Raw genomic sequence first — 249,092 nt, forward strand, 5'->3', positions numbered from 1 at the left:
GTCAGCCAAGCCCCCATAAGGACAGTAAGGTGGCTTCCACCTGGGGACCTATGGCCAGAGGGTACACATTTGCTGGGGCTACTGGGACCCAATGACACAAATGGGGCTTAAAATAACAGGCATTCTCTTAAAGCTCTGGAGGCCAAAGTCAGAAATCAGCATCCCTGAGCCAAAATCAAGATGTCAGTGTGGCTGTGGCCCTGGGAGGCTCCACGGAGGGTCCTTCTCTGCCCCTTTCATCTTCTGGCAGCTATAGCATCCTTGGCTTGTGGCCACATTCCTCCAGTCTTGGAGGCTGGGCTTCTCAAATCTCCCTCTGCTCCTCTGCCCATGGCCTGCTCTATATTAGGGTGTGTGTGATGGCATCAGGGTCTGCCAGGATAATCTCGGACGCTCCGTCCACTCAAACTCCCAACCGAATCCTGTGTACCTGTAAGGGAACGTCACCAGGCTCCAGGCACCAGGCCCTGCTTTCCTCAAGGGCCAGCCTTCAGCCTCCCACAGGTAGCTGTGTAGAGACTCTGAGAAGACCCCAGCAGTAGCTCCTCCCCAGCAGCAGCTCCTCTGGGACACAGGACAGAAGAGGGCTATCAAAGCCCTGGCCATCTGCTGCATTCAGAATTGGGATTTGGGAAGAAGAGCAACATTCCCAGCTGCAGCACCTCCCAGCAGGCATGATTGCTAGGTGGACGGATGAGGGGCACGAGGCATGTCAGACCACACGGGGGTAATGTCCGGCTCACCCTCTGGGCAGTGGGCCAGCAAAGCACCTGGCTCCAAGCCTGGTGGGGCCATCATGGCCTATGCTCTGCGGGCTCTCACTTCCGCCCCATCCCCTGCTCTGCCTACATGCCATCACTGTCCCCTCAACTCTGTGCCCTCTTCCTACCCTCTGTCCCGACTGCCACTCTGGTGGCCTCAGGGACACAGACCAGACCTATTCAAAAACATCAGGGATGGACGGTGCCTTTAGCTCAGTGGTTAGGGTGCCACATACACCGAGGCTGGGGGTTTGAACCCAGCCCGGGCCAGCTAAACAACAATGACAACTGCAACCACACAAATAGCCCAGCGCTGTGGTGGGTGCCTGTAGTCCTAGCTACTTGAGGTTGAGACAAGAGAATCAATTAAGTCCAAGAGTTTGAGGTTGCTGTGAGCTGTGACGGCACGGTACTCTACCGAGGGCAACATAGTGAGACTCTGTCTCCAAAAGAACATCAGGTATGCCCTGAGTCCTTCCCTCAGGCCTGGTCCTGTACCGCCCGATGCTCTTAGCATCGCTGCAGACCTGTGTGGGGCTGTCTGCATCTCAGCCGTCATTTGAAGGTCACCCCCTCAGAGAGGTCCTGGTCCCTAACCTGAAGATGTCTTCCTTGTCACCACTACTTCCCAGCTGTGGCTGTGGGAAGCTGGCATGCATGCCCCAGGTTGGGGACAGTGCTAGCTTGTCACCCAAAGGACCTAGTGACAGAGGCTAGGCCATGCAGGAGACAGCAATGTCTTGTTGAACCAGTGGATGGATATTTTCCAGACACTGCTTCAGTAATGAGATGATGTCCTAAATGCCAGAAAGCAAGACTAAGGACAAAATCACCAAGCAGTGTGGGCGCCAGAGCCACCAGCCCCACAACAGGCCCAGGAGACGGCCTGTGAGGTGCTGGAGGAACAGGGGCTTGGGGCCTGGATCGCTATCATGGATGGCCCAAGGGTCACTGAATCAGATGTCATTTCTGGGTGCAGGGCTGGGGAGGACTTTGGGGTGCATCTGACACAGCCCTAGAGCTCAGGTGCAGGGCTGGGGAGGACTTTGGGTGCATCTGATGCAGGTGTTTGATGCCACCTTGGGCAGGGTGCTGGGCCTCACACCTGCCACCCCCACAGTGCACGCCACTTCAATGGCTCTACAGCCTGGGTTCTGCAGAAGGGTTTGCTCTGCTGCTTAAAGTGTTTGAAAACTGCAAAGTAAGTCCAGCTCTGAAGTTTCACTTAAGGCACTAAAGGGTCCTAGAGGGACATGGGCCTGGGGTCTCCTGGACGCACCTGCCCATACCCAGGGCCATAATGTGCAAACCCATGGGGACGGCCAGGGACTGAGCAGTCCCCTAAGTTACCCCATCTTGTGGATGATTATAAATCATGAGGACGTGGGTCAGGACGTGGGTCAAGGCCAGGGAGCCTTGTCATCTGGTACAGCTTAGCTTACCTGGGGTTATGATGGATTTGTCTGCCTGCCACTTCTCAGGAGGCCTGGCCACTGCACACTCCACGGCTGGGTGTCATCATCTGATGTGTCAGCAGTGAGACTGCAGTCGGCCTCTGCCCGGGCGAGCAGGAGCTCAGAGGTGACCAGTCTGGGAGACCTACCCAGCACCACCTGGCCCCAGGCCTCCTGTAGGGTGACAAAGGTGAACCCTCCAGAGGGAACTTCCCAGGGAGGAGACCACTGGGGTCCTGGGAGAGAAGGGCACTGCAAAGGCACATAGGAGGCCAGCGCCCCAGCTTCCTGAGGCAGAATTGACTTTCAATCTAACTGGTGGGGATAGAGCAGGGACTCCAGGGGGTCAGGGCCAGCAGGTCTGTGTCCCAGGTGCGGCAGGGTGTGAGGAGGGTTCTGGGAAGCCCATGGCCCCCTAGGCCAGCAGGGGTGGGGCCAAGCTGTGCAAGGCCTTGATCACTGCGCCTGGGTCACTGACTCTGCTTCCTCCCCTAGGGCCGTGGGAACCACCTGGCCACATCCTGGAGGCTTCTGGGCTGTCACATCCAGGCAGTGCTGTGAGACCCTCCCCTAGGGCTCTGAGCTGCCATCTGCCCCTGCTGATCACCTGCTTGTGGGAGGGTCTCTCCTGTGGGGCCCACAGCAGCACCTGCCCCCAGGCCCTTGACGAGTGAAGGAATAAATGATGGAGCAGAGGAGCAGAGGAGCAGGAGGGCAAGAGAAGGAAGGAGGGGAGAGGGGACGGTGAGCACCCGAGTGAACTAGCGGCTGGTGAACAAGTGAACGCGTGGACGATGAGTGAGATGCGGACAAAGCAGAGGACAGTGAAGGGGTACACCCCGTGAATGAATGAATGAGCCAGCAGGAGTGCTCTCTGAGGGCAGACCACCCCACCAGCCCCCTTGCCTGCACCCTACAGGACCATACTGGGGCACACACAGGGTCAGCCCAGGCCCCACCTCCCAGCACTCCATGCCGCTGGGACTGCAAACACCCGGTGGCTTCCCCGCCAAGTCGCCCCTCTCTTGGCTCTCCCCACTACTGGGCCCACTGTCCTGGTACTGCCCAGTCTTCTCTGCCAGCTAAACTCCCATACATCCTGAAAGACCCATTCACGCGTCACCTCCTCCAGGAAGCCCCCAGTCTGTGCAGACAAGTTTGGGGACAGGAGTTTCAGACTCACTGCCTACCCATTCCAGGGGCCGTGAGGGGCTATGCACCAGTCCCAGAGAGCCCACCCCCCAGCTGGTCCAGAGTGGTCTGAACTCCTGAGGGTCTCGTGGGCCCCCAAACAGAATGGGGCAGACCGGGGTCTGGGCCTGGCCTGGTGGGAGGGTGTGGTCTCAATGTCAGAGCCAGGCTCCCTTGTTCCCGCAGATCTGCGTGAACTCACCTCTATGAACCTCAGTTTCCTCCCTCCTCTGTAAAATGGGAGTCACTCTCCACAGCTCCCTAGGACTATTCACGGAAAGCATTCCAGGCATAAAGGCAGTGTGCTCAAGAATAGCAGCTGTGAGAGACGGATGGAACTCGGGGGCGTGACGGAGCCTCCTGCCACAGGCGAAGCTCCCCTTCAGAAACAGCCGCTCAGGTGTGCACAGCCTCCAGCCCCTCCACTGGACATGTGGCTATAGCTGGGATCTGCCCCACTGCAGGGTGACTCCCTCTGCCTGCTCCAGAGTCCAGTGCTCCTGGCGGGCAGAACAGCGTCTTGGTCAGCCTGGTCCTCACTCTCACCCAAGGGGGGAGCTGCTGGTGACATGGTGCCAACAGGCCTCACCCTTGGCAAGCTCCTTCACACCCCCAGCATCCTCCATCTCTTTATCTATCAAACAGGGCTTGTGCCCACCCTGGGGGGTGACGACAGGGCTGAGAGAGGTCCTGAAAGCCCGGCTGCCAGCACAACCCTGCGTACAGGGAACGGTGCTGTGTCAAGAACGTGTTAGGGGAGGCAATTGGCTTCCATGATCTCGTTTTCCCCTTGAAGCAGTGAACATTCTCTGGCCCTGCTGGGGACAGGTGTGGGCTCACCATGGGCTGGCCTCCAGGTCTTTAAACATTGTAGATCTGAAATAGCACCTACCAGGTGGGGTCGACCCCACAAGTGTCCACTGGGGTTCAGGAAGCTGCCCTGTCATCAGGGGTGCAGGGATTCTCCTTGAGACCCCCAAGCCCTGCACCAGTGGCTCTGACCCTGCAGCTGTCTCTCCTTCCACTGCCTGCCCCATAACCCCCACCTTCTGGCCCCTGTGGGGGTCAGATAAGGGAGACCCCAGACCATCATCTTGGGGCCCCGAAGGTGCCCCCTGGGTTTTCACCAGTTGCTCTGCCCTTGGGGTAAATGAGAAAGCGGCTTCCTTTTAATTAAACTTCTGCAGAGGGCCTGAGCTCCCCAGGAAAGGGAAAGTGGCCATGCAGAATAATTAGCCAGACAAAAGGCAAATCCTCTTAGCCGCTCCCTGGGCGATTACAGGTTAATTGGCTGATGCTCCTGCCCTCCAGGGCCAGACAGCTTCCCCCACCTCCCGCCGCTTGCTGACCCCAAGGCCACACCTGCCCGCTGTCCAGCGTGGGAACCCAGCAGGCCTCCTGTCGCCCTCTGATCCGCCTCAGCCCCTCCCACATCACCCCCAAAGTGGTGGTAAGTGTCTCAGCACTGTCCAAAAGGCATGCTTTCCTGGGTCCCCTGTCCCAGCCAAGTGTCCCTTGGCACTGCACCTGCCCACCTGGCTTGGGTCCCTGCCCCTCTCCATCCCCTTTACATGGTCAGGCAGAATTTGAACCATCTCCAACGATACCTTGGCCCACAGTCGGCTCTGGACTTGGAACTGCTGGGCCCCCAGCAGAGCCTTCCCATAGGGCTGGGCATAAGGAGCCAGGAAGTGGGTCTCAGAAAAAAGGCCTCCCTGTCCCCTCTGCTACCCTTATGGCGACGCTGGGGGAGAGACAGCGGGCGAGTGGGAAGGCTGAGGAGACCGATGGTCAGTACTCTGGCCCCTTCAGGACTATCATATTCCTGAGTGGCCACGGCTCACAACAAGTCCTGTTTTCATTTCTGCCCTTGCTAAAAATCATTCAGACACATTCCTACTACGTGAGGTCTGGGTTTGGCCCCTGGTTGGACCCCTGAACTGCAGCCCAGGCTCCTCCCTATCCACAACCATGGACAGAGCAAGAGGTGCCTGGGCCTGTATCTGCTTTGAGGCCACTGGGGCCAGGAGAGGTTAGGGCCCAGCCTGGGGTCACACAGTAGCCAGGGCGAGAGCAGGGTGCACATGGGTTAGCCCAGGAGTCCTGGGATGGATGCATCCTCCTGCCCCTCCTGGGGGGGAGGAGCTCCTGGGGGGGAGGACCTGGCCCAAGGTCACTGTGGGGCTCCTGGGGCAGCCCAGGGCCCCTTCTTTGCCCCTGCCCCAGGCAGGCCATGAGTCAGCCCCACAGCTGGGTCTGAGGCCACAGCTGCAGTGGAGTTTCCAGCCTCAGGGAGCTGGGATGGCTGTTTATTTTTCTTGCAGTAAAGGAGGGAGTCAGGACAGGGGTGGGAGAGCTGATCCTGGTGGTCCTCACACTCGGCCTGGCTCCCTGGGAGCCCCATGAGGGAAAGAAGGCCTCAGGGACTGGCTGTAAGGGGTGTGGGGCTCTGAGGACTCCCTGCCACACTACTGGGGCACCCAGCCAAAGCCAATGCCGCAGGCCAGTTCCTGGAGCGGGATGTTGGGGTTTCCAAGGTCGGGAAAGAACTGGCAAAGCTTATTCATGATGTCACCAGCCCATGCCCAGCACTGTCACCCCCCTCAGAGGACTCAGGGGGCCCTGCGGTTGCTCAGGCTGCCCAGAGAGGGTGCAGGTGCCTGTGCCAGTGAGGGCCCTGGCATTTGTGCCCCTCAATGCCTCTCGAGGGCTGAACCACAACCTGGGAAACCTTTAGAGGGAGGAACTGAGGGTCCCTGCCTTTGGGCCTGGTTGTGTGGCATTAAGGAGGTGTTTCCTGAACCAAAAGGACATTCTTCCAAGATGCTGTGATTCACACATTCTGGGAGGCTTCCCGAGGACTGCTGACCCTCTCTCTGACTAGCCCTGAGCTTAATCTTCCCCCATGAGGACAGAGACCCCCCAGCCCTTCCCAGGATTCATAATGTGTTAGGAGGCCAGGTCATCTGCAACAGGACACCCCTTTGTGCAGTGAGGGGCTCAGGTCCCCTCTCAGCAGTGACAGCACAGATGAAGGGAGACAGCCTCCCTCCCTTCTGAGATTTCCAGTTTTTTACCGAGAACATTATTTTTTCTGGAACTTTTTAATGAAATGTAACCCACAGGAAAGTGGACACAGCAGAGTGTACAGCCTGACAAATTTTCAGAAACCAACTCCACCGTGTAACTGGCACCCAGATCGGAAACAGCACGTGATGAGAGGCCCAGATGCCCCCCGTGCCCACCCTGGGGGCCTCCCTCCCAGATGAGGGCACCATGGGTACCAGTCACCTATTTTTACACCTCGAATGAGTGGATTGAATAGCCCGAGCTCTCTGCCACCTGGCTTGTCTTTCCAACATTGTGTGTGTAAGATTCACCCACACTGTCGTGTGTTTGTAATTCATGTATTACTTTCTTTTTAAAATTGATTTTATTTTTTAGATCAGTTTTAGGTATACAGAGAAATGGAGGGTTCCCACACCTAACCCCCACCATGTCCCCTGTTCTTAACATCCTGCATGAACGTGATACGTTGGTTACAATGGAGGAGCTAACCCTGGTGTGCTATTGTTAACTCAAGCCAATGGTTTGTGTCAGGGCCCCCCCTCTTGATGTTGTAGGTTTGGGCAAATGTGTAATGACGTGGCTCTGGCACTATAGTACCAGAGTGGTTCCCTGCCCTAAAAATCTGTGCTGCATTCACTCATCCCTCCACCATCCCTGGCAATCACAGGTCCTTTTTCCTTTTCCAGATGTCGTATGTGGCATGGGCCTGTAGCCTTTTCAGATTTCTCCCTTGGCAATACGCACTGGAGTTCTCTCTGTGTGTTCTCTCTGGACAGCGCATTTCTGTTTAGGGCTGAATGAACCATTGTCTGCAGTGGGGCAGTTCATTTACACGCCTGCCTGCTGAAGGGCGTCTTGGTTGTTCCCAAGTCCGGGCAATTATAATTGCTATAAATATCTGTGTGCAGGCTTCTGCGTGGACCCAGTTCTCAATTCATTTAAGCAAATGTCAAGGAGGTGGACTTTTGCATTCCCGTTGGTGATGGGTGAGGGCTCCCATTGCTCCCCATCCTCCCAGCTTGACTGGTAGTGTCCTCAGGGTTCTGGGTTTTGGCCATTCTAGTGGGCGTGCAGTGGTCTCTCTTTGGTGCTTGCTTTTGCAATTTCCTGATTCCACGCGATGAGCATCTTTTCATATGCTTGTTTCCCACCAGTGGCTTATCCCATAAGATATTGAATATGCCTAGTCATCATCTTCGGTGAGAAATCTTTTCAGCTCTTTTCCCCATTTAAAAAATTGGGTTGCTCTTTTTTGTAACTGTTGAGTTTTAAGAGTTCTTTGCATGATTTCGGCTACCAGCAGTTCATCAGGAATGTTTTGCAAAACTTTCTCCCCGCCTGTGGCTTGTCTTTTCCTTCTTCTCACGGTGTCTTTCACAGAAGTTTTCATTCCAATCAAGTTCAACTTATCACGGATCATGCTTTGATATTCTATCTAAAAGGTCGTTTGCAAATCCAAGGTCACCTAGACTTTTCCCTATTTTATCTGCTGGGAGTTTTTAGAGTTTTGTGTTCTGCATTTGGCCTCTGGTCCATTCTGAGTTAATTTTGTGATGAGTTGTAGGTTCTGCATCCAGATTCGCCTTTTGCACGTGAGCGTCCGGTAGGCCGGTACGGTTCGTTAGGACGCCCCTGTGCCGCCTTTTCTCCTTTGTCAAAGATCGGCTGACTTCACAGACATGGGTCTGCTTATTTTTAGGCTGTCTCTTCTATACTATTGATCCGTCTATTCTCTCCCTGCCTTGATTACTGTGGCTTTCTAGAAAGTCTATGTATTATTCTTTTCTTTTTTGGTTTTTGGCCGGGGCTGGGTTTGAACCCGCCACCTCTGGCATATGGGACCAGCGCCCTACTCCCTGAGCCACAGGTGTCGCCCTGTATTATTCTTTTCTGTATTACTCCTTTTAATTAAGAGAAATGGCCAGTGCTATTTTTAAGCGATATCATGGTTAGAAGGCTCTGTCTGGTAGCCTGTTGGCCCCTCTGCTGACCCTGTGGTCCCAAGGGTGGGTGCCTTCTAGACCCCAGCAAACCTCTGCGTCTCAGTGGCAGGAAGGACCCATCCTCACCTCCTTATTGTGGGTGAGTTTGTTTTTCAGGAGCTTGGTGAGTGCGTGCATATGTGGAGAGCAGCTGGAAAGTGGGAATTCCTTTTTGTGGTTTAAACATTAACGGTTTCATCAGCCAGATCAGCCCCTGGTAGCAGCCAGGATGGGGGTTCCCCTTGTCCTGAGGTGGGGACCTCCCATTGCCGGCCCCCCAGAACCACCATAGCCAGAGAAAGTCCACTTTGGTGTTCTGGTCAGAGGGGAGGGGAGTATTCTGGTGGTTCTCGGTCAAGTCCCTCCCCTTCTCTGAGCAGGTTCCCTCACTGCCCATCAGAGACAAGGAACCCCATTCCTGCCCAGAGAGGGCGAAAGCCCTGTGCAAACTGGAACGGCCAGTGGAACCTGGGAATGCTGAGGTCAGCTGGAGCTGGAGGCCGTGGGGGCTGCTGGGCCTGGGGCAGGTGGTTTCTAGGCCCCTCTGCCCTTCGTTTATAGGCAAGGAGAACAGAATCCTGAGGGACGGGGATGTAATTTATCAGGTACACAGGGCACTCTGTGTGTGTTTATTATGCTGTTGATATCTTTTCTTTTGAGACAGAATCTTATTTTGTCGCCCTCGGTAGAGTGCCCTGGCATCATAGCTCACAGCAACCTCTAACTCTTGGGCTAAAGCCTATTCTCTTGCCTCAGTCTCTTGAGTAGCTGGGACTAGAGGTGCCCTCCACAACACCCGGCTATTTCTAGAGATAGGATCTCGCTTTAGCTTAGGCTTATCTCAAACTTGTGAGCTCAGGCAATCTGCCCACCTCGGCCTCCCAAATGATGTTGACATCTTAAACCTTGCTGTCCACAGAGAGACTGCCTCACCTGGGCTCCAATTCTTACAGATAGCCAAGGCCAGGAACAGGCCTTTGTTATGTAAACTAGCCCTCCAAGCCTGCCCTGCCTACTGGACCCTTCACCTCCTGGGGCAGTATCTGAACCCCAGTGGTACCAGGCAGCTGGGCCAGGCCTGTGCTTTAGAGCCCACGGAAATATTTCAAACTGTCTCATCCTAAACCGTCCATCCTGCCCCTGCTGCCATGTGCTGTAGCTGACCCAACACACCCCTCCGAGGCCCCGCATGGAGGGTTCCAGTGCTCCCCCAGTGCAGATGGGGATAAGGAGAATGAGGCTTCACTGGAGCACGGTGCATTGGCCGCTGCCTGGACTCCCAAGGCCAGTGGAAAGGGCTCCCTGGCAGCGTCATCTCCAGATAGACTGGAAAATCTCTCCTTGCCGTCCTCCCACCAATTTTGGGGGTTCATTTCTTCATTTGTTTTTTCATGTCAGAAGGGCCATCCTCACCACAGCCCTGTGAGTGAGAGGGGACTACCCCCCCATGTCTGGATGGAGAAACTGAGGCTCAGAATGTTACCACATCGGAAAGGGCTAGGTGGGGGCAAGTGCAGAGTCCCTGAGCTCTGTCTGACACCCTGCTGGGGGCTGACCCAGCTCTGCCTGCCTCCCATCAGCCTCTGAGGCCCCCTACCCCCCTCAATCTCTAGCAGTCATCCACACCTGGGCCTTTCACCCCCTTGAGTGCTCCTATCCCCCAAGACAGGGATGGGGGGGCCTCAGCAGCCTGGAGCCTGGGGCTCCATTAAGCAAGTTTTCAGGGAACAAGATGGGAGGAGGAGGAAGCACTGTGTTCTGAGACCCCTAAAACTCCGGGCCTGCAAGTCTGTACTCTGGGCCGTGGGAAGCCGTAGAAGGCTCCTGAGGTGTGGGTGGTGGGAGGGAATCACTCTGGTGGGCTGCTCTGGCTCTCTGTAATTCACGGGCCTCTCTCAAGATATCTGTTCCCTTGACTGGGAAAAAGTTACCCCTGTTAGGGTCTCAGTGAGGCTCAACCAACGCCAAAGGACACAAGACCCAGATGGGTGCTGGACACACTGCAGGTGACGAATCCACATTGGCTCCTTCTCTGGGGCTTGGACATTAGGACCACAGGGCCCCACAGTGGACAACTCCTCATTTTGAAGGCCTGGAAATGAAGCCCATGGTGGGCCCCTCCCTGCACGGCAGGCCTGGAGAATCTCTGCAGGTCGAGTGAGCCTGAACCCAGGTTCCCAGAGAGGACATTAAAAACTGGCCAGACCGGTTCCCATGAGTTTACCAATCCCCAGCAGCTTCTCTTCAGTTTTTACAAGAAGCTGCTCTCTCCTGCCTCCTGGCCTCTGAGGACCCAGCTCTGCTGGTCAGACAGGGCCTTCCTTCCTCCCTGCACAGGTGCCCAGCCTCACCTCTCCCTCCGTCTGCTCCCCTCCACGTCTGCCTCCATGGCCAGGACTCCTCCTACAAGGGCTCTTTCTAGAGGGCTCCTCTCTGGCCTTGGAACCTCAGGCCATCTGGTGCCCTCTTTGTGGCCTTCTACAAGCCAGTGGCTTCTCTCTGGGGCTCAGTTTTCATCTCTGTAAAAAGGAGAGGAAACAACTCTTCCCTGAATCTAGTTCAATGGGTGTCCACCCTGGCCAGTCCTGGTCTCCTGAGGAGCAGCAGAAACCTCTTGGCCCTCAATGTGCTGTGGTTGCAGCCACCAGAAGGAAGGCCAGAGCCTATAGGTGGTGAGGGCAGTTGGGGTGCCCACTCAGTGCTCACTGCCCAGCCACTGTCTGTGGCCCCAGTGGTCCTATCTGCAGGATGTGGGCACCAGGGCAAGTTCTGTTCCACCTGACTGTGCCCTGCACCTGTGTGGCCCTGCTGCCTTCCCTGGGCTGTGGAGTGTTGTCCCTAACCTGCCACAGGGCTGTCCTCCAGCCCCTCCCGTGGCCAGATCTGCAGTTTGCTACCCTCCTCTGGGCCTTGGTTACAGAGTTCTGTAGAAAGACAGAGGGAGGCAGGACCAAGGCCTGAGGGACGGCTGTCTCAGGGGCCTGGTAGTGATGGTAGTGGGGTGGGGAGCAAGATGGCAAAGAAATCTCTAGCAACTGTTCAAATTCAACAACTATGCACAAAGGAGTCCTTCAGAAGGCAGATGGACCACCAGCCTCATTGGCATACAGACACCTGCTCACCTTCCACAAAAGAGCTCTAGGGCTCTCCTCCAGGAAGCCTTTTCTGCCTCCTCTTTGGCCAAGACCCTAATAAAGAAGCCGGGGTCCCAGGAACCCTACCTGAGAGGGCTTCCCGGAGGCAGTGCCTGCCGAAGAAACAGAAGTTTAAGTCAAAAGGAGACAGGAAGGAGTTATTGGGGAAGGAGGGTTAGGAGCCCTGGCCAACCCCAGGGGGTTTATAGCTTTATGTTGTGGCTGACAGGTCCTGAGCTAAATCCTGGCCACGGGCCCAGCAGACATCCAAGTGGGTGCCTGGACTCTCTACCTAGCAGGTTCCTCCCTGGGGGCCCCTGTACGATAGGCCTGATCACTGCCCACATCTCTAAGGTGGGCGGGGTAGCGTAGTGGTCGGAAAGTGAGTTTGGAGATTGGTGCTGGTTCTGGCTTTGTCCCTTCCTCCTGCTGTGCCCTTAGACACATTGCTCAGCTCCTGTGCCCTGCAAAAGGCGATAGTCAGCCAGGGGCTGGGACTCAATAGGACAATGTGAGTGAAGCCCCAGAATTGTGATGCTCAGTGCGACAGAGCTGGGGGAACCGTCTGATGAGGGCGCAGGGAACTTGTATGGAGTGAGGTCATTTGGGACTCAACAGTTCTGTCCAGGGAATAATGAGACCCCAGGTGCTAAGACACAACCTCCAAACCCCTCTGTCCCTGGGTGGAGGCCTCAGGGGAGGGGTGGAGTTCACAGGCAACCCATGGAAAGAGCAGAACCAGGGACTGCACAGGCCAGGACAGGGTAGAGGGGCCTGGGAGCCAACTGCTGGCCAAGGGAAAAGTGGGGACTTGGCCCTAGGCAAGGGAACAAAATAATTTATCATCCAATCAAGGACGTGTTTTGAAGACAAAAGGACATGGACCACTAAAACTATCTAAATTATCTAGCTGTTTGAATGGTAGTTTATTGGCCAACAAATTAGTTTGACAGTCTTGGTGGACCTATAAAATAGTTCTATTCAAAGTCTTTTTAAAAGAACATAATATTTCTGAAATAATTTAAATAAACTATGGCACATAAGGACCAGCCAGATATTGACTGACTGAACATTAACAAATAACAGGGGAGGGAGCATAGATTCTTGGGCATACTCATCTTGAGCCCATCTGTCTCTGTGTCCCTGCGATTTCTCTGCACAGCATGTCTTTAAAATGTGGTCTTCTTATTTTTAAGGTTTATTTCCATCAATCTTCCTATAATCTTGGGCAGTGCCTGTGGCTCAATGGGTAGGGTGCCAGCCCCAAATACCGAGGGTGGCGGGTTCAAATCTGGCCCCGGCCAAACTGCAACAACAACAAAAAAATAGCCGGGCGTTGTGGCGGGCACCTCAAGAGGCTGAGGCAAAAGAATCCCCTAAGCCCAGGAGTTGCTGTAAGCTATGCGATACCACGGCACTCTACTGAGGGCAATAAAGTAAGACTCTGTCTCTTAAAAAAAAAAAAATCTTCCTATAATCTTCTTCAAAGTTGCATTTAATAATCCCAAAATGTGAATGGCTGTGTACCTTCAGCTGATGCTTCTCGGTAGATTGTAGCCTTTGAATTAAGGGAATCTTCACTCTGCCGGGCAGGTGCCTGGTCAGCACACACTGGTCAGCACACAGTGGAGCGTAAACGAAGAAGACATTTTGCACTGCATTAACATGTGTGAATACTCAGCCTGTATGTGCCCACAGGTGCTGCCTTCTGGCCTCCATTCGGAATGCAAATATTCAACAAATATTTGTACAAGAACAAGCTTGTCAAATAAATTGTCTCTTGGATTCTTTTTAATGATTCTTCAAATTAAGATGCTGTAAAATTGTGAGCCTATTCAACCCTGTTCCATTTCAATCTTGAATATAAATTTACCGAATTATTAATAGGAGCTCCATCTACAGATGTTTTCCACAGGTCAAGCTGATCCTGAACACAGTGGTACAATTTCCAAATGAAATCTTTTCATCTTCTGAGCTCCCACCAGTTAATTTGAGGGGTCCCTCCCTTGCTTCTGAAGGGATGACTGAATTTTAATGTGTCTGGGTGTGTAAGCTGTGTGTTCAATCACTGCACGTCTATCAAGGCTTTCAAAGATGAATTTTTTGGGTGCTGCATTTATTGAAATATTTGATTAAAGATTTATAACTGATTTTTTAGTTAATTACAAGCACTATCTGAGAACTTTTCCCACAAAACATCTGTGAACATGGCAGGTTGATTCTAGAAGCCGTGCTTTGGGGGCCCAGCAGGGAGTGGGAGCTTTGTCCTGGAGCACCTCTGTGGATGTGATACTATGTCATCTCAGCCACACCACAGTCAGCTCCTCTGCCAGGCGGGGCACAGAGGGAAAGCAGTGGTGCAAGCTAATAACCACGGTACGAATCCTCTGTGCATCTCCGGGAAGCTCATCTCCATTTGGTTTCTGGATGTAAGAAGAACATTGTTTTTTACCAGATAATTTGTATCTACCATCACCGAAAAAACAAACAATTTTGTCTTCGTGCTGAACTTTTTAAAAAATTTGTTTATTTATTTATTTTATTTTATTATTTGTTTGAGACATAGCCTCATTATGTCGCCCTTGGTAGAGTGCTGTCGCATCACAGCTCAGAGTAACCTCAAACTCTTGGGCTTAAGTGATTCTCTTACCTCCGCCTCCCAAGTAGCTGGACTACAGGCGCCCACCACAACGCCTGGCTATTTTTTTGTTGTAGTTGATATTGTCGTTTGGCAGGCCCGGGCCAGGTTCAAACCCACCAGCCCCAGTGTATGTGGCTGGGGCCCTAGCCTCTGAGCTACAGGCTCTGAGACTGCTCTGAACTTTTTAACTGAATTTGCAAGGGTATTCACAATCACATCAGATGAGTTCCCTTGAACAGATGCAACTTCTAAAAGCTTCACCTTGATTGCATAAGCTGGGTGCTGCTGGAATTTACAATTTGCTGGCCAGGCCCCAGGACTGGGGATGGTCAGCCTCTGGCCTGTCCCAGGTCAGGGTGGCTAGGGGTCCCTGTCCTGTGATTCTCCTGGGGTCACCCTGCCTCACCCAGATGTTCTGCCCAGATGCAGTTGGTCTTGGGAGATCAGAGGCTGAGAAGTAGACTCCATAAAGACATCTGGATTTTGTCACTGGCTTAATCGCCACCTGCAGTCTGGACACAAAGACTTAGTCCCCTGAGAGACAAGGGGGGAAACTGAAGCTCTGAGTCGGCAAGTGCTCCACCCACATTGGGTGGAACAGGCTCTGAGCTCAGGACATAGCTATGCCTGCCTGGCTGGGGGAGACCAAGCCTGTCTGGAAACTATACATGGGGAAGGGATCAGCAGGGCCCCACAGAAGCTGGGGTCTCCCTAGGCATGTCCCAGCTCCAGAGCCACTTCTCTTACCAGTCTGACATGCCACTGTCTGGCCCATGCCACCTAGTGCTGTCTCCTATCCTCAGCCTCTAGGCCCCTGTGGTCAGGAGTCTCGTAGGGGTCCATGGCACACAGTCTGGGATCACTGGGCAGCACTTGCCTTAAACACCAATACGGTGAGATAGCAACCAGGCATTGATGTGGCCCGGCCAGCACAGAGAGCCGGCCCTCCGGGTGACTCCCAGCTCCTCAGCCTTGGAGCGCCACTGCTTTCCTTTTCAGTCTCTAGCTGGCCCTGTGCTACCTCAGTTTCTCTACTTATGAAATGAAGTGACGGACTTGTAGGAGAGCCCTTCTCATGTAGTCACGATCTGATTCCCCAGGCCCTGGGCACACAGGGCAGGAAGGGGCAGCTGAGGTTCCTGATGGCCTCAGGCTCACATCTCCTAGCCAGGACTCTCCCTCGGGGGGGGCCATGCCTGCTCCCTGCAGCCCCAGACCACAGCTGCCAAAGCCTCCTGCACTGGCCCTAGCAGCCCATGGTCCTGCTCAGATGATGCTTAGAGAAAGCATCCCCAGGACAGGCAGCCCTGGGCAGCCACTGCCAAGAAGGCAGAGGGTCAGCTGCAGGGGACGCCCCAGGCAAGGCAGAAGCTCTCAAGAGGGTGCTTTGTATGGCTGAGGGGTCTCTGTGAAGCTCAGGTCTTGGGACTCTGGGCCAGCCTTTCTCCCTCCAGAAATGTTCCCTGCAAAGAGCTACTTGAATGGCCCTGAGGGCAGGGTGGCCACACCCAGAGGTCCCCAGGGTCCAGGTTCTGGCTGAGGAGGTGGAGGAGTCATTGTCCACAGTACACTTAAGAGAACCAGGGAGGGGCCAGTGGCCAGAGCTCAAGGGGAGCCCCTGTGGTCATCCTGCTCACTGTTCATTTGACACCCACCAACTACATTCCCCTGTGGCCCTTGGGGCACCTGGCGGGGTGGGTGTGGGAGCCACAGGGAACGAGGCTGAGGGAGACAGACAGTCAGGGGACCTCCAGGTTGTGGGTGAGTGCTCTGCACACACAAGGCCCTGATATCAGGGGCAAGGGGGTGGCCAGGTTCTCAGCCTCACAGACACCCCCAGCCCTCACGAGTGGCTGACTTCTCTCCATTTCTGATCACGTGTTGGGTGCTGGGTCTGGTGATCCCCTGAGGTACAGATATGGTGTAGCCCCAGTTTTTGAAAATCTAGAAACTAAGCTGAGCGCAGAGGGAGGGAATGACCTGCCTGGAGCCCCAGCCTGGTTAGGAGGGAAGGGGTGTGGGGAGAGCCCCATCACGCCCCGAGGGACCCCCGTCTAGGATGGCGGCATCTCATCCTGCTTCCCACAGGGGGCCTTGGTGACTTGCCCCGGGCCAGGGGATGTCTGAGGCCAAAGCTGCTATTTTTCCAAGGCTCTTGCTGCCTCCAGGCCTGTGGGAATTTTCCCTCCAGAGAATCCTGAAAGGCCGTAGGGGGCGGGAGCCGTGTCCGGCTGACAGAGGCGAAAGGGCCACTGGCTTTCTGTGGTCGAATTATCCAAACAGTGAATTGCCCCGTCCGTTGGGCGGCTGTGAACCGGCCGGCTTTGTCCCGGCCTGAGAACGGCGGCAGTGTCAGGGCCAGACAAAGCGCACGCTGACGCCGCCTTTTCCATGGTCCGGCAGAGAAAGAAAGATCTGGTGCACAAAGCCACCAGGCGGGCCGGGCTCGGCTTCAGTCACTGCGGCCAGCGGGAGGCCGAGGGGCCCCCAGAGCATCCATGAGGATGGGACGGAGTATGCGTGTGGGGGAGTCTGCCTGCCGAGGCTCCTCTCCATCCTCATGCCACCCTCCCCAGAAGAGGCCTAGGGGGCAGTGAGAGGCCACCCTGGTTCCCACCGTCACCCACACCACCTGCTCTGGCCCCAAAGCCGGGCCTCGCATCCGCCTCGCATCCCAGACAGTACATGTCTCCTTGGACAGACCCCAGGGCCTGAACGGTCTCACCACGCCTAGGTGGGCAGGGCCTCCCCAGCCCCACGGACAGCAGGCAAGGTGCTAAAACCGACGTCTTAAAAAAGCGAGTGTGCTGGGGCTGGGGGAAGTGGGAGGTGTAGGGGGGCAGCCACTCTGTCCCCAGGGGAGGTCAGGGGCGGACTGGGTGGGGCCTCAGCCCTGCCCCAGGCATGGGTGGCCCAGGAGGAATGCAGGTGGAATTGTCCAGCAGGCCTCTACCAGGCCACCTTCTGCTCCAGGGTCTAAGTGAGGTCTGTAGTGCAGGAAGGATGGGCTGAGGGCTGAGAAAAAGAGGCCCAAGCCAGGAGCAGGGCCAGAGCCCGGCCTCCAGGGCCACCTGGTGTTGGACCCCAGCAGGAGATTGTGCCTGTCCCCACGGCTTCCTAAGGGCTCTTTGAGGATCAGAGTTTTGAGATGTAGCATTTATCCAGCGGAAAGGGTAGCACTGGTAGTGGTTGCCAGGGACTCCCTGGGTGAGGTCGGGTCCGGGGCTGAGGACAGCCCGGTACTGTGCTGCAGGAGGGGCATGTGCCAGAGACCAGCAGAGCAAACCCTGAAATGGGGCCTTCACATGCCAACCCACCACCACGGTGCAATGTCACTTACCTCCAGGGAAACCGAGGCACAAAGGGACTCAGAGTAGCAGAGTCAGACCTAGGACTGGGATGGGCTGTAGGAGGAGGCCACCCAACTTACCCCAGTCCACAACTGACCCCAGCCTACAGCTGACCCCAAGACCCCCATTCTGAAGGACCCTAAAACTCTTCCCTCAACTAGGAGCCTGTGTGGGGACCAGGGGCACACACTGGGCACCAGAGTTCTGCCTGCCAGGAAGCACCTGGGTCTCGGCCAGCGTTACTGTCATTTTCCCTCAGGCAAAGCAGGGCCCCAAAACCAGAAGGTGGAGCCCCTAGGCCCACTGCCCCACCACCCTCCCAGGCCTGCCCCAGCTCCTCATCTGGGTCCCATCAGCTTTGCCCACAGCCAAGAGTGTGTGGCAGCCATGGGGGTGGGGAAAACTGCCGCAGGGGCCGCTGCTGGGCCTGGCTTCACCCCAGCAGGGAGGGCGGACTCTGACGAGGGAACAGCTTGGCTGATCCAGCCTCTGTCAGGTGGTGCCTGCGGAGGCTGTCCAGGCCCCCACCCAGCCCCAGCCATAAGGGCCCACCAGGATGTGACTAAAAGCCTGGCCAGGGTCTGTGGGTTGCCTAGAGGGTCAGGAGTGCTCACATGCCCTTGTGTGTGTGTGCATGTGTGTCCCCACGCTTGGGTCCTGGCCTAGGCAGCCAAGGGCCAGTCCTGCTGCTTCCAGCCCTAAGCACAGGCCTCTCTGCCCCACAGATTCTGCCGCACTTGGCAACTGTCTCCCTCTCTGAGCTGCATCTCCCAAGTGCCCAAGTGGGAATAATGAGGTTCCACTTGCCCCCACAAACAGCACAGCTCAGCAGCACAGCTCACGAGGAGCTGCTTAGCAAATGGTAACTCGGCCTCTGAATGATCTAGAACCTCCAGGAACCTGGGTGTGGGTATCACAGAGAAAAAGCCTCAGTGTGCTTTGCTGCAGGTTCCAGACACACCATGGGAACTCAGCAAACATCTCGGAGATCCTATTGACAGGCTGAGGATCCCCAGGCGACCAGATCATGGTGCTTACTGTTAGGGAGCTCAGGCCAGTGGGAGGGATGAAAACTTTCCCTGTATGGTGCCTGTGGAACCCCAACCTGGAAGCAGGACCAGCCCGCGGGCTTGCTGGACTGGGGTGCAGTCAGGGCGGGCTTCGTGGAGAAGGGAGAGTTTGAGTGAGGTATGTAGGATGAGCACACGTTGGCCTGGCTGGCAGAGAGAGGGAAGAGCTGCCAGGACCAGGACCAGCAGGCACAGACCACCTGAGGCAGGTGGGCTCCGGAGTCCCCTATGTCCTCCTTTCTCTGAGTACCTGACCAGGAGAGTCTGGGCAGCACGTGGCCACCAGTGGCCCCACTGAGGGTGGCATGGACAGATGTGTTGGTCCCTGCATGGTGGGGGTTTGGTGGGGAGAAGAATGTCCTGGATGAGGGGTCAGCCGGGTCCCATACCAAGGAAGGTTGCTGGGCCCTGCCTGCTTCATTCAAGAAGCAGATGGCAGCGCTGGGCTCCTGGGGGTGGGGACTGCCGAAGTCTTGGGCCAGGACCCACTGCAGTAGGTATTTGAGCCCATTATGTCTGCCCCAAGCCACCTGGGAGTGGCATTTGTGTCACATATAATGAGCGCAGAGGGGAACATAAATCTCCTAAAAGCCCTCTAATGTGTTTGGAGAGAGCAAGTGAGTGGCCCTGGAATGCTCGGTCACTACTGGTCACACTGGTCAGCGGCCTTTGTTCTTCCTGGGCCTCTGGGAGCTGGGGTCTGGGTGTCACGTGATGTCATGCCAGTCAGCGGAATCTGATTCTGCTGCCACCGCAGGTCCTGATCGGACACTGTGGCCCCTCCCCCACCCCCCACCCTCAAAGGCGCCAGCACAGGAATGGTGAGCATCCGGGCACGGGCAGGGCTGTCTGTAGGGACAGTTTGGACAGAGGAGATGCCTTGAAGATTAGTATAGGGAGCACAGGGGGTGCTCCTGAATGAAAGAAAGGGCACATCCTTGGCTGTGCTCCCTGGTCCAGAAGTCCCTATCGCTGGGGAGCCCGCTAAATCCCTGTAGGAGGGGGAGGCGGGCTGGGTAGGCCCCACAGGGGTTGCTGGGGTGCTCATCCCAAGCAGATCCCACTTGCTTCTGCCGCCAGGTGACTCTCCTGCCTGGATCTATCGGCTCCCATGGGTAGGGCTCCAAGGCTGCAGGGCAGTGCTCGGACCAAACTTGAAGCACAGGATCAGGGTGAATGAGGAAATTGAGGCAAAATCACTCAGGGGAGAGGGCAGCCACATGCAGGGCAGTGGGAGTAAGGCCAAAAGGGAGGCAGGACTCTGGAGGGACCCCACCCCAACATAGCCCAGGCTAGGTTCCCAGTTGGGTTCTTGGCACTGAATCACCTTTTCAGAAATTGCTGAAATCTCTATTATCCAAATATATTGCCCTTAATTAAAGAAAACATGCACCTGGTCAGGCCAGCCAGCGAGGGCTCAAGGAGGGAGGAGCTAGGCCCTGTGCCGGTCACCTTCACCCGGCCCCCAGACCTTTCTGCCCCCCACTGCCCTACTCATAGCCTGTCGATGAGCACGATGGGAGGGTACAGCCACTTCCTAGTGGCCGGTCGAGGACATCCCTGCATTGGGGGAGGCTCAGCCTCAGGCTCCCTCTCCACTGGGCTCAGGATCCCTAGCCCCCACCTGCCTCATTGCCGTGTCCTTCTCAGCCTGAGGGCCGGAGGCTGGCACCACTGTTCCCTATCACACAGCAAACACAAATGAGACCTTTGAGGGCCCAGAGCTGACCCCATGCCCCTTGCCCAGGTCCTCCAGCCAGATAAGGGACAGCCTGGCTTAGGAACGGGGCCCAGATGAGACAAGGGTGGGGAGCTCCCTGTGAGCTACCACGGGAGGTATGGGTAAAATACGTCTCATTTCCTCAAACACCCTCAAAGTCGCCACTGCCAGGGAGCATGGCTGATCTGAGTTCAGGTCCCTTCTCCTGCTGTCTCTGAATAGAGCATGGCCAACCCTTTCCATGCTATTCCTGTGGCATGGGGACCCTGAACTCTCTCTAAGGCCTGACTCATTGCCAAGGGGTCCTTAACGCCTCCTAGCTGCTGGCTGTGGCCAGTACTGGTTTGCACCTCCCATAGTGTGGGCATTCAGACATCTCACTCACTCACAGAGGTCCTGCTTCACCCGAGTCCAGCATCTGGCCCCATTACCCAGTGTTGGGGCAGAGACCAGGCACTAGGCTTTGGGGGTCCTGCTGTGCCCTGCTGTCCAGAGGTGTGGGCCAGACCTGGGGCTGGACGGGGTTTGCATTGGGAGTTCGCCTCCCAACTGGACGCAGATGCATCTAAACCCAAGGCTGCGGAGGGACCTGGTTAGCGGTCACGATGCCACACTCTGCATAGCCTCGACTGAGGCCTCCAAGCTTGGAATTATGGTTCTCAAATATGTACTTACTTGGGTTTGCTTTAGAAAAGGTTGGGATTTAAGTATCAGCCGATAACACACACATGCCCAGCTACATCTGAAATTACAGAGCTGCCGCCCAGGGTCTGGCCTGTGCCCACGGCTTGGTGAGGAAGGGCCCACCATGGCTGGACGGCTCTGCCTGGGAGGGGCAGATCCAAGGGTGCCACATACCTGGATGGTGGCAAGGGGGTGCTCTCATATGCCACTTACCAGGGTAAAGGAGGGCTTTCAGGGAACTCTGAGGCAGGAGGGAGTTTATTCTCCCCGTCCCTCAGTTTATCATCTGTAAAATGGGGGTAGGGCTGTTGCAAGGGGCAGAGAATAGTACACAAAGGACCCACTCTCTTCCCCACCTGCAGCAAATGACAGCAGGAGCTCTGGGAGTGAAAACGGCGCCTGGACAGGCGGTGCAGGGCAGGGCAGACGGACGTGCGGCCAGGCTGTGTCGTCTTGGCTCAGGCTTGGTGTGTGAAACGCGCACACGGCGTTAACACTCTCTTCCAATAATGTCCTCGCATTATTTGCAAATGCGGAGCACGGTTACACCAGAACCTTACTGCTCAAACTGTATGGCCCATGGACCAACAGAATTGAAAGCAGCTGGGAGCTTGTCGGAAAGGCAGAATTTCAGGCCCCAGCCCAGACTTACTGAATGAGAATCTGCGCTGTAATAATACCCTCAAGGGATTTGTGTGCATGTTAAAGCTAGAGACACACGTGCTGGAAGATAGAATGGAAATCATTCTCGGCTGTGTGAAGGCTGGTGGCTGGAGGGAGGTGGGGTGACAGGGATAATGTGAGGGACCACTCCCCAGATCATAGATGGAAATCCCCAGGGCAGGCCTTTCTGAGGAACCGCGTGTGACAAGCAGCAATCGGGAGCATCAGGACCCCCTAAGCCTGGGTTTGAGCCCCTCACCTGCTCTCCACTGAACGCCTGCCCCAGCTGATCCCCTCCCTGGCTTCCTGGCTTCTGAATGGTGCCAAGCAATACACAAGCCTGACAGGGTCATTGCTGCCACCAGTCATTAGCCTCAATGTTCTCCCAACCCATGGCCATCAGCTCAGCCAGAGGAAAGCAGCCCTCTGAGCTGGAAGCAGAGCCCAGTGGAAACAGGTGACCTGGCTCTAGGCAACACCCTCCCTCCACCTGCAGACAGGGCCTGAACTCTGGAGCCAGAGCCCTAGTGCCGACCCTGAGGGCCCAGTGTCAGCTTCTGCAACCACCAAGTGCCGGCTGCCTCCTCCTGGTTCCCTCCTCCTGGTTCTCAGCCTTAGTTCCTGGGCCTCCCGGGCTGGGGGCAATCTCTCAACCCTTCACCTACCCACCACAGGGAGCCTGGCAGGGATGGGGTTGAGTCTGCTCTTTCCTTCAGCTGTGTGACTTTGGGAAAGTTGGTGACACCCTCTGTATCCAGCTTCCTCTCTATCAATGACAGCAGTGTTGTCTTCCCCACAGGTGGTGGGGATCCACTGACATCATAGGTGCTTATCCCAGTCAGTCAGGCTGGCACTGGGCATAATCTTGAATCCCAGGTTGACATCAGTCTGGCTGATTAAACTTCCAGGCTCCCCGGGCCACCACAGATACCCCACTTAGCACAAGGCACATACCTAGGCTCACTGGTCATGGGACTTCAAGCTGCCTGAGAGCAAGTCCCCATTCTCCTTGGGCCCCCAGGGATATGGACAAAGGGTTGCCTGAAGGGCTGCCCTTGGGGGCTTCCCGGTATCCTCAGCATCCAAGAGCCCCTCCCAGGTCCAGGACCAAGGACCCTGTTGGGAGAGCACATCACCAGATTCCAGAGTGCAGGGTTTTCTCCTGTTACTTAAACCGGTGGTTGCAGCCTGAGTCAAGAGGGCTGGACTCAGGCATCTGCTAACTCTTACCCTGGGGAGTAAGAGCCAGTGTGGACATTCCTGGACACTTGGGTTCCGTCACCCATCTTGAACAACTTTGGTCACAGATAAAATCTTCAGTAGGTGTGTCCCCGCAAAGGTGTGACAGATACCAGGGAGGTCTGGCCGGGAAGTTAGAGGTGTCCAGTGGCCACAGGCCCCATGGAGAAGGGGATGGTCCCTGAGCCTCAGCAGCTGGGTGGTCCTGCCTTCGTCACCCCAAGACAGGGCTGGGCACAGGGACATCCAAGAGACAGAGCCCGAGTGGGGAGCTCTGTGAGGCTGTGGGAACTTTCGAGTAGGTGACTCCACCTCCACTATCCTCAGTTCCCTCAGCTATAAAATGGAGATGAGAAGAGACCCTGTGAACTGCTGTGAGCAGGCCACTGCATTGTTACCAGCACAATGATTTGACTTGTCACCGCCGTGCCAAGGAAGCACAGCCACCACAGAGCATTCACTTGCTTACTGTGGGCTGCTAAGAGCCACCAGGCGGTCAAGTTTAAGCAGAGGCCTTGCTCGCTTCACTGGCTTCAGTGCAAAAAACCCAAACCCAAACAAAACACAGTACTCCCCCCCCCCCAGTGCTTTTGTGTCTGCAGAATCTTCCAACTCCCACTATGGGACATCTGTGGCTGCCCAAGCAGGGGACACAGTGAGAACAAGGCCTTGCTCTGAATAGGTATTCATGTCCCTGTCTGCATTCATCAGGGCTCTCCTCCCCGGGGGGCGTCCCTCAAGCCCTGCCCAGGACCCTGGGCTGACAGCATTCTCGCCCCAGGGTGGTCCCCGCCCCTCCCTTCCCCAGTGCCTGCCACTGGCCCTGGAAGCTGCCCAGGCGGCTTTGGGGTATTGTCCTGGGGACACCTGCCCTGTGCCCCTGGCCGTGGGCACACGGGTCACAATGCACAGGCTGTTCACACGGGCCTGAAAGAGCCCTCGGTCTGCGCAGTTCCTGAGCGGCAGGGGGAGGGGCCAGGCCCAGTCAAACAGTATTTTTTCTGTTCTCTTGGCACAAATGGAATTCAATTAGCAAGGAAGAGACCCGAGCCTGGCCAAATAGCATTTTAAAAAATCCAGCAGGGGAGAAACATCTTCCCACATCCTGATCCCATCATGCGATCAGGGGTTCCTATGAAATCTTCTTCCTCCCTCCCCAAGCACATGGGATGCGCCTGAATGTCCTCTCCTGTGCCAAAGGGGGGCCAGGGCAAGAGGAGACTCTGAGATGGCAAAATGACCCAGAGAGGCAAGGAGGTAAGTAGCCAGCAAACCAGGCCACCTCGGTTGCCCCTGCTGCCAGGCAGACCCTGGGCAGGGTGAGGCTGTGTCAAGGGCTCTGCTCCTCCCCCATAGCCTGGGCACCCTTGGCTGGATGCCTCCTCTGTTCTTTCTCGGGTACTGACCACTGCCCAGAGCTGCCAGGAGCAGGCCTTGGGTGGCCTGGGGCCTAGACACAGGGAGGTCAATGTAGGTGGCTGGGTCTAGGGGTGAATGGGGGTGGGGGCTGCCTCCCTGGCAGCCTCTATCCCCAGGCCTTTCCTGGCTGTTCCCGGGTCCCTGAGGAGCTGTCACTGCAGAGGCAGCAGGTAGCCATGGCAGAGGTGGCCGACCCAGCCTCCTGCACCGGTGCCCTGATTCACAGAGACTGTCTCCTCTGCACAGAAACTACTGAGAGGCTTCCCAGAGCCTGTCCTGGCCACTGAAGCCCTTCTCTCCTTATGCAGAGGAGGATTGAGGACTTGTCAAAATGTCCCATCTCTAAATGCTGCCTTGTCTGTAGAGACTGGCTGCACCCACAGAGACAGCTGCTCTCAGATCCCCACTGTGAAACTGGAGGAGAAACATATCAGGTTTAAAAAATAAAAGAGCACCCAGCTGACCCAGCGCCAAGGCAGAAGCATGGCAGCTGCGTGTCTTGGGAAGACCCCAGGGCCGGGGTCCAGGGCTCTGGTCGCAGCCCCACGGGGCTCAGTGTGATTCATGCATATCCTCACTGCTCAGTTTCCCCATCTGGGAAATGGGCCAGTTTGCAGGACCCAGAGCATTTGAGGTCCAGGGGTCTTTGATTCTAAAGTAAGAGTCTGCTTGTCACCCACTAGATGACAGGGAGGGAGAAAGAGAGCGCAGCCCAGCTGCCTTCTGCCCTGGGCCTTTCTTTGCATATTTTCTCCGCCCATGCAGAATCCTGGCCCCAGCTCCCCCCAGCCCCTCTGCTCTCTTCCTCTACAAGTGTTGGGGCCTGTGCCCACCGCAAGACCCCTCTCCCTGTCTGCAGGCTGTGAGCTCTCCTGCCTCGTGTTCTTGTCTGGGTGGAGTGTCCCCATGCAGGGACCCCTGGCGTCCCTGTTTGCCTCTGTCGTGGCTCTTATGGGTGCCTGTGTGCTGCGTCCTGCTCATGGAGACACAGGTGAGCACGTGGGCAGGAAGGAGCAGCAACCCCTCCATCAGCCGGGGGACACACCAGGCTGTGAGTGCCCTGAGCCCACCTGTCCATTCCGCAGAGGAGAACTTTCTAGGGTAGAAGAGCTGGAAGAGTCCGGGAACCCACACCAAGGGCCACCCCCGGATGCTGGCAGAGCTTTGGCTTTGCTCTGAACTAATGGGAACCATTTCAACTCTTCAGAAGATGACTTGGCCACAGGTGACTTGTCTCACAGATTGCTAGGCGCTAATGAGCGCTAATTATAATCTGATCGTCTTGCCAAGGCAATCTGTCCCGCTGGGGTGGGTGTCGTTGTGCTGGCTTGGAGGACATGGTTGTTAGAAGCATCTCTGTTCAGACGTGTTCGACACATTCTGAGGGGAGAGGAGACAGATTCTCGCCTTGGAGAGCCTTGAAGAAGGACAGCGTGGCCGGCCCAGCAAATGCTGCCTCCTGCCTCGTTTGGCTGTGAAGGCGGGGATGGGGCCCAGCAGGGTTGCCATGGAGATGTTTTCTGATTGGGAGGGGACTCTGGCGGGGTGTAAAGGACAGAAGGAGGCACCTGGTCCTTCCTACCTTGCCCCTTCCCTGCTTCTGCACAGCCCCCCATCCCTGGGAACTGGAGCCGCAGAGAGTGCTGAGCATTGGATCTCTGGCAGGTACTGTAGCTTGGGAAGGGCTCTGGACACCTGTTCTGAGCTCATGGCCTGTGCCAGCCTCGGCAATGGGCAACTGACCTGTACCATCCCACCCAGGCTTCAGTGCACCCTGGATGTGTCAGCTCTGTCATCTCTCCTGGACAGATGATACGGAAACAGGGGCTCAAAGAGGTTACAGTTGCACAGGCAGGCCAGGAAGAGGCACAACTGGTGACCAGGGGAGGCGGTTCACACACACACGCCAAAGCCCAGGGCGGTGCAAGGCACAGGGGTGAGCAGAGGCAAACACCCACATCACACTGTTCTCAGCCTTCATGGCAACGGGATTTCTTGGTGCTGATGGAGATCAGGGACAGGCCGTGTTCCGGGTTATGACAGCTCAGCCTTTCTTATTTACCCCCAAGAAAGCCTGAAGGATTTTTCTGTTAAAAATGTATAATCTCTGGGCGGCGCCTGTGGCTCAGTGAGTAGCGCGCCGGCCCCATATGCCGAGGGTGGCGGGTTCAAGCCCAGCCCCAGCCAAACTGCAACAGAAAAATAGCCGGGCGTTGTGGCGGGCGCCTGTAGTCCCGACTGCTCGGGAGGCTGAGGCAAGAGAATCGCGTAAGCCCAAGAGTTAGAGGTTGCTGTGAGCCGTGTGACCTCATGGCACTCTACCCGAGGGCGGTACAGTGAGACTCTGTCTCTACAAAAAAAAAAAACAATGTATAATCTGGGATTTCTGCTGGCAAAGACCCAGAGCTGTGAGGTGCCCGAGGAGAAAAGGAAACGTCCTGAGTGGCGGCAGCATCTTGTCCTGTCTGCCCAGAACAGCCTCAGCCTGGGAAGGGGAGATCCAGGCGCCAGTGTCCTCCTGCACCTCGCACCAGAGTCGTGGGGGCCGCACATGTCTCACCCATCCTGTGTTGGAGTAAAGTCCCTGAGAGGACTGTCTGGCCCAACGCCAGCTTTGCAAACCCTACATGGGGACAGGGCCTGGAGAAGGTGCTCAAAGGACACGAGGCATGTCCCAGCCACATCCTGGGGTCATTTGTCCTTCTGGTGCTTCTATCCCACACCATGTTCCAAAATCATCTTGCTTCTTGGTTTGTGATGTGCCCGGATCCACCGGGAATTCCAGGGCCTTTCCCCACCTGTTTCACAGTAAACTTCTGAGTGTGGAGACGTGACGTGGGGGGCACTTGTATGCCCAGGGAAGTGAAGCACAACCACCACTTCTCGGAGAGAACCAGAAGTCGTCTGTCCACATCTAGGCTTCCGAGCAGCTTCCTCGTGAGGTGTTCCTACCTCTGGGCCTGGTCGCCATCCACTCTGAGAGCCAGGCCTGGCTGGTGGGGCTGCCCAGGGCCGCTGCTTGGGAGTCTTCATCCAAACACAGCAGAGAGCCCTGGGCCTCCCTCCCTGCACACTGCAGCAACAGGCAGGTGCACCCTCCCCTGCCTGGCACAGGGTCCATCCCAGCACAGACTGGGCACAGCTTGTAAGAGCCTTCTCTGAGAGACACGTGGCCAAGTGCATGTGGGGCAGAGACAGCCTCTGCAGCTACAGGATCCTCCTGGGTCAGAAAGGAGGATTCCACTGTACAAATCCCTAGCTGAGAACAATTTGGAAAAGGAAGAGAAAGGCCAGAACCTCCAGATTTTGATTCAGATTCTGGGTCAGTCACCATGTGTCAGGTACCTCCCAGGCACTGGGAGCTGCTGCAGCCCTGGGCAAGGGGGGACATCACCCTGGCTCTTTTCAGAAAGCAGCTTTACAGAAGTATAATTGCCGCACTGTTAACAGCACGTGTTTAAACTGTCTGATTTGACAAGTTTTGACATATGTATGCATCTGTGAAACCACCACCATGATATCAAGATAACGAACAAATCCATTATCCCCCAAAGTGCGTCTTGGTAAATAAACCTCCTTTCCCTCCCTGCCCCTCAACCTGCCCAAGGCAACTGCTGATCTGTGTTTGGCCATGACCAATTCCTTCATATTTCCTAGAATTTTATGTGAATGGGACTGTTCTCTCTGGGTTCTCATACCCAGTGTGGCTATTTGGAGATTCATCTGTGGGGCAGGCTGGACTGCCTTTCATCTGCTGAGCGTGTGGCTGTCCTGCAGGGCGCCTTTCTGTTCAAGGTCGACATTTAAAATGTGTCTGTCTTTGGTTACAAGTATTCGTGTGTCAGCCTCTGTCTGCTGCTTTCATTTCTCTTGGGGAAATTCAAGGGTGTGACGACTGTGGATCAGATGGTTGTGAATGTTAACTTTTTAAGAAAGTGCTGAGCCTTATGGGGGCAAGACATGATTGCAAGAGGGTCTTTACCTAACAATTGCAATCAGTGTAACCCGGCTTATTGTACCCTCAATGAATCCCCAACAATAAAAAAAAAAAGTGCTGAGCCGTTTTTTGAAGTGGTTGTACCATTTTACACTCGCTCCCACCAGCAGTGGTTGAGAGTCTCATTTCCTCCGCATCCTTGACAATACTGACTGCTTGTCAGTCTTTACAGTTTTAGCCATTCAGATGCATGCAGAGGGAATCTCCCTGTGGCTTTAATTTGCAATTTCCTTAAGGACTATGGTACTGAGGATCCTTCCATGGGCTTACTTACACTTCATACCTCTTCTTGGGTGAAATGCTTTTCAAATCTTTTGTCCATTTAAAAATTGAGTTGTGTGGCTCAGCCCCCAAAGCACAGTGGTTAGGGCACCAGACACATACACTGAGGCTGGCGGATTCAAATCTGGCCCGGGCCTGCCAAACAACAATGACGGCTGCAACAAAAATAACAACAACAAATATCGGGTATGTGGCGGGCACCTGGGAGGTTGAGGCAAGAGAATCACTTAAGCCCAGGAGTTGGAGGTTGTTGTGAGCTGTGACTCCATAGCACTCCCTCTGTCTCAAAAAAAAAAAAAAAAAATTGAGCTGTATGTTTTCTTATTGTTGGATTTTTTTTTTTTGAGACAGAGTCTCACTATGTTGCCCTCGGTAGAGTGCCATGGTGTCTCACACCAACCTCAATCTCTTGGGCTTAAGCGATTCTCTTGCCTCAGCCTCCCAAGTAGCTGGGACTACAGGCGTCCACCACAACGCCCAGCTATTTTTTGCTGTGGTTGTCATTGTTGTTTTAGTAGGCCTGGGCTGGGTTCAAACCTGCAAGCCTCAGTGTATGTGGCCGGGGTGTAACCACTGTGCTGTGGGAGCCAAGCCTTTATTGTTGGATTTTGAGAATTCTTTACATATTTTGGATCTAAGTCCTTTAGCAGATGCATGCTTTAAAATTATTTCCACCTAGACTATGGCTTGTCTTTTCATTTTCTTAACAACGACTTTTAGAGAGCAGAAATTTTTAATTTTGATGAAGTCCAGTTTATCTAATATTTTTTCCTTTATGAATCATACTTTTGGTGTCATACCTAAAAATACCTGTCCGAAGAGCACAAAGGTCTTCTAGAGTTTTAGGACTTATATTACTACATCTCTATTTAGGTCTAGGCCCATTTTGAGTTAATTTTTTCATAGGGGGCCAGGTATATATTGAAGTTTGCTCTTCAGTTTTTTGTTTTTATTTTTACATGCAAATATTCCAATGTTCCAATACCATTTAGTATAAATATTATGCTACTATCATTTGAATTACCTTCATACTTCATCGAAAATATTATATGTTGCCCACATATGTGTGGGTTTGTTTCTGGACTCTCCTTCCTGTTCCATTTGATAATTTATCTGTCCATCCATACCACAATCTCTTGATCACTATCGCTTTATCACAGTTCTTAAAGTTACATAGTGCTAATCTTCCAACTTTGTTCTCTTACAAGTTATTTTGGTTCTTCTAGATCGCACCCATTTCCATATGAATTTTAGAGTCAGTTTGTCAGTTTCTCCAAAAAGCCTACTGGAGTTCTGATTGGGATTGCAACAATTTGAGCAGAAAATATCGTCTTGACAATATCAAGTCTTCCATCCCAAGAACATGGTATAGATTTTCCTTAATTTTATCTCAACAGTTTATTGCAGTTTCTAGTGTACAGGTTTTTTACATATGTATTTTCTCAGATTTATCCTGAAGTATTTTGTATGTTTAGTGCTACTGCAAACAGAATTTTGTAGTCTTCATTTTCAATTGCTCATTACAAAAGCATATAGAAATACAACTGATTTATGTATATAAATTGTGTTCCTGCAACTTTGTTAAACTAAATGATTAGTACCAGAAGCTTTTGTGTAGCTTTATTGGATGTTCTACATTAGATGATCTAGTCACCTGGAAATAAAAACATTGTTTTTTTTGGTTGCTTCCTTTCTAGCCCGATTTCCTTTTATTTATTTTTCTTGCCTGATTTCCCTGGCTAGAACCCCCCAGTGAAACATGGAATAGAAGTGGTGGAAGTGGACGTCCTTGTCTTGTTCCTGAACTCAGGGAGAAACATTCCGTCTTTCACCATTAAGGATGACGTTAGCTATAGGTATTTTTGTAGATATCTTTTCTCGGATTGAAGGAGTTCCTTTCCATTTCTGGTTTGGTGACAGTTTTTATAAGGAATGGACATGTTTTGGTGTTACATCCAAGAATCCACTGCCAAATTCCAAGGCCATGAAGATTTATTTCTATGTTTTCTTCTAAGAGGTTTTAGGTTTTTTTAACTATTATTTTAGCTTTCGTATTTTGTCAACAATCATTTTAAGTTGATTTGTATATGGTGTGAGGTAGGGATCTAACTTTACTCTTTTGCATGTGACTATTTAGTTGTCTTTGCATTTGTTGAAGATGATTCTTTCTCCCCTAGTGATTGGTCTTGGCACTCTTGATGAAAATCAGTTGATCATAAATGTCTGGGTTTATATCTCGACTGCTAAGTCTATCTTGTTGATCTGTCTTCATGCCAGTACTATCTGTTTTGATTTCTGTAGCTCTGTAGTAGGTTATGAAATCAGGAAGTGTGAGTCTTCCAGCTTTGTTAGATTTCTTGGCTATTTGAGGGCTCTTGCAATTCCATATGAATTTGAGGGTTGGCTTTCCCATTTCTGCCTGGAAAAAGCTGTTGGAATTTTGATGTGGACTGCGTTGAATCTGTAGATTACTTGGGGTAGTACTGCCATTTTAACAATATGGACTCTTTCCATTTATTTAGGTCTTCTTTTCAATTATATTTTAAGGAGATCTAAATAATTAAAAAATCCCACGCACTTACCCAGAAGGGTACCATTTTCAGTTTTTTCAATTCCTTAGTGTAGATCTATATTTGTATCTGGTATTATGTTTCCTTTGCATAAAGGATTTTCTTTAACATTTCTTAGAGAATAGATATGTTGCTGATAAACTCTCCCCCTGCATGTGTGTGTTCAATAATATCATTATTTAACATTTGGTTTTAAAAGCTTTTTCATTGTGCATATTTTTGTTAAAAATATCTTTTGACATATATTTTTAAGTGTGGGTATTGTTTGATGGTTCCCCCCCCCATTCTAAATATGTTGCTGTGCTGATGTCTTCCCACTTACATTGTTTCTGATAAGAAATCTGTTCCCACTCTCATTTTTTTCCTTCATAAAGTTATCTTTTTTTCCCTCTGGCTGCTCTGAAGATTTTCCCTTTGTCACTATTTTTTAGCAATTTTATTAGGATGTGCCTTGGTATTTTCCTCATGCTTCTTGTGTTTGGAGTTTTTTGAGTTTTCAGATCTGTGGGTTTATTGTTTTGGTAAAATTTTGTTCATTATGTCTTCAAATATTTTTTTCAGTCCCCTAACTCCTCTCCTTCAGGGACTCCAGTTACACATATATAAGGCTGCTTGCAGTTGACCTACAGCTCATTGGGTTCTCTATTTTGTGGGATTCTTTTTCTCTGTGACCCACTGTGGGATTCTTTTTCTCTTTAGTTTATATTGCTATGTCTTCAAGTTCACTAATCTTTCTTTTTCCTGCAATGTCTAATTTTATGTTATTCCATCTGATGTATTTTTCATCTCATGCATTATAGTTTTCAATGAAGTTTGATTTGGGTGTTTTTTTAAACCTCCATGTCTCTATTTGAACTTGTGCCATGTAATTATAATAACTATTTTAATATCTTTCTTTGCTAGTTCTAGCTTCTGTTTTAATTCTGGGCCTGTTTCGATTATTTACTCATTGTGGAAATGTTAATAAAGTTTCCTGCTATTCTGTATGCATCATAATCTCTGATAAGATACCTGACATTTGTAAAATTTTACCTGTATACATATTCCAATAAGTACTCTTGAGCTCTGTTCTTCTTGGATGCATTTAAGTTATGTGGAATCAGTTTAATTTGTGGGGGTTTGAGTCCTGCTTTCACGCTGTCTGAGGCAGGTCTGGATAAGTATTCAGTTTAGGGCTAATTATTTTCTACTATTAAGACAAGATCTTTCTGGCTCAATACCGCCCACCTCACCCCCAACTCACACACCAAATGTCCCACCAGAATTATGGATTTTTCCAGTCTGGCTATTGGGAACAGATATAATTCCTGGGCCTGTACAAACATTGTTCCCTTTGATCCTTTCTGTAGGTCTCAAGTCGTTTCCTCACACATGTGGAGTGATTTGTACTCTGAGGAACCCTTGAAGAGGACCCACTGCATGACTCTAGGTTTCCTCTCTGTGCAGCTCTCTTTCCTGTGACACTCTGTCCAATGAACTTTACTTGCCTAGGTCTTCCTGGACTCTCAGCTCCACATGTGCAGCTTACGGAGTCTTCTGGGATCCTCTGGGCTCTGCTCCTTGCACCATGGCCTGGGGACTCTCTTAAGGCAGAGAACAGGGGCACTTGGAGGGCTCCCCTTGCTTGTTTACTGACTCCCCAAAATCATTGCATTTTGTTACCTGATGTCCAGTGTCTTGAAAACTACTCTTTCATATATTCTGATTCTTTTGATTGCTTCAGGTGGGAGTAAAAACACAGCCTGTTACTCCATCTTGCCACCTGCTACTTGCAAGGTGTGTGATCTCATGCAAAGTCAGACAAAACATCAACCCTTTTCTGACTTTGGCTCTGTGCCACAAACTCCTAAGGGCTATGGGATAATGGACTAGTGGTGGTGGTGATGGGGAAGACAGCAGACAGCAGTTTTGATAGAGAGATTGAAACGTGATTTGACACAGGGCACTAGGTGTCTGGAAAGGGCACATGGACAGAGGCAAGCAACCCAGAAACCAGACCCATCCTGGTAGGATGTTCAGTGGCTTTGATCATGCAAAAAGTGCCTGGTGTTCACCACATTAGTGATGCCAAGGCTGAGAGAGCATGGAAGCCCTAGGTTATGGTTTAGATTGCTGTTCAACAGCAGTTTCTCCTGAATTGGAGAAACAGACTGGTGTCCTAGTAAGAAAAGGCCAAGGGGGGTGGTGCCTGTGGCTCAGTGGGTAGGGCGCTGGCCCCATATACTGAGGGTGATAGGTTCAAACCCAGCCCTGGCCAAACTGCAACAAAAAATAGCCAGGCATTGTGTTGGGTGCCTATAGTCCCAGCTACTCGGGAGGCTAAGGCAAGAGAATCACCTAAGCCCAAGAGCTGGAGGTTGCTGTGAGCTGTGATGCCACAGCACTCTACCGAGGGTGACAAAGTGAGACAGAGTCTCACTAAAAAAAAAACTAAAAAACTAGAACTAAAAAAAAAAGAAAGAAAGAAAAGAAAAGACCAAGAGACAACAGGTCAGGAAGGGGCAAAATTTACCTAGGTAGGGGAAAAATAAAAACAACAGCCTGTTGGGGGATTATTGTAATTCAGTCTTTGTCAAGCCAAGCCTGCAATTATTTAACTACAGCCACGGGTCATTCCCACCTGGTCTTTGAAAGCATTTCCCATTGGTCATCTTGTTTGTCCACCCACATAGTGACCATTCGGGTCACTTTCATCCTTTCCACTTGGGGGAGGCTGTTACTGAGACTAGTATTTATCAGCGAGGTGGAACCCTCCCTCACCATGCCCAAGCATGGCACTATGAAGTCACACTGTTCCTAGAACCAGGAGCAATAGGTGGTACAAAACACATCACCCCTCTGGGCCTGTCCTCTTGCCTGTGCAATTAGATGCTGCACATGACGTTCTTGATAGGAAAGGCCCCCCTGGGGTTCAGCCTGCAGCCAGGATGTAATGAGTCTTGAGCAAAGTTGAGGACCCTGGGCTCCCTAACCATGGCAAGGCCTGCAAGCGAGTATGTATGTGAATGTGTATGTGTGTAAGCATGTGTGTGTGTGTGCGCGCGCGAGGTGTGTGGATGTGTGTGTGTGACAGCAGGGACTCCTAGAGGTCTGAGTCCAAGGCTGAGCTTGGGCCTGCTGGGTCTCTCCAGCTCTACAGCTGTCACGAGAATGTGGCAGCCAGGGCTAAGCTGGGGAGCTGATCCGGCTTTGATGCTGACCTCTGACCGTCCAGGGTACTGGGGTCAGGACCACCCGCTCTGGCCCTGGATGAATCACTGAGTGGGAGTCAAAGGCTGAAGAGTGTTCTGGATTGGAGAGAACTTGCTTCTAGAACCTCCTTGTTGGGACTACTGGGGAAAGGGCAATGGGCCCTCCATGTGCCAGCACCTGCCATGTGCCAAAGCTGTCCTAGACCCAGGATGCAGAGGTCAACATCCCTGCCCTCGTGAGCTAGACAGTACACAAAACGGACTGTAGTCCGGCTGGATGGCTGCAAGTACAACACAGAATGAAGCAGGGAAGAAGAGACAGGGCACAGTGGAAGGAGGCGCAGGGGCAACGTCACTGAGAAAGTGACATTTTAGATTGGAAGAGGCAAGAGAGTGAGGCAGCAGGCACCTGACGGAACAGTGTCCAGGTCTGCAGCAAGAAAGAGTGACAGGGGATGACATGGTTTGACTTGGGTTAGTCAGGAAAAGGGGTGATGGCTGGTGACTGATGGTGGCCACACCATAGGCCAGGGCCCAGAAAAGGTGCAATGTGACAACTGTGAGGCCAAAACAGTTCATGGTGGCCTAGCTGGGGAGGTGGCAGGAGTTGGCCAGATTGGAGACATATTGGAAGGTGAAGCCACAGGACTGGTTGACAGAATAAATGTGGGGTTTGAGACAAATAGGGGAGTCAGGAACCACCCTGAAGATTTTGGGTGAGCAAGTCAAAGGGTGGAGCTGTTTTTTGCATTTGGGAAGATTCCACAGGTGAGCCTGAGGGGTTGCGTGGTGCTGAGAACGAGAGTCTGGAGCGGGGCAGTGCCAGGCTGGAGTGGAACCGGGTGGGTCCCCAGGAGTGCAGGTATATGTGGGAGAGACCCGCCTTGAAGGAGAGGAGCAGCAGGCGGGAGCACTGCAGGGGTGCGGTGGCGTGGGGACAGGGATCTGGAGGACTTGAAGACCGTGGCAGCAGGGCAGGAGAATGGGGATGGCAACGGGAACACAAGCGGCCGACCTTCAACCCTCGAGGGGCTTCGTTTTCCAAAGCAGCAGAGAAATGAGCCAGCAGCTGTCAGAAGTCTGAGGAGGGACATTGCAGCCCACGAGTGTCCTGGGGAGGACTGAATGGGGTGCTGGCCAGGGGTTGGTGGGGGCGCGTAGGTGTCAGGCATGGCTGTGAGTCAGAGAAGGTTGGGTCCCCAGGGTGGGATCATGGGGAGGGGAAGGGGCAGTGGTGGGAGCGGGGCAGTGGCCTGTCCAGGCCTGTGGGGGGTAGGGGTGGGTGGGTTGGGAGATCTTTGTGCCAGTGCTGTGGGCCTCTCTGGGCCTCAGCGTCCCCCTCCCTCTCCTCCCCCTCCTCGCCCAACCTCTTAGGTGCCCAGGAGTGGACGTGCTGCTCAGTGACACTCTGGTCAGCTGTCACGGTTGTCCTGGCTCTCCTCATCATTGGGAAGGGGGTGTGGAGGAGTGGAGAGCCAGGGGATGTACAGGCGAGGAGGTCCCGTTGAACTGGGAGCAGCCTGAGTCTGTGGGAGGGGACAGCAGGCAGGCAGAGGGCACATCCTCCTCTCTCCAGCCAGGCCTCCCCCAGAAGGCAGTGCAGGTTCACCTGTGGCCACATACAGCTCCCCAGTGCCCTGGGGACTACATTCTGCCCCTCTCAGCTGCTGTGGATGGCCCCTCACAGGCATCAGCTGCCTTTATAGAGAAGGAAGCCCAGAGAGGGCAGGCAGCTTGCCTGGAGCCACACAGCTAGAATGTGAAGGGTGGGGCTCTGACCTTGCAAACAGGGTCCTACTTCCTTCAGGGCCCACACTTGCTTGTCACTGTGCGTGTCATCACTCTCACCAGCAGAGCAGGGCACTGGCCTGGGACACACTGGGCACTCAGCAGCCACTGTGCCGGGTCTGGGGTCAGCAGGGAGGGCTGAGCACCCTCCCTAGAGGGGATTCCCTCTGTGGGTCACACTTGAGGTTCTCTGGCCTTCTTGTGTCTGGCCTTGCCCCTTCTGGCACATGGGCTGCAGCCACACAGGTACCCGGAAGGCTCCCTGGTGACTCCGTCAGAGTGCAGAGTCCTCCTCACATTCCAGCCAAAGCACATGCTCCCTGGAGCTCAGCCCCTGACAGATGAATGGGGAGGGGCTGGGGGTCCCTCAGGACTGCTTGTGTCCCTACACCTCTCAGGAACCCCTCTTAAGCAAATGCTAAGTTGGGCTGGCCCTTGAGGGTGGGAATGGGGTGTTCTCAGAGAGAGCCAGGGGACCCCTCACAATGACACTATGACAATGGCAGTGACAGACAACCCACAAAGCAGAGACCCAGAAAAGGAGGAGGAGAGGGAGGGTAGGGTCGGGAAGGGGAGAGGTGGGAGGAGCGGGGCCTGAGGAGGGAGGCGCAGTCAGCTGGGAGCAGATTTATTATTTACAGGTTATTAATTGCTGGGAACAAACTGGAGTGAAAATCCCCTAGGTGCCAGCTAAATACCTCCGAGAAAACCCTCCAAGAAAACCCTATGCGTGCAGGACACTGGGAACAAAGGCTGCACGTAAACATCTCCCAGGTGTGGAATCCCCAGGTAACTCTAGGACTTCACATTCAGACGGCGACGTTGTGAAACCCACAGGCCTGATCAGGCCATTTAGCCGGCTCCCGCGACTGATGGCAGTGGAATGTCGACTCACCAAGCATGAGTCATCCGTGGCAGCACCTCGGAAAATACCCTAGTCACCCCAATTACAGCATTATCAATTGCTGCCATCGCTCTGCAACCCAACCCAGTGAAACTGGAGAAAATGCCAGCCGGGCCAGGCCGGGAGGAAGCCAGCTCCTGGCAAAGGCTGCCCGCCTGGCAGCGGCCTCTGTGACCATGCCAAGCCACAAGCCCTGTGTGGTCGATGCGTGCTGAGGTGTCGGCCCCATTTCACAGTGGTGGAAACTGAGGCCCACCAGGGCTGAGGCCTGTCCTGCAGCCCAAATCCATAGCTCAGGGCCCAGCAAGAGAACGGCTGCCGGAAGGAGCTCTGCCGCTGAGGGCCCAGGGATTGGGGATGCAGGGGGGTCCCAGCCACGGGTGCCATCCGACCCCTGGAATAGTGACGGCTCTCAGGCACCTGTCTTGTGTCAGCACATGGCATGAGTGGTGCTTATATTGTCTCCCTGGCCTCAGCAAAGCAGGTGCCATATCCCTGCTCCACAGATGATGAAACTAAAGCTCAGGAATTTGCCACTCAGTAAGTGGCATCTCTGGGTTAGAACCCAGCCCCATCATCTGACTGAAGTGCAGGCTCCTTCCCTGCAGACAAACACGCTGAGTGAAGGTGCCCATGGAGCCTGCGTGCACACACCCGTGCCCATCCACAGGGAGCATCACCAGCCACTGCCTCTGATGGCCTGTGGGCGGCCAGCCTGGCCCAGCGGAGCGGGAGGGCTGACACAGGGGCCACCCACGAGCCAGCAGCTCTCCACACTCTTAATCAGTAAGATATGTTTCTGGAATAAAAACCGCATCAGCATTTTTATTTTCAAGTTCAGACAAGGTTTTTTTTTTTTTTTTTCCCTTTTCCACTTTTCCCTTCACATGGGTGAGGCTAATCCTCTCGCCTTGACTGACAGATCTTTAGACTCAACCATACATTTAAAGAAGCAAAGAGTCAATGACAACAGCACAGGGACACTTCTCCTCTTCCCCAAGTTTTTCAGATTTCAATAATACCACAACCCGTAATTACCAATGCAGAATTAAAAAGAAATGATACCCAAACTGAGGCTAAGTGCCTCTGTGCCGCGTGTCCTGGCAAACACGGTGGAAAAAGCTGCAGGGTGATTCCTACTCTCCCTTTGTTTAAAACACAGATTCTTCCCTTTATTCCCAAAGACTTCTTTTGAGGGTGGGGCCAGGAGTGTTCACAGGTAGATGGGCTCCCGGCCTGGGACAGGAGACAAGGAAACTTGACAAGTGCTGAAACATGGGATAGGAAGAGGAGTTAAAATGATAAAAAGTAGCTAAAACAATCAAAAACAAAGATGAATGGGGAAGGGGAAGGGCAGGTGAGAACAGTGGGTATCCTGCAGGTCCAGAGGCTTCAGGAAAACCACTTGGAGATGGGGGAAAGAGCCTCTCTGGAGAGCCTCTGTGCAGATTCACCGAGGTACAGAGTAAACAAACACCAGACTCCCTTAACCCCCTTCTCCATGTGTTCCGGAGTATAGTCAGAGTCAGAGTCCCTGCTCCTGGAATTTAACTTGCTTCTCTTTAATGAAAGCTAGGGCGGGTAGAGGTGGTGGAGGCGCAATGCCTTTGTTGAGCATTGGCTCAGAAAGGTTTCCAGGGGGTGCCATTTAAGCAGGGCCCCAAAGCCAGGTGAAGAAAGACACTACGGCGGAACTAACGGGAGGTCTGATGTCCTGGGGCCAAAGTAGAAGATTCAGATAGGTGGGGTCCTACTGGCATTCTGAACAGGGGCTTCTCCACTGTGGGGCCCGTTGCCCACATCAGTCACTGGGTGTTTGTCACCGAGGCCCCTGCTCACTGAGCATCAGTGATGTCCCCACAGGTTCCCACACGCCCCCTGGTGGGGTTGGGGGGCAGAGCTGCCAGAGAACCTAGGGTAGGTAGCAGGGACCTATGGGCCCTGTGTGCGCACTTGCTCGTGTGTGAGTGGCACCGAGAGGAAAGGGTGGCGTTAAAGAAGACACAGCAGCCTGACCATAAATCGCCAGAGTGCCATACTAGGGTGTGAGCCACTGAAAAGCTCTGGGCAGGAGATGACGTGACAGATCAGAGCTCTAGAAAGATCAGCCTGGCGGCTGGGTGAGTCACTCTTCAGAAGGAGATGAGACCCAAGGCACAGGCCTAGAATTTTCTTGGTGGGGAGATTAATCACAATTCAACTTCTTCATTAGGTAAAGGGCTATTTGGATTTTCTATTTCTTCTTGGATCCATTTTTTAAATAATTTATGTCTTTTGCAGAAATAATTCATCTAAGTTACCGATTTCTGTGGCATAAAGTTGTCCCCTTTTACTGTTCCATGGACTCCGTGCTGATTGCCTTTCATGCCGAGGTTGAGTTTTTCATAAGCAGTCTAGCAGACATCTTTCAACCTTATTGAACTTTCCAAAGAACCAGGTTTTGGTTTCATTTACTTTCTCTGCTGTTTGCTTTCTTTTACTTTGCTCTTCTTTTTCTAGCTTCTTATGGTGGAAACTTAGACCATTGGTTTCAAATCTCTATTCTTTCCTAATGCAGTGTTTCCAAGCTTTAAATTTTCCTTAAACACTGCTTTAGCTGTGTCTCAAGATTTCCACACATTGGTTTTCCTTATCATTCAGATCAACATTATTTCCAATTTGCTATGTAATGGCACATAGGTTATTTGACCCACAGGTTATTTCCAAGAGTGCTTTTTGTTTTTTTGAGACAGTCTTGCCTCTCCTCGTCCCTGGCCCCAGGTAGAGTGCAGTGGCATCATCATAGCTCACAGCAACCTTAAACTCCTGGGCTCAAACAATCCTCCTGCCTCAGCTTCTCAAGTAGCTGGGACTACAGATGCTAGCCAAGTTTTTCTATTTTTAGTAAAGACTGGGGGGTCTCAGGCTGATCTTGAACTCCTGAGCTCAAGTGATCCTCCGGCCTTGGCCTCCCAGAGTGCTGGGATTACAGATGTAAGCCACCGCGGCCCCCCTTAACATATTTAAAAACTGATCTATAGTTACAAAGGAGATTGGTTCTGTAGGTCTGCTCTTAAGTTGATTTTTTTTAAGTTAAACAGTACATTTACCTATTACCTGTAAAAGCCCCTGTTTGTAAGTGAAGTCCTATGTCAGCTGTATGTAACTTGAGGACCTATTCTAATAGCCCCCATTCGTGTGAGTTGCACGTGGATCAGATGTGTGTAACTTGGGACCGTCTTCTTTTGCTGCCCAGTTCCCTTTACCTTGCTCCCTATTGCTTCCTGAAACTGCATCTTCCCCGATATTTTATTTTTCTGTCTGAAGAACACACATTAGTATTTCTTTCTAATGAAAGTCTGCTGGTGATGAATTCCCTACAATTTATCCAAAATGTATTTATTTCCTTTTCATTCTTAAAGGATTTGGGGGGGGGGGAGGCAAGAGAGGGATACAGAATTCTAGGTTGGTAACGACTAACTTTCAGCCCTTCAAAGATACTCTGCTGTCTCCTGGCTTCCTGTTGATAAGTCAGTTGTCAGTCTAATAGTATTTGCTCCTTTGAGGGCAAATTGCGCTACTTCTTGTGTTGGTTATCCACGACTGTATAACAACTTACCCCAAACTCAAGGGCTTTAATTGGGGATGTTTACCGTCTCTGTGGATCAAGAATGTAACCCTCCTGCTGGCTGGAGGCCCCTTCGCTCCTCTTCACAGGAGCACCTCCCAACACCACAGCTCACTTCACTGGAGCAAGTGAGACCACAAGACGCTGGCAGCAAGGTCACTGGCAGCCATCTAATAGATGGCTCAGTCTATTTCAACTAATCACGCAAATGGCACGTTCTGTTAGTTAGAAACAAGTCCACCCTCAGAGGAGAGATCACACAGGCCTGAGTTCCAGGAGGGAAGACCATGGGAGCCGTGTCAGAAGCTGGTCCCTGTCTTTCAGCTGCTTTACAGATCGCCAGGGATTTTCAGTGGTATTATAATGTTTTGTTTTCTTCCATTTATCCTGCTTGGGATTCATGGAGATTCTCAACTCTGTGGCTTAATGTCTGTCTCTTCAAAGTTACTCCTGCCCCATGGTGATGTGTGAGACCCACCAGTGTGAAGCGGGCCTCACCCTCCATCGCACAAGGACAGTGAGTGTATCTACTGTGCTTGAACCTGGTAAACACGTTTCCCACTGTGTGATCAGTCTGCGAGGTCTGCCACACAAAGCGCCACAGACTGACAGGGTCAACACAAAAATTCATTTTCTCCTAGACCTAGAGGCCAGATGTCTTAAGATTGAGGTGTCAGGAAGCCTGGTTTTTTTGAGGCATGTCTCCACAGCACACAGATGGCCACTTTCTTCTGTCTTCACATGGTCTTCCCTCTGTATGTGGCCGTTGTTTTGTTTGTTTGTTTTAATAAAACATCGGGGCAGAGTCTTCTTTTGCTGCCCAGGCTGGATGATCACAGCTCACTGCAGTCTCCAGCTCTTGGGCTCGAGTGATTCTCTGGCCTCAGCCCCTCAAGTAGCTGGGCCTACAGGTGCATGCTGCCACACCGGCTGATATTTTTATACTTTTGAAGAGACAGGGTCTTGCTATGTTTTCCAGGCTGGTCTTGAACTCCTGGCCTCAGGAAATCCTCCTGCCTCAACTTCACACCACATCCAGCTAAATTTCCTCCTTTTAAATCAGTCATACTGGATTAGGGCCCATGCTGTTTTAACTTCATTACCTCTTTAAATGCCATCTCCAAATACAGTCTCATTCTGAGGTTCTGGGGGTTAGGACTTCAACATATAAATTTTGGGGGGGAGGGGGACACAATTCAGCCCACAACACTCGCCAAAATGCTCTTTTGCTTGTAAACATGCTTTTCTTGAATTGCTCTGAAGAATGTCACCAGAAGAGGTGAAAATCATATTTTTACCCCAAAGCCCGCCAAAATTGCAAACATGTTTACCCTGTTGTGATAAGCATATGTTGTTTGTGAGAGGTTGTATGTGCTGAGATAAACATATAGTTACTTCACCCAAAAGAGACAAACACTTGCTACACCCCTACACTGTAAATAACTTTTCTAATCCATGATGTAAATGGAGGTGAGTGTGGGTGGGACTGACCAGAACAATGCAATTGTGAGCTGACAGGGCGGGAAACACGTGAAGTGGACACACAGCCTGCCAGAGCACAGGGGGACCGGCCTAGCACCGGCCACTCATGGGTCTGCAGAGTGCGCTGGGCTGGGAGGAAGAGCACTGTATGTTGGCCATACGTCCACCTCAACCTCTTGTGCAGCCTGGGGCAAGACATTTTTAAATAGTGGTCACTAGAACATTGGCTGGGGCAAAAAATCTGTGAGAGAGAGAGAGAGTGAGAGCGGGAGCACAGGAGCCCAGTCCCGGGAATTGCAGCCCCCCTTTGCTCTTCACAGTGAATGCCTGGCTCATTGAAGGAAAGAAAAGAATCATCTCTCTGGGCTAAGTGGTGCTCATGGGAGTTTTCTTTCGATATTGCTTGCTTGGTAACATTTGAAACCCAAGGTTCAGTTGTGAAAAGGAGATACCCATTTTCCCTCTTCTCAGACTCCACCTGGGGACGTTAGCCCTTCCCTGACTTCCCAGGTCTCATCATTTGTTCTCTTAGTGGTTCATGTTGGGTATTTTTGATCGGCCTTTCATTTACTATTTATCTCTTTTCTAAACTAATCTACTGATTTAATTTTATTCACATTTTTTTAGTTCAAGAATTTTCATTTGATCCCTTATTTTGCTGACCTTTTGGCCACTGTCTCTTGTCTCTTTAAACACACGGAACCAAGTTATTTTCTGCCCGATACCTGGGCTAGCGCGAGCCCCTCCACACTTCTATTTGTTCTGGTTTCTTGTAACTTTCATGTCATCTTGCTACCTCACAGTTGATTTTGAATCGAGTGACAAATTACACAAACAATTTAAGACCAAGGACTGTGTTCTCTGTTCTAGAGAGTATTTGTGTTGCCAGAGTCAGCAATACTCTGGATGCGGGTGTGTCATCAGCATGAGAGGTCACAGCACACCACACCAGGGTCACCTCACTTCAATTTCTGGGACTGAAATGATCAGAACCGAGTATAGTCTCTGGGAGAGGCTATTTCTGGTTCACTATTATTCTTCAGATTCAGCTCTTCAGGTCCCAACCTAAAGAAGTGGAGGTTTGCCAGAGCAACACCCCCATCGCCTTAGCTCTTCAGGGCTCCGTGAGCCCCACTTGGCCTCTTAGCGTCCCTGCCTCCTCTGAACTGTCTCCCAGAGGAGACAGCAGCTCCAGTACTAACCACATCCTCCTGCACCTCCACCATGATCAGCCCTGGCCCTAGAACACCTGTGTCTTGCTAGCTCCTGTTATCTTTAAGCAGTAGTTTGCACCAATTTTTGGCTTGCTTTTTAGTTTTTCAGAAAGGTTTGGTCAGAACTACCCAGGCAACCATCACTGGATTAGGAAGTGCCTTTTCTTTTCTAGTATATTCTGGGAAAAATACCCCTCATCATCCTTCTTTGGCCTCCCATGCCATGAACGTGCAGATAAAACTTCACACCAACTTGGAAGTTTCATGACCCTTTGAGCGAAAAAAAAAAAAAAAACTTCACACACCAAGATGTGCACTGTAGCCTTTGTAATGACGGGACATGAGCCCAGGAGTTTGAGGCTGCAATGAGCTATAATCGGGCCATTACACTCCAGCCTGGGTGACAGAGTGAGACTACAGCAAGACTGTTTCTTAAAAAAAAAAAAATAATAAAGATGAGAAGCAGAAAACAAAGCGTCTAATAAGAAGGGAATGGTCCATTATGGAACTTTTTTTTTGCAGTTTTTGGCCAGGGCTGGGTTTGAACTCGCCACCTCTGGCATATGTGGCCAGCGTCCTACTCCTTTGAGCCACAGGCCCCGCCCCCATTATGGAACATTTTAATGATAAAGGAATTACTATGTTTTAAGCAGGGTGTTTAACATATGGAAAGATCTTATGCTGTAATGTGTGAAGTGTGGCTCAGACTGGGGGCCGTATGTTTGTATCAGGCTCCCCTCCCTACTCCATCACACTCTCTCCTGGATAATTCGTTTATTTCCATGGTTTCCAGTGACTTCAAATACTATTTCCAGTACTGAACTGTCTTCTGGCTCCAGTCCTATGTGGACAATTACTTTTTTTTTTTGCAGTTTTTGGCCAGGGCTGGGTTTGAACCCGCCAACTCTGGCATATGGGGCCGGCGCTCTACCCCTTTGAGCCACAGGCGCCGCCCTGGACAATAACTTTTTAAAATCATCTCCACGTGGACGTCCCCAAAGTATCTATAATTAATTTGCCCAAAGCAGCATTCTGGATTCTGCCTGCCTCAGCGAGCACACAACCATCATCTCCTTAGGGAGTCACTCCTGTTACTCCGTCTCGCCCACCCCGGTGCCCAGCAGCACACCCATGGCTTCTCCCCACAACGCACGCACCAGATTAAGATGTTCCCACCATCTCCACGGCCCCCACGCTTGTCTAAACCTGATCACCCGTCAATAGCCCATCCATTCTTTCTCCACGTTCATTCTTTCTCCTCCCTGACTTATTTTCCACTTTCCAGCAGGAAGAGTGGTCTTTTAACACTGTAAGTAGACTCTTCACTCCTCTGTTCACGGTTCAATAAACTTTCCAATGCACTTCAAGTTCCTTCCATGGCTCTGAAGACCCTGCACAATCTGACTCCTACTCATCCCTCTGACCCAGCATCACACCTTTTCCTCTGGCCACTAGGTTCTGGGCCCACTGGCCCAGCCCTCCTGGTAGGTGACGCTTGTCCAGTTTGGGGGTCTCTGCGCATGTTGCTTCCTCATCTTGAATACTCTTCCCCACTGCTCTGCACAGCTGTCACCTGCTCAGCCTTCGGGCCTCCGTACAGATGTGGCTATCTCAGAAAAGACACCTCGTGACCATCAACTTTTATGTTCTTCGTGGTATTTGCTACAATATGCAATGCTCTTGTGTTTTAGGCATTTGCGTACTTGTTAACCTTCTGTAACCCCCATCAAAAGGTAAGCTTGTCTCGTTCACTGCTGTATTGTCAGCGTGTGGAACAGTTTGAGAGGGAAACTTAGGCTCAGAGTGGTTAAGTAACTTGCCTAAGGTCACACAGCTGGCAAGAAGTGGAGTTGAGATTTGAACTTGGCTTTTCTTTTTAGTAAATGTTGACCTTGTTTTATTATCTGTCTAGAAATCTAGACCATCCTCAACTCAGAGGTGATGGGTGGGCTTAATCCTCCTCCTGGTCTCTGACTCCAGCACACCATGGCCCCTCTTGGCGTTCCTCCTCTTTACACGGGCAGGAGCAGAGGGAGAAGCCCCTGGGCTTCTGGGCGTCCAGGTGGGCGATGAGGGACAGGAGTTCACCACCTGCTTGTAGATCCTGACGTGGGGCTGGTGGATCAGCACTCAGGTGTGGAGGATGGATTTGGCCAGGCTCAGCTTAAACACCTGGGTCTGCAGACACCTCTCCAAGTCCTCACTCTTCATGCCCAGAATGTAATCCAGCTTCCTCCTGCCCTGACCCAGCACCCCGATGTGGACAAGTCACCACAAGCAGCTCCCAGATGGCTCTGCGGATCTTGGCCAGGGTAAATTTGACCCTCCCAATCCGTTCCGGAGCCCATACTTGCCAATCGGCTTCAGCTCTTGGTCAAGGAAGGACTTTTCGAAGGTGTCACATAGGCTTTGTGATAAACCCAGCTCTGGGCCACTGGCTATTGGCACTGCTTGTGCTGTGTGCCTAAATGCCAGCCCTGGTAACTGAGAAAGAGCTGAACTTCTTCTAACTGCAAGCCTATGTTCTTCCCCTGAAGCTCCCCTTGCTCTGTCTAGAGCCACACTCCAGGCACTTCTGCTGCATTTATTTTCTACACTTCTGGGAAAAGCAGCCATATTTTTCCTGTCATTCCTTCCCTTCTGGTTAACTATGCCAATTAATCATTAAGCATTTACTGCTGTGTGACCTTGGGCATTAACCTTGCTGTGACTCAACTTCTTTATCCACGTGGTAAGACTGGTGTTAGAACTATGCACTATACACACAATCATCTGCCCTCACTCTCACTTGCTCCTATGAGGCAGGTGGTATTGTGAGCCCCATTTTCAGTGGGGCTGAAAATGAGAACAAGGAGGCACTGGGGACTGCAGGACCTGCCCCCAGGTCACACAGGTGCAAGAGCAGCGGTGGAGCCCAGAAGCCCAGCTGCAGGGTTTGTGCTCTTGGCCAACACTCTTTACAAAGCAGAGGTAAAAATTACATCCATTTATAAAATGTTACCTAGGCTCTTAAGTGATGTAAAACAAACACAGAGATTAGTAGTAAATGAAGAATGTTGTTAAATATTATGTTGTTTATTCTGTCTAAAGAATGGGCTATTAAAATAATTGTGCTGTTTAAGTAAAAAGAAACATTTAATATAATGTTTCTAATTTAAGGTTTTAATTAAGAACAAATAGTTATGGAAAACTTTCAGAATGTCATTTCCATTGACAGAAATGTCTCTAGTTGTCCTAAGGAGAATATGATGGATATTAATACTGCAACCACTGTGTTTACGAAAAACGCTTAGCTCAAAAATTCATGTCAACAGTAAACCAAATTCATATTCTGAAGCATGTAATATTTGACCTTAAAATCCGATTAAATATATAAAAATGTGTAGGGAATAGGAAAGCAAACATTGTGTCGTACAAACACAAGGAGAATTTTGAAAACAAAGATTTTACCTGATTTTATACAGGCCAATGTTGTGGAACGATCAGAACCTTGGACAGCACCAACAGGGCTTCCCCAAAGGCCTGGTGCAGTGGTTCTCCACCTTCCTAATGCCGTGACCCTTTAATACAGTTCCTGTGGGTCGCGACCCACAGGTTGAGAACTGCTGGCCTGGTGTGCTAGATCCTAATACAAGGTACTTCCTCAACGTCTCTTCATTTTAAAATTCTGCTAAATTCTATTGCTTCACACATAAAAACTGATTCCTTCATATGAGTGGTTCTCAAACTGTGGGTGGTGACCCCTCTGGGGGTCAAATGACTCTTTCACAGAGGTCACCTAAATACATCCTGCTGATCAGATATTTACATTATGATTCATAACAGTAGCAAAATTGTAGTTATGAAGTAGAACAAAAATAATTTTATGGTTAAGGGTCACCACAACGTGAGAAACTGTATTAAAGGGTCGTGGCATTAGGAAGGTCGAAAACCACTACTTTATACACACAACTTACTAACAATAGTTATGTATTTTTTTAAAGTTTTCCTCTCGCCAAGACTAGCATTTTTGTTCTAGTATCTTTTTTATTCATTCAAAGAAAGAAATTAAAGGATAAAAAACCATTTAAATAACACTTAAATGCCAGGTATTATTATTAAATATATGAATGACTTCAAAAAAGAATGGACGTAAGATACATACATATAAAACATTAATTTTTTATTTTAAACTTACTAACTGGCCGGGCATGGCAGCTCATGCCTGTAATCCTAGCTCTGTAACTCCTCCTCTGGGAGGCTAAGGTGGGTGGATTGCTTAAGCTCAGGAGTTCAAGACCAGCCTGAGCGAGACCCTGTCTCTACTAAAAATAGAAAAAAATAGCTGGGCATTGCGGCAGGTGCCTGTAGTGTCAGTTACCTGGGAGCCTAAGGCAAGAGGATTGCTTGAGCCCAAGAGTTTGAGGTTGCTGTGAGCTCTGATGTCATGGTACTCTACCGGGGGTGACAGAGTGAGACTCTGTGTCAATAAATAAATAAATAATTGGCTCGCCTGTAGCTCAAGCAGCTAAGGCACCAGCCACATACACCAGAGCTTGTGGGTTCGAATCCAGCCCTGGCCTGTCAAACAATGACAACTACAACCAAAAAATAGCCGGGTGTTGTGGCGGGCACCTGTAATCCCAGCTACTTGGGAGGCTGAGGCAAGAGAATCACTTAAGCCCAAGAGTTGGAGGTTGCTGTGAGCTGTGACACCACGGCACTCTACCCAGGGCCACAGCTTGAGACTCTGTCTCAAAAATAAATAAACTAATTGGCAACCCAATCACCTCAGTCACTGGCTATATCTCATTTTGCAAAAAGGACATATATTAGTGGTCTGAAAGCCCTATGGTTAGGTTCTGAAGTTACAGAACAAAAAGGTGCATCTTATTATTAGCTTCTAAAATCAAAAGCAACACCGTGAGCTGTCCTACCGCGGACAGATTATGACAGTGTGCCACAGCTGTCCCTTGGTATCTGCAGGGGATTGTTCTGAGGACCCCTCGAAGATACCAAAATCCACAGACGTTCAAGCTCTTTATGTGCCTAAGATAGTGTAGTGTTGGTATGTAACCTTGTGTGTCCTCTGGTCCAGTTTAAATCATACCTAATACAATATAAATGCTATGCAAATTGTTGTTCAACTGTATTTTTAAATTTGTATTTTGTTGTTGTATTGTTATTTTTTATTGTTTTTTATTTTCCCAAATATTTTTGATCCTGGGTTGGCTCAATCCGTGGATGTGAAACCTGTGGAAAGGGAGCCGAGTGTATTACCATCGTGGAAATAAATGTTTTTGAGATCTTCACATCCATTGTTAAGGTATTAAAAACAATCATTCTGTAAATACCTGGACTTAACAGCAAGCAGACCTTTCCCTCCATCTGCTGAAATGAAGTGGGCTGAAGCGTCGTCAGCTGGCTCTGGAAAGCAGCTATATGGACATAGAACTTGCTGTGACCATTCTGTCCCTTTACAAGTTTTGTAAGCTGGCCTGCTTTTTTCTTCCTTCTAAATGACTGACTGAGGTGGTGATTAATCTGCTATAGCATGTAAAACAAGGTTCTCAGGAGCTGTGAGCCCACTGGTAGAGGACAGGAAAGCTGTTGTGCTCAAGAATTAATCTATCCGAGGGAATCAAAAGCAGCCACAATGCAGTCCTCAGCATGTTTTCACTGTGCAGGCCCCACACTTCCTATTTAGAAAACACACAACCATCACCCCATTCTGTATTCTCACAGGCTCCCTTTTATTTATCTGTGTTTGTTATTATATGGCTCATACTGGCATGTTTGTGTGATTCCACTGATGTGCATACTTCTATTGAGAAAGGAAAAAAAGAAGTGTCTATTGCAAACTTTTTAAAAGGGAAAAGGGACTCCCACTGTTTTTTCCTTTGGCTAGGCTTCTATTTACAGAACAGAGCTTTAACTCTTTATTCACCAGAAGAGAATGACTCCTTTGTGTATTTAAAATTTTGCAATGGCTTCTTTACTGATAGAATGTAATAAATGAGAGAAAAATGTTATTCATAGACTGCCACAACCTTAGACGCTGGCGAGTCTTCAGAGTTATGCAGAGCATATTAGATAGCACACGGGGAAACCTGTAAGTCCTTTTCAACACGTTAAAGTTATTTTTACAAAGCAACTTAAGTATGGTACAAAAACTTACAAATACTTTACTTTGCAGCAATCAGTACTGTTGTTAAACTCTTGGTTGGGTCTTTATATTGTTTTTAGTTTCAAAGGCTCAATGGGAATTGTGCAAAGTCTGTAGATATAGTAATTTAGCAACACGGTTGTTTAAGAAGATAATGTTTTAAACATCTGCGACATGACCTCCCACTCGAGTTTTCGTTGGTTGTGTTAATAATTTGGGTGGTTACAAAGAGCTTGCTTAATCCAGTCCTACTCTGATACACGCAGACAGACAGTAAATAGATAGATGTCAAATAAACTCCTGTTCCTCAAAACTGCTTATGACACCCCAGTGAAGCCACAGAGCCATGTACTTCTGAGACTGAAGAAGACATGAACATATCTTGATGCAGAGCAGGACGTGAGTGTTCCTCCCCCGGTGCAGAGGCGTGAGGGTGGGGGTGGTGCGGCACTTGCCCCCACACAGACTGGATCTAGGAGTCTGCTTCTGGGAGGGTTTGGAACTAGAAGAGTTAAACACCCACTGCACATGTTCGCTCACCAGTCTCGCTCTCTGCCACATTCCAAAGGGACAGAGCCCAGTGACAACACAGCCCAGTACCTAAAGTGAAGAGGGAGGGTTCTCGGATTAATTAACTGGAAATGAGTCTTGTCAATGTTTTGGAAAGGCAGAAGGGATGAATAGAGATTGCTAGAATTAATCACAGTGAGAAACTACTCCAACTGCCTGCCAGAGTTCAGAAAACCCAGTGAGAAAATGAAAATAAATGCAATGATGCTGACTTGCTATCTGAGGGGACAAACAGAATCCAAGCAAACATCCAAGTCTTTGCCAAATGAGGGATGTGCCCTCAACGAGAAGGTTTTTATTATTTGCTGTCACAGTGCGTACAATCTACTACTTAAATGCACATTCTATACAGAGGAGCAAGGGCAAACTGGACAGTTACATTTAAAGCAAAGAAACAAAAGCAAACGCAGCACTGTCACTTTTAGCTTCTATCCACTTAACTCCAATGCCTAAGAGATTCATACTTTCCTGATTTGTACCTATAAGACCTCAAACACTTGTAATTTCACATATTGCAGAAGACGAAAATCCATGGAACAGATTCTAAAAATTCAGATAGGTGGTTGCAGTTCACTAAGAAGAAAAAAGAAACAAAATCACAGATGTAACAAGGGAATTAACAAGGATTATCAGACAAGGTGCGGGGCAGACCTCTGGCCAATGATCAAATCACCTGGAGAAAGCAGAGAGAACTCATTCGGTGTCATTCAAGGAGTTTCAGTTCTTCTCACTGTAGTTAACATTAGCTGTCTCTTAAAGAAAATCTAATTCTTGTAACTTACTTTTAGACCATGAATAAATTTTGATATGTTTTTTGTATTTCTCCCCCAGAATGAGCTTGAAATTTTCTTTTAAAAAAGTACGGCAGCATAAAGGCTGAACAAAAAAATTGTTTGCAACTATATTTAGAACTTTCTTTGACAAAGCATTTGAGGGTGAAATTCTCCCGTTCATGTTCTTACAAACCTCATCACGCCCCAGGTAAGGAGCAAGTAGCAAAACTTCCCACAGGTGGGATGGGCAGTACTGGGGATACTCACTGGTGGGGGCACGTCCCTCGTAGATTTTAGAATCAGCTTTTCACCCCGCTTTTCAACTTCAAAACCAATTTTTTTAAGCAGGGACGTGTCTGCCAGCCCCTGGTCTTCCATCTTTGCAATCAAATCTTGGTTTTGGCTATTGTCTTCCGTGAGGTTTCGGATGGCGTACACCACCCACTGGGTCAGAACTGGAGCCAAAGTGAAGGAACCTGCTTCTCGCTTTCCTGTTAGGGTTTCACGGGAGTACCCCCCAGCCCCCAGGCAGAGGGGCACAGAAACACTGAAAGACCAGAATTAATCAAGGTTCTCTTAAGGGCATGTCTGTGCTTAAACAACCAAAGTGCAAAGAAACTAAAAAGCTCTAATGCAGGACGGAGGGAGGGGGGTGGGGCCTTGGTGTGTGTCACACTTTATGGGGGCAAGACATGATTGCAAGAGGGACTTTACCTAACAATTGCAATCAGTGTAACCTGGCTTATTGTACCCTCAATGAATCCCCAACAACAACAACAAAAAAACTCTAATGCAAGCACATGCTCCAGTGTTGTGTATGTGACGCCCAGCAGCTGGCACCCAAAGGGGCTTACTTAATGTCTCAGATTAGCTACAACGAAGTTTGTGAACACAAACGTGCACACACACATGCAGGCAGTGCACGCACTCACTCACACTCCTTTGCTGGATGACTGTTACTGAGTCGCCAGGGAAGACCACAAAGAACACTACAGAATCATGCAGGGGATGAGGCCAGGGTGGGGCAGGACAGTCATCCTGGTCGAGGAGAGCCCAGGTATAACCAGCAATTGTTTCCTAGGAGTCACTATGGAATTTCCCCCTTTCATGAGTCTAAAGATGAAGCCAGAAGGTCTTTGAAGAACTTGCCAAGCTCATTCTGGCATTGGCCCTCCCTGCCTCAGTGCGAGGATCCCACTCAGCACACTCTGCGCTGCGTCCGCAGTCAGACGGGACACACTTGTGAGCACTGGACGGCAGGGCGGCAGCAATGACCGGGGCGTGTGATTTGATCACCAAGAGCTGTGTCAACCTCATGAAGCACCAACGTGCTGCTGCATCTAGTTCTATGAAGAAGTTTACAAAAACTGCAGTAGGGGCACGTAAGAGCCTGCTGGGAACAGGCCTTGGCCCTGTGGGCCTGGCACCCTGGTCCAGAAAGAAGAACAAAGAACCTAGGGTGGAGCAAATACTTTTTCCAAATAAAGAGGCCTCCTTGCCTATGAGGAGACAGAGACGTCAAGAAAAACAAGCCTTTGCCCAGGATGATCAGCAGGTGCGTCCCATTTGGGCGTGTCTCAAAAAGAAAAAAAAAAAAAGAGAGAGAAAAAGAAGAAAAAAGTAAAAAAATAAACTTGTCTACCAAAGTCAGATAATTAAACGTAGCAGCACATGCACTGGTCCATTCAGAGGTGTTTTTTCAGGTTTTAGAAGGATGCTCCAGCGTAATCCCTCCAATGTACCGACAAGCCCTCCCTGACCCTTGGGCGGGTGCACCATGTCTCTGAGCACAGCGTTAAGCACCTGGTCTGCTCCTCCATGTCAGGGGCTGTGGGTCACATATCTCTGGGGCTCTGGAGCTCAGACAGACACAAGAGCCTGGCACGAAGAAGGGCACCAGGCAACATCTGCTGAGTGGGCGACCTGCTGGCCCCAGGAGGCACTGTTGAAACTGCTTGTGGGTGTAAGCGACAGGCCTTTTCCAGATGGCACAGGAGGCTGCCAGTGCCCAGCTGAGGTCGATTCTGTAATTAGTCATCCATTTCTGGTGGGGAAAATGCTCTCATTTTGCCACTGATCTGTCATCCTTTCATGACACAGTCACGGTCCTTCATAAGGGCTATAATTTCTTTTCTGGAGCCAGAATCTGTACAAATACTCAAGATGCGTAAAACCTAAATTTGAGTTTCCACTCCTTTCTACAATCACCAAGCCCTCACTCTGTGCCAGTGTAAGAAGTAAAAATAACCATCCCAGGTATCAAACACTTCACTTCCAACATGTCAATGAATTTTCCAGCAATAAACTATCTACTCAACAACTTTCACACCCAGGATAACACCATTGCTGTGCGTACAAACTCATTTCTCACTTTCTGGAGACAAATAGGAGACAGGGATTAGGAGAACTGACTGAGGCACAAGGAAATGTCTAAGACAGGAGAATTTCAGTCCACATGGACAGTAATTCTCCAATGGCAAAGCGCTGTTCTTTTTCCTGAAACTTGTTGGTTAATCGCTTGACTAATTCAAAGCAGGGAAACTGGAATTCCCACAGAAGTGCTGAGAGCTCCTGAAACTGGGGGAATAGTTGGCTTGGTAATCAAGGAGTCAGCTGCCAGCTCTACCGCTGCCAGCTACAGCCGAGACCATCTCTGAAGGAAAGCACCACCACCCAGCGCCTGGGCAAACAGCCCCTGTATCTTCTCTGGCCAGGTGTCCTCCATTCTCAGGCTCCCACTGGGTCTCACTCTTATCGCTGTCATGAGTCCCTGACCTGAACATGCATCCCCATATGGCTCCTGCCTTTCTCAGAGTACACACTCACTCTAAGTGTCACCTCCTCCGGGAAGAATTCCCTCACTATGCTAGTTACGTCTCGACACTAGCTCATGTTAGATGCACCTGCCGCATGTTTCCAAAGCATTCTCTCTCTCTAACAGTTCTCATCACAATGCACTGAATTCATCGGTCTGTGAGCTCCTTGAAGGCAAGAGCCACACCTAATTTGCTTTTATAACCCAGCAACTAGTCTAGTTCTGGGCACAGAGTGATGTCTAACGCACACTTATTAAACACGTGTAAGTTGTGACTATTTGTATTTCTGTGTGCCCTGAGGGACCGTGAGCCCGATCGTGTGAACACAGCCACGCTGTCTGACGCTGGCCACAGGTGGAGCCAAGGTGCACTACAGTGACACCCCCAGGCTGAGCTCCCTCCTGCTCTCCATGTGGTGTCCTGACTTAGGCTATGCATGGTTTGAGAGATTAGATGAAAGTAACCCAATCTAAATGCAAGCCAGGCAAGGAGGCCTGGGGAAATGAAAGGTCCCTAACAACAGAACACGGATGATTCCCGTGCAGATGGAATGAAAGAGTGGGTTGTAGCCATGTTCGTGTTGGCATGAAGGGAAACCTTTCTATAACACTTTGTGAAAATATTGTTATCATGGTGTTTTAGAAGCATTTCACCCTTAAAATGTTTGGTAGCTCATGTCTATACAAAGAAAACTCACAAGATGCTGACTCCACATCTAAGGAGAAAGGGGCACAGAAAGCCCAGAAGGAGCGAGGCTGATGGAGAGCCCTCCTGGAGGTGAGGGCGCTGCGCCCGCGGAGGCTGGTCCTGCCGCATGTGCCCCCCCACAGGACGAGATGTGACAGTCAAGACGGCTCAGGGAGCAGACTCTCGGCACAGCCACCGACCTACAGCCTGACAGAAGCAGCACCAAAGCTCAGAACAGGAAAAGGCATCTTTGTCTTCTTCCAGAACTGGTATTCTGGAAGGGTGGAAAGACCTGTAAGCTAGGGTGGGGTGGGCGTGGGGAGGGGTGGCCACAGGCCACTTAGGAATCAGCTCTTTCTCAGTACCTTGAGAATCAGAAATAAATGAACAATAGAAAACCCCAACACTTGCCACTCGAGTTTATTATTTACCACTCTTACGTGTTTTTAAGTGAAATTCACCCTCCTTCTCTGGTGAAGGAGAGCTTCATGGAGTCAGAGACCTTGCTGACGCCACACACTCTTTAGGATGGAGGTGAGGCGTCTGTTCCACTCCCTGAGCACCAGCATCTACGACAGTGGTTCTCAACCTCCCTAATGCTGCAACCCTTTAACACAGTTTCTGTGGGTCACGACCCACAGGTTGAGAACCGCTGATCTAGGGGCTCATGTTGTCTGCAAATCAAATACCACACAGCCTCCTTTAATCTGTGCCTATTTCCACTGAGAACATTTCAGCACCACTATCCAGGGTTTCAGACTTCAGAAAAATCAAGGAATCCATTTTTATAGTCGATCCTTTCACAAAATTTGAGTAGCAAAGAGAAACACTGTAAAGTCTAGCCCTAAGAACGGTGCTTAACGTGCAGCCCGGGCCATGAATATGCATGGCACTCCTTGTCAGCACACAGCCCGCACAGACCTAGACAGTCTGAAGTGTCGGAGTGAGATTAAAGCAAGGCTCAGCTAATATTCACATTGCCCTCTTGTTCCCTCTCTAAAGAGACAGAGAGAAAGAAAGAGTGGGGGAGAAAATTAAACATCTTCTAAAGTCTCTAATCCCACCAACATCTGAAGTGCTTCATTGTCTGCTTACTTTGGAAAGAGCTTCTAGCGTTGCCATGGCTACCACACAGAGGCCAGAGCCTGTTTGTTGCAAAACTGCTTTGAAGGAACCCGCCACAAATGCAAGTGTGCAAGCTCTACAGGCTGGCCAGCTCCCAGCAGGGCATCCTGGGGTCCTGACCAGGCCACCAGGACCATAGTGGCAATGAAGCACCTTCAACTGAGGGGTTGAAGGTGCTTCGACACACAAGGCTCAATGTGGCCTGGTACCACTGTGGTGACCAGATGTTAGCAAGGGAGGAAAATGCAGGCTGGAGAATGAAGTGATACAGGGAAAGCAAACCTTTAACAAGGACATTACTGACCCTCAGATTTACACGCCAAACTCAGACGAGCTGAAACACTGAAACTGGAACTGTTTGGTGAGAAAGTGTCCATCTCACCAAAGGCAGTGTTCTCTCAGCCACTTGAATCCATGGTGCATAAAGCCCTAGAGGACGCCGAGACACAGGCCTGCGACCACAGGACTTTGTTCTGCTCACTACTTTGTGTCTGAAGACTGTGGAGAAATGGCCTGTGTTTGTGAAGGACATCAAATTAAAAATAGTTTTAATATATTTAAACGGTTGGGAAAAAATCAAAAGAACAACACTTACTTATAACACAGGATGATTATTTAAATTCAAATTTCAGTATCTATAAATAAAGTTCTAGTGGGGTACGGCCCCGCCCACTTCTCACCAGAGTCTGGGCGGCTGTCTTGAGACACAGCAGGGCTGCGCAGGTGTCCAGAGACAATGTGGCCCACGGAGCAAAAATATTCACCGTGAGGCCCTTTACAGAAAGGCTCGCCAGCCTCTGGCCTAGAACATGGAAGGCGCCAATAAATATTTGTTGGGTGAATATAGGAATAAACCTTTAAGAAAGTATTAGCATTTAAAAAAGTGGACTATTTAAATTAAAACAATTGACTATAAGGTTTAAACTGACTTTTCGGAGGATGTATGTACTTTATATATAATAGCTACATGCAATTTTTGCTTTAAGGACATATGTTTAAAAATTATTTTTAGACAACAAAGCTGTGAAAGCAACACATCTGTGCTGCTGAGGGCAGGGAGCAAAAACCTCAAGGAGCTGCCTCTGGGGCTGGGATGCTCTACGCGGGGCCACCCTGCTCCATGAGGTTTTTATAACACCATGACATCATGTGATACGTTATAGAAAGATCTCCCCAAAGATGAGGACGCTTAATAAATACCTGGCCATATCTCAACAAATTATCTTCTTGGACTTGGTAAAACTGCAGAATGTATTTAGAGTACAATAGTTCAGTTTTAAAATGGTTCTGAAATGCTTTACATTGCTAACACGCTAAAGATCTGAGGATGCCAATTTAATTTGTCAGCCTAGGAAGAAAAACAGCAGAGTGTGGCCCTGAAAAGGTGGCCCAGCCGGGCAAGGGCCACGGTAGGCCCCGCTGACCGGGCTGCAGGGGTTTCATGCCACACTTCGTGTCCAGGAAGGGGCTCGAGGGCAAAGAAGAGGGTGTAGAGAGGAGATATGGGCAGAAAAGGTAGGGGTCCTGGGGGGAAAGTACATCTGAAAAACTCACTCTTCCACAGGCCTCCACGTTTCTGCATTGAAGTTCATTTTCATTCTTTTTTTTTGGAGACAGTCTCGCTTTGTCACCCTGGGTACAGTGCAGTGGCATCACAGCTCACAGCAACCTTAAACTCTTGGACTGAAGCGATCCTCTTACCTCAGCCTTCCAAGAAGCCGGGACAGGCACCTGCCACAATGCTCAGCTATTTTTAGAGACGGGGGTCTCGCTCTTGCTCAGGTTGGTCTTGAACTCCTGAGCTCAAGCAATCCATTTGCCTTGGCCTCCCAGAGTGCTGGAATTACAGGCGTGAGCCACTGCGCCTGGCCTTTTTATCATTCTCTTTTGTTCGCAACTCTCATCTAGAGTGCTCAGTTCTACTACATTCTCTTCTCACTGAGAAAAGCAAAGTGGAAGCCCTTGCCGTGCAGATCCCGGGCAGCATCTCCTTGCATGGAACGTACGGAAGCCAGTAGGGGCGCAGTGACAGCCGCGAGCCTCCCGCCCGCTCCCTCTCCCTCCTCCAAGTGGCTGGTCTATCCTTGTCTAATTTCCCTCCAAGTCTTTGTATTGTAATGTGGGGACATCTGTGCTCCAAGCGTTTCTGAGCAGCACAGTGTGCACAGCTCTGTCTGTATCTGTTCTGGCTTAACAGCACTTAAAAATAGAAACTAAAATCATGAGAACTTGTACTCGCTAATTTACCAATTCATGGCTGACTGCCAGTTACCAAAAGTGGTAAAACATACTAATAAAAAAAGATGGGGAAACGAATAATTGCCGGATTCCCAAATGACAGGTCACAATCTGAAGAATACAAAATATACCTGTATCTAATACATAGTACAAGGAGGGGCAAGGAGTCTCAGCTTTCTCTCCCTTATAAGGGAAACGGCGTCGCAGAAACACACTGCACTCTCTGGCCTCTAAGCTGCTAGGGTCACAGGACATTACAGGAAGTGGTACAAAGGCCCCCAAGACACTGCTCAATTTCGACAGAACCATTTTATACACCTGTCATCTAGAGAAATTTACCTCTGTGCATAACCTGAATCAGCACTTTCTTAAAAGATTTTTGAAACAAAGGCCATATACACTTCCCTTGGTAAGTACAGTGTATTTTCAATAAGCTGACCTTTCAAAGGGACAGGTGGGATACTCCAAGCTTCACCAGGCTCTTCCCCGAGCCTGAACCCCTCTCCTCCTCACTCAGGGCTCTCCCTGCCTCCCAGTACCACGTGGGCCTGGGCACCCTCGCCCCTTCCTGGCACGTTCTCTCTGGCCATCACCAGCCCCAGACGTGTAAGGCCTGCAAATCCACGATGGACAATGTGGATCTGTGGGTCCGTTTGGCAGTGCAGTCATGGGGCGATGATGTCCCTGCTCCTGTTGACAAGTCACCACGTACTGCCCACTCCAAAGCATCTGTGGCTGCACTTGCAGGTCCCACACATTCAGGGCTTGGTGGTGAAGGATCCTGTGGCCCTGAGACTAATTTTGTGCATGACATGCTCTGGCTTCTCTGCTCACCACTTCAGAGCAGAGCATGGCTCAAAGCCTTCACAGTCTGGCATCCTTGTCACACACAGGTTTCAGGGTCAGAAACCAATACCACTTCTAAATAAAACCACACGGAAGGGTCTGAGCCACAAAGTAGTTCCATTTGTACTTGGGGCAGTGCCCCAATGTCACTTCTGAGTCTCCAGAGCATGCTTAGTGGAGTGGGGGGGGGTAAGGGGATCCTCCTTGCTCAGGTGCTCCTCCCTCTCTACTGGGAGTCAGGACTTTCTCTGCAGACACAGTGACTCCTGTCTGACTTCAGGAGCAGCTTCTGGCATGGACAGCAGGCAGAGTGTTTCAGAGATGCCCCCTGTGGTCCTGGGCTTTGGTCTACTTCTCAGGGGGGAGTCCCCATGCCTGTCAGGTCTGGGTTGTGAGGGGGGTGTTACTTCATCAACACCTGTGGACATGCAGTTTCCCGCTGCCACCCACTGCCAGGGATGGTGTGAGGGGAAAGCACTCTGGGATGAAAAGCTTCTGAAGAAAGTAGTGCCAGGGCCTCTGTGCACATCAGAGTCACTGCCAGCAGCATCCTGGCTGGGTTTCACTGTCTGGATGAGGAGAGGCCTGACCACGGGGGAATTTATGAACAGAAGCCAGTGGAAGCACAACAGAAATATAAGCACACGTCTGGCCTCATCTGCCAGTGCCTTGCACTCTCTGGGATCAAGGAATCATCAAATAACAAGCTGGTTGGACTGAATGTCTGTTCAAGGAGCACACTGCTACTTCCAATGTGAGCAAAACTGTAAATTCAAATGTCTCTCACATAAGCCAAAATTGAAAATGGGACTGTCAGTTTACCTTCATAAAACAGTAACACTGGTAAAATTAATACTAAAAACAAAAGCAGAAGTGATCACATTCTGGGACACAGTATCAGGGGCTGTTTGAAGCACCTACAGAAAGTACTCAGTCCTTGCCTAAATTCTGTGCATTAGATGTTACTGTCCTCAATTTTACCCATGAGCAAAACTAAGACACCCTGAGGCTAAGGAAATGGTCCAAGGTCACACGTTTTGAAGTGGCCAGCAAGGTATGAGCACAGGCAGCCTGGCTTCAGCATCCACTTTCCCCACTATGCCGCACAGCCGCTAAGTACCTGCACAGACAGCAGTCAGATGTCCATGTGAATTTGACAAAACCTTCGTTCTATGAGCTTCTATGAGAATGCAAAATCAGGCCATTTCCCAAAGATGGAGGATCTCTTGTAAAAGCAAGAACCTCAGGTGTACAGTTGGCTCCTTGTCACGTTAAGTGCAGCCCACCTTCCGTTTTTGCTTTCCGTGGCTTCTGTCAATCAATGAGGCTCTTCCTGGCAAGGGGCCTGTGCTCAGTTTCCCGAAGGAAAGCTCTGTCTACTCCCCAAACAACCTTTCCCAGCAGCTCACAAAACCCAGCTGCCATTGTTGGGATGGAGGCAGGCAAATTTCTCAGCATGGATGAGGCTCAAAAGCCACACTGGCAATGCCTGCAGCCAGGGTGTCAGACGAAAGATTTTCAGACCAAAGAATGATAGGGACTGTAAAGGCAAGCACCTCTGAAAGTTAGCTTTATTTTTAGATTTTCTAGATTTTTAACCATCAACCAATGAAGAGATGATGTGTACCCGTAAAACCAGGAGGATAAGAAAGCCAAAGAGCCTTCCTGAGTCTCTGTCAGTTACATTCAATGTAGGTGTCTTTTTAAAGTCTTTCTCCTGTAGTTAGTGGTTTTTGCTTAGGCTTTTTGTATCTTATTTAAGAAATCTCTGCCCACTCAAGTTAATAACCATATTCGCCTATGACTCTTTTAGAAGTTCTTTTGTTTTATTGTTCACATTAAGGTCTGTAATTCACCTTAAATTAACTTTTCTGAATAGAGTAAAGGAGGAGCAACAGGTCATTTTTTTCCCCCATTATGTATATTAAATTGGTCCAATACTATTTATAGGAACGATCACCCTTTTCTCACTGAACTGCAGTGGGGTCTTTGCGGAGTCTGTGTGTGAATCTGTTTCTGGACTCTCTATTCTGTGGGTTTTTGTTTGTTTTTGAGACAAGGGCTCACTCTGTCACCCAGTCTGGAGTGCAGTGACACAATTACGGCTCAATGTAACCTCGAACTCTTGGGCTCAAGTAACCCTCCTACCTTGGCCTCCCAAAGTGCAGGGATAATAGACGTGAGTCTCCACACCTGGCTATTCTACCATGTTATCATTTGAATTTAACACTGACCCACAGTACAATCATGTAAGAAAATTTACCTTTCTCATAGGAATCAACAGCTGTAAGAACACCTGTTTGCTGAGATACTATATGCTGGGCACTATAAACATGATGACATTTCACACTTTGGGTAGGTGCCATTTTACAGACAGAGAAAGTAAAACTCACAAAGGTTAAGTGAGATGCTCAGAAATCAGGAAGTGAAGAACCGGCTCGGCACCTGTAGCACAGTGGTTTACGGCACCAGCCACATACACCACGGGTGGCGGGTTCGATCCCAGCTCGGGCCAGCTAAACAACGATGGCAACTGCAACAAAAAATAGCCAGGCATCGTCTCAGGTACCTATGGTACCAGCTACTGGGAGGCTGAGGCAAGAGAATCGCTTAAGCCCAAGAGCTGGAGGTTGCTGTGAGCTGTGATGCCATAGCACTCTACCAAGGGTGCCACAGTGAGACTCTGTCTCTTAAAAAAAAAAAAAAGAAGTGAAGAACCTGGAGTTAAGGTCCGGCTGGCGCCCTTCATCGTGCCAGACTTCCTCAGCACAGGACACCTGGGAGAAGTGCTATTTGGTTATCATTCTCTTGTATTTCTGCATGCAGGTCATTTATTTTTTTATAAATGAGGTCTATCAATACAAAAAAAAAAGAAAAAGGACAAAAACAGAAAGACATGAAGGGAGAAAATAAGAAAGAACCCCCCCAAATCAAAACAATCAAATTTGAGCTCTTATCCTATCCTGTCCCCACTCCCTCCCCTCAAAAAAACAATATGAAAATAAAACCCACATCAAGAACAGATCAAAACATAGATCAAAAAAGACTGAAAGAAAAACACTTCAAATAAAGTTCAGCTGTTTCTATTTGGAAACAACAACAACAACAAAAAATTCCACTTGTCACAACAAACTGACAAATAAGAAATGGACTGTGTGGTAGTGAAGCTGGAATTTTCCGATGGCATCAGATGTCATTACTGTGGGTGACCCAAAAGTGAGTGAACAGCTGGGCGCTAGCTGGGCTCATGCCTCTGAGGCAGCAGCAGCCGGGGAGTCCTTCAGAGTTAATTAAGCTCCTCTCTGAGCTGGTGCCTTCGCCCTGGAATTGGAACAGGACAACTTCCAGCCTCCTCTCTACTTTGGGAGAGCACCAGAGTTTCCGCCTCTGGTCAACTCTAATAGACCTTCCTGAAGTTCCTAATCCCCAGGGTGGCCAAGAAAGTGGAAGTCTTTTATGCAGTCCTGTCTGTAGATTCCAAATAGTTATCCAAAGGTTATCAGAGGGCCCACCACCGTTCCGTGGAGAATGTTCATATTTAGGGCAAGTTTATCCAGAAAGAACAGAGAAGGTGGTACTGTTATTAACTGATATTCTACATGAGCACTGATTCCTGGTCTTAGCACACTCAAAATGCCTACTGCACTGATGAACCAAGAATATTTAGTTTGCCAAAGAATCCACAGGAGAAATTTCTCTTAGAGCCACGCTCCTCCTCCAAGATAAACACACATGCACCAAGCTGCTGTTTGTTCACTTCTTTATTCTTCCCTTTATTCAGCTATCCATCTGAGAAATATTTACTATGTGTGAGACAGAGGTATATTATATTGAGGTAAAAAACAGAAAAAATGGTTCTTGCACTCAAGGAACATGATCTAGAAGGTAAACAAGACATAAATGAACAAACATTTAACTATAAACTGTGCTGAACTGGAGGGTTCTTGCAGGGGACTGGAAGGGACAACCTAATCTAGGCAGGAACTTGAGGGGAGGCTCCACTGAGGGGAGTCACGTGATGACAGGTATGAGTGGTGAGGACAACTCAGCCAGGGCAGACGAGTTCAGACAGAGAGTAGCAGAGATGTGAGAACTTAGGTCCATCTTGGAAACAAAAAAAGTAGGTGTGTCTAGGAAATGCTCAAGAACAGGGAGAATGGCATAGGATACAAATGAAAGGAACTTTTAGGATGTGATAGGCTTTGTATTTATTCTAAGAACAATGGACAGTTGTGGAGGTGTTACGAACAGGGGTATGAGAGCTGGTGTCAGGACTGTGTAGAGTCATGGATGCAGAGGAAAGATCCTATTTAAGTTTAAAAGATCAGCAAAGTCAATGGAAGGGGAATCAAAACCCACCGTAACAATAAGAGCAGAAGCTAAAAGGCGAGCCAGGAAGATATTGCTTAAGTTTAGGACAGAAATAACAAGAGTGTGGACTGGATGGTGGCACTGAGGATGGAAGGAAGAGGGGGGACTTGGGGTACGGTTTGTGTAGAAATCAACATGACACCAGAGAGTAGAAAAGAAAGAGCATCCGAGGGACTCCAGGGTTCTAAGCAATGGCATGGGTGAAGATGTCCCCTCACTGACTGGGGGAGAGAACAGTTTTGAGCAAAGATACTAACAGTTTAACTTTGAATGTGCTAAACCAAGAATGTCAGTAAAACAGCCAAACAAATTGTTCTTTTGTTTGAGACTCAAAGACTGGTTCATTCTCAAGTTTGGAACATATAGGTAAACAGATAATATGAGAAAACTCACAACCTAACTGCATTGCACGTCCAGTGCTATCAGCCTAGGTCAAGTCACCATCACTCTCACCTGGGTGACTGCAACACCTCCAGAGGCCACCTGGTCATTCCATGGGTCCCGAAGTGTGTGTGGACGTAAAGGGCTCAATACATGCTAGAGTAGTACAGATTCCTGTGGGTGGGTGGGGTGTGGTAGGGAGGAAATGTAGCGTGAGAAGAGAGCACCAGCAGCACCTCAACACTGAAGTCATACAAAGAGAAAGCTGCAAAGGAGAATGAGAAGGGGCCAGAGATATGAAAAAAAAAAAAAGAACAAGATAAGATAGTATCATGAAAGCCAAGAAAAAAGCAGTATGTTAAGAAGGAAGTGATTAACCTTAAAAAGATTAAATCTTATAAAGTTTTACATCTTATACAGTCTTATAAAGTTTTAATAGGATGAGAACAATCAGCTTCATTGATTTTGGCAACATGATGATAACAGGTGACTATGAGCAAATGACGAAGCTTATGAACACATTCTTCTATCTCCACTCTGTTTTGAAACCCCACTTGATTTTTTAAAAAGGCACAAACCTGAAAGAGCAAAGAGAACTTCAGAATCTAAAAGGCAGACAGGAAAGAAGTTACAGACGGGGCTATGGCCTACGGCTCTGAAAGGGCCTCTAGCAACCAGCAGACCCAACAAAGCTGATCTTAAGCCGGCACTGAGAAAAACAGAGAAGCGATTCAATGTGTGGAGCCCTCCCGAAGCTCAGGCATTGGTGATCACTTGGGCCTCTTTAATGGGAGATGAAGGTGAAAATTAAAAGAGAAGAGTTGTTTGCAAATTTAAGCAGAAGCTGGACCCCAGTGCCTTTCCTTTATCTCAACAGAAGATTGGAGAATTCATTAATTCAATGAAAAGGCTAAAACCGAGAACTTTGGCAAAGGAGGATGCACCAGGTAGAGCTGGAGGGTAAAAATACTGTGTTGGAGATAGTGGAATTAAGTGAAAGTATACACATTAAAATGTAGATAGCTTGTAGCTACCCCAACAAAACGCTGACAATCATATACTCTTCAGTAGGAGGTGATAAAAATGAAAGCCAAAGAAAAACATTTTTAAACAAACTCCGTTCCTCACCAACGGACCCACATCAAAGGAAATTCTAAAGGAAGGACTTCAGGCAGAAGAAAAATGATCCCATTTAGAACAACCGAGATTATCAACACTAATAAAGTGTTGTGAAAGTGATAAATATGTGCACCCATCTATATGAACACTGACTACACTGAACAACAATATCATTTTATAGAGTTTTAAAAACAGAATAAATAACAACAAGACTATATAAGTTTGGGGATGCTTAATGGTCCTGCATTATCTGGAAAGAAGAGTAAAGGTTTATAAAACATGAGACTTGGCCTAGTTGAGGATACATGTTTCAATTTCTCAGGGAACCATTAACCAAAAAAATAAAATTTTCAACTAAAAAAGGACAAAAACAGGACTATTAAAAATAATCCAAAAGAAATGAAGATAGGAAGAAAAAATAAAAAGACTTAAGCATAATAGTATCAGTAATTACATTAAATATAAACGGGCTAAATGCAATAGCTAAAAATAAAGGACTGTTAAACTAGATTAAGAAAAAATAACTATAAGGAAGTATTATGTTCTGAGAAATGCATCATTAGGCAATTTCATCATTGTGCAAACACCACAGAGTGTATTTATACCAACCTACATGATCTAGAGCCCAGTGCACACTTAGGCTCTAAAGCATAGCCTGTTGCTCCTAGGCTACAAACCTGTAGCAGGTTATGTCAAACCTGTGGCCTGGTTTTGTGAGGACTTTTGCTTATCTGTAGTGTCAGATATCACAAAAAGTATACAGAGACCTTGTTTTTGCTAATCAACTTTAGTTAGTGTTTGTATATTTAATGTGTGGCCCAAGACAACTCTTCTTCCAATGTGTAGCAGAGGAAAAAAGAAGGCTGGACACACCTGGTTATAGCCTATTACCTAAATAGAATAGACAACTGTGACGCAATGATATATACGCTTGTATCAAAATATATCTGAACATACAAAAAGTATAGTAAAATTACAATACTATGTATTAAATACATAATCTTACATGACCACCTACTAAAATGTCATCATGTGGCACATGACTGTACATTCTTGTGGGTTGTGACCCACAAGTACTGTATAAAAGAGCCACATCATTAGGAAGGTTGAGAACCACTGTCATACAGAATGTAATGAAAAGGTTATACCCAAAGCAAGGTAAGAAAGCTACATTAATATTAGGCAAAAAAAGCTTTTTTTCTTTTTTTTTGGAGACAGTCTCACTATGTCACCCTCGGTAGAGTGCCATGGCATCACAGCTCACAGCAACCTCCAACTCTTGGGCTTAAGTGATTCTCTTGCCTCAGCCTCCTGAGTAGCTGGGACTACAGGCGTCTGCCACAACCCCCGGCTTTTTTTGTTGTTGTTGCAGTTGTCATTGCTGTTTTAGCTGGCCAGGGCCAGGTTCGAACCCGCCACCCTCGGTATATGGGGCCAGCACTCTACCCACTGAGCCATAGGCACCACCCCAAAAAAGCATTTTTTAGAGATAAAGATGGTCACTTCATATTGATAACAGGGCTATTACTCAGGACCCATTATATATCTTTACCTAAACACATTGCCTCAAAACATATATAGGGGAAATTTAAATAACTAAAAGGAGAATTGGACAAATCCACAATCATAGGTTGGTATTTTTTAAAACCTCTCTCTGTAATGGGTAAATCAGAGTAGACAAAACTATCAGTAAAAATTTGAGTTTTAAATACCACCATTTACAAATTTGATCTATATACATATGTAAACTACTATACCCCATTACTAAAGAATAGACTTACTATTCACGCACACACAGATCATTTGCAAATATTGACCATATATACACTTTGGCAAGGTGACATTGGTGACACGCAGCACTGGGGCCTTGGATGAGCCACCTCCACCTCGGAGCTTCAAAGCACTCTAGTACGTGGCATGCTGGTTTGCAATGCTCTACTCACCTTCAGAGTTCTAGCTTACTATACTGCAAAGGTTACAGTATAAGGGATGTTCCAGCACTGTGACTTTAGGAAAAGTGGTTTGGCTTTTAGTAATAAGCAAAGTAGCCAACTACATGCTGAAAGAACACCAGAGAAGGGACTTGCTGTGCTAAGATCCCCAGCTGGGAATGAACACGTGGGGGCCCACATACAAGGATACAGGGGTTACTGTCATCGATGTTGCAGTTGTCCAGGATCAAAGGAATGCCATCCAGCTCACTGACCTGCAGAGAAAGAAGATGGATTTACACAATGACAACAGCCTGGGTAGGGTCAGAGATCACAGATGACTTGTTTCTCCTTTTATTTTTCTTATTCAATGTTATAATATTGTTTGTACAATCACTTCAAATACCTATATCAACCCCAAAATATGTAAACAAAGTGACATTTTTTCTTCATCAAAAGTGCTAGGGCAACTGGGTAGCCATATAAAATAAGGATAAAAGCAGATCACTTCCTAACATCATTCACCAGGATAAACTCCAAGTGGATCTGAGATTTAAACTTAAGGAATGAAAAGGTACCAGTAATAGAGGAAAACATAAGTTATTTTTCTCACTGAGAACAGGAAAAGCTTTCTTGCCAGGTGTGGTGCCTCAATGCTATAATCTCAGCACTTTGGGAGGTCCAGACAGGAGGACTGCTTGAGCCTATGAGTTTAAGATCAACCTGGGCAACATATGAGACCCTATCTCTACAAAACACTAAAAAAAAATTAGCCAGGTAGCATGGCACATGCCTCCTCTCCTAGCTACTTGGAAGGCTGAGGCAGGAGGATCACTTGAGCCCAGGAGGTCAAGGTTACAGTGAACTGTCATTGTACCATTACACCTTAGTCTGGGGGACAGAGAGAGACCCTGTCTCTTTAAAAAACCCAGAAATATGGATGGGATGGGGTACAGAGCACAATTTTACCTGAGGGTTCAGAAGGGACTCCAAGAAGTGATGATGGGCAAAAAATACAATACTTACTGAGTCCCTACTATGTATTTTATATATTTTAATACGAAAGGAACTTGTAAAAACTAAAAGCACCAAAAATAGTCCATAGAAAAAAGGAAAATTCATACACAGAAAATGGCACAGGTAAAAAAATACAGATGAACTGTAAACACCCGAGAATGTGCTTGGCCATGCTCAGAACAGCAGAAGGGCAAATTTTTTTTTTTTTGTAGAGACAGAGTCTCACTGTACCGCCCTCGGGTAGAGTGCCGTGGCCTCACACAGCTCACAGCAACCTCCAACTCCTGGGCTTAAGCGATTCTCCTGCCTCAGCCTCCCGAGCAGCTGGGACTACAGGCGCCCGCCACAACGCCCGGCTATTTTTTTGGTTGCAGTTTGGCCGGGGCCGGGTTTGAACCCGCCACCCTCGGTATATGGGGCCGGCGCCCCACCGACTGAGCCACAGGCGCCGCCCAGAAGGGCAAATTTTAATCACATACAGCTTTAAAAGTAACCAAGTAAAAGTATGACAACGAAAGCTGCTGGTGAGGCTACAGGGCAACTGGTGCTTTCATGTACTGGTGGAACGGATGACAAAGGACACAACCCCTGTAGAGTGTGACAGGGGCAACATGCAGCAAAACCACTTGTGTACCCAGTAATCCCATGTCTAGAACTATAGATCAAAAACAAGTTCCTGCATGAAATTATGTTTGGCACAAGATTATTCATTGCAGCACAGTTTATTTTTTAATAACTGCTTTATTCAGATATAATTCATATACCATAAAATTCATACCCTTAAAGAATAGGAGGAAGTGGTTTTTAGCATATTCACAGAGTTGTCTATCACCACTATCTAATTTTTGAGCGTTTTCATCATCCCCGATAGAACCTTAACAGCTGCTCCTCAGTCTCCACTACCCCCAGTCCTTGCCAACTGCTAATCTGCTTCTGTCTTTCCAGATCTGCTTATTGTGGACATTTTCCATGAATGGAATCACATGGTACATTACCTCTGTATCTGGCTCCTTCCACTCACCATAATGTGCTCTCAGGTCATCCATGCTGCAGCATGTATCAATACTTTATTCCTTTTTATGGCTAAAGAACTGTGTGGACAGACCTCATTTTATTTTCCATTCATCACTGATGGACATTTGAGTTGTTTCCACCTTCTGGCTATTATAATATGCTGCTGAGTACATGTTTTTACATACTCGGTCATATAACTAAGAAGTGAATGCTGGATCACATGGTGACTCTATGTTTAACATCTGAGGAATTTCCAGACTGTTTCCAAAGTGGCTGCAGCATTTTACGTTTTCATCATTACACTATGAGGGTTCCAGTTTCTCCATAGCCTCACCAACACTTGTTACGACCTTTTCTTTTTAATTCAGCCATCCTTTTGTAAGGGAAGTGGCATGTCATGGTGGTTCTGATGTGCATTTCTCTGATGACTAATGATGATGAATGTGGTACAATGTGTAACAGCAAAGATCCTGGGAACAAATGAAATGTCCAACAGGGGTTGGTTGAATGAAACATGGCACAAATATACAGACTGCTGTGAAAACGGACAGAGCAGATCCCTGAGGGCTGCCATGAAGACCACCAGGAAGCAGCGTTGACAGGAGCAAGCCGTGAGTCAGCCAGTGAATGAGACCTGTGTGTGTGTGTGTGGAGGAGAAATGCTCCTTCTGTAATATTCTGAAACAGGCAATGAAGAGTGAAATCAGACATGAATAATGATTGTCCACAACTGAGGAGGAGGATGGGGTGAAGGGAAAGGAGGGGAGACTCCATGAATGCACCTGTTCCTGTTGTATAACTGTAACTTTGGAATTCTATGTTTTGTAAATTTAAAAATTAAAGTTATAAAAACTGAAACCAACAAAAACAAATTAATTTAATGCACATAAAACAAAGAAAATGATTTTACAGAATTAAAACAGCATTTTGCCTTTACAGCCTTAGTGAGATACATAACCCAAAATCATGGAAAATTTCATGGCAACGTTACACTGTACTCAGGTATCTAGACACGAGAAGAACACCAGCACTGTTATTCTGAACCATTATCACTACCTTTGTTCACTGAAAAGCCTAGAAGCAAAGACAACCCAGGGGCGGTCAGCACTCTCGCACCAGGTTGACTATTCCAGTCCCCCTGAAAGAGCCCAGACCCCCAGCTGATGCTGATGCACAGACTCACTAAGAGCCACTGGTACTGGTGATCTTTAGTTTCACAAAGGCCAGAACGAAGAGAATAAATGTGGTGATAATCATCTAATTTCTGTAATTTTTTCCAAGCATGAAAACGGAATTCCCATTTAGTAGACACCTAGAATATACTAGGGAATTGTGGCCACTTTAGTGATTTCATTTAATTCTGAAATGCCAGGCTAAGTATTACTGGTTTCCTTTTACAGATAAAGAAGGCCAGACTCAGAAATTAAGCACTTTGCTAGGGTCACTTAATAAATAAGTGCTACTAAAAGTGAGGTTGAGAGACCACTGTCAGTTTGCAGGAACGCCTGTGGCTCAGTCGGTAAGGTGCTGGCCTCATATACCGAGGGTGGCGGATTCAAACCCAGCCCCGGCCAAACTGCAACCAAAAAATAGCCGGGCGTTGTGGCGGGCGCCTGTAGTCCCAGCTGCTCGGGAGGCTGAGGCAAGAGAATCGCTTAAGCCCAGGAGTTGGAGGTTGCTGTGAGCTGTGTGAGGCCACGGAACTCTACCGAGGGCCATAAAGTGAGACTCTGTCTCTACAAAAAAAAAAAAAACCTTTGCTGGCAACTTGACAGTTACTCTGTATCTTTTAAATCTTACAATAAAGTTTGGGCTTGAAAATTTTCTTAAAAAAGAAAAAAATTGGGCGGCGCCTGTGGCTCAAGGCGTTGGGCGCCGGTCCCATATGCCGGAGGTGGCGGGTTCAAACCCAGCCCCAGCCAAAAACCACAAAAAAAAAATAAAAAAATAAAAAAATTTTTTGAGACAGAGCCTCAAGCTATCGCCCTGGGTAGAGTGCCGTGGCATCATCACAGCTCACAGCTGGGACTACAGGCTTCTGCCACAACGCCCGGTTATTATTTGGTTGTAGCTGTCATCGTTGTCTGGCGGACCTGGGCTGGATTCGAACCAGCTCAAGTGTATATGACTGGCGCCTTAGCCACTTGAGCCAGAGGCGCCGAGCCGTAACATTCATTTTTCTAGTAATTCACTTTACACTGTATATAATAAAAATACTGGTCCAGGACAGACTGAGGGAAAGACAACTGATTCTTCACCACAGACAGCATGAGAAGCACCAGCACAGGGGGCTGGACCACAATAGCAGGCTGGTGCCGGCGGGACCCTGTACTCAAGAAGGATGCATGCTCGCACTGGCCGTGTCCTGAGACTGTGGCCAAAGCTTCCCACCGCAGCTGGACAAACCCACTTCTGCTCCAGGTTCTGTCATACCTGCCAGCAGGATGGGGGCTAACAAGGAAGTTCCCAAGTAGGGAAGGAGAGCTGAGCCACTGGGATGAGACAAAGCAAGATCCAGAAAAGGGCCACACGCCTGTGGTGGTGGGCACAGAGAGGAAAGAACACAGGCCAGTCCTCACCAGCTCTCTGTGAACATGAGATCGAAACCCTTCTGGAACATGGGCATAATAGCTGCAACATATAGCATGGGGCTCCCAGGACGGGCCTCCTCAAAGAAGTGACATTTAGCTTACCACGAGAAGAACGAATGGGAATTACCTAAGACAAAGGGTTGTAGAGAATGTTCTGGGCAGGGGAAGTACGTGGCAGAGCAGGGAGAGAAGAGGGAATACAAAGTGCTCGAGAAACTGGAAGCTGCACGGTGGGAACTAAGTGTGAGCACTGTGGGGACAAAGTGTGAGCACCTCAGGGACTAAGTATGGGCACTGTGGAGACTAAGTATGGGCACTGTGGAGACTAAGTATGGGCACTGCAGAGCCAGACTGCTGGGTGAAAGCCTGGTTATGTCCCTGGGGCCTTTGGTAAGCCACAGAACCGCTAAGACTTAGTTTCCTCATCTGTAAACTGGGACTGAGAGGATTCACTTCAAAAAGTGACTGAGTACGGGCTATATCACTACATGTGGTTGTGGTTAGCACACAGGGAACATGTAATAAAGAGTAGTATAGTTGGTAACATCTGTGCTGTCAGCTGAAAGAAGTTCAGATGGTTGGAGCAAGGGGTCAGGGATAAGGAAACCGGAGGGTAACTTCCACAGCTCTAAATTTGCACTTCCACTTTGAATTAGGAAAAACTATACAGTTATGGCCAAAACCAGTTTTTTTTAATAAGTGAGAAATAAAAGTATTCCGGATTTATTGTTCACTGCAAGGAAAACATAGCTCACTTTCTTAAAAAACGAAGTAGAGGGGTGCCCGTAGTTCAGTGGTTAGGGCACTGGCCACATGCGCCGGGACTGGTGGGTTCGAACCTGGCCCAGGCCTGCTAAACCCCCCTCCACTTCCCCCAGAAAAGCCAGGCATTGTGGCGGGCACCTGTAGTCCCAGCTACTAGGAAGGTAAGGCAAGAGAATCGCTTGAGCCCAAGAGTTTGAGGTTGCTGTGAGCTGTGACGCTACTGTGCTCTACAGAGTGCAACTCTGTCTCAAAAAAAAAAAATGAAGTAGAATTCTGAGTTATAATAAATGGGTAAGATTTTCTTTGAAGGAAATAAAATCACACGCTGAAAACGGAAACTTAAGCAAGCAGTAGGATGAACTGAAGTGTTCCTAAAAATCACAGCATGGTGGAGCTGGGGGTGGGGAGGGACAGAGGGCGAACATTCCCAGATGAGTATTTCTCATTCACCTAACTGCACTGTGGAAGAAAACCTTTTATAGAAATTCATCAGAAGTTTATGATATAAACGACCTGTTCCAGACGAGGACAACGATGGCATCATAACAAATACACACCGGTATACTTAAGAATGAACACAGGTTAAGGTCACAGGGAAGTAGACACCAAGGCAACACTTTCCCAAGGGGTGACTGACAATACAATCTTGTTATTACAAAGTTCGAGTTTATTGCTGCAGCTACATGTGTGGAGCTAATGTCTGGGGCAGAGGAGAACAATTAGGAAATTAACAAGTTTCTTCTGTTAGCACTTCATAAAACAAGGAAGTTGTTTCTCCCAACATGCTGGGAATTGATTCTAGACCCATAATAAATGAGTCACACGCTGTGGTTCACATGAGGAGCCAAGCTCAGTCAACACTTTCGCTGGTAGTGCAGACAACAAGCCTGGCCTAAACAAACTGACACTGAGCCACCGGAAATAAAGTGGAAACAGAGGATGGCTAACCAATGTGCTAACTGTTCTTCCCACACCGGCCACTGAAGTCAGAGAACGTACTCTGCAAAGTGGACAGGCCCAACTCTAATAACATCTGAGCTCCTCTGGAAAAATACATTAGTCTGACAGGAAACAGAGCTTCTTCCATTTTTCTGGCTGCTCTCATATCGAATGCTAAATACAAAAATACAAAAACCTGAAGAAAAGCAAGAGCACAATACCACAGTGGACCCAAATCTCCACTTAACTACTATACATTGACCTAAGTCCAAATGATATTTGGTAAAAACGTGTTTAAACATAGCTCCTTAAACAGGCAATGGGCAGGCACAGTGGCTCCCACCTTCAATCCCAGCACTTTGGGAGACTGACAGAGAAGGATCACTTGAGGCCATGAGTTGGCGAGGAGCCTGGGCAACATCACAAAACAACAACAGACACAAAGATCAGGGACCTTATGCGGAAGTGAAAAAAGGACCACACCATTTGTCACAGAGAATCCTGAATTCAGAACAGCAGGGCAGTGAGGGGCAGTGAGGGGTTTATGAAGAGAATGGCAGAAAACACTGAAGAAAACCACAGAACAATTAATTACTGCCTGGCTTCCTGAAGAACAATGTGAATTACCCCGCTGCGTACTGATGCTGTCCCTGAAGGAAGACAAGCTGAGGCAGATTCACACGGACGCTGCTGAACACAAGCGCTCAGTGTGAACTCGAGGTTTTTAGATTCCGAGGGGACTTATTTGACTATTTTAATTGTTAAGAAGATTTTAAAAGAAAGATTTGTTGGGCAAGCTGAGAGTACAAGAAAATTATCTTTGAATTTTAAGGTATTTTAGATTTGATTGGAGAACTGTAGAAAAACCTGGTGACCAGGATCCTGAGACTTTATAAGCAATTGCAGAAAACGCAAAAGGCGTGGCTGTAATCTCAAGAGAAAGGATTTGGGTGGAACTGAAAACAATTCTTGTTAGAAACCACGTAAATCACTTGATTCACCTCATCCACGATCTTAATTTGGTTCCTTATACAGATTTACTTGCTAATGCAAGTTTAGGAGAACTTAAAGTCAGTCAAAGTGTTGAGGGGGTTTTACCAAATGTTGAAGGTTTTACACTTTTGGCCTCCGTATTCAAAGTTTAGGATGATGTCACAAAATGAGATTTAAGGTCGACCATTTCAAAAGAAGAGAAAAACCTACACTTATTTGTAGTTAAAAATAGGAAAGATTTAATTAAAGAACCATCAAGCCTAACACGACTTTGTTGCCGACTCCAGAGGACCTGATCCTGCTCACGCATGTGACCTACCAGGGAACCAAGGAGAACACATCCCCTAAAGGAAAGGCAGCAGTGGCCCATCCCTGCATTTCCTCTGAGTGAGCATATCTTCAGGAAAAGAAAACAACTGCAACAATTGCGAGAACGGTGGGGGAAAAGTGGTCACCAAATGGAAAAAGATGAACTTTAAATTTCATAAGACCTAAAACTAATGAGAACTTCCTTCCCTATTACTGATACGCAAGAAACTTCAGCAGAATAAAAGTCAACTTAGAGGACCCCCTTAGAAGAAAAAAGGTATTATTTTGTGAAATATAATTATATTGCAGGCACTAAACTGAGGTCTACTTCCTCTTAATCTGATTACTGAACCTTATATTTCTTTTGGGAATAGTTCCTACGAAGAAAAGTATAGTTGGCTTCTCTTTTTTCCTCTGTTTAGACAGTTTTTAAATTTTGGTTTTGCATAGGCTAGTATAGTATGAAGATTGAGCGCTTTTTTAATTTTTTTGAGACAGTCTCACTATGTCGCCCTGTGTAGAGTGCTGTGGCATCACAGCTCAAGCAACCTCCAACTCTTGAGCTTAAGCGATTCTCTTGCCTTAGCCTCCCAAGTAGCTGGGACTACAGGCGCCCACCACAATGCCTGGCTATGAAGATTGATCTTAAAAAGCAGCAACTATCTTGAAGAAAAAAATGTTTATTAACATTTGCAACTGAAACGACCAGGTTATTTTGTACAATGATTATTTATGATATGTGAGTTCTTATCTGAATACCAAAATAAATTTATGCCTGAAAACACATGAACGTTTATTAAAATAATAATTTTTGAAGATACAAAATGACTAAGACTCATTGACAAAAACAGTCAAGGACCCAAATAGCTTTCCAAGTGCGCTCTACCCAGTTTTCAAGGAACAGTACCTGTCTTTCGTTTTTTATTTTGAGACAGAGTCTCAAGCTATCACCTGGGTAGAGTGCTGTGGTGTTGCAGCTCATAGCAACCTTAAACTCCTGGGCCCAAGCGATTCTCTTGCCTCAGCTTCCCAAGTAGTTGGGACTACAGGCGCCCGCCACAATGCCTGGCTATTTTTTGGCCTGGGCTGGATTTGAACCTGCCAGCTCTGGTGTATGTGGCTGGCACCCCAGCTGCCTGAGCTACAAGCGCTGAGCTAGAACCTGTCTTTTGAATACAAGCTATTCCAAAACAATAGGAAAGAAAGGAAAGCTTCCCAAGTCTTTTAATAAAGCTAATGTAATTTTGTTCCCAAACCAGGAAAAGACAGACTAGTGGAAGAAAATTGTAGGCTTTTTAAACTTATGAACATATTGGCCCTGAATCAAGGCCAGCAGTTTGCTGAAGCTGTTGGTTTCAAGCAGGAGCCTAAAGAATTATCTTTCTATGGTCTGTTGGCCATTTCAGAACTTTGGAAATGTAATGGTCAATTCATTAGAAAGAAACAGTATCAGTCATTGGTGATAGATGTAGGCTAGTGTGATTTGTAGTCTTAATACTGTTGGGTTCCAAAATACCCATAAAATATTATTATATTTATCTCACAAGGATATTTAAGTTATTTGTTAGAATTATAATGCTGTTAAATCTTAATTACAGTTCCCCAAAATGACTGTGGGTTTTTACCCAAAATAAAAAGATACAGTATTCTATAGTAAAAAAAAAAAAAAAGAATAAACTTATGAACATAGAACTCTCTCCCCTCCAAATCCTAGAAGTAACATTAGAGAAACCAAACACGCTACAAAATACATCAGAGCGGGTGGTGTTTTCAAAATGTAAGCACAGATGAATGTGGGTCAGAGAAGCTAAAGGCAGCTATCTTCACTAATGCACTCGTGATTATCTCGACCATCACAGAAAAGGCACCTGTTCATGCTTAGCTCCTATTTATGTTTTTTTTTTAGTTCTTAGAAAACCAGACTTTTTATTTTATTTACTTATTTATTTTTATAGAGACAGAGTTTCACTTTACTGCCTTCAGTAGAGTGCCATGATGTCACAGGACTCACAGCAACCTCTAGCTCTTGGGCTTCAGCGATTCTCCTGCCTCAGCCTCCCCCGAGCAGCTGGGACTACAGGCACCCGCCACAACGCTCAGCTATTTTTTGGTTGCATTTCAGCCGGGGCTGGGTTTGAACCCGCCACCCTCGGTATATGGGGCCAGCGCCCTACTCACTGAGCCACAGGCGCCACCCAGAAAACCAGACTTTTTTAACTTGAAAAAGGCCATATGTTAGAAACCTGTAGTAAAAATCGTAAGTCACACAAAGTTCAGATGAACACTAACATCAGGAAAAACACAGGGATATTGTCTACTGGCTCTGGTAGAGAAAAAGCAAGTCAATAAAACACCATAATTTAAAAAGATCTGTTTGGAACATTCTGTCTCTAGACGTCAAAGATGCTCAGGATGTCCAAGAGGAACTAGACTGATGTGGCAAGTCCTCCAGTCTCACTGTCTGATTAGAAACAATGGAAGAATGAAAACCACCAACAGTGAAAAGACTGAAGTAACTAAAAAAGACATTAGGAGCAAAAGGTGAAATCTTGGGGGACAGACTGCACAGATACAAGATGTGAAATAAGATCTAGGGCAGTGGTTCTCAACCTGTAGGTCACAACCCACTGGAACTGTATTAAAGGGCCGCAGCATTAGGAAGGTTGAGAACCATTGATCTAGAGGGTCAGGATGGACTGTATAAAGGGAAATAAAAATGCACCTAGTTCTAACTGCCCTCATGGTGAATTTTAGAAAAGCACTAGATGTTTTTAGTGTTGTTAAAACAGAAAACTGTGATTGGGCCCTACAAAACCCAGGAAAGGGAGCGACGTGGTCCTGACTGACCGGAATCCCTCATAGCAGGATCCAGCCATCAGAGACCGACAGAAACCCCAGTGGAGCAGACCTGAAGGTTTTCCCTGGGCCTCCCTCTTCCTCAGCACGACTTTCTACCAGGGTCCACTATGTGCAATGAATACTAAGTGATAGTTTCTAGGGACAAGCTTTTGCTTGGGATAACTATTAGAAGACTAGGAACTGGCTTGTTTCCTAACTTTGGTGTGTGGGTGACAGTGTTTGACAATCCTGTGCCATGCTGACTCCAAGGAGCAGAGGTGGGGTGAGGCACATCAGAGATTTGAGAGTCCCTGAAAGAATCACACACTTTGCAGCAGGAGATACTCCATATTGCAGCTGTTAAGAAAATCCTGACCTTAACAGGCAGGGACCCCTCTAGCTGGGACTATGCAGAAGAAATCAAGGAGAAGGCATTTCCAATTTTAATTTCTTTGAATATACACGGGCAATAGAATTTGACTTTAATGTCTTTGGACTTTAATTTAAAATGATATATAATCTTTGGATTTTAGTATCTCCTGGGACTTTGATAATGAGATAGAATTAATATTCAAATATGGTGTGTCTCTTATGGGCATTTTATTATTACAATGAATTTATGCCTTTCACTGGAGTATCTTAATATGGAATGAATTTTCCGCCTTGAGGTCAAAGTGTCTTTGGAGTTAATTAGATTCATGTGTTAGTCTGACCCACTTAAGAGTCTTCTGGGGGTAAAATCTCTACTTCTCACAAGTGGCCCAGGACAATGAAAAAGTATGTAAGTGGTACAGACAGAACAGCCACACAAAGGTGAGAGCAGGATGGTCCTGACCAACTGAGTCTCTCTCCAAAGGAGGGATATTCTTCATACCCCTGGATGACCAAAGGTTACGCCCACCACCACTAGCAGACACTCTAGATGAGTTAGAAGATTCTCCCTCTCTTCTTTATGCTGTGGGTGACAAAGCTGCATTAACAGAACATCCTTTGGCTTTTCTAGGCCTTTCACTGGCCTTCTCGGGGTTGGTGACAATCAGATCTCTCAGTGAGTCTGGCTATGTGACGTCCTTGGTATAGCAGAGAGGATATTTATCTGTTTGTCTAACTCCGTCATCAGACTCTGGGGTTCCATTCATCCTTGCGTTACTCACCTTGACCTCAGATGCTCAATGATGATTGGCTGAAGAAAATACATGCATGTAACGGAGGCTAACACCTCCCGACTGATTCCACACACACATCCTCCTCAACTCCAACCAAGGACTGACAGACATGTGCTGAATGAAATTTAGGGGGGAGTGGGGCTGAGTAAAATGCAGTTACAGATTATAATAATTTCTGTGAAAGAAGTAAACATGATAACCTACCAGACAGTGGCCATAGAGGCTCTATTTTAGACAGGTGGTCAGGTTAGACTTTTCTATAAATGGTGACATGTAAACTGAGGCCTGAACAGGAGAATGATCCAGACCTCAGGGCAAGATCATTTTGGACAGAGGGAATAGAAGCACAAAGACTCTAGGAAAGAGTCGAGCAGAATGCCCTGTGCCCTGTGTGTAGGGCACCGTGGGGGATGGAAGTGATGTTCATGGAGAGGGCAGAGGATCTGCTTCTTTGCAGGAGTATTTTCCGGACCAGCAGCAAAAGCATCACCAGGAACCTTGTTCTTCTGATAGGAACATTCTTAGACATCTCCTACCCCAAGTCCTCTAGAATCAGAAGCTCTTAGGGTGGGTTCTGAAATCTGAGTAAGGAAGACCTGCCACTCCTCCCAACAAGGAACAGACGCTCAGGCAGAAACAGTCAGTGGTGGGATATACCTGTGCCCAGCTTCTGCAGCCCAGCATAGAGCCTCAGAGACCACGCGGAAAACATGAGGGCCAAGGGCAGACTGTCCTGAGGCTGCACACTGTAACCCAACCTTGTTCCCCAAGACACCACTGAAAAGCATTCAGAGAGGAGCATGACACTGCAATTTCACAGGGGGCTTACGTGGCGTTAAAGCAGTTTAGTGTTCTGAAAGCTTTGGTGGCAAAACAAAGATGCTTTTTTTTTTTTTTGCAGTTTTTGGTCGGGGCTGGGTGTGAACCTGCCACCTCTAGCATATGGGGCTGGCGCCCTACTCCTTTGAGCCACAGGTGCCGCCCGGGAACAAAGATGCTTTTTAAGTATAGGACCCAGAAGTACAAAGAAAACAATTCGATTAATGAAAACATTTTCTAAGCCCAGCTACCAAATTCTAGGAAGATTAACAACTTTCTTTAGCAAACATCTGCATCTGAACCTAGTGCCATTTTTTTCATGAATTCTTCACCTAGTAGATAAAATATTTCTTTAAATCATGAATGAACTTAGCTGGTTTTTAAGAAGCTAACTATTTCTGATTAAAATATTCATTCTATATTTCTGGTGAATGAGTATCAAATCATTGTGTAGCTACAACATTTGTCTGCTTTGTCCAATTACAAAACAACCAGAAACTTTCTAGATGTCAGAAAGGTATTTTCGCCTGATATGGAATGCTAAACATCTTCCTGTGTTTGGTCGGAGAGAATGTAGTTCAGAGGCTGCCAAGCACGCCTCTCCCGCAGGGTGGGGCATTCCCTGCGCACAGCACCGCCTTGGATTCTTAGCTGCCTCAGATTTCTAAGGGACAAGGGGCAATGGCAAGAAAGCAGGAGCAAGACCCAGGAGCACTGAGCTAAGCCTGGCCTTGCACAAAAAACAGCCCAGAAACCTCTACCTCAAACAGAGGGTGTCACTTTAGTAAAAGAAAACAGAAAAGCCTTGCATAATACCTGACTTCTTGAAAGTGCTCAATAAAATGGGAGATATTAATGTGATCTTTATTATTTATCCTTCCACTTCATCTTTGTTGCATTTTTTCTAAAGAACTTTAAATGAGCAGAGAAAGAAAAAAGTCTGAGCGCAGAGTGAGTTCTCCATTACTGTCATTCCTTTCAGACAGTTTAATTAAGCAAGATGTCAAAAGCTGACCAGTGAAGCATTCGAAGAGCTAGATGAAAAAGATCTCCACTTCTACAGAGAAGCAGGAGAATATACGAATCAAGCAGCGACTTCATCTCTAATGGATTTGAGTGTGCATCACCGGAAACCCTCTGCATTCAGTGGCCTCCTCAAAGTCCCCGAGGTCTGACAAGGCAGCCGCAACGCCATATGGAGACAGGTCAACCACGGCAGAGGCGGAGGGAAAGAAGTCGCCCCAAAAGGCTGTTTGGGCACATCTGTGCTAACACGCACAGCTACGTCTAGGACAAAAATAACCCACACAGCAAGTCTATAAAAATATGCATTCCATCTCTGCTCCTTCGAGTGCCATTCCCACCCAGAATACATCATCTACAATGTCACACCTCAGTGCCTGAACAAACAGGATTCTGTCCTAAACACATTCGGTCTTTAATTTTTAACCATGAACAGAATCTCATCTGCTCACTGTATGATGATGAGTTCATGACCATTAACAAATAAAGCCTTCAAAACTGTTGATCGACATGCCAATGTGTTTTAAAAAATGTAACAAAATACTTGCTGGGAGCTTGAGTCTCTAGCCTGCGCTGGGAATCAGCTACACATCAGCCCTCAGAGTGAATTATCTCAAATGTGTAAGAACAGCCATGACACCTGTCCATCTGGGCCCTGTTCTAAGCCAAGTGTCCTCTGGGCACAGGGAGAGATAAAGTCAACAGGTGAGCCCAGGGAAGACCAACCTCCTGCCCCTTCTCCCCTGCCTGCCACCTGAACATCCTGAAAGCCTCACTCAGAGCTCTGAGGGGGAACATACAGAAGCCCCACTGTCACCAGAGGCAAGGAGGCAGGCTGTGAAAAGGGACTTGGTCTATGAACTAAGAAGATGAATTCCAGACGCTGTCAGCTCTGCTTGAAAGGGAAATAAGACAGGGAAAGGAAACATGTCTTAAGTATTTTCTCATAGGACAAATATCTTACATGCAAACATTTGGTACTCGTAATGGGTTTTATGAGGTAGGAATTGCAGCACCAGGGACAACTGGCTGTGTCGCCAGCCTCAGCAGACCCAGAATGAGACTGCCAGTGCCAAACTCTACTGCCCGGCCAGCAGGAGAGAGTCTGATTGCTTCTTTGGTGTTCTCAGGAATCTCCCCATCAGCAGGACACAAAGCGACAGCGGCATTTTCACCGTTTTCGAGACCCATCTCTTCATGTGCTAACACCTGGAAACCAGAAACTCTTTTCATCTACTACCGTTTGTTAACGTGACAAACACTTGAAAGAAAGCTTCTTTGTGACAGACCCTGTGTATGGGACTCCAGGGCAAATCAGAAACATGTATTGCTCTCTACCAATGCAGGGAGTGGGGATGAGGTAGAAAGCCCCACAGCTGAGCAAAATCACCGCCAATGTCCAGGCTGGAGGAAAACTTGAAGCACATGGGAACCCAGATGAGCAGCACTCAACCCAGCAAGGGCAGGTCCCATCAGGGCCTCTAAAGGCCACGCCTAGAGGCTGGTGTCTCAGAAGAGGACATGAACAGTAAGCAGACCCCTCTTATCCAAGGTTTCACTCTCTGTAGTTTCTGTTTCCCACAGTCAACTGTGATCTAGGCACTGTTCTGAGCAGCATGATGAAATCTTACACGTCCTGCCGAGGACTGAGGTCAGCCCTCTGCTCAGCACATCCACCCTGTGCATGCTTCCCACCTGTCTGTCACTTAGGAACAATTTGGTCATTAGATCAGCTGCGTATTGCAGTATTTGCATTCAGGTCACCCTTATTTCATGTAAAAATGGCCTCAAAGCAAAGGAATAGTCATGCTGGCAATTTGAAAATTCTAGAGAGAAACCTTAAATGTGCTTCCTGTAAGTGAAAAAGTCAAAGTTCAGAGCTGGGCACGGTGGCTCACATCTGTAATCCCAGTAGTCTCGGAGGCCAAGGTAGGTGAATTGCCCGAGCTCGGGAGTTCGACACCAGCCTGAGCAAGAACAAAAGACCCGTCTCCAAAAATAGCCAGGCTTTGTGGCAGGCGTCTGTAGTCCCAGCTACTCAGGAGGCTGAAGCAAGAGGATCGCTTGAGCCCAAGACTTTGAAGTTGCTGTGAGCTGTGATGCCATAGCACTCTACTGAGGTCAACGAAATGAGACTGCCTCAAAAAGAAAAGGTCAAAGCTCTCAACTTATTTAGGAAGGAAAAACATCCTATGCTGAGGTTGCAGTAAGAACAAATCTATCCGTGAACCGTAAGCAATGTATTACTATAATTATTCTATTTTATTATTAGTTACTGTTGTTAATCTCTTACTGTGCCGAATTTATAAGTAACCTTTATCCCAGGAGGTACGCACAGAGAGAACATAGTGTATGTAGGATCTGGTACCATTCTTGCTTTCAAGCAGCCACTGGGGGTCTTGTAACACATCCCCCATGGATGGGAGGGCACTGTATACATTTTACTTTAAAGTCTAACTTACCATAATAAAGTACACAGATCCTAATTGTGTAGCTTGCACAAGTTTTATGTACCTGTGAGTGTAACCAACTTCCGGTCTCAAGACAAAGAACATTCCAGCACCCAGTCCCCGTGTGTCCCCTTCCAGTTGATAACCTCTCCCAGGAACTAGTATTCTAACATGTCACCTTAAATTTTTACTCTACCTTCAAGTTCACCGATTTTTTCCTTCTGTCCTCTCCATTCTACTACTGAGTTTTATATTTTTATTTCAGGCTCTTGTATTTGTATTGTCCTGAAATTTCCGTTTGGCTTTTCTTTATGTCTTCTATTTCTATTTCTTTGCTGATAATTCTTCATTTGTTTCGAGTGTGATTATTATTGCTGAAGCATTTTCATGTGGGCTGCTTTGAAATCGCTGTCAGATTACCCAGCATCAGGATCATCTCGGTACTGGCATGTGCTCATAGCCTTTTCTCATTTGAGTTGAGATTCTCTGGGTTCTCGGTGTAACGTGTGATTTTTCACTATACTCTATAAACATTTTGGGTGTAATGGTACGGAACTCTGCACCCTAAGTAAGTCTCCTGCTTCTTCCTCTGGCCCTAGGGCAGCCCAGGGGCACACTACTCCTTCACTGGGGTGAAGACCCAGCCAGGACAAGGGGTGCTCAGGTTTCCCACACAGCCTCCAGCTTCTGCTGACGGTGTTGCTGGCGGCTGCTAGAGGTGAGGAGATGCCTTATTACTGCCCAGTGGAGAGGAGATAAAAACCTAACTCCCCACTGGTCTTCTGTGACACCACCTGGCAGGGGCAAGGGGAGCCTCACTACAACCAGGCAAAGGTATAAATCTAAGCTCCTCACCCAGCCTTTGTTGATGGGCCAAGGCCCTGTTTTTCCTGTGGTGTTTGGCCCAAACAGGGCAGTTACTGTCGGAAAGATTTTTGTCACGGCGAGCTGCCCTTTCTTCGTTCTTTGAGGGAAAGAGCAAGCTTTCCCAGGGGCTTATTGGTCTGTGCCTACTGGCATTTCTGGGTTGACAGTTTCTCCAACACCCAATGTGAGGAAACACTGGGAACTCATCACCATGTCATTGCTGAGTCCCAGGGCCCCTGGCCAGCCCACCACCTTTCCTCCACCTTGCAGTCTTTATGGATTGTCTCACAGACTGCAACCAGGGTTTCCGGCTGGACTCCACAGGAGGGATGTGGAAAAAGGCAGATACACCACCTGAACCAGATTCCCAACACACTGCTTTCAAGGCACTGAAGAACTCTCATTAGGAAACAGAGAAGGCAGTCAATGATCCAGGTTTACATTTTAAAAGAGAGATCAGGATGTATTTGTGCAAACAAATAAAAATAACAGCAGGTGATACTCAGCATTGGCTGGGCACCCTTCCTGTCAAACATAGTACCTAACCTAATCCTCCCCAAGAGTCCTGGGGCAGGACTTCCTGTTGTCCTCTTTACCAAGACAGAAAGAGGCTCACGCAGGGCCACACCTGACTCTATAGCTAGAGCTCCTGACCTCCACCTTGTATGATGCCTTTTGCCAGGAGCCTCAAATGGGCAATGAAGAGGCCTTCACTCCTGCTCTGCTGTCTTCAAACATACCAAACAATCACTGCTTCAAATGGTGCAGCCTGGGTTTTTATCTACATAAGCCTTTTTATTTGGAATTTCACGAATTTGGAATACCGCAGATATTAGAAGTCATAGATAGGGCAGCGCCTGTGGCTCAGTGGGTAGGGCGCTGGCCCCATATACTGAGGGTGGCGGGTTCAAACCCGAACCCCGGCCAAACTGCAACAAAAAATAGCCGGGCATTGTGGCGGGCACCTGTAGTCCCAGCTACTCAGGAGGCTGAGGCAAGAGAATCGCCTAAACCCAGGAGTTGGAGGTTGCTGTGAGCTATGACAGCACAACACTCTACTGAGGGCAATAAAGTGAGACTGCCTCAAAAAAGTAAAAATAATAAAAAAGTCATAGATAATATTAACCTTATGTGTGGTATATTTAAGGGCAGTAATTCCTGATGGTTAAATTATCAGTGTATATTATACATCTCCACTTCTTTATCCACCAGTGATTTTTCAAAAACATATTCATAATTCCTAAATAGCCTAAAAGTGGAAGTTCCAGAAGAATGGATCATTTTCAGATAAAGTAAAAATTACTTTTTTCTTTGTATTTTCAAAAAGTGAGTATGAATCTATCTTTGCTACATTTCCCAACTGTAAACTATCTAGTTTTCTGGTTCGGGACCACGCAAGACAGTCTAGAGTCGGGCATTTCACAGCATCTGTGCTTTCATTTCAGATCTGGACATCTCCGACAGGGTTACATGCCAAAGGAAGAGCTTTAGAGGAAAACGGATACTGTACAAACACAGACGAATGACAGTGATGCCTGCCGAGGGCTGTGCCGGGTCTGCGCGCTGCAGGATGGCCACTCACTCTGACGGTGAGGCTAGGCGCGCTCCCAGCTGTGCAGCTTTCCCACCTTAAAGAACAACAACAAGAACTCAGCACAACCCTCTTCCTCCCAGTACATCATTAGCCTTCTGAATTATATTCTGGAGTCTTAGAATGTTAGAATTGGAAAGCGCCTGAGGTGATTATGTGGGCCGACAGAACTGTGCTCCTGCTTAGAGATGAGACCCGTGAAAGGAAACGATCCAGACTAACAAGCTGGAGAAACTGACACAGGACCTCTGTGAGCCAACCAGCCAAGGGGCTGGACAAACTGGTCAGCAGACAGAGGTGTCAACATAAGGAACTGGGCCTAATGTGCTGACACAAACACGTGGTACATGTCCAGTCCGTGAAAATTAGGTGGTCAACTTAAGGAGGTATAGTCAGTGCAGGGAAGTGGTCAGCTATGGTGGCTCTGCTATAATTTCTCAAGATGAGTAGGGCCCTGTTACCCTAATCTTATGCATTTTGTAATTAGAAACTTGAAGAAACGAAGGTGTCACTTAATTATGTTAAGGAAGATGTGGCAATTTCTTGCCAGAGAGAAAACCAACGTAGGCTTTCTACTTTAGGGAATCTCATCACAAAAAAAATTCTTAAATCACATAATTAGAGCTGGAAAGAACCTGGAAAAACTTGGTCTAATCTCCTTACTTTACACGTGAGGAAATGAGCAAAGTTATTTTCCTCAAATGATACAATTAGGGGCTCCTAGGTCCTCTGACACTGGGTCTTCATTCCACTCACCAGTGTACTCCCATTCTCAAAGATGCCTGAGTACCAGGAGGTTCTAGGACCCTTTTATATAAATGGTAAATTAATTAGATTCTCAGTATGGAATGAATACACAGAAACTAGTCATTAACTTCATAATTACAAATATTAATATTCAGCCTTACGACACAGTCACTACTAGAATGCTGTAATCGTTGACCCTTATATCCCCAAGTAGTGTGTGTCCCTCCTCATCTATGGGTTTAAAGAAACTCAGAAGTTCAAAGGATCTTGGATCTATCTTAATAGGATCTATCTTAATATCTAATGAGAACTTTAAAATATGCAATGAGCATAAAATTCCAGAAGGTAACTCCATATTCCATAAATAAATGTTAAGAAACTGGAGACAGACTTTCTACTTTTCCCGCTCTTCCTTTCTCCATCTGAATCATCCTCTGTACCAAATCAATTTGTCAACCTTGCATCGCTGTCACCTGGGACCTCCGTGACACTGTTCACTTTGTGGAGAATCATAATTTCACACAAGCTCTCCCTCTATTAGGCTAACTGTACCAGGTTGTACTCCCTATTACTCCTAGTTATTTATTCTTTCAATAAAAACCTTAAGAGTAATGAACACGGAATTACAAGGGCTCCAACCCCAAACTGAGGTTCTACTTTTATACATCAGTAACCCCACATTTTGTACAATAATCATAGCGAACACCACTGAACACATATTCTACTCATGGCTGCCTACACCAAATAAATAAGCTTTTCCAAGTATTTATTGGAAATAAAATCCTCCCTCTGAGGTGTGTGCAGTTATCATCCCCACGGAATTCGAGTTTCACTGGAACGTAAGCTCCATGAGGACCAGTGTTTGTGTCTATTTTGTTCACTGCTCTATCCTGAGCCTAGAACACTGCCTGGCACGTAGTAAGCACATTCTATTGACTGAATAAATGGATGAATGACATCGACAGAGGAAGAATTAAGGTGCAAAGGGGTTACAGAACATAACCAATGTCATACAGCTACCGCCTAACAGAGCTGGGACTCGAACTGCTGTGTGTGTGTGTTTTTTTTGAGACAAAAGAGTTTCACTATGTCACCCTTGGTAGAGTGCCGTGACATCACAGCTCACAGCAATGTCCAACACTTGGGCTTAAGCAATTCTCTTGCCTCAGCCTCCCAAGAAGCTGGGACTACAGGCGCCCGCCACAACGCCCGGCTATTTTTTGTTGCAGTTACCACTGCTGTTTTAGTTGACTGGGGCTGGGTTTGAACCCACTACCCTGGGTCTATGGGGCCAGTGTCCTACCCACTGAGCCACAAGCACTGCCTGCAAACTTTTAAAAAAACCATCTTTTCAACGTCAAGGCCAGCAAATTTTTCTGTTAAGGGCTAGAAAATAAACAGTTCATACATTGTCCACCATAAGGTCTCTGTCACAACTACTCAACTATGCTGTTGTTATGAAAACAGCCATAGGTGACACACAAAAGGAAAGGACACGGCTGTGTCCCAATAAAACTTCACAGAACTGGCCCACAGGCCATGCTCCGCCAGCCCCTGAATGAAATCCTCATACTAATCAGGCTCTTTTCACTATACCTCATGGTAACTATGAAAGGGAGACTTGCAGATCCACTCTGCAAACATAATTTGCCTTCACATTTTATGCTGTAAAGCAGAATCTGGATTCCCTTTTGCATCTTAATGTTACAACCTTGACTTCAGCAGGCTGTAAGACATAAGTGCACAGGCAGGTGTGGAGAGGTGTGTGCAAATGCACAGACATGGTTAATCCAAAATCTGTTTTCACAAGAAAATCTGACCTTACTTTAAGCACCGTGATCTGGAAACAATGCAAAGACTCCATCTAAAAGACAGGCAAGGCACAGGATTGGCCATTTCTGTTCTCATAAGGAAAACAGCCTAACCAAAACTAAACACTAACCTGGTTAAACGTGAGGCTGAACATAGCTGAATGCATTAATCACCAGACAGGACAATAAAGGGAAATATGCAAGCTTTCTCCCAACTGTTTACCACTTGTATTTTTCTTGGAACAGAAATACATTTTATATATTATATGAACCTGTAAAAAACACATACCTGGTGAAATATTTGAGCACATACTCAGTATCAAGAGTACTAAAACATGAAATATTCAATCATCATAAAAGAATTTTGGGTTCACAAAGGTTTAAACACCCACCCGATTCCAGCTATGGTAACAACTACACAACAAAAACTAAACAGTGCTTCATGCTAACTGGATAATCTTGATAATTATAGGCTATTCAGTAAGGAACAGAGTATGACAAACTTCTGTTTAGGCCTGATCTATCTCAGTATCATTTGGGAGTAACATGGCAAAGTTTGAAGAGGAAAACTCAAATCAACTATCTTTCAAAATACAAAAGTAGCTTTCTGGTTTATTTAAAATTTCTGCTGATATAGGGAGCAGAAAAAGGGAGGGGGATTGGTAAGCTCTGACCTAATGGGCACAATGTAAGGGTATACAGCACACTACCTGGGTGAAGGGCTCAACTATACCTTTAACTTTATCTAACAAATGCAAACAATGGAACCTAATCATTTGTACTTTCATATCAATCTGAAATAAATTTTTTAAAAATTAAAATAAAATTTCTGCTTATATTCAATTTCAAGGTTATTAATTATTTAAATGACATAAATATTATTTGGCTCAGAAAGTTTAACTCAATACATTTACTAAGAAATTATGTACAATGGTATCATATACCAAGGGTGGTGGGTTTGAACCTGGACTCAGTCAGCTAAAACAGCAGTGACAAGTGCAACAAAAAATAGCTGGGCATTGTGGCAGGTGTCTGTAGTCCCAGCTACTCAGGAGGCAGAGGCAAGAGAATCGCCTAAGCCCGAGAGTTGAAGGCTGCTGTGAGCTGTGATACCACAGCACTCTACTGAGGACGACAAAGTGAGACTCTGTCTCAAAACAAAAAAAAGAAAGAAAGAAATTATGTGCAAAAACAATGTATAGAAATAAAAAGCTTAGAAAGGTATAGTTCTTCTTATCAAGGAACTTTTAAAAAGCCAGGTGCAGAGGTTCACACCTGTAACCCTAGCACACTGGGAGGCCAAGGCAGGTGTGTTGCTTGAGCGCATGAGTTCAAGACCAGCCTGAGCAAGAGCAAGACCCCATGTTTAAAAAATAGTCACGTGCTATGGCAGGTGCCTATAGTCCCAGCTACTAGGGAGGCTGAGGCAAGAGAATCGCTTGAACCCAGGAGTTTGAGGTTGCTGTGAGCTATGATGCCATGGCACTCTACCCAGGGCCATAAAGTGAGACTCTGTCTCTACAAAAGAAAAAAAAAAACTTTTAAAAACTGTCTCAGAAGCATTGGCAAAAACTAATTTAATTAGAATATAAATGCTTAAAAAAGCAGTAGCAGCAGCAGTATTTGGGGTGACTGTCACATACTAAGCATCATCTGATTAATTCCCATGTACTCAATGCTCACAGCAACCCCACGAGGACACAGCACACGCGTTACCTTTCCCTCTTTTCTCTGCTGAGAACACTAGGGCTCAATTACTCCTGCCCCACTCACCCAGGCAGTGAGCATCTGTGCCACATGGGATTCAGAATCACGTCTGCCTGGCATTTGAGTCCAAGTTTTCCCTCCATATCTTAGTTTAATTCCCTTAAAGCAAGGTTCTAACTTGAAGTAAAAAAAATAGGTCTGAGGGAGTTCACGGACCTCAACAAATTGTAAGAAAAACTCTGTACTGTTGGGAGTATATGAACTTTTCTGAGAGGGAAAATTTTAAGGGAGAAAAAATGAAGGAAGGTCAGACAAAATATACATATCATGCATCATACCTGAAAAATGTAATAGGTTTGCTTAAAATATCTTCTTCAGTAATGTACATAAGAAAGTACAATAAAGAACGGAACGTGCTATAAAAAGATTATCATTAACAAACGAATCAACAGGTGGTGCCTGTGGCTCAAAGGAGTAGGGCACTGGCCCCATATGCCGGAGGTGGTAGGTTCAAACCCAGCCCTGGCAAAAAATTGCAAAAAAAACCCCCCAAAAACCAAAAAACCAAAAACAAACAAATCAACAACGAGTGATCTAAGATGAAGGTAAGACACGGTACACATTAAGTTTTAAACAGAAAAAACTGAAACAATCACTGCAACAAGTTTTTGTTTCTGCAAAGTATGGCCTCTGTTTACCTGTAGGCTTACAGAGTATATTGCCATCCTGATTCTCAGGACATGAAAACTGATGTTCAGGAAGATCATGGGACATGTTAAAGATGACAGTCCACAACCCCGGGCTCCCTGCATCAGGCTACTCTCCAGCAGACAGGTTGGAGCACACAGCTGCTCAAGGGCCTGGGTATTGGGGCCCACAGTGCTCACCATCAGCTCCTGGGGCTGCAGGTTTCTGGCCACCACACAGAAATAACAGTATTAATCTCACCTCACAGGCCTGCTGGGAGGGCTAAATCATACCACACATTAAAGGCTCGTCGTCGGTGGTACTATGCTAACTACATCAAAGATCTAAGAAACTAATGAGGAGACAAGGCCTGGTGCAGTGGCTCACACCTGTAATTCCAGTACTTTGGGAGGCTGAGGTAGAATGATTGCTTGAGACCCTGAGTTCCAGATTCCAGTGAGCTGTGTGGCAGCCACCGTGCTCCAGGATGGCTGACAGATCAAGGCCCTGATGCTGTGTTTCGCTAAACCTCCCTCAATAACAATACCGCAAGTCATATTTTCATTATAAATAGACACACTAAAAAGAAAAACAGTGTTATTACATAGACTAAAATTGCCTTTAGCAGTCAACCTAATTCTAACCATCTTTTCCAACATTAACTATATTTTAATAAAATTGAAACACTATAGAACAATTATTTCTGAATACGATTCAACAAGCAAACAAGTAAATGTTTGAATAAAGACAGCTAAATGTGGACCAAATATAAACTTCCAGGAAGCACACGCCCCTTCTACAAACCCTCAGAGTGTTTGTGTTTTCCAACTTTAAATTTCTTAAAAAATCTCCACTGAGCCACCAAATAGAAGGAAGGCCTTAACTAACAGGCCCTATGTTGAGGTCATGTCCCCACGCTGAGGTGCAGAACATGAGCACAGGACAGGCCCCGGCTCAGGACCTGTGGCCTCCTGCTGTGTCACAGTCCTGCACCCCTTTCAGTGCACACCTTTGCCCTGCACTCCACCCCCTCCTTTCCCATTACGGGCTGAGGGCCAGTGTTTCTCAAAGAGCCCCAAACGAGGACTCCCACCTCTGGAAATGGCAGGGTCTTGAGACCTGCAAGGTCAGAAAGTGCTTCTGGTGGTGCAACGCTGAAGTTTTACCAACTACAAAAGGAGGAGCGGAGGGAAAGAGGGAAAAGCAGGAAGCATACTTTAATACAGTGTCTCCCCCTTCCCTGTGCAAAAATCAAATGGTCATTTTTCCTTTTCCCCATTTTTTCATTTATCACTTAACTTGTTTATCTGCTTTTCACCTTTGAGTTTACTCTCAGGTTCTAAAGGAATTCATTCAAGTTTTCTGCCAATGCTTACATGGTTCCAGGTGCTTTTGCATTTATACTCCTGCCATTTGGAATTTATCTAAATCAGTGCATGTTATAACGAATGAATCTAATTCTATCAAAAGATAATGGATATCCAGTTGTCCTGATACCTGTTATTAAATAATCCTTCTTTTCCCCCAATCATCTGAGATGCCACCTTTCTCAGACGCTACATTTCCAAATACACTTGAATCTATTTCTGGATTTTTCTATCATGTCCCATTAGACTTCTGTCTCCTCATGTGACAGTACCAGGCTGTCTTTACGGTAGAAGCTACAAAACATGTTTTGATATCTAGTAGAGTGAGCTATCATTTTTGCTATTATTCTGGCTATTATATTATTATTATTTTGGCTATTATTATTCATGTATTCATCTAAATAACCTTAGAATCAATTTATCTAGCTACAAAAAAACAAAACTAAACACAAAAACCTGAGATTATCACTGAGACCAGACTGCCTTTATAACCTGATGCTAATGAGGAGCGCCATCTGCATGCAGCTGAGTCTCTGCATCCAAGCTCACCCGTGAAAGGGACAATTTTCACGCAGCCTGGTCCGCCCCCCTTCAGTAGTGTCTTTATGAGAACAGCAAGAGTGAGAGCTGCGATTTGTTAGGAAATAATTTATGCTTGAGGAGTGATTTATGACATGGAAGGGCTTTTAAAACATTTACATTGAAGCTTGAGCAGCCAATAAGGGAGAAGCCAGGTAATGCCAAGGTGCGCGCAGAGTTGCAAAGCAAATCCACCACGTTCAAACAATCCATCCCAGCGTGATCCTCTAGAGAAACTTCTTGAAACAAGGAATTAGTTCAGAGGCGTTAAAACGCTCCCCAAATCTTGGAAGATAAACTTGTGTACTGGTGAATTATTCCTCTCTCCCTAACTCCTGGCAGAGCCTGGATTTACTACAGAGCCTGCCAAGTCTGCACAGCCCTCGGCTCCCTCCTGTCGGCTTTCAGACTCGTCTTCCTCCTGGCTGCGTTTCTGCATCTTCCTGTGATGGTCCCCGACAGCCTCCTGCTCTTTATCATCCCTGCACTAAGGCAAATATCTCCTCCTGCCCCTGCTCTCGGAAGAAGAGCGCTCCGGAACTGCCCTGGCTATGTTAGGGTGATCTCTGCTGAGCTGGAGCTGGGGGGGTGGGGGGGTCCTCACACTGCTTCCTGACCAGCAATTTTTTTAAACACACACAGGACTGCTAAAGGGGTTTCTAGCATTTACAAAATAGAAAGTTTATCATATGATCCTTTAACTTGTAGAAAATAAGATTACTGGTGACAATGTCTGCTGGGAATTAACTGACAGACAGATGAACAACAAACAGTGATAAGGTAGGGCAGCTCGGACAGACAAGCATCCCCCCGCTGCGCTGACTACGATCCAGCTGCTGGAGGCTGAGAACTCAGCAGAACACGTGCACAGCAGAGGTGCCTGTGAACTCCCAGTGACTACACAGCTTACTACTGTATGTGTAGCTGAGGAGTCCTGCTGTTTGTTCTAGCCAGAAAGTCTTGCTTTACACAGTTCTTTTTTCTTTTTTTTTAATCGTATTGTTAAATCATAGCTGTTACACAGTTTTGAAGAAATAATTTGGTCGCTTAAAGCTTGTTTAGCTCCTCTTCATCAAAGCATGCATGAGTTTGATATCAAGTACTCTGTGAGGCTGAGGCAGGTGGATTGCCTGAGCTCACAGGTTCTAGACCAGCCTGAGCCAGAGCAGAGACCTCATCTCTAAAAATAGCCAGGCGTTGTGGTGGGCACCTGTAGTCCCAGCTACTTGGCAGCTGAGGCAAAAGAATTGCTTGAGCCCAAGAGTTAGAGGTTGCTGTGAGGTATTACACCACGGTACTCTACTGGGGGCAACAGAGTGAGATTGTCTCAAAAAAATAAATACATAAAAATAAACAAACAAACAAAAGAAAACTATCTGAGCTTAAATCTACCCACAAAGGATGATGGGAGCGGAGGTCACAAAACTGCCACTGGGAAAGACAAAAAACAAAAGATTGAAGAGAATAAGGAGGATGCCGAAGTCTGAAGAGATGAGGCCAAACAAAGCTGGATGTGCCAGACGCAAAGTCTTTTTTTTTTTTTTTTTTTTGGTTTTTTGGCTGAGGCTGGGTTTGAACCCACCACCTCCGGCATATGGGACCGGCGCCCTAGTCCTTGAGCCACGGGCGCCGCCCGCAAAGTCTTTTAAGAGTGGAGACTAATCACTGCAGGGCAATGGTAAGGGGAGGAAGCTACCAGCACTGCAGGAAAGAAGTCTTGCTGAGGGAGACCCCTCCACCCAATCCCACCTCGGGCCTGGACCTGCACCAAAAGGGCAGACATCTGGGAGCAGGAACAGGGTGCTGCCTGGTGGGCAGGGTGGGGGGGGAGGGTAAGCCCCATAGAGAAGGAACCCCTCTGACACCTGCAGAGAACTTGGATTTAGAAAGAAAGCAAGCCCTGAAATCAGGGTCAGGTAGCGGCAGATGCGCTGCAGAAAGTGAAGGGTGGGGAGTGGTTATGGGCGTTGAGGACCAAAGCAGACAGGTGCTGGAAAGGCCTAGGAGAGACTGGATGACAAAACTTTGTGCAGTGGAACCCATGAGTCAGGCATTACACTTGTCTCCAGGATGCATAGCAGCCTGGGTCAAGAATCAAGGAAGCCTGGAAAGCCCCAGGATGTAAGGGTAAGAACTCCCTGCAGCCTTCCATCATACCTGCTGCTCACAGTGGCTGCTATTCTCAGGACTGGAAAAGAGAAGCGGCCAATGGTGCTTGTCTACCCTCCTGTACTTACTTTCTAGGCATGTAAGGAGCAGGCAAAAATCAGCCCCAAATACACACATACACAGTCTGACAGGAGGCAGCACAGCTGCAGGACAGACAGAGGAGGCAGGAGCTGGGCCTGGAAAGGGAGGGCCGAGGGAGCAGGGGAGAGGCAGGAGAATGGGGGATATGATCTTAAGGAGCAGGGACACAGGAAAGGCCTCTGAAGAGGGAGGCAAGCCCCTGGAGGACCCAGAGAATGGTGGCGAGAAGAGCAAGAAGCAGCTGTGGCAGGAGCGTGCAAGGCATGCAGGGCAGGACGGTGGGTGCACTGAGGGCGAGGCCCCAGCCTCTCAAAAGCCCCCCATAACCTTGACAAACCTGAATTTCCACCAGCCTTATCCCTCAGGAGCCTTCCAGAACAATCTCCTCCAGCCAGTTCCCACCTTCTCTCCTCCTAAAATGCCAGGCCCACCCTCACCACCCACTCCCCAGTGGAAATCATCACAGAAGCAGCCTCAGAAAAGACACAGCACAAACCTAGATGGAGAAATTAATTTGCTTGCTAACTGTAACTTCAAGCTTCACTTTTCCTGTAATTGTTAGGAGTAAAGTATTATCTTTCATGATTAATTTTGTTGCTCAGCTGAAACCATAAAATGAAATAAAAACATGTCTAAATAGGCCATTTTTTTAAAATCAGGAAAACCTGGGAGTGAGAAGACTCTTAGAGGCTTCTCTGGGCCATTCACCTGCTGCAGGCAGGACCACACCCTCTTCATCCCAGACAGATGTGGTTTTTTAATAAACCAGATTATACTTTAATCCAGGCATCTTCAAACTGGGGCCCGCGGGCCACATGAAGCGGTGTGAATTGTATTTGTTCCCGTTTTGTTTTTTACTTCAAAATAAGATATGTGCAGTGTGCATAGGAATTTGTTCATAGTTGTTTTTTTTTTAAACTATAGTCCGGCCCTCCAACGGTCTGAGGGACAGTGAATTGGCCCCCTGTTTAAAAAGTTTGAGGATGCCTGCTTTAATCCATTTAAGTACAGTTTCAACCTGACTGCACTTGTCAGCCTCTTCTGTTTTAGCCAACTTTTTAAAGATATCTCTAGCACAACAGCCTAATTTTTTTCAGCTGTAATTAAAGGTTATTTAGACAAGCAACCAACTTTTTGCTAGTCTTTACGGTTTGGCACAAAACAGATTTTTATGTAACTAACAATGACTAGGCAGAAACATGGAAGAGGTGTATGATGGAAAAATAAAGAGCAAAGACTTGTATAAAATGTTACAGTCGATGGATTCAGAATGCTCAAAAAGACGGAAAATATATACATAATTTTAAAAAAATGGAAAATAGATAATTATTTTCTAGCACAAACTGAATTATATGCTACGTCACATTTAATTTTTATCTTTTTCAAGAAATTTTTACCTATTAGGCTTGGTGCCTGTAGCACAGTGGTTACAGCGCCAGCCACATACACGGAACATGGCGGGTTTGAGCCCAGCCCAGGCCCTGCTAAACAACAATGACAACTGCAACAAGAAAATAGCCGGGCATTGTGGCGGGCGCCTGTAGTCCCAGCTACTTGGGAGGCCGAGGCAAGAGAATCGCTTAAGCCCAAGAGTTTGAGGTTGCTGTGAGCTATGACGCCACAGCACTCTACTGAGGGCAATATAATGAAACTGCCTCAAAAAAGAAAAAAAGGAAAAAGAAATCTTTACCTATTATACTATATTACAATTTAATCAGTTATCATTAAGAGCTCAGAAAAGTTTGTAAAAACAATAAATATATTTCAGACTATTCATTTGTTCATCCCTAAAACTTGAGCAGGCTTTCACCGTTGGTTAGGCACTGTGCTAGGCCTCAGGAACGAGGGAGAGGCAGGCAGATGTGCAGCTAAGGCTACCTTTAGAAGGTGAGGTAAGCTCTGCTCAAAATTGCCAATACAAAGCATTCAAATAGGAGGTAGTCCTTGAAAAGGTCAAGGCAACAAGAAAAAGCCAACTTCTTACCCACAAGGATAACAGTAATGAAATACAATAGGCCCACCAGAAGAAAAACTTCCTCTTGCACTGCTCTTTCCCACATTATCTGCTCCCTTATTCTTCGGCCCCCACACCGCTGACCAGGCCCCCTGTCTCCTCCCAGTCCAGACACCTGCAGTGACTTCCACCAGTTCCTCTCCCCTAGTGGCTCCTCTCCAATCCACTCCGCACCCGGCACCCTTATCAGTTAGTTAGGAGAGGCTGGTTTCTGCTGCAGTAACAAACAATCTGTGAAACTCTTAAGTGGCTTAAAATAACAGTTTATGTCTTGCTCACACCATTTAACAATTACATAGTATTGGGCATGTTACTTAACTTCTCCAGCCCTCAGTCTCCTCATCTGCAAATGGGAAAAATAACATTAACATTAAACGAGGTAAGAGACAAGTACTCAGAATCATGCCCCACACTAAGCACTACACCACTGCTGCTGTTGTCCTCACTCCTGACACCCCGAAGATCAGAAGCCTCAGTGCCCACTTCCCTCCCCAGCTCTGACTATACCGGATCATCTAACCGTCTGTTTCTTATAGCAGACCACGAGCTACCTGAGAACAGGCGGCATCAGACTTAATTTTTGCCCTCGGCAAACGCTAAGCTATAGGAACAAAGCGAGCACTAACCCCACATGTGCTAGGCAGAAAGGGAGGGTGGGGTTGAGAAGGACCTGCTCACAGAAGGACCTGGCCTGCAAGGAACCTGACTGCAAGGACACAGTGAGAGTCAGGAACGTGACCCACAGATGGGCAGACACGAGTGACCTGACATGAGCAAGGCCCACCAGGACACAGGCTATTGCTCCCAGGGGAGTCTGAGCAAAGGAGCAAGGACAGTCTGCATTGTAGGATTAACATCAAATCTACCTCCACATGAGAAAGAACGCAATGCGAGGCTCCCCCGTCCCTCGGTCCTCACTTGGGGCCATTATTTCACTGCCCCTTACGCCCTGGCACATGAAAGCAGCCTCAGCATGGTGAAACTTCCTGAAGAGGGAGGGGGTTCTCCATGTCATGACTGGGGTGACAGTTACACAGGGGCAGGCATCTGTCAAACCTTATGGAGCCATTCATTTAAAATCTTTTGTGTGTTACTGTATATAAATCACATGCCAACTGTCACATGAATCCCCTTTGTGTCTTTAGCTCATAAGGGCAGCTGAGGTGGGACATCCCCCAAAAGTAGAGCCTTGTGAAGCAGAGGGGGTGAGGAGAGGAACATATCATCAGTCAAGTGGACGTGGCCTCTGCTGACATTGTTAAATACTTCTCTTCCCTGCATGGCCGGCTCCCTTGGAAGCCGTGCTGAAGACTTAAAGCCATAAGCAGAGCAGGGAATCCTCAGCCCCAATCATCTCTGGCTTCTTAGCATCTTCCACCAGGCTCTGAGTTCCTTAAGGGTCAGGACCTTTTCTTCCCCTTCCTTCTCCCCAGAACCTTGCATAATGCCTGGCACACAGTGTGCTCTTCATAAATATTTGTTGTTCTGGCAAGATGATGTTAAAGTTATCTTCAAAGATATGAGATATACTGCCCTTAAATAAGAATGGTACTCCTAAGTAAGAATAATGTCTAAATTACATTAAATCTTGGTAACTCTAAAGATTTAAATCTCTTTTTTTTTGGATATGTATGAATCCTACTGTCATGATTTATAAGTCCATAAAAGCCATATATTTACTGGGCAGAATAAACAGTAAGCCTGGAATGCATAACACAGCACTAGAATTCTTGCTGTAAAGATTACTGATGCCTCAGGCCTTTAAAAAACGAGATGTCACACGAAACTGTACATCGGCAGCTTGCCCTGAAGATAAAAACATTACACACTCCTCTATCAATCCAACTTTAAATTACAGCTCCTGGCACTCTGCTGTGCCCGTGCATACACGCCTGCATGCAGGAGCACATGGGCTGGTGTGTTTAAATGAACACCTGGCAACCTAAAAACAACATCTTAAAAGATAATTGTCAGAGCATGAAACATTGCACTAACCAGGAACTTCCAAGGTTGTGGATTAGCACAACACATTAAAAGTAACCTTGAAATTAAGAGTGAAATGCCTTAGGAAACTCCAGTTTTTGCAAATTGGAAATTGCACAATTAATTGCATTAATTGGAATCTAATGTTTCGACCAAAAATGATGTATTTTGTTCTAAGAACAACACTGAAGTGGGTAGTTCTCAAGCCATGAATATCTAACTGCCTAGAGGTAAAACTGGTTCTGCTGAGTCTTTTTGCGGATTCTGAATAGTGAGGAAGCCTGCAGCAACACAGACAGGGCTCGGTAGATGGATGTGGTCCACTGCGGACCTGTGCTTTCCGCAGTAGCTCAGGAAACCCTCAGCAGCAACCCTGCCAGGCGGACTATGGACCCACTTCACAAGTGAGCAAGCGGACAACTCTGAGCCCAAGGTCAGACAGGAGTGACAGCACTTCAGGACAATAAGGCTGACACAAGGCAGGCAGTGGGGGCAAATCTAGGGGTCCCCTCACTATAGGGCTTCCCAACACCACTGCTCAGAGTGGTTTTTGTTTCTGCTGTACTTATTTGAAAACGTCAGCCTTAGTTTGAATTTGTGTGTCTCATCACAGAAGGCTAAACTTTGTTTTCTTCTCTTTTACAAATTTCAAAAAAATTAACAATGCACATTGTAGAAGTCCAAAAAATGACAATTTAACAGATGTAGGCTAAATGAGGATGACTGCTTAGAGAAAGTGTGACAGTGTCTTTTTAATAAGTCCAAGTTGAATCACAGAGAATAAAACATTAATTTATTTAAGAATCCTACCATAATTTTGATTTAATAACTGAAATTTCAAAACAATTTGACTTAAAGTCAGCGTATGAAAACCCCTTGAATTCTATGTGTATGTGTTTATCCTATTCATGTTTAACAACACTGTACTAATGTTCTTTCTTCTCAACTGGTTAGCTGGTGGTGCCCGTAGCTCAGTGGGTAGGGTGCTGGCCATATAGCAGGTTCAAACCCAGCCCAGGCCTGCTAAAACAATAATGACAGCTGCAACAACAACAACAAAATAGCCAGGTGTTGTGGGAAGCACCTGTAGTCCCAGCTACTTGGGAGGCTGAGGCAAGAGAATCACTTAAGCCCAAGAGTTTGAGATTGCTGTGAGCTGTGACACGATAGGACTCTACTGAGGGCGCCATAGTGAGACTGTCTCAAAAAATAAATAAATAAATAGGCTAGAAATGATTTTTCAAGATTAAAAACACTGTAAAGAGAACACAGAAAGGGCCAATTTCTTTCTCCCTCCAAAGTACTGAATGAAACATCCAGGCTCCCTTTGGAACACACTCCCAGGCCTCATCCAGGCCAGCACAATTCTGAATGCTCACTGCACCTCACTGCCTCACTGCACCGGAGCTCTGAGACATTTCTATTTTGTTTTGTGTGGGGAGGGTGGAGGGTGCAGGTGAAATTCCAGCAGACCTCTTTCCTCCCAGATTCCTGCAACCAGCTGGTGGGGTTTTTCCTACCAATGCCCTCCCCCCCCCCCCCCCAGGCTGGCTGCCTGGGCAGCTGCAGGTGCAGACCAAAATCATTTCTGGCCACAAGGAGGAGGAGGGCCTGAGAAAGCCTGGGACACCTCTCAGTTCTACTCCTCTTTCTCAACCTTCACGTGGCAACAGTCTGGGACCGAAAAGATGAAAACCAACTCCCCTCCCACCTCCAATGCCGCCATAGCAGTGACTTAATTGAAAAGCATTCTCTTGGATTTCTCTAGTAGATAAATATAACATTGTCACTAACACATAGCAAGTAAATAGTGATGAATCATTCCCAGAAATTAGTCTCACATTAAACCAATTATTCAAATCTCTGAGAGTAACATGAGCTAAGTGCAGCTTACTAAAGGATTTGTAACATAAGATGTACAATAATACAGAAAGTTCAACCTGAAAAGGACAATCTCCTCACCCCCCCCCCACCCCATGCACACTCGCGCACCCGTGTGAACAAGGAGAGGCCGCTCAGTGGAAGGGTCTGAATGCCGCCTGAGGACCTACTCAGAAGATTTCAGTCAAATAAAAACTGGAAATATCCTAAACAAGAGCATAGTTATCGCTACTTTCATGCAATAGTTCTTACATGATTAGAGAACACCTATACAACTCTGCTTTTATAAACATACATGTTAGTTCACAGAACTTTTTTTAAGAAAGCTATCTTTTTGGAAATGTGAAGTCTTTCAAGGCTGCACACCAAATACTGATTTCTTAAACATAGTCTAGATAAAGAGAATCCTATTTTAAACTTAATTTACAAAAATCCCCTTTACTCCTACCTCTGAAAGATTGATAGTAGATGCTGTGTATGTATTTGCAAAATACAACTCAAATCTGAGATCATAACACCTGAGATCTGGAAAAAACTGTAACTTTAGCTAACGATGCCTCTCAGTGGGCAACTCTCATACTCTCGGAGACTCAGCCAGCAGCAGGTCTGCGCCACATGGAAGGGGTGGGGGAGGGCACCTAAGCAGCTGTGCAGAGGTTCAGAGCCCAGGGACAGAACCCGGGGACAGCATGCCTGGGTTCTCATAGGGCTCCATCACTGAATGGCTGTGTGTGATTTGGGCCAAGTTATTTAATCCCAATGTGCTTCAGTTTGCAAATTTGTTAAGATGGGGATGATACTACCCGCTCTAGACAATACATGGTTAAGCAAACTGAGGTATGTCAGGGGTCAGAAGAGTGCCTGGCACATAGTTGGTGTTTGACTACTACTAGGATTGTTATTATTCATGTTGGAATTAATTTACTTTTGCAGAGTCTTGAATAAGGTTCAAAATGTTATTTTTCCAATATAAATAAGTGACCAAGTTAATAATACCTCCCCCCAAAAGACACCTGGGTAATTCCAAATGTAACAAATTAGTACAATTAGTAGCATAAAGAGCATAAGAAAGGTATTGAATACAGAGATTAACCCCAGAGTTCGGGCTCCCTGGAGGTGGGGATTAGAGCCTATGGGGTAGCAAGGAGGTGGTTTCTTCTAACCTCCAGATCCGAGAGTGCACTCAGGAAAAGACCAGAAATACATTCATACAAAGTAAAAGAATGGCAAGGGTTTAAAACATTTTCTCTCCAAGATGTGTCTGCTTTTCAACATAGGGCTCAACTAAAGGAAGTGAAAGACTAACAGTGAAATTCTCAGCATGATGAAAACATCAGGAAGATGAGGGTCTCAGAGAAACGAGGCCAGACCTTTGCCCACCAGAGTGGGTAGCTGTGTAGACACGTGAAGTCCTGAAATGGAGCTGGGACTCCAGGTGGTAGTTTTCGTGCTAGTGCCCTGGCACCAGGATGCCAGCTGGTGAGACAGGGCCAGTCAGTCCCGGGTGGCAGCTCACGGGAGGAGAAGGAATTGGCAAGAACCACAGGCTTCTCACACCCCTGGCACCCTTTCACAGGCGCTGCTTGCTCACAAGCCTGTCACGGAGGATGGGCCCTGCTCTCAGGACCGGGGGACCACCACAACCAAGGCTGAACACAGAGAGGCCGAGTGAGCCTGAGGGACGTGGGCTGTGCCGTGGGGACCAAACACATCTACATAACACCCAGGACACACAGGGGACCATGAAAGGCAGCTGTTAGCTATCTCCTTAATGCTGATTTAATCCTCACAACAAAAGTGCAAGGCAATGAGGCAAGTAAAGTTATCTCCTTTTCACAGATGAAGAAAGTGAGATCAGTAGTTAGGCAATATATAAGAAAAAAATCCCTGGAATTTAAACTGGCTTTTCCCCCTAAAGCAAAATTTCTCCATGAGCCATGCTTAAGGTAAGTGTGCAAAGATGCGGCAGGCAGCCAGGAAGGGTTCCCTCAAGTCAGCCTGGAGCCCACCCCTCGGGCCCTCTCTCAGCAGCTCCTGCTTGACTGACAGGATTCACATTTGTGCTTAACCTTGCAGGGCTCAGGGGACATGGGTTTCATCCTGTCACTGGGTGGCACTGGCATCGCTCTGAGTGGCCAGGAATAAATAGCCAGAGAGGCAGACAAGCGCAGAGGTATCCAAGATCTGAGCAGGACCAGGTCTCTGGAAGCTGAGGCGTGCGCAGCTCTAAGGGAATGCACATGAGGCAGGTGGCCTACAGCTAGGGGGGCAGCGCCCAGGAAAGAGAACCTCCAGTCTAGAATGGGGCCTATCACAGACTGCTCCTCGGTGAAAAACTCCATCCACTGGGTTTTATTAAACGTATCAGATTTGGTTTGCCCTGACATCTGAGTGGCGGACCAGGAAAGACCATTACCACAACTGTCCAAATTCACACTGTTGGTATGGTATTAGACTGCCCAGTGAAGAAGTTATATTAGCATAAAAACTGGTTAAGAGGAAGGCAGACCCTCAGGGACCCCAAGAGATGGAAGCAAGAGCAAACCACTCTGTGAGGACAAGTTCACAGCTGGAGACCATCGAGCTTCCAGAAGAAAAGCATTACCTTCCAGAAGAAGATGAGTGCAACCTAAAAAACACAAATTGCTGGCTTGGTGTCCATAGGTCAGTGGTTAGGGGGCTGGCCACATGCACTGGGGCTGGTGGGTTTGAACAAAACAATAAAAAATAGCCGGGCATTGTGGTGGGCGCAGGCAAGAGAATCATTTAAGCCCAAGAGTTTGAGGTTGCTGTGACACCATGGCACTCTACTGAGGGAGACAAAGTGAGACTCTATCTCAAAAAAACAAACAAACAAACAAACAAAAAACAAACAAACACAAATTGCTGGGAGAAGGAACCAGAGAGAGAAAAAAAGAGAACAAATGAGAAAAACTATACCCCAAGGACTAGAAATAAAGACAATCTCCAAGAGAAAATAAGTGTGTCTTAAAAGCCTAAAGACAAGTACACTCAGGCAGCACAGTGAAAGAACAAACAGATCTGAAAAACAACCCAAAATAATTTTCAGAAATGAGAGCTTCAGTAAGGAAGGCACAGGCTGAATCTGCCCTGGGACTTGGCTCCTGCAGCTGAGTGTGGAGCTTGGGGGCCCAGCCAGCCCACCCTCAGGTCCCAGTGTGCCCAGTGCCCTGCAGGCTGTGCCACACACCTGCTCACAGGTGCTCCTGGGCCTGCAAGGCCCACCCACTCCTGTACCTGCCTAACTCTCGCTCACTCATCCTGCAAGGGCCAATGCAGGGGTTCTTCCCAAGGCTCCGAGGAGAGCTGTGCACACCCACCTCCCAGTGCTTCCACACTGTCTACCCTGTACATGGCACGGAGAGGATGCATTTCTGCATCTGTCTCCTCTACACCACAAATTCCTCGAGAGAGCACTAGGCCAAATTCATTTCTGCGTTCCCCATGTCTAGAATACTCGCTAGTAACAGCATATGGCAAATTACATACTTGTTGAACTGAATTGAAAGTTCTAACTGCTATGCAGAAACAGCATGGCTGTTACTATTTGGAGTAAAAAATACTGTGACTTTAACTCTAACTGTAACATAGCAGTAGGTTTAAATATGAACTAAAACCCACAGCTTGAGACTAATTATCATTTTTGTTCCATTAGAATATGAGAAGTATGAAATTAAAATTCTACCAGAATAAGATAAGCAATTGGCTTTTAAAAGGTGGGGCTGGGAGGAGGGGTGATAATGACTTCAAGTGCTGATGAAAAACGTCCTTTATAGAAACATAACTTTGATCCTCTTAATTTTCAGCTGCTGCCAGGAAGGGGGGAAAAAACTAAATATGCTAAAGATCAAAACTGTTTTAGATGTGGGACAGACAGTTCCATATCTCCAACATTTGAAATAAGAGCACTTTTCTAATTTAACCAAAGAAATGAAGCCTGGGGAGATACAAAGAAATTTCACAATGTCAAAAGCACTCATTTTCATTAGATTGAGACATGTAACAGAAATCTTAAACACTCATGCACTCAGTCAAAACTAATGTAACCAAACCAGAACACCTAACAATGGAAAGTAAATTCAAATTCTTCTTCTGAAGAGGAAAAAAAAAAGAATGTTCAACACAGTGGCAGAAAAATCTTTATACATATTTTCTTTTGTCTCTCTCTCGCCCACCTAACTGCCCTCAGCCCAGCTATTAATTATTTCAGTTAGCAAAATTCTCCAGATCACATGCTAATGTTTTACTTTTTATTGCCATTGCCCAATAGAGAGCCAATGAAAGTCCACAAGAAATGTCCCAGTCACCAATGAACTGCACACAGCCTCTTCTTGTCACAGAGAATAGGAGCCCTAGACACAGAGCCTCCCCCTTCTATAGCATCTCACTGTTACTATTAAAGGGATTCATGTTCACTGTAAAGATCACAAAAGAACATAGAAAAAAAGAAACCACTCCTTAGTTCTCTCAGCCTGAGAAAATTGCTATGACTACTGTAGCATATCGCTCTCAGACCATTTGTCATGGACATACATATTTGTGTACCATAAATATACATAGAACACAGATATAAAAATACATAAAACTGGGGGCTAATCTGATACAGGGCTGCCTCCTGCTGTGAATCCCCACATACCATGACATCAGGAGCACAGTAACAACACAGTACTTGCAGGAAACACAATTTTTATCAGTTGCATACCGTATTACCATAATGTATTAAAGCATTTCCCACTGACAGAAAAGCAGATAATTCTTAATATCTATAATGCTGAAATAAGCATAACTATAAGTATGTCAGTTCCTAAGTGTTTACTGCATATCTTATATTCATTATCTAAGTTATTCCTCACAACAACTCTGCGCCTTAAGTACTAACATTATTCCGGTATCTGGCTGAGTAAGGTTACGCTGCTATTGTTTAGCAGAACCAGAGTTTCAACCTGGGTAGGTTGGCTCAAGAGAAGCATCCCTGATTTATTTGCAGTCAAATCTATGACAACCTTCGTTGTTTCTTGCCCATTAAAATACCCTGGCTTACTTTGAAACATCAATTAAAATAAAATTCTAATTTTCCATGGTTCTGTTTTAAATATTGGATTCTTTCATCAATCCCAAATTGATTTTTTGTTACAGGTAAGCTTGGCTTATTCCCACCAGATAACCAGTTATTCATGGTTCACTTCTGAATGAGCTCTCCTTACTGGGTCATCCTTATCACACGGTCACTTTCTACAGCTTCTTGGGGGTCTGTTTCCAAAGTCCATATTCTCTTTCACTAACCTATACACTTCTGCACATGGTTTTGCTTTAGCTTTAAAGTATAGTTAAGTATAGTTAAGAAAATTCTTTGATTTTCATTTTGTTGTCAAAATTCTGGGAGTTTTTTCTCCCTCAGTGGGATGTCAACTGGCCTAAGTAATAAAAATAAGTTTTAAAACAACAAGTATCTTTAAAATATTCCACACTTCCCTCTATTAATAAGGCACAGCTCTCTGTTTATGTAGCTGGCTTCCGTCTCAGACATTTCTTGTTCCTGACACTGTGAAATAATAATGGTTTTCCTATTACACACAAATCCATTTAAAAGCACCATTGTCTAGAAATTGATTATATGGCAAGGTGAAGAAAATGGGTAGTAGTTAAAAGTGGATTATTTTTTAATTTATTTATTTTTTTGTTGAATCATAGCTGTGTACATTAGTGCAATCAAGGGGTACAATGTGCGGGTTTCATATACAGTCTGAAATGTTCTCATCAAACTGTTCAACGTAGCCTTCATGGCATTTTCTTAGTTACTGTATGCAGGCATTTGAATTCTGCATTTAGTAAGTTTCGCCTGTACCCATTCTAAGATGCACCGTAGATGTGGCCCCACCCATTACCCTCCCTCCACCAAAACCTTCCCCCCTCCCTTCCCCCCCTTCCTTGGCCCTTTCCCCATAGTCTTGTGCTATAGTTGGGTAAAAGTGGATTCTTGAACATATTCTTCTTAGTAAAGTATCTCAAGAATGGAAGAAAAATTATCCAATGTACTCAGCCCTACTATGAAACTAATTTTTGGCTTTCACATGAAAGCTATAACCCAGTTATAACCTAAGAATATGGGGAATGGGGAGAGGGAGGGGAGGGAGGGGGGAGGATGGGCAGAGGGAGGGTGATTGGTGGGATTACACCTGCAGTGCATCTTACAAGGGTACATGTGAAACTTAGTAAATGTAGAATATAATTGTCTTAACGCAATAACTAAGAAAATGCCAGGAAAGCTATATTAACCAGTGTGATGAAAATGTGTTAAACTTTTTATAAAACCAATGTATGGTGCCCCATGATCGCATTAATGTACACATCTGTGATTTAATATTAATAAAAAAAAAAGTGGATTCTTGGGCAATGTCTTCCTTCATCTACAGTATGAGTCAAACTGTGCTTCTCAGAAAAGCCCATGTCCCTGCCCTACAGTCCCCCACACCAATCACAAAGAAACCTCATTCTCTAACATACTTTAGTCCACGACAGGAAAAAGTTCAGCACAAATTAAGAAACTCTGTCATTGTCAAGAGCTGTTGTCAAAGCCACATGTGCTGCTATACAATAAAGTGCCCACCCTAAGGAGTCACACTCATCTGGTGACAGGTTTCAGAGGATAAGTCTCAAATGTTTCTTGCTTTGGAAGCAGTACAGTGAAAAAAGCTGGGGTGCTGGAGTCAAAATTCTACCTGCTATCACCCCAAGCAAGTAACTCAACTACTCCATGCTTGACTCATCAGTGAAATGGGGATAATCACCCACTATTTCATAATGTCATTATCCTGTGTACCAAGTGTCAGGGCAGGTGTGAAGCCAGACGTGTGTGTTGCCTTCCAGGTGCTTATGGCCTAGAGAGCAGAGTGGTGCTGGGAACTGTGCAGGGAGCACAGCTGTGGGCCTGGAGCCTGGTTAGTTTACAACAGTAATAGTAATAGACAAGAGCTCATCGCTGTGTTCTTCTCATGTAATTAGTGCAATTCCGCCTTTTAAATAATGATATGCCTTTCCTGCAAAAAAAATAAGCTTACTACTCCATAACAAGGCAAAGAAAAGGAATTTTTTGAGTCAAATGGTAGAACACTCTTTATGTCTTAAAAAAAAAAAATTTACAGCTGCAACAAACTAAACCACCATAGGTGTCCTCTAGATAGGAATTTTAATTTCATTTACTGTAACAGGAACTGTAAGTTCAGGAAACTAATGGTGACAGCTTGATTTATGAATTTTGACATATTTCTTGAACTGGGATTACATTACAAAGAAGTGGAATTCTAAGCAAGCTAGATCTTGCCTATACACTCAATCTTCAAATCAATAAGCTGAAATTCTGAGCAACTTGCTTCTGACAGAGGAAAAACACACAGTCCAACTGGGATAAGACATACACCTATAATCTCTAAGTTCCTTAACATACTCTCAGCATTGAGCCAGAACAAATTCTGGGCTACACACAGATGATACTTCAGCTATTTACTAGATAATAACAAAAGGGGAATTCAACTCAGAAACCATTCGTGGAAATGACAAGAAAAAAAATTATTCTTGTACTAAAGAAGGTTCTTACATTTGCCTTCATTTTACTTCTTCCAAGAAGTTTCATCTATTAGAAAAGTAATGTACACAGAATACAGAATATGAAGATTAAACTTGGTGAATACTTATGAAATGCTGTCTACAAATTACTATTTAAATATTAATATGAACAAAGGGGGAGACACCAAAATGAACCAGACCTCTTCATTCAGAGAGGCTGGGGGAGTGGAGGAGGGACAGCAGAAGTATGGAGTAAAAGCTGTTTCTCCATGGACCTGTGTTGAGAGGGTTTGTAGAGAAAACACTTTGTACACCTGAGCTCTAAAGCCTAGGTTAAGCTTTCTCAGTAAAGGGATGATGGTTCGGAAGCCCGCCAGATGCTAACACAGAATGAGTGCGGAAGCTGGTCCGAGTGAGAACACAGCACCAAGGGCCATGCAAGCCCCACCTACTTTACACCCCTCCAAGGAAAACACCAACACATGTGAGTCAAGCTTTCCTTAATTTTTCCGCAGAGCAGTCACTCAATTATCCCCGTGATGGACAAGCCAGCCAATGCCATGTAGGAAACAGGTGCTAACACTAATAGCACCAGCATAAAGAAAATAACTGGGAAATAGCCACAGATTTTTTTTTTTTTCAGTTTGATGATTTCATAGGCAAATATGCTACTTAAAAACACATCAGGTAGAAGGAAACGATAAAGGAGGAGCTACCAGCTTACAAGCTCTTGGCTCCTCATGCCTGGATGTGAAAAGCTGAAAGGCAGCCCTGCCCCTCAAAAAAAGAACACTGAAAAAGGATCAGGTTGTGAATGTCCAACAACTGTAACAGTGTGAAACTTTACTAAAGATTAATGGAAAAAGTGAGTTCTGATTTACAAAATCTAAACCTGGGATTTAAAAAATATTTTTTAGTTACTTACAAATATTACATGATGTAGATCCTCTTATACTCTAAAATATACATGATTTGGATAAAAATATGACAAATAACAGTAACTTAGAGTATATCCAAATGTACCCTAATACAAAAGACTTTCAAAAATAATTACAGAACCCAGAATTTAGAGAAACATTAATTCTCATTTGAAAATGTATTTTATTTGTACTAGTCTCTGTTTGCAAATATAGTCAGGAAATTTCACAGCAGAATTTGGACTCCATGAACGGGAAGGATATGTGTTCTTTGCTATATGCATGTAACTTTGGAACCTAAAACTGTGTTTGACGTGTAGTAGACATTCCACAAATATTCTAAAAATAAATTCTCATTCAAGAAAATGTACAAAATGCCTACTATGCACTAGGTATGATTCAGACAATGGGAATAAAACAACGAGGAAAACTTAATAAAAATGTATTACAAAAATGTTTCATGTATTAAATGAAACTTATCTTCATAAATGAGAATTAGAGGGGCCAAATAAAGTTTGTCTTTCCATGCTGGACTTTTCCATACAGACTTATTTTTAAAATGAAGTTATGCTTGCAATGAAAGCTTTACCTGCACATATATTTAAACACCTGGGCTCACTGAGCCTGTGTCCAACTGCTAGGAACCTTTTACATCAGGAAGGAGGTGGAAAAGGGGAAGGAACTGAACAATATTTTCATATAAACTTTGGCAAAATGGACTCAATGACTAAACAGCGTATGGCTCATGCCTATAATCTTAGCACTCGGGGAGGTCAAGGTGGGTGGATCACTTGCACTTAGGAGTTCGAGAGCTCTACTAAAAACAGAAAAACTAGCTGGGCCTGGTAGCACATGCCTGTGGTCCCAGCTACTCTGCAGGCTAAGGCAGGAGGATCGCCTAAGCCCAGGAGTTTGAGGTCTCAAAAACAAAATAAAACAACAACAAAAAAAAACAATTTCTTTGGGGAGAAAAGAAAGTAAATAAACTAGGTCATAGGCCTTTTCTTTCTGAAAAATGCATTTAGCTTTATGAAATAAAAGAAAAAGTTTGGTTTTTCTTCTAAGACTTATCTATAAGATTATAACAATAGCAAAGAAAAGAGGAATGGGGAAGAAAAAGTAATCCATACATTCCTTATTCTAACAAAGAAGGCAAAGAATGCTTCCGTCATGTTCACAGCATTAATATCCCCCTGCTTCTCATAGTAGAAACCAAAACAATCTATGTTGAAGTCCACAAAGGTTTAGAAGTAAACTAATCACTACTGTTGTAGAAAGGGAATACTGTGCAAGTCAAGCACAAAAACAAGGTGAGAATAGAAGTCAGGTGAACTTAAGAACACCTCTTACCATGACTCAGGAAAAGGAGTCTAGCGACTCTTCACAATCCAGGAAACATTATAATCCATCACGTGTACAGACTTAAAGAGTTCAAGGCTATGGGAAGACTGGGACAGATACACTCTGAGCTGATTCACTGAGGCCCAGCACCCTCACTCTCTCATATCTTGCCCCCGACACCAAATCTCAAAGGCAGATGATCACCCTTCCTATCAACACTGCACCCTGCACAGCCAGCCAGAGGACCACGTCACTCATCTCTTCCTCTCTGACAGCCTCAGTGCATGGACTTTTTTCAGAGCTACTATTGTACATGCGTGATCCCCCCAAAGTGACTGCCTTACGTTTTCACTCAATACACGCTAGCTGATTAAACCACATGTAGCCCCTATAGGCCTCAGTTTCCTCATTTAGAAAATGATGATGATAATAACATCTTTTCAGCCTTTTTTACAGAGGCGTCGAAAAGACTCCAACAAACTACTGCAGATGAAAAAAACTGTATAAAATGAAAAGGGCCACACAAGAGCAGGACTGCCATCCACTCATGTTGCCATCTGCAATGAATAAAGTTACACACACAGTGCAGAGACCCAGCTGGGCTTAATAGGCTCTGGTCAAACTTCAGAGGAATTAAGCAAAGCAGGAAGAGTTGTGTTGTGAATACTCTGAGGATTTGGGTTCAAAGAGGCAAGGATGGTCACTAGGTGCTCCTGGAATGATAGCGTCTCAGGAGATGCCTCACCTCTCTGGTCATCAAACATCCCCTAGGCTGGAAACATTCACGTTGGATGAATGGATAAATCACAGTCAGAGATGACAAGTAAGACCCTCGGAGCACCAGACTTGAACCAGGAAGTCCTATGGGATGTGGCTAGCCTAGGAGACTCAGGCTCACCAGCCTCCAGGGTCTGCAGTCTGAAGTCCTTTCCCGCCAAACTCTTGGAAAGCTCTCAAATGAGAGGCACTGTGGTGCAGGGGAGTGGGCACAGGCCTAGGAACTCACAGGCAAACAAATCCAAATTCTACTCTGGGCTCTACAACTTGCTAACAGGATGGCCTCTCTTTAAAATGTGGTTGGCAGAACCTGCTTTGCAAGGCTGATAAGAAGATTAAAGTTGATAATACAGGTAATACACTAAGCCTAATGCTGGGACATGGCAGACACTAAGCAAATAAATCTTAAGTCTTATTTTTCTTCTGGGTGAAGGATGAACCCAAATTAGGTTAGATGATACAAAATTCCCCCTAATTCAGATCTTTAGTCTTGGAACAGAGAAGGAGCCAAATTTCCCCAGAGGCCCCAGTCTGGGCAGAAGTGGGACAACCCAGACAGACAACACAAGAAGGAGCAGTCTGGTGATAAAGAGCTGCTACATGGTCATCCATGTCCCCAAAACTGTAATCAAAGCCATGTGAGGGCTAGCAGACTCCACTGCACAATGAGCAAACACACGCAAAACCCAGCGGGAATCAGGATTTGGCTACAGAATAAGAATGTTCCAGCAAATCTAGATTAAGACTTTGGTGTTGTATCAGAGTTGTTGGTAGGAGGAAAAAATCCCTGAAGTAAATGTCTTCAGGTTTAGGCCTTTTGTTGACACAGAAAAGAAATTGGGAGAGACAGAGGTTTTGAGTTGATGCTCAAAGAATAAACTCCTCAACATCCTCTGCAGGGGTCCTCAAACTGCAGCCCAGGGGCCACATGAGGCGGTGTGATTGTATTTGTTCCCGTTTTGGTTTTTTACTTCAAAATAAGATATGTGTAGTGTGCATAGGAATTTGTTCATAGTTTTTTTTTTTAAACTATAGTCTGGCCCTCCAACAGTCTGAGGGACAGTGAACTGGCCCCCTGTTTAAAAAGTTTGAGGACCCCTGCTCTAGAGTTTGCTCAGAAATCAGTCGTGTTATTAGCATCTGCAGGGGCAGAGCACACCGCGGCTTCCCAAGTGCCCGGCAGCCCCCAGGGCACGCTCCATATCTGCTCAGGGTGCAATCTGATCCCGACTTCAGTGAGGTATTTCACAAGCCTTTTAAGGGTTACTACATTTTGTTCCTATAAGAGGCCAATCCAAACTAGCAACAAAAGAATAAACACAAGAAAAACCACCTCTTTTGTGTTTAAGAAAGGCATTTCTTGGTCATTACAAAGGTAAAGTGTTTTATTCTCTGTAAACTTTCTTCTATAAAAATTCATCCAGTAATTTTCCCAGAGGAGTCAGCAGTCTTCTGTTCACTACCTGCTGAAGGCTGACAAGTGCTAACTCGGCATGCACATCCAGTGAGAGTGCACCTTAGCTGGCATCTGGCTCTGTGCCCCTTTAGGAATTATTACAGTTATTAAATGTACATAACAAATTATCCCCAAATTTAGAATCATAAAATATCCATCTCATTTTTAAATTGTTTCCCCGTTTTTCAGACTAGACGATTTCTACCTATGTATCCTCGAACACATGGGCTCTTGCCTCTGTCATCTTTCTCAGTTTGTTAAGCATATTTGGTAATTTTTTAAAACTTTATATACTGTATTTTTTAATTCTAGAATTTTTTTTTTTTTTGAGACAGAATCTCACTATGTCACCCTTGGTAGAGTGCTGTGGCATCACAGCTCACAGCAACCTCAAACTCTTGGGCTTCAGCGATTCTCTTGCTTCAGTCTCCCAAGTAGCTGGGACTATAGGTACCCACCACAATACCCAGCTATTTTTTCTTTTGTAGTTTTGATTGCTGTTTAGCTGGCCCAGGCCAGGTTCAAACCTGCCAGCCACGGTGTATGTGGCTGGTGCCATAACTAGTGTGCTACGGGCACGGAGCCCATTTGGTTCTTTTTTATAATTGCTATTTATCTGCTGAGATATCCTACCTTTTCATTCACATGAAGAATATTTTCCTATACATTCTTGAGTATAGTTACATTTGTTATTTTAAAATCCTGGCCTGAGATGGGTGTGGTGGCTCATGCCTGTAATTCTAACACTCTGGAGGCTGAGGCAGGAGGACTGCTTGAGCTCAGGAGTTTGAGACCAGCCTGTGCAAAGGCCAGCCCCCCTTGCTATTAAAAATAGAAAAAATTAGCCAGGTGTGGCAGCGTGCACCTGTAATCCAAGCTACATGGAAGGCTGAAGCAGGAGGATCACTTAAACCCAAGAGTTTTAAGGCTGCAGTGAGCCATGATGACACCACTGCACTGTAGCTGGGAAGACAGAGGAAGACTCTGCCTCAAATAAATAAATAATAAAATAAAGTAAGATAAAATAAAATAAAACTCTTGTCTGCTAAACCCAACATCTGTGTCATCTCAAAATCAGTGTCCATCGAGTACCTCTTCTCTTAGGATCAGGTCACATTTTACTGTATGTTGAGTAATTCTGGATTTGATCCTGGACACTGTGAATGGTATGGCTGCAGAAACTCTGGATTCTATTATATTTCTCTAAAGATTATCAATATTTTGGCATACGCAATTGTCTTAGTTGGATTAATCTATAAACTCTAGGGTGGCAGCTCACATTTCAGTACAACTGTTTTATCCTTAGTGCAGCTGCTTGAGCCTGCTGCACACATGTGTGATTTGGGCATTAGCAGGACCAGGTAGTTGACACACAGATTTGGGAGCTTGTTTCTTGCCTTTCTTGGGCCACTCCCCCATCACTTTCCAATGGCTGTGGTTGCCCCAAACTGCTCTTCAATTCACTGAGCCAGAAAGACGGCAGATTTCCTACCCGAGCTTTCACAGCCTTCCATGGCGCCAGCTGTGCCTCCCCCCTCCCAAGTGCCTGTCTGCAGCAGGGCTGCCTGTTCTGTCAAGTTTGTGTCTTCACATAACTACCTTCTGTCCGGAGTTCACAATTGTTACGTGCAGGGAGACAAGCCCAATGATAGCCACAATCCTGTGGGTCATGAACTCAGAAAGGATGTTGCGTGGCAGGATGTCCCTGATCCTTGTGGTATCAGCAGTGCAAGTAAGAAACTGACAGTTTCTCAGACATGCTCGGTCCCCGATGCGCCCTGCCTAGTCCCTGCCTGGTCTCCCTCCCTCTCCTCACTGCATCACACCATCCAGGGCTTCTCCAGGTGACTCAGCAACTCCTAGCAAGGTGACCTCAGGGAATCTGTACTTCGTACATGTTGAATGACTTCTAAAAAGCTGGAAACAGAATCTGCCAGTCTGTTAGATTAGTTAACAGACCAGTTAAAGGCTATACCAGAAATGGTACAGGATCACTGCTGCCAAATTCTATTGTTCAAAACAGCCACAGGGCCTGCCTAGCACAAAGGATGGAGAAACAGAACCAACACTCGCTGGGGCAATGCCAAAGTCACACTAAAGAATACAGGCAAAATGACAGGTATTTTTGTTGCCATCTTGGGAAAATATAACCTGACACAGATACATTTAATATTTAGAAGCAAAACAAATGCCACCCACAGTAAAACTCCAGGAAGACATGGGAATGCTAGTTCAATGTGAGGCACGTGGTCCAATTCTCCCGCCACCCTTTTTATCTCTCCCTCACATTCTCGATATGATTACCTCTAAGCTGTTCAGCACAAAGAAGTTTCTAAAAGCAGCCTGCCAATTTTCTACAGACGTAATACTTAAACATTAATTTCAAAAATAAGAAAAAGTTTATGATGCTATCACCCATAAATGTAGGCTACAGATATAAGTTAAGGCCTTTCGTTTGTTTTTCAAGTTAATGGTCAATGTGACTAGTGTTTATTATGTGCTAGAGAATTTTCTAGGCTCCCTAAATACATGTTTTTATTGACTGCTCTCTATACGAAATAAGCGTGTGCTTAAATGCAGAGGTCTACTCAAACATTGACAATTTATAAGAAAGGAGACTGGCTCAAATACAACTAAGGACAAACACAATGCAAAATTATAAAAATACAAACTCTCATATAAACAAATATAACACATTATGCTTACCAGTAGGGGAAATATAATTCACATAAAATAAATATATAACGTATTTCATATGTACACTTATATACATGTAGATTACATATATATGTAATATGTCTCTCTCTCTCAAGCTACTTTCTAAGCCCCTCAAACTTTCATTCCAAAAACCTGAATGTGTACTGCATTCTGAATACTGTATTCTAAATGCAGCCATGTATATCTGACACAGACTGAGAAATATCTTACCTTGTCTTGGTTCTCTTTATTCTTGTAACACAGATTTCCAATCAGGCGAATGAGATGAGACTTAAACCCCTCTGCCATATTGGAGACGTCACCTTCCGCCTTCACGCAGCCAATGGTGCTGAAGATGTTTGTAGTGTCTTTTCCAGCTACGTGAATCAATCGTAAAACATCTACAATGAAAAGAATACATTTCATTTTCCATAGAAAAATACTTTTTAGTATTTTGTACTAATTTTCTATAAACAAATCTAATTTATTTTAACAGATTTAAGGTAGAGTACCAAAAGCTTCTTTTAAATAATGATCAGAAGGCTCTTCTTCCTTTGCTTTAAATGTTTTTGTCTCTAGTTTGGGGGAGATAAGTCATAATTATTACCCCAACTTGGACTTTCTATTTATTCTCAGAGAAATTAGTTAAAAATTTTCTAGTATCTTTCTTACAAAGGTTGCCAACCTCAACTTCTTTATGAAAGAATTTATCTGGTAACTACAGTCGTCCCGGTCTAAAGTACAATCCCTACCTACAATGACTCAATGACAGAAACCAAGAAGAGAGTTTGTTTCTTCCTCAGTGGTCAGATAATCAGAAAGCAGTGTGTGTTCTCAATAGATCTATTTTAGCTATATTCAGAAGAAATAACTTACCACTGATATATTCTGATTATCTCCTGGCAGTCTATGAAAACAGAAGATCTTCCAGGAACTATTTGTCCTCACATCATTTCATTTAACTCTCTCAACAAACCTGGGCAGATAATCACTCTCCCAATTTTATAATGAAGAAATTAGGGTCAGAGAAGTGGGCAACTTGGCAGAGGCAGGTGGCTCTGCCCTGGCTCCAAACTCATGCTTTCTCCATAAAGTGTTTTATGTCAATTATCACTAAAAGCACTGTATTCAAAATAAAACACTGATAAGGAATTCTAAATATCTTCTTCTATACCTCACTATCAGCTCATATATACGTCTGGATACAAAGTTACCTTCCTCAATATATTGGCCTTCAAAGTATTATCTTCTAAAAGAAAAAAAAAAGCAGCAGTAGTGAATAGCAACACGAAGCACAGCCATCCACGAGGAACAGGCTCCACCTGAATTCTTTTGCTAACGGCTCATCCACGAGGAACAGGCTCCACCTGAATTCTTTTGCTAACGGCTCTTTGCAAGGTTGGTAATATCTCACAACTTCTTGGTTAAAACAGTTTTCTTACACAAATTGAATAAAAAAATACGTGTGAGGCACTGTTTCTTTTATTCTTAACAAATCTACCCAGGAAATATTTATAGATATTATTAAGCTATAATAATATAAAATCACCACCATCATCACCACACCCACTACTGGCGAAACCTTGACCATGTATGTGCACCCTCAGAGGAGGCACGATGACCCTTTCCTTGCTGAGAAGAAATGCTGAGTTAGCAGAAGGGAAGAGCCGGAGCGACAGTGTGGACTTGGATTATCTGGCCCCAAAGCCTAAACCCCAATGCCACGATTCTTCTCTAAGAAAAAATACTCCACAAAAAACCTTAAAAATACATCGCACACTGAAAATTAAGGATTTGTGTTTGGATTTATATTACAGTATGACAAGCCTTACCTACAAATAGTATATACGATGTTTCACTCACCAATCACTCTTTCCAGCAAGCCAGGATAAATCTGCAGATAGCCGAGCAGCTCAGTATTAGCAGTCATTTCACACAGCACGTCCAGAAGCCTAATGGTAGCCAGTGCCTCCTAAAACAAAGAAAACATAACTTTTAACTACATTTGAAGTTAAATGACCTAACACTTATAATTAACCGTAAGAGAATAAAATATTTCAATAAAGAGTCAGTGCTTGTATTGCATCTAAAGAAACAAAACAAGGAAGAACAAAAGTATTAAATATGTAGACGAATAATCACTTTCACTAACAGCAGACATCTGCCATCAAGAATGTAAGATAATGGTTGCAGCACAATTCACAAGAAGCTGTGGAAGTGACCCAAGTTGTCCATCAACCCATGAATGGATTAAGAACTGTGGCATATGTACACCATGGAGTACTAGTCAGTATTTATTCAGCCATAAGAAAAGATGGAGACTTCACATCTTGTGTGTTTACCTGGATGGAACTGAAACACATTCTTCTTGGCAAAGTTATCACAATAACAGAAAAATAAGCATCCGATGTACTCAATACTAATAGGTAAACAAGTACATGCTCACACAAAGAAAAACAGAAGTACGGTCTAGCAACGGGGAGGGAGAGGGGGGAATTGGGGAGAACAGGAGGCAGGGGCTGGGGGAGGAGGGAGAGTAATGGGCGGGATCTCACCTATGTGTCTAATACAAGGTTGTTCAGCCCACCTCCTGGGTGAAGGGCTCAACTACAACTTGAACTTTACTTGAGAAATGAAAACAGTGTAACCTCAACATTTGTACCCTCATATTGATCTGAAATTTAAAATAAACACCCCAAAAAAGAGAACATAGATGATGGTCATTATGTGTCTTCTTGGGGCAAAGAGTCAGGAAAGTTCTTATTCAAGCAAAAATACCTTCCAACAGTGGAATAAATATTCAAAATTACTAGCTACATAACATTTACGCAAGTATTTTCTTTTTAAAGCATTCTCAGCATCCAAGTTCCATTTTAAAGATCCAAATATCCTATGAAATACATTAATTTTCTGCCCACAGAAATCCTGTAAAATGCCATAGCTCAAAGAACTCTACTTCACATAAATGCACATGTCTCTGAATTTGCCTTTCTCCAGTTATTAACATCTTACTGGTTCCCTCTGTAAAAAAGTTGAGAAGTCCAGAAATAAATCCAAATATATGTAAGAATTTAGTATATGATATAGGTAGCATTAAAACTAGCGGAAAAAATGAGATTATTTCTATTCACTAAATCGTATTGATACAATAAATTAATAGCCAGCATTTAGGGAATTTAGCTATGTACCAGTCATCACACTAAAAGCTTATATTAAAATAAAAATCCATTTGGGCGGTGCCTGTGGCTCAGTGAGTAGGGCGCCAGCCCCATATATGGAGGGTGGCGGGTTTGAACCCAGCCCCGGTCAAACCATAACAAAAAATAGCCAAGCATTGTGGTGGGTGCCTGTAGTCCCAGCTGCTCAGGAGGCTGAGGCAAGAGAATCGCTTAAGCCCAAGAGCTGGAGGTTGCTGTAAGCTGTGATGCCAGAGCACTCTACCGAGGGTGACAAAATGAGACTCTGTCGCTAAAAGGGAAAAAAAAAAAAAAAATCCAATTTAAAATAAAATCCATTTTACAGGTAAAGAAAACAGGCACAGAGACAATAAGTAACTTCTCCAAGATCATCCACTAGTAACAGAAGAAATGAAGATTCAAACCTGGTCAGTCTCATACCAAAGCCTGTATAATCTCGGACAGTCACAAGACATAAATAATTCATGTGAACCCATAACTCACTCCTTACATGAAAAGAAATTCTAGATCAACAAAAATGTGGGCTAAGTACTAAAGGCACTACACTACGTGGGTGCATATTTCCACAATCTAAGTGGAGAAGTTTACTAAATATGTAAACAAAATTCAGAGGCCAGGATAAAATTGATAAGTCTAACCAGATTAAAAACAAACAAAAGACTTTTAAAAGGCTAAGAATATCGTAAATTCAAACAGAAAATTAACTATGTTTTTAAAAAGTTTATTATATATATATGACAGAAAGATTAATTTTCTGGAAATGTTTTTTAATAAATGTAAGTAAAAAGGTAACCTAAAGCCAGGAGAAGTGGCTCACATCTAAATCCTAGCACTTTGGGAGGCTAAGGAGGAAGGGTAGCTTGGGACCAGGAGTTTGAGACAGGCTGAGCAACACAGTAAGGCCCTGGCTCTAAAAAATAAAAAATTCACCATACATGGTGGTGGGTGCCTGTAATCCCAGCCACTCAGGAGACTGAGGCAGGAGGATCACTGAGCCCAGGAGTTCACAGCTGCAGTGAACTGTAATGATGCTACTACTGTGCCTGGGCAACAGAGTAAGGCCTTGTCCCAAAAAAGGAAAAAAGACAAAAAGGTAACCTATAACCTAATATCTAACAGGCAAAATAAATGAGCACACTGGTCAACAAAAACCATTAAAGAGAACTAGTAACTAAATAAGATTTACAAAGGGCCACCCATGGATTCTTGTGCTGCCTCTGGTGTGCCATTTAGAAATATTGCTAACAATTTTAAATACATATACTTATAATCCCTGATTTACTTGTCCAAAGTTTGTCCAAGGATATTTACTGAAACATTATTGTGAAAGTTAAAAAAAAAAAAAAAAAACTAGAAGCAAATGAAATGTCTAGGAAACAAATGAAAAATTATGATGCATCTATATAGTGAAATACTATTCAACTATTAAAAAGCATTAATATACATGTTTTAAAGTGGAAAGATGTACAAATTCCATAAGTTAAGTGAAAAGGGTGGTGGCGCCTGTGGCTCAGTAAGTAGGGCGCCGGCCCCATATACTGAAGGTGGCAGGTTCAAACCTGGCCCTGGCCAAACTGCAACAAAAAAATAGCTGGGCGTTGTGGTGGATGCTTGCAGTCCCAGCTACTCGGGTGGCTGAGGCAAGAGAATCAATTGTCTAAGCCTAAGAGCTGGAGGCTGCTGTGAGCTATGACACCCCAACGCCCTACCGAGAGCGATAAAGTGAGACTCTGTCTCTATAAAAAATAAAAATAAATAAAAATATAAAAGGTGAAAAAGGCTGAAGAAAAATGTATATACTGTGAAATATTGTGAAAAAGAAAAAACATACAGATATGTTAAAAAAAACTTCCAGAAAAAAACAAAAATGGTATATGCAGATGTGTAGAAAAGATAGGGAATGAGTAAAAGGGGAATGAGTAAATGAGTAATTTATGTTTCAATTACTTTAGCTTAAATCTTTCTTACAATAAAGAAAATATTATTTGCATAATGCAAAAAATTAAGTCCTTAATAATAACTGGAATGAAAGAATATCTTTTTAGTTATTCCATAAATATATCTAAATACTTCCTACATTACAGACACTACAGTGTGACTTAAGCTAGAGTAGCAAGGAAAAAAAAGAATGAAAAACCTAACCTGACGACAGTTCTCATGACACATGGGTATCAGAAAATATAAAATTAGGGTGGCGCCTGTGGCTCAGTGAGTAGGGTGCCGGCCCCATATACCAAGAGTGGTGGGTTCAAACCCTGCCCCGGCCCCAGCCCCAGCCAAACTGCAACAAAAAAATAGCCGGGCGTTGTGGCGGGTGCCTGTAGCCCCAGCTACTTGGGAGACTGAGGCAAGAGAATTGCCTAAGCCCAAGAGCTGGAAGTTGCTGTGAGCTGTGACGCCACAGCACTCTACCGAGGGTAACAAAGTGACATTCTGTCTGGAAAAAAAAAATTAAATAAATAAATAAATATATATATATAGCTAAAAACAATGGTTTTCTAAGTTTTCAGAGCCAAGGCAAGGTTCACTACAATTGGACAAGATACCGTAAATAATCTAGAACTGACCAAAACGTATCAAAACATGGAAACTAGTACACAAAATATATCAAAAGATAGGAGTAAGTACATTAGTATGAGAACCCAAGACTATTTTCACATAGGAATGCATGTATTAAAAAAGCCAGGATAGGGGGGTGGAGCAAGATGGTGGCCGAGTGACATCTTCCTTGCATCTGGGCACCGTGAGTCTGGGGAGATAGGACTCCAGGCATCTCTGGCTGGTGGGATCTGCCTATCATCACCCCTGCGAGGATACAGGGAGTCAGCGAGACACTTCTGGACCCTAAGAGGAGGACTAAAACAGTGGAAAACCGGCAAGTGGTCGCGTGTGCTCAATCTGTCTAAACCCGCCCACAACTTCCACAGGCACGAGAACTTAAAGAGCAAGAGGAAGTGAAAGGAAAATTAGGGCAAGGAAACAGATAAAAGAAATCACTCATGAAGAAGAATCAGCAGAAAACTCCAGGCAACATGAAGAACCAGTCCAGAACAACCCCGCCAAGGGACCATGAGGTAGCTACTGCAGAGGATTCCACCTATACAGAAATGTTAGGAATGACAGAAAGGGAATTTAGAATACACATGTTGAAAACAATGAAAGAAATGATGGAAACAATGAAGGAAACTGCTAATAAAGTGGAAAATAACCAAAAGGAAATCCAAAAACAGAATCAAATCAGAGATGAACGATATGAAGAATATAAAAAGGATATAGCAGAGCTGAAGGAAATGAAACAGTCAATCAGGGAACTTAAAGATGCAATGGAAAGTATCAGCAACAGGTTAGACCATCCAGAAGAAAGAATTTCAGAGGTAGAAGACAAAGTTCTTGAGATAACTCAAGATAGTAAAAGAGGCAGAAAAGAAGAGAGAGAAAGCAGAACGTTCACTGTCAGAATTATGGGACTTTATGAAGCGTTCCAACATACGAGTTATAGGAATCCCAGAAGGGGAAGAAGAATGCCCCAGAGGAATGGAAGCCATACTAGAGAATATTATAAAAGAAAATTTCCCAAATATCACCAAAGATTCTGACACACTGCTTTCAGAGGGATATCGGACCCCAGGTCGCCTCAACTCTAACCGAGCTTCTCTAAGACACATTGTGATGAACCTGTCCAAAGTCAAGACAAAAGAAAAGATTCTGCAAGCTGCCAGGAGTAAGTGCCAGTTGACCTACAGGGGGAAATCCATCAGAGTGACCGCAGACTTCTCTAATGAAACTTTCCAAGCAAGAAGACAATGGTCATCTACCTTTAATCTACTTAAACAGAACAATTTCCACCCCCAGAATTCTGTACCCTGCTAAGCTAAGCTTCAAAATTGACGGAGAAATCAAATCATTTACGGATATACAAACATTGAGGAAATTCGCCACAACAAGACCAGCTCTACAGGAAATACTTCAACCTGTTCTGCACGCTGACCACCACAATGGATCAGCAGCAAAGTAAGAACTCAGAAATTAAAGGACAGAACCTAACCTCCACACTGATGCAAAAGATGAAACTAAGCAATGGACTCTCACAAAATAAGACGAATAGAATACTACTACACTTATCAATTATCTCAATAAATGTTAATGGCTTGAATTCCCCACTGAAGAGACACAGATTGGCTGACTGGATTAAAAAACACAAGCCATCCATTTGCTGTCTGCAAGAAACACACCTGGCTTCAAAAGACAAATTAAAGCTCCGAGTCAAGGGTTGGAAGACAATTTTTCAGGCAAATGGAATTCAGAAGAAAAGAGGAGTTGCAATCTTATTTTCAGATACATGTGGATTTAAAGCAACTAAAGTCACAAAAGACAAAGATGGCCACTTTATATTGGTCAAGGGAAAAATACAACAAGAAGACATTTCAATTCTAAATATTTATGCACCCAATTTAAATGCTACCAGATTCTTGAAGCAGACCTTACTCAGTCTGAGCAATATGATATCTGATAATACCATAATAACAGGGGACCATAACACTCCTCTTACAGAGCTGGACAGACCCTCTAAACAGAGATTAAACAAAGATATAAGAGATTTAAATGAGACCCTAGAACAACTGTGCTTGATAGACGCATATAGAACACTGCACCCCAAAGATAAAGAATATACATTCTTCTCATCACCCCATGGAACATTCTCCAAAATTGATCATATCCTGGGACACAAAACAAATATCAACAGAATCAAAAGAATTGAAATTTTACCTTGTATCTTCTCAGACCATAAGGCACTAAACGTGGAACTCAACTCTAACAAAAATGCTCGACCCAACCCAAAGGCATGGAAATTAAACAATCTTCTGTTGAATAACAGATGGGTGAAGGAAGAAATAAAACAGGAAATCATTAACTTCCTTGAGCATAACAACAATGAAGACACAAGCTACCAAAACCTGTGGGATACTGCAAAAGCAGTTTTGAGAGGAAAATTCATCGCTTTAGATGCCTACATTCGAAAAACAGAAAGAGAGCACATCAACAATCTCACAAGAGATCTTATGGAATTGGAAAAAGAAGAACAATCTAAGCCTAAACTCAGTAGAAGAAAAGAAATATCCAAAATCAAATCAGAGATCAATGAAATCAAAAACAAAAGAATCATTCAGAAAATTAATGAAACAAGGAGTTGGTTTTTTGAAAAAATAAATAAAATAGATAAACCATTGGCCAGACTAACGAGGAATAGAAAAGTAAAATCTCTAGTAACCTCAATCAGAAATGATAAAGGGGAAATAACAACTGATCCCACAGAGATACAAGAGATCATCTCTGAATACTACCAGAAACTCTACGCCCAGAAATTTGACAATGTGAAGGAAATGGATCAATATTTGGAATCACACCCTCTCCCTAGACTCAGCCAGGAAGAAATAGAGCTCCTGAACAGACCAATTTCAAGCACTGAGATTGAAGAAACAATAAAAAGTCTTCCAACCAAAAAATGCCCTGGTCCAGATGGCTTCACTCCAGAATTCTATCAAACCTTCAAGGAAGAGCTTATTCCTGTACTGCAGAAATTATTCCAAAAAACTGAGGAAGAAGGAATCTTCCCCAACACATTCTATGAAGCAAACATCACCCTGATACCAAAACCAGGAAAAGACCCAAACAAAAAGGAGAATTTCAGACCAATCTCACTCATGAATATAGATGGAAAAATTCTCAACAAAATCCTAGCCAATAGATTACAGCTTATCATCAAAAAAGTCATTCATCATGATCAAGTAGGCTTCATCCCAGGGATGCAAGGCTGGTTTAACATACGCAAGTCCATAAACGTTATCCACCATATTAACAGAGGCAAAAATAAAGATCACATGATCCTCTCAATAGATGCAGAAAAAGCATCTGATAAAATCCAGCATCCTTTTCTAATTAGAACACTGAAGAGTATAGGCATAGGTGGCACATTTCTAAAACTGATTGAAGCTATCTATGACAAACCCACAGCCAATATTTTACTGAATGGAGTAAAACTCAAAGCTTTTCCTCTTAGAACTGGAACCAGACAAGGTTGTCCTCTGTCACCTTTACTATTCAACGTAGTGCTGGAAGTTCTAGCCAATACAATTAGGCAAGACAAGGAAATAAAGGGAATCCAAATGGGAGCAGAGGAGGTCAAACTCTCCCTCTTTGCTGACGACATGATCTTATACTTAGAGAACCCCAAAGACTCAACCCCAAGACTCCTAGAAGTCATCCAAAAATACAGTAATGTTTCAGGATATAAAATCAATGTCCACAAGTCAGTAGCCTTTGTATACACCAATAACAGTCAAGATGAGAAGCTAATTAAGGACACAACTCCCTTCACCATAGTTTCAAAGAAAATGAAATACCTAGGAATATACCTAACGAAGGAGGTGAAGGACCTCTATAAAGAAAACTATGAACTCCTCAGAAAGGAAATAGCAGAGGATATTAACAAATGGAAGAACATACCATGCTCATGGATGGGAAGAATCAACATTGTTAAAATGTCTATACTTCCCAAAGCAATCTACCTATTCAATGCCATTCCTATCAAAATACCAACATTGTACTTTCAAGATTTGGAAAAAATGATTTTGCGTTTTGTATGGAACCGGAAAAAACCCCGTATAGCTAAGGCAGTTCTCTGTAACAAAAATAAAGCTGGGGGCATCAGCATACCAGATTTTAGTCTGTACTACAAAGCCATAGTGCTCAAGACAACATGGTACTGGCACAAAAACAGAGACATAGACACTTGGAATCGAATTGAAAACCAAGGAATGAAACTAACATCTTACAACCACCTAATCTTTGATAAACCAAACAAGAACATACCTTGGGGGAAAGACTCCCTATTCAATAAATGGTGTTGGGAGAACTGGATGTCTACATGTAAAAGACTGAAATTGGACCCACACCTCCCACTCACAGAAATTGATTCAAGATGGATAAAGGACTTAAACTTAAGGCATGAAACAGTAAAAATCCTCAAAGAAAGCATAGGAAAAACACTGGAAGATATTGGCCTGGGGGAAGACTTCATGCAGAAGACTGCCATGGCAATTGCAACAACAACAAAAATAAACAAATGGGACTTCATTAAACTGAAAAGCTTCTGTACAGCTGAGGAGACAATAACAATAAAGAATCTTATCCTAAAAAGATGACAAATGAATAAATGCAGTGGGTTGAAAGGTAAACGGCTGGGAAGAAGAGGCGAGAAGGAAGCAGAGGCGAAGCCCCGACTTGGAGCATCTGTTGATTTCCATGGTATAACTACTTCCACCATGGGGGATTTCAAGCTACCAATGGCTTACAACCAGTTCAAAAGTTTCTAAATATTTAATAATTGACTCTCAGAAGTCGGTACCAGCTAGTTCCAGTACACCACTGGATATATAGCACATTTAAATACTGATGTAAGGGGCTTTTACAAAAGCATATACACATTAATATGCACAGATCATGAGTGTACAGATCAATAAATTTCTAAAAGTGAACTAATTTGGCTTTTCAAACAAAAGCTGTCTGTAATTTTCTATTCTATTAATACATATATAATAATTCCTCCCAGCTTAGAGAAAAAAGTTTGAAGGAAAAATGTGTATTTCCCTAATTATGAAAAGTTACACCAGGTAATTTATTATGGTACTAAAATCACTTACACTTTAAACATAAGTACCTAGAAATGTTTAAAGGTATGACTTAATAGGTACTAAGTTTTACTCCCTTTTGTCTATTTCCTGAAGTATTGATGTTTACAACTTTTTACTGGCCCGGTGCAGTCGTTTACGCCTATGATCCCAGAAATTGGGAGGCTGAGGCAGGTGGATTGCCTGAGCTCACGAGTTCAAAACCAGCCTGAGCAAGAGCAAGACTTTCTCCTTGCCCCCGTCTCTAAAAAATAGCTGGGTATTGGGCGGTGCCTGTGGCTCAGTGAGTAGGGAATCCGCCCCATATACCAAGGGTGGCGGGTTCGATCCCGGCCCCAGACAGATGGGGATAAAAAGAAAAGAAAATAGCCAGGTGTTGTGGCAGGTCTCTCTAGTCCCAGCTACTTGGGAAGCTGAGGCAAGAGGATTGCTTAAACCCAAGAGTTTGAGGTTGCTGTGAGCTCAGACACCACAGCACTCTACCAAGGGTGACTAAGAGAGACTGCCTCAAACAAACAAACAAACAAAAAAAAAAACCCCAACTTTTTGTTATGCAACACTCACTGCTCTCCTGCTGGAAGCAAAGGCAAATCTATCTTCAGAAAGGAAAGGCAAGCCCCTGAGCAAACACCTTTCTCTTTTTCATTACAGAAAATGAGGAAGTAAAATATTGGCCTGATCCCTGAGACTCACCCTGGTCTACATGACACAGCACAGAAGTGGACTTGAACAGAAACATATTCACAAAAAAGGAAATACACTCTCATGATACAACAATCACAGTCATGACCTGAATCTACAACAGAAGTTAACGATTTCATATTATCACACATTACTTTCCAGAAAATGCTAGGGACCGGTACCATATTCCTTGCTTCCCATCTGCAGACAGCGGATGAGCTTGCACTCTGGATTCCAATCACTCGCCCCAGTTTCACCTATTAGCCAACAGTGACTCTACATCCAATCATTCCCTCTCTACCTGATCGTTCCTATCAGCACACAACAGGCCCCTCTATCATCTTTTTAAAAATCATGCTTAAATCAACTTTATTAAGGTATAATTTACACACAATAAAATATATCCACCTTCATTGTACAGCACAGAGTGCTGTTGAGGTATACGTAACATTTCTATCATCCAGAAAGTTCCCTCGTGTCCCTCTGCAATCAATTCCACTCCTTTGCTTCCAGCCCAATGATACCTGATCAGTTTTTTGTCATTACTAATGACAAAAGATATTCAAACCTCCGGCCTATAGGAATCTCACAGAACTGCAGTCATATGGTCTATTCTCTAGCCTAGGTACTCTCCTTCAAAACTTTTGAGATTCATTCCTGTTACTGTATCAGAAGTACATTCCTTTTTACTTTTGAGTAATAATCCAGAGAAAGAACAATTCTAACTTTAAGACAGAGGGAAGGAAGGAAGAATAGATAAAAATGGAGAGAAATTCTGAAGTAAGCAGGAGGGAAATAAAATCAGTACAAGCTAGCCTTCATACCCTCAGTAAAGACAAGACCTGAGCAGCCTATGGGAGGCTCACGGAGACACAACTCCTTGCAGTAGTTAACCAGGATGGTGTATGATTAGGAATCCCGTATAAGGAATAGAAGAAACTTAAAGAAAGAAATTTGGAAATATGTAGCAAAAGCTTTAAAAATGTGATATCCTCATACCTAGCAATACACTTCTAAGATTACATCCGAGGTTAAAAGTTATGGAAATATGCAAAGATATAACTATAAAGACATATATTATAGTACTATTTATAATAAATAGAAATAAGAATCTAAATGTTCAACTATAGGGAGTTGGACAAATAAATGGTAAATTCTTTACTTGGAATGTTACACTGCCATTTAAAAAAGATATTCATAGTACATTATTTATTCATTTGGTAAATATTATTTGCTAAGTGTCTACTATGCACATAGTTTACAAACATGTAATAATCAAAAGCTCTGGCCTTCATGGAGCTTACATTCAGAAGAAAATGGAAACTTACAGAGACGTGGCACAGACCATGCCACACAAAATGTGCGTGTGTATGCACATGTCAATGCACGCGTGCACATACGTGTGCATGCACATGTCAATGCATGCATGTACATATTTGATGCTATCTTCCTGAAAAAATTTATTAACCAGAATTTTGTTTAAGAAATCACTGACTCTGGATGGTAAAAAATAAGGGCACTGTTTTTCCTTATCTAACCATTTTAATATAAGCATTTTCTAACCATTCTAATGTAAGCATACATTACTTATGTAGCATTTTTAAAAGCTTTTAGAAAAGAATTCTCCTAGTTAGCTGAGTTAAAAAAAAACCTGCCTATTCTCCCTCACCTGGCACCAGGCATCTGTCTCCTTACCTCATCATCAGTGTGCTGCTCAGAGGTCAGCTTGAGCACAGTCTTGCACTGATCCACAAAAGTGCTCGCCATCAACTCAGCGTGGCGCAGAAATGCAGGGATGTCATCCTTGGTCAGTGGCTCGTCACTCACTATCTTGGCTATGATAACATCTAACAACGTTACCCTGTAAAACAGAAGGTTACTACATGAATGTCTAGTACTTAAACTGTACATGCTAAAAATACTTATGGAGACAACTTTAAGGGAATATTTTTATTTTAACCTTCTTACCTTGTTTATAATATCCAGTTAGAAAAAACATTTTATGAATAAAAGTCGATCTTCATCAATTACCTATTCTTTAAAATGTTGTTCTCTTTTGGTGTGACTTGGCTATAGAAGCAAGAATTATCTAATGCACCTTTTATAGCCATCACTTTCAGCATTACGAAACTTCCAGAAACCCTATCGGTTTGAGTTTTACGAATACATCGACATCTATGATAACAACAGCAAAATGAAGCCAGCTGACATTATTCACTATTTACTGCTGCGCTAAGTACCTTACACACAATATTTCATTCAATCCTCATAAAAACTCCATGAGCTGGTACTGTCATTCCTCAGCCTCACACTGAAACAGGTAAATAAGGCTCAGGGAGGTTAAGGTCCCACAACCACTGAGTATCTAGGCCAGTACTCAATCTCTATCCCTGATACATGTGCTTTAACCACTCATTTTACTGTCTTTCTTGTGAAGCTTGGCTTTTTTCTTTGTTTTACTTTATAAAAGTACAAATCTGAAAGCCACGCCTATGCCCATTTTTTACATCAAAATTCAAATTATCGAATAAATGTTTCTATTTAACAATCTCCTTTTCCTAAGGAGAAATGAATCACAATTCATTTCTTGAATTCTTATGTATCAAGAATTCATTTCTTGAATTCTTATGCAATCAATGTATCCATCGTAAATCAAACAGGACGTATGCTGAGGATTACATTGTAATTTGGGATTATATGTACCATTCTCATTTATTTCTATACCAGAAAGGGTATGAATCTCTAAAATGCTTATTAGCAGACAGGAGGAAATACACTTAAATTAGGCCTGAGCTGGTGACCTGTAGAAGACAGAAAGTGGACCCACACCTTTCACCATTAACTAAGATAGACTCTCACTGGATTAAAGATTTAAACTTAAGACATGAAACTATAAAAATACTAGAAGAAAGTGCAGGGAAAACACTTGAAGAAATCGGCCTGGGTGAGTATTTTATGAGGAGGACCCCGTGGGCAATTGAAGCACACCAAAAATACACTACTGGGACCTGATCAAACCAAAAAGCTTCTGCACAGCCAAGAACACAGTAAGTAAAGCAAGCAGGGCGGCGCCTGTGGCTCAGTGAGCAGGGCGCCGGCCCCATATGCCAAGGGTGGTGAGTTCAAACCCAGCCCTGGCCAAACTGCAACAACAACAACAAAAAAAAAGCAAGTAGACAGCCCTCAGAATAGGAGAAGATACCCTGTTTCCCCGAAAATAAGATTTTAAGGTGTGCTCCCAAAGATGCGCTAGGTCTTATTTTCAGGGGACGTCTTATCTTTCCTGTAAGTAGGTCTTATTTTTGGAGGATGTCTTATTTTCGGGAAAACGGGTATTTGCAGGTTATGTCTCTGACAAAGGTTTAATAACCAGAATCCACAGAGAACTCAAACGTATTAGCAAACAAAGAACAAGTGATCATATCTCAGGGTGGGCAAGGGACTTGAAGAGAAAATTCTCTGAAGAAGACAGGCGCACTGCCTACAGACTTTTGAAAAAATGCTCATCATCCTTAATCATCAGAGAAATGCAAATCAAAACTACTTTGAGATATCATATAACTCCAGTAAGATTAGTCCACATCACAAAATCCCAAAACGAGAGATGTTGGCGTGATGTGGAGAAAAGGGAACACTTCTACGGTGCTGGTGGGAATGCAAACTAATATGTTCCTTTTGGAAAGATGTTTGGAGAACACTTAGGGATCTAAAAGTAGACCTGCCATTCGATCCTACAGTTTGTCTACTAGGTATATGCCCAGAAGACCAAAAATCACATTATAACAAAGATATTTGTACCAGAATGTTTATTGCAGCCCAATTCATAATTGCTAAGTCATGGAAGAAGCCCAAGTGCCCATCGACCCACAAATGGATTAATAAATTGTGGTTTATGTACACCATGGAATATTATGCAGCCTTAAAGGAAGATGGAGACTTTACCTCTTTCATGTTTACATGGATGGAGCTGGAACATATTCTTCTTAGCAAAGTATCTCAAGAATGGAAGAAAAAGTGTCCAATGTACTCAGCCCTACTATGAAACCAATTTATAGCTTTTCATATGAAAGCTATAACCCAATTATAGACCAAGAATATGGGGAAAGGGGATAGGGAGGGGAAGGAAAGGAGAGGATGTGTGGAGGGAGGGTAAGCAGTGGGACCACACCTACGGTGCATCTTACAAGGGTACATGTGAAGCTTACTAAATGTAGAATATAAATGTCTTAACACAATAACTAAGAAAATGCTGTGGAGGCTATGTTAACCAGTTTGATGAAAATATTTCAAATTGTATATAAAACCAGCACATTGTACCCCATGATTGCATTAATGTACACAGCTGATTTAATTACCAAGTGCTTCCTATATTGTGGCCAAATGACAGGAAAGATCATCAGTCTGGAAAAATCATCTACAAAGTACAAACCTTGACAATTTTCAAAACTCCTAAAACCTCAGATTTCTTATGGCAATTATGAATCTAAATTAAAACAAATAATTCCCTCAGCAGAGCACAGTATTCATATATAATCTTTAAAAATGAATGAAGGGGTGGCGCCTGTGGCTCAAAGGAGTAGGGCACTGGCTCCATATGCCGGAGGTGGCAGGTTCAAACACAGCCCCGGCTAAAAACTGCAAAATAATAATAATAATAATAAAAATGAATGAAGTACTCTCAGGCCAGAAAGCCAGGCCTTCCACTTACCCAGAGCAGGAGGACTTTCTAGGAATGTTAGGAAAGAGGCCACCTGCTCCCTCTGGCCCCAGTGTCTGTTCTAAAAATACTCCCCTTTAATTGGACTAGATAAGGTGGCAGTTACTGCTAGGAGTGAGAAGCCATGACCCTGGTTTCAGAGAATATAGCATCTATTGGCCATCACTCAAATGGGTAATAAAATCGGAGAAAATAATTTTCTCCGACTAAATCACAAGTGTCCACAGATAGTAGTGTAGAGAAATGAGAAAGAAAACATGGGTTAAAACAGAAGAAAAGGATCAAGTAACAGGCGTGGTCTTGAACAAGGGGCAGTCATGGGAAGGCAGGACAGGAAGACCCCAGGGGTCCAAGCAGACCAATGAAGGGGTCTGCAGGCGCTAAAAGGAGGGGAAGCAGATCCTACCTTCCTTATATCCTTCAAGACTGGCTCAGCAGATGGACCCCTATATGCTTTGTTATATGCTTATAAAAGAGGTAAGGAAATAGGTAGTAAGTGAGTTTAAAGGGAAAAAGGAGGGGGAAAAAAATCAGTAATGGAATTTAAAAAACAAAGACAGGGTCTCACTCTGTGTCCCAGGCATGATCACAGCTTACTACAACCTCCAGCTTTCAAGTTCAAGTGATCCTCCTGCATCAACCTCCAGAGTAGCTGGCACTTAAAGGCATGCACCATTGTGCTTGGCCCATTTTTCTAGTGTTTTCAGAGACAGCATCATGAATTCCTGGATTTAAGCATTCCTCCCATCTCAGCCTCCCAAAGTGCAGAGATTACAGCAACAGATCTTTAAAGCATTAAATGACCACCTGCCAAACAAACCTTCTAATGGTTCCCTCTGGTAAGGAGCAGATCTGAAAGCTCTCTAGTCTGGCATGGGGAACTCCAACCAGAATCCCCAGCTAACTCTCCGACTCCCTCTACCTCTCACCACCACCAAAAACCAGCATAATAATTCAAATGAGAAACTCTTCTTCAAAATCACTCATTTTAATTACGTATTACATTTGCCATGCCCACTTCTCTGCCAGAAAATATGTTGTATGTTTTGAAATACACCGCACAGTCAGGGAAATTGGGATATAATGCACAATGTCTTATTTCTCCCAGTTGGGGGTGGGGGGGTGAACTATCACTCTAAATAATTCCTTGAAAATGTAACAGAATACAAGTAATCTAACAAATGCTGATTTACTCAGGTGTGAAGGACGCAGAAACAAGAAAGATCCATCGAGGGGGGCTGAGACCAGCGTTCTAGGAATATTACACGTCAATGTGAGAGTCTTGCTTCCCTTGACCAGAAACCATCACTGGGGGCTGTCTCAGGCTCTCCAGACACATCCCTCAATTCAGAGCCAAACTTCCATAATTTGCCTCTTAACCACTTGGCTGTCATTAGCATTAAATACAGTACTTACATACTCTGCCTCAAAATTATGATTCCTGTTTAACATATTCATAAAAAACTTATGTACATATGAAGAATTTTAGGGAAAAAGTCTATAGCAAAAGGTTGTAATTTAAAGTTATGCCTAAACTGATGAGGGCTACAGTTTTAAAAGCCATACTTGTACCATCCTGATATGGTTTATGAGAGCAATAGGAGTTGGGCCAAGAGAAAGGGCAGAGTGAGTTTTATGAGCACTCTAGAACAGGAAGCAAAATACTTTGTAATGCTAGAAAAAAAAATACTTGTAATTCACATTCAATGACTGGTATCTCCAACAAACTTTGAATTTGCATGTTAATTAGTTCACATACATAATTATGTTGAACGGTATGCCACAAAAGCCAACAATTTTATTCACCCTGACAGTGACCAAGACAGCTGCTGTGGCATGAATCCTGTTAGTCCCAATATAGGAAGTCAGCATGTTGCAGGGGAAAAGATCATAGTTTTGACATCAGACAGGCAACAGTTCAAACACCACCTCAGCAATTCTATAACCCAAAGCAAATCCCTAACCCATAATGCTTCAGACTCCCAATTTAGAAAACGCCAAGAATAACACCTATTTCACAGAGCGTTCGTAAGCATTAAATGGCAATGGCTATGCTACACGTACGTAACAGTGATGTTGCCTGGAGGACAGAGCCAAGGTCATCAGAGCAGTAGGAACAGCAGTTACAGCGTGGAGGCAGAGACAGCATTAGCTCACACTTACTGCCAAGGCACAAAGAGCTTTCACACAGTTCAATTAATTATCGCAATGTCATGGGGCAGCTACTTTTATTATCCCTATTCTGCAGATGAAATAGAGTTCCAGAAAGGTAACTTGTCCAAAGTAGGGAGTGGCACAGCTAGCATCATAACCACTATGCTATACATACAGATCATGAATCTCAAAACTATGCAAGCTGTCTGCCAAAAGCAGTTAGTTCAATTTGTTAATATTCACTCCAATTCACCGAGAAGGGGGACCAGAAAAGTATATAAATGTAGGCTCTCATGTTTACTGAATCATACAACAGGAATTAATTTTGAGTCTGCATCCAAAATTTCCTCACCAAATCATCTGTCCAATTAGGCTACCAGCCCCTGAGTGAAGAAATCAACCAATTTTGAGAACAATTTAAAGAACTGGGTGAGCACTGAGGCTCACACCTGTAATCCCAGCACTCGGGAAGGCTGAGAAGCAGGAGGATGGCTTGAGGCCATGAATTTGAGAACAGCCTGAGCATCAAAGACAGACTCCATTTCCACAATTATTTTTTTAGCCAAGCATGGTGGTCACACCTGTAGTCTCAGCTGCTGGGGAGGCTGAGGCAAGAGGATCACTTGAGCCCAGGAGTTGGGAGGCTGCAGTGATCTATGATCACATCATCTCACTTCAGTCTGAGCAACATTCCAAAACCCTATCTCTAAAAAAAAGAAGAGAGAGAACTAGCACATGGCGAACGACTCTAGAATTCACCTAGCACCTTCACCTGCACACGCCAACGCGTGGTTATCCCCATCACTGCCAAGGACGGGGAATACTGTCCTACCCTTCACTGTTATGCCCCAGGAGATCACTGGTAAGTTCTTTATGAATACAAGCATTTGTTTTATGACTGATTCTCAAATATTTTTAAATCGAATAGCCCTTAGCCCAGTGATTTTCAACCAGTGTGCCACTGGTATGCCATAAAAGGGTCTCAGGTATGCCATGAAAATTTTTAAAGATTATTAATTAAAGTGTTTTTGAAAGAAGTTCAAAGCACAGTATATTATTTTCTTAACTCTTTTTTTTTTTAATCAACATAATTTAAGTATGTCGTGGAAATTTAACTATAGGTTCAAGTGTGCCATGAGATTCAATAAGGTTGAAAAACACTGCCCTGTGGATGTGGAGAGAAGGGAACACTTTTACACTGCTGGTGGGACTGCAAACTAGTACAACCTTTCTGGAAGGAAGTATGGAGAAACCTCAAAGCACTCAAGCTAGACCTCCCATTCGATCCTGCAATCCCATTACTGGGCATCTACCCAGAAGGAAAAAAATCCTTTTATCATAAGGACACTTGTACTAGACTGTTTATGGCAGCTCAATTTACCATTGCCAAAATGTGGAAACAGCCTAAATGCCCACCAACCCAGGAATGGATTAACAAGCTGTGGTATATGTATACCATGGAATACTATTCAGCTATTAAAAAAAATGGAGACTTTACAACCTTCGTGTTAACCTGGATGGAAGTGGAAGACATTATTCTTAGTAAAGCATCACAAAAATGGAGAAGCATGAATCCTATGTACTCAATCTTGATATGAGGACAATTAATGACAATTAAGTTTATGGGGGGGGAAGCAGAAAGAGGGATGGAGGGAGGAGGGTGGGGCCTTAGTGTGTGTCACACTTTATGAGGGCAAGACATGATTGCAAGAGGGACTTTACCTAACAATTGCAATCAGTGTAACTGGCTTATTGTACCCTCAATGAATCCCCAACAATAAAAAAAAAAAAAAGAAAAAGAAAAACACTGCCCTAACCCAATCAGATATTTAATTCAGTAGGCTGGGGCCACTCCAGGGCACCTGTATGTTTTTTAAATTCCTTGGGTGATTCTGACATGTGTTCTCAATTGAGAAACACTACAGTGTGTCAGCAAGGTTCTCTAGTGGAGCCCCCACCTGAACCACAGAACACAACAAATGTTTTCAGGGACGTACTGTCTTCTGGGTTCTGGGTTCTCCCAAGAATTGTAGATTCATAGAAAAGAAGTTCATTTACTACACATCCTTGTTAAGAAAAACTGATCCTTTCAATCCTATTGATCTGCCAAAGCAAAACTCTGAACATAGACTATATTTACTAGTGTCCACACGGAGTCAAAAGGGACCCCAAGAGTCTCTACTTCACCCCAGAATTGAGTGCTTCAGCAAGAGCCCCAGCCTGCTCCTCCCACCCCCTCCCCCACATCTCAGCTGAACTCAAAAAGAACTTTATGCAACTGCTGAGATCAGTCACCAAAGAGCTCAGAGAGCCCAAGTTACCCCCCAGCATGGCTCTGTGGGCACTAAGGGACCCCACCCAGTGAGTACCCTCCCAGTTTGACAAATTTCACCAGCTGGTAGTTTATATTTCACTTCTTTGTTTGTGTCTCTTTTACTACTAGAACATACGCTCCAAGAGCGCAGGAATTATTGTCTGACATAATGAGTCAGCACTCAATAAATATTTATCGAATGGACCAAAACCTTTTGGGATCAGAACGAAGCCCAACCCTGACCTGCTCAGGGCTCTCTCCCACTGCTCTCTTCTGAGTATCTTTTATACCAAACCAAATGGAATTCTTGATGGTCCTCCAAACACATCCAAAGATTCCTTCATCTGTACATGTTTGCATCATTTTTTTTCTTTTGAGACCAATCTCACTATGTCACCCTCAATAGAGTGCAATGGCATCACAGCTCACAGCAACCTCCAACTCCTGAGCTTAAGAGATTCTCTTGCCTCAGCCTCCCAAGTAGCTGGGAGTACAGGCGCCTGTCACAACACCCGGCTATTTTTTGGTTGTAGTTGTCACTGTTTGTCAGGCTTGGGCTGGATACAAACCAGTCAGCTCTGGTGCATGTGGCTGGCGCCTTAGCGGCTTTGCATTGGCGCCACCAGATCCCTTTCTTAAATACTGTTGTGTTGGTCAACTTTGATGTTCTCAGCGTTTAGCACATCACAGAAATTCAATGAATGCGAATTTTATTAAAGATTAGAAGATGAAGGTATAGGAACAAACCATCCAGCAACAGCTTGCTTTAGTTTAATATTCTCAAAGGTTTTTTAATCAATAAAAAAAATTGCATCACACACCTCTGATATATGTAATTTATAGATAACCTACTATTATCAAACTCGATATTAAATACCGACAAAGTTTAGTTACTTTCTGATTTTTTTTTAGACAACAAATAAATAGAAGCAGGTATTCTCACCAGTCTGCCTTACACACCCCACTCTGGAGACTATGACGCTCATGAACAACTACAACAGGATGGCTGCTGGCCACACAAAGGACAAAGATTTAAGTAAGAGGTGGCTGAGCAACTCTGCACATCCCAGGAGAGTGACTCCAAGTCCTGCTCTTGCCCTGACAACTGTTTAGGCACACTTTGGGGGGTGTCTGTGGCACAGAGATTTCCCTGTCATTATTTGATCCCTTTTCCTCAGGAACAAGAAACAAGAAAGCAGAGGTGAGTATGGCCAGGCTGATGGTTATAAGTAAGAAGTAAGGGCTTGAAAATTGAAAGAATCAAGCTGGGGGACTCCCACTTCCTGATTTCAAGTTACTGAAAAGCGCCGGTCATCCAAACAGTGCGGCACGGGCATAAACACAGACATGAGATCAACAGAAAAGAGCAGAAAGCTCAGACACGTGTGGTCAAATGCTCCTGACAAGGGCACCGAGACCATTCGACTGAGAAAGTAATAGCCTTTTTGATGAATGGTGCCAGGTAAATTAGGAATCCTCATGCAAAAAACTGAAGCTGGACTCTTATCCAACACCATATACAAAAAATAACTCAAAATGGACCAAAGATCTAAATGTGAAAACTAAAACAATAAAAATTATAGAAGAAAACAGTACAAAAGCTTCACAGAATTGGATTTGGAAGGATTTGTTTGATAAGACATCAAAGGCACAAACCACAAAGAAAAAACACAAATTATACTTTGTGAAAATTTAAAAATTTTGTGCATCAAAAGGCAGTATCAACTGATTTAAAAGAAAACCCACAGAATGGGAAAATATATTTGCAAATCATATATCTGATAAAGCATTGAAATTCAGAAAACTAAAACAGCAGGGACCAGGCTCACTTTTTAACAACCCATTCCCAAGATAATAGAATTAACACATTCATGTTGGCGCCCCTGACCTAATCATTTCTTAAAGGCCCTACCTCTTAATACTTTTACAATGGCAGTTAAATTTCTTTTTTTTTTTTTTTTTGCACAATCTCTTCTGTAATTTTATTTTAATTAATTAATTTATTATTTTATTTATTTTTTTTTATTAAATCATAGCTGTGTACACTGATATGATCATGGGGCAGCATTCAATAGCTTCACAGACCGTTTGACACACTTTCATCACACTGGTTAACATAGCGGCAGTTAAATTTCAACAAGAATTTCAGAAGGGACAAACATTCATACCATGGCAAAGTCCTTTGCCCAGTTTTGCATCAGGTTGTTTATTTTAGTGTTGTTGAGTTTTAGGAGTTCTCTGTATATTCTGGAAACTGAATCCAAACAAGATGAAAAGAGCTGGCTATGACCACAGAAAGAATCAGGTCTCAGCACTCCTAGGTCATTGTTCTTCCTACTGTAATAAATGTGAGCTGAGAGACAGGCCTCAATTTTCTTTTAGCCTGAATTATCTCCCAGAAAACTACAAACCTAACAGTATATCCCAAATAATCATACCAGTGATATGAACAAGCAAGTGTATCTCAAATATACAGCTATAATTCATAGCTGCATAACTTCTATTTTTAAAATCCATAACATTTTGCTTTTAATATTTTTCTTAATCTGCATTTACTGAATAATGGTGCTAACCTGGTTTTTGCAGCCTTACATAAATCACTGCCTGCTGTGGCTAAGCTGTAATGTTAACCAACCGATTTAAAACCATCACCGACACAGAAGCATGTACTTAGAAACCTCGTGCCAATTAAGAAACCACAGCATCTCAGTCACCCGCATAGGGTGCCCTCTACGGAACGCTAAGTGCTACAAACCACACTGGCTTGGGGGTTACCTTTCTTGATTGCTCAGCTTTGCATACATGGCTCGTACCAACTCCGGGCTTTTCAGAAAGTGGTCAGTGATAATCAAGAACCTAAGAAGAAAAAAGGGAAAGTCTGGTTACCAGGAACATATTAAAATAGACATGACTATAGGCATATCGTACATATAAAAACATTTCCTTAAGTGGATTCTTGACTTGTAATCTTAAATGTTTTATAAAGTTCATATACTACTTTTTTCTTTTTTTTGGGGGGGGGGAGGGACAAAGTCTCACTTTGTCACCCTTGGTAGAGTCCTGTGGCTTCATAGCTCACAGTAACCTCAAACTCATGGGCTCAAGCGATTCTCTTGCCTCACCTTCGAGAGTAGCTGGGACTATAGGTGCCCACTATGACACCAAGCTATTTTTAGAGACAGTCTCACTCTTGCTCAGCCTGGTCTTGAACTCCTGAGCTCAAGCAATCCACCTGCCTCTGCCTCCCACGGTGCTAGGATTACAGGCACAAGCTCTTAAAAATAGCTAAAAGGAACAAAACACTCAAAATATTTTTCTCCCATTTTACTTATGAAAAATTATTAAAATTATTTAAATTGATTCAACTGGAAAAAAAGGGCCTAGTATAGTTTTTATCTAAAGTGAAAAAAGAGGTGGTGCCTATAGCTCAGTGGGTAGGGTGCCAGCCACATACACTGAGGCTGGCGGATTTGAATCTGGCCTGGGCCAGTTAAACAACAATGACAACTGCAGCAACAACAACAACAAAAAATAGCCAGGCGTTGTGGTGGGCGCCTGTAATCCCAGCTACTTGAGAGGCTGAGGCAAGAGAATCGCTTAAGCCCAAGAGTTTGAGGTTGCTGTGAGCTGTGACATCACAGAACTCTACCTAGGGCAACAGCTTGAGACTGTCTCAAAAAAAAAAAAAAGTAAATAAATACAGTGAAAAAAGAAAATTCTTCACTATATTTAAACAGTAAAGTGAAATTCAACAAGCTTGGGTATAAACGGAAAATATAAAATTGTATCAGTCAAAAGTTTAGTGCTATAATTAACCAAAGAAGTAGACATGTCATACTTTTATTTAAATATATGCCAACAACACAGTGATTGATATTAGCTTGATTATCCATTCTTGAAGGTTTCTCAAGTTACCAAGAAAACATCCTTGTTGTCAAGCAATGCACTCCTCTAAACTCAGAGATCAACTTAGGGAAACCCTGAGGCAGAGATTATAGGCTATTTCTTCCCACCATCACCATGACAACTAAAAAGACTGAACGGTATTATTAATTAATTCTGAAGCATATTTACCAGAGGACTTCTGAGGGAAAGTTTTAAGAACTAAAGAATAGGCTCGGTGCCTGTAGCACAATGGTTACAGCGCTAGTCACATGCACCGAGGCTGGTGGGTTTGAACCCGGCCCAGGACAGCTAAACAACAATGACAACTGCAACAAAAAAATAGCCGGGCGTTGTGGCGGGCGCCTGTAGTCCCAGCTACTTGGAAGGCTGAGGCAAGAGAATCACTTGAACCCAAGAGTTTGAGGTTGCTGTGAGCTGTGATGCCACAGCACTACCCAAGGGCAACACAGTGAGACTCTGTCTCAAAAAAAAAAAAAAAAAAAAAAGAACTAAAGAATATATTGTCTATAATCAGGTTATAGTATTAGAGTTGACAAGCATCAGATTGACAGAATTTATTTCACTTGTCAATGAAATAACACAATAAAAGTATGTCTTTTAGCATGAGAAGCAAATGAAGCACATCAACTCCCATAACACACTGTCACTTCATATAAAAGCAAAACCTAAATACATATTCTATTTCTTCTACATTTAAAATAGAAGACCAACACTTCAATGTAAAATATTTCTAATAATAATGGATAATATTCAAAATTCTAAAACAATACTCACATCAATGTAGGTAAGTCAAGCCACAATAACAGAAATTCAGACATTTTAAGGTGCGTACACAACACTAGGATCCTAACTGCACTTGGAAGAATTCAGCTCCTTGGAACCAAATGCCTTCTTATAAGAACATCCGTTCAAAAATACAATTTTCTAAGTCACAAGCTGTATCTCCAAATATCCTTCCTTTAATGCTGTACTTTTAGACAGGCAATAATTGTAAATTTAAGAGCACAAATTTTGGTCTCTGGAAAAGCTGGCCTCAAGCCTCTGTCCTCACACTTGCTGCTCTCTTAGCTGCTCTCACTTCTAGTAATACCGAATCTGGACTCAACTCCAACAAGAAGAGAAATGAAACAGTAACTTTTGAAGCAGGGGAAAATGATGAAAAGGACTCATTCATTCACCACACATTTACTGAGTTCTGTGGATAGTAAGAATTCTTTTTTCCTTTAAGAAATAGCCCAAATCTGCCAGCCTGGGCTATTGGTAACACAGATCCAGCAGTCCGTGCATAGAAATAAACATGTGACCCCACATCCCTAGAAACAGGACTGGTCTAAGTGATGGTAACATGATCCAAGCAGGGCCACTTGCACACTTGGCAAATCTATCTGCTTATTCCCAAACTTCTCAATACATTTGCCAGTCAATGTGTATAAAAGAAAAAAAAAATTATTTACATCCTCAAGTATTCTATACATCATTACACCAAAAAAAAAAAAAAGGTATGTACACACACACACAAAATCACAAGTTCACTCCATATACCATCAGTAGAAAGTCAGATGGTATACAGACATTTTTAGAAGATCTCCTGGGATAATGGTGATGTTAAGAGTTTCCACCTTCCTGCACATGACTGTTTGCTGACAGCTATATGAGTCCCATGGCACTCAGAAAGAAATGTGTTGAGATGCACATCCAAACACTACAGTCTGTCTATGTGTACAGGTGTTTTGTTGTGTTTGGGTTAAATTTTTTAGATCAAACCTTTTTAATTTGAAATAATTGTAGCTTCATATGCAGTTTTGTTGTTTTTTTTTTTTTTTTTGAGACAGAGTCTCACTTTATTGCCCTCAGAGTGCTATAGCATCATAGCTCATAGCAACCTCAAACTCTTGGGCTGAAGAGATTCCCTTGCCTCAGCCTCCCTAGTAACTGGGACTATAGGTGCCCACCACAATGCCTGGCTATTTTTCGAGACTAGATCTCACTCTGGTTCAGGCTAGTCTCAAACCCGCAGTCTATCCCTTGGCCTCCCAAGAGCTAGGATTACAGGCATGAGCCATGACACACGGCCCACATGCAGTTTTAAATACAGGTTCCACATACCCTTTACCCAACTCCCCTCAAATGATAACATCTTATAAAATTATCACAGCCCAGATATTGACATTAGTATAATCTATAATGCATCTTTTTTTTTCTTAAGACAGAGTCTTACTATGTCACCCTCAGTAGAGTGCTGTGGCGTCACAGCTCACAGCAACCTCAAACTTGTGGGCTTAAGTGATTCTCCTGCTTCAGCCTCCCAAGTAGCTGGGACTACAGGCACTCGCCACAATGCCCGGCTATTTTTTTGTTGCAGTTGTCACGGCTGTTTAGCAGGCCGGGCTGGGTTTGAACCCACCAGCCCTGGTGCATGTAGCCGGTGCCCTAACCAGTGAGCTATGGGCCCCAAGCCTATAATCATAATCTTGCTCAGATATCCCCAGTTTTACTCACACTCGTTAAGTTTCTGTGGGGGGAGGGCCCTCGGTTCTGTGCGATTTAATGGCATGGGTTCACACGTCATCATCACATTAAGACATAGAATAGCTCCATCACCACAGGAATCCACTGTGAAGCTTTTCACAGCAACACCCACCTGCACCGCAAGCACCCTTCCTCAATGCTTGAAAACCCACTACTAGTCTCCATTTCTATTTTATCATTTTAAGAATGTCATGTAAATGGACTAATACATTATTTAACCTTTTGGGTTGACTTATTTTTTCACTCAGCATAATTACCATGAGATTCTCCAAAATTATGGTTTACACCAATATTTTGTTCTGGCTGGGTGAGATGGCTCACTGTACTCAGCACTATGAGAGGCCAAGGCAGGAGGATCCCTTGTCCTCAGGAGTTTGAGACCAGCCTGAGCAAGAGCAAGACCCCCATCTCTGCTAAAAATAGAAAACCTAGCCAAGTGTGGTGGTGGGTGCCTATAGTCTCAGCTACTTGGGAAGCTGAGGAAGGAGGATCATTGGAACCCAGGAGTTTGAGGTTGCTGTGAGCTGTGATGCCACAGTACTCTACCCAGGGTGACAGAGTAAGACTCTATCTCAACAAAAAAATAAACAAGAACACAAATAAACAAGATGTTTAATTTTCAGTGGTGATGAGTGTTATTAAATAACAAGAGAGTAAAGAGACACAGAAGTAGAAAGAACACTACTGAATAGACAGTACTGGGACGTCCTCTCTTCAGAAATGACAGGTAAGAGTCCTGGAGGAGCTGGCCATGCAGAGATCTAAGGAAGACAATTCCAAGCAGAAGGTACAGCAGCTGTAAAGATCTACAACAGAATAAACTTGGGAGTATTCAAAGAAAAAAAGAAAGACTGGCCGGCGCCTGTGGCTCAGTCGGTAAGGCGCCGGCCCCATATACCAAGGGTGGCGGGTTCAAACCCGGCCCTGGCTGAACTGCAACCAAAAAATAGCCGGGCGTTGTGGCGGGCACCTGTAGTTCCCAGCTACTTGGGAGGCTGAGGCAAGAGAACTGCTTAAGCCCAGGAGTTGGAGGTTGCTGTGAGCTGTGTGATGCCATGGCACTCTACCGAGGGCCATAAAGTGAGACTCCGTCTCTACAAAAAAAAAAAAAAAAAAAGAAAAGAAAAGAAAAAAAGAAAGACCAGGTAGAACTAACATGCAGGGGAAAAAGGCAGGGGACAGGACTTGACAAGTACTCTGGGTCTGCTCTGAGGGACAAGGGGCAGCCGGGGGGGAGGTTATTTAAGCAAGGGACTGACAAGAGCTACAGTAAATTTTTCACAAGTCACCCTGGCCACTGTGTGGCAATTAAGAAGCAAAAGGAGAGGCAGAGATGAGTGCAAAAGTTGTGGCAGTAGTCCTCTACAAGAGATGAACATGCCGAGGCATCTTGGCAGAGATGGTGTGAAGTAAAAACAACTCTTTCTCTAAGATCAGTATTTACCTAATACCAAAATCAGAAAAAGAAGAAAATTATAGAGCAATATGCCTTATCAATAATAGATGTAAAACTCACCAACAAAATATAAACAAACCAAATTTTGCAACATATGTATAAAAAGGATTATATGCCATAAGTAGGATTTAGCTCAGGAATGCAAAATTGATTTAACATTTAAAAATTAAGCTCTCAATGTACTCAGCCTTACGATGAAACTAATTTATGGCTTTCACATGAAAGCTATAACCCAGTTATAACCCAAGAATATGGGGAAGGGGGAGAGGGAGAGGAGGGGGGGGAGGATGGGTGGAAGGAGGGTGATTGGTGGGATTACACCTGTGGTGCATCTTACAAGGGTATATGTGAAGCTTAGTAAATGTAGAATGTAAATGTCTTAACACAATAACTAAGAAAATGCCAGGAAGGCTATGTTAACCAGTGTGATGAAAATGTGTCAAACAGTCTATAAAACCAGTGTATGGTACCCCATGATCACATTAATGTACACAGCTATGATTTAATAAATAAATAAATAAATAAAATTAAGCTCTAATATAGCCAGGCATTGTGGTGGGTGCCTGCAGTCCCAGCTACTTAGGAGGCTGAGGCAAGAGAATCGCTTAAGCCCAAGAATTTGAGGTTGCAGTGAGCTGTGATGCCATGGCACTCTACCAAGGGCGACATAGTGAGACTCTGTCTCAAAAACAAAAACAACAACAACAACAACAAAATTAAGCTCTAATAGACAAAATATTAATAGACTAAAAGATTAAAACCATATGATCGTCTCAATAGGCACAGAAAATGCATTTGATAAAGTATTACAGCCTTTCATAGTAAAAACATTCAACAAGTAGATGGCAAAAAACTGTATCGGTTTGCAAATGGCATGGTTCTGTACAGAGAAAATTCTCAAAAATAACTAAAAAAAAAACCATTAAAACTGTAAGTCCAGAAAAGAAAGATTGCAGGATATAAGATCAATATACAATAATCAACTGTACTTATATAGGCCAGTAATAAACAACCCAAAAAGAAATTAAGTCCCACAAAGCCTTGTGGTAAGGAACAGAAAAAAGAAATTAAGAAATCAATCCCATTTGCAATAGCATCAAAAGAACAAAATACTTAGAATAAATTTAATTAAAGACATGTAAAACTAGAATATAAAGAAATATAAAAATCACTGAAGAAATTTTAAAAGACCTAAATAAGTGGGAAAATGTGCCTTATTCATGGATTGGAAAACGTAATCCATTTAAGATAGCAGTATTTCTCAAATTGAGTACAGATTAATGCAATCCTTATCAAAATTCCAGTTGTTTTTTTGAATAATTTGAAAAATTGATCCAAAAATCAATATGGAAGCACAGGGACCGAGAATGGCCAAAAAAAATCTTGAATAAGTTAGAAAACTCATATTTCCTTTAAATTATAGTATTCAAGACAGGGTGATACTGGTATAAGGGAGAACATGGACTAAAAGAAGAAAAAATCTGAATGGAGAAAATTGAATGGAGCCTCAGAGACCTGTGGAACAACAACAGGTCGACTAACATTTGACCCTCTGAGTTTAGGGGACTGTTCTTCCACGGTGCCCTGCTGACTGTGCACATTTCCACACAGGCCACAGCTTGAACAGCAGCTAAGGTGAGTCTTGGCTAAATACCTGTGACGTTGCTGAAATGTGAGAGGACAGGAGGGCTGAGGCTTCTGAGGCTGTCTCCTTCTTGTCCTCCTGTAGCGTAAGGCAGGCGGCCCTGACCCTGACTCTGATGAAGAACAGTCCTAATAAGGTGTGAGCATTCTGCTTCAAGCAGTCAAGAAGCGGCTCCTCAGCAACAGGGCACTTCCCAGCTCATAGTCCAGTCATCCTGCGCTTGTGCTGTAGTGTGTGGGGCCCTGTCCATACAAGTAACAAACTGTCTAAACTTAAAAGTCACTTGTTATACCCTGTATCTTTACCGGTCACAGCAGTCAGGTCTCAGCCGTGCTGTGCCTTCCACTTTGTGCACCTGGCATGGAGTCCCAGAAGGAGTGGAGAAAGGATATGGACTTGAAAAATGACTTCCCAAGTCTGGCAAAGGACATAAACACCAGGGACCTAGATTCAAGAAGTTGAGGAACCCCAAAAAGGATAAGCCCAAAGAAATCCATGACAAGATAATCATAATTAATTTCTGAAAAGATGAAGAAAAATCTTAAAAGCAACCCAAAGAAGGATACATTATGTACAGGGGAAACAATCTGAATGGCAGCAAACAGGTGGCCATGAAACACAGGCCAGTCTCAGCTCTGACGGGCCCCCCACCACAGCCACGATGCTGGGACATCTCATGCTGGTTTGCATACACCAAGAATGTCCGTGTCCCTCTTCACCACCTTAAAGAATTCTCCTTGTCCTGAAATACCCAACTCAAACCTTCCTCCACCTCTTTTTCAAGTTCTCCAGGTTCTGCTCAAAACCTTTTCCAATCTGTTTTAACTTACTGTTCGGTTACCATAATTCAAATTTTAAAAAGTCATCTGTCAGAATGTCCTTAAACAATCCATTTCTTATGAGATACTCACGGCCATTCTGATTCAGGCTGCTTTTGATGAGCAGCTATGACATCAATTGCAATATTGAGGTTTTCTTCCAGTTCTTTCATTCTTTCATGATTAAGAGATGTAAACAAAATCATTGAAGAGTAGGCAACAATTTTCTTGTCTGGATGGTTTAGGCAAGACCTTCCAAATAAAGAAGAAAAAAAAAGGACTATGTTAGCCCAATCCTGCAACATGATAAAATATGATTATAATACATATACAATAATAAGCTTATTAGTGATTTCAGTATGTACTGCCTGATACTTTTAAGGATTTTGTTGAAGAATCATTAACACTTTGTACTTTATTTACTGTCAAAACAGCAAATATAAAATTAGTCACAATAAAAAGTATCTAATATTGAAGTTGCAGTTGACTCAAAAAATCAAATAACATTTCTTAGTGGAAAAAATAAAAATGATTGTATCTATTAAGCATTAAAATGTTCATCCTTCTCAGCTGCAGTCCTCTTAAACCGCAGCCGCTGACCTTAGCAACAAGAGACCTGACCCGCCCTCCAGGCGCCTGTCGCTGGGCCACCAGAGAAAATAAATAAATAAATAAATAAAATGTTCATCCTTCTTAGAAAAACCAACAGGCAAAATGATGATACTTCAATGACTACAGATACTGCCTGAACAGTCACCAGGGACAGAATGTTTATAGTATAGACAGAACAGAGTCTGCAGCCAAGCGCCTCAGTGTAACTCCTAGCTAATCTACTAATACCTATCACCTAGGTGACCTTAGAAAGGTCACTAATTTATTCATTGTCAGTAATAAGCATACACTATGACAGGATTTTTCTTTCATTTAAACTTCACAGTACTCTTCTGAGGGAGGCATTATCCGTATATTACAAAGAATCTACTAACTTCACTTGCCTAGCAACATGAAGCCAGTACTTGACAAAACCGAATTCAAATTATTATGTTTCACAAGTGTATAAAGAATGAACCCAAATGTCCCCTTTCAGTATGTTTTCTAATATAAAAAATTAAACACAGTAACAAGACCTTCTCTGACTATCTCATAGGGCTAAGGTGAGGATCAAATTAAATGATACAAAATCACCAGGTAAACTGTTCAGACTTCAACCATCCCACATTTGGGCCTTTCCTTTGTTTTTCTATTAAGCCCTAGGTTTACCCTAACTACTAAAAGGTACTTGCCTATTGCTTATTTCCTCCACTAAAGCATGAAATCTTTGGGGATAATGACCACATCTAAATTACCACTGTATTCTAATCATCTGGCTCAGAACTTGGTAGATGCCAGATGCCCAAAATGTTTTAAAGAAATAAATTCTCAAAAGTAATGTCAACTTTTGTTACTTGAATCTCATAATTCTTTTTTTGCCCCTAAACTCACTCATCATTAATCATAAGGATAACAAACACACACGAGAGCTGTCCAGAAAGTACCTAACCATTGTTAATACTATTTTTCACATTACATGGCTGGATACTTTCTGAACAGCCCTCATGTAAGCTTTAACTCCAATTATTTGTAGAAATTTGAGATAGACTCGGTGAGTCAGAAGTGAATTAGAATTCATTTACTCTTTACACCATACTTTACAGATGAGCCCAGAAAACCTACACAACCAGGTAAGGGAGCATAGACTTTAGGAAACATGGTCCTTACATGAGTCTAGGCTTTGGAGTTAACAGCAGCACTGGGTTTACATTTCAGCTATGCCATTTCCTAGTGATAAGCTTCAGTCCCCCATCTGTCCAAATGGGGACAGTACCATTTACCCCGCAGGGCTTTTGTAAGAACAGGGGTGATATACAGAAAATGCCCTGCTCAGGGTAGCTCAGCTGTTGCCTTGCTGCCTGTACTGCTGGAACCACCGGAGCTCCCCAGTTCACTGACACTACAGCCACTAGATTGGAAGCCAGACCACCTGCTCACAGACAGTGCACTACCTACCTGCCTTATTAGCTGCTCCCCTTCCACCTCCACGCTCAGTTTCTTTCTTTCTTTTTTTTTTTTTTTTTGTAGAGACAGAGTCTCACTGTACCGCCCTCGGGTAGAGTGCTGTGGCGTCACACGGCTCACAGCAACCTCTAACTCTTGGGCTTACGCGATTCTCTTGCCTCAGCCTCCCAAGCAGCTGGGACTACAGGCGCCCGCCACAACACCCGGCTATTTTTTTGTTGCAGTTTGGCCGGGGCTGGGTTTGAACCCGCCACCCTCAGCATATAGGGCCGGCACCCTACTCACTGAGCCACAGGCGCGGCCCTCGCTCAGTTTCTTATGAGTGAACACAACTGGTTTTAAAAAAGCAGATCACCAGGAAAAGTACCAGCATCCAATCCAAATCAAAGGACTGGATATCCACCTCTCACAGGAATAAATGAACTGGTCATCCATGATGAAGGGACTGGATATCCACCTCTCTCTCACACAAATAAATGAACTGGTCATCCATGGTGAAGGGACTGGTTATTCACATCTTACACTGATAAATAAATCGGTTATCTCCTTTTTACACTGATAAACTGGCTGGTTATCCACTTCTTAAAACTCTATATCCACCAAAACATGCAGCATCGTGTGGGCCATGTAAGAAGCATTCAGTAAATGAAGGATTAAATCGCTACTCCTACTTTCATGTTTTATGTTTTTTTCTTATAAAGTTCCATGTCCTTAACAATATTATACTACTTTAATCATGATTTTTATTTTCCTAAAAGTAAACTGACATACAATCCAAGGTACAGATCTTAAGTACACAGAGCTAGGTGAATGTTAGATATGCACATACCCATGCACCACGGCCCAGACGGAGATACAGCGCACCTCCAGCACCCAGCACCCAGGAGCTGCCCTCCTGCCCTCCCTCTCCCAGGAAGTACCTCCTTGCCACTTCACTAAGAACCACTCTGCTACCACAGGTTAGTTTTTCCTGTTTTTGAACTTTATATAACCACCGCAATCTTCTCAGAGGTTAGAAACATTCTTTTTTTTTTAGACAGAGTCTCAAGCTGTTGCCCAGAAACATTCTTATTAATATACTCACAAAAAGAGTTCCGGAAAAGCATGTACCCAAACGATAGACTGGGAATCTTCATTCCGTGAGGCAATGTTGCCTAAAAACTGCAGTCCACAACGAAAAGCTGAGAACACACAAAAGAAAAAATATATATATGATTACATATAATGAATAATTAATATCTTAATAAGAAATATTCCTCATGTCAGTAAACAGGAATTTTCTGCTTGCCTCTTTTAAATACAAAAGTTTCCTTCCAGAAACCTTTGGGAATAACATTAACATGTTTTACCAAAATAACATACAAAATTAATTAACATTTTACAAAAAGATGATAAATGTAAACATTGTGATTACATTAAATATCCTTGGACTATGAGCTCCAATTAAAAGATAATGACATTTAGAATGGATTTTTAAAACTCTAACTACATGCTATTTAAAACAGATATATCTAAAACATTACAGTATAAAAATAATTTAAGTTCAAAGATTGGTAAAAATATATACCAGGCAAATACCAACCAAAAAAGGGAGTCCCAGACCACTTAAAATCAGAAATAATAAACTTTAACATGAAAAAGCATTAACTGAAATTTGATTTTAAAAGTCATTACAGAATGATTGAATTCACCAGAAAGCTATATAACAATTAAATGGAATGTACCTAATAATATAGCCTCAAATAAGAATATAAGGAAATCGATAAAAGTACAGAGAAAGACCTGGTGCAGTGGCTCACACCTGTAATCCCCACATCCTGGGAAGTCAAGGCAGGAGGACTGCTTGAGCTTAGGAGTTCAAGACCAACCTGAGCAAGAGTGAGACCCCTGTCCCTACTAAGAGGAAACAAATTAGCTGGCCATGGTAGGATGTGCCTGTGTAGTCCCAACTACTCAGAAGGCTGAGGCAGGAGGACTGCTTGAGCCCAGGAGTTCAAGGCTGCAGTGAGCTATGATGAGGCCTCTGCACTCTAGCCCAGCAACAGGGTAAGACCCTGTCTTTAATTTAAAAAAAAAAAAAAAAAGGAATGATATAACACATGCAGAAAATATTTTTAAATGTATACTAAGTTGTCTGAATTTTTTTTGTATCCATTTTTTTTTATTTATTTTTATTAAACCATAGCTGTGTACATTAGTATGATCGTGGGGCACCATACACTTGGTTCATAGATCATTTGACACATTTTCATCACATTAGTTACCATAGCTTCTGTAGCATTTTCTTAGTTATTTTGCCAAGACCTTTACATTCCACATTTACTAGGATTCACATATTCTCACCTTGTAAGATGCACCGCAGGTGTAATCCCATTAATCCCCCTCCTTCCCCTCCCTTTCCCCTTTCTCCCTATTCTTAGGTTATAACTGGGATATAGCTTTCATGTGAAGGTCCTACATTAGTTTCATAATAAGGGTGAGTACATTGGGTACTTTTTCTTCCATTCTTGAGACTCTTTACTAAGAAGAATATGTTCCAGCTCCATCCATGTAAACATGAAAGAGGTAAAGTCTCCATCTTTCTTTAAGGCTGCATAATATTCCATGGTGTACATATACCACAATTTATTGATCCATTCGTGGATCGATGGGCACTTGGGCTTTTTCCATGACTTAGCAATTATGAATAGGGCTGCAATAAATATTCTGATACAAATATCTTTGTTATGGTGTGATTTTTGGTCTTCTGGGTATATGCCCAGTAGGGGGATTACAGGATTGAATGGCAGATCTATTTTTAGATCTCTAAGTGTTCTCCATATCTCTTTCCAAAAGGAATGTATTAATTTGCATTCCCACCAGCAGTGCAAAAGTGTTCCCTTTTCTCCACATCCACGCCAACATCTCTGGTCTTGGGATTTTGTGATATAGGCTAGTCTCACTGGAGTTAGATGATATCTCAAAGTAGTTTTGATTTGCATTTCTCTGATGATTAAAGATGATGAGCATTTTTTCATATGCCTGAAGGCCATGCGCCTGTCTTCTTCAGAGAAGTTTCTCTTCAAGTCCCTTGCCCAGCCTGGGATGGGATCCCTTGTTCTTTTCTTGCTAATGCGTTTGAGTTCTCTGTGGATTCTGGTTATTAAACCTTTGTTGGAGACATAACCTGCAAATATCTTCTCCCATTCTGAGGGCTGTTTGCTTGCTTTACAGTGCCAAAGAAGATGAAATACTTGGGAGTTTATCTAACAAAGGACGTGAAAGATCTATATAAAGAGAACTATGGAACTCTAAGAAAAGAGATAGCTGAGAATGTTAACAAATGGAAAAATATACCATGCTCATGGTTGGGAAGAATCAACATTGTTAAAATGTCCATACTACCCAAAGCAATATATAATTTCAACGCAATCCCCATTAAAGCCCCACTGTCATACTTTAAAGATCTTGAAAAAATAATTCTTCGTTTTATACGGAATCAGAAAAACCTCGAATAGCCAAGACATTACTCAAAAATAAAAACAAAGCAGGAGGAATCACGCTACCAGATCTCAGACTATACTACAAATCGATAGTGATCAAAACAGCATGGTACTGGCACAAAAACAGAGAAGTAGATGTCTGGAACAGAATAGAGAAACAAGAGATGAATCCAGCTACTTACCGTTATTTAATCTTTGACAAGCCAATTAAAAACATTCAGTGGGGAAAAGATTCCCTATTTAACAAATGGTGCTGGGTGAACTGGCTGGCAACCTGTAGAAGACTGAAACTGGACCCACACCTCTCACCATTAACCAAGATAGACTCTCACTGGATTAAAGATTTAAACCTAAGACATGAAACTATAAAAATACTAGAAGAGAGTGTAGGGAAAACCCTTGAAGAAATTGGGTTGGGCGAGTTTTTTATGAGAAGGACCCCCCGGGCAATTGAAGCTGCTTCAAAAATACACTATTGGGATTTGATCAAACTAAAAAGCTTCTGCACAGCCAAGTTGTCTGAATTTTTAAGAGAGCTTACAAAAGTTGCTGGACACAAAGTTAATATTAAAAAACAATATTTCTGTACATAGAGGATAAGCAAGAAGTCAAGCAAAGAGATCACTTATAAAAGCATCAAAATAGGGCAGCGCCTGTGGCTCAGTGAGTAGGGTGCAGGCCCCATATGCTGAGGGTGGCGGGTTCAAACCCAGCCCCGGCCAAACTGCAACAACAACAACAAAAAGAAATAGCCGGGCATTGTGGCGGGCGCCTATAGTCCCAGCTGCTTGGGAGGCTGAGGCAGGAGAATCGCGTAAGCCCAAGAGAGCTGGAGGTTGCTGTGAGCCGTGTGATGCCATGGCACTCTACCGAGGGCAGTAAAGTGAGACTCTGTCTCTACAAAAAAAAAAAAACAAAAGCATAAAAATATACTTAAATACGTTTAATTGCATTAGTATAGGTGGTTCACACCTAGAATCCCAGCCCTTTGGGAGGCCAAGACAGGAGGATCACTTGAGTCCAGGAGTTCAAGATCAACGTGGGCAACACAGCAAGACCCTATCTCTAAAACAAATCAAAACCATGAGCTGGGCACGGTGGCATATACCTGTAGTGCTGGAAGTGTGGAGGGGCACTGCAGAGCTGGAACCCAGGTCTCTATGTAAAGGAGCTGCCCAGCTACTGCCAACTCCTCCAAAGCTTGGAGGAAGGGCCTTAAGAGAGCTGGGATCCACAACTGAGCGAAGGCAAGAAGCTGCAAGTGGAACAGGGAGGCAGGGGCAGGGAGGAACAGGCCCCACTTCCCTCCTGCCTCCCAGTCTCCCACTAACATGCTTTATTGGCTGAACCTAACAGCAAGCAAAGGAGAAGTCTGCAAACTCGCAGCCCCAGCATCATAAAGAAAGAACAGAAGGGTAAGCCTGGGGTTGAAAAACTAGCCTAATAACTAGGACATTACCTAACATTTATTAAACAATCGCTAATGTGTGACATGTGCCATTCTAAGTGCTTAGGGACTTGTTTAACTTTCACTATAAGGCAGATATTATCTCCATTTTATGGGGGAAGAAACACAGCAATTAAGCAAATTACTCTAGGTCAAGCCACCAATATATGGCTCAGCTAAAACTCCAACCAGGCTATCTAACTAAGGTGCCTAAAGGATGAAAGCTAACACGTGGACTGAGCCAGTTCACCTGGGTATGGTGACACTAACTAGCATAAAGTTTAAAATACTTTTGCAATTTGTGTCATACAGACATAGCCGTGCATCCCTGAGTGTCCACCTACCCTGCACTCCATAACTAAAAGGCCAATGTCTGGTGAAGCGTCAGCCCTCCGGGCCGTGCTCCAGCACCATGGCTGCACCACATGGGCTCCACTATCTGCTGACAGTTTTACAGTGGTGCACTATCAGGGCCAGGGCAGCACTCCACTTAGGAGGGAAAGGCATGTGAAGAGATCCTGAGTGGAACAGAGTGAGACACGGCCTGAGGAACTGAATGTCAGAACAAAAAATAACATCAAGAATCCAGTAATCAGGTTGTAATAATGAAAGTGACAACTGACATTTGTTGAGAGTGTACTATGTGAAGACACTGTGATCTAAATGCATTAATTCATCTAATCTCCATGACAACCTTAAGAGGCAGGTATTACTATTATCCCCATTTCACACTAAATAAACCAAAGCTCAGAAAGGTTAGGTACTTGCCCAAGGTCCCAAAGCCTATAAGTGGCTCTTGACCCCCAGGACTGGGGTCAAGTCTAATCAAGGGAAGTTAAAAAGCAGTAAGGGACTAGAGTGAAATGTACATGTCTGCCCCAATTAAAGGAATCCCCACCAGGAAGCAAAGAGAAAGACGCTTCCAGGGGAGGCTACTGAAGTCCCTTAAACTTCCCATGTCTCTGCTTTCCAAGAGAAAGGCCAGGCCAAGAAGGTGGCCCCAGAACTCCTGCCCTCTGTCCTGACACTCTCCCAGGATCTGAGCATTCCCTTGCAATCCTGGTGCCAGGTCAGGCTGCTGACTCTGGTACTATGAAGCCAGAGTAGTTATAAGGATCAAAAAGGATAAGGCAGGTGCATCTTACGAGGGTACATGTGAAACTTACTAAATGTAGAATATAAATGTCTTAACACAATAAATAAGAAAATGCCAGGAAGGCTATGTTAACCAGTGTGATGAAAATACTTCAAAAGGTATATAAAACCAGTGTATGGTGCTCCATGATTGCATTAATGTACACAGCTATGATTTAATTTAAAAAAATAAAATAAAGGATAAGGCATGTGATGTGTCTGTCCTATTTGCTTGTCCATAGCAACTCCACAACTGGTTGCTCAAAGAGCTACAAAATCATAATCAAAAATCACAACACTGAAATCTTAAAAGTATACCAAGAAAATAATAATCTAAGAACGTCAAAATTGAATTAATATTATAAACTAAAATTAAAAAGTCAGATACAAAACTATAAGTACACATTCACATTCATATATACAAATACCAAAAAATGACCCCCCAAACTCAGTGTTTGCCTTACATAGCCATCATACAATGATTATCTTTCTTCTTTCTACTTTTCTGACTTTATAAAAATGAGTCTGTAATGAACTTATATTATTTATAATAGAAAAATACTAATGTTTTCTCCAGATAATTCATAATTTAAAAAGACATTTAAATTTCTACTGAATATTTTAGAATACTAACACTCAAATCCGTGTAAATTAAATTTTACATGTAAAAAGGCCAACAGAATAAACTGGTATGGAAACCAACCTACCCAACAATTTATCCAGCAACCAAAAATTAGTACTCTGAATCAGAACACAATTCTGGAAAGGAAAAGGTTTAAAGATGTCCTAGACGCAAGAAAAGAAAACTCTATACAATTACAAATGACAGTTTACTTTTACCAAACAGCTTCTCAAGTGCTCTTTATGTAAATGTTGCAAGTGTTACAAGACCCCTAGAAAATCCCAAAACTATTTTTACAAATTAGGCAAGAATAAAGGCCAAAAACAACACCAATAACTCAATTAAAATAACTCATGCGTGTGTTTACATAAAATTTGATGAGCATAATATATTCGTCACACCACTGTAATTATTCCCTGAAAATAATACTCTAAATATTATTTTGACAATGTAATTATAGTTCTTACCTCAACAGTGGTAACAAAACACTGGCAAAGAAACCCTATTAAAAATCTACCTAGAATAAGATTCTCACAGAGAAAAAAGTCAAAGGATAGCACAGGCACTTTATTAGGAACCAGAATACTTTTAAAAAGATTATTTGTATCAGGTTTGAATTAACACAGTATAAAAAATTTGTTTTAAGTTCCACTGTTGAATCCAAATTTCATTGTTGAATTCAAATAAAACTCAGTAATTTTACTACCTGCTTTTTACAAAGTAGTGATACAGATTACTTCTATTTTCCTACTTCAATAATAGCTTTCCAAATCTGTCACTAAACATAAGATGTCTACTTTAAACTGACACAACTGAAAAGGAAGACCTATTAAAAGGAGAGAGCTTTCACGATAGACGCAATACTATTAAGATGGCAATTCTCCCCCAAATTCAAGATAATCCCTGTTATGCAGAATATATAACTAACTCTTAAAACTCAATAACAAAAAGACAAACAGCTCAATTAAAAGGTGAGATGTGAAGAAACTGGAACATTCACACACTGTTGATGAAAAAGTAAAATGGTTCAGCTATTACAGAAACAGTGTGGCAGCTCCTTAAATGTTAAGCACAGTCACTATATGACCTAGCAATTCCACTCCTAGGCACATACCCAAAAAAAAAAACTGAAAATAGGTGCTCATACACGTATCCACACATTCACAGCAGCATTACTCTTAACAGCCAAAAGGTGGAAACAAGCCAAATGTCTACCAACTGATGAATGCATGAACAAAAATCTGACATATCCATACAACTGAATATTATTCAGCCACAAATGGGGAAATGACACAGTGTGGATGAACCTCAAAGATTACACTAAGTGAAAGCAGCCAGACATCAAAGGTCACTTAACTCTAGATTCCAATGCTATGAAATACCCAGGGTAGGTAAAACCATACAGACAAAACACAGAATGGTAGTTTCCAGGTGGTACAGGGAGGGGTATTCTTCTGGAGTGATAAATATTAAAAATTAAATAAGTGGTGGTTGCACAAAACTTGTGAATGTGCTAAATGCCACTCAATTGTTTGCATTAAAATGGTTAATTTTATGTTATGGGAATCCTACATAAACAAAAAATTAAATTGCTACAACTGTGACTACCCAAACTGTGAACTCTTACACAGCTCACAGGCAGGTCTCTAAGAATCTTCTACTCTCTCTGCCTAGTGGGTGTCTTGAATGGCCAAGCCGTCCAACCAAATGACCGATTTATACCTCCATGACAAACTGGGTCACAAAAGCAGCTTCAGATACCTGTTCCTGTAAGTTTTTCCTTAGGTCACCTACCTGCTTCAGTGAAAACTATCCTGTGAAGAAAGGATAAAAAAATAATCTTTTACAATATAGTGTAAAAACTTAGTAGTTCTTTTCAACAAATCTGGAATAGAACAGAAAAAGGCCTAACAGACTGAGGGGGACATGGAGTCAGGGAAGCTATTTTAAGACTGAAATAGGAGAGCGTATTATATGCTGATGGAAATGATGGAGTCTAGAGGGAAAACAGAGGCTGCCTGGGAGCAAGGGCATAATTTCAGGAGAAAAGCTCTGAGTGGGCGAGTGGGGCTTAGGGGGTGGGGGTGGCTGCACGCTAATAGTCATTTAATCACACCATTCACGCAGCACTTCCCCTGTGAGTCTTTTTTTAGGAACACATCATTAAAAGAGATGCCTGCTTCTGCCCACCACAGCCGTCTGCAGTGACACTTGGTTTCCACATCCAGGGTCGCCAATCACACAATGCAGTACGCTCTGAACTCATTTATTGAATTACCATACCAGTACGCGGACTTCAAAAATAGCTGCTGTACCGTGCAACAAGGTAAAATTTGTACTACTCTGTTGCTGATCTTTAATTCCCCGATTTTGAGTCCTGAAGCTTCCATTTTATTATAAAATGGAGGTAAAAAAATACCTTTAAATATGCAACATCTTAAAAACACTTCACAACTAAATCTTGCATCCTATCAATTTCTTGAGAATATTTTTAAAATTATTGCTGCTCAAAAAATCTTAAAACACATACTCCATGTATAAATGCTTAGATAATGAAATTAATTTTTTTAAAACTACCATTTCCTACAAGAAGATTTCTAAATCAAATACAAAGACCCGAGAATTTTTTGGCAAAGTGAGTTTGAAATGAAAACTCAAAATCACAAAACAGAATCAGAATCAAACTATGCCAGGCAGTGCCTCAAACACACTAATAAAGCCTACTTCCTATTTGTGCTTCAGTTCCTGTATCTGTAAAAGAGACTGTCACCTCTAATTCTCATCTACCTGCCAAGAATAGCAGGCACATTCCTATTAACAAAAGTTTGGGGCTCAGTGGGTAGGGCGACAGCCTCATATACTGAGGGTGGCAGGTTCAAATCCAGTCCCGGCCAAACTGCAACTACAACAACAAAACAAAATAGCTGGGCGTTGCGGCGGGTGCCTTGTAGTCCCAGATACTCGGGAGGCTGAGGCAAGAGAATCGCCTAAGCCCAGGAGTTTGAGGTTGCTGTGAGCTATGACGCCAAAGCACTCTACCAAGGGTGATAGAGTAAGACTCTGTCTCTTTAAAAAAAAAAAAAAAAAGTAAGGTTTGCATTATATAGTAAGCATAGGCACTCGAAACTATATAGAAAACAACTTGTAAGTTAAATCATATTAAATTTAAATACAACTGGAAAAATCACATTTAAAGTATTTATTGAATTATTTTATGAAGTAAAATCATTCCTCACTACGATACAAAATTTTTAAACCTATAATCTAGTACATCTAATTTATAAGCCTGAATATTTACATTAAGATTTTCTCATTGGCTCGATGCCCATAGCACAGTCGTTACAACGCCAGCCATATACACTGAGGCTGGTGGGTTGGAACCTGGTCCCGGCCAGCTAAACAACAAGGGCAACTGTAACAAAAAATAAAAATAGCTGGGGCATTGTGGCGGGCGCCTGTAGTCCCAGCTACTTGGGAGGCTGAGGCAAGAGAATCACTTAAGCCCAAGAGTTGGAGGTTGCTGTGACCACAGCACTTTCCCGAGGGGGGCACAGTGAGACTCTGTCTCAAAAACAAACAAACAAACAAAAGATTTTTCTCATCAAATGACTTAACTCATCAAATGAGTTAAGTTTATTGAAGTATTTCAATTCCTTTAAACAAAAATATCATATATTAAAATTTTACAGGTTATTTTGTTATGATAATAAGCCCTGCCCAAAGGAGAAGTAAAAAGACTAAAAACATTCAAATAAATCTAGAAAAGCTTCCAGCTCTTCACACTAAGAAACTTGGTGTTGGAGGAGGCGGAGCACGATGGCAGCCGAGGAACAGCTTCCTTGCATCTGGGCACCGTGAGTCTGGGAATATAGGACTCCAGGCATCTCTGGCTGGTGGGATCTGCCTATCATCACCCCTGAGAGGATATAGGGAGTCAGCGAGAGACTTCTGGACCCCAAGAGGAGGACTAAAACAGTGGAAAAACGGCAAGTGGTCGCGTGTGTTCAATCTGTCTAAACCCGCCCGCAACTGTAAGTTCAGTAGCAGCGACACTGCAAATCAGAAAGGCCTTACCTGTGAACTGTTTTGGTATCTTTGGACTTGGCACTCAGCTGAACTGCCTTGGGGAGAGCCTGGGCAGGAGTGCAGAGAACTTTGGCCTTTGTCTCGGGCCCCAGTCTGAGCCGCTGAGCCAGACGGAGCTAATAGTGTTTGGCTCTGGGTCACAGGCAGACATTGTGAGCCATTTGCCCTCAGGGTCGCAGAGCTGGAATTGGGTGGGAGCTGGTAACCCAGCGACCAAGTAGCCTAAGGGAGGGGTCTGAGCCGCCTTGCAGCCCTAACCCTCGGGTGCAGAGGGAGACCAGTTTTGAAACACAGGGTAAGTGGATAGCCACTTCAGCAGTGATTCCAGCGACAAGCACTTCCCTGAGAAAGCTTCTGCTCAGTAAGTGAACAAGTTCAAAGTGCCTTTTAAGTGAGTTGAAGAGAGATTTAGGGTGTCTACCTGCTGCGGTTTGAGAAACTAGCAGCCTCCAGTTGTATTAGAACTGTGATTAACATCTCATACCCCATAAGACCACGTGTTGCCCAGACAATATTCAATAACATATACATACTGCTTTGTTTTTGGTTGTGTTTTTTTTTTTTCTTCGCTTTGGTTCTTTTTTTTGTTTATTTTGATGTTGTGGATTGTTGTTTTGTTTTTTAAGTTCAACCTTTTCCATACAGATCCTTTTTCTTTCTCAATTTTTGTAGTTTAATTATAATCTCCCATTGCTGCCTATTTCAATAATTAGAACTTCATTTTTGTTAGTGTTTCTACCACTATTATTTGGTTTTTCCAGCCAATTTTATCCCGTAAAGTTTTCTCTTTGCTTGTTTTGGTTTGATTTATAGCATTTCTGTCTTTCCTCTCTACTTGGTGGAGGTGGGGTACTGGTCTGATCAGGTTAGCAAAGAGCTGCTGACCTCAAGGGAACCACCCAACTGGGCACCCCCAGAAGGTGGGTTTTTTTTTTAAGGTTGTATCAAAGTACCCTACTGTACACCTATATTGCTCTGTCTCCCTCTTTCTGTGCCTCTCTTCTTTTTGTCAATATTCCTTTTACCCACCCCCTCTCCTTTCTCTATTTTTCTTTTTTTTTCCTTATCACTCGGTCCTCCTTTCTTTCATCTCTTTTTGCTCTTAAACCTTCTCACCCTTCTGCTCCTGTAACCCTTAGTCCACAGGCACGAGAACTTAAAGAGCAAGAGGAAGTGAAAGGAAAATTAGGGCAAGGAAACAGATAAAAGAAATCGCCCATGAGGAAGAATCAGCAGAAAACTCCAGGCAACATGAACAACCAGTCCAGAACAACCCCGCCAAGGGACCATGAGGTAGCTACTGCAGAGGATTCCACCTACACAGAAATGTTAGGAATGACAGAAAGGGAATTTAGAATACACATGTTGAAAACAATGAAAGAAATGATGGAAACAATGAAGGAAACTGCTAATAAAGTGGAAAATAACCAAAAGGAAATCCAAAAACAGAATCAAATCAGAGATGAACGATATGAAGAATATAAAAAGGATATAGCAGAGCTGAAGGAAATGAAACAGTCAATCAGGGAACTTAAAGATGCAATGGAAAGTATCAGCAACAGGTTAGACCATCCAGAAGAAAGAATTTCAGAGGTAGAAGACAAAGTTTTTCAGATAACACAGATAGTAAAAGAGGCAGAAAAGAAGAGAGAGAAAGCAGAACGTTCACTGTCAGAATTATGGGACTTTATGAAGCGTTCCAACATACGAACTTATAGGAATTCCAGAAGGGGAAGAAAAATGCCCCAGAGGAATGGAAGCCATACTAGAGAATATTATAAAAGAAAATTTCCCAAACATCACCAAAGATTCTGACACACTGCTTTCAGAGGGATATCGGACCCCAGGTCGCCTCAACTCTAACCGAGCTTCTCCAAGACACATTGTGATGAACCTGTCCAAAGTCAAGACAAAAGAAAAGATTCTGCAAGCTGCCAGGAGTAAGCGCCAGTTGACCTACAGGGGCAAATCCATCAGAGTGACCGCAGACTTCTCTAATGAAACTTTCCAAGCAAGAAGACAATGGTCATCTACCTTTAATCTACTTAAACAGAACAATTTCCACCCCAGAATTCTGTACCCTGCTAAGCTAAGCTTCAAAATTGATGGAGAAATCAAATCATTTACGGATATACAAACATTGAGGAAATTCGCCACAACGAGACCAGCTCTACAGGAAATACTTCAACCTGTTCTGCACACTGACCACCACAATGGATCAGCAGCAAAGTAAGAACTCAGAAATTAAAGGACAGAACCTAACCTCAACACTGATGCAAAAGATAAAACTAAGCAATGGACTCTCACACTTATCAATTATCTCAATAAATGTTAATGGCTTGAATTCCCCACTGAAGAGACATAGATTGGTTGACTGGATTAAAAAACACAAGCCATCCATTTGCTGTCTGCAAGAAACACACCCGGCTTCAAAAGACAAATTAAAGCTCCAAGTCAAGGGTTGGAAGACAATTTTTCAGGCAAATGGAATTCAGAAGAAAAGAGGAGTTGCAATCTTATTTTCAGATACATGTGGATTTAAAGCAACTAAAGTCAAAAAAGACAAAGATGGTCACTTTATATTGGTCAAGGGAAAACTACAACAAGAAGACATGTCCATTCTAAATATCTATGCACCCAATTTAAATGCTCCCAGATTCTTGAAGCAGACCTTACTCAGTCTGAGCAATATGATATCTGATAATACCATAATAACAGGGGACCTTAACACTCCTCTTACAGACCTGGACAGATCCTCTAAACAGAAATTAAACAAGGATATAAGAGATGTAAATGAGACCCTAGAACAACTGTGCTTGATAGACGCATATAGAACACTCCATCCCAAAGATAAAGAATATACATTCTTCTCATCACCCCATGGAACATTCTCCAAAATTGATCATATCCTGGGACACAAAACAAATATCAACAGAATCAAAAGAATTGAAATTTTACCTTGTATCTTCTCAGACCATACGGCACTAAAGGTGGAACTCAACTCTAACAAAAATGCTCGACCCCACCCAAAGGCATGGAAACTAAACAATCTTCTGTTGAATAACAGATGGGTGAAGGAAGAAATAAAACAGGAAATCATTAACTTCCTTGAACATAACAACAATGAAGACACAAGCTACCAAAACCTGTGGGATCCTGCTAAAGCAGTTTTGAGAGGAAAATTCATCACTTTAGATGCCTACATTCAAAAAACAGAAAGAGAGCACATCAACAATCTCACAAGAGATCTTATGGAATTGGAAAAAGAAGAACAATCTAAGCCTAAACTCAGTAGAAGAAAAGAAATATCCAAAATCAAATCAGAGATCAATGAAATTGAAAACAAAAGAATCATTCAGAAAATTAATGAAACAAGGAGTTGGTTTTTTGAAAAAATAAATAAAATAGATAAACCATTGGCCAGACTAACGAGGAATAGAAAAGTAAAATCTCTAGTAACCTCAATCAGAAATGATAAAGGGGAAATAACAACTGATCCCACAGAGATACAAGAGATCATCTCTGAATACTACCAGAAACTCTATGCCCAGAAATTGGACAATGTGAAAGAAATGGATCAATATTTGGAATCACACCCTCTCCCTAGACTCAGCCAGGAAGAAATAGAGCTCCTGAACAGACCAATTTCAAGCACTGAGATCAAAGAAACAATAAAAAAGCTTCCAACCAAAAAATGCCCTGGTCCAGATGGCTTCACTCCAGAATTCTATCAAACCTTCAAGGAAGAGCTTATTCCTGTACTGCAGAAATTATTCCAAAAAATTGAGGAAGAAGGAATCTTCCCCAACACATTCTATGAAGCAAACATCACCCTGATACCAAAACCAAGAAAAGACTCAAACAAAAAGGAGAATTTCAGACCAATCTCACTCATGAACATAGACGCAAAAATTCTCAACAAAATCCTAGCCAATAGATTACAGCTTATCATCAAAAAAGTCATTCATCATGATCAAGTAGGCTTCATCCCAGGGATGCAAGGCTGGTTTAACATACGCAAGTCTATAAACGTTATCCACCATATTAACAGAGGCAAAAATAAAGATCACATGATCCTCTCAATAGATGCAGAAAAAGCATCTGATAAAATCCAGCATCCTTTTCTAATTAGAACACTGAAGAGTATAGGCATAGGTGGCACATTTCTAAAACTGATTGAAGCTATCTATGACAAACCCACAGCCAACATTTTACTGAATGGAGTAAAACTCAAAGCTTTTCCTCTTAGAACTGGAACCAGACAAGGTTGTCCTCTGTCACCTTTACTATTCAACGTAGTGCTGGAAGTTCTAGCCAATACAATTAGGCAAGACAAGGAAATAAAGGGAATCCAAATGGGAGCAGAGGAGGTCAAACTCTCCCTCTTTGCTGACGACATGATCTTATACTTAGAGAACCCCAAAGACTCAACCACAAGACTCCTAGAAGTCATCAAAAAATACAGTAATGTTTCAGGATATAAAATCAATGTCCACAAGTCAGTAGCCTTTGTGTACACCAATAACAGTCAAGATGAGAAGCTAATTAAGGACACAACTCCCTTCACCATAGTTTCAAAGAAAATGAAATACCTAGGAATATACCTAACGAAGGAGGTGAAGGACCTCTATAAAGAAAACTATGAAATCCTCAGAAAGGAAATAGCAGAGGATATTAACAAATGGAAGAACATACCATGCTCATGGATGGGAAGAATCAACATTGTTAATGTGCATACTTCCCAAAGCAATCTACCTATTCAATGCCATTCCTATCAAAATACCAACATCCTATTTTCAAGATTTGGAAAAAATGGGGGCGGAGCAAGATGGCAGCCGAGTAACAGCTTCCTTGCATCTGGGCACCGTGAGTCTGGGGATATAGGACTCCAGGCATCTCTGGCTGGTGGGAACTGCCTATCATCACTCCTATGAGGATACAGGGAGTCAGCGAGAGACTTCTGGACCCCAGAAGGAGGACTAAAACAGTGGAAAACTGGCAAGTGGTCGCGTGTGTTCAATCCGTCTAAACCCGCCCACAACTGTAAGTTCAGTAGCAGCGAGACTGCAAACCAGAAAGGCCTTACCTGTGAACTGTTTTGATGTCCTTGGGCTTGGCAATGAGTTGAACTGCCCTGGGGAGGGCCTGAGCAGGAGTGTGGAGAACTTTGGCCGTTGTCTAGGGCCCCAGTCTGGGCCGCTGACCCAGACGGAGCTAATAGTGTTTGGCGGTGGGTCACACGGAACCATTGCCAGTCATCTGCCCCGGCAAGCTCCGCCCTCAGGGTCACAGAGCTAGAAACGGGTGGGAGCTTGTAACCCAGCAACCAAGTAGCCTAAGGGTGGGGTCTGAGCCGCCTTGCAGCCCTAACCCTCAGGGGCAGAGTGAGACCGGTTTTGGCACACTGGGTAAGTGGATAGCCACTTCAGCAGTGATTCCAGCGAGAAAGCTGGGAAAGCTTCTGCTCAGCAAGTTTACAAGTTCAAAGTGCCTTTTAAGTGGGCTGAAGAGAGATTTAGGGTGTCTACCTGCTGGGGTTTGAGAAATCAGCAGCCTCCAGTCGTATCAGAACTGTGACTAACATCTCATACCCCAGAAGACCACGTGTTGCCCAGACAATATTCAATAACATATACAAACTGCTTTGTTTTTGGTTGTGTATTTCTTTTCTTTTTTTTTTTTTGGTTGTTTTTTTTGTTTGTTTGTTTATTTTGACGTTGTTGATGTTCTTTTGTTTTTTAATTTCAATCTTTTCCACACAGATCCCTTTTTCTTTCTCAATTTTTCTAGTTTAATTATAATTTCCCATTGCTGCCTTTTTTAATAACCACAACTTCATTTTTGCTAGTGTTTCTACTGCTATGATTTGGTTTTTCACCCAATTGTATCCCCGTAAAGTTTTCTGTTTGCTTGTTTTGGTTTGATTTATAGCATTTTTGTCTTTCCTCTCTACTTGGTGGAGGTGGGGTACTGTGTCTGATCAGGTTAGCAAAGAGCTGCTGACCTCAAGGGAACCACCCAACTGGGCACCCCCAGAAGGTGGGTTTTTTTAAGGTTGTGTCAAAGTACACTACTGTACACCTATATTGCCCTGTCTCCCTCTTTCTGTACCTCTCTTCTTTTTGTCAATATTCCTTATCCCCACCCCCTCTCTTTTCTCTATCATCTTTTTTTTCTTATCACTCAGTCCTCCTTTCTTTCATCCCTTTTTTGCTCCTCAACCTTCTCACCCTTCTGGTCCTGTAACCCTTAGTCCACAGGCACAAGAACTTAAAGAGCAAGAGGAAGTGAAAGGAAAATTAGGGCAAGGAAACAGATAAAAGAAATCACTCATGAGGAAGAATCAGCAGAAAACTCCAGGCAACATGAACAACCAGTCCAGAACAACCCCGCCAAGGGACCATGAGGTAGCTACTGCAGAGGATTCCACCTACACAGAAATGTTAGGAATGACAGAAAGGGAATTTATAATACACATGTTGAAAACAATGAAAGAAATGATGGAAACAATGAAGGAAACTGCTAATAAAGTGGAAAATAACCAAAAGGAAATCCAAAAACAGAATCAAATCAGAGATGAACGATATGAAGAATATAAAAAGGATATAGCAGAGCTGAAGGAAATGAAACAGTCAATCAGGGAACTTAAAGATGCAATGGAAAGTATCAGCAACAGGTTAGACCATCCAGAAGAAAGAATTTCAGAGGTAGAAGACAAAGTTCTTGAGATAACTCAGACAGTAAAAGAGGCAGAAAAGAAGAGAGAGAAAGCAGAACGTTCACTATCAGAATTATGGGACTTTATGAAGCATTCCAACATACAAGTTATAGGAATTCCAGAAGGGGAAGAAAAATGCCCCAGAGGAATGGAAGCCATATTAGAGAATATTATAAAAGAAAATTTCCCAAACATCACCAAAGATTCTGACACACTGCTTTCAGAGGGATATCGGACCCCAGGTCGCCTCAACTCTAACCAAGCTTCTCTAAGACACATTGTGATGAACCTGTCCAAAGTCAAGACAAAAGAAAAGATTCTGCAAGCTGCCAGGAGTAAGCGCCAGTTGACCTACAGGGGCAAATCCATCAGAGTGACCGCAGACTTCTCTAATGAAACTTTCCAAGCAAGAAGACAATGGTCATCTACCTTTAATCTACTTAAACAGAACAATTTCCACCCCAGAATTCTGTACCCTGCTAAGCTAAGCTTCAAAATTGATGGAGAAATCAAATCATTTACGGATATACAAACATTGAGGAAATTTGCCACAACAAGACCGGCTCTACAGGAAATATTTCAACCTGTTCTGCACACTGACCACCACAATGGATCAGCAGCAAAGTAAGAACTCAGAAATCAAAGGACAGAATCTAACCTCCAGACTGATGCAAAAGATAAAACTAAGCAATGGACTCTCACCAAATAAGACGAATAGAATACTACTACACTTATCAATTATCTCCATAAATGTTAATGGCTTGAATTCCCCACTGAAGAGACATAGATTGGCTGACTGGATTAAAAAACACAAGCCATCCATTTGCTGTCTGCAAGAAACACACCTGACTTCAAAAGACAAATTAAAGCTCCGAGTCAAGGGTTGGAAGACAATTTTTCAGGCAAATGGAATTCAGAAGAAAAGAGGAGTTGCAATCTTATTTTCAGATACATGTGGATTTAAAGCAACTAAAGTCACAAAAGACAAAGATGGTCACTTTATATTGGTCAAGGGAAAACTACAACAAGAAGACATTTCAATTCTAAATATTTATGCACCCAATTTAAATGCTCCCAGATTCTTGAAGCAGACCTTACTCAGTCTGAGCAATATGATATCTGATAATACCATCATAACAGGGGACTTTAACACACCTCTTACAGAGCTGGACAGATCCTCTAAACAGAAATTAAACAAAGATATAAGAGATTTAAATGAGACCCTAGAACAACTATGCTTGATAGACGCATATAGAACACTTCACCCGAAAGACAAAGAACATACATTCTTCTCATCACCCCATGGAACATTCTCCAAAATTGATCATATCCTGGGACACAAAACAAATATCAACAGAATCAAAAGAATTGAAATTTTACCTTCTATCTTTTCAGACCATAAGGCACTAAAGGTGGAACTCAACTCTAACAAAAATGCTCGACCCAACCCAAAGGCATGGAAATTAAACAATCTTCTGTTGAATAACAGATGGGTGCAGGAAGAAATAAAACAGGAAATCATTAACTTCCTTGAGCATAACAACAATGAAGACACAAGCTACCAAAACCTGTGGGATACTGCAAAAGCAGTTTTGAGAGGAAAATTCATCGCTTTAGATGCCTACATTCGAAAAACAGAAAGAGAGCACATCAACAATCTCACAAGAGATCTTATGGAATTGGAAAAAGAAGAACAATCTAAGCCTAAACTCAGTAGAAGAAAAGAAATATCCAAAATCAAATCAGAGATCAATAATTTTCTTGATTCTTTGTCTGAAACAAAAGAATCATTCAGAAAATTAATGAAACAAGGAGTTGGTTTTTTGAAAAAATAAATAAAATAGACAAACCATTGGCCAGACTAACGAGGAATAGAAAAGTAAAATCTCTAGTAACCTCAATCAGAAATGATAAAGGGGAAATAACAACTGATCCCACAGAGATACAAGAGATCATCTCTGAATACTACCAGAAACTCTATGCCCAGAAATCTGAGAATGTGAAGGAAATGGATCAATATTTGGAATCACACCCTCTCCCTAGACTTAGCCAGGAAGAAATAGACCTCCTGAACAGACCAATTTCAAGCACTGAGATCAAAGAAAGAATAAAAAAGCTCCCAACTAAAAAATGCCCTGGTCCAGATGGCTTCACACCAGAATTCTATCAAACCTTCAAGGAAGAGCTTATTCCTGTACTGCAGAAATTATTCCAAAAAACTGAGGAAGAAGGAATCTTCCCCAACACATTCTATGAAGCAAACATCACCCTGATACCAAAACCAGGAAAAGACCCAAACAAAAAGGAGAATTTCAGACCAATCTCACTCATGAATATAGATGGAAAAATTCTCAACAAAATCCTAGCCAATAGATTACAGCTTATCATCGAAAAAGTCATTCATCATGATGAAGTAGGCTTCATCCCAGGGATGCAAGGCTGGTTTAACATACGCAAGTCCATAAACGTTATCCACCATATTAACAGAGGCAAAAATAAAGATCACATGATCCTCTCAATAGATGCAGAAAAAGCATTTGATAAAACCCAGCATCCTTTTCTAATTAGAACACTGAAGAGTATAGGCATAGGTGGCACATTTCTAAAACTGAATGAAGCTATCTATGACAAACCCACAGCCAATATTTTACTGAATGGAGTAAAACTCAAAGCTTTTCCTCTTAGAACTGGAACCAGACAAGGTTGTCCTCTGTCACCTTTACTATTCAACATAGTGCTGGAAGTTCTAGCCAATACAGTTAGGCAAGACAAGGAAATAAAGGGAATGCAAAGGGGAGCAGAGGAGGTCAAACTCTCCCTCTTTGCTGACGACATGATCTTATACTTAGAGAATCCAAAGACTCAACCACAAGACTCCTAGAAGTCATCAAAAAATACAGTAATGTTTCAGGATATAAAATCAATGTCCACAAGTCAGTAGCCTTTGTATACACCAATAACAGTCAAGATGAGACGCTAATTAAGGACACAACTCCCTTCACCATAGTTTCAAAGAAAATGAAATACCTAGGAATATACCTAATGAAGGAGGTGAAGGACCTCTATAAAGAAAACTATGAACTCCTCAGAAAGGAAACAGCAGAGGATAACCGAATTGAAAACCAAGAAATGAAACTAACATCTTACAACCGCCTAATCTTTGATAAACCAAACAAGAACATACCTTGGGGGAAAGACTCCCTATTCAATAAATGGTGTTGGGAGAACTGGATGTCTACATGTAAAAGACTGAAACTGGACCCACACCTCCCACTCACAAAAATTGATTCAAGATGGATAAAGGACTTAAACTTAAGGCATGAAACAATAAAAATCCTCCAAGAAAGCATAGGAAAAACACTGGAAGATATTGGCCTGGGGGAAGACTTCATGAAGAAGACTGCCATGGCAATTGCAACAACAACAAAAATAAGCAAATGGGACTTCATTAAACTGAAAAGCTTCTGTACAGCTAAGGAGACAATAACCAAAGCAAAGAGACAACCTACACAATGGGAAAGGATATTTGCATATTTTCAATCAGACAAAAGCTTGATAACTAGGATCTATAGAGAACTCAAATTAATCCACATGAAAAAAGCCAACAATCCCTTATATCAATGGGCAAGAGACATGAATAGAACTTTCTCTAAAGACGACAGACGAATGGCTAATAAACACATGAAAAAATGTTCATCATCTCTATATATTAGAGAAATGCAAACCAAAACAGCCCTGAGATATCATCTAACCCCAGTGAGAATGGCCCACATCACAAAATCTCAAAACTGCAGATGCTGGCGTGGATGTGGAGAGAAGGGAACACTTTTACACTGCTGGTGGGACTGCAAACTAGTACAACCTTTCTGGAAGGAAGTATGGAGAAACCTCAAAGCACTCAAGCTAGACCTCCCATTTGATCCTGCAATCCCATTACTGGGCATCTACCCAGAAGGAAAGAAATCCTTTTATCATAAGGACACTTGTACTAGACTGTTTATCGCAGCTCAATTTACAATCGCCAAAATGTGGAAACAGCCTAAATGCCCACCAACCCAGGAATGGATTAACAAGCTGTGGTATATGTATACCATGGAATACTATTCAGACATTATAAAAAATGGAGACTTTACATCCTTCGTATTAACCTGGATGGACGTGGAAGACATTATTCTTAGTAAAGCATCACAAGAATGGAGAAGCATGAATCCTATGTACTCAATTTTGATATGAGGACAATTAATGACAATTATGGTTATGGGGGGGGGACAGAAAGAGGGAATGAGGGAGGTGGGTGGGGCCTTGGTGTGTGTCACACTTTATGGGGGCAAGACATGATTGCAAGAGGGACTTTACCTAACAATTGCAATCAGTGTAACCTGGCTTATTGTACCCTCAATGAATCCCCAACAATAAAAAAAAAAAGAAACTTGGTGTTTTTCTTAATCCCATTTCAATCGCTAAAACAATCAGAACTAGCCTCGCTTCCTCTGACAGCAGACATGGGACTTAACAGATCTAACTTCTGGCTTCCCTTCCAGGAACATGAACTCCTTGCAGGTAGAGCCTGTTTTGGTCACTGTTCAAATCACACAGGAAACCTAAAATAGAGCTTCTCACATCCATTAAACATGGAAGGACAGTATATTTGTCTGCTCAAGCCACCATGACAAAGGACCACATACTGGGCGGCGTAAATAATGGACATTTGTTTTCTCCTAAGTCTGGAGGCCAGAAATCCAAGATAGGGGTGTCAGCAGGTCTGGCTCCATGTGAGGCCTCTCTTCCTGGCTGGTGGAAGCATCATCTCCCTGTGTCTTCACATGTCCTAATCTCATCTCCTTAGAAGGACATCAATCATGTATCCTCATTTTACCTTAATCACCTCTCCAAAGATCCTATCTCCAAATCTGGGACCTGGGGGTTAGGACTTTGCTATTGTCTGAATGTTTGTGTCCCTCCAAAATTTTTATGTTGAGATCTAATCCCCAATGTGTTGGTATTAGGACCTTGGTGAGGTGGCAAAGTCATGAGGGTGAAACCTGTATGAGTAGGATCGGTGCCCTGACAAAAGAGACCACAGACAGTGTATCTCCCCCTCTGCCCTCTGCCATGTGAGGACTCAGCAAGAGGCACACCTGTGACGCAGAGAGCGCTCACTAGACACCAAGTCTGCTGGTGCCTTGATCTTGGGTTTTCAGCCCCAGAACTGTGAGCAGTAAGTTTCTGTTATCTGTAAATTCCTGGTCTAAGGTATTTTGTTATAGCAAAGACAGACCTCAACGTACAAATTTGGGGGCAAGGAAATCAGCCCATAACAGGAAAGGAAGTGGCTGTAACTTTCTTTTATGATCATTTAATATTTCACTACACAAGTTTCCTTATCTCACTACATATAGAACATGTGCTTCAATTAATGAACACGCAAAGTGTAGGTTTTAAATCCCTTTCAAAGATGTTGGTCATCTGGGAATCACAGGGGGTGTTACCTGTCAGCAGGGATTCTTGTTCCACTCGCAGCTCACGGAACAGAAGAACCAAATCAACAGCAACGCCAATGGTGTCCAAGTTCCTGTGTGAGGTTTTTTAAAGAGACAATTAGACAAAAGCTTTTCCTTAAAACTTCATTTCAAATGAAGATCCCCTGTGTGGTGCTCAGACTAGGTTAACAGACCCGCCACAGACGTCTATAGCCTAATCCCTACAATCTGTGAATTGGTACCTTACATAGCAAAGGGGACTTTATGGACAAGACTAAACTGAGAATCTACCTTGAGACAGGACAATTAACCTGGATCATGTGGGTGGGCCCAATGCAATCACAAGGATCTTTATAAAAGGAACAGAGAGGGTCAGAGCACAGAGGGGAAGAGGCCATGAGCCAAGACATGCAGGCACAGAAGCTAGAAAAGGCAGGAAAACTCATTCTCCCTTAGCGGCTCCAGAAGAAACACTGCCATGTTCACTCATTTTAGACTTCTGAGTTCTAGAACTGTAAGATAATAAAAGTGTGTTGTTTTAAACCACTAAATTTTTGGTAATTTGTCACAGCAGCAATAGGAGACGAACACAGCTTTGGGGAGACAAGGTGGGGGCTGCGGTAACAAACAATGCAGAAGTACTTTTGGAATTTGGCAATGGGTAGAAGCTGGACTGATTTTGAAAAGCAGGACCAAAAAAAGCCCATATTGCCTTGAACAAGCTATTGGTAGAAATATGGACACTGAACAGGTGGCAGGTGAGGTCTCAGAAGGAAACAAGGGACATGTCATCAGAGACTGGAAGAAAGACAGTTCCTGCCCCATGGAGGCGAGAGACCAGCTGAATTGTGTCCTACAGTTGTGCAGAAAGCAAAACTTGTAAACAGTGAACTTGGTATTGAGCTGAGCAGATTTCCAAGCGAAACAAAGGTTGAGATCAGATTTCTTCTTGCTGCCTACAGTAAAATGTAAAAAGGAAGAAATAAATTGAGGAAAGAACAATTAACGAAAAAGGAATCAGGTCTTGATGATTTGGGAAATTCTTAGCCTAAAGGAAAGAATGAAAAAGATGTGAAAACAAGGAGGTTCACTATGAGGAAAGCTGCTCTGGAGAAAAAGACAAGAGCTCGGCTACACTATCTTTTGCTGGTGTTGGAGACAGATCAAAAAGTCAGAGTGCTCAGTCACACAAAGGGCTCTTTTGAAGAGATCAGGTGTATGACACACGGATTCCCTCAGCCACCGCAGCACAAGCCAGAAGTGGAGATGGGGTTGTCTAGGAGAGCTCCATAGCAGACCCTCTTGTCTATGGTGTGAACCTCAACGACATACATGGGAGACCCATAAGGTTATAAGAATGTTACACCAGAAGAAGCACTGCCAGCTTGAAATGAAATACACAGACAAAGAATGAAATGATACAAGGCTATCAGACTCTCAAAATTCCACAGGCCAGAAACAGACCACTAAAACTATTATACTCAGATATAAACATGTGCTACCCTTCAATAAAAGGGAAGTATGACTCTGAGGGCAAATCCAGGGCTCAGAGAGCAAAGTCTCAAGCCACAAAGGATTATTCCCAGGCTTTGAAACCTTCGTTTTCCCAAGTAGATTTTGAAACTGCTTAGGACCAACAGTTCTTTCCTTTCATTTTCTCCTCTTTTGAAGGGCAACGTCTAAAACTGTAATTCTAAGCCTATTCAACTGTATCTACATTTACTGTATTCAGGGAGCAGGTAACTAGTTTTCTGGTTTCACAGGTACACAGATGAAGAGAAATTTTGCCCCAGGAAAGATCAGACCCAGAGAAAGGTCACACATGCAACTTAAATGATTTAGATCATGAAATCGGAGACATTTTAGCTGATGAGACTTAGAAGACATTCTGAACTTGAGTTGATGCCATAATGGGTTGAGAAGTTGGGGAAAGGTGGGAAAGTGTCTGCATGTGGGACAGGCATGATTGTTTAGGAGTAGGCAAGAGAATGATCCTCTCATGATGCCTTCATCCTAAACCCTGGAACCCAGGAAAACATTATTTTATGTGGCAGAAACATATATCTGGTCTCTGTCCCAGATTCCTGGCACAGAGCCCCTAAAAGCCTCAGAAGCTCCAGAACAACAAGTGCATGTTTTGCTATTCATAATAAGCCCTCTTTGATTATATCTGAGTTTATACTAATGATGTAATTCAGAGTGGGTCTCTACATAGCTTCAGGATGGTGGCTGGTTGCCAGAAAAACCAACCATGTGATTCAAGGATTAGAACTTTCGGCCCCACCCTTGATCTTAAGGGAGGAGAGAGGGGCTAAGATTGAGTCCAATTACCAGTGGTCAATTAATCATGCCTGCTAAAGGGCCTAAACAATGGGGTCTAGAGAACTCTCAGGCTGAGGAACACCAAGTGCTTGAAGGATGGCATACTCAGAAAGGTATGCCACCATACCTCATCCTATGCATCTCTTCCATTTGGCTGTTTCTGTTTAATGATTTGGTTGGTGTCATAAAACACAAGAAACTTTTTAGGTGTGATTAAATTAATGACTTGGAGACTGGGAAGTTATCCTGGGTTACCCAGGTGGGGCTAATGTAATCATATGGGCCCTCAGGAGAGGGATATAGGAGAGTCACAGTCAGAAACACAGACTGTTGGATGCCATCCTGTTGCTTCAAGGAGGGAGGAAGGGAGCCAGACACAGTGGCTCACACCTATAATCGCAGCACTGTGGGAAGCTGAGGCAGGAGGATTGTTTGAGGGCACAAGTTCAAAACTAGACTAGGCAAGATAGCAAGATGCAGTCTCTATAAAAAAATTAAGACCAGTCTGTGTAAGAGCAAGACCATGCTTCTACCAAAAAGAGAAAAACCAGGCTTGGCGCCTGTATCTCAGCAGCTAGGGTGCCAGCCATATACACTTGAGCTGGCAGGTTCAAATCCAGCCTGGGCCTGCCAAACAACAATGACAACTTCAACCAAAATATAGCTGGGTGTTGTGGCGGGCACCTGTAGTCCCAGCTAGTTGGGAGGCTGAGGCAAGAGAATCACTTAAGCCCAAGACCTTGAGGTTGCTGTAGGCTGTGATGCCATGGCATTCTACCCAGGATGACACAGTGAGACTCTGCCTCAAAAAAAGAGATAGAAAAACCAGCCAAGTATTGTGTTGGGTACCTCTAGTCCCAGCTACTCAGGAGGCTGAGGCAGGAGAATCTCTTGAGCCAAGCAGTTAGAGGTTGCTGTGAGCTATGATGCCACAGCACTCCAGCCTAGGTAACAGAGTAAGACTGTCTCAAAAAAAAAAAAAAATTTATTATATTAGCTAGTCGTGCCTGCAACCCTAGATATTCAAGAGGTTGAAGCTGGAGGATCTCTTGAGCTCAGGAGTTGGAGGATGCAGTAAGGTATAACCACACCACTGCACTCCAGCCTAAGCAACAAGGTAAGACCCTATTTCTAAAAGTTTTTTTAAGAAATAAATATGGAGGGTGGTGCCTGTGGCTCAGTGAGTAGGGGGCTGGCCCCATATACCAAGGGTGGCAGATTCAAACCCGCCCTAGGCCAAACTGTCACCAAAAAATGGTCAGGAATTGTGGTAGGCACCTGTAGTCCAAGCTATTCAGGAGGCTGAGGCAAGAGAATCGCCTAAGCCCAAGAGCTGGAGGTTGCTATGAGCTATGACACCGCAGCACTCTACTGAGGATGACAAAGTGAGCCTCTGTCTCTTAAAAATAAATAAATAGATAGATAAATAAATAAGAAGGATGGGGCCACGAAACAGTGAATGCAGGTAGCTTCTGTCATCTAGAAAAAAGCAAGGAAATAGATACTAACAAGAGCTAGTGTGATGATGAGTTAAATTCACAGATGTGAGTTTAAGAAATGGAAATGAAGACAAGGAGTATACAAAAAAAAAAAAAAAAAGAGGAATCCCAGAGCCTCTGTGGTAAGCCCCAGTTTTAATCATCTGTTTGGTATGCACAAGGCTAGGGTGCTCTTTCCCTTCTCCAAGCCAGGTGGTCAGAGCATGGTTCCTTCCCTCTCCATCCACGCATCAGACAGGTGAAAAAAGCAGCTCAGTACCTTCCCCAGAAAAGAGTCATCCCAGCTCTGCTCCGCTCCTGCTTCTACATGAACGACTAGCAGGCAAATGGCCCGCTGCCTGTTTCCATATGGCCAGTAAGCTAAGAATGATTTTCGCTTTTATAATGGTTGAGAAAAAAAACAAAAGAATTCAATTTCATGACATGTAAAAACTTCATAAAATTCCAACTCCAGTGTTCCTAAATGCACCATTAGTGGGACACAGCATGTCCCTTCATCCACTCACAGACTGTCTACAGCCGTTCCATACCACAGTAGGTGGGGTGAGAAATCTGACAGAGCTCAAAGTCTAAACTATCACCTGACTCTTTACAGAGGAAGTATAGCAGCCCTGCCATCAGGGTCACGCTACACGCAGAGCTGACTGCTCTAAACAATTTTCTTTGAGCGCTTCCTGAAATTCCCGGTGAGTCAGACTGTTTGCTGTGCTGTATACTCCGTATGTATACCCTTGGCAAAAGTAAATCCAGTCCACGTAAAGTGCAACAACAGGGGTAAAAAGATCCAGGCCTTAATAGCATTGTATCTTTTGATTAACTCTTTAATAATTTAAAATAAAACACCAGAAAAATACGTGTTGGTTGCAATCTGAAACTTGACTGGCTCAAAAATACAGGGTTTAGCTAAGGCTGGCCACAAAATCCTTACTTAAATCTTGGTTGTATTTTTGACCAGAAAATTCCTTTCTGGAAGCTGTTGCCCTAAGTGGTTGGAATTTCCCTTTGAAAGTTAACAGTGAATAATAATATAATCCTAGAAGATAACAGGCAGATAAATGAGTACCCTTAATTATTCATCTTCATTTCAGCTCAACTGTTAAGATGCATGCAATAGAAATATATCATGAGCACAATGCATAGCCCTGGCTTTGACGGCCCTGTCAAAAGACCACCAAAATTCTACCTGTAATAGTACTTATCTCTGCAATCTTTGAATGTTTATAGTTTGCATATATCACTTGTCCAAGGTCACGTGGCTACAGAAGGAATGGAGTGGCTGTCTGGAACATGACTGTTACACAGGGCTCAGGACACTCAGGGAGACGACTTTTGAGCTTCAGCTTTAGAGTCCAATGATTAGAGTCAGAAAGAGCATTCCCAGTCTCTCTCACTCAATGAGTGACTTTTAGACAAGTTATTCAAATCGCGGAGTCATCTTTGTATCTTGTTTTGTAAAAACAGAAAAATAGTACCACACTACTTCGTGGATTTGTTCTAAGGATTAAGATACTGCAAGTAAAGTGCTTGGGACAAAGCCGAGTGCTGAGAGCAGGCTCGTCAAAGGCCCACTCTCTCTTCCAAGGCCAGTAAGCACAAGGATATGTCTGCACCCACAGTCACCAATCTGGGCTAAGGCTTCCCTCTACCTGGAAAAGGACAAAAGAAAACAGCCTCTGGCCAGAGGTGTCTAGCATATAACTAGTTATGTTTTAAAATGTTGACTACTATTATCAAGATGATTATTGTTTCTATCCATTTATCTGCACATGGATGGCAGGCTTGGTTTAGCAGTGAGGTTAAATGACTTTAGCTTTTCCCCCCTCTCCTTTGATCTTAAAAATCTCATTAATCATATCAAAGCCTCAGGTATAACAGCGTCTTAGGTGAAGGGAGTCCCTCCAGTGGCTTCTGGATCAGCCCAACTTCACCCATCACAGGAGTGACAGGGAGGCCTGGAGGCTCTGTCTGTCTACATTGAAGTCCAGGAGAGAAAGGTGAGCATCCTGTTTGTGGCTTCTGACTTCGTTTCAAGTGAAAATTTTTAATAAAAAACAGATTCCATAAAATCAAAGAGGAAAGATGCTCAGTTCTGAGAGGAGAGTAACATGTCAAAGCAGAGAATAGCACTGGGCAACTCCTGCTCATGGTTTTCTTTGTTTGGTTTTTCTTTTTTTGGGGGGGGTGGGGGGAGACAGAGTCTCTCTCACTCAGTCTCCCAGGGGTAGAGCGTAGTGGTGTCACAGCTCACAGCAACCTTAATGGTGTCACAGCTCACAGCAACCTCAAACTCCTGGACTCAAGTGATTCTCTTGCCTCAGTCTCCCAAGTAGCTGAGACTACAGTCACCTGCCACAATGCCCAGCTATTTTTTAGAGATGGGGGTCTCACTCTTGCTCAGGCTGGTCTTAAACTCAGGAGCTCACGCAATCCACCTACCTAGGCCTCCCAGAGTGCTGGGATTACAAGCGTGAGCCACCGTGCCCAGCTTCCTGCTCATGTTTTAACTACTTTTACAAATGTGCACACTATAAAATGTGGAAACAGACCTTGGAACTTTACACAGTCTTAAGGAAAGAGAGGTAATCTTGGAAATTTACAAAGCATGCTTCTTGTTTCAAAGTAAACACAATAGTAATGAATTAAATCACTAAAAGTAATCAAAATATTTATGACCAAGAACTGCATATGGCCTCAGCCTCTGTGGCTCAAGCGGCTAAGGCACCAGCCACATACACCTGAGCTGGCAGGTTCGAATCCAGCCTGGGTCTGCCTAACAACGACAGCTGCAACCAAAAAATAGCTAGGTGTGTGGCCGGCGCCTGTTATCCCAGCTACTTGGGAGGCTGAGGCAGGAGAATTGCTTAAGCCCAGGAGATTGAGGTTGCTGTGAGCTATGATGCCACGGCATTCTACCCAGAGTGACAGCTTGAGTCTCTGTTTCAAAAAAAAGAACTGCATATGAACCTAAGTAGACAGAATCTAGGGAAAAAGAATCAAAACTAAGTTCAAATCACTGCACAGAACCAAATACTTCAAAAGATGTTATAAACACAAATAAGAAATCTAAGCAATCCCTAATGTTAAGCACACTCTATTATGTGTCGTGCCATTTTTCTTTTTCTATTTTTTTTTTTTTTGGCAGTTTTTGGCCAGGGCCAGGTTTGAACCCACCACCTCCGGCATATGGGGCTGGCACCCTACTCCTTTGAGCCACAGGCGCGGCCCCGTGTCGTGCCATTTTTTACATTAAGGCCTGTAGAAGACCCTCCCTATAGATGTATGTAAAGGACAATCTTGCAATAACAGCAGGTGATACTACCATACCAAAGCAATTCCTATCAGATAAATCAATGTGCAAGAATCAGCATGAACATGAAAGAAACAGAATCAAAGTTTTGTGTAACTACTGGGAACACTCCCCAGGAATACTACCTGATTGCATTCTGGTTTACAGAACACTCTATACAGGCGTTGCGCAGACATCTGAAGCACTCTGTGATTAGCTGCAGACTGGTAGCCAGATTCTCCACTTGGGAAGGATCTCTGCAGGCCAGCTCGACGGCATGAGAAGATTTCTTTAAGATATCCAGGACTCTTTGGAAGATAGTCCTGGGTGCTGTTTCTCTGAAAAAGAATAAAATTGTTATAAACCGGAAAAAAAAAAGAATCTAATTTCCCAATGTCCTGTTCAGGAAACTGCTTTTACCTATTTTTGTGGGGAGGTAGGCTGGCCTCATCTGTTTCAGCTCCTTAATTTACAACACAAAATAAAAGGGCTACATATATGGAGCTCTTACTGTGTGCCAGGCACTATTTGTGTCCCTTTTCATACGTTATCTCATTTAATCTCTGCAATAACCTTATGAAGCCAGCACTGCCCTCTCCATTTCACATAGGAGGTGAGAGAATTACAAAGCATGTTAAGTAATGTGCCTGCACCACTCAGCCAATTCCTGGCACAGCCACAGTTCCACTGCAGCACTCAGGCCTGAGTACTTTAAGCCTAATTTAGGTGACCAGGAATATGGATCTGCCCCATTCAGAACCCCGTATCTGTAGCTTACATTCTAGACAGAGAATATAACCTGGCCCTCTGCCACCCAGTATGTTCCTAAGTTCAATTATGAGGGACAGTATTCACAAAGGACCGCTGGAGGACAAGGATGCCATCCATCCTCCAGATACAGTGAGCCTAGCCACACTCACACCAAATTTCTGTATATTCAACTATCCATATGAGAGAGAGGGAGGGAAGGAGGGAGGAAGAACGTAAAGTATGCCGGCTCTTCCACCAAGAATGTTCGCCTGGGGAGAAAGAGAAACCTGTGGCTGCTGCCTATGGGCATCTCCATCTCCACATGCCTCTCACGCCAGGAGCACCAAGAGCCCTGAAGATAATGTCTTTGTGCAACATAACATCTAAATGCAAGCCAACTTCCTCATTCCATAAATCCCCTAAAGACATAGCAATCTGTTTTAATGTTAGAAGAAAACTTGCCTGTTGGACAATTTAAAAGTCTCACAGATGATTCTGACCTGTACGAATTTTCTCCTTTTGCTCTCACTGTGGAACCACAGTCCCTAGCCTTCATCCTTGGATTAAGGCAGACCAGCAGGGAACAGCACACTGATTCAGAACTACTGATAAGGAGCTGCGAGGGGTGTGGAAAACTCTCTGGATGTCTCCCTTCCCAGGCCCCGAGGAGACATTCCCTACCTTGACCTCTTGCACACCAAGTAGTGTGTATTCATCTTATGGATAGATAATGGAAACCACACTCCTTGTTACGTTCTCCTCTGGGCTCTTGGTGTAAGTCTAGAGTAGTATTTATAACCCATCCTTAACAACAGTATGAATCCTGGCGTGGCGTCTGTAGCTCAGTGGCTAAGGCACCAGCCACAGGAGCTGGTGGTTCGAACCCAGCCTGGGCCTACCAAACAACGATGACAATTACAACAAAAAAATAGCCAATACAATTAGGGAAAAAAAGATAAGGGAAGAAATTAGGAAGAAGGGAACAGCCAGAGAGAAAAAATAAGGATTCAAATTGTTGGTTTTTTGTTTTTGAGACAGTCTTACTTTCTCGCCCTTGATAGAATGCCGTGCTGTCATAGCTCACAACAACCTCAAACTCTTGGGCTCAAGTTTTTCTCTTGTGGCTCGGTGCCTATAGCTCAAGCGGCTAGGCGCCAGCCATATACACGGGAGCTGGTGGGTTCGAATCCAGCCAGGGCCCGCCAAACAACAAAGACAACTACAACCAAAAAATAGCTGGGTGTGGTGGTGGACGCCTGTAGTCCCAGCTACTTGGGAGGCTGAGGCAAGAGAATCGCTTAAGTCAGGAGTTGGAGGTTGCTGTGAACTGTGACACCATAGCACTCTACACAGGGCGACAGCTTGAGGCTCTGTCTCAAAAAAAAAAAAAAAAAGTTATTCTCTTATCTCAGCCTCTCAAGTAACTGAGACTGCAGGTGCCAGCTACAACATCTAGCTATTTTTAGCAACAAGGTCTTCAACCAGTAACCTCAGGCAATCCATCTACCTCGGCTTCCCAGAATGCTAGGATTACAGGCATGAGCCACCACCCCAGCCAGGTTTAAGAAATAATAAAGACACTGCAGTCACCAATATACTAAGAAAATGACAAAGCTTAAAACATTATGAAGAATGCCAAGAGTGAACACAATTTCTATGATAAAGAACAAATCTAATTATCTCTATCTGCCCCACTTGTATAAAGTTGTAATGACATTATTTAATCTTACAGTTAAATAAAGGTAGAGCTCTACAACTTGAATAATCTTCAATCATGCTTCTTTTTTCTACTAAGATGGCTACGAAATATACATTTACACATGTGACACAGTAGCCAATATTATTTCTTACCTCTGGTCCTTTGCCATCTGCTGTTTAAATTTTTCTTCCTCATTAAATAATATAATGGATAAGCTTGTGGAACAAGAAGAGGCTGTCAGCAAATTAACTGTACTTTAAATTTCCTTCTTTTTTTCTTTTGAGACAGAGTCTTACTCTGTCACCCTCGGTAGAGTGCTGTACTGTCATATCTCACAGCAACCTCAAACTCCTGGGCTCAAATGATTCTCTTGCCTCAGCCTCCCGAGTAGCTGGGACTACAGGCGCCCGCCACAACACCTGGTTATTTTTAGAGACAGAGTCTCACTCTTGCTCAGGCTGGTCTCGAACCCATGAGCTCAGGTAATCCACATGCCTCAGCCTCCCAGAGTGCTAGGATTACAGGCCTGAGCCACTGTGCCCAGCCTTGTATTTTAAATTTCTTGAGAGCAGAGAATATGTTTTAGACTTCTGTATAAGGTAACAGCGAAAAAGAAAGAAACCCTTCCTCTAGAGTCTAGAGCAATAAAAAAAGAAAGAAATCCTTCCTCTAGACCAGTAAAAAAAGGAAAGAAACCTTCCTCTAGAGCAGAGGTTCTCAACCTGTGGGTTTAGACCCCTTTGTAACAATGAAAATACATCCTGCACATCAGATATTTACATTACAATTCATAACCAGTAGTTATGAAGTAGCAACAAAAATAATTTTATGGTTGGGGGTCACCACAATATGAGGAACTATATTAAAGGGTCACGGCATTAGGAAGGTTGAGAACCACTGCTCTAGAGCCATATAATAAATAGCTATAGATCCTATTCCCCACAGTTTTACACAATACATAAACAATTTTCATCAGATGAGGACAAAAATGCTTCTATTCACTAACAGTAAATTCTATGAAAGCACTTAACTCTTCTGTACATCTTTACCTTCTCTACAGCTTTGAAAGAAAACTATTTGGCATTACAGATCCAAAGCAGGTCTAGTGTACTCTGTCTGCAAAATACATGTTCACTGTCAAGACTGTGCAGCTAAAAATGTGTAATGATTAACGACAATGAAACAGCTAGTAAAGGTCAATCATCCTAATATTACAAACGCTACTAATAATAATACCTGCTGTCATTTGTGCTTTAACAAAACTAAAAAAATATATTCACAAAGACTTTAAAAAGCTTAGCTACTTGATTCACAGAGGGCAGAAAGTACTTACAAGGACAATTAAAATTCAACCGTTAGACATTCCTATTAGAAAGGAATGCATACCCTGAAGACAATGTATAAATGAAATGTTACATTACAGAAAAAAAAATCCTTTGAATTATACAAAAAGTAGAATTTCATTTCCTTCAAGTTTGAACAGATCTGTAGGGTTTAATTTTGGCAAGTCTTGTTTGAGTTAAAATTAAAGAAAACTACCCAGGATGCCAAGTAACAGGTTAGATAATTGTAATAAACTAATATACCATATGGACACAAACTTTACAATTAATTCATCAGGCAGGTAAAGAAAACTACATGCTAGTCATTGTAAGGCCATACACACTTGCTAAAATATTTATTATAGGCCAGGCACAATTGTAATCCTAGCACTCTGGGAGGCCAAGGCGGGTGGATTGCTTGAGCTCATGAGTTCGAGACCAGCTTGAGCAAGAGCGAGACCCTCATCGCTACTAAAAATAGAAAAACTGAGGCAAGAAGCACACGTGAGCCCAGGAGTTGGAGGTTGCTGTGAGATACGATGCTACAACAATCTACCCAGGGGGTCAGCATGAGACTCTGTCTCAAAAAAATAATAATAAAATTTATTATAATACTTTAGATTTAATTAAAAACTGGCATGTGTGGTTTCATTTAACCATTATTGCTGAGAAAAACTATTGAAATACATACAAGGTCACAGATCAAGATACAAATCACTGGTTATTTAAAACTATAAATCTTGATTTGACTAGACAGGACTGAACAAAAACAGAAAATATAAACATTTTTATCTCCTGCTACAAACAGTGTAGGGCAAAATTTTGAACTCAGTGCAGAACTCTCATCTTTTCCTTCATGACCTCTTCTGTCACACGCAGGACTCTGAAGCTGTCCCAGAAAAATCCATTTTGCAGGTTCACACATTTTTCTGTACAGGGCTGGAGAGTGAATGAGTGATACTCTGACAGCCAGTCTCTGCGACACTCCTCCCATCCACCCTTACAGCACAGAAGCAGCCACACCAAGAGCTCAAGGAGGGGACATGGCCAGGTTCTAATGAAACTGCTTATGGACACCAAAACTTAAAAGTTCATATAATTTTCATGTGTCATGAAATTTTATTATTTCTTCAACAATTTAAAAATGTAAAAACCATTCCTAACTCATGGACCATTAAAAAAAACAAACAACAAAAAGAAAATGGGCTGCGCAAGACTTAACCATGGTTTGGCAACTCCTACTTTAAAGGGTCCCAAACACTGCAGTTTTCTCCCCATCCCCCAAAATCACATGCCAGGCACCATGGCTCACACCTATATTCCTAGCACTTTGGTAAGCTGAGGCGGAAGGATCACTTGAGAACAGCTAAGCATGAGCGGGCCCAGTCTCTAAAACAAATAGAAAAATTTGCCAGGCACTGTGGCATGTTACTGTAGTCCCAGCTGGAGCCCAGGATTGTGAAGCAATGGTGAGCTCTGATGACACCACTGCACTCTAGCCTAGGTGACAAAGCAAGACTCTTGTTTCAAAAAAAAAAAAAAAAGGAAAAAGAAATCATATTGTCTTTACCACATTGAAATTCATCTCTCAAAAGAACAAACAGAATCTCAAAGACATTATGATAAATGAAAGCAGCTAAAGCAAAATTGGTACAGAGATGGAAAATAAACCATTGGAATAGAACAGCAAGCCCAGGAACGGGACTGTGCAAACGTGGAAACTTGGTAAATGACAGTGCTGGCACGGAAGACCTTCAGGGAAGGGGGGCCCGTGCTACAGAGGTGCTGTAACAATTGTTATCCACATGGAAAAAAACTGAATCCTTGCTTATAACCACACCCAAAAAGTAACTTCAGATGGATTCAGGACTACACAGAAAACAAAACTATAAAACTTTCGAAGAAAATATATGGAAAAAGTCTTTCTATTCTTAGGTAAAGTTTATAGGCTGCAGAGTGGCTTGTGCCTGTAATCCTAGCACTCTGGGAGTCAGAGGCAGGAGGATGGCTCCAGCTCAGGAATTCGAGACCAGCCTGAGCAAGAGCAAGACCACATCTCTGCTAAAAAAAAAAAAATAGAAAAACTAGCCAGGTGTTGTCATGGGCGCCTGTAGTCCCAGCTACTGAGGAGGCTGAGGCGAGATCTCTTGAGCCCAAGAGTTTGAGGTTGCTGTGAGCTAAGACGCCATGACACTCTACCCAGGTGACAGACTGTCTCAAAAAATAAACAAAAGAAGATTTTATATATAATGTTATTATTAAAAACCGTATCTTAAAAGTGTTTTTTGAGCACAGACTGAAGGTAAGGGAGCCAATCATGTACCTGCCTGGGAGAAGAGCTGGGATGGAGGCAAAGGCACGCACAGCATGCCGGGAAGTCAGGGCTGGCCTGGGCAAGCCCAGCGAGCAAACCCCAGAATGCCATCAGACAGGAAAGAGAAGACCACACTGCAAACGCACCACAGGCCACGGGACGTCAGCTTCCATCCTGATGTGGAGCCATGGCAATTTCCCAGCAGGCAGGGGTATCACGTGACTTACATTTTCAAAGGATCCCTTTAGTTACTCCGCAAGGAGCTGATCACAGCGGAAGCAGGGGAAGACACCAGGAGAACAGGCAGGAGGCTTGGAAGAGTGAGGCAGCAGGTGTGGAAAGCTGAGAGCAGACCCTGCAGGTATTCTGAAGACAGAACCAACAGGATCTGACTAGGCACTGTTACCAGGGGGATGGAAGAAAGGGGAGCCAAGGACGACTCCAAGATGTTGTAGGTCTGAACGATAAATGGAAAGACGTGTGAAACAGAAAGGAGAGGACTGCTATGACAGTGTTGGGGCATGAGAGGATGACGAGTTTGGTTTGGGATTTGTTACATCTGAGGTACCTACTAGAAATACAAGTGGAAATGTGGACTGGGCAGATGAATGTGTAAGTCTGGAGTTCAGGAGAAAAGTCCAGCTAGAGAAAAATGTTACCATCACCAGCACATGAAAAGTATTCAAGCCACAAGACTGAATGAGAATAACGTGGCCATAAAAACAGGTTGAAAAGAGACCTGAGGACTGGGTTCCAGGATCTGGGAAGGAACAGCAGGTCACAGGAAAGTGGAGGGAGAGATTTTTCTTAGGAAAAATTACAGCAAATCTATAAACTGATGAGAATAATCCAACAGAAAGGTAAAAATGGACTGTTGAAGGAATGCATGCAAAAGGGAGCCTTCAGTGCAGACCTGAGGGGCGCCAGCTTTCGGAGCAGGGCAGTTTATCCACACTGAGAGGGAGGACAACACTGTGGGCTCAGACACAAGCAGGCAGGTAGAAGGTGATGAGAGTTCCTGGAAATGAACTTCTGGTTATTTTCTCAGTAAAATAGAAAGTGGAGAATGAAGTGAAACCAATCAGCACGGCTGTGTGGTTTTTTCCAGCCTTGTTCAGCTATTTGGTGCTGGCACAAAGAAAGCAGCAAGTTGTGTTCACCCAGACCAGGAGTTTTACCAGTGGAGAAGAGGCAACGAAGGACGTCTACAAGGAAGTGCTTTGATCTCTGACGCACAGATCTAAACTGGAGTAAGGTGAACATTAAGTAGGGGAAGGAAGAACACAGGGACAGTGGCAGGACCAGTAGGTCCTGTGGGACTGAAGAGCTGTACAGCAGGGCCCTAAAGAGAGGACAAAACACGTAGCCAGAGAGGGATATCTTCAAGCTGAGATTCAGGAGGGAATGCAGCTGCAGTGAAGACCAGGGCTCAGGAGGTTCAGCAACGTGTGGGTGAAGGTCAAGCTCACTGAAGGAGAGACACTAAGGAAATCAGAGGTCAGGGCATTTATATAGATTATAACTGTTGAAATAACCAAGAGAGGAGCAGTAACAGAGTTAACAGTCAACTAGGGCTAAACTCTTCAAAGAATGAGATGGAATGACCCACAGATTTCACTGCAGAAGTGACTAAACAGGTGCCACTCTGATAGCATGAGATTGAAAGCTGGAGGGGCAAATGGAGGGAAACGATCCGACATGGCAGTGACAGTCCAGGAGAACATCTACCACCCCTCTGAGTCAAGCAGTGCACAGAACGTACAAAAGAAAGCAGCCTCCTGCTTTGTGAGGGTGTCAGAGCTGTAGCGGGCACCTGTGTAGTCCCAGCTACTCTGGAGGCTGAGGCAAGAGAATCACCTAAGCCCAAGACCTGAAAGTTGCTGTGAGCTGTGATGTCACAGCACTCTACTGAGGGCGACAAAGTGAGACTATGCCTCTTAAAAAAAGAACAAACAGCCTCCCACTCACAGAACAAACAAAAGAAGGCAGCCTCCCCCTTCTAAGAATTTCAATGTCCTCAGACATGAGCCCTATTTTGTTTAGGAAGATGAAAGGAATATTCAGAGAAGTCAAGAATACAGGGAATTTTGCTGCAGGCACATGGGTAGGGTTTTAAGAGCTGGGGGATCGGGTGGTGCCTGTGGCTCAAAGGGTAGGGCGCCAGCCCCATATGCCGGAGGTTGCGGGTTCAAACCCAGCCCTGGCCAAAAAAAAAAGAGCTGGGGGATCAGGACAAGATTCAAGTAAAAACTTAAGGAAACAAGAGCCAAAGGAGTTAAGAGAAATCCTGGGACCTTCCTATGTAAATCAGAAAATCAACTTGTAAATTTCTAACAAAAACTCTGTTGAGATTTTATTTTGAATGGCATTGAATCCACAGTTCAATTTGGGAAGAAATGATATCTGTTATTGAGGTTTCCTATAACATAATAGCAGACCTTACCATTTAAGTCTTCTACATGTTTTTCAATGAAGCTTTATAATATTCTCAATGATTATGATGATGAGGACAATAATGTGGACGATGTTTGACAATGATGACAGCAGCTGACACTTAAAACTGCGCCCATTACACGCCACTGTTGTTAAGTACTGTTCTAACTCCTCACTCACTCGAGAATCATCTTTGAATTTTAATTTAATACGTGGATAAGTGCTCTAGGCTTGTGGCCATCAGAGGGCCCAAACCAGCTTGGTGATAGTCCCAGGGTTGCTCTGCTTTTGAGAGTCCTTGCCCACGGTCCAGTGACCAAGCCTTTGGGTCAAGTGACCACTACAAAAGACTGGAACAATCAAAGAGCTGAGCAACTCCTCTGAGGGTACTGGTGGTCACAATGCTAACCTTATTTATTTGGACTGGCTGGCTCAAACTCTTTCCTGTCCACTTCATGCATTTAAGATAATTGAATGTGAGAGGTGGCTCACACTGACCACTTCTGTATTTTGAAGTTGAGTCAGAACACCTTACCAAACAGTTCCATGTGGTATTTCAGCTCATGGCATAGGTAAAAATAAAGGAAATTGCCAGCACACTCTAAAAAGTTCTTTTTATAGTATAACTTAATTGATGTTCTCTCTCAACAAAGTTGAACTGAATCATGGTTGAGTCAAAACGCCATATGGCGTCCTTAGCTAAGCTGATGACTCCTGTGGGGTTTTTTTGTTTTTTGGCATGCAAAGATGCTTGCTGGGCAAAGGCTCAGTAACATCTGGGGCCAAACTCATGTTTATGTATACACAGAGGGGTAGGTTTTTGTTTTTTTTTTTTACTTCTGTGGTACACTGACCACAGAAGTGCTTAATCTATTCACTTTCTTTATGAAAGCTAGTCAACATACTGATACAAGCAATTAACAATACCAACTCTATTTTCCCCTTGAAATCAGTCATCTGTCTTTTGATGTTTCCTGTACCCTCCAAACTAGCCTTTATTCTGTGCTCTCATTATATAGCTAATGACTCAAGAAAATTAAATAGTCAAAGAAATAAAAACACTGTTGAGTGTCATTATGTGCTAGGTCTGCAAATAAGAACATTTCCTCTGGGGATGCGCTCATTCTAGTGGGTGGCAGGTAATTAAGGGGCTATAGCACTGTGTGAAGTTCTTTCAAAGAGAGAAACACACCGCACCAAGGGGAGTATGGGCCAAAGGCACCTGGAGGTCAGAGATGGCTTTTAACAGGAGGTGAATTTATAACTGTATCTTGAGGGAAATCAAGGAGTATGTGTATGGAGGCATAAGACATTCATATTTCCAAATTTAATATTACAGCATTTGAGCTATCTCTAGGTTCCTAGTTCCCTAGTTACCAGCTCCTTTTGCCATATCAGCTATAGAGTTAAAACACTAAGCACAGAGCTTGGCACATACCCTGTGCAGGATAATGAAATGCTAACATGGTAGACCAAACTCATAGCTTTTTAGGCTCTCAAGTCATTACTGTTGATCGGCTCACTGGTTTTCACTGCTCTATTTGGTTCAGCATTTACTGAGTACCCTGGCACGCTGCTGTAAGATTCCAGAGAGGGCCCTGCCATTAAGAAAGGTGCTATCGACTAGAGGAAAAGACACATAAAAAGCTATTTCTGTGGCTCAGTGAGTGGGGTGCTGGCCCCATATACTGAGGGTGGTGAGTTCAAACCCAACCCTGGCCAGACTGCAACAATAAAAAAAATTAAAAAAAAAAAAAGCAAGCTATTTCATGGCTCAGTGCCCATAGCTCACTGAGTAGGGCACCATCCACATACACCAAGGCTGGCAGGTTTGAGCCCAGCACCAGCCTGCAAAAGGACAATAACAACTACAACCAAAAATAGCAGGCGTTGTGGCGGGCGCCTGTAGTCCCAGCTACTCGGGAGGCTGAAGCAAGAAAATCACTTAGGCCGGAGAGTTTGAGGTTGCTGTGAGCTCTGACTCTACTCTACAGATGGCGACACAGTGAGACCCTGTCTTTGGGGTGAAAAAAAAAGCTATTTCACTACGAACAGGGTTTTCCTGTTATATTATATATAATTATAAATATATAGCTTCACACCCTCACCAAAATTTAATGTAGTCATTTTAATTTTAGCCATTCTAATGGGTATGTGGAAGTATCTTATCATGGTTTTGTTTATACAATTCACTCATTTAAAGGATACGACTCAATGGATTTTTGTATATTACATTATTAATTTTAATTGTGGTAAAGTACATACAAGATAAAACATGCCTTTTAACCATTGGTAAACATACAATTCAGTGGCTTTAATTATATCCACAGTATCGTACAGCTATCACTACTACTTCTAAAACTTAATATACCCAAATAGAAAATCTGTAGTTGGGCGGCACCTGTGGCTCAGTGAGTAGGGCGCCAGCCCCATATACCAAGGGTGGCAGGTTCAGCCCCAGCCCCAGCCAAACTGCAACAAAAAATAGCTGGGCGTTGTGGCGGGCGCTTGTAGTCCCAGCTACTCGGGAGGCTAAAGTAAGAGAATCGCCTAAGCTCAAGAACTGGAGGTTGCTGTGAGCTGTGACACCACAGCACTCTACTGAGGGTGACACAGTGAGACTGTCTCTAAAAAAAAGAAAAATGCAACTCTGTGGCCATTAAGCAATTAACTCCCCACTTCTCCTTTCCTCAAACCTTGATAATCTTTTATCTGCAATCCATCTCTATGAATTTTCCCCTTCTACATACTTCATAAAACTGTAATCGTACAGTATCTGTCCATGTTCATTTCCTTCGAGCATATACCTAAGAGTGGAGTTGCTTTGTCATACTCCGTGTTCAGCTCTCCTATTGTTTTCTGCAAACTATTCTCTAGTGGCTGCAGCACTTTACATTACCACTAGCAGGACGAGGGTTCCTATTTTCCTGTGACCCCCCTCCCCATTACTTGCTCTGCTCCACGTTTTTGATAATAGCTATTCTAAAGGGTATGAAGTAGTATGTCGCTGTGGTGTTTCTGCATATCCCTACATAACTATCATGTTGAGTGCTTCATCGTATGTGTTTTGGTGTTTATGTATCTTTTCTTTGTAAAGCATAGGAACTCTTATGCCCAATCTTTCAACTGAGATATAGAGTACTTTATCTATTCCAAAACAAGTCCTTTGTCAAATATATACATTATAAATACTTTATCTAAGTCTGGGCATGCCTCTTCTTTCTCTTAATGGTGTCTTTTGATGACAAGTTTTTCGTTTTGATGGTGTGATTTGATAAAGTCAGTATTTTCCTGACATGGTTAAGGTTGTCTGTATCCTGGATAAGAAATGTCTACCTATACCCAGGTCATGAAGATATTCCCTCGTTTTCTTCTAAATACTTTATAATTTTAGCTTTTATGTTTAGGTCTATAACCCATGTTGAAATAACTTTTGTGGATGGTGTGAGTTGTGGGTTAAGGTTTATCTCATTCCAATTAAATACCTACCCTGTTTCCCCGAAAATAAGACAGTGTCTTATTTTAAGGTGTGCTCCCAAAGATGCGCTAGGTCTTATTTTCAGGGGACATCTTATCTCTCCTGTAAGTAGGTCTTATTTTCGGGGAAATGGGGTAGCTATTCCACCACTGTTTGTTGAAAAAAATAAAGTTATTGACTTTAAGTTTGCAAAGGGAAGATATCTGGAAATGACCTCAAATTTTCACACAAAGTATCCACCAGTCAATAAAAGATGGCCCCAAATGACTAAACTTTAAGAAGAGAAAAACTGAAACAGAAGGAGCTATCAGATATATTCTTTAACTGTAATTAACATGTTCAAGAAGACAGAATATGAATTTTCACAGGGTACAGAAATCTATTTTTAAAAAGAATCAAATGCAAATTCTACTTGAACCTAAGAACACAATAGATAACACCAGATTAGACAAAGAAAAAAAGAGAATTAGAAAACTAGAAAGCAGGGTAGAAGAAAATCTTCAGATAGAAGCTTAGAGAGAAAAAAGGATAGAAAACTCAGAAAAGCTCCTATGAGACAATGAATATAATGAGGGGTCCGACGCATGTGCAAATGGAGTCCCAGAACCAAAGGAGAGAGCAAAGAGAAGCAATATTTGACAAAATAGGGGCGGACAAGTTCCCAAACTGCTCAAAAACATCAAATTTAAGGATTATCCAAACAGGATAATTACAAAAAAAGCCACACATATCTGCTTTCACAGGCTCTCCATTCCAGGAGACTGAGAATTAAAAACTAGTACAAATAATTAAATTATACAGTATATTAGAAGGTACCTTAAAAAAATGAAAATAGAGCTTATAAGATAACGAGGTTCAGAAATATGGAGAGGTGTATACTGCGCTATTAAACAAGATGTGCAAAAACTTAAAGGAGGTAAACAAACAAAAAGAAAACAATTTTGACTAAATACAGATTAAAGAGGAAAATTAAGCCATAGTGACAAGAGCTAAACAAAAAAGTCTACGTAAGTAAGAAAAAGACCAGACAAATACAGTTGAGTAATAAACTATGCAAATAACGGCAATTCCACAATCAAGTGTCTACTGTTACCAGCTCTATTCTAGATGCAGGGGACACAGTGAATGTGACATGCTCACATTATTCAAGCTTATCAGATGGAGAAGCAAATATCAGTTTAAGATGAATTTATAGAAGGCAGTATCCAAATGTTACCATTATTCAAGAATATTCAATGGCCAGAACATAATCGTCCCTATAGAAAATAAGTTATAGAGCAGCACTATCCACTAAAGCAGTGGTTCTCAATCTTCCTGAGGCTGCGACCCTTTAATACAGTTCCTCATGTTGTCGCAACAAAAATCATTTTATGGTTGGGGGTCACCACAACATGAGGAACCGTATTTAAGAGTCGCAGCATTAGGAAGGTTAAGAACCATTGCACTAGAATGTTCCACCATGATGGAAATACTCAGTCACAAGGAGCACTGAGCACTAAAAATATGGGTAAAGCAACTGAATTAATTTTACTTATTTTCAATGAACTTAAATTTAACTGGCCGCATTTGGCTAGCAGCTACTTGATGAACAGCACAGGTATAAGAGTATGATAACCCATCTCCCTCAGCTCTACACTTCACTTGTAGGGTCTGCGAAGGCCTTGGAGATACTTAATAAGGGTAACTATAGGGTTGGCAAATGAAACCTCCAGGTGAAGACCAAAATAAAAATTTTAATGTATTTAGATCTCACTTTGTTGAGAAAGAATTTAACATGGACCTACAAAGACATACAACAAGATAAATCATGCTAAACAAATGTGAAATATGCAGACATCTACCTCAAACAAAAGGTATAAGACGCATGTAAAATAGGTGAGAAAAAATAACCTTTCACAGAGAAGTAACTGAGGAGTATCTTAATACTGACGTTTTATGACCAGAAGCAATTGTTTAAAGAATTTTAGTGAATAACAGACTGTTCAAGTGGTTTACAGAATATGTTTAATACAGAGCACAGAGAATGCAGACCAGTGTATTAATGATTTATTGCTATACAGCAAATTATCTCAAACTTTAGCATTTAAAACAGTAACATTTATGATCTCACAAAGGTCTGAAGGTGAGACATCTGGGAGTGGCTCAGGGTCTCATGAAGTTGCACAAATAGCTGAGGTTGCACACACTGGGACTCAGACAATCTGCTTCCAAGTCAGTTCATCACACATGCCTGTTGGCAGGAGGCTTCAGGTCCTCATCTCACAGCTCTGCATGAGGATGCTTGAGTGTCCTCATGACCTGGCAGCTGGCTTTGTCAGAACGAATGAGCCGAGACAGTACAAAGTCCTAATCTGAAAAGTCACACACAGTCACTTCTGCCATATTCTAGTCTTCAGAAATAAGTCATTAAGCTCAGCCCACACTCATGGGGAAAAGAACTCCGTCTTGAAGGACAGAGTATTAGAGAATTTGTGGGCATACCTAAAATCGCTACGATGGGATATAATACAACTTCCTCTCACCTGGGAGTTGCTAAAAATTGTAAAGAAACCCTGAGGTCCCCATCTCCAAAAACCCCCAAATTAGAATAAATCATAGCCTTCTTGAAATAGCTTCAAATCACCTATAATCTTCACATTCTGGGAGGCCAAGATGGACTGCTTGAGCTCAGGTATTCGAGACAAGCCTGTGTAAGAGTGAAACCCCCATTTCTACTAAAAATAGAAAAACTAGCAGGTGTTGTAGCAGGCACCTGTATGTAGTCCAAGGAGATCCACCCCCAGGACCACCCAATCAGCAGCGTGGACACATTGCCCCACCCCCTGGCCACCCCTGAGCCCCTCTTTGCGGAGGCAAGAGGATCACTTGAACCCAAGAGTTTGAGGTTGCTGTGAGCCAAGACCCCACAGCACTCTACCCAGGGAGGGAGTGAGACACTGTTTCGAAAAAAAAAAAAAAAAAAAAGTATTTCAAATGTTTTCCATCAGGCAGGAGATTAAACACAAACAGGCTCTCAGGCATTTACAGTAGGTCCTACATACATGGCATCCACACTGCATAAACCAGTGTGCTGTAAATACAAAATTACAGAACCTCACAATAATCCTGCAGATCATTCCACTTTCAAGATGAGAGACACGAAGTCTAGAGAGACTAAGCCAGGATTCACAACCAGTCTCCATGTCCCCTTCCACTGCATGACACTCCCATCACGGAAGTATTCGGGCTACCACAGGAAGAAGTTTGTTTTGCAGCATAATAATCTACAAAATAGATTATTTGTAAAATCCTTCTTATCTTTTAGTGGAATGTTCCACTTTCCTCACTATCTTTGCTTTGGTTTTTTTCTTTTTTTTTTTTTTTTTCGAGACAGAGCCTCAAGCTGTCGCCCTGGGTAGAGTGCTGTGGCATCACAGCTCACAGCAACCTCCAACTCCTGGGCTCAAGCAATTCTGCCTCCGCCTCCCAAGTAGCTGGGACTACAGGCGCCCGCCGCAACACCCGGCTATTATTATTATGTATTTTTTTGGTTGCAGCCATCATTGTTGTTTGGCAGGCCCAGGCCGGATTCGAACCCGCCAGCTCAGGTGTATGTGGCTGGCGCCTGAGCCGCTTGAACCACAGGCACCAAGCCTGCTTTGGTTTTTCTTTGGTTTTTCTTTCTTTTCTGAAGATTCATTTTGCTTTGCTTTATGTCTCATCCATCTCCTAGCTGCTAGGACCTAGCACCTCATCCCATCCTCCTCCAATCCGTCTGCATTCCCTTTCACACTAGACCTTCAGCACCTTCAGCACCAGGCCTTCTCTTAAAAAGAGACACTGTCCCGCCTCCCAGGACAAACACTGGATCCCTGAGTGTCAGATCTGGAGGGATCTTCTTAGCAGATAAGAGACGGGACCAACTCTCACAAGACCTCTCGTGATTTGCCCAATGACAACAGAAAAGCAGTGATAGGACCAAGACCAGAGGCCTGTCCACATAAACCCTTACTGAGCACACTCTATACCAGCACACAACCTGTGCCTCTCCATGCCAGGACCTGCTCATCAGTTCAACTTTCCTGGTCTCCAAACTTTGCCTGGAACAAGGACACTTCTCCAAAAGAACTCAGACCAAATCCAGGAAGCATCCTCATATCCTCATTCTTCCCCCAATACAATTGGTCAACTTTATAAGCATCTCTATTTAACTGTTTATCCCCACAGACAATATCCTAATTCGGGCACTTTCATCTTTCATTTGAGCTTCTCAACAGCTCCTTAAAAGTCTCCCTGCCTCTAGCTTCATCCTCTCATCCCCTCCTATGGCAGCCAGACAGATCTTTCTAATATGCGGATTTTATCATGCCACTCCCTTAATAAAAACCTTCAATGGCTCTCCATAAATCCTCTCACAAGAGAGACCAAGTCAAGAAGGGCCTTGTAAACTAGCTCAGGGTCTTGGATGTTTTCCTGCAGATTACACCAGAAAGGTACCAGAAACATTACCTATGTTATTTCATTTAAACCTCTCAGTTGCTCTGCAAAATCAGCATATAGCCCTTTGGCAGATATGATTCTTTCTAGTTAGTCTTCTCTTCTGAAACCCAAGCACCTGAAGTAATCTCAAAGCCTTTCCTGGCTCACCAATCCACCCAACAGATCCATGTGCTCCGTCCGTTCCAACCCCTTCTTGTGTATACCTCCATTACTACATGTTTCCATAGCAAATTCCCTCCATGCCTAATAAAAAGGATGATGTCGCTCACCTTTGTGCCCTCAGCCCCTAACAAAGAACCTGTTTCATTGTAGGTGCTTATAGGTGCATAACCCAGTGGATAGCCGGGTTATGCACTATAACGACGGTACAAATATGCCTAAACATTAACTCCAAGAACATTATCTCCCCAAAGGCCCACATAGCCGTCCCTGGACTTTCAGTAGCAGCTCCACACTTGCCAACATCATTTGAGCGCTCAGAGCAGGTGTCCAGATTAAGGACAATAGGACTTCTGGGGATCATCTGACCAACCCAAGTCTAGGTGTTCCTTTTTTCTATGTTCCTATGCTCTTTATACATATCCCCATGATTTATGCTATATTGGGTCCCCAGTAAAGAAGAGAGCAAGGAATTTTATTTTTATTTTCCTACCTCACCATCTACCACAATACCCAATACGTGGGGGACAATCATGTGTGTCAGCTAAAATTTATTTAGTTACTAGATATCAGGTACATTCTGAGGATCTAGATGCACCATCTCGTTTAATCCTCATAACAGCACCACCAGGGAAATACTAGTCAACATGATTCGCACAGAACAGATGAGCACTGAGGCCCAGGGAATAAAACAAAATCAAACAGGCACTGACTGAGGGCTTGACGTATTTTATATTCACACACTTTATTTCATTTATTCCTTTATACAACCCATCAACAAAGTCATGTCTTACACTCCCATTTTAGGCAAGAAATCTATGGATAAAGTGAACAACAGCGCACCGCTTTAAGTCCTGTAACTATATCCTGGTCTGTCGGACTTCTGGGCACCTTCTCTTTTCAGCCGACTATCTCACCCCTGGGTTGGCAGAGTCAGGACCACGGGACGGAAAAGGCTGGGCTCCGCGGCCACGCAGAATGAGCGCCAACCCCAACCCCAGGCCTAGGGGCTGCTCTTCCCGCAACCTCCCCACTCCCACGCCTGTAACGTGTGTCTCCCGCCAGGATCCACATCGGCGCGGCTCCCGGCCAGCCTCGCACCAGACAGAGGCTCAGGCGTAATTTAACAAAATGGGTACGCGCGGCAAAGGGCTCCCTGGATCACGGCTTCACCCCCTGGAAGACGGGTGAGGTGCAGGCGTCCGCCTCCGGGCCGGTGGCCGAGGCAGGGCCGGCGAGGCGGGCGGCCTGGGTGGCGCTCGGGCCGCCAGCTCAGACGCGGGCCTCAGCACGTCCAGCGAAAAGGGGCGGCGCACTGGGCCCGGGCCCAGCGCCGGGCTCGGGGTGCCGGCCGCCCTCCCCAGCCCGGGGCAGCCCTCTGCTCGGGCCCGTTACCGATTCCGCTGCTCTTTGAAGAGCGCCGTGAGCGCACGGAGGGCCTCCAGGTCCTGGATGGGCGCTGGCATCATGACACCCGACAGCCGGGCGGGAGGCGGCCTGGGCGCCGCCATCTTGCTGCTCGCAGCGCTGCCGAGCCCGGCGCCGAAGAGGAGAGGAGGGAAGAACGGGAGGATGCACGAGAGGAAGACAAGGACCAGGAGAAGGAGAACGCGTCTCGCACGGAACGGCCGCCGCCGCTGAGGCCCACGCTGCCCCGAGGCTGCGCCGCGACCAGGCCCTCGAGCGCTCAGGCACAGCCCAGCTCGCCTCAGGCGGGGGAGGGGACGGCGCCGCGGAGGAGGGGGCGCCGGCGGAAGTCCCGCCTGAGAGGAGGGGGCGCCGGCGGAAGTCCCGCGTGCGGGAGGCGGGGGAGACTGGCTGCGGGGAGTGGAAGGGTGTCTTGAGAGGGGTCGAGGGCCCCGGCTCCGAGGGAAGAGGTTGCCGAAACGCGGGACCCCGTTTGGAGAGGGAAAACAGGGACAGAGGCTCAGCCTGACAAGATGGGGTCCACCTACGCGAAGGGGCTCGCGACCAGAGCGTCTCCGCCCGGGGAAGATTCGCAGGCCGAGGGCCCGGGAGAGGAGGGCGGGGCCTGAAGGGGCGGGGCCCGTGGGCTGATCAGTGCCCAGGGCTGGAGCCGCCTTGGACGCTAATTTACGCTCAGTTCGCTGTATTACCGATCGTGCGCTGATCGATACCAGATCGCTTCTCAGGCACTCGGCATAGGGTGACAATACTCTGCTCTAGCTCCCCAAAGACTTAAAGTACAATTCGAAATCAAGAAGCTAAATTCTACAGCAGTGAGGCAAGAAGTGTTTTTTTCCTAAGGGAAATTAATCAGACAAGCTTCTCTGGCTGATTTTAATAACTCACATAATTTCCCTCCACCACCCCAGATTATATTGTACATGCTGTTCAATAAAACGTGTTGTCAAGCCTTGTGCCAGGTGCAGGAGATATAAAGATCAATGAAAGATGGTTCCCAAACTGAAGGAACTCAAAGACCATGGAGGGAGAGAGAGGCCAACAAATGAGCACCGTTGTTAACTGCCGTGAGAGAGGACTCTACAAATCGCTTTGATGCCACTTGAAATATGTAATTGAATACACACGCTCTATGTTGCTTTTGAAGAGCAGAAGTGTTTTTTACTGTGGCGCTTTTGACATGCTTTGCTAATTAATATTTAAAGGTACAATAAGCACTTCCCAGAGTATGCAGGAAAATGAACCTGTTGCTGGACCAGCGAATTGAAACCAATAGACTCTCACCAAAGATTACAGGGGAAGGAATTTTATTTGCTGCTGGTGAAACTCAGTAGGCCATCAGCCTTAAAGTAATGACACCCACCCCTCCCCAGTCAGCTCTGTCTCTGTCCTTTTACTGGACTCACAAGTAGACAGACAAAGGAATTACCATAATATTTCTCTTTGCAGGTGTCAAATCATGCACAGGGTTTACAGAAGCAAGCAACGTTAGTTTCAAGGACCCAGGAAGCTAAGTTTTACAAATTCTTAAGGGCTGAGTTACCATGGGGAGGACCTTGCAGGAGTGTCCTTGGGCTTCTCTGAGAAGCCTTTGTTTTTTCTAGACTTTATTTTTCCTGGGTATCGTCCCTCAAACCCTGCACAAGCGAGTTACTGAATGTCACTCATTTTATCCATATCACTGATGACATGCTTCATATTCAATCATTCCGCTAATGCCAGGCATTAGATCACCTACCAAAGTGCAAGACAATTCCAAGTGTTTAACAATCCTTAGGCTAGCAAGGGAAAATATCCCAATTTTTTCCTGGACCAGGAGGTAGTAAAATGTATTTGTGGTGCCTCAAGATCTTGACCCTTACTTTTCTCATAATTGTAAAACAAAAGTAACTAATCTGAATCTTCCAGAAAACATTCCCCACATATTCAAATTTCTTGCCTGTAACATTATAATATACTCCTATTGCAATATTTTGTGAGACACAATACTTTCATTGTTCCTTGGCCTCTGCTCTTGCTTCCCTACATTCTAGAGCCTTTAAAAATATAAGTCAACATTTCACTCTGCCTGGAATCTTCTAGCGGATTTCCATTTCACTCAAGGGTAAAAGCCAAAGTTCAGCCAGGGGTGTCCAACTGGCAGCCTCCCAGCCACATGTGGATTATGTGAGGTTTATTTTGCTTATCTACAGTGTCCAATACTGGAAAAATTATTCGTGGACCTTTTGTTTGCTCATCAGCTTTAGTTAGTGTTTGTGTATATAATGAGTAGCCCAAGACAACTTTTCTTCCAATGTGTGACAGAGAAGATAAAAGGCTAGACACCCCAACTGGTCTGCCACCTCCTTCTACCTGGCTAAAATTGTGTCTACTGGTCTCTTCCTCCCTCCTGTCTCGTGCTCCCACCACACTGGCCTCCTAGTTGTGTTCTGTCCACCCAAAAGGAAAATGCTGAGGCAAAATTAACAGAGAGTTAATTGGGCCAAGGCTAAGAACTGCAGCCTGGGACACTGTTTCCCAATAGCCTTGGGGAGTGTTCTGGAGAACAAAATATAAACACTTACAGATTCATAGGAATGATAAAACACAAAGATAGTCCAGAAAGAAAGAAGGGAGAGAGTAAAATGCAAGGGTACATTTCAAAACAACTAAGAGTGTATGATAAATGTGTTACCACAAAAATAAGTGAGGTGATGGTTATGTTAGTTATAAGGATTCCCCATTGTGTATCAAATCATCGCATTGCAGCCTACAAATGTATACAGTTAGGATTTAATAAAAATTAAGTTTAAAAAAAGAGAGGCTGGTTTGTTTTCTTGTTTTTTTAAAGGATCAAGATTGGCAGGAGAAGGGGTTCAGGGTGCACAATCTGAGGCAGTGGTGGCTCTTTGAGGTCCATGTTCCCAGTAATGTAAGGACTGTTTCTTCTGGGAATTGACAGGACCAAAACATAGGCAGTGCCACAAAGTGGGACAGAAGAAATCTTGAGAGAAGGCCTGTTTGCCTTATACTTGGGGCAGTAGCTGGGCACCTGTTAAGGGAGGACACCCTGGAAAAGGAAAGTCTAAACGTCTAAAAAACAACAAAGGCTTCTCAGAGAAGCCCAAGGATACTCCTGCAAGGTCCTCCCCATGGTAACCCAGCCCTTAAGAATTTGTAAAGCTTAGCTCCTGGGTCCTTGAAACTAATGCTTGCTGCTTGCTTCTGCTTCTGTAAACCCTGCGCATGATTTGACACCTCCAAGAAGAAATAATATGGTAATTCCTTTGTCTATCTACTTGTGAGTCCAGTAAAAGGACAGAAACAGAGCTGATTGGGGAGGGAGGTGTCATTACTTTAAGGCTGGTGGCCTGCTGATTTTCCCCACCAGCAAATAAAATTCCTTCCCCTGTAATCTTTGGTAAGAGTCTATGTCAGGGGTCCTCAAACTGCGGCCCGCAGGCCACATGAGGTGGTGTGATTGTATTTGTTCCCGTTTTGTTTTTTTGCTTCAAAATAAGATATGTGCAGTGTGCATAGGAATTTGTTCATGGTTTTGTTTTTTTTTTAAACTATAGTCCGGCCCTCCACCAGTCTGAGGGACAGTGAACTGGCCCTCTGTTTAAAAGTTTGAGGATGCCTGCTTGGTTTCAACTCGCAGGTGCTGCAACACTGTGAGGATCAGCCACGTGGTACCATTTTCCTTTTATGGTTTCCAGGTTTCAGCTCTAGAGAACTTGCTAAACACAGACCATCAGGAGACTGGCTCAGCTGCCCTCAGGAGGAGAGTGGGCACCTGAAAGTGGATACAGCTGGAGCGGGTAGTGCCCTTCAGTGACATCCACCTGGGCATCTGTGGCTGTGCCTTTCCTGCACATTGATGTGGGCTGAGCTTCCTTGTCCTAATGACAGAGGATACCCGAGAAGGGTGAGGTCTAGGAGAACAGGTCTTCTCAAGGAGACCACAAGGATACATATGCAGGGTCCTCACCATGGTGACTCAGCTCTTGGGAATTTGTAAACTTAATTTCCTGAAACTTGGAAATTTCCGAGTTCTGTGAAATCCTGTAGTTCTGTGGGGGTGGGAATAGCATCTCCCACTTGATTCAAACTGGCCAATGAGAAGGGTACCTGTGGGGTGGAACTTTTTGACTGTCGATAAAAAGGGAAAGACCAAGCCAGTCAGTGAGCGAACCCATTTGGAATTCCTCTATGCTGTAAGCTCCTGGCTGGTGAATAAAGCACTTCCTCTTATAAACGTGCTGTTTGGGCTCTCTTTCTCTCCGTTGAGCCTTGTCTTCTTGCAACACTAGGACAGGCCTTTCATCTCCCTGCTCCTTGCAACCTTGCTAACATCACTAGATGAGTCAGAGCAGGGGAGGAACACCTCAGGGAGCCACGCGTTTGAAGTGATGATTTCCTGACTGCAGCCTCAGGACGGTCCTGGGACTGACTGTGCCTGAACTTCTCCCAACCTTTCGCACACCATCAGTCCCTTAGCCTGGCCTTTTTGCAAGTGTGTTCCTCTCTGGACTCCTTAGGTGACCTGGAAGGTCCCTCTGCCCCTGTGAACTCTGGGCGGAAAGCATCAGGGCTCAAGAGTCTGGTCCCAGCCCCTGGCCAGCTTATCCTCCCATCCAGAGGACATTCTTCCCAGATGGCCAGATGAGCACCAAGGAAATTTCAGAGAATCTTATGACCACCAGCTGTGTGAGTCTACAGTGGCAATTACAGAGAAGCAAACAGGGGTCTGTGGCTGATTATTATCATACAAAGGAAGGGACAGTACTGGTTATAGCATTTTAGGCCCTAAATTTGTAAAGGGCGATTCCCTAGGCACCCGTGCAGCATGACACCTGCTTCAACCTCCTCTTTCTCATGATACCCACAAGGGTGGGGTCCCCGTGAGGGGGGAGTCAAGCTGAGGAAGGGACTCCTGGTCAGACCTAGTCATTGTCCCTTCCAAACCTAAGAATCTACACAATAGAAGAGAAAAGAAGGAAAAAAGAAAAATGAGGAGGCAGGAGAGGGCTGTGATCACAGCTGTCCATGAGGATTCCTCATTGGCTTACAGAGATGACCCTGGCTGGTGATTAGCCACCTGCTGTTGAGACTTGGGTGTGTTGCATTTCAGTGCTACTTAACGTCAGCTCCAGGGGAGTCAATGACGGTGGTCTCATTCCATTGCCTCTGGAAAGGAGCCTGTATTTCTTAGGTAAAAGTTCTCTTCTGCTTTCTCTCCACCTCTCCCCCTGGGGAAGTACCTTCCTGCCTCAGGACTGTGCACATGCATAGGACACCACCTACAGACATCTCCCCGACTTGCTCCCTTACTTCCTTCAATTATCTGCACAAACAATCTCTTAAAGACCTTCCACTATCAATCGATTTAAAATTGTAAGGCAGCGCCCTACCTCCCGATCCCAGGAATTTTTCTCAACACTTTTCTGTTTCATCGATTTATCTATTTTGTCTACTCTAGAATATAAGCACCACAAGGGTAGAGATTTTTGTCTCTTTTGTTTATTTTTGTATCCCCAGCCCGGCACCTAGAAAGAAACCTACTATGTGCTAATTGCCCAATGAATATTCATTGATTTAATGAACAAAGAATACTTTTAATGTATTTTCAGAAAGGAGAAAGGAAGCAGCATGCCTACAGAAGAGGTGAAAATCCAAAGAGCAAGGACAGAGGGAGAATGGAAAAGAGGAAGGAAAACTTAGAAGGGTGCAGATTTTAAAAAGAGAGAGCTTAATAGGACAGATAAAAAGTGGACGTACAGGCAGTTAAATTGGTCAAACAGTGGGTGTTATTGACCACCTGGATAAGCGAGTTTCAACCTTGACTAAATTGACAAAACCAAGTTAATATTTCACGTAGGCTAAGTGGCATATTTTACTGTCATATGACTATAGTCTGACTTGGATAAACCAGATGCCACCGTGCTGCTGTATGACATGTGAAGGAAACTTCAGATGAAATTTGTGATATCAATTTTTAACCTGACCCACTGCAGAAGAACTGAACCAGCAATGACTTAGTAATCAAGAGAGAAGCCAATAAAAATAAATTTAAAAAAAAAGAGAGAAAGAAAGGAAAGAAAGGGAAGAAAGTATGGGGAGGGAAGAAAAGAAGGAAGGAAAAAAGGAAAATCGGAGGAGAAAGTGGGTGAAGCGCAGGGAAAAAACAGATTTGAACTAAAGTACACATGGTTTTGACGAGAGAAAGGAAGAGGAAATAAGTGAATTCTGGTAAGAGAACGGAAGGTGAGAGACCAACGGATAGGAAGACAATTGCTGCGCTGACTCCTCCATCTGAAACTTTCTTAGCATCTCTGCCTGTGACACTCTCAGTAGAAAGCTTGTGTCATATCCCACTGACTCCACAAGACCTCATGTCCCTCGGGAAAAACTCTCACACTGACTTTCCATAGCTAGCTGTGCCACAGACACAGTTTATACACTGTCTTCCACATGTGAGGCCCCTCCAGGCCGGGATTTTGTCTTCCTCATCCAGCTCTGTGTTTAATAGCAATGCTATAAATATTTGTTGAATTGAAAATTTGAGGGATTGAGAAAAAGGAGGGAAAAAATAACAGAACAGTGTTATTGTTCAGAGCAGGGATTAGCAAACTATAACCTGTGAGCCAAATCTTTCCCACCACCTATTTTAAAATTGTATTGGAAACGGTCCCAGTCATCTATTTACACACTGTCTGCACCTACTTTGGCATGACAGTGGCAGAACTGAGTTGTTGTCATGGAGACTGTATAGCCTGCAAAGCCTAAAATATCAACTATTTGGTCCTTTCTTGAAAAGGTTTGCGATCTCGTAGGGAATATGCACTCCACGATCAGACGGACCTGATGGTGTGAGCGCTCTTTTATCTCTCATCCCTTGAATTTGGACAAGGAACCACCTCTTGAAGCCTTTTTTTTTTCATTTGTGAGATGGAATAGTAATAGTACTTACTAACTGAGTTGTTGGGAGGATTCCAGGAGATAGTCTATTTCAATCCAGGGTCTGACTTAGCTAACTTAGCTCAGGAAGTGTTACCATCAAGCTATGCATGGTATAAAAAATGTGAGTGAGGAGAAAGGATGCCAGGCACGGTGGTCAAAAGCCATCAGGTCATTGGCAAATTAGAAGTAGTAGGAAATAGGTAGGAAATTGTGTGGAGGCTCAAGATAAAATTGGTAGTAAGTGACTAACAATATCCCCCTGGTATTTGGCACAATTATTCTGATATTACTAGAAATAGTTGTGGTGTAGGGATCACTGGTTTTTATATAACTTGTAAAGTTATTATTCTAATTACTCGTGATTACTACCAATCCATTTAAAATGTTATTCCCCATATTTCAATCCAGCTAACATTTCTTGAGCATCCATGATAGGCTACATTAAAATCTAGTCTTGTAAAGACGAATAAGGTAATACTTCAGCCATTAGTAAGCTCTGCATCTATTAAGGGAACACAGAAATAAAAACGTACTGATGATACCATGTAACAGGACCAGAAAAGGATGTGCAAACAGCTAGGGACTGGGGAGATAAAGAAAGACAACTACAAAAACACCTGAGCTGAATCTCAAATGATGATATGAGCCCCAAGCAAATAAAAGATGGTGCATTCCAGAAGATGAAGCACCAAAGCATGGGGCCTCCGAACAGTTTTTAAAATTTTTTTTTTTTTTTTGGTTTTTGGCCGGGGCTGGGTTTGAACCCGCCACCTCCGGCATATGGGACCGGCGCCCTACTCCTTGAGCCACAGGCGCCGCCCTAGTTTTTTAAATTTTTTATTTTATTTTTTTTTGTGTGTGTGAGACAGAGTCTCACTATAGCACCCTGAGTAGATAGCCATGTTGTCATTATAGCTCCCAGCAACCTCAAACTCTTGGGCTCAAGCAATCCTCCTGCCTCAGCCTACAGAGTAGCTGAGACTACAGGTACCCGCCAACACACCTGGCTAGTTTTTCTATTTTTTGCAGAGATGGGTCTCACTCTTGTTCAGGCCAATCTTGAACTCCTGAGCTCAAGCAATCCACACACCTTGGCCTCCCAGAGTGCTAGGATCACGGGCATGAGCCACGGTGCCCTGCCTGAACAGTTGTTTTTATATATGAGTTCTACCAAACATAGAAAAATGATATAATCTCTACTTTATGCAAAAAGTTTCAGAAATCACACTACCAGACCTGAGATTGTACTATAAATCGATAGTGATCGAAACAGCAGGTATTGGCACAAAAACAGAGAAGTAGATGTCTGGAACAGAATAGAGAACCAAGAGATGAATCCAGCTACTTACCGTTATCTGATCTTTGACAAGCCAATTAAAAACATTCAGTGGGGAAAAGATTCCCTATTTAATAAATAGTGCTGGGTGAACTGGCTGGCAACCTGTAGAAGATTGAAACTGGACTCACACCTTTCACCATTAACTAAGATTGACTCTCACTCGATAAAAGATTTAAAGTTAAGACATGAAACTATAAAAATACTTGAAGAAAGTGCAGGGAAAACTCTTGAAGGAATCGGCCTGGGTGAATATTTTATGAGGAGGACTTCCCAGGCACTTGAAGCAGTATCAAAAATACACTACTGGGACCTGATCAAACTAAAAAGCTTCTGCACAGCCAAGAACACAGTAAGTAAAGCAAGCAGACAGCCCTCGGAATGGGAGAAAATATTTGCAGGTTATACCTCCGAAAACAGGTCTAATAACCAGAATCCACAGAGAACTCAAACGTATTAGCAAGAAAAAAACACGTGATCCCATCTCAGGGTAGGCAAGGGACTTGAAGAGAAACTTCTCTAAAGAAGACAGACGCACAATCTATAAACACATGAAAAAAAGCTCATCATCCTTATCATCAGAGAAATGCAAATCAAAACTACTTTGAGATATCACCTAACCCCAGTAAGAGTAGCCCACATAACAAAACCCCAAAACCAGAGATGTTGGCGTGGATGTGGAAAAAAGGGCACACTTCTACACTGCTGGTGGGAATGCACACTAATACCCTGCTTCCCCGAAAATAAGACAGTGTCTTATTTTAAGGTGTGCTCCCAAAGATGCACTAGGTCTTATTTTCAGGGGACGTCTTATCTTTCCTGTAAGTAGGTCTTATTTTCGGGGAAACGGGGTACATTCCTTCTGGAAGGATGTTTGGAGAATACTTAGAGACCTAAAAATAGACCTGCCATTTGATCCTATAATTCCTTTACTAGGTCTATATCCAGAAGACCAAAAATCACATTATAACAAAGACATCTGTACCAGAATGCTTATTGCAGCCCAATTCATAATTGCTAAGTCATGGAAGAAGCCCAAGTGCCCATTGACCCATAAATGGACTAGCAAATTGTGGTACATGTATACCATGGAATATTATGCAGCCTTAAAGAAAGATGGAGACTTTACCTCTTTCATGTTTACATGGATGGAGCTGGAACATATTCTTCTTAGCAAAGTATCTCAGGAATGGAAGAAAAAGTATCCAATGTACTCAGCCCTACTATGAAGCTAAATTATAGCTTTCACATGAAGGCTATAACCCAACTATAGCACAAGACTACGAGGAAAGGGCCAAGGAAGGGGAAGGGTGAGGGGAGGTTAGGGTGGAGGGAAGGTAATGGGTGGGGCCACACCTACAGTTCATCTTAGAATGGGTACAGGCGAAACTTACTAAAGACAGAGTACAAATGTCTACATACAATAACTAAGAAAATGCCATGAAGGCTACATTGAACAGCTTGATGAGAATATTTCAGATTGTATATGAAACCAGCACATTGTACCCCTTGATTGCACTAATGTACACAGCTATGATTTAACACTAAAAAATAATAACAAAAGAAAAAAGAAAAGAAAATGTTCACGGCATGCTCTTCTCCAAGCCATCATGGTACCACGTGAGAGCTTCTGCCCTCTGCTGCCTGCTAGTGCCCCAGGCCTCCCCAAAGGCCATCTCTGTGGGCACTGCCCAGACTTCCTCTGCCTTACACAATGACCCAACAGCCAAGAACACAGAAGGTTGAAAGGCAGGAAAGAAAGAGGGAAATCCATTGAACTGTGTATAAAAGGCAGAACTGCTTTTTATAAAGTGTCAAGTCAACCAGTACCAAACACTACTCAAAAGACAGTGGATACTGCGCTCTCCTCCTGAACTTGGAATCCTGCTGTTAGGATTGACATTATCTAGGAGTGAGCCTCACTTATAAATATCTGGCAGAAAATTGTGGAAGAGAAACCTTGCAAATGCCTTCCTGGATGGAACTGTCCCTGAAACAGTGGTTCAGAACAGCTCCATTCAAAGTGCTTTGTGGATCAATTCATGACAGCTTTCCATGCCTGGGTAAGATAGACAAAGACCCTGGACCCATACAGCACACACCCAACAATATAAAAAAGCAACCCCCTAAAGGTGTCTGAGAGTGCATAGAAGCAGGCAGACTCGTTCCCTCAGAGGAAGGAGGCAGGGAATTACAAGTAAGCTCACACACGTCTCTGTAGCTTTTATCCTGGGACTGATTGCAATTATAGGCTTGCACAGCAGCACTGGGGCAACACACGAAAACCCTACATAAAAGTAAATGTATGAAAATATGAACATTGACAAGAGCAGGCAAACCCCAAAAGGGAGTCCAGGGAAGGTGTTATTGTTTGAATGTTTGTCTCCTCCAAATCTCATATTGAAATTTAATCCCCAATGTGGCAGTATTGAGAGGAGGTGAAGCCTCTAAGAGGTGGTTGGGTTATGAGGGTCCTGTCCTCATGAATAGATTAATATATTCATAGATTAGTAGATTAACAGTTCAATGGATTGATGTGTTATCTTGGGAGTGGGACTGGTGGCTTTGTAAGAAGAGGAAGAGAGACCTGAGCTAGCATGCTCAGCCCCCACTATGTGATGCCCTGCTCTGACCAGAGCTCTGCAGAGTCCTGCAGAGAAGGCCCTTGCTAGATGCAGCCCATAACCTTGGACTTCTCGGTCTCCATGAGTATAAGAAATGCATTTCTTTTCTTCACAAATTACCCCATTTCAGATACTCTGTTATAAGTAAAAGAAAACATAAGACAGAGAGAACCCCAAATTAATTTTATCCATGTCCCTGACTGCCCACTAACATACATACGTGAGGTATAGACCCAAAGCGGCTCAAAGAAAGACAAAAGATATGAAGCAAGATTGAACTATCCCTGGAGCAACAGTTTTCAGCCTAAGCTCACACAAGAAAATTGCCTATGAAAACAAAAGAAACAATTCTTGATGGAGGAAAATAACAGAATCCAGAATTGCTACAGCTTAATATTGACAATATCAAAATGCAGCCCAAAAGCTACCTAAAATACAAAGAAAGAAGAAAATGGGACACATCCTCAAGAGAAAGGAAAATCAATTGAATCCATTCATGAGATGCGTCAGACGTGACAACTGACAGATTTCAAAGCAACTGTTGTAACTAAACTCAAAGAAGTAAAACAAAAAGGACTTCAGTGAATAAACAATTCAAGAGATAAATGGGAAATCTCAGCAGAAAAATAGAAACAATAAAAAGAAACAAATGGAAATTGTAAATCTCAAAAATATAATTTCTGAACTGGAGATGTGGAGCCCTGACCATGACAGACACTGCTGGATTTCCCCAGACCTTCAGGGCACAGCAGCCTTCAGCACAAGAGGGTAATGGTGCATCTGGGACTGAGAACCAGAAAGGCCAGAGTGCAGAATTAGGCAGCACAAACCAGTGGCACAAACTCTTGTCATCCACCTCTGTCACACTGGAACATGTCCCTAATCTTACACCACCTACGGCCACAGGGCCAGCAATGGCTATGATCTCAGGAAGAAAGAGGGGCAGGATGGGGTCACAGATGAGCTAGCTTGGTGTGTTAGTTTCTGATAGCTGCTGCAACAAACCTTCGCAAATTTAGGGCTTCGAGCAACACAAATTGGATATCTTACTCTTGTGGATATCAGAACACTGAAATGGGTCTCCCTGGATTGAAATCAAGGCGTCCCCAGGGCTGTGTTCCTCTGTAGCCTCCAGGGGATGCAGTTTCCTGGGCTTTCCCAGCTTTCCGGGCTTTCTTCCTCCTTTTCCAAGACAGCCACATGGGCTGGAGGGTTGAGTCCTTCTCACGCAAGCGGCCTCTGGTCCTCTGCTTCCCTTATCACACCTGACCTTGACACTGACTCTCCTTCTAACCTCTTCTACCAACAACCCAGTGATTACATTGGGCCCACCCAGATACTCTCCAGAGAATCTCCCCTCTCATGATCAGCTGATTGGCAGCCTTAATTCCATCTGCAACCTTAACTCCCCTTTCTGTGTAATTTAACATAGTCACAGATTTTTTGGTGCAACCAACAGGGGAATGTGGCCATACTGTAGCCCCATTCAGGGCTAGCTTTGAAAGACTGCAGTGAGTTGGAATCTCAAGGGACAGAGCTGAGAGTGGTGGGCCCAGTCCTCTTTCTTACATTGAAAGAGAAATGTCCCAAGGTTGGAGTATACATAGACTCAGGAGCAGCGGTCAATAGTTTGGTCAGAGGCTTGAAGGAAGAAACACCGGGTCCCAGGCACAAGAAGATCTACAGAAGAAGGTGAGAATGAAACAAGAAAACGGACAACAGACAAGATTTCTAGTATCATTTGTTAGCGTCCACCAGAGAATATCTAATACAGAAGAAGCATGAAAGTCCAGCCAGTAGGCTTTGTCATTAACCACCCTGGGACTGTCACCATGGTCCCATGAACTGATTCATAGCAGGGATTGAGGCTGTCCGTGGGCCCAAAGCATGCACAACCACTCACTAAAGCTGGGCTCCGCACCTCCACTGGCAAATGTTCAACTTCTCCCTCCGAACCACCCTGAGTCCTTCACTCCCCACAGAGATCCAGAGAACCCTTCCCAATAAACCTCCTGCCCCCAAATCCCTGTCCCTACTCTCTAGGGAAACCAACCTGGGACAAGATGTTCCATGACTGTTGAAAGGAATTGAACTAACCTGCATCCATGGTCAAGGCCATGGTTCCACCTACGATGGAGAAACCTTGAGGAGATACTGTCCAAGGCGAATCCCTGTTACCTCTTGCAGAATCCAAAGCCCTGTTACCTCTCACAGAGCTCATTTCTGTCCTAGATGACTGCCTAATCCTGGGAAGACCCCCACTACCTCTCCACCTTCGGGCCTCATTAATTCAGTCCCCTAAGCTCACCATCAGTACCAAAGATGCTTGCTCACAGGAGGGGTGAGACTGTTTGTTGATGCTGGTGTCCTGCCCGTGGGTGCGTGCACCACCCTCAGATAGGTGGAGGTGTCTCCTCTGGGACTGGTGAATAGCAAGTAGGGACAGGAGGCTGTCCGCATCCCTTTCCTGCTGAGGTTTCTGTGGCCCCAGCCTAAGCCAGTCTGCTCTGCCTTCTCCATCATTGAATGCTGGTCTTCCTTGGCCAGCACCTATGTGGTGTATAATTATTTAACTGAGTCATTCATTTGTTTGTTGTCTGTCTGTCCTAAGACGCATGCTTCATGAGGGGAGGCCCCTCATCTGTGTGGCTCAGCATCCTGCTGTCAGCACATGTGTGAGTCCCAGGGCCTCCTTTCACCTCTCGCTGGCCAGGGGACCTCAGACAGGTCACTCCATCTCACTGAGCCTCAGATTCCTTGTCTGCAAAATGAAAATAAAGAGGAGTTGGCATGTGGCCGGGCACAGCGGCTCACGCCTGTCATCCTAAAACTCTGGGAGGCTGAGGTGGGTGGATTGCTTGAGCTCAGGAGTTCAGGACCAGCCCGTGAGACTCCATCTCTACTAAAAATGGAAACACTAGCAGGGCATCGTGGAAGGTGCTTGTAGTCCTAGCTACTTGGGAGGCTGAGGCAGGAGGATTGCTTGAGCCCAAGAGTTTGAGGTTGCTGTGAGCTATAATGCCACAGCACTCTACCCAGGGCAGCAGAAATCTCTGTCTCAAAAAAAAAAAGAGCGGGGGGAGGGGGGGGTTGGGCGGTGCCTGTGGCTCAAAGGAGTAGGGCGGGGGCCCCATATACCTGAGGTGGCAGGTTCAAACCCAGCCCTGGCCAAAAAAAAACCCTGCAAAAATAAAAAAAAAAAAAGCAGAGTTGGGGTTGGGGTTGGCATGAGGATAAGCAAGGTGACATAGTTACACAGCCCCTTGCACAGTGCACCTCCAGGCAAGGAGCACAGTGTGGTGGCCCGGCTCCTGTTTTCCTGGTAACTAGAAGGCAGAGCCCTCTGCTGGGACGGGATGCTGCGGGTCTGACACACAGCGCACCCTGGGGCAGGGAGAGGCGGCAGGCTGCTGCGGGGTGTGCAGCTGGCAACGCCAAACATCCCCGCTGTGACGTTTCTCCCGCCAAGAGTGGAGGCTGGTGCAGGGGCGGAGGAGACAGGTGCTGTGCAAAGCCCCAGCTGGGCTCTGCCGGATGAGGGGCGGAAGGACGAAAGGGCCAAGGAGTTGAGGGCGCTAGCAGGAGCGCAGTGGAGACGATGTCCTGTGCGGTCCGGGGGCCTGGAGACCAGCGAGCAGGGTGGTTAGTGCCCGTGGGGAAGTGCAGGGCGAGCTGGACGAGGTCAGGGGGTGTGGTGGCCGGAGGCGTGAGCGGCCTGGCTGCGGAAGCTGTGGTCAGGGAGTGGGATCCTGAGCTCAGTTGGAACCTTCCGAGGGAGCACGAGGCCCGGGCGTGGGCAGCCGCGGCCGCAAGGTGCAGTCCAGCACCGGGAGGTGTGGGGAGGCCTCGAGCGCGTTCCCGGTTCCGTCCGGTCCCACATGACTCACAGATACGCACCTCTCACCCTGACTTCCGCCCCTCTGCCGAATGAGCGGCTCTCACCACCACTAAACATTTTGCTCAGACAGAACTTATTTTCTTTTTGCCAAATCTTCCCCTTTTTAAACCACCCTATCATTGTCTTCCCAAGCCCCCAATTTTTATGTCATTCACTTCCTCCTCCTCTTTGCTGGTTTTGCTCCCCCTCATCTAGTCTGTTACAAATCCCCATGTTATTTTGTGCATAACATTTTTTTTTTTTTAGACATGGAGTCTCACTCTCATCCAGGCTAGAGTACCATGGCATCATCTTAGCCCCCTTAACATCAAGACTCCTGGGCTCAAGTAATCATCCTGCCTCAGCACCCCTGGTAGCTGGGACTACAGGCACCCACGCATTATGTGGCTAGTTTTTCTGTTTTATATGGAGATGGGGGTCTCGCTTTTGCTCAGGCTGGTCTCCAACTCCTGAGCTCAAGGAATCCTGCACCTTGGCCTCCCAAAGTGCTGGGATTACAGGCATCAGCCAGAGCACCCAGTTATCCATAATATTTCTAAGGCAAGCACCTTTCTTCCAATTTCAAGAACTAGAATCCTCCTCAGGAACTGATGTCACAGATCTGAGATGTGGGCTGGGTCCATGGTGAGTGAGCGTGCATAGGCCACGGCTGGGAAGAAGCCCCAAGAGGGGGCAGAAATAACACAATTTTGTAGGTAGACAGATGTGGGCTCCAGGCCTGGCTCTGTGGGTCATGGTGGGAGCATTTCCGTTGAGTCACAACTCTCAGCCTTAATAAGTCAAGGAAAGAGATGGCTGAGGAGGGATGTTGTAATAGTAGTTGAGATTAGCTGACCGGAATGCCTGCCCTATAGCAGGTGCCTGGCTTGGTGGCCACCTCCGGTCAGCAGCTTCAGCAGGACCCGAATCTCCGGTGCACAGACCAGGAGCCGGGTCAGAGCTGGAGTTTAGCCCTGCTCCACCCCAACTAGCCATCCAACCAGGCTCCAGGACTTGGTTTCTCATATTTAAGATGAGCTTGCTAATATCTGCTTTGCCCACTATACAGAGTTGTTGGGAGGATCAAATATGATTATACATACAAAGACACCTTGCAAACGGTGACATTTTAATCTTAAGAAAGTTGGGGAACAATCGTCCCAGCTTCTTTTTCTTTAATTTCAGATTGATATAAGAGTACAAATCATTAGGTTGTATTGTTTGCATCTGTTGGGTAAAGTCCAAGTTGTAGTTGAGCTCTTCATCCAGGAGGTGTGCCACAGACCCCTACATTGTACCTGTTAGGTGACAGCAAGCCAAACCCCCTCCCTTGCCCCTCCCCATCCCTCCTTCCCCCCTACTTGAATGTAGCTGTGTTTTTCTCTCATGTGGGTGTGTAGTCGTTCATCTGTTGGGTTCATATTAGTAGTGAGTACATTGGATAATTGCTTTCCTATATTGTGATACTTTACAGGAGGATGTGCCAGCTTCCTAATACACATACCAACATGGACCCCTCAGTTTAGGTTCAGAGAAGAAACTGTCCATTAAATGCAACTTTATTCATATTTTTCAGACCCTTCATAGTGGGGTCTTGTCATATAGACCTGTGGTTGAGAGAGGAGCCCCAGAGGCATCTGCCTGTGTCCAAATCCCTGCCTTACAGGCCACCAGCCACATGACAGAGGGACGTTACATAACCTCAAGGTGACTCAGTTTCCACCTCTGAAATACAGTGAAGGTGTGGGGTGCTCACAGAGCAGCATCTGTGATCTGGCAAGTGCTCCATACGTGTTAGCTATTATTATGGTCACACCTTTGATAAGTTCACCGGCTACCTGAACGTGTCCACGCCCACATCTGTCCTCTGCTCTCTTGGGAAGGTCACACACTTGATGGCCTGGACTACATGCTCTTGGGGACAGAGAGTCATCCCAGAGTGACCTCCACCCTCTTTCTGTTATTTCTGTTTTTTTTTTTTTTTTTTTACACCACATACAAACCCTACCACCACAGACAGCTCCGCCCAGAAAAAAATGTTAAGTAATTGATGGTTTGGCCGTTTTTTAAAGTCTAGGCTTCTGGGAGAGGATACGTTTATACAGGAACTGGGATGTCAGGAAGCCAGACCCAGGGTGGGAGGGGTTGGAGTGGGTCTGGTAACTCCTGGGGACTCAGGAATTCAGTGCTCTCTGCTCCCCAAGCCTCTGTTCCTGCCCTCAAGGACAGCACACGCCTTGCCCCCCACACCTGGGCTGCTCCAGTCCCCCCGTGCCCTGCCTCATCTCTGTCACAACGCAAGTCGATTCTGCTGCCCCAAAGCCTCTCCAGGATGTGACCCCACACTCTGCCCAAATTTATCCTGTCTGTGGACTCACAGCTTCTTGCTTTCTTCACGTTCACAATTAGAGCTGTTACTGCTTCCCAGAGTGTTCCCGTCCCAGTTACCTATGCTCAAAACGCTTCTTTGTCTTTTTCCCGTAAGGGAAACACTCTGCCACAGGCTTTGCTATGTGGCGTGGAGAATAAAAATGTCTAGTCTCGATGGTGAGACAGACGCCAAGGCAGGCGTTCCCAGGCCTGCCGCTGCCCCGAGAAGTGAGACCCGGACTGCACCAGGCTGGGGACGCTCATTCCCGGGGCAGGGACGCCCGGGGCTGGCCCCCCAACCCCCTGGAGCTCTCCTGCGGCGTCCTCGGCCCTGGGAGCCACGCCGTTGTGTTGTGTTGTGAGCACCCTGATGGGACATCGCTTTCCACATAAGGGGGAAAGCGTGTTAAAGAGGAGAGAAGAAGGAAGGGCGCTTAGCAGGAAAACATCTATATCTGCTGCGGAGAACTGTGAAACGTTTGTGCTGGCGGTAGCGCGGAGAAAAACGCGCCCAGTGAACCGGCGAGCAGCCATTCGAGACCACAGAGTGCCACCTGGTGGAGACCTGGGGAAGTGCCTCCCGCAGACGCGCTGGCCGCGGGGCAGGCCCAGGTGGTGGCTGCCCGGAGCTAGGACGCTGAGAGCAAGGACAGCCTGGCCAGGGGCTTATCTCCCGGGGCTCGCCCCACTCTCCTCTCGGAGGGAAGAGCCCTGCGTGAGGACTCCGGGCTCCAGTCTGGCTCAGACACCAGCTGGAAGTCCTCAGTGTGGGAAGAGGACTTTCCTCTTAGCTGCAAACTGCTGTGGTTCGTTAATTCCACCAAGGCCCCCCCCACCGCCAGCCCACCCTCCCTGGGGAACTGGAGCAGGCTCAGGGACCCATCTGCAAAGTCCTTTGTGTCACTCCTAACCGAAGATTAAATTTGATCACAGAAGCCAAGCTCTCAGCACAGTGCTTTGCTGGTGGTAAGTGCCCGAAGGACAATCTGTCCACCTGCCTGAGGAACGACCCCAGGGTCTTGAGTCAATGTTGTAGCCCACTTTGAATATAAACACCTTGAGGACTTGGGGTCTGAGCAGTTCTTCTAGAAAGGTCTCTCCCTGGTCCTCTGTCAAAATGCAGTTTTAGGCTGGCACCGTGGTTCCCGCCTGCAATTCCAGCACTCTGGGAGGACTTAGTGGGAGGATCTCTGGAGCTCAGGAGTTCCAGACCAGCCTGAGCAAGAGGGAGACACCACCTCCACAAAAAATAGAAAAAATAGCCAGGCGTGGTGGTGGTGCCTGTAGCCTCAGCTCCACCGGAGGCTGAGGCAGGAGGATTGCTTGAGCCTAGGGGTATGAAGTTGTTGCAGTGAGCTATGATGAGGCCACTGTACTCTACCCAAGGTGACAGAGTGAGACCCTGTCTCAAAAAAAAAAAAAAAAAGAAAAAGAAAAAAAGCAGTTTTGCCACATTTCTTCTTGTTCATCCTTCTGAAGCAATTCAGAGTAATTTTGGCTTTTCATGTGATGCCTACAGACAGCTTTCATATTCCCTGTAAAGACTGTCATTTTGAGCCAAACTTCATTCTTTTCTTTTGAGACAGAGTCTCACTTTCTTTTCCCTGGTAGAGTGCTGTAGCATCATAGCTCACAGCAACCTCAAACTCCTGGGCTCCACTAATCTTCTTGCCTTGCCTTCCCAAGTAACTGGAACTATAGGTGCCTGCCACAACACCTGGCTAGGCACCTATAGTTTTTTTATTTTTTTTTTAGAGCTGGGGTTTTACTCTTGCTCAGGCTGGTCTCAAACTCATAAGCTGGCCTCAAACTCATGAGTGATCCACCAGTCTCATCCTCCCAAAGTGCTGGGATTACAAGGCGTGCCACGCCCAGCCCAACTTCATTCTTTTTTTTTTTTCCTTTTTTTTTATTGTTGGGGATTCATTGAGGGTACAATAAGCCAGTTACACTGATTGCAATTGTTAGGTAAAGTCCCTCTTGCCCAACTTCATTCTTAAAGTTCTTTCTTATAAGAGGATTTTTCAAAATTGTCCTCAGTTGAAAACTGAGGATTTTGCTCCCTTCAGGGGCTACTTACTCTTTATTTGTTGATGTTTCTATCACCATGTGGTATGAATCTGCAGACCGATGCTTTTCAGCCTGGGTATTGCTCAGTGAAGCCTGAGGATTACATAAGCCCTTTTAGCAATTCTTTGCTCATAAGGTCAGTATGTCCTTAATCAGTGTTCTAAACAAAGAATTTAGAAGCTCAAATATGCATACAATTAAGTAAAAGATACATATTACCTAGAAAAAAACTAGTATTATTTTCAAGCAAAAAAAAAAAAAGTAATTCCTATCGGATGGATTTGATTTTAAATGACTATGTATTACTGTTATATACTTTTTTTTTAACCTTTCTTCTTAACAAAGAAGTGGTAAGGCCCTGCTCAAGCCCTCCAGGACAGGAACAAAGAAAAAAAGATGCTTGTCAAGTCAAATATGAAAGGCCTGCTCCAAGTCCCCCAGTTATATCTTGGAAGGGAAGCTTTGTCCTATTGACATTTGGAATCATTTTTCACCAGCTCAAGTTACCCCCTTGAAGATTTTTAGGAAGTTTCATGATACGGAGACATTGTTGAAAAATTGGCTGCTTGACTTCTGCTAAGCAATCAGATACAGAGATCAAATCTGTTTCTGCCCACTTAGACAGCTTAGAGCATTTCTGGTTATCTTGGGCAAAATGAGTTTGCAACTTTAACTCAGACTTCTAGGAAGTCAGATGGCTTTACCTTTTTTTATTTTTCTGTGTGTGTATGTGTGTGTGTGGTTTTTACAAATGATCTCTGAGGAAGTTTGGCTGAAGGGTAAGATTGATCTCTAATATCTGCCATACCCTGCCTTCATAAATATCAGAGTATTTAAGAAGTAACAAATAGGCTCAGCACCTGTAGCGCAAGCGGCTAAGGCACCAGCCACATACATCTGAGCTGGCGGGTTCGAATCCAGCCCAGGCCCGCCAAACAACAATGACGGCTGCAACCAAAAAATAGCTGGGTGTTGTGGTGGGCGCCTATAGTCCCAGCTACCTGGGAGGCAAAGGCAGGAGACTAGCTTGCGCCCAGGAGTTGGAGGTTGCTGTGAGCTGTGACACCACAGCACTCTACCCAGGGTGACAGCTTGAGGCTCTGTCTCGAAGAAAAAAAAAAAAAAAGAAGTAACAAATATCATTTTTACTGCTAAAACCAGAAGAAAGAGGTGCTAGGAAATACAATTTTTTTCATCAAACCCTTAGGTCTTTCCTTTAGAACATAAAATTCTAAAGTAAATTGTGGGTTATTATTGCCCAGTTGTCCTGAATTTTAAGTGTTTGCTTAAAATAACATTAAAACTTAATGAAATGAAGCGGTGCATAGATTTGTGCAGATCTGTTTATATGCTAATGAAAACTTTTGAGGAGTGTATTTGTATACAGGTCCAAATATTGAGTAGACCTCCTGTTTCCATGCTAGCTCTTCATTCCTGGGAAAAGGAGTGTCTAGCAATAGGAATATATTATAAATCACATTTTTAGCAGGAATGACAAAGCTAAGTAACCCTTGCCTTAGGGAACCTGTCCAATTTGTCAGTTAAAATTCAGCCTTCTGATATAAAACGAGCCCATTCATGTTGTGTGAGGGCTAATTCACCATGGAAAGAATCTGCTCGGGAGCTGTCAACAGCATCGAGAGCAGCCGTAAGGCAGGTGGAATGCGGGGTCTCTGTGCAGAGAGCTTCGTGTCATTTCCTCAGTCTATCACCTGCCCCAGAGTCGCCCACACAGGCCTTTCTCAGAGCCCACCTGGGCATGTGAACAAGCTTCTGAAAACCCAGGGCTCCCATGCAGGGGGGTTTCTGGTACTCAAAATTATAACCCAGATTGGAATCTGTTCCTTTAATGAGCCAGATAATGGGAGTGTCTAAGCTAAAACCATAAGCCTAAGGACAAGAATGTCATTGGCAGGAGAGTGTCAGGGCAAATCCATATTGTCCACATTTTGGTCCAGACAGGGGTGGAGGGTGGGCTAGGAGGAAGGGGTGGATTTTGACTTTGAACTCTATTCCGCGGTGATTCTGAAGTGTTTACAGCTCTGAGAATGTGCCCACAGATGAGTTCACCGAGTGCCTGGTAGACAGCTGACACAAGGGGACTTTGGTAATGGCACACTTCGAAGAGCAAAGATGCAGCCACCAGGCCCACAGCTCCACATACTTGAGTTCCCTCTTTGCCTCAGGCAAGTGTCTCCACACCCAAACCCTGGGGGAAGCCCAGCCCCACCCTCCCACCCTCCCACCCTCCCAGGGTCCAGCAGGTCAGCAGGAACTCAGCACCTATCCTGGCCATCTGCAGAGCTCCTGCTTCAGCACTCCACGCAGGTAATACTGGTGAAATGTGCACCTTTTGGGCCCCACTCCAGGCCTTCCCAGTCAGTGTCTGGGGTGCGGACCTGGGAACTGCATTGAACCATCACGAGGGAGCAGTGGCTGCAGGTTGAGCCGTGCCCCCAATGCCTCTGCTTCACCTACGGTGGACATTCCCCTTGCCTTCAGCCACATTCTCACACAGTTTCAAATGTGCCTATTTCCCCACCCCCACTGCAGATGCTCTTCAAACGCCCGCCTGATAATCCCCATAGACACCCTGTAAGGCCACCACAAAGCTCCAGCTGTGGGAGCCAGGACCCTAGGCCTGCTGCACCTCACACCCCTCCTGGTGCCCAGCACGAAGTGTGAAGGGACAGGGGGACACAGGTGCCAGGCTCGTGGGCTCCTTGGGAGGGAGGTGGCAGGCCAGTATGCATCTGTACACCTGGAGGAAGGCACAGGGCATGGAAGGATCCTGGGTGGGGCCCCTGCAGCTTCATCCTTTGGGTACATCAAGCAACCTCTCTGAAACTGACCACCAATGTACAAAGCTCAGGTAAGGGAGTACCCCAGCCTCTTCTGGGGAGGAAGTGGGGTGCGGGTGGCCCTTCACTTAGGGTCCTCCCATGCTAGCCCAAGAAGAGTGGAGATAGGTATCCGACATTCAGTTCCAAGTTCTTGGCACAAATATTTGGCTGCCCTCAAAGCTGAGTGTGGCTGCCATGAACACAAAGTGCCCGGCTGGTCCGGCAAAGTGCCACCTGCAGGCCCCTATCTTGGACCCCCTCCCCCAAGCTGCAGTATCAGAGCAGGGGCTCCCTGGATGAGGAGGGTCATTCAGGAGCTGCCTCCAACCGGCACTGCCATGGCCCCTGCATCCTGAGACACAGGGACTCTCCCCACCAGCTCCTGGGGTATAAAGAGGGCCAGGGTGGGGTCTACCTGCGGAGGCCTCAGGCTCTGATAGCGTCACTTCCCCCTTACCTGTGCGGGGATTATTCACAGGAGCGGGAGGAAGAGATAGAAACTCCCTGCAGCTGTCCTGGGACCCGCGGCGCCCCCTGCAGGAGAAGGAAGAGATAGAAACTCCCTGCAGCCGTCCTGAGACCCACCGTGCCCCCTGCACCGCCACACTTCCATAACTTTGTTGCTTTGGCTTCCTGTCCTCTGCCAAGGTTCTTTTCATTCTTCAAGGCTCACCTCGAAAGCCACCTCTTTCAGAGGCTCTCCCAGGTCCCTGTCCCTCCTCCCCCATCAGAATTAGCTGACTTCCCTCTGTCCTGCCTCATGCCCCGGGCACCTTGGGCCTACACGTCCCCAGGCTGTGGCTCTACCTGCCTCCCTTCACAGAGCTCCTCCCTGCAAGGACAGCACTTATTCAGTCAACAAACATTCTTGATGTCCTCCCAGGTCAGCATCTCCCTGGGTGCCCAACACCTGGGCATCCCCTACATTGCAGTTTCCCAGAACTCTGAGCAAGCTTCCCTGGAGGAGAGGAGCTGAGTGTGAGTGATGCCAAACAATTCATCCTCCTCAGCCTGAGTGAAGGGGTGAACCGGATGAGGCCTGAGCCTCCTCCTCAAGTCCTTCTGTAGCTGTTGATATTTCTCCACTTCTCCCTGCAGCTTCTTCTGGATCAGCTCAGCCATGGTGGGGATGAAAGCCTACTCACGTTCTCCCATCAGGATTCTGAGCCTCCTCCTCATTTAAAGTCCTGTGGAGACTCTGAGGGGGCACCCTGTGGTATATGGAGCAGGGGCCAGAGGTGGACATGCAGTCACCCACAGGGGAGTCTTGTTGTTCTTTGCTTCCTTCTTAGAGCTCCAACAACCCATACAAGGCCATGCTCTCAGCAGCCCTTCCAAGTAGCAGCCTTGACCATCCCTAGTGTGGCAAAGAGGATACCAGGGCACAAAGGGGTTCAGCGCCTGGCTTAGGTCACACAGAGAGGCAGGTGCAGCTCCAGGAGTTTTGCAAGGGTGGGTGACGTGTTTTGGCCCAGATGTGGCCTCACAGGAGAGGGCCTGTCTCCAACCTCACGCTTGCTGGATGGCAGTGGTCATGGACACATTTCAGATGGGGCATTTGCAGTCCTGAGGGCAAGGGAGGGTTTCTGCACAGGCAGTTTGGATTGATGAGTGGGGACAGAGGCAAGAAGGGATACCCCAAGTGGGACAGATCTTTCACCAACCTCTGGGGGGACCCCCAGGACTGATTTACTCCATAGGCCTGTAGAATAGGAAATGGGGACCCTCACTCCTGTCACAGCAGCAGCCTCCCGCTGGTGTGCTGTCCTTGCCCTCGCCAGCCTGAGCCCCTCCCAGCTTTGCATTGGTCACACTGGCTTTCTGCATCTGTGGCCTTCCCTGCACCCCCAAACCACCCTGCTCCGCTCTCCTCTGGGCCCTACCCCTTTGCCGTGGAATCTGACCACTGAAAAAAGGAGCCATTGACATAGACATGAAATGGTGGTCAGAAGATGTGGCTCCGCCCCTACTCAGATCTGTTTGTCAAACCAAACGGTGCTTCGTGTTTGAGTTAAACTTTCCTTAATGCATTTTCCATTCTCTACAAAAACCACAGCCATCAATTAAAAAAAAAGGAAAAAAACCCAAACTCCAAAACACGAAGCACACTTCTTTGGCCTGGTCTACCATTTTCTTTGATCCATTAAGGCCTAAGAGGAGCCTTCGTCCTCTCTGAGTGAGAGGCAAAGACGGAATAATTGTCCATCGAGTGGCCTTCCAAGTGTTTGCTTTGCGATGAAAGAAAACTTTTGAGGACTCGGAATAAAGGAGGAATATGTAAGTCTCTCCAGATCCCATCAATAATAATATTAATCAATTAATGATTTACTCGCGTTTTATATGTCTATTTGCTCTGTGGTTCATAAGCATACATTGTTTCCTTGGCAACCCTGACATCAACCCAAACTTGGTCTCTCTGGGAACTAAAGGGCAGCTCTCAAGGAAGGGCAGGCAGCTCCTCTCGCCTCTTCTACTGTTTGCACATGGGAGAATGATGAATTGATACACTCTAAAGCAGCCATTTTCCTTTGTTCCCGTCCTTCCCATTGCCATTCAGATCTGACATTTGAAACACCTTCTGTATCAACATCTAATTCCACCACCTTCCTTCCCACAATGCCTTTAGTCTTAACCAAATAACACTGCTTTCACCGAGGTGCGTCATTTATTTATATATGTGTGTGTGCGCACACATGCGTACGCAGATATATGTGCCATCAAGTCTTACTGACAAACAAAAATGTTGCTGATTTATTTTCTTAGTTGACTTTAAAAACTTCAGCAGCCTCCTTGCTCATGTGCAGGGCTGAGCTGGAGGGGAGTTGGTTGAAGAGGGTGGAAAAAGCCAACTAAAAAGTCCATTTATCTCATTATAACTCAAACAGCAGCAAATCAAATTTCCTCAGCACGAACACTGCTGATGGGAGCTTGTCCGGCAGACAGTTGTAGGTGGCTAAGACTGGAATGAGTAAAGATGAAGATTCAGGCCTTACTCAGTAACATTTCCTTTCATCTGTTACAGCTTCGGAGAATATTCTTTTAAGAGGATTTTGAAATTTTACATTTAGGAGACAAATCCATAAGAGAGATAGAAGGTACCAGAAGGGAAATCTACTTGCTGAGGAAAAACTAGAATGTTTGCCAACAAGCGGAAAACTAAGAGGCCCGAAGAAGTTTTTCCTCATATCAGTGGATGTCTCTTCAAGTGTACAGGGGTCCCCATGACTGCGGTAGCTGCCTCTTCACGGGTCTGAGAAGCACTAATCATGGTCAAGGTGAAATAGTGTTAAGGGTGCCTTGAAGAAGGAGGCATTTGCTTATTCTTTCTACCAAATGACAGTGTCCTAGCAGGGTGAGCCACAGCCCTTGGCCTCAGGAGGTCCCTGGTCTTGTGGGACAGAGGCACGCAGACAGCAGTGGGATGGGAGGCCCTAATAGAAAGGAGGGCACAGAACAGGGGTCATTTGGTTTGGAGGGGTCTGGAAAGGCTGTCCCTGGACCCAGTGGGCAGGGCTGAGCAAGGAGGAGACATTGTTTGATGACAAAGTTCAGATTCTAAGGCTTCCCTTTCCTTCCGACATCAGCAAAATTCACTAGAATCAAACAAGTTGCCGCTGTTGACTGCTCTGTCCCATGACTTCTATTGGCGCCTCTCCTGAGAAATATGAAAAGCCAATGAAGATTTCACTCCTGGTAGGTTTAACGTGATTGGAGTTACACAGTGGGACAAGGGAGAGCTAAATTTGAAATGATCCATTTTGCTGTGTCCTGCTTTTCTGATACTAACTGGAAATCTGACATTCCAGGTTGGGAACATCAGACTCTCTGGAGTGGAATTGTTTGTCTGGAGCCAAAACCATGAGAAAGCACCAAAATTTTCTACTGTTCTTAACCAGACTCGGCCTTGCTTGTCTGAACCTGACCCTGGTTTTGAGGGACGGGGCTTTTGTAAGACCAGCTTGACTCATGGGTTTATAGGGAAACTTGAGGTCAACCAGGCCTATCACCTGTGCTCTCCAGGTTTCCAGCAAAAATCTGACCCACACTTTTATAAACTGTTCCCCTGACATACAGGCCACCTGGAGCTCGATGCCTGGCAGGTGAGCAGGGAATAATAGTTAGCTAGGGACAGGGAGGAACCCACCTGCAGACCCCCCCAGTGCTCCTCATGAAACATCACCCAGCCTCCTCCCCAGCTGACCTGCCAGCCTCGAAACAAATGAGCGAGGCCCTCCGCGGCAGGGGCTCAGCCTCTGCGTCAGCTCCTAAACTTACATTGTGACTCTATAAAACTCACCTCCCATCTCTGCATCATCTTTGAAAGACTCCATTGGCTGGGTTCATTTGAACATACTCTAAAAGATGTATAAAGAAGAGTGGAAAGCTTAATATCACCCAGTAAGAGGAATATTCCTGCCCTTGCTGCTGTCCATGTGATTTTTCCATGTAAAGAAGAGACATGAGTCATTTCTATGTTGCTCATGGTAATGCAGCACAGAAGAGACCCCTGATCCTCTGTAGCCGGCAAAGACCGTTCACAGCTGACACCACTTGTGCTGCAGTCAGACTCTACGTGGGACCTGACTGAAAGCACAGTGGGAGCCTGACTTGGAGATCTCTGTTCAGCCCCTGCCACCCAGCATGAATTCCAAAGTCAACAAGAAAAAATTACCCATAGTTTTCTTCAGGGAGCTTTCTTTTCTCCCTTCCTTCCTTCCTTCTTCTTTTTTTTTTTTTTTATTTGACACAGTCTCACTCTGTCACCCAGGCTAAAGTGCCATGGCCTCATCATAGCTCACAGCAACTTCAAACTCTTGGGCTTGAGCAATCCTCTTTCCTAGCCTCCTGAGTGTCTGGGACTATAGCCTCCTGCCACAAAGTCTGGATAGTTTTTCTATTTTAGTAGAGACGGGGGTCTCACTCTTGCTCAGGCTGATCTTGAGCTCCTGAGCTCAGGCAATCCACCCACCTTGGCCTTCCCCAGTACTGGGATTACAGGTGTGAGCCACAGTGCCCAGCCTGTTTTTTCCTTAAAGATTCAGTTACACAGACTTTGAGTGGACTTTTAAGAAAGGCCAAATGTAAACAAAACAGGTGGTTTTAGAATATAGTGTCCTGATGAATAGCCATCTGAGATGATTCAGGCAGATACATACACACACATACGGTATATATGTATAATTTTTGAGATGGGGTCTCACTGCCACCTTCGCACGAGTGCTGTGCATTATCATAGCTCATAGCAGCCTCAAACTCCTGGGTTCAAGTGATCTCCACCTCAGCCTCTGAAAATAATAGAATTTCAGACATGAACCACCATGCCTAGCCAGAAGATATATGTTTTTAAAGTATTCCCAGGTCCTGGAGCACAGATGCAGAAGGCAGAGAGCCTGGTCATGGTGCTATGCCAGCAATTTCTGCTGCTGCCACTGCCGCTGTCAACATGACCTTGGCTCCATCACACGACCACTCAGTGCCTCAATTTCTTCATTGGCCAAAGGAGGTGATGCAAAGAAACTCTAGCTCAGAGCATCTCGTCCGTGTTGACTGCTGCCTTTAAAGCACCCAGAAGTGCTCCTGCCCTAGGTACGAACCGCACAAGGGCAGTAGCGGGTCAAGATGATTAAGTTGCATCCTGAAGAATAGTGTTAAGGGAATAACCAAAAGGACCCCTCAAGGATAGAAACTGCTTTTTATGAGGGGAGACTTCCTTGATCTCCACCTTGGTTTCATGGCATAAAGACTACCGTCTTGTTTGCAGACCAGGAAACCAGAGTTCAGCAATCCCCAGATTGCCTGGATCACACAGCCAGCATGTGGCAGAAACAGGAATTTTACCCAAGTTTCTGTGACTCCAAAACATGCATGACTATTTTTTCTCTTTTAGCCCAGTGAATGTTCTACCATGTAAGGGCCACAAACATAAATGAAAGTACTATAAATGTCACGGCTTCTTCAAACACTCGGCTTCCTCAGAGAAGCTTCTGACCAGGGACAAAGGCCCTTAGTAACACCTGGAGACCTAGCTGCCCGGCTTAGCCTGATTTGGGGGGAATCAGAACGAGTCCCTTCTCTGAAGTGGTGACTAGTTGAGCAAGTGGCTCTTGCTCGACTCCAAGGTACTTATCAGCCCAGTCCCTTACTATGTCTTGGTTTCCATGACTTTTCCAGATCGACTTGAACTACACACTAAGGCAGCTTCTGACAAAACATTCTTGTTTGGGTGGTTTGAGGTCAAGCCGTAATCCCAGACTAGCAGTTAGGAAAATACACACTGGATCCCCTTCCTCCTCCTCCCAGCGCTCTGTGGACAGGATGAGCTGCTTCTCCGTTTCCAGTGCCTGCTCTGGGAGGAAGGAATCCCTTTCAAGGTAGAGTTAGCGAGAGGGAAAGTAGACAACTTGGCTCTTGCCCCACAGGGAAAGGACAGCCTGGGACTCCAGTGGGGATGGAGGGGGCGCTGCTGCTGCAGGACAGGACCTGGAAATCCTGGCTCCTGCTCATTCCTGCACGTGGACGTCCCTTCTCCACACTGCTCTTGTTCTCTTCTCCTGCCTCCATCTTTTGGGCAATGTATTTATCCCTTTACTTCTTGCTCTGCTAATCACTGCAGAAAAGCACTCTCTCCTGTTTCCAGAATGTTCCTTTCTCAGAGTATTTCTGTTCTTGTTTTATGAATGCAGCATCTTTTATAAGGTAAGGATCCTGATTAAAGGTTTTTGTGATGTGGTCATTGTTTTTAAGGTTCTCACCCATTCCCTTCATTTTGTTACATCAGGGATGCTTTTTTTTTTTTTTAGAGACAAGTTCTTGCTCTGTTACCCAGACCAGAGTGCAATGGCAGGTTCATAGCTATCACCTCCAACTCCTCAGCTCAAGCCATCCTCCAACCTCAACCTCCTGAGTACCTGGACTCCAGGCACACACCAGCACGCCCAGCTAATTTTTAAAATGTTTTTGCAGCAACAGGGCTGCCTAGGCTGGTCTCAAAGTCCTGGCCTTAAGCAGTCCTCCCACTTCAGCCTCCTAAAGTGCTAGGATTATAAGCGTGAGCCAGCAGTGCCCCCGGCCCCGTTTATTTACTTTGATCTCAAATGTCAGAGGTTTCCTCAAAGCCTGATGCCCGTCAGTTTTCTCTCACATGTTATAACAAGATAGCCATGATACAGGCGGGCCCAGCTGTGTTGGTGGGTTTCGGTTTGGAGCAACCAGGTGGGTAGCAGCTCTCTAAATGTCAGAACATGGAAGGTTCATCTTCACGAAGATTTGTTTGGTTTTGATATGGGGCAGATGCCTCAGCACCTGGGGCTCTCTGTGCCTAAATGGCTAACTGGTCTAGAAACGAGTGTAGCTGTGTGAGCTTGGGTAAGCCACAAAATCATTGTAAGCCTCTGTTTTCTCATCTGCAAGAAGGAGGCAATTCTAGCAGTGGCCAGTGACTGGCCCTGTTCCCTCTGATCTGTGTGGCAGCTGGTATGCTAGTCACCGGACTTCCACCAAAGTGAAGGGGGATCAGCCAGGACCCAAGGGACACCCTGGCCTGCCACCACACAGAGCCTGTTCTCCCTCCAGCCCTGCCTGCCCACACACAGCGCCCATCCTTCCTCTGGCCCTGCCTGCCACCGCACAGCACCCATTCTCCCTCCGGCTCTGCCTGCCACCGCACAGCGCCAGTTCTCCCTCTGGGTTTCTTTGACTGCTGCACACCTCTCTCCCAGACTCCTTCCGGTGGAGGGGGCAGGGGAGCTCAAGGGCAGACCAACTGTTTGCCGTTCTCCCCTAATTGCAATTTAGCTCATTTGCATGTGGCTTTTTAATTCTAATTCCCTAAACTGTGGCAGCTGTGTTGCCAGGGCAATGCGAGCTGGGCAAGGAGAGCCAAGCCCCTCCCTCACTGTCTGGGAGACTGGCCACTTCTTGGCCCCCATGAGAAGGCAAACACTGCAGTCCTTTGCTTATTTTGTCTGTTTTCCCTTCCCCCGAGATCTTGGTAGCCTTCCCCCTGTCCCTTTCCTTCTCCTGGCCGACTGCAGGCTGAGCAGCCCTCCTCCGACACAGTGGACCCCATTCTAATCTACACTGTTCCCCCACCCCCCGCACCCTGGGCACTCTTAGTAAGGGTTCCAAGGGTCACCTGTGGTCATTCTCCAGCAGTCACTGGTGAACATGTGAAAGGCCTGTGTTGAATCACCGAGCTTTACTGAGCCCGCTTCCTACAGTGTTGGGCATCCTCCACCTCGCCAGCCGTCTCCAGCTGCCACAGGCTTCCAGCACCACTTCCCAGGATCACGGGGGCTTCCGCTTCACACCCCCCCCACTTCCTCCCTTTAAAACAATGGTTCTCAACCTTCCCAATGCTGCGATGTATTTTCATTGTTACAAAGGGGTTTAACCACTGGTTGAGAACCACTCTTTAAAACATTTTTAAAATGGGAAGCCCAGATGTATAGAATTGAACTACGGCTTAATGACAACCCTGGGTGGCCCTCACTGCCATCTGCTTCACAGCTTAAGAGGGATAACTATTGGGGATGGGCCACGACTAAACTTGAGTGTGACTTATAAGTAACTCTCATGCCATTTCGACCCACAAGTTCCTCGCTTTCCCCTATATTTTGAAGTTGTCCAGATGAATTAATTCTCCTAGAAGACCCTACAGAGGAAGCGTGACTGTGTGGTAAGATTAACAGTGTGACAGGCAAGAGTAATTGGAGGTCAGCTGTGCCAGCTAATGACATCTTACCCCCCTCCCCCCGGCCAGCAGAGTGAGCTGTGGCCTGCCTGACAGCGCCCGTGGCACCTCCCTCAGTCCCCCAGTATCTGCCTGGCCCCCAACTTCGGGAGGGGGCATTGGTGTGGGGAGGAAGGCTCGTACAATAACAATTTTCAAGTGACATATTGAGGACCTACTCAAGGGACTGCTACCTCAAAGGGTCCCACTTCAAAAAGCTGAACTCAACACTTTAGGAGGGAATTTAAACAAGAAAGGAAGGAAGGAAGGAAAAGAAAGGAAAGAAAAACTCCGTTTTAGTTCCCGCTCAGCTTGTCACCAGCTGTATGCCCTCGGTCAAGCGCTTGCCCCTCCCTAAGACATCATGTTCTCACCTCTCACCAGGAATCTAGGAGGTTCTCAGCAGAAATTATGGTTCAGACCCACCCCCGTGGTTGCAATGGAGAGAGCATATAGTAAATTATAACCGCAGCTGTGGGTGCTTGCCAAGACAGCCGGTGCACATTCCCAAGGCCCCTACCCAGCGCTGAACTTGGTGCCATCCTGTGTGTGGTATCTCTAACTCACAGAATACCCATGTGTGAGGCTTCATTTCCACACTAGCCACCAAGATAACAGAGAGTTGAAGTGACTTGTCCACACCCATGTGGCTTTCACCAGAGTGGCTGCCTCGTCTGGAGTTTGTCTCCTCCCAAAGTCTGTCTCCTACTTTGGTAGGTTACCTGCCTGGAGTCATTTATGCTATTTCTCCCTAATCAGACGTCCTGAGTTTTATTCAATGCACCTCTAACAGCTATACTAGCATCACAGAAGAGAAAAGCACTCTTGAACCATGCAGAGAAGTCCCCCTGGGGGGTACATAGCAGTGTTGGGTCCGGTATCCATGCTGCCAGCCCTGAGGCTGTTATTTATTTATTTATTGAGAGACAGAGTCTCTGGGTGGAGTGCCCTCAGTAGAGTGTGCTGGCATCACAGCTCACAGCAACTTCCAACTCCTGGGCTTAGGCGATTCTCTTGCCTCAGCCTCCCAAGCAGCTGAGACCACAGGCGCCTGCCACAATGCCTGGCTATTTTTTTTGTTGTAGTTTGGCCGGGGCCGGGTTTGAATCTGCCACCCTCAGTACATGGGGCTGGCACCCTACTCACTGAGCCACAGGTTGTTATTTATTTTTGCTACACGGGTTACTCCTACCATAAAGTGTGATGACTGAACTTGAAGCAACCACAACATGATTGCCACAAATCTTTTCCCCTCTAATCTTTCCGGAGTGGTTCTGGGGGCATGTGAAGGTCTGTTCTGGTGAGGTGGTATAGGTCAGTGGCCTGCCAGGGCAGCGTCCCCGTCGGTGAGATCAGGAGCCGCCTGGGTTTCTGGAAATATTTTACAGAAGCAAGCACGCCTTTCTGCTGTGTTTTTATTGATTTGTTATATCCTGTCTTGTTAGAGTTTTGGGGGTTTGTTTGTTTTGTTTTATGTGTCCCAGGGCAGGAATTCCAGAGTGAGACCCACCCAGTGTAAGCGGAGCCACTGCCACTCCTGTGCGCTGCAATGCATGTGGCCGACATGCTGCAGATACGTGAGTCGTGCCAGAGGGACCCCGTCACTGTGGCGGACACCCCACAGCTCAGCCTGACCTTGTTCTGTCAGCAAGCCTGGGGGTGCAAAGGAGGGAACAGAATTTTACCGCTTTATATTTCAATATCTTAAGTAATTGTTTTCAATGCCATTAGAGCTTGTTTGCTTTTGTTTTATTTTTCCCCTACTTATATTTCCACTCTGAGTCAAGAGGCCTGAGCTGTGCCCAGACCTCTTCTTTCTAGAGGGTGAACACAGCAAACCTGGGCCTCAGCTTCTTTGTCAAATAGAAATGTAAGGAAACAGCAAAATCTCTGCCATGAGCATGAGAGATAATGCCTGTGTGCTGGCCAGCTCAGAGTGATTTCCGTGACTCCTGGGACCCTCAGGAGGGTGTATGGAGGGTGTGTGCAAGGCACCGGTGTGTGGAAAACGTGTTCACTGAGCCCAGCTTTGTGCTGGGTGCTCTCAGGAACGCCAAGACAGCAGCGTACTTGCTCTGAAGGAGCCGAATCCTAAGCTTCATCTTCTCCCTCCTTCCTTCCTCCTCCTCCTCCTTCTTCTTCTTCCTCCTTCTTCTTTTTTTGAGACAGAGTCTCACTCTGTTGCCCTGAATAGAATTCCCTGGCATCATAGCTCACAGCAACCTCAGACTCCTGAACTCAAGTGATCCTCTTGCCTCGGCCTCCTGAGTAGCTGAGACTACAGGTGCCTGGTACAACGCCCAGCTAGTGTTTCTATTTTCAGAAGAGATGGAGTCTCACTCTTGCTCAGGTTGATCTTGAATTCCTGAGCTCAAGGGATACTCCCACCTCAACTTCCCAGAGAGCTGGGATTATAGGCATGAGCCACCACACCCAGCCTCTCCTAAAGCTTCTTGCACCCAGTCCACATCTGGTGCATAAATTCCTCAACTCTAGTCACCTCCAGACTTCTTTACCTGGTGGCCACACCCCTCCCTTTTCTGGCTGTAGAGAGAGGTGGGCATGTTACGGAAGGGCCACTTCTCACATGCATGTTCCATCCTGGAGCCTGGTAACCTTTGCCAAGGAGGACTCAGGTAAACATGTTAACCCACAGTGACCTGGCTGGCACAATCATGCCAGGTACCCAGCTCCACTCACCTGTGCAGCTTCCAGAAAATTCCTTGGCTTGTCTCCACTAGAGTCAGGCTGGAAGAGAAGGCGGGGGTTTCAACTGATGTAGCCCTCCTGGGAGGAGTGAGGGGAAGACAAGACAGGAGGAGCTGGGGAGAATCCATCAGCAGGAGCTCAAACAGAGCCAGGTAACTGCAGGGCCGAGAGAAGGGCCGGAACAAAGCCCATGTGCCGCTGCCTCCAGGGAGCATGTGGTCTGAGGGAGGCAACATACAAAACAACAAGACTCATGTTATTGCAAAGTGTAATAGTAAGTTCTAGAAAAAAAACCATGAAGGGAATCACTAAACAGTTATAAAGAGAACCTGATTTAAATTCGGGGAGGGGTCAAACGGACAACTTTAAAAGGAACATTTACACCAGGCCCTGCAGGAGGGGGAGTTAGCCCGGTGAGTCAGCCAGGGCAAGCACGTCCACAGAGGGAACAGCAGCTGGAAGGACGCCAAGGTGGGAAAGAGCTTGGAATGTTCTGGAAACTAAAAAGACCTGACAGAGCTAAGTTTTGTGAGGCGGGGGAGGGTGGCTCAATACTGTTGTTTCATATGCAATAAATAGATATGTTCTACTCTGTATAATACACCCTCCACATGGGGAGTGCTATGTTAGGAATTAAAGACCTTGGTTAGTTGAATCTGGGCCTAGTGGCTCCTGCCCATAGTCCCAGAGACTCAGGAGGCTAAGGTGGGAGGATCACTTGAGTCCAGGAGTTCAAGACTATCCTGGGCAACATAGCAAGACCCTATCTCTCTAAACAACAACGAAAGCCCCAAAACACATTGTGTATTTGATATCAGCTTGGATTTGAATCCTGACCTAGCTGCTCTGACCTTTGGCATCCTATCTGTCAGGGGAAGCTAATGACACTTCCTCAGAGGATGGGGATCTGAGCTGAGAAAGGTCCAGTTCCAAATATCCACCTTACCTTGACTTGGGACCCCTGTGTCCAAACTGAAAGGGGGGTATTTAGTGCTGCATCTGCTTCTCCCTTACTTTTCCTCTTGGTGTGCTCAGACCCTGGAGGAGGAAAGAGGATGTAAGTTATCTGGATCCTTTTGGATACCACACAAGAAAACTCCCAGACGGTGCACAGCCCCTCCCTGTCTGCTCCTTATTTATGGGAGAAACCCAACAGAGAAGCTGGAAAGAAAGGTTGTTTTATTGTTTTGTTTTGTTTGTTTGTTTGTTTTGAGACACAGTCTCACTCTGTTGCCCTGAGTAGAGTGCCGTGGTGTCACAGTTCACAGAAACCTCCAACTCCTGGGCTCAAGTGATCCTCCTAACTCAGTCTCTGGAGTAGCTGGGACTACAGGCACCTGCCACAATGCCTGGCTAGTTTTTCTATTTTAGTAGACACAGGATCTTGCTCTTGCTCACGCTGGTCTTGAACTCTTGAGTTCAAGCAATCCACCCACCTTACCTCCCAGAATACTAGGATTACAGGTACGAGCCACTGCACCCGGCCAGAAAGGTTGTTTTTAAAGGACATTTGTTTTAAAAGACAAGCACAAATGTCTTTAAAACTACAGTATGTGCTTGTTGGGACATCACAGACACTAAAATCGGAATGACACAAGGAAGATGGCATGGCCCCCAGGGGTGACACTCAAATTGGTGAAGTAGTTCACATTTTTGGAATCCAGGAGACAATGGAACAACATTTTTAAATTGTTGGAAAAAAAAAAAAAGCCAAACAAGGCCTGCCAATCTTTTTGAAGAAATGAAAACTAAACAAATACATCTTCCAATAAAAGCTAAGACAACTCATCGCCAGCGGATCCATACTGCAAAAAACCCCAGAGCATATTCCTCAGGCTGAAGGACAGGAATCCTCCACAGAAACCCCGAACTGCAGGGAAAATATTAGGTAAATATACAAAATATTAGCTATTTAAGGCAATAATAAAGGGGTAAATGCTAAAATGTATGGTACTGGTGGCGCCAGGACACGGGAGGGATAATGGAGCCTTGCAACATTTACCGAGATAGACCGTCTGCTGGCCCTAGAGCAAGTCTCAACAGATTTCAAAGGCTGAAATCACACACGAGTGTGTTCTCTGACCACAGTGCAATTAAACAAGAAACTAATAACAGAAAGATAATTGGAAAATCCTCAAGTGTTTGGAAATTAAGCAACACACTTCTGAATAACCCATGGGTCAGAGAAGAAGTCACAATGGAAATTAGAAAACACTTTGAACCACATGATAATGAAAAGAAACGGATTGAAACTTGCGGGAAGCAGATAAAGATGTGCTTAAGTGGAAATGTTTAGCCTTAAATGCATGTACTAGAAAATAAGGAGATTGAAAATCAATGCACTAAGCTCCTATCTCATGAAACCAGAAAAAAAAAATGCCAGTAAATTAAACCTAAAGCAAGTGGAAAGAAGGATGAAATCAAGATGAGAGTAGAAATTGATGGACCAGAGAATGGATGTGCAATGGAGAAAACGAACAAAACCAACTGGGTGTTTGAAAAGAAAAAGGGCAGCACCTGTGGCTCAGTGAGTAGGGCGCCGGCCCCATATACCGAGGGTGGTGGGTTCAAACCCAACCCCGGCCAAACTGCAACAAAAAAATAGCTGGGCGTTGTGGCGGGCGCCTGTAGTCCCATTTGCTCGGGAGGCTGAGGCAAGAGAATCGCTTAAGCCCAAGACCTGGAGATTACTGTGAGCCATGTGACGCCACGGCACTCTACCAAGGGCAGTAAAGTGAGTCTCTGTCTCTACAAAAAAAAAAAAAGATAAATAAAATCGACAATTCCATTAATGCTGACCAAGGAGTGGGGAGTGCAGGAAAAAAGCCTCCTTCCCCCACTTCCCCTCTTAGCTGCCGACTAGAGTAGGGTCCTAAGCAATGGGATGCCCAGTCGTTTATGTGGCTGTGCTGGGGAGCTGGCACCCACAGCCCCTCTTCCTCTCACTGTCTGTGTGCGTAATATTCATAGACTAACTTCAAAAGACTCATCCCCTCTTTACTGTTGGTCCTGCCAAGCCTTGGGCTCATCTTGCCCTGCCCTTGACAATTCTGACATATAGGAAGTAGATCATTCATAGTACAGGAGAAAAGGAGAAGGTAAGTGAGGGCACCAGCATTCACCATGTGCTGTGTGCGGGGCCCTGCGTTACGCATGTACCTATAACTAATGGGCTCGTCACAGGTTTGCCTTTAATTATTTTGAGCTACCATCACTTTCTCGTTTCCATGACGCTCCGTTGGCATCCTTATCATCCAAAAATTTTGGGATTGCAGCCTGCCATCCCGCAGAGAGCAGAGGGCAAAACCAGTCCCTTAGGAATCAGCTGCTGGCTCTGTGGGACACCAGCCAGAGCCTCTGTGCAAAGGAGGTGGCCCTCAGCATCCATGGAGGGAAGTGCGGGGACTAGCTCAGCAGTCAGGAAGGGGTCCAGAGTTTTGGTACCAAAACTGACAGGACTGTATTTTTCACCATATGCTAAAGGAGGAGGAGGGTGGGGGAGGGGGCTAAAAGTCTCTGAGACCCTACTAGGTGCCGGGTACCATGCTAGGAGCCTCCCCATCAGTCTCAGAGAGGCACAGCTTGTCAGCAACAGAACAGGGACTCAAACGCAGGCCATTCTGGCTCCACAATCTGAGCTCTTCTCACCACTGTGCTTTGGCTTGAAATGTCCCTGCCCTGACTCTGGTGGGCCACAGTCACCCCAACTCAGGAGCGGTCAGCAGACCCAGGCTGGCCTGGCCTCTGTCCACCTGTTAGTAAAACTTTTGTTTCTGGCTCTAAGAGTCCCTTAACCTTCGGGAAAGACAGCAGCAGTGCCCATGCGGTCCTGGCCACATGAGGCCTCTCTCTGTGCCATATTTGCCACCAGCCACAGCATCACGCAGCAGCCACCCTCCTGTCTTCCTCTTCCCCAAAGATTGCTTCCTTCTTTCCTCAATGCCCCTGTGTTCTAATGGCACCTCCCTCCCCAAACGGTTGACAAGCAAGATTGCGGATGATGATATAATATGACTAATAATGGGGAGGCGGTGTGAATACCCGGAGGCCAGAGATGAAATACAACCACGATGACAGTCCCTGCTGTGTGTGAGGCTGCATTTACAGTATTTCTTTCCACAGAGGCCTGCGGGCAGCCGCCGGCTGGGTGGTGAGAGGAACTGCTCCAGCCCAGCCGTGTCCTGCTGCTGCACAAGCAGCGATCTGCTTTGGGGACAGGGGTTTGCTCCGTCATCAAATTGCAGCAGGACTGTGTTAGCTGCGGCTGGTCTTCAGTCAGCACTTCTGCTCCAAACGCCTCCTTGGAGAGGTCTGGAACGCAATCAACTATGGAAGGAGAGCAGATAAATCAAAACGTGAAAGCTGCTACATCATCCCCCTCTTAGGAAAACAAAATTGCAGAAATCAGCCTAGCACTCAAGTTGCTATAACACAAAAGTTTTACAACGTTCATTTTCAGGTGATACCTTTTCTTTTTTTTTTTTTTTTTTGTGATTTTTGGGCAGGGCTGGGTTTGAACCTGCCACCTCCGGCATATGGGACCGGCGCCCTACTCCTTGAGCCACAGGCACCGCCTTCTTTTCTGTTTTAATGAATTGTTTTTTATTGTGATAAAATGCACCTAACATAGAATTTAACATTATAATCATCTCCAGGTGTACAATTCAGTGGTGTAAGTACATCGCACCGCTGCACAACCATCTCTACCATCCATTTCCAGAATTGTTCTCATCTTCCCAAACTCCACGTTCATGAAACACTGATTCTCCATTGCCCCTCCCCGCACCCAGCGACTACCATCCTACTTTTTTTTTTTTTTAATTGTTGGGGATTCATTGAGGGTACAATAAGCCAGGTTACACTGATTGCAATTGTTAGATAAAGTCCCTCTTGCAATCATGTCTTGCCCCCATAAAGTGTGACACACACCAAGGCCCCACCCTACTCCCTCCATCCCTCTTTCTGCTTTCCCCCCCATAACCTTAATTGTCATTAATTGTCCTCATATCAAAATTGAGTACATAGGATTCGTGCTTCTCCATTCTTGTGATGCTTTACTAAGAATAATGTCTTCCACGTCCATCCAGGTTAATACGAAGGATGTAAAGTCTCCATTTTTTTTTAATGGCTGAATAGTATTCCATGGTATACATATACCACAGCTTGTTAATCCATTCCTGGGTTGGTGGGCATTTAGGCTGTTTCCACATTTTGGCGATTGTAAATTGAGCTGCGATAAACAGTCTAGTACAAGTGTCCTTATGATAAAAGGATTTTTTTCCTTCTGGGTAGATGCCCACCATCCTGCTTTCTGTCTCTATGAACTTGACTCCTACAGGGGCCTTCTGTGGGTGAAATCATACAGTGTTTGTCTTTCTGAGACTGACTGACATCACCAAGCGTAATGTCCTCAAGGTTCAGCCATGTTGTAGCAGCTGTCAGGATTTCCTCCCTCGTGGAGGCTAGCACTGTTCTGCTGTTTGTTCATCAGTCAGCAGCGGGCACTGGGGTCCTTCCCACTTTGGCTATTGTGTCAGATAACTTCTGTTATGATTCTCCCTTTATCTTACAAAATTACTGATGTATGGAATTTATGCCTCACTTTACAGAAGAATGTCAGATGACTTCCCTTTATTTAATTTTCTCTTTTTTTTTGAGATAGAGTCTTACTCTATTCTCCTGAGTAGAGTGCCATGGCATCACAGCTCACAGCAACCTCAACCTCTTAGGCTCAAGCGAGCCTCCTGCTTCAGCCTCTCAAGTAGCTGGGACTACAGACACCTGGCTAGTCTTACTGTTTTTAGTAGAGATGGGGTCTTGCTCTTGCTTAGGCTGGTCTCCAACTCCTGAGCTCAGGCAATCCACCTGCATCAGCCTCCCAGAGTGCTAGGATTACAGGTGTGAGCCACTGTACCGAGCCAGAAGACTTCCCTTTAAAAATATGCCTTAGCATAGTATAATACAGAGTAACAGAATGGAGATCAGGAACAAAGTAGAAGATAAATTTAAATGTCAGATAATGTATTTTTTGGTTGGATATTCAATTTAGATTTAAGCTTCCCAAAATAAAAAGGGATACTTTGATTCTTAGTATTTTAAAAGCACATTATGCTTTATTAAAGTTAGTCAAGGCCAGCCATGGTGGCTCAAACCTATAAACCTAGCACTTTAGGAGGGTGAGGCAGGAGGATTGCTTGAGTTTGATACCAACCTGAGCAACATAATGAGAACCCATCTCTACCACAAAAAAATAGAAAAACTAGGTGGGTGTGGTAATACACTCCTGTATTTCCAGCTATTTGGGTGGCTGAGGTGGGAAGATGGCTTGAGCCCTGGAATTTGAGGTTGCTGTGAACTATTTATTGTGACCAACTTCATTGGATCCTGGTTCTAGAATCTGTTTCTCTTGTGACAGTAAAATGAGTTTTGTCTAAACAGCTTCATTCATAGAGAGAAAACTAAGAAAAGAAAAGTGATGAAAACAAAACTTAGTTCAGAAAGACTGCAGTGGACAAAGAAACTGGCTCTTGCTGGGCATGAAGACCCCGCACTGTTCTGACATTACCCTGCTGGTGGGCCCGAGAGGGCGGCTCTGCGTCTCCCTCCTCCCTGCATCTCCAGGCCTGGCCCATGCCTGGGCTGTAGGAGACATGGACAGATGAATACATGTATATCCTCTGGAAAAAGCAGAGTGAAGTGAGAACCAAACATGCACGACCCCCAGGAGGGAAGAGAAAGTTGGAGCAAATGCTTTCTGAGCCTCCGGGCCAGGCACTGTGTTTTAGTCACCGTCTTGCTTCATTCTCACAAAAGCCTTGTTCGGTCCATTTTTCCGATGAGAAAACTGATATGGATCAGGAAAACTCTTTGGGAGGATCCTTTTTTTTTTTTTTTTTATTAAACCATAGCTGTATACATTAATGTGATCATGGGGCACTGTACACTGGTTTCATAGGCTGTTTGACACATTTTCATCACACTGGTTAACATAGCCTTCCTGGCATTTTCTTAGTTATTGTGCTAAGACATTTACATTCAACATTTACTAAGTTTCACATATACCCTTGTAAGATGCACTGCGGGTGTGATCCCACCAGTCTCTCTCCCTCTACCCATCTCCTCCCTCCCTCCCCTCCCTTTCTCCCTTCCCCATATTCTTAGGTTATAACTGGGTGACAGCTTTCATGTGAAAGCCATAAATTAGTTTCATAGTAGGGCTGAGTACATTGGATACTTTTTCTTCCATTCTTGAGATACTTTACTAAGAAGAATATGTTCCAGCTCCATCCATGTAAACATGAAAGAGGTAAAGTCTCCATCTTTGTTTAAGGCTGCATAATATTCCATGGTGTACATATACCACAATTTATTAATCCATTCATGGATTGATGGGCACTTGGGCTTCTTCCATGACTTAGGAATTATGAATTGGGCTGCAATAAACATTCTGGTACAAATATCTTTGTTATGATGTGATTTGTGGTCTTCTGGGTATATGCCTAGTAGAGGAATTATAGGATTGAATGGGATATCTATTTTTATATCTCTAGGTGTTCTACAAACATCTTTCCAAAAGGAATGTATTAATATGCATTCCCACCAGCCGTGTAGAAGTGTTCCCTTTTCTCCACATCCACGCCAACATCTCTGGTCTTGGGATTTTGTGATATAGGCTAATCTTACTGGAGTTAGATGATATCTCGATCTTTGGGAGGATCTTGAGAAAGTTGGAAAAAAGTGCTGGATACTCGGTTTGGTCCCACCAGTGGGTAGCGCAGGGAAGGGCTCTTTTCCTAGTGACTTCACTCAGACTTGCCCTCTGGGACACAGGGAGCAGCCACAGTGGCTAAGTGCTTTGAGTGCATGTGCCTAGGCAGAGCTGTCCTAGGCCTGTGTCTGAGCCTGTTGGCCTGGTTGTTACTGTGCTGTTGTTTTTATTTCAGGCATATTTGTATACAAGGATTTGTACACAATGAGTGTTCAATAGATATTCGCCAAGTTGAACTGCATGCTGTTTGCACAGAGAAAAGGTGGGCCCCAAGGTGGCAACGTTTGATGAGAGGTCAGACTGAGGCAGGCTTTGCTTTGTGCCTCGGAGGGACGTAAGTAGGAGGGCTCAGGACAGGAGACAGCTGGCTGCATTCTGCTCTGCATGAGCTACTTGATTTTTGTCCTCTGCAAGGTGGTAACAATGATGTTGACACCGCAGTGTTGTTTGAGGTAGTGAAGGCCGAGCTGCTGATATTTCTTTAAAGAAGGTCATCCTGGGGCGGCGCCTGTGGCTCAGTGAGTAGGGCGCCAGCCCCATATGCCGAGGGTGGCGGGTTCAAACCCAGCCCCGGCCAAACTGCAACCAAAAAAAAATAGCTGGGCGTTGTGGCGGGCGCCTGTAGTCCCAGCTGCTCGGGAGGCTGAGGCAAGAGAATCGCGTAAGCCCAAGGGTTAAGAGGTTGCTGTGAGCCTGTGACGCCACGGCACTCTACCCGAGGGCGGTACAGTGAGACTCTGTCTCTACCAAAAAAAAAAAAAATAAAGAAGGTCATCCTGGCTGGGCATGGTGGCTTACGCCTGTAATCCCAGCACTCTGGGAGGCTGAGGCAGGAGGATCACTTGAGCTCGGGAGTTGGAGACAAGCCTGAGCAAAAGCAAGACCCCTATCTCTGCTAAAAGTAGAAAAACTAGCTGGGCGTTGTGGTGTGTGCCTGTAGTCTCAGCTACTCGGGCAGCTGAGGCAGAAAGATTGCTTGAGTCCAAGAGTTTGAGGTTACTGTAGGCTATGATGCCATGGCACTCTACCCAGGGCAGAGTGAGACTCTGTCTCAATACAAAAACAGAAACAAAAACAACGTCCTTGTGGAGTTGGAAATATTGTTTCCTTTTTAACTTTGGTTAGAAATAGACTCTGCTGCATCTCTGAGGGCCCCGTGCCTGTCTCCTCTCACACCCTCACTCCCAAACCCCTGAGGACCCCATTCCCCAGGGTGGTAACCCATCAAGCCAGGCTTGGGCTCCAGCTGCAAAGATCAGCCAAGGCTCTCTGTGCTTGAAGAGCTGGCATTGATCTCAGTGTCATATAGTAAAAAGAAGAGTTGGCAGGAGAGCCAGAGACCGACCTAGTAAGCTTTCTCATGTTACCCTAGGTTAGTAATCTCAGCCAAATTGTTGTGGCATAGAAAGGGGGGGTGAGGGAAGCTCCCTCTTTCCTCCATGGAACCAAAGAAAATTCCCAGTCCTCCTACTCCTGACTGGATTAATTATGCTGAAAAAGATCTCTTCTTGTTCACCAAAAACACTAACACTCTCAACAGTAAGTCACCATCAGCTTGGGCCAGAGTGGACTCTCCTAGACCTCGGTGCCAGTAGCATGTGGTCCCAGAGGCCCAGAGCTTTCGCTGCTGTAACATGGGTTTGGGGGTTGCTGTGCTCAAGTTCCCAGGGTGATGCTTCCGGAAGGGTTTCTTAGTTCTCAACAGCAAAGGCTCAAGAGGAGCAATTTCCACCGGGCTCCTCTCTAATCCAGGCAGACAACGGAGACATAGTTCCCTTTGTGCAAAACCAAACTCTTCATACTGGGGCAGGTGGACTTTGCTCCCTGGCACAAGGATTAAGCACCTGCTGTGTGGACAGCAGGATTTAGGCAGAGAAGAAATGATATCCACGAAAGCGCTTTCTGGGGACTCTGAGATCAGCTTTGTCTGCGTGGGAGGAACGTGGAATGGACTTCCGCCTCTTAGCACCTGACCATGGTCATGGGCTACTCAACAGAGTGACTTGAGTAACTCACCCTTAGAGGAACTAGGACAAGGTGGCCGGAGCACAGTCCTGGGTGCTAAGAGGGTCTCATGCAATAATGGAATGTCACTTTCAAAACTGTTGGCTGAAGTTCCCATCACAGTTGACTCTGGTTACTGGTTAGATTTCCTACTTAGGATGTTGGGACTCAATCGCGACCCCACAGAGGACTTTAGCAGTGGCATTAGACGGCCACTTCTGCTCTGTGACATTTCAATAGCTTCTGGGTCCCATCCTCCAGATGATCCCTTCTTCCTTACCCAAGTTCCATGACTTCGTGTCCCGTGCCATCCTCCCATTTGCAGGTCCAGGAGAGGCACCCTGTTTCCCCTGCCCTCCCAGCCCCTCTCCACTGCCTCCCACTCCTGGCTGTCCCTCTTCTCATGGTGTTTCCACAGCCAGGGCCCAGGGCTGACTCTGTTTCCCGTGGGGTGTGCGCAGTGATGGAGGGAGGCTGCACACTGCCCCGCAGCTTGGGCAGCTGCACCACGGGCTGAGGTTCTTCAGGCTTATGGGAAAATGTAGGAGAGCTGTCCTGGAGGGACCATGTGCTTTGTGTTCGAATGTTCTACAGAGGGAGAGAGAAAGCAAAGGGGGGAAGATGGAGGTCATCAGTTGAGGGCGTGATGTGGCTGTTCCACCACCCCAGATGGCAACCTTGGGACAGCCTCTCCACCCCCAGCACTTCCACTGCACCTGCTGGACCACGCACCGCAGAGTGGGGGGCGTGGAAGTCTGCACCTGGCAGAGGAGGCAGCAAAGGTGGAAGGTGGCCATGCTGGGGAGCTGGAGTAGGAAGAATCAAGTGTGCCTTTGGGGGACCATTGCCCTGTACTTTGTCCGGCTGTCCCAGGGCCCATGACAGCTATCTGAGCAATGGCCTCGTTCCCTGAAGGCCAAGAGACCCCGGTGTGGGGCTCCAGAGGTTTCGGCATTGTGACTAAGCCCAGGGATCAGGAACAAGTGGGCCATGGGTACCTCAGACCCTTGAGCCCAAACGGGATGTAGAGGAAGAAGCTGAACACTGACTTTCCAGAATACTACCCAAAGCAATATATAATTTTAATGCAATTCCTATTAAAGCTCCATTGTCATATTTTAAAGATCTTGAAAAAAATAATACTTCCTTTTACATGGAATAAGAAAAAACCTCGAATAGCCAAAACATTACTCAGCAATAAAAAGACAGCAGGAAGAATCGCACTACCAGATCTGAGACGGTACTATAAATTGATAGTGATCAAAACAGCACGGTAATGGCACAAAAGCAGAGAAGTAGATGTCTGGAACAGAATAGAGAACCAAGAGATGAATCCAGCTACTTACTGTTATTTAATCTTTGACAAGCCAATTAAAAACATTCAGTGGGGAAAAGATTCCCTATTTAACAAATGGTGCTGGGTGAACTGGCTGGCAACCTGCAGAAGATTGAAACTGGACCCACACCTTTCACCATTAACTAAGATTGACTCTCACTGGATAAAAGATTTAAACTTAAGACATGAAACTATAAAAATACTTGAAGAAAGTATAGGGAAAACTCTTGAAGGAATCGGCCTGGGTGAATATTTTATGAGGACTTCCCAGGCACTTGAAGCAGTATCAAAAATACACTACTTGGACCTGATCAGACTAAAAAGCTTCTGCACAGCCAAGAACACAGTAAGTAAAGCAAGCAGACAGCCCTCAGAATGGGAGAAAATATTTGCAGGTTATACCTCCGATAAAGGTCTAATAACCAGAATCCACAGAGAACTCAAACGTATTAGCAAGAAAAGAACATGTGATCCCATCTCAGGGTGGGCAAGGGGCTTGAAGAGAAACTTCTCTAAAGAAGATAGATGCACGATCTACAAACACATGAAAAAAAGCTCATCATCCTTAATCATCAGAGAAATGCAAATCAAAACTGCTCTGAGATATCACCTAACCCCAGTAAGAGTAGCCCACATAACAAAATCCCAAAACCAGAGATGTTGGCGTGGATGTGGAGAAAAGGGCACACTTCTACACTGCTGGTGGGAATGCACACTAACACGTTCCTTCTGGAAGGATGTTTGGAGAATACTTAGAGACCTAAAAATAGACCTGTCATTCGATCCTATAATTCCTTTACTAGGTTTATACAGAAGACCAAAAATCACACTATAACAAAGACATCTGTACCAGAATGCTTATTGCAGCCCAATTCATAATTGCTAAGTCATGGATAAAGCCCAAGTGTCCATCGACCCACGAATGGACTAGCAAATTGTGGTACATGTATACCATGGAATATTATGCAGCCTTAAAGAAAGATGGAGACTTTACCTCTTTCATGTTTACATGGATGGAGCTGGAACATATTCTTCTTAGCAAAGTATCTCAGGAATGGAAGAAAAAGTATCCAATGTACTCAGCCCTACTATGAAGCTAAATTATAGCTTTCACATGAAGGCTATAACCCAACTATAGCACAAGACTATGAGGAAAGGGCCAAGGAAGGGGAAGGGAGGGGGGAGGTTCGGGTGGAGGGATGGTAATGGGTGGGGCCACACCTACTGTGCATCTTAGAATGGGTACAGGCGAAACTTACTAAATGCAGAATACAAATGTCTACATACAATAACTAAGAAAATGCCATGAAGGCTACGTTGAACAGTTTGATGAGAATATTTCAGATTGTATATGAAACCAGCACATTGTACCCCTTGATTGCACCAATGTACACAGCTATGATTTAACAATAAAAAAAAGAAAGAAAGAAAGAAAGAAAGAAAGAAAGAAAGAAAGAAAGAAAGAAAGAAAGAAAGAAAGAAAGAAAGAAAGAAAGAAAGAAAGAAAGAAAAAAAAAAAAAAAAAAAGAAACCGAAAGAGGGAATGAATGAAGTCCTGAGCTCTCCTGGCGTCTGTCCAGGAAGGGGGAGGCGGGTTCCCCACTCCGCATAACCACCTGCTCTGGCTGAATTACCTGTGCACAATTAATTATGCAATTATCTAGGTTGGGTCGAGAAGAGCCTATCATGTCAAGATAGGCTGCGGGATAAGAGTGTTTCCACTCTGCAGATTGGGAACATTTCTTTCTCACATCTAAATCCTGGAGGGCTAGCCACAGTTAAAGCAACATCTGGTACTTTGGGGTTAGCCCAGCTCAGACATATAGTTATCCTTTTCAAAACCTAAACTATAGTTACAGAAGCAGCTGTCACACAAGCACCTTTTGTCATTATTGTCACTTCTCCCCAAGAGGTTGTTGGTGGTAGCGCAACTAGGCAGTGTGGAGTTTGAGAGGCTGCTTCTCTGGAAAATGGGGTCCTCGTTTCAGGCCTGAGGTCAGGGTCAGGGGCAGAGAGGGTGAAGGGAGCTGACATAGCTCCTGGGCTGTGCCAAGTCTTACCTGTTGAGCACGGCTGGTCAAGTGCTCAAAGACCTCGGGAAGGAGAAACCAATGCTTCAGGCCCGGTGTGCGGAAGAATTGAGCTTCGGTTTGCACAATGGGGTCTTGGTTCTTTTAAGTGGACTCTTTTCTGAAAAGGTTGAAAGTTTTACTTTAGGCAAGAAGAGGAGAGTGAGGAGGGTAGATTTGGGTTAGATCTCAGAAAGAACTTCCAAGAACACGGGCTGTGAGACTGCAATATGTGAGTTCTTGAGCAATCAAGAAGCCTTTCTCGAAACTCTCAAAGGCTTCTGATGCCCCATAACGTTTAATTATTAAACTATGACATCTTGAACTTGGAGCAGACGTGTGAATGACAGCTGAATTCTCAGACGGCAGGCAGCCACACCACCCTCTGTGCTGCTCCAGGCCGCTGAAGACACTTGATGTCATTGAAGCCATCACATTGAGGGGATCATTCCTCTGTGCCCTGCACCTCCCTTCTGGCAGCAAGTCCCAGGGAAACAGGGGCCTGGGATAGGCTGCTCTCTTAAAGTCAGAGACCAGGAGACACGGAAGGCCCGTGCATCCACACTCAAGGAGGCCTTATTTTTAAAAAACACAGCAAAAGAACAGTACTGATCCACTATCTATACTAAGAAACATGCCAATGAAGAAATATATTAATAAGAATTTAAAACTATATACATACACACATGTGCACACATACACAGTATTAATTTCCTAGAATGACAGGAAGTCTGGACCTGGGTGTCTGCAGATTTTTCCCTCTGGAGGGTCGGAGGGTGAGTCCTTCCCAGAACTCCAGTCTGGCTTCCAGGGGTGGGGGGCTATCTTTGGGCCCTTGGCTGGCAGGGGCATTACTCCAATCTCTGCCTCTGTTTACACACTGCCCTTCTCTCTGGGTCAGGGAGTCAAATCTCTCTCTTTCCTCTTAGAAGGATGCCAGTCATAGGATTTAGGTTCACCCTAAATGTAGGATGACCTCACCCCGAGGTACTTAACTCCACCACAACTGCAAAGACAATTTTCAAAGAAGATCACATTCATAGGTACTGGGGTTAGGACTTGGACATCTCTCTTGGAGGGGGAACACTCAGCAATCCCCTACACATGGGTGCCTTCTAACTACGAATTGCCTTCTAACTACAAACTTTATTTCATTCACCAAACAGAGTGGGATGCTTGGGGTGTACAGGAGTGGGGACAGAGTGGGGCGGTTGTCCTTCCAGCCCAAGTGCCAGTCCCAGGCACCCCCGGTCCAATCACCTGCCCTTTGAACTCAACCAGTCTTGGGAGCTGGTGCATGGGAGTTGGGGGTGGGGGATGCTATTCACACGTCTCCCCCCCCATCCTGCCCAGCATCTACTTCTTGGTCTGATCCTCTGGCCCATGCCCTGCCTTCAACCTAATGTCCACATCTGTAATCCCTGGCCAGGCAGTCCTAGGATAGTTATTTATTTATTTTTATTTATTTATTCATTTTTTAAATTAAATCATAGCTGTGTGCATTAATGCAATCATGGGGTTCTAGGACAGTTTGAGGTTTACACTTGAAAAGTGTTTTAAAAGGGAGGTCTACACTCTGGGTGGTGGGAGTCACAGAGAAATCTTAGCTTAAGGAGACACATTTGGGCCAAGTCTTGAAATATCAAGTAGAAAAATTTCTTTTGTGTGGTGCCTGTGGCTCAAAGGAGTAGGGCGCTAGCCCCATATACCGGAGGTGGTGGGTTCAAACCCAGCCCCAGCCCCCCAAAAAACTTCCAAAAAAACCAATTCTTTTTGTAAGCCATGAACATAGGGTAGAGACTCATTTGTAATACAGCCCCAGGGTGAATCGTTTGGTAAATGAAAAATTTCTTTTTTTTTTTTCTGAGATAGAATCATTCCCTGACACCCTGGGTAGAGTGCTATGTCGTCATAGCTCATAGCAAGCTCAAACTCTTGGACTTAACCAATCCTCTTGACTCAACCTCCTGAGTAGCTGGGACTACAGGCTCCTGCCACATGCCTGGCTAGTTTTTTCTTTTTTCTTTTTTTTCCTACTTTTTAGTAGAGATAGGGTCTCACTTTTGCTCAGGCTGGTCTCAACTCCTGAGTTCAAGCAATGTACCTGTCTCAGCCTCACAAAGTGATAAGATTACAAGTGAGACCCACCCTGCATGGCCAAAAAATTCCTTTTGTTAAGGAAATAATCTCCTTGGATTTGGTCCTTCCATACCCCACAAGGGGTATGTCTTACCTCTGTATCTCCCAGGGATATTTACACTCATCTTACTAAATATAGGCTGAGTTGAATTGGAAGTATAAGCCACTTATTGGAAAATCTGAGGAATCATTGTTAATGTGGTTAGGTGTGCTGGGCATGATGGTTCTGTTTTTATAAGTCCTTACCATTGGGACTCCTTTTGTCCCAGCTAGAGTGGAGTGGTGCCAGCCTAGCTCACTACAACCTCAAACTCCTCCCAACAAGCAATTCTCCTGCCGCGGCCTCCCTAGTAACTGTGACTATAGATGCCCAGCACCTTGCCTGGGTAATTTTTCTATTTTTTGTAGAGACATGATTTCACTCTTGCTCAGGCTGCTCTTAAACTCCTGGGCTTCAGGGATCCTCCTGCCTCGGCCTCTCAGAGTGCTGGGACTATAGCCCTAAGCCACTATGCCCAGCCAGAAATTATTTTTTTGAAGTATTTCAATTATTTAAATATGAAGTGATATGATGTCTGGGATTTTCTTTAAAATACTTCTGCACTCTGCCCTCAAAGAAGTGGGACATGCCTCCTCACCCCACAAGTGGTGAGTACAGAAAGGAAGGGAAAAGAGGAACTTGGCAGCAGAGACGCCTGAGGAACACCCCTCAGCCAGGTGACCAAGGCCAGCAGGGACAGTGATGAGTATTGTCAGTAAATGTGCTGCTGCCAGGATGTGATGAGAGAGCACTTTACCTCCTCCCAAACCCACAACCCCCATCTAACCATGAGAATAACATTAGAAAAATCCCAGCTGAGGACCATTCTGCAAAATTTCTGACCAGAACTCTTCAAAACTGACAAAGTCATCAAAAACAAGGAAAATCTGAGAAAGTATCACATCCGAGGGGAACCTAAGGAGACGTGATGACTAAGTGTCATGTGGGATCCTGGAATAGCAGAAGTTGTAAGTAAGGAAACCAGCATAAAGTGTGTACTTCAGTGAATGACAGCGTATCCGGATGAGTTCATTGGTTGTAATAAGTGGGCCACATAACACAAGAGGTTAATAATGGAGGACCTGGGAGCCAGGCAGATGGGAACTCATCGTGCTACCTTTGCAATTTTTCTGTAATCCTAAAACTCTTCTAAAAAATAAAGCGTATTTTTAAAAAATACTCCTGAAGCCAGGCACTGTGGCGCTGGCCTGTAATCCAGCTGTGGGAGAGGATGGCTTGATTCTAAGAGTTCAAGGCTAGCCTGGGCAATGTACAAGGTGTGACAATTAAGTATGTGAACTTACCACCATGCACTTACGTTGGCAGCACTTACAAACAACTTGGTAAGGTTTTGTAACCTTGGTGTATCAGGGTCTCACAGCTGTGTTTGTGTGACAATGTGTGGTGGTGTTTTGCTGAGTGGAGTTCATTACTGTTTTTGCATGTTCCATTGTGAGAATGTTGGAGCTTGAATTAGAGCAATGAACAAACATTAAATCTCTTGTTGCACTTGGCAAGACTGAAAGTGACATCATGGATGTGTTAATCCAAGTTTATGCAGATAATGCAATGAAGAAAATGGCAGCGGACACAGGGATTAAAGGTTTTTCTGAGTAGACACCTTAGCACAACTGGGGGGCACATCAAGGATAGTCCTCAAAGCTGTGTGTCCCCGAACAAGGGGATCAGCTGGTTTTATAATCACAGGGCAATGCAGCAAATCTGATGGGCTCATGAGTGAAGTGAGGTATTGGATGCTGGATCCTGCCATGTGATGCCAGGGCCTGTTCTGATTGGATGCTGGATCCTGCCATGTGATGCCAGGGCCTGGTCTGATTGGATGCTGGATCCTGCCATGTGATGCCAGGGCCTGTTCTGATTGGATGCTGATCCTGCCATGTGATGCCAGGGCCTGGTCTGATTGGATGCTGGATCCTGCCATGTGATGCTAGGGCCTGACCTGATTGGATGCTGGATCCAGCCAGCAAGTGTCTGCTTCTTAACTCAGTCCCACTCCTTGGACCAACCACTTAGGCTCTGCCATGATTGGTTCATCTGGGCTTGCTCAGGTTATATGATCTCCAACCTGGGGGTACAGGGCAACTGAAAAACAGCTCCGGACTGAATTAAATGAAAGTTAAACTTGATTGGTCTGGTGCAGTTACGGCACCAGAGTGGGCAGCACAGTAAGTTCTATAGTGATGGGAGCACAGGGTCATCTCAGGGGATGAAGACAGGCAGCTCCTCAGGAGAGGATGGCCCTGAGGTGGGCGTGGCAGCGAGGCTGAGCAGGCAGCGCGTGTGCACAGGTGAGTGTATGACTATGTGTCTGGGATGGTTACAGGAGTGTTTCTGGCACATAGGAGGTCTTTCTTCAACAAAACAATGTTATTATTAGAAGTAGTGGTGACTGTAACCATGCTCCTACAGGTCATTTGTTTGTTTGTCTGAGACAGGGTCTCACTATGTTGCCCTTGGCAGAGTGCTGTGTCGTCACAGCTCACGGAAGCCTCAAACTCTTGGGCTTAAGCGATTTTCTTGCCTCAGCCTCTCAAGTAGCTGGGACTATAGGCACCAGCCACAACACCTGGCTATTTCTTTGTTGTTGTTGCAGTTGTCATTGTTGTTTAGCTGGCCCGGCACTGGATTTGAACCTGCCAGCCTGGGTGTATGTGGCTGGCACCCTACCCACTGAGTTATAGGCACCGCCCCCCACAGGCCATATTATAAGAGTTTGTGATAGCTTTATTTCTCCCTTGAGACTTCAGAAGTCATTCAAGGGGGCCTTCCCACCTCATTCCACTCCCAGGAGGAAGATGAACAGCCTCTAGAGGCCCATCTCTTTGGCACAAATGTTGTTGGGAAACATGGATGGAATTGAAAAATTGTGGCTGGCACCCAGACATCATCCAGGTGAACAGTGGATAGACAGGGATAGGGACGATTATGTAACTGCCCTGAATAGGGATCAGAGCTTGAGTGACAGACCAGCTGTGGGCCAAGAGGCAGGCCTCAGGCAAAAACTTCCCATATACAAGCAGACAGCGCCCTCTCAAAGCTGGTGTCCCTTCCTGAACCAGTGGAGGGTACTGCTGCTGAAGCCAAGTCACGATTAAGACTATTCTTCTGTAAATTCTCCCAAAGTTTCCCTGCTTCCTGTGTGTGCACACTAGATTCTAATAAAATGTGACATCTAATTGAATACAAACTATCCTCTTTGGTGTATTAGTAAGGATAGTACTATTTATTAGGGACCTCCTGTGTTGCCGTTCTTGCACTGTTTTATGTAATTATCCCATTTCATCCTTACAATCACTCCTGTAAAGTGCATGTCATTATTCTTGTTTTGTGGTAGAGAAAACTGAAGCCACACAGCTAGTTAGTGGCTGGATTTAATTAGCAATGATCGCGCCTCAGATAAGCCTCAACGCCTTATAATATTGCCACTGCACACAGCTTAAGTGGCTGGATTTAAACTCAAGCCTGCAAAACCCAGAGTTTATGTTACATTTAGTATCTCATAATATTGTCATTTCTTCAAAACTCAACTCAGTCTTATAAAATGTTAGTGGCAGAATCTTGGTGGTAGGTACCCTGGCATTCATTGTATAATTCTTTCAAATTTGCTGTATATTTGAAAATTTTTCATTATAAAATATTAGAAAAGAAAAGATACAATCGTATTTCCATGTGTTTTTTCACCTGAACAAATTTGAGAACCTTCAAAAAGCTGGCTTACCCTTTGGGCTCTAGCTGGCCAGGTGGGCCGTGCCACCCTCCACTCAACTCCCACACATGGACTAACACAGGTCCCACTGGGATGCCAGGTAGCCCAGGGGGATCCTCTGTACAGTGGAGTAAGTCTCCTTCACTCAAGGCAGACAGCTTTCTGGTTGAATACTACTGTAGGAGACCTTCTGGAACCTTCCCTGCAAGTTTTTTTCTACCAGATCAGCAAAATGGATTCAACCCAGTGTCTCTGTGTGCTTGTCTTCTCATGTTGCTTACGGACTGCTTTGCCTTTAGAGATTACCCTAAGTTATTTTGTTGTAAGGCTGCAATTAAGAATGGATCACTTTATAGGGGACCCAGAGGCACCACCAGCTCCCATTAGCCGGTCCCCTAATGCAGCTGAAGCTAGGCTCTGACGGTAATTACTTCGCAAGTATAATGAGATACTTATGGGTCCATCAGGTGCTCAACCCCTTAGCGTGATATGAAATGTGAAAAATTAGGCTCGTGTGTAATTTACATAACTGTCGGGCAAGTCTCTCCTGGATGATTAAGAAAAGAAACGCGGTTGAAAAGATGCCAGTGCACTTCCAGGCTGCATTCAGGTGCCTCT

The 249,092-nt window shown here is 45.0% G+C and overlaps 1 protein-coding gene, 1 long non-coding RNA gene and 2 other non-coding genes across 4 annotated transcripts; 3 read left to right on the top strand and 1 right to left on the bottom strand.

Moving 5' to 3' along the window:
- Nucleotides 1-50,382: 50,382 nt before the first annotated feature.
- On the bottom strand, nt 50,383-197,196 carry ATXN10 (ataxin 10). Its single transcript, XM_053582507.1, has 12 exons — nt 195,860-197,196; nt 177,977-178,168; nt 170,733-170,815; nt 148,839-148,935; nt 145,793-145,951; nt 138,121-138,201; nt 127,856-128,021; nt 116,458-116,566; nt 114,826-114,995; nt 66,626-66,689; nt 51,168-51,355; nt 50,383-50,700 (listed from the first exon to the last, which is right to left on the bottom strand). Exons 1-12 carry the CDS (start codon nt 195,973-195,975, stop codon nt 50,698-50,700), a joined length of 1,428 nt encoding a protein of 475 aa, XP_053438482.1. The 5' UTR covers nt 195,976-197,196; the 3' UTR covers nt 50,383-50,697.
- LOC128580545 (uncharacterized) lies at nt 51,376-55,673 on the top strand. Its single transcript, XR_008378691.1, has 2 exons — nt 51,376-54,349; nt 54,388-55,673. It is a non-coding gene; the product is annotated as an uncharacterized LOC128580545 (long non-coding RNA).
- LOC128582868 (small nucleolar RNA SNORA2/SNORA34 family) lies at nt 75,355-75,491 on the top strand. Its single transcript, XR_008379291.1, has one exon. It is a non-coding gene; the product is annotated as a small nucleolar RNA SNORA2/SNORA34 family (small nucleolar RNA).
- A 33,748-nt stretch (nt 197,197-230,944) lies between the features above and the next one.
- On the top strand, nt 230,945-231,046 carry LOC128582817 (U6 spliceosomal RNA). Its single transcript, XR_008379247.1, has one exon. It is a non-coding gene; the product is annotated as a U6 spliceosomal RNA (small nuclear RNA).
- The last annotated feature ends 18,046 nt before the right edge of the window (nt 231,047-249,092 follow it).

Source organism: Nycticebus coucang, chromosome 3 (genome assembly GCF_027406575.1).
Source record: "Nycticebus coucang isolate mNycCou1 chromosome 3, mNycCou1.pri, whole genome shotgun sequence".
Taxonomy (NCBI): Eukaryota; Metazoa; Chordata; class Mammalia; order Primates; family Lorisidae; genus Nycticebus; species Nycticebus coucang.

What these genes read in the sequence shown, in the direction of transcription:
- ATXN10 (XM_053582507.1), bottom strand. Translation starts at nt 195,975, where the DNA reads ATGGCGGCGCCCAGGCCGCCTCCCGCCCGGCTGTCGGGTGTCATGATG. An exon ending in TTCAAAGAGCAGCGGAATCG is followed by an intron (nt 178,169 to 195,859) that starts GTAACGGGCCCG and finishes ATTCTTTTTCAG; the next exon opens with AGAAACAGCACCCAGGACTA. An exon ending in GCTTTTCCGGAACTCTTTTT is followed by an intron (nt 145,952 to 148,838) that starts GTGAGTATATTA and finishes TTTATTTGGAAG; the next exon opens with GTCTTGCCTAAACCATCCAG.